The sequence below is a fragment of the Coregonus lavaretus genome (genome assembly GCF_964263955.1).
Source record: "Coregonus lavaretus genome assembly, chromosome: 1".
NCBI lineage: Eukaryota > Metazoa > Chordata > Actinopteri > Salmoniformes > Salmonidae > Coregonus > Coregonus lavaretus.
Window position 1 is genome coordinate 78,526,926 of NC_139988.1, and position 288,358 is coordinate 78,815,283.

At 43.3% G+C, this 288,358-nt stretch overlaps 16 protein-coding genes across 24 annotated transcripts; 10 read left to right on the forward strand and 6 right to left on the reverse strand.

Annotated features, from left to right (window-relative positions):
- Positions 1-9,737: 9,737 nt before the first annotated feature.
- On the reverse strand, positions 9,738-46,466 carry ndel1a (nudE neurodevelopment protein 1-like 1a; the record flags this gene model as incomplete). The annotated part of the gene is made up of 10 exons (XM_084170608.1): positions 46,413-46,466; positions 33,406-33,506; positions 25,488-25,641; positions 18,959-19,107; positions 16,008-16,144; positions 15,625-15,801; positions 15,419-15,507; positions 13,151-13,305; positions 12,746-12,818; positions 9,738-9,854 (listed from the first exon to the last, which is right to left on the reverse strand). The coding sequence occupies exons 2-10, from the start codon at positions 33,498-33,500 to the stop codon at positions 9,738-9,740; spliced, it is 1,146 nt and encodes a 381-aa protein (XP_084026734.1). The 5' UTR covers positions 33,501-33,506; positions 46,413-46,466.
- A 1,337-nt stretch (positions 46,467-47,803) lies between these two features.
- On the forward strand, positions 47,804-53,187 carry tex47 (testis expressed 47). The gene is made up of 7 exons (XM_084170711.1): positions 47,804-47,974; positions 48,488-48,560; positions 49,069-49,172; positions 49,374-49,438; positions 49,625-49,847; positions 50,040-50,196; positions 50,793-53,187. The coding sequence occupies exons 1-7, from the start codon at positions 47,858-47,860 to the stop codon at positions 50,834-50,836; spliced, it is 783 nt and encodes a 260-aa protein (XP_084026837.1). The 5' UTR covers positions 47,804-47,857; the 3' UTR covers positions 50,837-53,187.
- Positions 53,188-53,422: 235 nt separating this feature from the next.
- Positions 53,423-133,853, reverse strand: LOC311136344 (rho GTPase-activating protein 44-like). The gene is made up of 22 exons (XM_084170452.1): positions 133,775-133,853; positions 71,653-71,692; positions 69,185-69,304; positions 69,014-69,090; positions 68,483-68,594; positions 68,157-68,233; positions 67,623-67,734; positions 67,443-67,511; positions 66,966-67,047; positions 66,346-66,473; positions 66,140-66,251; positions 65,192-65,273; positions 64,946-65,026; positions 64,286-64,399; positions 63,879-63,970; positions 63,428-63,608; positions 61,305-61,322; positions 60,261-60,449; positions 58,838-59,362; positions 57,588-57,706; positions 57,049-57,426; positions 53,423-55,567 (listed from the first exon to the last, which is right to left on the reverse strand). Exons 1-22 carry the CDS (start codon positions 133,825-133,827, stop codon positions 55,413-55,415), a joined length of 2,916 nt encoding a protein of 971 aa, XP_084026578.1. The 5' UTR covers positions 133,828-133,853; the 3' UTR covers positions 53,423-55,412.
- A 1,936-nt stretch (positions 133,854-135,789) lies between these two features.
- On the forward strand, positions 135,790-144,358 carry LOC311136480 (syntaxin-4-like). Of its 2 annotated transcripts, none has more exons than XM_084170621.1 (11): positions 135,790-136,011; positions 136,779-136,880; positions 137,267-137,366; positions 137,700-137,774; positions 137,895-137,965; positions 138,095-138,203; positions 138,400-138,473; positions 141,392-141,529; positions 141,706-141,816; positions 141,912-142,000; positions 142,168-144,358. In XM_084170621.1, exons 1-10 carry the CDS (start codon positions 135,982-135,984, stop codon positions 141,987-141,989), a joined length of 888 nt encoding a protein of 295 aa, XP_084026747.1. In that variant the 5' UTR covers positions 135,790-135,981; the 3' UTR covers positions 141,990-142,000; positions 142,168-144,358. The 2 variants fall into 2 exon arrangements, with proteins under 2 accessions (XP_084026747.1, XP_084026748.1); XM_084170622.1 differs by having other exon boundaries at positions 135,819-136,011; positions 141,912-142,025.
- Positions 144,359-144,758: 400 nt separating this feature from the next.
- Positions 144,759-177,299, reverse strand: LOC311136302 (uncharacterized protein). The gene is made up of 33 exons (XM_084170429.1): positions 177,116-177,299; positions 175,529-175,603; positions 172,200-175,405; positions 171,461-171,508; positions 170,888-171,142; positions 170,541-170,726; positions 169,829-170,168; positions 168,876-169,054; positions 168,627-168,705; positions 168,417-168,506; positions 168,056-168,232; positions 167,660-167,871; positions 167,227-167,404; positions 166,969-167,105; positions 163,686-163,855; positions 163,211-163,403; positions 158,403-158,539; positions 157,980-158,166; positions 157,530-157,857; positions 156,383-156,592; positions 156,039-156,203; positions 155,143-155,292; positions 154,580-155,020; positions 154,355-154,497; positions 153,809-154,119; positions 153,374-153,576; positions 152,847-153,016; positions 152,435-152,631; positions 152,037-152,151; positions 151,816-151,941; positions 151,320-151,502; positions 151,120-151,203; positions 144,759-150,997 (listed from the first exon to the last, which is right to left on the reverse strand). Exons 3-33 carry the CDS (start codon positions 175,116-175,118, stop codon positions 146,345-146,347), a joined length of 12,966 nt encoding a protein of 4,321 aa, XP_084026555.1. The 5' UTR covers positions 175,119-175,405; positions 175,529-175,603; positions 177,116-177,299; the 3' UTR covers positions 144,759-146,344.
- A 1,313-nt stretch (positions 177,300-178,612) lies between these two features.
- fbrs (fibrosin) lies at positions 178,613-193,415 on the reverse strand. 4 transcript variants are annotated; one of them, XM_084170435.1, is made up of 18 exons: positions 191,596-193,415; positions 189,417-189,602; positions 188,664-188,699; positions 188,518-188,547; positions 188,347-188,395; positions 186,642-186,990; positions 186,259-186,476; positions 185,745-186,049; positions 185,596-185,637; positions 185,336-185,434; positions 185,137-185,205; positions 184,415-184,453; positions 183,874-183,945; positions 183,314-183,467; positions 182,190-182,270; positions 181,824-181,907; positions 181,504-181,708; positions 178,613-181,301 (listed from the first exon to the last, which is right to left on the reverse strand). In XM_084170435.1, the coding sequence occupies exons 1-18, from the start codon at positions 191,902-191,904 to the stop codon at positions 179,681-179,683; spliced, it is 3,948 nt and encodes a 1,315-aa protein (XP_084026561.1). In that variant the 5' UTR covers positions 191,905-193,415; the 3' UTR covers positions 178,613-179,680. The 4 variants fall into 4 exon arrangements, with proteins under 4 accessions (XP_084026561.1, XP_084026560.1, XP_084026563.1 ...); XM_084170434.1 differs by having other exon boundaries at positions 185,137-185,220; XM_084170437.1 differs by lacking the exon at positions 184,415-184,453.
- Positions 193,416-193,921: 506 nt separating this feature from the next.
- On the forward strand, positions 193,922-197,553 carry LOC311136517 (charged multivesicular body protein 2a-like). Of its 2 annotated transcripts, none has more exons than XM_084170670.1 (6): positions 193,922-194,092; positions 195,147-195,314; positions 195,428-195,607; positions 195,811-195,941; positions 196,262-196,323; positions 196,477-197,553. In XM_084170670.1, the coding sequence occupies exons 2-6, from the start codon at positions 195,147-195,149 to the stop codon at positions 196,596-196,598; spliced, it is 663 nt and encodes a 220-aa protein (XP_084026796.1). In that variant the 5' UTR covers positions 193,922-194,092; the 3' UTR covers positions 196,599-197,553. The 2 variants fall into 2 exon arrangements, with proteins under 2 accessions (XP_084026796.1, XP_084026797.1); XM_084170671.1 differs by having other exon boundaries at positions 193,936-194,092; positions 195,127-195,314.
- A 1,344-nt stretch (positions 197,554-198,897) lies between these two features.
- msl1b (MSL complex subunit 1b) lies at positions 198,898-204,061 on the reverse strand. 3 transcript variants are annotated; one of them, XM_084170561.1, is made up of 10 exons: positions 203,875-204,061; positions 202,722-203,497; positions 202,424-202,620; positions 202,008-202,336; positions 201,801-201,865; positions 201,585-201,652; positions 201,264-201,388; positions 201,033-201,105; positions 200,297-200,352; positions 198,898-199,652 (listed from the first exon to the last, which is right to left on the reverse strand). In XM_084170561.1, coding segments are annotated over exons 2-10 (1,572 nt in total). In that variant the 5' UTR covers positions 203,379-203,497; positions 203,875-204,061; the 3' UTR covers positions 198,898-199,650. The 3 variants fall into 3 exon arrangements, with proteins under 3 accessions (XP_084026687.1, XP_084026686.1, XP_084026685.1); XM_084170560.1 differs by lacking the exon at positions 200,297-200,352; XM_084170559.1 differs by having other exon boundaries at positions 199,566-200,352.
- A 10,906-nt stretch (positions 204,062-214,967) lies between these two features.
- LOC311136495 (vacuolar-sorting protein SNF8) lies at positions 214,968-226,026 on the forward strand. Of its 2 annotated transcripts, none has more exons than XM_084170641.1 (8): positions 214,968-215,348; positions 215,474-215,524; positions 216,135-216,273; positions 216,440-216,544; positions 216,635-216,707; positions 224,909-225,050; positions 225,308-225,382; positions 225,595-226,026. In XM_084170641.1, exons 1-8 carry the CDS (start codon positions 215,295-215,297, stop codon positions 225,730-225,732), a joined length of 777 nt encoding a protein of 258 aa, XP_084026767.1. In that variant the 5' UTR covers positions 214,968-215,294; the 3' UTR covers positions 225,733-226,026. The 2 variants fall into 2 exon arrangements, with proteins under 2 accessions (XP_084026767.1, XP_084026766.1); XM_084170640.1 differs by having other exon boundaries at positions 215,025-215,387.
- Positions 225,951-234,031, reverse strand: LOC311136406 (uncharacterized protein). The gene is made up of 16 exons (XM_084170524.1): positions 233,676-234,031; positions 232,957-233,132; positions 232,629-232,731; positions 232,243-232,403; positions 231,905-232,030; positions 231,672-231,794; positions 231,055-231,180; positions 230,840-230,962; positions 230,157-230,272; positions 229,923-229,992; positions 228,007-228,180; positions 227,730-227,918; positions 227,460-227,555; positions 227,169-227,349; positions 227,004-227,026; positions 225,951-226,814 (listed from the first exon to the last, which is right to left on the reverse strand). The coding sequence occupies exons 2-16, from the start codon at positions 233,122-233,124 to the stop codon at positions 226,650-226,652; spliced, it is 1,944 nt and encodes a 647-aa protein (XP_084026650.1). The 5' UTR covers positions 233,125-233,132; positions 233,676-234,031; the 3' UTR covers positions 225,951-226,649.
- Positions 234,032-242,850: 8,819 nt separating this feature from the next.
- Positions 242,851-255,289, forward strand: ttll6 (tubulin tyrosine ligase-like family, member 6). The gene is made up of 13 exons (XM_084170587.1): positions 242,851-242,883; positions 245,123-245,241; positions 245,354-245,484; positions 246,970-247,126; positions 247,531-247,674; positions 247,978-248,063; positions 248,184-248,409; positions 248,977-249,155; positions 251,014-251,202; positions 251,364-251,520; positions 251,854-252,096; positions 253,247-253,505; positions 253,667-255,289. The coding sequence occupies exons 2-13, from the start codon at positions 245,221-245,223 to the stop codon at positions 253,909-253,911; spliced, it is 2,037 nt and encodes a 678-aa protein (XP_084026713.1). The 5' UTR covers positions 242,851-242,883; positions 245,123-245,220; the 3' UTR covers positions 253,912-255,289.
- Positions 255,290-256,123: 834 nt separating this feature from the next.
- LOC311128956 (homeobox protein Hox-B8-like) lies at positions 256,124-257,172 on the forward strand (the record flags this gene model as incomplete). The annotated part of the gene is made up of 2 exons (XM_084161190.1): positions 256,124-256,541; positions 256,874-257,172. 2 exons carry the CDS (start codon positions 256,124-256,126, stop codon positions 257,170-257,172), a joined length of 717 nt encoding a protein of 238 aa, XP_084017316.1.
- Positions 257,173-263,007: 5,835 nt separating this feature from the next.
- Positions 263,008-264,242, forward strand: LOC311127258 (homeobox protein Hox-B6b-like; the record flags this gene model as incomplete). Its single annotated transcript, XM_084159061.1, has 2 exons — positions 263,008-263,428; positions 263,989-264,242. The coding sequence occupies 2 exons, from the start codon at positions 263,008-263,010 to the stop codon at positions 264,240-264,242; spliced, it is 675 nt and encodes a 224-aa protein (XP_084015187.1).
- A 1,388-nt stretch (positions 264,243-265,630) lies between these two features.
- On the forward strand, positions 265,631-267,016 carry LOC311131030 (homeobox protein Hox-B5b-like; the record flags this gene model as incomplete). The annotated part of the gene is made up of 2 exons (XM_084163855.1): positions 265,631-266,263; positions 266,769-267,016. The coding sequence occupies exons 1-2, from the start codon at positions 265,672-265,674 to the stop codon at positions 267,014-267,016; spliced, it is 840 nt and encodes a 279-aa protein (XP_084019981.1). The 5' UTR covers positions 265,631-265,671.
- Positions 267,017-279,687: 12,671 nt separating this feature from the next.
- Positions 279,688-280,893, forward strand: LOC311135800 (homeobox protein Hox-B3a-like; the record flags this gene model as incomplete). The annotated part of the gene is made up of 2 exons (XM_084169841.1): positions 279,688-280,006; positions 280,268-280,893. The coding sequence occupies exons 1-2, from the start codon at positions 279,691-279,693 to the stop codon at positions 280,891-280,893; spliced, it is 942 nt and encodes a 313-aa protein (XP_084025967.1). The 5' UTR covers positions 279,688-279,690.
- Positions 280,894-282,803: 1,910 nt separating this feature from the next.
- On the forward strand, positions 282,804-284,016 carry LOC311134079 (homeobox protein Hox-B1b-like; the record flags this gene model as incomplete). Its single annotated transcript, XM_084167670.1, has 2 exons — positions 282,804-283,398; positions 283,712-284,016. 2 exons carry the CDS (start codon positions 282,804-282,806, stop codon positions 284,014-284,016), a joined length of 900 nt encoding a protein of 299 aa, XP_084023796.1.
- Positions 284,017-288,358: the final 4,342 nt, after the last annotated feature.

Genomic DNA, 288,358 nt, shown 5'->3' on the forward strand with positions numbered 1-288,358 from the left:
GCATGAACCTGCAGGAGCGGGTCACCGCCTTGATGTTGGCGGAGAACGACAGGGTGTTGTCCAGGGTCACGCCTAGGCTCTTCGCACTCTGGGAGGAGGACACAGCGGAGTTGTCAACCGTGATGGCGAGATCATGGAACGGGCAGTCCTTCCCCGGGAGGAAGAGCAGCTCCGTCTTGCCAGGGTTCAGCTTGAGGTGGTGATCCGTCATCCATACTGATATGTCTGCCAGACATGCAGAGATGCGATTCGCCACCTGGTTATCAGAAGGGGGAAAGGAGAAGATTAGTTGTGTATCGTCAGCGTAGCAATGATAGGAGAGACCATGTGAGGATATGACAGAGCCAAGTGACTTGGTGTATAGGGAGAAAAGGAGAGGGCCTAGAACTGAGCCTTGGGGGACACCAGTGGTGAGAGCACGTGGTGCGGAGACAGCTTCTCGCCACGCCACTTGGTAGGAGCGACCGGTCAGGTAGGACGCAATCCAGGAGTGAGCCGCGCCGGAGATGCCCAGCTCGGAGAGGGTGGAGAGGAGGATCTGATGGTTCACAGTATCAAAGGCAGCAGACAGGTCTAGAAGGACAAGAGCAGAGGAGAGAGAGTTAGCTTTAGCAGTGCGGAGAGTCTCCGTGACACAGAGAAGAGCAGTCTCAGTTGAATGACCAGTCCTGAAACCTGATTGGTTTGGATCTAGAAGGTCATTCTGAGAGAGATAGCAAGAGAGTTGGCTAAAGACGGCACGCTCAATAGTTTTGGAAAGAAAAGAAAGAAGGGATACTGGTCTGTAGTTGTTGACATCAGTGGGGTCGAGTGTTGGTTTTTTGAGAAGGGGAGCAACTCTCGCTCTCTTGAAGACGGAAGGGACATGGCCAGCGGTCAAGGATGAGTTGATCAGCGAGGTGAGGTAGGGGAGAAGGTCACCGGAGATGGTCTGGAGAAGGGAGGAGGGGATGGGGTCAAGCGGGCAGGTTGTTGGGCGGCCTGCAGTCACAAGTCGCAGGATTTTATCTGGAGAGAGAGGGGAGAAAGAAGTCAAAGCATAGGGTAGGGCAGTGTGAGCAGGACCAGCAGTGTCATTAGACTTAACAAACGAGGATCGGATGTCGTCAACCTTCTTTTCAAAGTGGTTGACGAAGTCATCCACAGAGAGAGAGGAGGGGGGGGGGGGGGGGGGGGATTCAGGAGGGAGGAAAATGTGGCAAAGAGCTTCCTAGGGTTAGAGGCAGATGCTTGGAATTTAGAGTGGTAGAAGGTGGCCTTAGCAGCAGAAACAGATGAAGAAAATGTAGAGAGGAGGGAGTGAAAATAAGCTCCCAGTAATTTATTGGGTCAACCACCAACGTTTCGGCATCACACTGCCTTCTGTGATGATGAAATGTTGGTTTACCCAATCAATTACTAGGAGCTTATATAGTGTGGACTCTTTATTTGTGTGTGTAATAACATCGTATACCTTCTACAGACACCGATTCTTTGAGGACCTAGCAGAGATGAGGGCTCAGGAGCGTGCTAAGAACGATGCCAAGCTGATGGAGGTGCTGGAGATGAGAAAGAGGCAGATGGAGGAGCTAGCAGAGAAGAAGAAGCCATGATGACCCTCGACCCACTGGGCACAACAGACACTGAGCTTGACAGACCGAATGACAGCATCCCTTTGGTGGGGTTGCTGGGGGTTGTACAATACAGGCCATTTTCGGTGAGGGAATCTTTTAGCAAACAAATAGACAGGACAGAGGAGCAGAGAATAAGTAATGTCATGACAAGAGCATCATTAATGTGAAGGTTTTCATTGTGGATATTCATTCATCTAACTGAATGTTTTCGTGGACCTCTAAATAGTCCAATTAGGGATCCATGAAGAGACCTCTTCTTGTCAAAGCAAGAACTGAAAGGCAATAACGTGTTTGGGGAGTGGGGACACTTTTTGGTTTACTGCTGCAACTTCACTACAATGTAATATTTGATTAGAGAGCGAGGCATCACATTTTTGTCCCATGATGATAATCGGGTACAGCTATGAATAAGCCTACAGTACTCATATAATTAATTGTACAGAAAATCATGATGTTTAATCAGAATAGACTATCCACTTGTTAGTTGTACCCACGGAGAGGGAATTCAACCTCTGAAATGTATGATTGCTAGACAAAAAAAACATGAGTTTTGGCGGACATTTTGTGTTATGTACTTTTACCAATAAAAACTATGAATTTACGTCCTAATCTAGAAACGAAACGACTAATTTTGAGTAGTTTTTGTATAATTGTGTTCAATTTGCAAGTACAACTGTTATCCACCAGGGGGCAGTGTTGACTAAATGTTCAGCTGCGTTTTCCTTCGTCTTGTTCTTAGCGAAAAACTCACCAGTAGCGGGCGGGTGGAAAGTACCGGACAGGCAGAGCTATGCTAGCAGGATAGTCCACATCTCCAATCATATTTTGCTGATAGCGATATTGTGTTAACATAAGTGGAATAATTGGTCTAATTTGTATTGCGAATTGAGCACGCATGGTAAAGCCTCAACCATTAGCCAGCCACCTCTTCCAATTCAAATGAGCTCGAACAAAAAAAAGTGAATATGATGTTTGTATTATTTTGTGTGACTACAGCGCCAGCGATAAAACGCATAACCAGACACGTTCTAATTGAGCGAGGCGTCAAAAACCTGCCCGCCCGGCTTCGGTTGGGTTATTATAATTCTAAACAATTGATTCTAAAATAAATCATACAAACGCCTCGCTTGCCCTTGGTGAGTTTAGGCCTTGAATGTGATATGTTGAATGAAGGCAGTGGGCAGAGTTTACGCTCAATGGAGTTTTCGTTATTCAAGTTTGAGCTTTTTCTCAATTATTTCCTTGATTCCTTGCACTCCTCACCTCGTCAAACGGCATTGGAGGTCAGAGGGGGGGACGTTCTCCAATATGTTTGAGAAGAAGACTAAGAGAGGATACGAGGAATCGCGGATTAGAACCAGAGAGGAAGAGGCGAAGCGAGAGCAATTTCTCCAATAGGGTCCAGCGGTGACGTCATCTCTCAGCGCAGTCATCCCTCAGGGTCTTTATGCTGCCGCCTGGGCCCAAAAATGTTTTCGCTCACCAAGCAGGAGTTTTTGTATGGAGGGATCAAAGAGAGAGCACAACAGGAAAAGCTCTCTCTTGGTGAGGGCTCCCCATCCTGAGTGAGTCTAATCACACCTCATCCTCAAACTGCCCAGCAGACGAGCAGCCCCAAGAGGAGAGTCCCTCCCCAATCACTGAACAGACCCAGGTTCCACAACTGCACTGCGCCTCCATTGTTGAGAGATTCACAAAGCTGGATAGAGAAATTGTGGAGCGCAGAGAGCTAGTCCACACACTCCAGACCCACAAAATAGACCAGCACAACAACACCTCCCCAACAAGACCCGGAGGGCTGAAGGTGGAGATAGACGGCTGTCTGAGAGAGCTGGCTGCACCCCGGACTGAGGTGAGAGAACATAAGGAGGAGAGAGAGGATCACACAGCCCAGCTAACAGCACTGGAGGAGAAGAGAGGAACACATGGCACAGCTAACAGCACTGAAGCAGGAAGTGAGAAAGCTGAGGTGTGACAGAGAGCAGGACACTCCCTCAGAAAAGCCAGCAGAACAGCCCACCTCAGACCAGGACCACAACCTCAATACCACAATGGGACAGACAACACAGGACCCACCAACCCAACAGACCAAACCCCGCCTAACAGCCCCCTGTCAGCTCCCCGGATAGCCCTCCTGACAACTCCCACGAGGACACACAAAAGCCACAGGTTGTGCTTCTCATCAAATGGGAAATACAAATAAAATCTAATCTAATTTTATTTGCCACATGCGCCGAATACAACAGGTATAGACATTACAGTGAAATGCTTACTTACAAGCCCTTAACCAACAATGCATTTTTAAAAGCAAATAACTAAAGAGCAGCAGTAAAATAAAATAACAGTAGGGAGGCTATATACAGGGGGGTACCGGTGCAGAGTCAATGTGCGGGGGCACTGGCTAGTCGAGGTAATTGAGGTAATATGTACATGTGGGTAGAGTTAAAGTGACTATGCATTAATAATAAACAGAGTAGCAGCAGCGTAAAAAAGGGGGGTGGGGTGGGGTGGGGGGTACAATGCAAATAGCCATGATTAGCTGTTCAGGAGTCTTATGGCTTGGGGGTAGAAGCTGTTGAGAAGCCTTTTGGACCTAGACTTGGTGCTCCGGTACCGCTTGCCGTGCGGTAGTGGAGAGAACAGTCTCTGACTAGGGTGGCTGGAGTCTTTGACAATTTTGAGAATAAACCCCCCCCCCCCCCCCCCCAAACACTAAGCATGCCCTGGAGCTGTTGTCAGAGGACAGACTAGGGTCCCCCAGCCACATCATAATTCACACGACCACAAACGACCTGAGGGCCCAGCAGGAAAGGGTGGCCACAGCACTCAAGGGAGTGATTGAAAAAGCTTCTTCCACTTTCCCCAACCCACAAGTGGTCATCTCCACCCTGCTACCACGAAAATACTTCCACCCTGCCAACATACAGCGGGTGAATGCAAGCATTTCCCGGGACTGCCTCAAAACCTAATGTCTACGTGGCCCGCCACTCCACCCTGGACTTGAACAGCCTTTACGACCAGGTCCACCTCTACAAGGCAGCAGTCCCAACTTTTGCCAGGTCCCTGAAGGACATCACCCTCAACCGCAGCCCCAGCACCTCACACAGGAGCAACAGAGCATTGGACACCCTGCCCAGACCAGCGAGATACCCTCCCAGACCTGCAAGACCCCCTCCCGAAGGACCTGCACCAAGAGAACCCACGCCAAGAGGACCTACACCCAGACCTCAGCATCACCAGCCACATCCCCACCCCCACCCCAACTAGCCAAGACCCCCCCAAACAAACCCTGGCCACACCATATATAGGCCCCCCCAGACCATACCTATGCCCCTTCTGCCCCCCCCCTACCCCATGCCCCTGCAGCAAGGACCTCAACATGACAGCTGCACATATGCCCAGGCCGTGAGCAGAGCAACAGGCCCAACCCCCACTAATACACCCGCCCAATTCCCATCCTGCGACCTAAAAGGTATGTATCAGATGCTTAACATGCTCTGCTCACACCTACTGTAATGGTCCGAGCCTAAACCACACGAAAACAACACTAGACACTATGGAACACAAAGCTTTTACTATCTCATCCTGGAATATACAAGGTCTGAGGTCATCTGCCTTTGGCCTAAAGAGCAGGAACCCAGACTTCATCAAAGAAATTGGAAATACAGACATTGTCATCCTACAAGAAGCATGGTATAAATTAAGTTTGCAGACGACACAAAAGTGGTAGGCCTGATCACCGACAACGATGAGACAGCCTATAGGGAGGAGGTCAGAGACCTGGCCGTGTGGTACCAGGATAACAACCTCTCCCTCAACGTGACCAAGACAAAGGAGATGATTGTGGACTACAGGGAAAAAAAAGAGGACTGAGCACGCCCCCATTCTCATCGACGGGGCTGTAGTGGAACAGGTTAAGAGCTTCAAGTTCCTTGGTGTCCACATCACCAACAAACTATCATGGTCCAAACACACCAAGACAGTCGTGAAGAGGGCACGACAAAGCCTATTCCCCCCCTGGAGACTGAAAAGATTTGGCATGGACCCTCAGATCCTCAAAAAGTTCTACAGCTGCACCATCAAGAGCATCCTGATTGGTTGCATCACCGCCTGGTATGGCAACTGCTCGGCCTCCGACTGCAAGGCACTACAGAGGGTAGTACGTACGTCCCAGTACATCACTGGGGCCAAGCTTCATGCCATCCAGGACCTCTATACCAGGCGGTGTCAGAGGAAGGCCCTAAAAATTGTCAAACACTCCAGCCACCCTAGTCATAGACCGTTCTCTCTGCTACCGCACGGCAAGCGGTACCGGAGCGGCAAGTCTAGGTCCAAAAGGCTTCTTAACAGCTTCTACCCCCAAGCCATAAGACTCCCGAACAGCTAATCATGGCTACCCAGACTATTTGCATTTGGTATTGAGCAGACCTAACTCACTCTATTCATTTAGTCAAAACTGGAACATTTTACATCTGGCTAGAAATTAATAGTGTGGTCCTCTGTAGCTCAGCTGGTAGAGCACGGTGCTTGTAACGCCAAGGTAGTGGGTTCGATCCCCTGGACCACCCATACACAAAAAATGTATGCACGCATGACTGTAAGTCGCTTTGGATAAAAGCGTCTGCTAAATGGCATATTATTATTATTATTTAATAAGGAAATTATCTCAACAGAGAAAAATGTCCTTGTGTGCTACCTATATCCCCCCCAATAGAATCCCCATACTTTAACGATGACAGCTTCTCCATCCTATAGGGGGAGATCAACCATTTCCTGCCCCAGGGACATGTACTAGTCTGTGGTGACCTAAATGCCAGAACTGGACAAGAACCTGACACTTAGCACACAGGGGGACAAATGCCTACCTGGAGGTGACAGCAATCCCTCCCAAATATGCCCCCCTAGACACAACTATGACAAAACAACCAAAAAAAACGTGTCACAACTCCTGCAGCTCTGTCGCATGCTCGGTCTGTACATAGTCAATGGTAGGCTTCAAGGGGATTCTTACGGTACGTACACCTACAGCTCATCCCTAGGCAGTAGTACCTCAGATTACTTTATCACTGACCTCAACCCAGTCTCTCAGAACGTTCAGTCAGCCCACTGACACCCCTATCAGATCACAGCAAAATCGCAGTCTACTTGTACAGAGCAATACTCAATCAATTTTTTGATTTGATAGGGAAGCTGAGAGGTCAAATATACTTTTGAGGTTTTCTACTGCCAGGTTTACACCTTCACTATTACAGTAAAACGTTTTGTCCAGGAAGTTTTCTAAAAGGGATTGAATTTGTTAATGCCTAATGTTTTTTTGGTAGGTTTCTACACTACTTTCCTTCCACCTATAGCATTTCTTAATATCATGCAGTTCCTTTGGCATCACAGCAGCAAGATTTGGGACCTGTTGCCATAAGAAAAGGGCAACCAGTGAAGAACAAACACCATTGTAAATACAATCCATATTTATGTTTATTTATTTTCCCTTTTGTAGTTTAACTATTTGCACATTGTTACAACACTGTAAATAGCTGTATATGACATTTGAAATGTCTCTATTCCTTTGGAACTTTTGTGAGTGTTTACTGTTTATTTTTTATTGTTTATTTCACTTTTGTTTATCTATTTCACTTGCTTTGGCAATGTAAACATGTGTTTCCCATGCCAATAAAGCCCATTGAATTGAATTGTGTCGAATTTGGTCAACAAAAAATTGAATGGCTTATTTGCTTGTTTGATCTAATAGAAGTTTCGTAATGCTTAGGTTGTTACGAGTGTGATATAAGTAGGACACGTGACATCTAACTACCGAAGCAAAACTGTAGGAGCAGTCGAAACTGGGCCTCTAGACTGGAACCATGGCCCCTTGGACCGCTCTAACTATGAAAATAAACGTCTTAAAAAATGGAAAGCAGCTGGGAAGAGGCGAGATCAGGTGGGACCATTCTAGCCTATAAGAGAGCAGATACGTGTGTGAATGACAGGCACAACTCCCGATATAAAGTGTTTTTTCTCAAAGTTTCCGGGATGTCACGTGGTCCTTATAAACATATAAACCAGATGCAACCTGGATATAGACGGTTCATGAATCAGCATATGCTAACGTTAGTAGATTACCTGGTCATGGCTAGAAGGGATCCACCTTTTGTAATTGTTTTGCATTTTAGCTAACCATAACCCTTTTCCTAACCTCAAACTAATTATCCCAATCGGCAACGTTAATTATCCTAACCTGATGTGTAAATCCTGCTAACTTTCTCCTAACTTGCTACGAAACAAATCTGACAAAAGCTTGATCCCTTCTAGCCACGACTCTAATGAACACCCTCTATTTAAATCCAACATTTTAGCCTACTGGGTGCAGGCCTATGGAGAGAGCGTAACATAGGTTGCAATCCCTAAATTCTCTGGTTCGAATCCAGCTGTTGCATTTCACAATTATTGCCTAAATTTAACCGAACCACTATTGAAACCTTAATTAATTAGGATGACTCGCCTAAATTTTACCAATCCCATTCATTGCTGCCCTCAAAACTAGATCAAAGGAAAACGCCAATATACAATCTGTATTAGCTCATGGTATGAAGCTAGGGTTGAATTGCTTAATTTGCATTGTGGACTACCTTAAGTTTTAAAAACAAAATAAGAAGATTGGCTTTATATTTATTTATTTTCTCAACATTTTAAGACAACGGATCCTACATCATGATATTTGACTAATTGATGTATAATCACATCCTATATATTTGAACACATCATGCCATAAAATGAATCTGAAATAAATTAACAAAACGATGTATATTAAAACAAAACATACCAACAGGCAATATTGCACTTGAATAAAACTGCTAAAATAATGTGAAAATACAAGGAAAATATTTGCACAAGATGAAGTGCTATTTACTTACAATATAGGTTGCTAACACAGGGTTGTGTGATATTTTAAATACAATAAGATACCAGTGAAAACTCAACACAGAAAATGAAAGATTTGCAGTTAAAATCCCAAAATGGAATACTGGCAAAAGTGGTCTAACACACCATGACAGCACCACTCAAGTGGACATCTATAATGATCAATATGACCAATACCGTGCACGTTGTCATACCGTTAAACTGAGCTGAGCCTAAGTAGCCCAGAATACTCAACACAACGACACAATGAGGATTTTACTTCACCATCCCTTTTGAACAGGTCTAAACCAATGCATTTTTATTTGAACACATTCATAAATAAAAACCACAAAACTAACATTAATTCTTCAGATGGCTACTGAAGTTAGACTCAAGGTCAGAAAGGCATATGAGGTTGACACAGGAGATTTAAACCACCATTAGTGATGGACAATAAGTCAGCTTGTTAGGAGCAGGTCCACGTGGTGAAGGACCGTTCCAGGCTATTAAACACATCTACACACGTGTGCCAGCTGCCAATCCATTAACCCTAGTTTCCATTTATAAGAAATGTCAAATAAGGTGTGGAGAGTTGGAGGAGAGAGGGCCTCTGCATAGTCTGAAGCAATGATGCTAGATTAATGTGTTACAGTAATCCAGACATTTTACTTCTTCTGTAGACTCTGGCTAATCTATATTCTTTCACTTGCTACACCATCTCTGATAAATCGTAACAGTTCAATACAATTACAGTAACATGTATATCGGAAACCCTCACTGTGTCACACTTTCAATTGCATAATGTGTGTTTTTTCTGTCTAAACTAAAGATTTGGAAAATGACTGCAAAGAGGATAGGTTCCTACATAGATACCTTCTCTTTGGGTAAACCTTCTCTTTGGGTGTCTGTGTAGAGTGAGCTAAATGTATAAGCAGTAAACAATTAGGAAGTACATATAAAATATAGGCTACAAACAGTGAGCCATATGTACAGTAGGACCAGAGCACAAGCACTAAAGGGCCAGAATTACATAGAGACAGCCTGTGAATATGCAGTGACTGCAACGAGGGGCCAGTATTACAGTATGTGAAAAGTGTTTCATAGTGCTAGCTATTTTTATGTGCTTTCTCTTGTTTGGACTTGTTTGACGTCCTCACAATGCTTTCTGTTTAAGGATATAGCCTTGTCCATTGGCGGCGGCGGCGGCGGCGGCGGCGGGGGGGGGGTAAATTAGGGCGTGGTGTCTGTCACTGTCACACGATGAGAGGCAGTAGGCCAGGGGGGGAGGGAGCGGGGGGTGCTGTGATGGCTGTCAGTGTGCCAGAGTCCAGGCCGTTCACCAACCTGCTGTAAACACAAAACACAACATGGGTTAGTCTGGTCTACTGAGGGTTAGGCAGCATCTCACTTGCTGTATTCATATTATAAGGTGGTAAAAGCATAGAAAACAGGCCTCCTGTAGCTCAGTTGGTAGAGCATGGCGCTTGCAACGCCAGGGTTGTGGGTTCGATTCCCATGGGGGGCCAGTATGAAAAATGTATGCACTCACTTACTGTTAGTCGCTCTGGATAAGAGCGTCTGCTAAATGACTAAAATGTAAAAAAAATCAAATCTGCCTAGCCTAATAATTAGCTAGGTATTACAATGCATTTTAAATAATGAGAGTTGTAATGAATGGGCTAGACCTAAGCAAATGAATTATAACGGGGGAGTGGTATATGTAAAACAACTGAAATAAAATGTAGCCCTATTGGTGGAGCAGATAAACTGGAGTATCACTTTACAGTGGTACCCTGGTGCCTACAGCTCTACTAGACAGCCAAACAATGGGGCCATTTGAATGAAGCTACACTCAATGTCACTCCACAGGCAGGCACACTTTCCAGTGGTCAATGGATCCCAGTGCCAGTGCAGAATTGAACCAGTGACCAGTGGTCGATGGATCCCAGTGCCAGTGCAGAATTGAACCAGTGACCAGTGGTCGATGGATCCCAGTGCCAGCGCAGGGTTGAACCAGTGACCTGAGCCACAACAGGTTACCTCTCACTCTGTCCTCATTATTCTACTACCGGTTGGCCCTGGCACGTTCACACACAGGGCTTCGGGCACGTGCAGCCAAAAATGAAACTTGATATTAAGAGATCTGCTGGAAGTCACTACAAATAACACCTCTGGAGGAATTTCAGATATAAAAAAAAAAAGACTACATTTTAAAATATATATTTTTAGATTCTGTTGCTATGGTTTAGACTGTGCCAAATAGTTTATACAGTATGCGATTGGAAGATCACTGACTTCAAGTTTCTAAAAGTCCTTTGATCTAGTTTGCCCCTCCCTGCACAAATGTAAAATACCTAGTGGAGTTTGTTCAAATTACACTGAACAAAAATATAAACGCAACATGTAAAGTGTTGGTCCCATTTTTCATAAGACGAAATAAAAGATCCCAGAAATGTTCCATAAGCACAAACATATTATTTGTCTAAAATGTTGTGTACAAATTTGTTTATATCCCTGTTAGTGAGCATTTCTCCATTACCAAGATAATCCATCCACCTGACAGGTGTGGCATATCAAGAAGCTGATTAAACAGCATGATCATTACACAGGTGCACCTTGTGCTGGGGACAATAAAAGGCCACTATAAAATGTGCAGTTTGTCATACAACAACACAATGCCACAGATGTCTCATGTTTTGAGGGAGTGTGCAATTGGCATGCTGACTGCAGGAATGTCCACCAGAGCTGTTGCCAGATAATTTTATGTTAATTTCTACCAACCGGCCTCACAACCGCAGACCACGTGTAACCACGCCAGCCCAGGACTTCCACATCCGGCTTCTTCACCTGCGGGATTGTCTGAGACCAGCCACCCGGACAGCTGATGAAACTGAGGAGTATTTCTGTCTGTAATAAATCCCTTTTGTGGGGAAAAACTCATTCTGATTAGCTTAGCTTGGCCTGGCTCCCCAGTGGGTTGGCCTGGCCTATGCCCTCCCAGGCCCACCCATGGCTGCGCCCCTGCCCAGTCATGTGAAATCCATAGATTAGGGCCTAATTAATTTATTTCAATTGACAGATTTCCTTATATGAACTTTAACTCAGTAAAATTTTTGAAATTGTTGCATGTTGCGTTTATATTTTTGTTCAGTATAGTTAGGACCATAGCAAACAAAGTAAATTCTAAGCTGTACTGTTATATTTAAGCAATAAGGCCAGAGGGGGTGTGGTATATGGCCAATACGCCACGGCTAAGGGCTGTTCTTACGCACAACGCAACGCGGAGTGCCTGGATACAGCCCTTAGCCATGGTATATTGGCCATATACCACAAACCCCCGAGGTGCCTTATTGCTATTATAAACTGGTTACCAATGTAATTAGAGCAGTAAAAATAAATGTTTTGTCATACCCGTGATATACCACGACTTTCAGCCAATCAGCATTTAGGGCTTGAACCACCCAGTTTATAATTTAGTATATACTCCACTTCAAACTCGTGTCCTATTTAGCAAGCTAGGACTGTGGATAGTAAGGCACAGTGGAGGCAGTGTGTGCCCTCTTGTAAAGAGCTATATTTATAATCCACTCCTCCCTACGGTGAAACCCAAACTGTGCCCTTGTAACCATGTCCTGCTCAGCATGCTCAGCCAGCCTCATATCAATAGTTGTTCACACAGCAGAAACACAATGCCTTGACACTACAACCTCGCCACACAGTCACACCACTTCTATATGGGACATCTAGTAGTATTTATACCTTGAAATACAACTTCAACAAGGAACAACAGAAGGACAGCACCGGCTACATAAGAACAGTGAAAGGTTACTTTTGACATTGCACTTTAGAATCAGCTGCAAAACTGTGGTGCCTTGTTCACATGCAGTAGTTTGTAGTTAATTGACAATAACTGAGCACAAAATCAAAAGAACTGTACCATAACCAACCCTTCCATTGCACTACATGCTTTCCCATGGGTCATTAAACACACCACTGAGAATCAACCCCCGCCCCACAATATGACGATTGATCCAAATTGAATTGAAATTGAAAGCTACCAACTCACACCAGCAAACAGACAGACATGGGGATGTATCAGCAGTGTTAAGAAAGAAGCAGGGGAATGTACCACTACCCAAAGCAGTTATCTAGCCCCACAGTGAGTAAGTCTACCCCAGCACTAGATGGGAAAGGGAGGGAGGCTTGTTAATCAAACAGCATGCAGGTGACTGACTAACTGCCCCACACATCATCATCGGAGGAGGAAGATCATTACCCAGAAGTAATGCAGGGAATATGACCCTCTCTCTCCTGCTGGGGAAAAACACAAGGGTCTGAGAGACCTCATCAACATCCATAATTTCAAATACACATTTCTACAGTCAAATTGATCAACGTTAAGAAATCTAACTGTAAAACCAGACGGTCTTAGGAGTGATTGACTGCTTTACACAGCAAACAATAATCATAAAAATGACAAATGCATTAGGCCTATATCCAAATAAAGACAATTTGACATTATGAAACGTTGTTGTCCTTTGCAAAGTGTCTTTCTCAGAAAACAGTAGCTTTAATTTCCTGTTCATCACTAATGAGTAATGTGTGTGTCACTGATGGTGAAGTGGAAGCGGGCTTCGACTTACGTTTTGTCGTAATACGATGACGTCATGTGGAGTGTATGGGAGAACTTGGCTGTGTTGCCGTTGATCACGTTCCCGTTTTCCGTGATGGCGTAAGACTTTCTGGCTTTCTGGTCCTTGGCAAAGTTCCTGCAGGCTGCCAGTTTAGACTCCAGAGCCTGAGACGGACATAGAGAATGAAGAAAGATAAGAGGCCTTCCACTATTAGCAAGAGATGCCAATATGGTATAAGACAAGGGTTGTTTCTCAAAATGCATACTACCATGCTCCGAGCACGCAAATTGGAGCACGGGATGGTCGGAGTATGAGTCCAAATCAAAGTATGCAAAACAGAGCACGGAGGGCACTTCTCGAATGCGTACTCCGTTTGTACATATTTTGAAGCATGCATTGATGCAAGCTTAAACGGAAAGTATGAAAATAAATATGACGCAACCACGTAAGAAATGACGCACATTTTCTCTAAATCAATGGCGGCCATTATTTGAGCTGAAGCGAGAGAAAATACACTCCGACTTTGCCTGGCTACAATATTTTATCTTGATACGTTTATAAATACATGCTATGTTAATTTTGGCATGGTTACCTGCCTACAATACCTACTATAGTGTGCGTAGGTCACAAGCCCATAGTAAGTCAATAGAGCTAACTGGCTAGCTACTACTGTTAGCTAGCCAGATAGCCACAAAGAATTGTTAGCTAGCTACCCATGAAGAATTTACATATACCTTGGATAATATTTGTTTTAGGTCATTTTTGCCTGTTATACTATCTGATTAGCTACATTATTACAATTCACATATAACTAGCTGATAGTTATGAAGTAAAACGTTTGCTTTGTGTATATATTGTTTAGTCTCTATTGCCATTGTCTTGGCTAGAAGAAGGAAGGTTCAGTGAATGGGTAAGTCCATAGTAAGTCAATAGGGCTAACTGGCTAGGCACGAAGAATTGCTAGCTAGCTACCCACGAAGAATTGACATTACTGTACCTTGCATAACACTAGTTTTAGGTCATTTTTGCCTGTTTAACTAGCTAGCTGGCTACAATGTTTCACATATATCTATCTGATAATTATGAAGTAAAACGTTTGCTTTGTGTATTTCTTGTTTTGTCTCTATTGTTGCCATTGTCCTGGCTGGAAGAAGGTTCAGTGAATGGGGAGATACATCATGTGCGAGTGCTTCTCAAGCTGAACCTCGGCAAGACGGAGCTGCTCTTCCTCCCGGGGAAGGACTGCCCGTTCCATGATCTCGCCATCACGGTTGACAACTCCGTTGTGTCCTCCTCCCAGAGTGCGAAGAGCCTTGGCGTGACCCTGGACGACACCCTGTCGTTCTCCGCTAACATCAAGGCGGTGACCCGATCCTGTAGGTTCATGCTCTACAACATTCGGAGAGTACGACCCTGCCTTACACAGGAAGCGGCACAGGTCCTAATCCAGGCACTTGTCATCTCCCGTCTGGATTACTGCAACTCGCTGTTGGCTGGGCTCCCTGCCTGTGCCATTAAACCCCTACAACTCATCCAGAATGCCACAGCCCGTCTGGTGTTCAACCTTCCCAAGTTCTCTCACGTCACCCCGCTCCTCCGCACACTCCACACACTCCACTGGCTTCCAGTTGAAGCTCGCATCTGCTACAAGACCATGGTGCTTGCCTACGGAGCTGTGAGGGGAACGGCACCTCCGTACCTCCAGGCTCTGATCAGTCCCTATACCCAAACGAGGGCATTGCGTTCATCCACCTCTGGCCTGCTGGCCCCCCTACCTCTGCGGAAGCACAGTTCCCGCTCAGCCCAGTCAAAACTGTTCGCTGCTCTGGCACCCCAATGGTGGAACAAGCTCCCTCACGACGCCAGGACAGCGGAGTCACTCACCACCTTCCGGAGACACTTGAAACCCCACCTCTTTAAGGATAACTGGGATAGAATAAAGTAATCCTTCTACCCCCCCTTACCCCACCCCAAAGAAAGAAAAAACAAAACAAAACATTTTGTAAAGTGGTTATCCCACTGGCTATAAGGTGAATGTACCAATTTGTAAGTCGCTCTGGATAAGAGCGTCTGCTAAATGTAAATGTAATGTTTTATGCGTTATCCACACTCTCGTCCTCACAAGAACATACTCAAGAGACCGTCCTCGGATAATGTACTTGGAGCATGAGAGTGTGGAGCACGGTATTATGCATATTGAGAAACACCCACAGTCTCAGTGTACCAGGGCATACAGTGAATAGTGATGTGGGCAAATTGAAAAAATGTATGTCTCACCCCTACTTTCCGAAGCAGGTCACCTACGATGTTGAGTGCTGATATTCTGGCAGAGGGAGTCAGTGAGTTACCAAGGCCGTTGGACAACTCTGGGGGGGGAAATAAGTACAAGAAAATTAATTCATACAGTCATTGACATACAGTATACTGCACATAAAAATGGTTAGGTGACATATTGAGGTGTTGGGGACAGAGCAAAAGCATACCTGTTGGGTTGGCGAAGGCGTTGTCCATACTATTGGCGAGCGGCGTGGCGGGGAGAGACAGTGAGGCTTGGACAGAGGAATCCATCTTGTCGTTGTTCTCCTGGGTGGGCGAGGCGGGTGCCGACATCCTGATCACGTCCGTATTTCGCTCTCGGACGGCGAGCTCCTGTCGCAGGTCTGACAGACAAGCAGACAGACATAATATTTAACTCTAAACAGACCAGACATTCAAATTGCGGATAATGCTGTTATAGTCTCTCCCAACAACAATTTGCGGCTGTAAGCAATGCTGTGAGAACATGGGTTCTATTCATTTCACAGAGAACAGCTCATTTTCTAATAAAGGCAGGCAGGGGTTTGAGTGAAAACGGATCAATAAGCACCTCTGGCCTCGTCCTTTAATCTCTGCACTGAGACCAGGAGGGACTCTTTCTCATCAAGCTCACTCTCCAGGAAGGCATTCCTCTCGATGGCCTGGTTCAGACGTTGCTCAAAGTCCTCCAGGGAAACAATCGTAGCCCTGCAGAAAGAAATAAGGGAGAATAATTTAATTCGAACGAAAACATGGTGTTCAGTGGACTCTTGGCTCCTGCACACAAAGGAGCATGCTGAAACATTCGCTGATACCTGTGTTTCACCGTGATGCATGAATGTTGTTGTGTGCTATATTCATCTCTCGCGGACAGACTACGTAAACATAATCGAGCATCTGACCAAATTCCTCTGACCAAGTTCTGGGTTAACCGAGATTAGTGATAAATGAATGTTTTTATGAACATGTCTGCTAAATTGACACATTCTTTCCACAAGTTATCAGCTTGCACATATTATGTTCTCCATGCTGATGATGGTTATTATGCATTATGGTTGAACCAAAAGATTACATGAAACAAAGATGAAATGAAATGGAAACAATTAAACAAAGATTAAATGAAATAATAATGATTTACGATGTTAATATCATGTATCCTACAATATTTAACCATATTGAAATATGAGGATGTAAATAATAGCCCCTTGACTTTTTCCACATTTTGTTGCGTTACAGCCCAAATTTAAAATGGATAAAATTGAGATTTTAAGTCACTGGCCTACACACATTACCCCATAATGTCAAAGTACAATTATGTTTTTAGAATTTGCTACTAATTAATTCTAAATGAAAAGCTGAAAAGTCTTGAGTCAATAAGTATTCAACCCCTTTCTTATGGCAAGCCTAAATAAGTTCAGGAGTACCCCACACACACAATTATCTGTAAGGTCCCTCAGTTGAGCAGTGAATTTCAAACACAGATTAAACTACAAAGACGAGGGAGGTTTTCCAATGCCTCGCAAAGAAGGGCACCTCTTGGTAGATGGGTAAAAATAAAAAAAAGCAGACATTGAATATCCTTTTGAGCATGGTGAAGTTATTAATTACACTTTAGATGGTGTATCAATACACCCAGTCACTACAAAGATACAGGCATCCTTCCTAATTTAGTTGCCGGGGAGGAAGGAAACCACTCAGGGATTTCGCCATGAGGCCAATGGTGACTTTAAAACAGTTACAGAGTTTAATGGCTGTGATAGGAGAAAACTGAGGATGGATCAACAACATTGTAGTTACTCCAAAATAATAACCTAAACGTGAGTGAAAAGAAGGAAGCCTGTACAGAATAAAATTATTCCAAAACATGCATCCTGTTTGCAATAAGGCACTTAAGTAAAACTGCAAAAAATATGACAAAGAAATTAACTTTATGTCCTGAATACAAAGCGTTATGTTTGGGGCAAAGCAAACACAATCCATCACTGAGTACCACTCTTCATATTTTCAAGCATGGTGGTGGATGCATCATGTTATGGGTATGCTTGTCATCGACAAGGACTGGGGAGTTTCTTTAGGATAAAAATAAACGGAATATAGCTAGCACAGGCAAAATCATAGAGGAAAATCTGGTTCAGTCTGCTTTCCAACAGACACTAGGAAACAAATTCACATTTCAGCAGGACAATAACCTAAAACACAAGGACAAATCTACACTGGAGTTGCTTACCAAGATGACATTGGATGTTCCTGAGTGGCCTAGTTACAGTTTTAATAAGGCTGAAACATTTGCTCAGTTTTTTTTATTTTTTATTAGCACCTTGCACTTTCACTTTTTGTATTCTTTTGAGCATGGATTCAATTAATTATATTATTTTTGCATCTCGGCCTCCTTGGGTTATTCTTCTTCACGGTTTTGAGTGCGAGTACTTTTTGAACTCCACAGATATTTTCTCTCCCACACACCGGCCGCCTTTCATTCTAGCCTGAGCGCTAACCTTCATACTGGCTTTCTAGTTACAGTTTTGACTTAAAATCGGCTTAAAAATCTATGGCAAGACTTGAAAATGACTGTCTAGCAATGATCAGACAACTTGACAGAGCTTGAAGAATTTAAAAAAGAATAATGTGCAAATATTGTACAATCCAGGTGTGCAAAGCTCTGATACTTACACAGAAAGACTCACAGCTGTAATTGCTGCCAAAGCTGCTTCTACAAAGTATTGACTCAGGAGTGTGAATACTTATGTAAATTAGGTAAAGATATTTCTGTATTTAATTTTCAATACATTTGCAAACATTTCTAAAAACATGTTTTCACTTTGTCATTATGGGGTATTGTGTAGATGGGTGAGAAAAACATATATTTTTATCAATTTTTAATTTAGGCTGTTACACAACAAAATGTGGAATAAGTCAAGGGGTATGAATACTTTCTGAAGGCACTGTAGCGTGAGACTTTCTTTTTATACAGTTTACTCTCCGTTAGTCAGCACCTCTACAAATTTTTTTTAGATGTGCGTCAGCTCATGCTTTTTACTAGAAAATGAATGTTTAGTGACAAACGAATGTCCCGATTCCTCCAAGTAACCTACATCTCAGGCGATGTGTGACAGTGCTGATCTGAATCCAATTCAATCTAATTTACAGCAATCAGACCCAATTGGGCAAGTGTTTTAAATGGAATGGAGATTTGCCATCTGTTTGATTACTCCCAATGAAGAGCAGAGTGGGCAATTAACTAGGAAACACACAACAAGCATCTCAGCCTCCATCATTGATCAGCACCTCTCTGCATGGGGTTAATGTATGGGTTTGTGTTCTGAAAGATGGTCGGAGAATGACTACCTTTGCTTCTACTGTTAGATTAGTACTACTGTTAGATATTGCCCTTTTCCTCCAAAATGAACATAACCCTGAAGTACACAGTAAATATCAAATTATGACTTATACAGCTCGTCTTCTAATGCTGTATCCAGTATGTGTCTGTTAGATACTGTGTAGTGGTCTGGTCTCTTTGTTGACCTTTTCGCTCTTTCCAGGTCGTCGTTGGACTGCTCCAGTTCCCGGACGTATTTGTGGAGCTGCTCCTTGATGCCCCGGGTCTGTCCTAGGTCGTCCTCCAGCATGTTGATCTGCTTGTAGCTTTGGGCATACTGCTGCTCCAGTTTCTCCTGAAGGGGGGATGGAGAGATGAGGAGAGAGAAGAGAAAGGGTGTTACTTATAACATGCAACCATTTTAAAATGGGTAAAGGACGTTAAAGCTTCCAAGAAAGGGAGTTTTACTTACTAAAATATTTTCCTAACACTACACAGTCGCACGCACCCAAGTGGAGGGAACCGCCACGTTAACCTACATTCTGTCATCTATTTTTCAGAGCACTCCGTTGTGCTCCAGCGTTCTCAGGCTATGGGATGATGATGTGACCCATGTCTCCTCCAGCTCTCTGGTGCTCAACTCAATAGATGGGACTGGGTCTGCCTGCCTGTCTGACCTATATCTTCTGGATAAATCACGTCTGAATCAATTAACCACTAACCTCGACCAGACAAGCCCTGCTTTGTCCTGAAATGCCATTTTACATGAACTACATGTGCATACTACACTGACTACATCAAAACACATTCTAGCCTACGCCACATAGATAGTATCTTATAACAAGGCGTTAAACAACGTGTCACAGATTTTTTTGGGGGGGTAGATCAGCTTTAATATTGCAGATAGATTGTAACTTCCATCAATGTAAATTGTCTGCATCACTTCCAATCCCCCATATGTTTTTTTTCTTCTCGCATATTTATTACACACACACATATACAGTGGGGAGAACAAGTATTTGATACACTGCCGAATTTGCAGGTTTTCCTATTTACAAAGCATGTAGAGGTCTGTAATTTTTATCATAGGTACACTTCAACTGTGAGAGACGGAATCTCAAAAATCCAGAAAATCACATGTATGATTTTGAAGTAATTAATTTGCATTTTATTGCATGACATAAGTATTTGATACATCAGAAAAGCAGAACTTAATATTTGGTACAGAAACCTTTGTTTGCAATTACAGAGATCATACATTTCCTGTAGGTCTTGACCAGGTTTGCACACACTGCAGCAGGGATTTTGGGCCACTCCTCCATACAGACCTTCTCCAGATCCTTCAGGTTTCGGGGCTGTCGCTGGGCAATATGGACTTTCAGCTCCCTCCAAATATTTTCTATTGGGTTCAGGTCTGGAGACTGGCTAGGCCACTCCAGGACCTTGAGATGCTTCTTACGGAGCCACTCCTTAGTTACCCTGGCTGTGTGTTTCGGGTTGTTGTCATGCTGGAAGACCCAGCCACAACCCATCTTCAATGCTCTTACTGAGGGAAGGAGGTTGTTGGCCAAGATCTCGCGATACATGGCCCCATCCATCCTCCCCTCAATACGGTGCAGTCGTCCTGTCCCCTTTGCAGAAAAGCATCCCCAAAGAATGATGTTTCCACCTCCATGCTTCACGGTTGGGATGGTGTTCTTGGGGTTGTACTCATCCTTCTTCTTCCTCCAAACACGGCGAGTGGAGTTTAGACCACATGACCTTCTCCCATTCCTCCTCTGGATCATCCAGATGGTCATTGGCAAACTTCAGACGGGCCTGGACATGCGCTGGCTTGAGCAGGGGGACCTTGCGTGCGCTGCAGGATTTTAATCCATGACGGCGTAGTGTGTTACTAATGGTTTTCTTTGAGACTGTGGTCCCAGCTCTCTTCAGGTCATTGACCAGGTCCTGCCGTGTAGTTCTGGGCTGATTCCACACCTTTCTTATGATCATTGATGCCCCACGAGATGAGATCTTGCATGGAGCCCCAGACCGAGGGTGATTGACCGTAATCTTGAACTTCTTCCATTTTCTAATAATTCCGCCAACAGTTGTTGCCTTCTCACCAAGCTGCTTGCCTATTGTCCTGTAGCCCATCCCAGCCTTGTGCAGGTCTACCATTTTATCCCTGATGTCCTTACACAGCTCTCTGGTCTTGGCCATTATGGAGAGGTTGGAGTCTGTTTGATTGAGTGTGTGGACAGGTGTCTTTTATACAGGTAACGAGTTCAAACAGGTGCAGTTAATACAGGTAATGAGTGGAGAACAGGAGGGCTTCTTAAAGAAAAACTAACAGGTCTATGAGGGCCGGAATTCTTACTGGTTGGTAGGTGATCAAATACTTATGTCATGCAATAAAATGCAAATTAATTACTTAAAAATCATACAATGTGATTTTCTGGATTTTTGAGATTCCGTCTCTCACAGTTGAAGTGTACCTATGATAAAAATTACAGACCTCTACATGCTTTGTAAGTAGGAAAACCTGCAAAATCGGCAGTGTATCAAATACTTGTTCTCCCCACTGTATATATATATACACACACACACACACACACATATATATATATATATACACACACACACACACACACACATATATATATATATATATATATATATATATATATATATATATATATATATATACACACACACACACACACATATATATATATATATATATATATATATATATATACATATATACATATATCCATACATATACATATATATTCACTTAATTAAGGAATTATCCGATTATTTTCATGATGTCCATCCGGTTTGCTTCTACATGCCATATCTTTCTAACTGAGCTCTTTCACAAAAGCTCTCAACATATAACCTATATACTTATTATGGACACAGTATGCTTACATTATTAGTTATCTTGTTGTTATTACTTGTTATTAATCCCATCCTTCAACTCCATTCAACACCATCCATATTGGATTTCTATTTGCCATATATTTTTCAACTGTACTGTGATGTTTTACAAAAGTTCTGAACCTTTCTATTCTCATTGTTTCTACAGATTGTAAATTGAAAATAAACATTTTTGATAAAAGTTGTATTATATTATTGATCAATTGACTATGACTTTTCAGATCACCCTGTAATGCTATCTGCAGGGTTAGCTCCAGGTAAATATTGCAATCCTTTAGCCATTCCTGGACCTGTGTCCAAAAACAAGCTACAAATGGACAGTACCAAAACAAATGATCTAATGATTCTGTCTCTTTGCAGCAAAATCTGCAGAGCTGGGAAGATTGTATCCCCCATATAAATAACATTATATTGGTAGCAAGAATTTTATATAGTAATTTAAATTGAAAAAGTTTTGAATCCGATGACATTCTTAACACATTCGTATCTCACCGTCACCGGTGGGGTGACTCACTGACTCGCATGGCTGGAGTCGTAATGTGAACATGGACACAGAGCCACGCTCATCCCAGCGCTAATTATGGAGCGAGAATTAACATGCTGATGCCAATCCCTAACTCTCATACATAACGCAATTTAAATTATTTCACTATTAGAATATCATGAAATTTTTTCGGATATCTGAAATGCATTTTTTCGGATACCAATTTTTGTATATATTGACTCGACCAATCAGAATGACGCAAATGCACAAACGGCAGAGGTAAACACAGAGCATCTGCAGGTTCCATGAATTTGAATTTCATGGAACCACACACCTGATAATAGTCCCCTCCAGAAATGAGCCCATGTTGGCAAAAAGTAGTATTTTTAGGGCTGGCTCTTTCACCAAAGGCTATAGCCTACATGGCTCATATTATCAGGCTGGTGTGCTACTTTAGCAATGAGCATTCTGCTTTTATCCTAACAGATGTAATAGCATAGTATTAGCGGGTAGGCTATAGATGGCTAAAGCATGGCCTTGCCCATCTGCATTTGTTTAGGCCACCCCAAAGGCGCTAATCATTAGCTAGATCACAAAGTCTAAGTGTTCAGAATTTTGGCTCCATTATGACACCACTGTGAAAAAATGCCATTAAGTCAAATATACACCACTCTTACTGTATAAAACACGTGGAGAGCTGGTTGTGCAGGCTTTTGATCCAGCACTGCTCAGGCACATCTAAGTCCACTTCACAAGGTCATGTTGAGCAGTTGATTTGTAGAATCTGGCGAGTTGGACTGGAACAAAAGTCTACACACCCAGTAGCTCCCCTGATGTGCTATAACATTAGCCTACAACCAAAAAGTATTATAAAATAATTCCTTAATTAAGTGAATCAGGTATCAAATGGCTATACTTTGAAGCAAGGTAGCTACAGTGGGGAAAAAAAGTATTTAGTCAGCCACCAATTGTGCAAGTTCTCCCACTTAAAAAGATGAGAGAGGCCTGTCATTTTCATCATAGGTACACGTCAACTATGACAGACAAATTGAGAAAAGAAAATCCAGAAAATCACATTGTAGGATTTTTAATGAATTTATTTGCAAATGATGGTGGAAAATAAGTATTTGGTCACCTACAAACAAGCAAGATTTCTGGCTCTCACAGACCAGTAACTTCTTCTTTAAGAGGCTCCTCTGTCCTCCACTCGTTACCTGTATTAATGGCACCTGTTTGAACTTGTTATCGGTATAAAAGACACCTGTCCACAACCTCAAACAGTCACACTCCAAACTCCACTATGGCCAAGACCAAAGAGCTGTCAAAGGACACCAGAAACAAAATGGTAGACCTGCACCAGGCTGGGAAGACTGAATCTGCAATAGGTAAGCAGCTTGGTTTGAAGAAATCAACTGTGGGAGCAATTATTAGGAAATGGAAGACATACAAGACCACTGATAATCTCCCTCGATCTGGGGCTCCACGCAAGATCTCACCCCGTGGGGTCAAAATGATCACAAGAACGGTGAGCAAAAATCCCAGAACCACACGGGGGGACCTAGTGAATGACCTGCAGAGAGCTGGGACCAAAGTAACAAAGCCTACCATCAGTAACACACTACGCCACCAGGGACTCAAATCCTGCAGTGCTAGACGTGTCCCCCTGCTTAAGCCAGTACATGTCCAGGCCCGTCTGAAGTTTGCTAGAGTGCATCCAGAAGAGGATTGGGAGAAAGTCATATGGTCAGATGTAACCAAAATAGAACTTTTTGGTAAAAACTCAACTTGTCGTGTTTGGAGGACAAAGAATGCTGAGTTGCATCCAAAGAACACCATACCTACTGTGAAGCATGGGAGTGAAAACATCATCCTTTGGGGCTGTTTTTCTGAAAAGGGACCAGGACGACTGATCCGTGTAAAGGAAAAATGAATGGGGCCATGTATCGTGAGATTTTGAGTGAAAACCTCCTTCTATCAGCAAGGGCATTGAAGATGAAACGTGGCTGGGTCTTTCAGCATGACAATGATCCCAAACACACCGCCCGGGCAACGAAGGAGTGGCTTCGTAAGAAGCATTTCAAGGTCCTGGAGTCTCCAGATCTCAACCCCATAGAAAATCTTTGGAGGGAGTTGAAAGTCCGTGTTGCCCAGCGACAGCCCCAAAACATCACTGCTCTAGAGGAGATCTGCATGGAGGAATGGGCCAAAATACCAGCAACAGTGTGTGAAAACCTTGTGAAGACTTACAGAAAACGTTTGACCTGTGTCATTGCCAACAAAGGGTATATAAGAAAGTATTGAGAAACTTTTGATATTGACCAAATACTTATTTTCCACCATAATTTGCAAATAAATTCATTAAAAATCCTACAATGTGATTTTCTGGATTTTTTTTCCTCATTTTGTCTGTCATAGTTGACGTGTACCTATGATGAAAATTACAGGCCTCTCTCATCTTTTTAAGTGGGAGGACTTGCACAATTGGTGGCTGACTAAATACTTTTTTTCCCCACTGTAAGTGGGAGGCCTCTAGACTGACTTTTTCAAGTGCCAAGGCATGAAAGAAGTTAGTTATTTCATCGAACATGTTCATGAAAAAAATTGCTATTTCATCTAACAAGTTCAGGGAATGCATGATGGATATTTTGATGTGCAACATGTCATTATAGGATCCAGAATAATCAGATATACTTTTTTAGATTAATTTGCCCGCATGTTTTTTGTGCATATTGGCCTAGGCAATGTGCTACATAATTTACCACCTGAGGAAGTGGGAACTCAAAACACATTAGCTACAAGGAACTCTAAATATGATATTGTTGATAGGCCGTTTCCCCGTAGTAGTGATCAGAGCAAAAATGAGTAAGAGTTCCTTGTCTGCCTGACTGATATGAAAGAGATTTCTCATTTAGATTACACATTAATTTTTGATTAAGAACCCTCTACTTTACTGTTGACCATGCCTGATATTTCATTAATATCCTGTACGCTGGGATACTCACAGATACATGCTACAACAACTTACCTCCTCTCTGGAGACAGCACTAAAGGACAAGCCATGATGATATAAGCTTCAAATAGTCATCAATAATTTATTATGTCAGGGATATGGCGTGTTTCATAGGTTGTCAAAAGAAGTGCATCATACTTTTTCAGCATGAACGCTAAAGGCGCCTCGTAAATATTTTCTTGCCAAGTCATGGTTGTAATATTCAAATTCACAGGTAACTCAAATTCACAGGGTTTCAGATTTGTAACTGCCACATTCCAAGCACAAAAAAAATTTATTCAGTCCTTCTAGCGCATTGTGTCCATCTTGGTACCTTGAGTGAGTCCACCTCGTTCTTGAGCCTGCTGTTCTCAGAGTGCAGGTCTCTCATACGGTGCTCGGCCTGGCCCAGCTGGGTTTCCAGCTCTGCCTCCAGCTCTCTGCTGCCCTCCTGGAACTCCAGCAGCTCCTCCTGGGCCTCCTGGTAACTGACAGGGCATACACCACCGGAGAGGACATGGTTAGTAAACCATTATACCATTGTTATTTTACAGTCTATTGGTTTTTACTTTGAAATGAAATGGACCCAATAGTGTATCTAAGAGTTATAAATAAAAATCACACAATCGTGTTGCAGCCTAATGTGATCAATGGTATATTATCCTTGATCTTCTTTGTTAATCTAAAAACATACAAATCCCTCATGGCATCGGTACTTAAACATACACAAATGTCTTAAGGCAATTTAAACGTTGGAAATTGAAAGTGCAGATCATGTTTCACTGCTTAACAAAGCCCACACAGGATTTGTACTGTTACACTGCTTAAAAAGGTGGAATATGCAAAAACCATTTCCAAAAATTCAAATAGTTCACCTAATTTCAGTTTGTGACAAAACAAGCAGTCATTCCAACTAAAACGCTGTGAAATACAATACATTACCAAATGTAGGTGGACACCTGCTTGTCAAACATCTTATTCCAAAATCATGGGCATTAATATGAAGTTGGTCCCCTCTTTGCTGCTATAACAGCCTCTACTCTTCTGGGAAGGCTTTCCACTAGATGTTGGAACATTGCTGCGGGGACTTGCTACCATTCAGCCACAAGAGCATTAGTGAGGTCGGGCACTGATGTTGGGCAATAAGGCCTGGCTCGCAGTCGGCGTTCCAATTCATCCCAAAGGTGTTCGATAGGGTTGAGGTCAGGGCTCTGTGCAGGCCAGTTAAGTTCTTCCACACCGATCTCGACAAACAATTTTTGTATGCTTTGTGCACGGGGGCATTGTCATGCTGAAAAAGGAGAGGGCCTTCCCCAAACTGTTGCCACAAAGTTGGAAGCACAGAATCGTCTAGAATGTCATTGTATGCTATAGCGTTAAGATTTCCCTCCACTGGAACTAAGGGGCCTAGCCCGAACCATCAAAAACAACCCCAGACCATTATTCCTCCTCCACCAAACTTTACAGTTGACACTATGCATTGGGGCAGGTAACATTCTCCTGGCATCCGCCAAACCCAGATTCTTCAGTCGAACTGCCAGATGGTGAAGCGTGATTCATCACTCCAGAGAACACGTTTCCACTGCTCCTGAGTCCAATGGCGGTAAGCTTTACACCACTCCAGTCGACGCTTGGCATTGCACATGGTGATCTTAGGCTTGAGTGTGGCTGCTCGACCATGGAAACCCATTTCATGAAGCTCCCAAAGTTTGGAACTCGGTAGTGAGTGTTGCAACCGAGGACAGACGATTTTTACGTGCTTCACCACTCGGCGGTCCCGTTCTGTGAGCTTGTGTGGCCTACCACTTTGCGGCTGAGCCGTTGATGCTCCTAGACGTTTCCACTTCACAATAACAACACTTACAGTTGACCAGGGCAGCTCTAGGAGGGCAGACATTTTACAAACTGACTTGTTGGAAAGGTGGCATCCTAAGACGGTGCCACGTTGAAAGTCACTGAGCTCTTCAGTAAGGCCATTTTACTGCCAATATTTGTCTATGGAGATTGGATGGCTGTGTGCTCGATTTTATACACCTGTCAGCAACGGGTGTGGCTGAAATAGCTGAATTCACTCATTTGAAGGGGTGTCCACATACTTTTGTATATATAGTGTTTTTGTATATATAGTTTATATTTTCCATAACCCAAAATATAATATTTTCAACTGTTTGAAGCTGGTGTACAAAACCGTAGGGTAAAACAAAATCCACACAGGATTTGTACTGTTACACATCTTAACCCTATTAGTCCCGAAACCCCAGCAAAACTTGGCTTTTCATTTATCAGACTTTCATTTATCTGCATGTCCAGCACTTATATATTTAGCCTCACAATAAAGTGTTTTACAATTTTATTTCAGGACAACCAGGGCTACAAGTAGAACACAAAACAAATTCACATAAACAGTTGCATTCATGAGTTTTATTCACAAATAAAGCAAAAACCTGATAAAAATTAATTTATATGAATGATGTAAGTACAGAAATGGTTTGCTCACCGGGAAATAAATATCTAACTAGTCAGTGACAAATGTGTGGAGTTTGGAGCTTGTGACAGAAACTATGTGAGCTTATTATGTTATTATAGAGACACTACACTGAGTGAACAAAACAGTAGGATCACCTGCTTTTTCCATGACATAGATTGACTGACCAGGTGAATCCAGGTGAAAGCTAGGATCCCTTATTGATGTCAGCTGTTAAATCCACCAAATCAGTGTAGAAGGGGAGGAGACAGGTTAAATGATTTTTATGCCTTGAGACAAATGAGACATGGATTGTGTATGTGTGCTATTCAGAGGATGAATGGGCAAGACAAAATATTTAAGTAGCTTTGAACGGAGTATGGTAGTAGGTGCCAGGCGCAACGGTTTGAGTGTGTCAAGAACTGCAATGCTGCTGTGTTTTTCACGCTCAACAGTTTCCCGTGTGTATCAAGAACGGTGCACCACCCAAAGGACATCCAGCCAACGGCTGGTCGAAAACAGGTAATTGATGAAGGGGACAAAGGAGGACTAGGGCATGGAGAAAACCACATGAGTACATGCATCCATCATGCCGCGTGTCAACATTGCAGGCTGGTGGTGATGGTGTGGGGGTGTGTTTTCATGGCACACATTGGGCCCCTTGATAAAAGTGGAGTAAGGTATGAATGTCACAGGATATGGAACATCAATGCCAATCAGGTGCATCCCTTCATTGCAGCAGTGTATCCATCTGCGAATAGTTTTTTTTAACAGGATAATGCCCCATGCCACAAGGCTAGGATTGTCCAGGAATGGTTCCACGAACATGACAGTGAATTCCGCTTACTGCAGCAGCCTGCCTAGTCACCAGATCTCAATCCGATTGAGCATCTGTGGGATGAGATGGGAACGAGCTATTCAGAGTAGAGATCCACTACCAGCCAACTTCACACAACTGTGGGAAGCATTAGAGTCAACATCGGCCAGAACGCTGTTCTGAGGGCAAAAGGTGGTGCAACTCAATATTAGGAAGGTGTTCCTAATGTTTTGTACACTCAATGTATGTCCTGGGATTTCCTATGATCTTCTATGTAGAAGAACCCCTTACCTTCTATCGACTTTTGTGTAGCTTGTGAGCATCATTGAGCATTGAGTCTCAGCTTTTCCTACATGGCTTTTAATAGTGTGTAGCACAAACCATTCGGACTCTACGGACGCTTTTGTAAAAAGACCCGGCCCCGGGCCCCTTCGGGATCCGCGCTTGCCTCACAAACCCCGCTCTAGCTCATGACAACATTACTCTGCTCTCGCTGTGGGCAGAGACACCGTTTATAGCTCAGTGGCAGAGACGAACTACAAATTGAACTTCGTGAGTAAGATTCCTAAATTGATAGTGCAGTTTGATAAGGCGATTTTTCAGCTAGGTAGCTACTTTACATGCTGATATTGACTTTGGTATTATTGTGTGTAGCTATGTTTTCTAGCTAGCTACCTACCTAGCTAGCTAGCCAGCCAGCCCAGAGAGAGAGAGAGCATTGCATTGTGGGTTTTGTAGTAGACTTGAGCTGCAAACAGATTTCCAAAAACGATTTTCACGTTTCTACTAACCTTGTTATAACGACAAAATGAAATATTTGTTTACAAAAAAAATATTTTCATATATTAGTGTTATTTAACACTGTTAATCGTAGAGATAAGTGGTTTGGGGTGGATTATCCCTTTAACAAAGCCCAATGGTACAACCCAGAAGTCTGTAGCTCAAACACACAATGTTTAAAAAGGGTTAGAAGTCCAAAACGGTGTTACGGTGGGACTCATTGGGTTAACAAAGACCACACAGGATTTATGCCTGACTGTTGTTTGTTTCTTCTGTGTTTTCATATTTGTGTTATGTATTCATGTGTGAGCTGGGCCAAGATTTTCCTCTTGTAGGACAATAAACGTGATTCTGATTTTGTTACACTGAACTCACATGATCCAGCTAATCAAAAGAACCCTTTGACTTCACCTCATTGTTTACTAACACATCTCGTCACTGGTCCACCTTGGCCTCTCCATATGGCAACAAACTATCTGTCCGTTACCCAGAGCACCAGTAGATATTATATAAATAACCACGAGGTTGGGTTGTTTACTGTGGGTATGCGACCAGGGCAGAGCATGTTTTGTGTAACTCAAACCATTCAGACTCTACAGACGTTTTTGTAAAAAGACCCGGCCCTGGGCCCCAACGGGATCAGCCCTTGTTACGGTGGGACTCATTGGGTTAACAACGCCCACACAGGATTTGTACTGTTACACTGCTTAACAGCGTTTCAGGGTGGGGGGGTTGAGTGTGGTTATGTAAGTAAGTGTCTGGCGCCTGCTACAGCCATGGATATAAATACAGCTGCTCTAAAAATGTCAATGACCGGGGGCCATCGGCATGGCACGCTACAGGCATGTGACTGGCGGGACAGGTGAAAGGGGTCCCTGGAGCCAGGAAAGCCATCAAAGAGCACTCACTGTCCTGCTATGGGGTGTCCTGTGCTGTGACCCTGGGGGCAGTGGTGTTTTGAAGGGGAAAGCCCACTTCCTCCATCTGTGTTTTTTTCCAAACGCAGCAGCACCCTCGTGGCCTTTGAACCGCTTGAGGCAGATGTCCCTATAGGATATCCCTGAGCTGTCAGGGAACCCGTCCATCCTCCTCACTTTACTACAAAAAATGTTTTTGCAACAGTGTTTGGGGGAATCCTCAAGCAAGAGCATCTATTGTTGATAGTAAGAAAGAATATTGTACAACTGCTTCACTACAAAATTCATCTGAAACACATTTATCGAGCAATACAAAGGGAAGTGGATTTGAATCCCCTCGGGTGTAAATCTCCAGAGAGCCTTAGCGCAATTCCACAGTAACAGAATTGGGCGGAGACTCATTTTTCACTTCAAAATGTTACCAAACAAAAACCCTTGATTTCAAAGTTGAACTAATCATACAACTCTATGCACATGGACAATTTTTAACATCTTCTCTGAATTAAGATTCAAAGATGTCTGCAGATAGAATGGGGTGTCAGCTATGACATGACACCTTGACTTTGAAAAAAATATATTTTGGTTATTGAACTACAGTAAGTGAAGTGGATTTACATCCGGTAACGGAATTACAGTAACGGAATTAGGCCTGCATCATGGGTCCCTGATCTGTACTATACAGAAATGCATAATTATGGACACAAATATAATTCTCTTCATGGTGATGTATCCTGAATAGGTACACAAAGGTAGAAATATGTAATATCCTTATTTTGCATATTTGGTTATTATTCTACACACTGGCTATTATTCTACTGAGCTCTGCCTCTAAACAAGACCACATTTGGTTGGTCTGGACCAGGCCAAATCTGAACCAAATCATAGACGTCTATGTTTCACAAGTTAGGACATCACAGTACAGCACAGTAGAGTACAGTACAGTACAAAACAGAGTAGAGTTCAGTACAGTAGATATATCTTCAGTACAATACAGTACATTATACTGTACTGAACTCTAATCTAGTTTTCTTTCTCGTTCTGTCATCTGGTGGTCAAAGCAAGACTGTGAAAACAGTCTGGACAACCCCTCCCTCTCACTCTCCCTCTGCTTCTCTCTCCTCTCTCCAGTTAATTTCACTTCTTCTGGCTCTTACTGACACCTACCACCTACCCTCTTTCCATTTACTGTAACAAGCATCCTCATCCACTGAGCATCGACCGGCACCGGACGTTGAAAAGTAGTTAAACTTTGGTCAGTCTGCCTGGGCCAGACCAAATCTGAACCAATCATAGACGTTTATGTTTCACAAGTTTGGACAGCACAGTACGTAGAGACAGGGGTCGCGATAATGCAGAATTGTGCATTTTCTACGTTGGAAAAAAAGCTAAAACGCATAAGAATTATTTTGCTGTGTTTTGTAAACGCTGATTTGAAAATGCTTCTTATTATAATACTAGCTCGGCATCTGACTAATTTTGTGCTTCAGTTGCACTTCTCCACTCGGATGAGAATTCACGAACACGCATTTTATCAGCAGACAGTGCTCTGACTGATGTGTAGCTACTTGTCTCTGTACTTTTCTTGGTGTAGCCTACCCTACTTTTCTCTAAAATGCAAGATTTACTTCATGCAAAACATTAGGAAATGTAGCTGGCTACATTCTTTCTATGATAAACATTAGAAATATGATGGCCATGCATTGTTTTTGCAAAAAGTACCTTTCTTTTTCATTGTAAGATAATTTACTTGTGTGACTGCCAGCCAAATAGTGTTGCAGTTTTCTTTTGTCATCTGATGAAAATAAAGCCAGATTTTCTGCCAAATGTGTTGCACTAATGTATTTTCTGTCATTGAAAACAATAGTTGCACGCCCCTACTCATTCTATTGAAGCAAAAAAAACACTGACTTTCAAAATAAAACGCAGGTGAAATGATTTATATATAACGCAGATTTTTTGAAGGTCTGTGTTTTGAAAATGCAGATTTCTGAACTCTAACGCAACCCCTGGTAGATTACAGAACAGTACAGTAAAGAAAAGTAGAGTACTGTACTGTTCTGTAATCTACCAGGGGTTGCATTAGAGGTGACCCAACTGGGGTTTGTTACTACAATTTCCCATTGTAGCCAATAAATGCAGATTTGGTAACAGAATTACGAGTTGTAATCACTTTATAATTCATAAACAAACTTGATATCAGTAAAAACACTATAACTATTTGGTAAGTCTACCTTTACTTGTTACTTCTGTGAACTTAAATATCTTAAAGATGTGGGTTTTTGGAAACAGAATTACAAGGCAATGTTTCTTCAACTTACAGAAGGCAAATCATTTCTTCAAAACTAAATATAAGTGTTGATATTATTTGGGAGGGGTCTTTACTTCAACATTATTGTGCTTTCTAATACCTTTTAAGTCTTTTTCCTGGTAGATGTTGTCTAAGACCCCCTTTTCCATCTGTTTGACCATAAATCAAAGCCTTTGCTTATTTCTAATTTGTAGAATAGAAAATGGTTGAATAAAAAAAAATAAACGTTTAGCTTTCATTTAACACCCAATTTGGCATGCTCCTATAAACTTCATATGTTGGTGCTCATGGGTCCTTTAACATGGAACTTCTCCTTATATAACTTAGTGCCGGGTGTGTCTGTGGTCCACTGCAATCTTATCAGCAGTCTTTTGTTTCAAACAGTAGTAGGCCTATGCTGTGTGATGAGAATGTTCATTGAGTGAAATACACCAGAGCTAATTCCATTACAGGGAGCAGAGTCACGTCTGTCGCCCACTGCCAGTCTCTCACAGATGAGAAAAGATAACACAAATCTAAACACCGCTTTTACGTAATCCCATTCAGTAGACTATATTAGAATAGAGAGACATACTAGGGCTTTTGTTTTTAATGTGAAACCAGATGTGCCTTTGGAAGTATAAAGGAGCATTGAAGGAAATTCCTAACAAGGTCTTACATAAAAGGACTTTCACAGGTGAAACTTGATATATCATTCATTACAGCTCTTTAAAATGACAGAATGATGAAAGCTATTTGAGGTCCATGTAACAAGTCTGGCTGGGGAATTTCCTTTCAGAAGTATTCATGATTTTAAAAGTACAGGTAGTGTTACTTGGATCCCACGCACAGTGAAACCACAGGATTCCAACATCATACTGTAACCCCTCTGAGTTCCTGGTGAGTTCAAGTAAAAGTTAAGCCTGATGATGACCATAGAGATAGCATTAATGTAACATAAAAAGGCATGATTTGTGCATATCTTACTTTTTCTTGTACTTGAGGGAAAGAGCCTTCCAGAAGTTAATCTCCTCGTCTTTCGAGGAGAATTTTGGAATCATATCAGTGTCCATGGTATACATGTAGATCTGAAAAATCAAGAGAAACAAGTTCTATTATACAACTGTACATGGTAAAACAAACAATCATATTCATCAGTAGCACTGTTGGGTCACACAAGTTGAGTGGCAACACATCATCATGTAGATAAACAACCACCAGAGCAAATATGATACATTAGATATTTTGCCAAAAAGGAAATAGAATAGGACCAGAGTAGAGTACACAGAGCATCCATCAGTGACATGGAGGACATTTTTTATTAGACACACTGCTCTGACAGAATGACCTGCAGTACCCTGCTCTGTCCTTTTCAATCAATACCTTTACAGCATTCTCTCAAGCTTTTTCTGTACAGTTGTAGTCGAGTGCCATAGTGTGTTTATGCGTAATGGTTGGGTGCCCTCTCTCGAGCCCTCTCTTCTGTATCTAATTACAAAACACATAACTGACTGGAATGATGTTCAACTCAGCAATTTCAACTCTTGTCCAATAATAATTTATTATGCACTGTGTGCCAAAGCCATAGAACCTCTCTTCTGCAGTCTGCCTGGCTCTTGAACTTCCTCTGCCAAAAGTGTTGGGCTTCCAGGGAAGCAAGCTTTATATAGCCTAGATCTAACTCATCACAAGACAGACATCAACTCTTGGGCTGTATCATCAAGTCCCATCAGGCCGCACAAAGCTGCAGATCAATGATTTAGCCGGGAATAAATAATCAAAAGGGCCTGTCTGAGTCCCTAGACTCAGAGTGTAGAGGATCATTGTACCATCTAAATCGATGTGAAATATATTTTCAATTACCAAAAATATTATATTTTCAATTGGTGTACAAAACTGAAAGTAAAAGACGCAAAAACGAAACTTAAGAACAGGAAGCATAGAAATTGATCACATAGAACAGATCTACCGCTTCTTAGACTTGCTTTCAATAAGAATTACAGATCTATAACTCACATTTCTATGTGAATTTGGTCAATTTCCTCCAGCACAGAAGGAAGGGTAACAACAACGCTTCAGAATACAGATTTGAGTTTCCAAGAAACAAGCCCGGAGCCCTGAGCTGAAGCCATGGGTTGGGGGGGGGGGGTGTTGGAACATGAATGAGGATCTAGATCTTGGACTGTTATATTGCTCCCAATCAAATGTCAGCGTTTTGGGTTGATACAGGCCTAACCACTCACGGAGTAGGTTTATGTGGGCGCTGTACAATAATCTGATAAAAGGCTGCAAGTGAATAATGACAATATAAATTATTTTTATAAATAATAATAGTTTTGGTGGGTGCTTATATTTGTCCTATTTCCCACATGTGTATTATTACGCATGTGTGAATTGGAAATGTGTTTTTTTGCATATCCCAACCTTCCCTGAGACACACTCGGAGAGAGGGGTCAAGGCCAGGGTCTCCCATGGAGCAATTAGGGTTGAGTGCCTTGTTCAAGGGCACATTGACAGATTTTTTCACCTTATCAGCTCGGGGATTCAAACTAGCGACCTTTCGGTTACTGGCCCAACGCTCTAACCACTAGGCTACCTGCCACCTGCCACCTTCGATATTAGTTTTTTTTTCCGGAACCAGTTGGCTAGGATGCAAGAGCCGAAGGCCTCGATCATACAGACAGCGTCATTGCATTTTGGTACACCAGAAGTACATTCATTTCCAATGGAACGCTGCGTTTGCCTCGCAGCATTGCATTGCAGAGGCAGTTGCAGTGCGTTCTGTGTGGTGCATACGTTGGATGTATCAAACTTATGCGTAAAACTGTATACGTAGACAGATTGACAGAAATGGTAGTAGAAGATGAATATTGAACTTTTGTTGCACACATATCCAGATTATGCTGCGTACCATTTTGCGCAATGACGCTATCGGTGTGATCGAGGTGTAACTGTACTGTAGTAGGTCAAATCAACATCTGGAGTCTAGACTGGGATTTTAAATAGATTCTACTCACTCTCAATTCTGCAATGAATGTGGGGTTTTGATGAACGTAAACAATGGTCACCACAGGAAGTAGCCTAGGTACAGTGCCTTCAGAAAGTATTCATACCCCTTGACTTATTCCACAAATTAAATCCAGAAATATCTAATTTACATAGGTATTCACACTCCTGAGTCAAACCTTTGTAGAAACACCTATGCCAGCGATTACAGCGGAGTCTTTCTGGGTAAATCTCTAAGAGCTTTGCACAACTGGATTGTACAACATTTGCCCAATATTCCTTTCAAAATTCTTCAAGCTCTGTCAAATTGATTGTTGATCATTGCTAGACAACCATTTTCAGGTCTTGCCATAGATTTTCCAAGTAGATTTAAGTCAAAACTATAACCTGACTACTCCAGTGTAGATTTGGCCTTGTGTTTTAGGTTATTGTCCTGCTGAAAGGGGAATTCATCTCCCAATGTCTGGTGGAAAGCAGACTGAACCAGGCTTTTCTCTAGGATTTTGCCTGTGCTTAGCTCCATTCCATTTATTTTTCTCTTGAAAAACTCCCTAGTCCTTAACGATTACAAGCATACCCATAACATGATGCAGCCACCACTATGCTTGAAAACATGTAGAGTGGTACTCAGTAATGTGTTGTATTGGATTTGCCCCAAACATAACACTTTCAGGACAAAAAGTTAATTGCTTTGCCAAATGTTTTGAAGTATTACTTTAGTGCCTTGTTGCAAACAGGATGCATGTTTTGGAATATTTTTTATTCTGTACAGGCTTCCTTTTTTTCACTCTGTCAATTAGGTTAGTATTGTGGAGTAACTACAATGTTCTTGATCCATCCTCAGTTTTCTATCACAGCCATTAAACTCTAACTGTTTAAAGTCTCATGGTGAAATCCCTGAGCGGTTTCCTTCCTCTCCGGCAACTGAGTTAGGAAGGACGCCTGTATCTTTGTAGCGACTGGGTGTATTGATACACCATCCAAAGTGTAATTCATAACTTCACCATGCTCAAAAGTGCCCTTCTTTGCGAGGTATTGGAAAACCTCCCTGGTCTTTGTGGTTGAATCTGTGTTCGAAATTCACTGCTCAACTGAGGGACCTTAGAGATAATTGTATGTGTGGGGTACAGAGATGAGGTAGTCATTCAAAAATCATGTTAAACACTATTATTGCACACAGAGTGACTGAGTCCATGCAACTTATTATGTGACTTGTTAAGCACATTTTTACTCCTGAACTTATTTAGGCTTGCCATAAGAAAGGGGTTGAATACTTATTGATTCAAGACATTTCAGCCTTTCATTTTTATTTAATTTGTAAACATTTCGAAAAACATAATTCCACTTTTACATTATGGGGTAATGTGTGTAGGCCAGTGACAAAAAAACCCTCAATTGAATCAATTTTAAATTCAGGCTGTAACACAACAAAATGTAGGAAAAAGTCGAGGGGTGTCAATACTTTCTGAAGGCACTGTATCTCTCAGCAGCATAGAGGAATTTCTAGCACATTGGCCAGTGTGTTGAAAATCATTGACAATTGATGCAAAATATAGTTTCACGATGTGTGTGAAATGGCTACGTGATCTGTGAGAAAGTCACTAATACTGACCTTTTGCCCTGCGATTAATACAAGTGGGCAACCAAGTGTCAGATAGGGGCAATTCCATGGTAACGGAATCTCACATTTTTCACTTTAAAATGTATACCCAAAAATATTTCATTAAAAGGTTTAACAAACCATAGAACTCCATGCAAAAGGGCTACTTAACAATTTCCACAGAACATTTTACAATAACACATTTACAGGAAGAACTGTGCAGACACAACGTTTTTTACTGTGTAAACTGTTCAAAGTAGTCAGTCATTGTGCATAGAGTTGTACGGTTTGTTAAACTTTAAATCAATCGTTTTTGTTTGGCATACATTTTAAAGTGAAAAATATCGGAGTCTCAGCATAATTCTGTTATCGTGGAATTGCCCATAGCCTATCACTCAAGAAAAGAGAGAGAGAGAGGTAGCCTAGCTAAATAGACAGATGGACAATGCTTCTGTTGTGCTGTACAGTTAGTGGCATTGATAGAAACCTTGGGAACAAATGTTGCTGACTGACTGACCTCTGCTCCGGCATCAAGTTACATTGAATGTAGTGACATAAAATACTATTCATGGCCACAAAGGACTGAGCCAGACTGAGTCTTGAGAGAGGCAGTAAAATAGCTTAATATGCTGTACAGAAATCCTAGAAGGATGAACAGAATACTGCAGTGGATTTCCAATTTGCCATGTAGTCTACCTTGTGCTGTGATTTACTTGAACGCTCAAATCAACCTACAACATTGTTTTACATGTCAATGTTAGGTAACCTTGTTGAACATGATGTTAAGAAAATGCTTTTAGAACATATTATACGTTTATCGAGCGCCTAGCACAAGCTTAGAGAGATGTGGCCACAGCCATATTGATACAATGTCATGGAAATGGTTGAGCGTCCGCACGCCTACTTCACTCATGGCTTTTTGATCAAAACTCTGATCAAGAAGTGAATAAACTAAAAGCTAAAACTACCAATTTGAGATGGAACAACAATTAAATGCTATCAATCATGTTAACAAGCCTGTATAGTCTGTTCAAAAATCCACTTGCATACGTTTTTGAGCTCATTCAGCTGTAGGCTACATTAAAGTGATTTTTACATGGGCAGGGGAATCGGATCTACTGTTACCCGACATTAGTAAGCGAGCTAAATTAATGACGTCCACAATAACAAAGTAGTTCGCTAACATCGAATAAGCCTGTATAGTCCAGTCAAAAACCCACTTGCACATGTTTTTGTGTTCATTCAGCGAGCAAAGTCTATCAGTGTTAACCCCCTAGCGTGGATTGACTCCCAAGGTGCGTCAATCTAACTAACATAATACAAAAATCCCCATCAAACTAGAGATATTCGTTTTTTTTGCATTGGATACATCTCAATTCACCACATCTGCCAGTAAAAGGTGGCAGAGCTAGAGCTGTGTTTGTCAGACCATGAGACATCCCGAAAATCGGCCTTCTCACGAAAAACGTATGTAGCATCCAAACGGTTTGACCTACAAACTATTATGACCACTCTATGAAAATGGTAGACTCTCACGAACACGATGGTGTTCTCGGCACTCTTCTGAAGGTATCCAGTCCTGGTTTTTAAAAAACAAATGGAAGTATGAAGGTCGTTTTGTGCCTACCCAAAAAAGGGGTTAAATATATATACAGTGGGGGAAAAAAGTATTTAGTCAGCCACCAATTGTGCAAGTTCTCCCACTTAAAAAGATGAGAGAGGCCTGTAATTTTCATCATAGGTACAAGTCAACTATGACAGACAAAATGAGAAGAAAAAAAATCAAGAAAATCACATTGTAGGATTTTTTATGAATTTATTAGCAAATTATGGTGGAAAATAAGTATTTGGTCAATAACAAAAGTTACTCAATACTTTGTTATATACCCTTTGTTGGCAATGACACAGGTCAAACGTTTTCTGTAAGTCTTCACAAGGTTTTCACACACTGTTGCTGGTATTTTGGCCCATTCCTCCATGCAGATCTCCTCTAGAGCAGTGATGTTTTGGGGCTGTCGCTGGGCAACACGGACTTTCAACTCCCTCCAAAGATTTTCTATGGTGTTGAGATCTGGAGACTGGCTAGGCCACTCCAGGACCTTGAAATGCTTCTTACGAAGCCACTCCTTCGTTGCCCGGGCGGTGTGTTTGGGATCATTGTCATGCTGAAAGACCCAGCCACGTTTCATCTTCAATGCCCTTGCTGATGGAAGGAGGTTTTCACTCAAAATCTCACGATACATGGCCCCATTCATTCTTTCCTTTACACGGATCAGTCGTCCTGGTCCCTTTGCAGAAAAACAGCCCCAAAGCATGATGTTTCCACCCCCATGCTTCACAGTAGGTATTGTGTTCTTTGGATGCAACTCAGCATTCTTTGTCCTCCAAACACGACGAGTTGAGTTTTTACCAAAAAGTTATATTTTGGTTTCATCTGACATTCTCCCAATCCTCTTCTGGATCATCCAAATGCACTCAAGCAATCTTCAGACGGGCCTGGACATGTACTGGCTTAAGCAGGGGGACACGTCTGGCACTGCAGGATTTGAGTCCCTGGCGGCGTAGTGTGTTACTGATGGTAGGCTTTGTTACTTTGGTCCCAGCTCTCTGCAGGTCATTCACTAGGTCCCCCCGTGTGGTTCTGGGATTTTTGCTCACCGTTCTTGTGATCATTTTGACCCCACGGGGTGAGATCTTGCGTGGAGCCCCAGATCGAGGGAGATTATCAGTGGTCTTGTATGTCTTCCATTTCCTAATAATTGCTCCCACAGTTGATTTCTTCAAACCAAGCTGCTTACCTATTGCAGATTCAGTCTTCCCAGCCTGGTGCAGGTCTACAATTTTGTTTCTGGTGTCCTTTGACAGCTCTTTGGTCTTGGCCATAGTGGAGTTTGGAGTGTGACTGTTTGAGGTTGTGGACAGGTGTCTTTTATACTGATAACAAGTTCAAACAGGTGCCATTAATACAGGTAACGAGTGGAGGACAGAGGAGCCTCTTAAAGAAGAAGTTACAGGTCTGTGAGAGCCAGAAATCTTGCTTGTTTGTAGGTGACCAAATACTTATTTTCCACCATAATTTGCAAATAAATTCATTTAAAATCCTACAATGTGATTTTCTGGAGAAAAAAAATCTCAATTTGTCTGTCATAGTTGACGTGTACCTATGATGAAAATTACAGGCCTCTCATCTTTTTAAGTGGGAGAACTTGCACAATTGGTGGCTGACTAAATACTTTTTTTCCCCACTGTACTTATGTAAACGTGATAGTATTTAATTTTGTATACATTTGCAAAAATGTCTACAAAACATGTTTTGCTTTGTCATTATGGGGTATTGTGTGTAGTTTGATGAGGGGAAAAAACTATTTAATCAATTTTAGAATAAGGTTGTAACGTAACAAAATGTGGACAAAGTCAAGGGGTCTGAATACTTTACAAAGGCACTATATATATATATATACAGCTCTGGAAAAAATTAAGAGACCACTGCAAAATGATCAGTTTCTCTGGTTTTACTATTTATAGGTATGTGTTTTGGTAAAATCAACATTTTTTTTTATTCTATAAACTACTGACAACATTTCTCCCAAATTCCAAATAAAAATATTGTCATTTAGAGCATTTATTTGCAGAAAATGACAACTGGTCAAAATAACAAAAAAGATGCAGTGTTGTCAGACCTCGAATAATGCAAAGAAAATAAGTTCATGTTCATTTTTAAACAACACAATACTAATGTTTTAACTTAGGAAGAGTTCAGAAATCAATATTTGGTGGAATAACCCTGATTTTCAATCACAGCTTTCATGCGTCTTGGCATGCACTCCACCAGTCTTTCACATTGATGTTGGGTGACTTTATGCCACTCCAGGAGCAAAAATTCAAGCAGCTCGGCTTTGTTTGATGGCTTGTGACCATCCATCTTCCTCTTGATCACATTCCAGAAGTTTTCAATGGGGTTCAGGTCTGGAGATTGGGCTGGCCATGACAGGGTCTTGATCTGGTGGTCCTCCATCCACACCTTGATTGACCTGGCTGTGTGGCATGGCGCATTGTCCTGCTGGAAAAACCAATCCTCAGAGTTGGGGAACAATGTCAGAGCAAAAGGAAGCAAGTTTTCTTCCAGGACAACCTTGTATGTGGCTTGATTCATGCGTCCTACAAAAAAGACAAATCTGCCCGATTCCAGCCTTGCTGAAGCACCCCCAGATCATCACCGATCCTCCACCAAATTTCACAGTGGGTGCGAGACACTGTGGCTTGTAGGCCTCTCCAGGTCTCCATCTAACCATTAGACGACCAGGTGTTGGACAAAGCTGAAAATTGGACTCATCAGAGAAAATGACCTTACTCCAGTCCTCTACGGTCCAATCCTTATGGTATTTTGCAAACCTCAGCCTGGCTCTTCTTTGCTTCTCATTGATGAAGGGCTTTTTTCTAGCTTTGCATGACTTCAGTCCTGCCCCTAGGAGCCTGTTTCGAAATGTCCTCGCCGTGCACTTCACCCCAGCTGACGTTTGCCATTCTTTTTGTAGGTGACTTGATGTCATCCTACGGTTGTTGAGTGACATTCGAATTAGTTGGCGGTCATCCTGGTCAGTAGAGAGTCGTTTTCGCCCTCTGCCGGTCTGTAGCTTTGTTGTCCCCAATGTCTGCTGCTTGACCTTGTTCTTATGAACCGCCGTCTTTGAAATTTTAAGGACGGAAGCAACCTGACGCTCACTGTATCCCTCTGCCAGTAAAGCCAGAATTGAACCCTTCTTTTCCTCACTCAAAACGTTCCTTTTCAACTCTTTTGGCATGGTCCATAGTTATTTTTTTATTAATATTACTTTTGATGTACTATTAGCACTGTTCTTGCCATCCAGCTGGTCCTATTGCAAGAGGATAGCGATGACCACAGCAGTGGTTTTTATACTTTTCCTCGTTAAATAAGATTTGGTTCAGGTGATCACCTAATCAGTACCTAATTCAGTAGAATGAGGTGTGCCTGTGTTGGAATTCAACAGACACTGGAATGGAATGGCTGTCATACATGTAGAGATGCTGATTTAAGAAATATTTGCAGTGGTTTCAGAGCTGTATATGTATGTATGTATATGTATGTATGTATGTATGTATGTATGTATGTATGTATGTATGTATGTATGTATGTATACATATGTATGTATACATATATATATATATATATATATATATATATATATATATATACATATATACACACACACACACACACACACATACACAACAGGTCAAATGTTTTAGAACACCTACTCATTCAAGGTTTTTTCTTTATTTTTACTATTTTCTACATTGTAGAATAATAGTGAAAACATCAAAACTATGAAATAACACATATGGAATCATGTAGTAACCAAACTACATGATTGTTAAACAAATGAAAATATATTTTATATTTGAGATTCTTCAAATAGCCACCCTTTGCCTTGATGAGAGCTTTGCACACTCGTTACAACAACATATTTGAGTGATATAACGTTATTCACCATATAGCCAATTATTTACTATTATTCTGCATCACATTTTGTGATATCATTTCTGCCAATGAGGAGAATTTCTCCTTTTCCCTTTAAATAATTCAGTGTAATGGAAATCTTGTCAGGGATCCCGAGTGGCGCAGCGGTCTAAGGCACTGCATCTCAGTGTTTGAGGCGTCACTACAGATCCCCTGGTTCGATTCCAGGCTGTATCACAACCGGCCGTGATTGGGAGTTCCATAGGGCGGCGCACAATTGGCCCAGCGTCGTCCGGTGTAGGCCGTCATTGTAAATAAGAATTTGTTCTTAACTGACTTGCCTAGTTAAATAAAGGTACAATAAAAATAAATAAAATGCGTGGAGGGTTGCCAGGTCCAATTAAGATTTCCAGGGTAATTGCAACTAAAAATCCGCCCACAAGACCTTAAAACTAGCAGCAAGAGTGGAAATAGCGCTTGTAGTCTGGCGATATATATGTGATTGTTTCTGTTGAATTGTGTTTTGTATGTTTGAAATGTTCTTGTCTGTATGTCTAAAACTGTACATGTCAACATGTTTACACAGGGCACAGCCGTAAAAGAGATCCAGGTCGCAGTCTGTTTTTCCCTGTTAAAATAAAGATTTACAAAAAAAAAAAGTCATAAAAACTGGAAATGAGTGACCTCTGATTCGTTCAGCCATCCCTATGGGAAAATAATAGGGACGCCGAAAATAAGGTCTGAGGTTAACACAGGCTTAAGATAACTTATACGTTTTGTTCCATGAGATAATATCAGTCAGTTAACATGACCTTTATAAATTATGAAGTCTTTATGTGCTTTTTTAAATTACATAAATTCTTCAAAATTCACAAAATGAGGTGTTAGCTGATGAAGATTATCTCATAGAACAAAACATATAAGATCTCCTAAGCCTGTGTTTTCCACAGACCTTATTTTTCGGCGTTTATCCAAAAACCCTACAAAAACCACATTCACTTTCACTTTGTCCAACGAACCATGGCAGAGTTACATTACTATTTCTCTCTACGACACGAGGGAGAAGTATGTAGCTAGCTAGTGCTGTTCGTTGTTCTTATATCACTTGTCATGGCATGGGCGCGTGCTGGCGCTGCCCTCCTCTCACTCACTCACTCACCTGCATGCAGCGCTTTCTCAACACACACACACCCCTCCGGCCCTCCTCATCACTCACTCACTCAGCAACAGCCTGCCTGGTAGTCTGCAGCAGCAGGTAACAGTGAAATGTATAGATTATATTTGAAAGAGAAATGCCACAGTGGCCGCGGTGCAATTTAGAAGTAGCCCAAAAACCTGCAACCCACGACCAATACATTTTCCCCTGTGACATCGTTTTCAAAGTAGCTAAATGTGCCATTGTACAGTGCCCCTGGAGCAATTAGGGTTAAGTACCTTGCTCAAGGGCACAGCGACAGATTTAAAAAAACAATATTGACCTTGTTGGTTCCGGTATTCAAACCAGCAACCTTTCGGTTACTGACCCAACGCTCTAATCTCGAGGCTACCTGCCGCCCTGCTAAAACAATCTGTTAAACATTAGAACATTTACTCATCTGACTACTTGAATGGTTCGTCTGACAGGCAGCCCAGATTACAATGCATGTTAGTAGCCTCATTGAGAATGTTTTAATTTTGACAGCAATTAAAAAATATGAAAATAAGTGCCTTTTTAGAAGGCTAACCGTTTAGACTAGCCAGGTAACATGGCATGAACGATAAATTGAACAAAAAAAAAATTCTACTGTGCAAGGTGGCTATCATAGCTAGCCAGCTAGTCAAAAAACCACGGCAAGCTCAGCTATCATTGATTAATATTTTGTTAGCTAGTGACGTTAGCAGAACAGCTTGATACAGTGCAGGATTTTTACAATGGATTGTTGATTTCACTATGTACCTTGGCAGCATCGTCTGGTAAGTCTCTGTTAACAACCCTACATGCCTGTAGCTAACTCTTTCAGAACAGAAGCTTAGCTAGCTTGCATTGACTGAATACTCGTTTTTCTAGCCAGCTGTTTCTAGCCCAGCTAGCTAGATAGCCACTCCTAGGTTTGGCACATCTGAAGTCCTTCACTGCAAACCATATTGAATACCATTTTATGCATAGTGTACATGAGCTGCCTGCAAAAGTGACTTTATTATTGTGGTTATTACCATACAGTTAGCTTACTAACCTTGTTTGCTGTTAGCTAGCATGCAGGCTAACTTTGGCTAACACAGTACCATGGCCATGTCAAAACTACTGTAATGTTTTAATTCTTAAAAGTCTAAGCCATTGGGGGGGGGCTCTAAGCTGACATATGGAATTGTTTCAAGATGGTCATACTATGGATCATTTAGCTATTTGATTTAGAATTTTAGGTATAAAAAAAATCTATATTTGAAAATGATTTGATACAAATTTATTTGATAAAATATCAAATTTGGCCTTTACTACTATAGCCCAGAGAAACGCATTGAATAACACATTCATAAATAGCCCAAAAAATAAAGTAAAACAATAAAATCATAAGAAACAAGGTTTTGAAGTGTTTGTCCTATATCTAGGAGATATAAGAAAGCTCAGGAAATATACAGTACCAGTCAAAAGTTTTAGAACACCTACTCATTCAAGGTTTATTTTTTATTTTTACTATTTTCTACATTGTAGAATAATAGTGAAGACATCAAAACTATGAAATAACACATATGGAATCATGTAGTAACCAAAAAAGTGTTAAATAAATCCAAATATATTTTATATTTGAGATTCTTCAAAGTAGCTACCATTTGCCTTGATGACAGCTTTGCACACTCTTTGCATTCTCTCAACCAGCTTCACCTGGAATGCTTTTCCAACAGTCTTGAAGGAGTTCCCACATATGCTGAGCACTTGTTGGCAGCTTTTCCTTCACTCTGCAGTCCGACTCATCCCGAACCATCTCAATTGGGTTGAGGTCGGGGGATTGTGGAGGCCAGGTCAATTTTGTGAATTTATCTAATTTATCTAATTTAAAAATACACATAAAGGCTTCATAATTTATAAAGGTCTTGTTAACTGACTGCTATTATCTCATAGAACAAAACGTATAAGTTTTCTTAAGCCTGTGTTAACCTCAGACCTTATTTTTCTGCGTTTATTCCAAAACCCTATTATTTTCCCATAGGGATGGCTGAACGAATCAGAGGTCACTCATTTCCGGTTTTTAGGACTACAAGCTGGCGAGCGCTATTTCCACTCTTGCTGCTAGTTTTAAGGTCTTGTGGGCGGGTTTTTAGTTGCAATTACCCTGGAAATTTACATTTACACATTACACTGAATTATTTAAAGGGGAAAGGAGAAATTCTCCTCATTGGCAAAAATGATATCACAAAATGTGATGCATAATAATAGTAAATAATTGGTGAATAACGTTGTATCACTCAAATAGGTTGTTGTAACGTAGCTAGCTAACTTAGCTACTACATGATTGAGTATTTCTAGCCGAGTTTCAGTGAATGTCATCCTTGCTTGAGGGTCTTCAGCTTTCAAGCCTGGCCCCTGGGCCCTCAAACTAAAGAGATTATAAACTGGATATCTATCCATCTATCTATACCTAAATATCTATCTATCGCAAATAATGTAGCTCGGGCACCATTGCCATTTAGCTTACTGTCATTAGTTACAAGATAGGCCTAAATAAACTGTCAAAACCAAACTGTCAGCTGTCAAACATGGGTGGCCTCAGCACGGGTACACGGGGCGTTGCTTGGATAGCTAGCTAGCTAACGTTAGCTAACTACCCCCATCAATTCGAAGGAATTGTATTTTCATCCATTTTGCAAAAATAAAGACAATGATACATTGTGTTAACGTTATACACAATTTCATACATACATTTTGCGACGTACCTGAACATTTCCATTCGATGTCTCGCCCCTTTTGATGGTTTTCAGTCCATCGTAGTCGTCCCTCTTGGTGGTTCTGTGCTTGGAAGAAACTGTTGATGCTGTGACTCACGCGCAGCCTACACAAGAGCAAGACACGCACGTGATGAGCAGAGCAAGTGCATCAAAAATACCTTTGTTTTAGCGTCATCTGGTGGTTAAAAGCTGCAATGTAAAAGCTGCAACGTTTTCAATTATACGTTTTTCCAACGAAAATGCTTACAGTATTTGACTGAGAATGTACAAAAACATTTGCCATCCTATCTCGAACCAGGATCATATTGTTGTTGAGTGGTGAATGAATTGGTTGGTTTTTGGGGGTGATCTAGTCATACTCTCCTATTCTTGAATAACATTCTGGGGGGAAGCATTTAGCTAAGTTATTAACTGGACACGTCTGTTTATTATAGACTTTATTTTTACGGCTTTATTAAAGGCTTTACTAGAAGCAAGTCACCTGTCTTGAATCCAGCTCACACACAGGTGCATAACCTGTCTCTTGTCCTGCTCCCCCCTCTTCCCAGTACCGACATTTGTTGCTTAGTAACACGTCCAAACATCCATTGTCTGTCATGGCTTCCAGGTCGCACAAAGTTGATAATGCGCCCTTTACCGTCTGGAACTCGGCCTTTGAAGACAGAATGTCGCTGCTTGCAAAGCTGGAAGAGTCCCACAGGGCCGTTAGAAAGGTTTGTGCTGGCACTTTGTGCTGCAGTGCTAGAAAAATAAACTTCTCAGTGCATGAAATGGGTGATCTAAATTGCCAACTCATAACACCCCAGTTGTGATCCATAGCCCTAGGCCTATAGATTGAGTGGTGTGAACGTTTATTATTAGATATGTGTGTGCATGCAATAACAATGCAAGTCCTTTTTAAACAAGCAAACCTGGAATACTCCCTTTACACTGTGTTGTGAAACTGCCACTGTGGAGTTTATAGTGTGTCCCTCTTTCATATTCAAATGAGGCCCTCTTTCATATTCAAATGTTACCTTCTACTACAAGAGGAGAATGTTTCGTTGTCATAGAGACTTATCCTCATCAACTGCCAATCCAGAGAATAAATAAGGTACCCAAGCATAGGCGGTTAGTGCCGTGGAGTGTACTGTAGGATGTGTGTGTGTAGCAGAGGAGGTCCTGCCTTCTCCCTCATTCTACTACCTACCAACATCCCCTTACAAATAGGGCTGGGTATTTTATCAGTGGATCTGTTGGCAGTCTTGCGTACTGCAGCTGAGCCCAGAAGGCTTGGCTTTATTGCACTAGGGGGAACAGTAGGCCTCCAGGATATACTGTGCAAGTGGTAAACAAAGGGAGGGCTATCTGCTGCTGCTGCTGCTGCTGCTGTAGCCCCAGTCAGTACTTGACTGAGAGAGAGACAGACAGAGAGAGAAAGAGAGAGAGAAGAAATGGAAGCATCCAGCCAGCTACTAAGTCTTGATCAACAGAAGGAGGAAGATGTTGGGACTAGCTTGTTTCACTGCCATATGAAGCAAAGAAGGCTTTTGAATCCTCAAGAGGAGATGGTTTGTGTAGTTCATTGTCTGGGAGGGCTATAGGAACAATATTCAAGAGTCAAGTTCAATGCTTTACTTATCTAAGAGTCCAAATTGTTTGCAATGTACTGCAATGTTAACTATATGATTTGAACAGCTTTTACTGTATAAAGAGTGTCCTGGAAGGATAGGCTGTTTATGGAAAGGACCGGCTCCAGGTATAAGCGGCATAAGCAATCGCTTATGTCTTTGATTGTTTGTGTGATTGGTCAGTGGGTCGCTGGTTTGTTTTCATTATTTTTTTATTTTTTATGTATCGTTTATTTATTCAGTCGAGACAAAATAACATACACAAACAACCGAAGAGCAACATATTTATTTACTTATCACTATCTCAACCAAACCCACCTCATCCAGAGTTAGGTAGGCTTGTAGCCTTAAGTCTTTAAGTAGGGCCAATAGGCCTACTGTTATTTGTCTATTCTTGATACCTGTTCTCTCACTCATCAGATAGCTTAATACCCTTCTTCTCTGTCTCTCCAGAAGTTCCTGTTACACCGGTTGATAGTCGTCGCCAGCCTCCCCCAGCAACACGCAGACAGGAAAGACCTGGGAGGTCAGCCAAACATTACTGTAGAACACATTTAAGAGGCATTGTGCATTCAAGGGCGGATTACAAGGCATCACTATTTCACTGATAGAGGTCCTTCCTGTACATTGACTCAGGTTTCTCCTTCTCCTCCTGAGCAAGGTTTTGTTTATAGCTGATAGGTCAAATCAAAATCAATGTTCAAAATGCTTTATAATGTGTTTATGAGTCTGTGATGTTGGGACATACTTCCTCTACAAATACTCTTCACAGAAAAAGTTACTTTACTTTTGGATGCTCCTTAGTTGGGGTTATTCGAACAAGTTTCTTGTTATGGGCCACATTCTGGCTGTCACACCTAGGTCTGTGAGTGAGAAGGATGGACATTATGGTGTGATCCTTATTCAATATAATGGATGCAATAAAGGTTATTCGTGAAAACCAAGACGTTTCCAGTAGTGAGATACCTCACTCTGTTATCATAAAACCGGGGTTATGCAAGTAACCGTACATTCTTTCTCCTTTGGTTGTACAGTACACTACGAAGAGCTGAACCAGCGCTTGCAGAGGTATTACCAAGGTGACACTATCACAGGTCTGCTTTTGCTGTACCCAACCTGCATGCTTCATGTCATTGAGGTAATCAAGATTAACCAGTAACACCTATTAATAAAACCCATATAATATATACAAATCTGTCAAAATCCAGGTCAATGCAACGATAAGGCACTAGACTCAGTTACTTTAATAAGAGGTAAACCTCCATTGCCCATCTTTCCATTGATTAGCATAATTATATGATATTTTCATTAATGACCATGCTCTTTGTTTCTCTTCTAGTCCTCCAGCGAGGTTCTTGTGTCTCTGCTGCAGGATCTGAGAGACATGCAGGAACAGCCACACTGGTAGAGTATCTTACTTCATGCAGATTTGAATCAATATATCATCGTTTTATCTCTTCTGCTACTAAGTTCCGAGGGTCAAGCGTGTGCATTCCAACCAAAGTCAATATAGCTTGACTAAAACCCAGCCATAAACATTGTTTGACATGCTGTCTTGATGTTGTCATGGTCCCTATCATCGTCATGCAGTGTTCTGATCGAGGCACCCAGGGTCTTGGTGATGTCACATGACCTTCCCAGCAGGCTGTTCCAGCAGTGGAGCTACAAGGTGCTGAATGTGCAGGCCAGGGTGGGTGGGGCGCTGAGTAGAGACGGGCCAGAGGAGGAGGAGGTGGAGGACACAGAGACACTGGTCAGCACCACCCTGTCTATGCTGCTCAAGCTTGGGAATCACCTCCTCAAAGCCACCAAGGTGTGTCAGCATCGTTTAGACTACAGAGACTTATCAAATCCTGGGCTCATTTAAAGGAAGATCCACCGATAACTCGGCCACCTGCTATTTTTGAATGAAATTAGTCCTACTCTAGATACCATAAGTGGAATCTCTCATTTCTGACAGACCATTTTTTTGGTGCCTCTATCATCTCACTATATATTTGTACAGGGGTCAAAGATGCCCCCGGGCTCTGTTCTCGATGAGGTACCAGAGATGATAGTCCCTCAGTACATCCTGGTTCAGCTCCTGTCCAGAGGAGACCTTCTGAGCCCCCAGCAGTACCTGCAGGCCTACCACACCCCTCTCCACATCCTCATGGACTCTGGTGAGCAGGACTTTACTCACTCATCAACAGGGTTGGGGTTAACTCCATTTCAGTTCAGTCAATTTGAGAAGTGAATTGAAGTTCCAGTACATGAATTAATTGAACAAATTGTCAGAGAAAATCAATGGCTCTCAGATTGTTATATAGTTCACGTTAACTGATAACTTTGATACCTAAACATTGCCACATGCTGTATGTTCTGTGATTGTTTAAAGGGCACGTGTTTGGAAGCAGTCAGCTAACTACAGTTTAGTGTTTGGCCAAAAGGTCAAAGGTATGGGTCAGCATGTCACATCAAACCAATGCACGTGGTTTGACCCCAGAGAATAACATTGCATGCATCATCTCAAATTGGATCTGAATGACTTTGAATGGATTGTATCTCTCTGAATGAAGGATATTTTGATTCCGGCACTGTATATTCCTGTGTACGCCAGGGATTCTGAGGTTATGCTGTGCATTTGAATCTTATTCCTTGTCTTTGTCTCGTGTTCTTGTTCTTGACAAAGGCCTCTGCATGTAGGCTTTGATATAGGGATTGATTTTGTGGACACTGTCAGTTAGGATGATTCACATGTTTGATATTATTTCCACAGAGCGTACTTGGCCTCCACCTGAGCATCTTCGATGTGAATTCTGACTTCTGATGTGATACAACTGGATATTTGAATGTGCTTCCTACTCAATATATTTTCAGAGTTCATGCCTGGTTATTTGTATGTGTTATTGAAAACTGCCATTCATCTGGACTATGTGTAATAATTGTCCTTGCTCTAAAAACAGATACTACATAACAAGATACATTGTTTGGTACTATAGCGTTAAAATACACAGGGACTGCAGGATTGGTTGGTTGTATATTGCAAATATTTCATAAATATTTTACTGAATGTGAACTGGCATTAGATGTATTTTCTTTCCCGTGTATATACTGTCACTCCCAAACCATACTCACAATAAGGCATGATTAAATACACATATATAAAAAAACATTTTTTAATAGTTTCAACATTCTGATGAGCATTGTTTCTGATCTTACAGTACATGTCCATAGTAGATGTTCCACTCTGTGACTGGGAGGGAGTTTGTCCCCTCTCTTTATTTCAGTGTCCCCAATGTCACTGCAGTTTGACATAGTACAGTAGGGCCTTTATATCTAAAAACAATGTCTCCAGAGCATCAATTTTTCCATTTTATTTAGGCCCCCTTGTGTTAATTTATTACTTGAACATAAACTATGCAAAAAGGTTCATAAAGAGGTACTTGCCTACCAAACAATAGCTGCATGCACCACGGTGTCATAACTTACAAATGTTCATACAGGCAAACCAGGTGTGTTTTATCCCACATTTGTTCAGGCTTGGCTGATTGGCCAACAAAAAAAGGCGTATCTTTGTTTTGCCTAATTTGAAGCAGGAGTGTTTTTTCATCTGATGGATAATTGGATTGATTTATGCCCATATAAGGCTATCCTCAGAGAATAACTAAAATGTTTACAGACAAAAATAAATACACTGCCAGTCATCCATTCAGTGTCACTGTCATTCTGTCCTGACTCATTAGGCAAAAAAACTAGAAGTTAGATGCTATATTGTCTCCGAGTTGTATTAAGTCATTAAGTTAGGCAATTATTAAGCCATGCTTTTAGATGTATAGTACTTCATATATTTATGTGACTCTGCTTAGTGATAGTTGATTGACTGGATGGAACGTTGGAGCTCAACAAAAATGCAATACAGGAACTGTGGACTGATAAACTGAGCATACGGCAGAACTGAATAATTCTACCTGCATTGCAAGGCCCTTTTTCTTTTCACATATAAAAAGAAATATGACAAGCACAGGTAAATAGGACCAACGATAAGACAAATTTCACAAGCATGATGAAAAAGCATGCTGCTGATTTTCACACATGGGACAATGTCTAGTCATAACCCCCAAGCCTGTTAACATCACTACCAAACATCTGTCCACCCTGTTAAAACTACATCCACAACACACAGAATTCCCCCTTAAAACAACCTGAGGCAAACAGTCCAAATAGTCACCAGTACATTCCACCTATTCATTTAAAAAAAGGCCTTTTCTCTTACAGTAACTCTCAACAGGCATGCTTAGAAAAACTATAATAGTGGAAATAGTCTGAGGAATCTCTCCCACCAACAACTGCCCTTAGTAGACAGGATTTCTGCTATTAATAAAGCTGTGTGTTCAATAAATATATACAAACCATCACTTCATAAAAAGAAGACAACCCCTTTCACAGAACAGCAACAGAACAGCACATTATCACCACAGACAGAAGTCCAGATAGACACAGAACTGAACATTCACTTAAACACATCCAAATTGTAAGAACAGCTTTCAAAATGTTAATGCAATTTTGTCTATATTATAATTTTTTCAATTCCTCTAAATCATATGGCATGGTTAGCATTTGTTGCAAGTAATGATACAAAAGACAAAAGCAATAAAACATCAATATAAACTGTAAAAAACATCAAATCGTTTTAAAGAGCGTTTGGGACCCCCTTCATCTTTGAGGTTTCTCTGTTTCTCTGTTCACAAATACTGTAATTGCACTTTCTTTTATCGTTTTGAAATTCAACATTTTTCTTCTAGAACTGTCTACTCAGCATTGGGTTGAACTATATTGCTTTCAGAGGAGGATATTAGTCTTCTACACTGGGGAATATACTCTGTACTGTAAGGATGGAATAACTAGGTTGACTCAACCGGTTTTTGCCTCGAGAGATGGTGGTCCCCTTTTTACTTACCAATTGACAATCACGAATACATCCCTTATAATAGCTCTACTGGTCAGGCTGTTGACTAGAGGAGACACACAGTGATGCAGCACTTTCCATTCAGACATACTGTATCATTAAGCTCCAGGCTGATGACTCTGCACTAACAATCCTATAAAATAGATTTAACCTTGAATCTATGTCAGTGCTATATGGTACTGTAAAGCTTGCGGCTGATAACCGTGCAAAGCTTACTGCATTTAGTTAAGTGTGAATCTGGCAATATTGTGGTCAGGACCAGAAATACACAGACATGTCAATATATAAATACTTTAAGTCAATATTTATATTTTTCATATCTTAATATATATATATATATATATATATTTCATCCTCTCCCCCTGTTTTATATACAGACATATACAGAGGCTTCAGTATTTACAATAGTGTTGTGATGGATAAAATATATAGCACTTGAACGTAAGAGCATGAAAGAGCAGCATTTGTTGTGGCTTCCAGGCAATAATCAGTGTTATGGATGGAACGTTTCTAAGGAGAAAAGGTAATAGGTTTGTATAGGTCATGGGCGGGTGCCTCACCTTTGAACCCCAGCACTGGATAAACAGATTAGACCATTGGTCTTATGTGTTGTGGATGTCAATCAAACTCCTCTGCACCGTAATCATCGGTATACAGTAAATACTTTCATCACAATAAGAAATACTTCACATTCCTCATCATTAAATTATTATAATTTTTAATTGTGTGGGGGGGACTGAAACAGCAACCTCAGTATAATTTCAATGAGAGCCTATTCTCATTCTCTGCATGATAGAATATAAACATATATTCTAGCACCAGAAGAAATGTACCTATATTCCGAATAACACCCACACACACAGGCACAGAACTGCACCCATATACGCACTCACTCTCACAAAAGAGTTTCCAATATTTGCTTTCAAACAGCTGAGCTGGCTCCCCAGTGAGAGGCTTTTGCCAGAGAAGTCTCAGGGCGCTCATTAACAAACCTGAGGCTGAGTTACAGAGACCACAGAGAGGAGGTATACAGATGAAGGATCTTAATTTGAGCCAGTTTGCTACAGCAGGAAAATAATCCTGCAGCAACTGGAAATGTGAATTATTATGTGGATTATAATTAATGGACATTTCTGTAGGGGTTGATACATTTTTCGTAAGGGAAAATCAAGTCTGAAATTTCAAAGTGGAAATTACAAACTTCAGAAGCCTTTTTATGCCTCAAATACACTTCAAGTTTTTAAAAATCCTGCATTGCAGGAAAGTTCTCCTGCAACAGGGTGATCAAATTAAGATCCTACATCTGAGTCCCACCCTGCAAAGTCCACTCATACTCACTATTCAGCAATCCATTCCTTTTAGAATTATTCTGTTTATTTGGTTTCTATGCCCCATTCCCTCTACAACATAGACAGTTCTCCCACTGAGCTCCAAGCCTCTCCTATGATAATGTACAATCAAGTACATGCTAGACTATAGAATATCTGTATACCGTATTTATAGTTCTATATACAGTAGAATATCTGTATACCTATGGTTGAATTATTATATGACTCATGTAATAACTCCTGTATCTCTGTTAATATCATATACTCTGAAATGTACAGTATAAACCGTCATTTTAAATAGTCAATAATATATTATTCTGATTTAACTTCCCCTCTAACAGCCAAATGCAATCGTAAACCCCCCTTTGAAGAGTGTGATTGTGAATTCAAGCTCAAACTGGTGTTGCAGTTTCATTATATTTTCACTCACAGACTATGGCAGAACTCCCACTCAATGATGCAGCACATTTCCAAACACATCACACAATTCACAAACACACACACACATTCAGCCAGGACGGAACAAGGGGTTGCCAGAATTCCAGTGACCTCAGAGTACAAGAATGGGTTTAGGATGGCGTCAAAAGGAATGCTATAGCCTTGGTGACGGAGAGGAAATCAGAGATATACTGTCCCCTTCCATTCCTACTGCACTCACAAGAGGAGAACCCATTCCACCAAGCAACTTGTTTTCATGTCTTGTAAGTTAAAGGCAATATTGCAAATGACTCAAATAAAGCAAAAATAAAATACAAATAAACCAAATTGGTTAAAATAAATCCTTAAAAATATGAATGCACCACAGATAGAATCAAAGGAATCTAGTCAACATAAAAACCTAGCATTGTGTCCCTTTCTCTGTATCAAAAGTTTCTCCCCCCATTGTCTCAGTCAGAAACCCTCTGGATATGGATATAGGTATTTTCTGTATTAATATCTGTTACATTTTTTGTAGAAGGACTTTGATTTACAGGGCTGAGCCTGGTGCTTGGTCTCTATGGGTGGAGGTGAGGTCTGGAGTAAGTCCCATTGGGTCAAAAGTCAGAGAACGGGTCCTGGAGACAGGTTGGAATAGTAGGGCTGGGGGTGGAAACTCGTGATGTCATAGTATCGTGCTCTCAGACTCTTCCTCTGACTCGGCCTTAGGGGTTGGCTGGACTACTGCCACTGAGTTCCTGTAGGGGACCATTTTGGGCTCGTCGAAGATGCCATCCAGTTCTACGTTGATGATGGGGATATCCAGGTTGCAGAAAGAGTCTGGGCAGTCAAAGATCGACATGAGATGAGAAGAGACAAGAGAGAAGAAAATAAGGGAGAGACAGAGAAAATAACTGTTAGTGGTTGCTTAGAAAAGGCAGTTCCAGACATGATTAAGTCAATGCTGAATGATGCGTTATACACAGCAGGGAGGTCAGCAAAAGCCCAGGCTATTGTTTTACACACACACACATCCTCAAAAATGATCCGTGTTCCTAGAGAATTACTGACAGATAAGAGGTAGGTCAGTATGTAATGTAACTCCAACTTTTCTAGCAGACATTGTGGTTGGGGTAGGTTTGTAATACTGTAAATTGCATGCGAAGAAACAATTCCCCAACAGTGTCCAGTGCAGTCACCACAAACATTTATCCATGTCATTACTTTGTCTTTGATCTCACAGTCATGTGAGATTGATGACATCCATTGTGTAACACTGAAATTGACAACAACCAATGACTTCGAAACAGGAAGTGGAATAATCGAGAACATCAGTGGGCGTGGCATAAGGTTGGGGGGGGGTTACTGTGCAGTGTGTAAGCAAGGGGGCAGTTGGCACCGGACAGGACAGAGGTGGTATGCGGCATGGTTTCGGGGAGAAAACAGTAAAGAAAGCTTCTTGGGATAGCAAAATTACGCCAATCTTCTGTGTTCTGTGTGAAGTGGAGTCAGTGGACGGTTTTTCAGACATATCCACAAGCCATGCATCGCGCCAGTCTCAGCCACCATGCAAAGGCCAACAAAATGGGTTAGTGGTGGACTGAACACAGCAGAGATATATAGCTATATACATATGAGAAGTCATGTATACAGGTATATATACAGCAGAGGAGGCTGGTGGGAGGAGCTATAGGATGACATGCACATTGTAATGGCTGGAATGGAATCAATGGAATGGCATCAAACACATCAAACTCATGGAAACAACATGTTTGACTCCGTTCCATTCATTCCATTCCAGCCATTACAATGAGCCTATCCTCCTATAGCTCCTCCCATCAGCCTCCTCTGATATACAGAGAGCTGGAGCCATGCAGCTCCACAGTGAGCCAGGATGGCGGACGGTTGGTTGGTTGGAGGGGTGGGAGGGTGAGGCTTTAGTACAGTACTGGAACTCCTGCTTACCCTAAAAGGCCCTCTCACATTTAGCCCATATTGAACCACTCGCCTCATACCGCTGTAGGCAGACAATAATAGGAGTCGACAAAAAATAAAAGAAAAATATGGAAGTACAAGATAAGAGATAGTGATTAGAATCTTTTTACCTTCTTACCTTTTTTTGTGTGAGTTCCCCACAGTTTTACACAGATGAAAGGGTTAAAAGTATCAGCAGTTTAACAAACTACATAAAATAATTAAATTTGCAGAAACCATATTAATACTCTGGCAGGCACACTGGAGAGTGAGATATTCCACCTTTACCAGAGAAGAGAGTATATGGGCGGGCTCCTACTGTGTTGAAACTCCATTGAAGCGTTTACCTGTGGACATGCTCTCTCCAGGAGACAATCCATCCAGAAGGCCGCCACCGTGCTCCAGAGGTTGGGGGCTGGAGCCAGGGGTGCTGGGGGGCTGCGGCGGGGGTAGGCTGGGCCTCTGCCGGGGAGGCTTGGGAGTGGGCCTAGCCTTGGTGAGGGTGCCGGCTAGCGAGGGAGGGGAGGAGAGGGACGGGGTGGCGGCCTGGGCCTGTCCCGGGGAGCCGATGGTGGCGTAGCCCTGGGGGTAGCTGAAGCCGTATGGGGAGGGGGTACTAGGAGGGGTGGGGGACAGACTGACTGGAGATGGCTGACCTGTAGACTGGTCCGACATTCCCCCAGACTGAGAGTAGGGTTTAGGTGGGATTGGGGCCAGCTTCTTAGCTGTGGAGAGATCAGACAGAATGCTAAGTGTGAGAGAACAGCAACACATATTTTAATTGAGAGGTGACAAGCCAAGACAAAACAATCTGGCTGCTTTGTGCACAGCACGGTCTCTCTCTCACACGCTCGCACATACACACACACACTACTTCCATCAGTACCTCTACTCAGGGTGTGAGGGCTATGTTCAGAAGAGTGCTGTGACAGCCCACCAGAGGGTGCTGTTCCCTGGAAGCCCTGCTGTCCAATCACTGGAGACAGCTCCTTGTTCTTCAGAGTACTGGGGAAGAGAAAGCGATATGAACAACAATATGTCATCTTCAAAACATCTTCTTCAGGTCGTGTGTTCATGTGTGTGTGTGTGTGTGTGTGTTCACTGCCTGTCAGTTTGAGGGTAGATGGCCTCAATCTTCGCCATGTAGCTAACAATTGTCAATCAGGTGACCTTATTTCTGCACGTCATGACATCCATAGACATGAAAATCCCCGTAGTTCAATGTCAGATAATCTGAGTGACCACTGACAACTTTCACTATTGCAAGTATATGCACTACTGCAAGTATATGCACTACTAGCTATATGGCAGTGGAGCACAAGCCAATAAAAAAAAAATCCAAGCCCAAGCCTGTAGGCTTAATGGATTTTTTTTCTTGCCTTTTATGGCGCTATGCAGACAGAATGCCAATGGGTAGAGAGCTTGAAGGTTAAAACCTAACCAGTTTATAATAGGATGTGAGTGACAGCTCTCCCAGCTCCAAATCCCCCTGCCCACTGACAGCAGATGAGGATGGGTGATCGGGACTGGAGGGATTTGGAGTTAGGGTGGAACACATTTTAAATGAGGCATCCCTTACAGCTGTTGATGCAAAAGACCCCATTCCGATGAAGGCCAATGATTGCAGAGGAATCATGCCAGCCCATCCATATTTTTCACTTAGTCACTCTTAATCCAATTCATATTCAGAAACATAACTATCCAACTACCATCCAAGACCAACTGGGCCCCTTTAAAATTACTCATTAATGCCCACTATATTCTGCTATTGCTGAGAGTTTTGAATATTCTTTGTTGCTTGGTAACATCCTCCCGAAATCCCTGGCAACATGGAAAGTTATGGATTGTATAAAATAAGGAGAGTTTGGTACTAGAATGCTTCAATAGAAAAGTTCCACGATGGGAGGAATATCCCTTTGAAAAATGAAATTGAGGACAAAAGCAAGAAAATTAACAAAATGTATAAAACAGGATGTTGGCACTTTGGAGGGAGCTCCCTCTCTCTCACGCTCCCCTTTGTTTTCTAATATCTCTCTCTCATCATGTCATTATGAGCCACTCAGGCCTGTGTGTGTTACGGAGACATAGTTCGTGTCCATCTCTGAGAGTGGCTAGTCAATGTGACGTAGTATTTACCTAGTCAGCTTGGCTCCTCTCTCTCGGCTACAGCCACAGGCAGCCCACGGAGGAGGTGCGGACAGGGGGAGGTTAGGGGGGTGGGGACCGAGGGACGGGTCGTGTCGGGTTAGCACGAGGGGGGTTTTGAGGTAGAGAGGGTAGACGTTAGTTTCTGACGGTGGGGACGCATGCGGCGCTTCGGCCAGGGAGCTCTGTTTGGGCAGGTGCAGGGTGCAAGGTTTGGGGTTAGAGTTGATATCAAGCTGCTGTGGGGAGGGAGAGGGAGAGGGGCACGAAGACGGGGGCAGTGGGGGAGGGCTGTAGCCAGACCAGCGGGGGGGAGGTGGGGGGGATGGCCCAGGGGGCACGGACTCGGGACCAGGGGCGACAGGACGCGCGCACTGCGGTGCTCGGGGGTAGAAATGGTGAGGAGGCGGGTAGCAAGAGGAGAAAGAGGAGGAGGAGGAAGAGGGGTAAGGGGGAGGGGGCCTCTCCTCTTCCGGGGAGGGGTAGGCATAACAGGAGTCCGACGCGTCATCGGAGCTGCAATGATAAAAATGTGAATGATTTCACAGGGAATTTAATTGTTCTAAGTCAGGGAGAGGCCAATATTGTCACGGTCTTGTAGTGGAATGAAAAGTGTTGTATAAAAAAAATATATGTGAGCAAGTCCAGTGGGCCATTGTGTCATTTGTGAGCACTCACTGCAGTTCATGTAGTGTGAAGGAGAACAAGTGCGTGTTTTTGTATCAGGGAAGGGATTAGTCAACCAAAGTTGAACAGAGTCACGTTAAGATGGGGAGGAGAGAGGTCTAAGGAGAACGCAAATAGAAAATAGAAAAGAAAAGAGCAAATTAAAAACATTATTTCAGGCCATGCTATATCTTCATCCAGCACCCAAGTTATGAAACTAGTAAACTGTTTGACAAATACAATAAAAAATAAATTTGCAATCTTACATGAGCAGTGTTAATGAAACCTGTTCTGATGGATGGAAAGGGAAAAACATGTACATGCTGCATTGGCAAGCTACTTCTGAGATAAGGTACACACTTTCAAAATGTTATCAGTAATGGATAAAAAGTGCAATCTGAAAACAAATAGAAAGCATACTTTTATGTCCCTCTACAAAAAAACGACTCTCTGATACAACCTGGATATGAAACAAAACCAAGCACAAAAATAACTTCAAGGGTTCTAGAAACTCTGAAGATCAGACTAAAGGACAACAACAACAACCAAAACAACATCACACGAGGTCACGAGGTCAAACCAAGTTTGAGAACACATGCAACAGGTGTGAGGGGCTTCGGTTCGCAGAAAGATGAAGATGATGCGTGGGAAAGAGAATTAGAAGACGTCAATAGACTGAAAAAGTACAACAACGCCGTGTCGGGGTCAGTTTCAGGACGCGAGGAGTGTGGGAAATGGACAGCCTTACCTGGCACGGTCACTGCTAGCGGGAGGAGGGGTTGGGGAGGGGGACGCAGAGACCTCCCCCTGCTCAGGTATGAGAGCATCTGAGGGAGGGAGGGGGGGCTGCACACCCAGGGGCGTGGAGGAGCTTTTACGCGCTGACGACGAGCCCCTGCGCGACACCCAAGAAGTGTCCATCACCCTGACCCCCATGCTGCAGTGGGACAGAGACGCACAGCCAATCAAAGACAGTGGTCAGGGGTCCGGGGTCAACCAAGCTCAGGGAGCCTCATCCTGTAGTCCTTACAAACGTCAGCACACTCTTTACTGAACTATATGAAGTAGAAACACTAGGGAAAGGAAACCTTTGTAATAATATGTCACAGTGTGGATGTATGCCATCACTAGCCGGCTTCCACCCGGTTACGCAACCCTGCACCTTTGAGGCTGCTGCCCTATATACATATACTTTACTAATTTCATATGTATATACTGTATTATATTCTACTGTATTTTAGTCAATGCCACTCCGACATTGCTCGATCTAATATTTATATATTTCTTTTACTTTTAGATTTGTTGTGAATTGTTAGATACTACTGCACTGTTGGAGCTAGGAACACAAGCATTTCGCTACACCCGCAATAACATATGCTAAATATGTGTATGTGACCAATACAATTTGATTTTATTTGTATGGTTGGTCTCTGTGTGACAAACAACTGTTTGCACCTGTTATTGTCGTTTGTACTTGTCAAGCAATCAGAGGAGTACATCTGATGCCAGACATCGCAAAAAAATGCATTTATAGGACAAACCACACACAGTGCGAGAACATTGTTCACACAGGAACTTGACAACAGTTATTTGGCAGCACTCCGTCTGTCAGCAGCACTCTGTAGGGAACATTGAACTATAGGATTACAAGTGTGTCATTTGGACGAGAGAATAATCGTGACTGGAATACTGACAGACAAATGATGACAGAGAGAGGCATTCTCTCCACAGGCAGTTTAGACAAGGGTGAACAGAGAGGAGATACAGGCAGGACGAAGAGTAAGTACAGTACCTTTGAATTTTCCTAACGCTGCTTGATAGGACAAAAACATCACAATAAAGGGTAAGGATCATGAGAAACTCCATTAACTGATTCACAGCAACACTAAATCAAAGCAACTGCGGGAGCAGTCGGGTCAGGGGTTGGATCCAAGATGGAGAGGCAGCAGGTTGAGCCTTCAGGCTTGTATTGCAGAGGGTTGTGGGGGATGGAAGTCATGCTGAGAGTAATGAGCAGAGGGATTTGAGGGGTGAAGATGGTCCTTCCCAAAAGAGCTCCAAGCATGTCCTTCTGGTGAGCCAATTATCACTTCGTTTAGAGCTAATTAGGGCAACATTTCCCCACGGACATAAAAATACCCCAAAATAACACCAAAATAGAGGAAGTAACTTGCAGCAGTGGTTAATGTGGTCGTTTACTATTAAAAGAGCAATGTACAACTATGTATAGTTAAAGGCTACATAGTATTCAGATATTTTATCAACCGATGACAATCTCACACACCAAACAAAGACACGGTCAAGGACATGGCATGACACATCACCCATAGTGTTTGGAGAAAGGCCCCGAATGAATGAAGACCATAACAGAGGTATCAACCTGCCTTCATGGACTTGAATTTGGACACAAAAGAAAAGGAATCAAAGCTGGGAATGCTACTTCCTCATTGGCCTTAGCTTGTACTAAGGAGCAGGATGCTCCTTGACCTGATCCTGCTCTATCTGGAGGGGTGTGTGTTTCTAATGAGAGCAGAGCTCTATTGATTGGTCCCTATACAGTCCTGGCCAGGTTTAATTAGCTTGGTTTATTATGTGGTCCCAGGGCTGAGGGGCTCAGACGGTCTGCTCTGCTGAACAGGGACCGATAAGACAGAGAGGTCATTTGAAAAGAGAGAGTGAGAACATGATTGACTTTAAACTAATCCTCTGCACAGCACAATAACTGCTTACAGCACCACTCACCACCACGGACCAACCTCTTTCTCTGAGCTCCCTGCTGTCTGCCTGTCTATCTCCCACAGTGCATGTCTCTCTCTCCATCTCACTAGTTATCTCTCTCACCTGAGATGAAGAAGAATTCCGTGATATTCTCTCCGCCATTCTCATACCCAGACAAAACCTTTTACTTAGCTCACTTATACAGACTTTACAGCCTTGTATGATCTTATGAAGAAAAACTATTCACATAGAAAGATGACATTATGCTATTTCTATGGCACAGATCTGGGTTAAAATACATGCTTATTTAAGTATATGTATTTGAAATACTTATTTTCTGTGTATTTGAGTATTTTCAAATAATTTGGCAGAATCAACTACTTCTATTTGAAGTATTTGAGAGTATTTTCTAAACAATATCCTATAAATACTATTTGAAACTATTTTCAAATACTTGCTTCCAAATACATTTCAAATATCCCTAGGACCAAACAGACCTGGGTTCAATTGCAAGGGAGTATTTAAATATTTGTATTTGAAAAAAACATTTTCTGTGTATTTGAGTATTTTCAAATACATGGCAATAATTTCTACGTGAATTTCCAGTTCCAAATATTCAATTTATATTTTCAAAGAAAAATTATCAAAATACTTACTTTGAAATTTACATTTTAGTCATTTAGCAGACACTCTTATCCAGAGCGACTTACAGTTAGTGAGTGCATACGTTCTTTACTTTTCATACATATAAATGTCTGTGAAAATTATTGAAATACCTTAAATACCTTAAATAGTATTTGAACCCAGGTCTGCTATGGCATACAGCTTCACAAAACACAAAAGATATGTTGCTAGTCAATCAAGCCATTACCCTTCGCTCATGCATATCCTTTATTCTGAACTATACTGTAATAACCAATAATATCGATAATAATATTTTATGTCCAATCCCACTGGGCACAGACGTCAATTCAACGTCTATTCCACGTTGGTTCAACGTAATGTCATTGAAATTAAGTGGAAACAATGTTGATTCCACCAGTGTGTGCCCAGTGGGATGGTTCATGTTCCAGAAAATAGTTTTCAGCGAGGACAGGGAGGGAAGACAAGCAGTTAGGTAATTGACTTCAGAGACAGAGAGGATTTTAGAGAGATGTGGAGGGTAAGATAGGGGCAACAAGAGTTGGATCTTCTTACCCATCCTTCTTATAGAACTCCAGCATCATATTATCGGTGGCCACACTGAGTGGACGTCGGCTCTGATCACTGTGCTTGCGATCTGAATGGTCCATATCCGGAGAGGGCATGGAGCTGTAGTTGGCATTGTGGTTGGTGTGGACTGGGCTGCCGTAGTTTCCTGTGACATTAAACTCAATCTCTGAGAGAGGGGAAAGAGATAGATGAGGCGGTTACTTTTGTGACAATTCACATGTATCCTGTTTTATGAACTGACTCTTAAAATTGTGAATAATGTCTCCTAAGGTCGGTGACTGACTGTCATACTGTGTATGTGACGGCTGAGGCTCATCTCCACTTGCTCCGTTACAGACGGTGATACAAGGATATTAAAGCAACAGTATTAAGCCCTAATGGATGAGCGAGGCGGTTGTGCCTGACAGAGGCTGAACAGACACTGTGTCTTCCTCACCTCCAGGGAAGAACCAGTCAGCGTGCTGGATGATGGGCTCAATGATGCCTACGATCTGCAGGGACACAGTGGTCATCATCTCTGTAATGTTTCTGAAGGGAGAGAGAGGAAGAGATATGAAGGAGTTAGTTTAATTTGATGGAGAGAGAACACTCTGTACTGGAAATGATTAACTTGAACCTTGAGATATGAGTATTATGTAATTTGGACAGTTTTATGCATTTTCATGATATTAGAGAACTGACCATCATTAAAATGCTGATAAAAGTGAAGAGATATAAAGGTTAAAGATAAATGGAAATGATTAAGGAGTCTTTTTCTCTTTAAGTTGCAACCAGTGACCAGGCATTGCTTTTAAAAAGGTATGGTGTGACTAAATTATGTGGTAGAGAGAGATTAAGTCCTACCCTTCCTGCGTTGTCCACAGCAGGTTGGGGCCCAAGACTATTGCTATATTCCCAGGGGTCATTTTATTTTCGTCCTGGTAGTCGTCCAACTTGGCGAGGAATTTTATTAAATACCTGAAAGAAAACAAATAAAAAATTAACTAACTATACATTTATATTTTGAACTAACTATACATAATCATTCATGTACTGTATACTGCATTGGCTGATAAATCTCTGAATCCTAGTTTTCGGGCTCATCCTAAAATTAACCAATTGCTCAGACATAACCCCAGGCAGCTCTTTTCAATTGGGCTATGATAAGGACAGCTTTGACAGGTGTTTCGCAAAAGAAGACAACCTAAAGATAAGCCTATTTGTGAGATTCAAAGATGACACTGACATGCACTGCAGTCTGTCAGCCTTTTGATTTCTATTTCATCTTTCTTACACCCCCCACTCTCACTTCTCTTTGTGATAAAGAAAAATCCAGTTCTGGCTGCTTGAAAGCTATGATTCCTCGGTTAAATGCCTGATGTGAAAAGAGCAGTGAGGGATAGAAATGGTGAAAGGTGATGGAAACTGAAATAATTGAATGGTCAGGCAAGTCCAGGAAAGACCAGAGCGAAGTGGGTGTGGGACAGGGGAGAGAGAAAGAGCGAAACAGAGATGGCGACTCACTTGAAGTTGTTGCCGTTGGCCAAGGGTAGTTTCTCGCAGGCTGTGAGGAGGGCTTGGAGTCTCTTGTCTTGGTCTTGAATGCTGCCAGACGAACCACAAAAGAACAGCTCAGTGTAAAAGAGAAACCCCATATCCAATGATCTCATCCTTTTCAAGTGAATAAAAAAAATCACCAGCGTGGGGTATGAATCAAACACAATGAATAAACATCAGCTAATGGCAGCATCATTATAAGCAGATACTGACTTGGAAGCTTGAATCCATTCGTCGTAAAGTTCAAAGGTCATCAGTGGCTCAGGGAGTTCCCGAAGGTAGGATTTCAAAGCACCTGTCGGGACGAGACAAGAGGAGGGTGAGTGAGAGAAAGAAGGATCAAGCGAGAGGACTGGGAGGGTAAGTGGGAGAGATAAAATAAGAAAGTAAGAAGGGGTATACTACTACTGTTAAGGCCTAAAGACAGCAGTGCCAAAAGATGAAGCGCATCATAAAACACTGCCAGACACAGACAGAAGGAGAAAGAGGGGGAAGGAGAGAGTGTGTATGTCTCTACTGTAACTATATATCCTGTACTGTATGGGAAAGATGAAGCAGGACGTCATGGTATCCCTCGCATTCTGACGGTGCAGAGCAAACCACAACAGCTGTGCCACTATTCTGTGTGTATATGTGTGTAGGCATGCCTTTGTGTGTATCTATTTGCACTACTAGATATTCACATTCAATCACATTCAATCACTCCAGGGAGCATCTTTAATTAGCTGTGTTAGAGAGCCCTCTGCTGTTGACTTGATTCTAATGTGCTTGGCTGGGTGACGTGAATCCACCTTGACACTACTCTACCCTCAGGAGAGAGTTGCAAATTAGCTTTCCTTTTGGTGCTGGCTCTGCCTATCAGCCTGTTTAACATGGAATCATTAGAAATAAACATGGAAGAGGATTCAGAGATCATTATTTTCCAAGGCTCACTCAGGTTCCTATTTACATGTTCCTATATTCAGATTCGCACACAGCCAGGATCATAACAAGGCTATGTATAAGATCTACGTTGTTCTTAGGTTGACAGGGAGCCCTTGATAACCCAAACAGACTAGGGGAAGGTTTCCGGACGATCTCCGTGACAATATCAGTTGGCATGGTAACAGATGCAGATTGACAGGGAGAGGGGTATTTGGGGGGGTTGGGTTGCCAATTCACCTGCGATGGCGTGAGGGTCTACAGAGTACTCCTGTACGTCCATCACCCCACAGTCTAGAGACGCCTTGAGCTTCTTCAGTTTGGACGCAGAGGGCGCTACTCTGAACAGGCCCTGGAATGGGACAGGAACACAGGAGGTTAGGCTAATCATTATGTTGTCACTTGGTAATGGGTAAACATAGTGATAGGGTGGAATACACACCGACCTCTTCCTGCATGCCACACTCCAGCAGCATGGTGACACAGGCTTCGATAGGAAAGGCAATGTCCCGCCCGCTGAGGGCTAGGTGCTCCTCTAAGGGTTTCCCATAGCATGGCTTCTCCACCCAGGTCTCTGTCAACCACAACACACACACACACACACACAGCACCAAGGTTACACAGTCAGCAGGTTAATCAGGTTATTACTAAGGCATGACATTACCTCACATACACTATAGCCTCTGTGCAGCCCCTGTTGGCTTTAACTTACTTGATATACGCCCTTGGTTCCTATAATGATGGGTGTGTAAAAAGGAAACTAATAGCATACAGTAGCTATGAATATCAAGGTTGGGTTCAGTTCCATTTAAACCACAGCAATTCAGGGAGTTAATAGAAATTCCATTCATGAATTGAAATGTCTTCACTTCATAAAAAAAAGGAAGGAATTTCTATTCATCTTCAGAACTGACTGAATTGAAATGGAATTGACCCCAACCCTGATGAATATAGAAAAGATGTGCACCAGTGCTCCTACTGCTGGGTTGACGGTGGAAAGAGATGGCATACTGTATGTGTGTAATAATGAGTGAGGGCTGGGTGGGCACTGGGCAGACAGACTCACCCTGGTGGGCTTTAATCTGAGGCAGAATATTCTGGAGAAGCTCTAACGACTTCCTGTGGTACTGTGCCTGCACCTCTATCAACTAGAAACAGAGAGAGAGAGAGAGAGAGAGAGAGAGAGAGAGAGAGAGAGAGAGAGAGAGAGAGAGAGAGAGAGAGAGAGAGAGAGAGAGAGAGAGAGAGAGAGAGAGAGAGAGAGAGAGAGAGAGAGAGAGAGAGAGAGAGAGAGAGAGAGAGAGAAAGAGAGAGGGAGAGATACAGATACACAGAGAGAGAGAGAGAGAGAGAGAGAGAGACAGATACAGAGAGAGAGAGAGAGAAAAGAGAGAGAGAGAGAGAGAGAGAAAAAGAGACAAAAATAGACAAAAAGAGAGAGAGAAATAGAGACAAAAAGAGAGAGAGGGAGAGAGATTAGTGTATGTCCATGCTGTACCTCAATGAAGACATAGTGAGTGGGTTTAGATATTAGAGTACTTACTGCCTGAAAGTAGCTTGCATAGTCAATTTCTTTGGCCACAAAATTGTACATGTCCGCTGATAATTGATCCTGGAAAAATACAAAAGCATAACTTCAGAAAACAAACAGCGATTTCAGAGAAAACATCTTGAGGCGCGTGAGAAAGAGAACGTGAGCGAGGAAAAGGGGATGTAGACTGACTCGACAGATCTCCATTCGATTGGCTGCCTCTTCCATCTCTTCCCTGAGGTGCTCGCCCTTGGCCCCTGGCTGCACGTTGCTGGACATACCCGATTTGGTGGACTGGTGGAACCTGATGGATAGAGGGAGAAAAGAGGGGGGTTACACATCCTACGCAAACATATTGACATCCGCTGCGTCCAAATTATCTATCCTTATGTCCTAAGTGTGCACTTGTTGATTTCCCAGTCTGTCTGTGTCTGTCCATTCATCCGCCTGTCTGTCTGTCTGCCTTCCTCTCTCTCACTCTCTATCCTCCCCACCTGTCCATAGTAGGGGTGGAGAATATGACCATGTCTAGATCCTCACTGTACAGTATGGGCAATCAAACAATGACATTCACGTGAAACGCTGTAACGAGATCCGTTCACAGGGGATTTAGTTTCTTCCTGTCTGAACATACAGCGAAATCACACACCATTTTCACACACACAGAGACACCTTGAAACACTCACACACACACAGACTCATGCAGTGCCAGTGAGCAGCTCTTACCTTGTGCGTGCCGAATCCATGTCCAGAACCAATTTTGCTAAATGTTTCCTTTGTTTCTGGATGTTGGGGATTTCCACCTGAGTGAAATCACATCACAATAAAACAAAATACTCTTTACTCTGGTTTGTTCTGTAGTGTGAGAGATTGGATGGAGACAGACATGGCAATGTCAGAGGCGCTTTACCTGCCTGTTAAACTGATCATCATTTTATCAATTACAATAATTCTGTTCTCCAGCTTGTGCAAAAGCTTTGCAGGTGTGGTAAATTTGAAGTGGTAATCTCGATGACCGTGGTAAATATCATGGTTGCTATGGTCTACCGTACCTCTGCTAGTTCGTACAGGGGTTCCACCACGTCTCTCTCAATGGTGAACTCAAACAGGATGAGCTCCTGAGCCATCTTCTCCTGTGTCTCGCCACACAGTTTCAGCATCTTCCTGCAACCGGCCAATAAGAGGTCAGAGAAAGCATAGCCAATCAGAACTCAAACCAGAACAATACCTTGTGTCACTACAAAGCATGTGCTATTACTGTATGTGCTATCACAATAATGGATAAAAAGTGTAATATGCTATTGAAATGAGCTGATCGTTGATAGTTTACTCTGCTGTTGATCATGGATCATCGCTCTTTAAAACATCCTGTGACAGATGTGGCAGATGATCAATCGGTAATTAAGGAGTAGTCCCGTGTAGCTCAGTTGGTAGAGCATGGCACTTGCAACGCCAGGGTTGTGGGTTCGATTCCCACGGGGGACCAGTATGAAAATGTATGCACTCACTAACTGTAAGTCGCTCTGGATAAGAGCGTCTGCTAAATGACTAAAATGTAAATTACTGTGTGTGTGCATACTCACCCCAATAGTGAGTCGTCACCCAACACTGCAGCTCCCTCCACCAGACATTGTGCTAGTGTTGTAAGGGGCAGCTTTTTCTACACAGGAAACAGAACAGGAGAACATGTAACACTCCCCTGGAAATGTATAATCTTAATGTCAGCATTAGAAGAAGCAGACAGGCAGACTCACCGAGGGCGATCTGACAGACCTTTTCTCCACATCCACCCCCTGTTGGCCCTGCAGACAGGCGGTCAGCTTCTTGTGGGTGCTGTGGGACACCTGTTTGACCAGCTCCAGACGCTTCTCCACCTGATGGATGGAAAGAAGGACAGGGCTCACTGATTTTGGTATCTCTCTTCATACACACGGAAACCAAACACACACACACACACACACACACAAGTAATCTGAATCTCTTTAAGTGTTCCCTACACTCATCAGAAACCAATCCAGTGGAACCGATGTCGCTTCCATTGACGATTTCATTAATCTGAAGGTATTATACAGATGTAGGATCTTAATTTGAGACAGTTTGCTACAGCAAGAGAATATGTGAATAATAATGTGGATGATAATTAATCTACATTTTTGTAGGAGTTTATATATTTTTCATAAGGGAACATCAAGTCTGACACAAGTGGAAATAACAAACTTTTTAAACCTCAAATACACTACACGTTTAAAATGGTAAATCCTGCAACAGGGTGATCAAATTAAGATCCTACATCTGTAGCCTGTAGTCTGGCTCCCTCAGTAAATCAGAGGGGAGGTTCAGCCTTTGTCTCTAATTAAAGAGGTTCCATTTTGGAGCTGATTAACTTTGCCTTTGGTAATTCTAAACCCATTTCACACAAAACATACTCTGTTTTAGGGTTAGAGTTTCACATTCAGAAAAGAGGTATGTACAGTGTATTCGGAAAGTATTCAGACCCCTTCCCCTTTTCCACATTTTGTTACGTTAAAGTCTTACTCTAAAATGGATTAAATTAATTTGTTACCTCATCAATCTACACACAATACCCCATAATGAAGAAGTGAAAACAGGATTTTATAAATTTTTGTAGGGAAAAACCCCCCACAATGAAATGAAATACCTTATTTACATAAGTATTCAGACCCTTTGCTATGAGACTCGAAATTGAGCTCAGGTGCATCCTGTTTCCATTGATCATCCTTGAGATGGTTCTACAACTTGATTGGGGTCCACCTGTGGTAAATTCAATTGATTGGACATAATTTGGAAAGGCACACAGCTATCTATGTAAGGTCCCACAGTTGAGAGCGCATGTCAGAGCAAAAACCAAGTCATGAAGTCAAAGGAATTGTCCTAGAGCTCCGAGACAGGATTGTGTTGAGGCACAGATCTGGGGAAGGGTACCAAAAAATGTCTGCAGCATTGAAGGTCCCCAAGAACACAGTGGCCTCCATCATTCTTAAATGGAAGAAGTTTGGAACCACCAAGACTCTTCCTAGAGCTGGCCGCCTGGCCAAACTGAGCAATCGGGGGAGAAGGGCTTTGGTCACGGAGGTGACCAAGAACCCGATGGTCACTCTGACAGAGCTCCAGTGTTCCTCTGTGGAGATGGGAGAACCTTTGAGAAAGGACAACCATCTCTGCAGCACTCCACCAATCAGGCATTTATGGTAGAGTGGCCAGACAGAAGCCACTCCTCAGTAAAAGGCACATGACAGCTCGCTTGGTTTGCCAAAAGGCACCTAAAGGACTTTCAGACCATGAGAAACAAGATTCTCTGGTCTGATGAAACCAAGATTGAACTCATTGGCCTGAATGCCAAGCGTCACGTCTGGAAGAAACCTGGCACCATCCCTACGGTGAAGCATGGTGGTGGCAGCATCATGCTGTGGGGATGTTTTTCAGCGGCAGGAACTGGGAGACTAGTCAGGATTGAGGGAAAGATGAAGGGAGTAAAGTACAGAGAGATCCTTGATGAAAACCTGCTCCAGAGAGCTCAGGATCTCAGCCTGGGGCGAAGGTTTACCTTCCAACAGGACAACGACCCTAAGCACACAGCCAAGACAACGCAGGAGTGGCTTAGGGTCAAGTCTCTATATTATATTATTATTAAGTCTCTGAATGTCCTTGAGTGGCCCAGCCAGAGCCCGGACTTGAACCCGATCAAACATATCTGGAGAGACCTGAAAATATCTGTGCAGTGACGCTCCCCATCCAACCTGACAGAGCTTGAGAGGATCTGCAGAGAAGAATGGGAGAAACTCCCCAAATACAGGTGTGCCAAGCTTGTAGCGTCATACCCAAGAAGACTCTAGGCTATAATCGCTGCCAAAGGTGCTTCAACAAAGTACTGAGTTAAGGGTATGAATACTTATGTAAATGTACTTTTTCCGTTTTTTACTTTTAATACACTTGCAAAACTTTCTAAAAACCTGTTTTTGTTTTGTCATTATGTGGTATTGTGTGTGTAAATTGATGAGGAAAAAATCTATTTAATCAATTTTAGAATAAGGCTGTAACGTAACAAAATGTAGGAAAAAGTCAAGGGGTCTGAATACTTTCCGAATGCACTGTATATATACTTTATAAGCACACACACATGCATGCACACACACACACACACACACACACACACACACACAAACACAAAGACACACTAACAAAACTTCCTTTTGACTCTTACCTGTAGCAGGTCTTCGCTTAATACTTCTGTTTTTTCAGCTCTGCAATAAAGAAGAAGGAAAAAATATGATTAGGGTGGAGTGGGGAATTATGGGATACATTATCTAACAAGTTATCGTGGGAATGGGAAATGTATGCACATACCGCTTTGTCAACGTTATTACATCACAGAGTGGATGATTCATTTCCCTGATGATGCCTTGAGCTAACCATATAACAGGAATGTTTACTTTACTGTTCTCAGAGTGCTGAGAGAGAGAAAAAAATACGATGTTCTTCTGAGTAACAGCCACTTGGCTGACTTATAGAATAAACAAGGCCCAGCTCCTTTTGGGACAGGTCTGTAGCGAATAGAAATCTGACAATTTATGTCACCCACTCCCTCATCACTCACCGTCAGAATATTGCTCAATACTGTACAACAAACATTGGTTTTCTGTAAAAAAATGTTAGCTATGTTGTCATTACTTTTGGAAAATGGAGAATGATTTTGCTTTAGATCATCATGATGAGCATGAATTGATTCAATGTCTTCTCGTTCTCACTAAGGTGAATAAATACAAGAACTCACTAAGGGTCATAACCACTTTTTCCAGAACATATAGGCAAAAACGCTGCATCACCTTCATCTGTGAGTCACATAAGTAGGAACACATGGTCTCATCTAGGATTATCGGTGCCATGGCAAAAAGACGCGTGTTCGGATGGGTTTGATTTGGTAGGGGATCCGTGTGTGTTCTGTTGGAGCATGGGGGGTTGGGGGGGGTTTGATCTGGTAGGGCATCCGTGTGTGTTCTGTTGGAGCATGGAGGGTTGGGGTAGGTTTGACTTGGTAGGGGATCCGTGTTTGTTCTGTTGGAGCATGGGGGGTTGGGGGGGGTTTGACTTGGTAGGGGATCCGTGTTTGTTCTGTTGGAGCATGGGGGGTTGAGGTGGGTTTGACTTGGTAGGGGTTCCGTGTGTGTTCTGTTGGAGCATGGGGGGTTGGGGTGGGTTTGATCTGGTAGGGGATACGTGTGTGTTTTGCCCTCTACCTGTTTGGTCTGTATTATCTGTATAATCATAAAAAAATCCAAATAAAAAAACCTTTGAATAAAAAAAAATGACGTGTTTCCGTACACATACACAGACTCACTCACTCACTCACTCAAGGAAACAAACAAAACTGTGCTTAAGGGAAGGTGTGGACGAGGCTCTTCCATTGCCTGAGATTACCCTCTCTGTCTAGACATAAACACCTGCAGCGGGACAGAAAGGTAGTGGGACAGCAGAGGAGGCTGGTGGGAGGAGCTATAGGAGGACAGGCTAATTTTAATGGCTGGAATGGAATCAATGGAACGGTACCAAACACATCAAACATACGGAACCACGTTTTGACTGTCCGTTTGTAATGTACACGCTTTACAAATGAAGTTCATTATTGCGATTACTATCAATACAATAGTGTTGGTCATACAGATATCATTCAAGGAAAGGCTAAACAATACCAAATCACAGTTCATTCTAGTTCACTCCAAACCCCACAAACTATCACTATCAACCCAGACCTCTTCCAATAAGCACTCCACTCTCACTCAAACAAACAGACCTATCCCTTCTATACTATAGTCTTACTGAGCATTGTGTTTCATTCTCTTCCACAAGTGGGGGATGAAACATGTGCACACCGACTGGTTTCGGGCAATGACAGAAACAAGAGATTGGTAAAAAGAGAGCGAGCGTCAGAGAGACAGGAAGGGGGAAGGGACAAGAATGAGACCTGACTGTCAGGTCCTTTCACTATCTCACACCTATTCCCTCACTTCCATCTCCTCTATCTCACTCTCTCTATCCTTTCCCTGACAGGAATACCTTAGAACCGAATAGGAGAGAACAGGCAGAGAGAGCAAGGCCCTGTATTTCTGCAGAGGGAGAAGTTGCAGCTCACAATGAGGGTAATGCAGACAAGCCAAGCATAGATCTAGAGCTGGTGGATGGGACAACTGCTCAGACTCCTAGCCAGTGCCCAGTTCTTTTGCTCACCTCCTAAGTCAGCGCGGTCCTATAACTCAGGCTGTTTCTATTCTCGGCTTGCGAGGCCCAGAGACTTGATAATTTTTCCATCTTCAGCAGCCTCTCTGTGCTGAGAGTAGCAGTGTGTGGTTCCCTATGTCTTCTGCTTTGGCTACTGCAGTACACACTTCAGCACTTAGCAAATTAAGCTGTGGGTTAGTAGGTGAAGGTGTGTAGGGGTGGGGTGAGTTTGTAAATGCGTGTGCATGTGAATGTGTGTGTGTGTGCGTGTTTGTGAAGAGTACATTACAGTATAGTATTAACAGCATTCTCCATTTATAAACAATCATATCAATAATTTGTGTACTTCTTCTTGGATGTAAACCTGAGGGCATAACAGTAACCAAGTGTATACGGCTCTGGCGGGTCCCTCTATTGTTTGAATTCACCCACGAGGTAATGACTCACTCATACAAACACAGGCGCGGTTTAATGAGCGGATTACGAATCAGTCAATTGTTGCGACAGGGCCAACATTGGAACACTCTCTCTTTCTCTCTCTCCCTCTCTCTCGCTCACACAGTCACACACAAACACACACACAGAAAGTCCTTTCCCAGACCGGGTCTGAGGCTGGTCTGACCGTCTGCCTGGCTCGACTGTGTGATCGATCACAGCTACGATGAGAGAACACCTGCTACATCCGCCAGAGACTGAGCCCAGACACACAGACACACCCATTTCTCCTCCTCTCTTTTTAGAGGCTGCATGATGAACGAGGGGCTAGACTAGAGAAATGCCATGAAGCAGCAGATGTCAAATACACTCTCTCACACTCCAAATTTGAAATGACAGCAGAGCGAGTATGGCCTATTTTACATTTTACATGCCTTGTGTGTTTAAAGTAATGTTGGTAGTTTGAACTGTTATGCCCTCAATAACCACCAGGCGGCATGGTTCCATGACATGTCACACCCCTCCCAACAGCAGGCATATGACTTGGAGTTCATGACCCCCTCCTCATCCAATGAACCAGTAGACTACATGAAATAAATAATACCTATCAATGGAATGAAGATAACGTATTCATCATTGCAAATGTTCTTTCATCACATATTACCACACCCTGCATAGTGGACGTACAGTTGCGGCCAAATATATTGGCACCCTTGCACTTTTCTTAAATAGTTCCCTATTTCTTCTAAAATAAGTTGAAATAAAAAAACATTTGGGTCACCACACCTTGTAATTTGATTTTCAACATTAAAGAACACATTTCATTGTTGTGAAATAAACAAGCCTAAATCCAGAGGAAAATGTTCTATGGACCAATGAAACACAATTTGAGCTTTTTGGCATTACAGATCAGCGCTGTGTTTCTGACGACCAAATGAAGCATTTCATGAAAAGAATACCCTCCCTACAATCAAAGATGGGGGAGGTTTGATAATACTGTGGGGTTGCTTTGCTGTCTCTGGTACTGGGGACATTGAACGTGCGCAAGGCATCATGAAATCAGCAGATTATCAGGTGTTTTGGAGTCCAATGTTCAACCCAGTGTCCAAAAACTGGCTCTCCATTGAAGGTTATGGGTCTTCCAGCAGGACAACGACCCCAAACACACATCAAAAAGCCCCCAGGAATTACTCAAGAAGAGATGGTGGGCTGTTCTGGAGTGGCCAGATCTGAATTACATCCAAAACCTATGGCGAGATCTGAAAACAGCAGTTGGTGGAAGGCACCCCTACAACATTGAATAATTAGAGCAGTTAGCTGCTAAGAAGTGGGCCAAATTGCCAGTAGAAAGGTGCAGCAAGCTCATTGATGGCTATAAGAAGGGTTTATCTTGGCCAAAGGCTGTGCAACCAAGTACTAGCTCCGGGGTGGCAATAATTTTTAAATAAAAATGGTAAACTTAAGTTCACAAAAATGGAATTGGTTCTCTAATGTTGAAAATCAAATTACAAGGTGTGGTGACCAGCAATCATTACTTTCAGTCTACAGGCAAACCACTGCATATGAGAAATAGGAGACGAGCGATCCCGACACACATGCCTCTCTCTCAGGCTCTGCAGCCTCTGCTGTGTGATGTGAGGTTAAGCTTTCGTTACAGTGAATGCCCGATGAGGCTCTCTGCCAGTCAGAAGCCATTTCCCATCTTATGTTTCTAACAGATAGATCATGCAACACGCACATGAAGACTTACAGAGAAAATAAAACAGGGCCAACATTTCCTTCCGCAGGCCAAACACTACTTGAAATGTGCTAAGAAAATAGACATAACTCTAGCTAGCCTACTGTACATGCACACACACAGCACACAGGGATAGAGAGGCTGAGAAATGTAACACCGCCTCCTCAGAGCAGCAGATTCCACATGGCAGCTGCTGTGCTATCATCTGAGCTCTAGTTCTCTCTGCAGACATGTTTTTAATTCCCCAGCACTTATTTAGCCAGCCAACACACACAAACACACTCGAACACACACACAGTCATCTCCTTAATGAGTGTTACAGTACCAACACTTCTGCTACAGATACAACCAGCTCTGCTAATTTCAGACGGTGACAGAGGTTGGGTAGATTACATATGGAAGTAGCCATTAACTTAGGCTAATAGAACTATCCCATTTGTAAGAATATCAGGACTGTATACTTTAGAGTTCATCAACAAGAAAAAGAGAGTCAACCTAGTCTTGGCCATATAGGCTTATGTGCTGGTCCTTTTTTTCTGCATACTGTACAGTTGCAGTGCTGCCACAGGGCGTCAGTCAGCTAGATCTGCATACTGTACAGTTACAGTGCTGCCACAGGGCGTCAGTCAGCTAGATCTGCATACTGTACAGTTACAGTGATGCCACAGGGCGTCAGTCAGCTAGATCTGCATACTGTACAGTTACAGTGCTGCCACAGGGCGTCAGTCAGCTAGATCTGCATACTGTACAGTTACAGTGATGCCACAGGGCGTCAGTCAGCTAGATCTGCATACTGTACAGTTACAGTGCTGCCACAGGGCGTCAGTCAGCTAGATCTGCATACTGTACAGTTACAGTGCTGCCACAGGGCGTCAGTCAGCTAGATCTGCATACTGTACAGTAGGTTACATTACAGCAGTCAGGAACTAGCATCAGACACTGAACACTGCAGCAGTTTCTGACGTCACTGCTGGAATTCCCTATGGAAGAGAAAGAGAGAGAGAGCGAGAGAGCGAGAGAGAGAGAGAGAGAGAGAGGGGAGCACCCTAACCAACTCCTGGCATGGGTCCCACACACACACACACACACACACACACACACACACACACACACACACACACACACACACACACACACACACACACACACACACACACACACACACTTCAAATACTTTCTTTGAATCCACCAACCAAATTTACATAAAAAAAGGATCCAAACATTTCAAAGGTCCCTGTATACATGGCACTCAAGGGTACATAAAGCAGCTCCTTCTCCATATAGCTAGGCTGCCCACGACAGCTGAAACAGAGCAGTACCTAGACAATTGCTTTGCCCTAGTTTTTGGCAGGCCCGCAATCTGGAGACCAGGCACTGCAAGCCTGTGTACGTAGCCGAGACTGCCAAATATCAGCGCCACCAGCTTGCACCTACACCCCGAGGCTGTACATGCGTGCCACGAGGGGATGGTATTTAAGAAGCTTGTTGGCAAAGGCTTGCTCCATGTAGCCATCAAATGAGCAGCCCACTTCCAAAATGAGCACCTCCCCCTGGCCTCCCCCAAAACAACAACATCTGGCATATTTGGCACATAGGAAAACCCATCATCATCAACATCAAACCAGCTTCCTCTTACACAAGAATGTTTATGGATGTATGCTGTTGGTGAGACTACCTGTCTCACCTCACTCGCTATCAGTTTGACAAGGCGGTCATGTCTAGCAATGTACACATCCTTATATGAACAGCAACCATTCACAACATGTGCAACAGACTCCATTACATTTGACTCATGTAGAATACAAAATGGGTCATGGTTTGCAGGGTACCAGAGTGCTAGATTATATTTTGTTGGTAGAACTTGCAGCCTCCCATTAACTGTGGCCAGCACAGTCCAGAGCAGTGAGTTTCCCCTGCAGACTCAGTTTTCAGCTGCATCCGTCTGATACCAAGGAGTGTTGTCCTCGATGTAGGATGAGATGTGCCATCATGGTTGACAGAAGCCTCCACAACAACACAGGTGTCTGCCACAACTGCATCAGAGGCAGTCACTGGCTCAGTTTGCATATCAGTCCGTGTCCATTTGAGCTCCACTTCAGTCCGGTTGCACAGGCCATTGAGGTCCGGCCAGTCTGACCAGACTCCAAAGCCCGCAGCACGAGTCCCCATTTTTCCATTGGTCTTCTTCCTGAAGCTCAGGAAGTGGGACCTTCCTCCTCCGTAGGTCCAGACGGAGGGAGGCTCTGGCTAACTCCTTAACTGTCACATCATCACTGTTGAGCATGTTCAACAGGTGAGTCACCCTGGTAGCAGTGTAAATCCACTCAACATTCGGGACACCCTCTCTTTGGCTTAGGAAGATAACGTCACGTGTGGTACATGTGTTTAAGCATAGCCACTTTCTCACCACTTGAACAGTTTTGTTATTCATTTCCCTCAGAATCTTCTGTGGGATATGCACATTTGCAAGCAGATGTTGAATCTTTGCTAGGGCCACCTATGTGTCAATCATTTCAAGCCTGGTTGAATAATCATGGACAAGCTCCTCAACTTTTTCCCCACACTCGCCAGCAACATTAAACGTATGTTCCATTAGCAACACACACACACACACACACACACACACACACACACACACACACACAAACACAAACACAAACGATGTCTACTGCCTTGTACTTCACCTCAATCAACCCCTCCATCCAGACATATACCTCTCACCGTCTGAAACCTGAGTGTCAACATGGACACAATCAAGGACCAAGGACTGTCCTATCATTGGCTACTGTGGCTAAAGGCTAATAATCCTAATGATGCTGTAAGTTAGCCCTTTATGCAGTGCATCCCTATGGGAGGATGCTAAAAGCTAAATAGCATCTCTTTTTGAATTAACTAAAGCTTGTTAGCGTGCTGTCGGGATCCCATCAAAATCACTAGTTAAAGTATCGTTTTCCTGAGCATTATTAGGGACCTGTCAGCTATGAATGGGTGCTAAATCCCTTATTAACGCTGTTAAGCGCCGGCAGCCCTATGGCAGTACGGTATGTGGGGGGGATCAAGCCTGGTTGTCTGCATTGTTATAAACTCTATAAGCAGATAAGCACTACGGTGGGATTTACAGTACCGCATGTGTGTGGGATACGGTAGGTACAATAGGTATGGGATGGGAGGTAGGGCTCAAGTTCCCATAATTCCATTTCCCTATGCGGTCCCTGGTTAGCCCCTGTGGTATGCTGACAGGCGCTCCTCTAACCCAATGTCTAATGGACAGAGCAGGGTAATGAGAGTGACAGAACCCACTGAGAAACAACCCACTGATTTAACCAGACACTCTTTCATATGAATAACCTGGTTGGTCGAAAGGTGAACAGTTGAACAATTTGACAAAACAGCACAATTCCAAGAACAACTCAGGCTGCCACATCACAATATCAAATTTAGGGACAGTTTACAACAATTTAACGGACAAATGTATGGAGTGATCCTCCAATCTAAATTAAAATCAAAATGGTAGGATAGTATTGTCACTCTCCAAAAACAACATTTGTTCTCTAGATTCATGGAGGCACTGCATGGTCTGATGTCACAAGCCACCGCCCTGTTGTTTCATGACATCATGGCATGACTCAACCAATAACAGCCCTGTTTGAGAAGAGTCACGTTGGGACAAATAAAAAGGCCCTTCATCACACCATTCAATTACACACTGGGTTTTCCCCCACCTGCATGACACAGGCACACAGTACACCAATCAATAAAGCAGTAATCATGTCATGTGTGCTCCCTGTGGCTTGAACAAAAAGCAGGAAATGACATAATCGGTGAGTCCGCTAGGCCTAAGGAGTGTTATTAGAGACAGACAGTCTTGCATTTGTTCATGCCTCACACACTGGTAAATGTAACTATAAATGTTACCATGCTGTAGATTTGTAGCCTGGGTACCAGTCTGTTTAGCTAACATTCCATTCGCAGTACAAGGAGTGGAATGTTAGATAAACTGGTACCCAAGCTAGTAGATTTCTGTTTCCCCTTGTAACTCTGTTCCTTACATTAAAGTACAGTCTATTGAGGAGGGCCATTGGTTCAAGGACACAAGACTGCACCAAGAGAGTTATTCCAAGTGAATTTAGATTACACAGCATGCTTCACTCTGCAGCATCGGAGGTGGGATGTGGGCAGGGTTGCCAGGTCTAGATAAAATGTCCAGGTGTCTCCATGTTAGCTAGCTAGTCCTGTCATTGTTCTCACATCATTTGTCATGCCACGGCGGCCGCGGTGCAATTTAGAAGTAGCCCAAGAACCCGCAACCCGCGACCAATACATTTTCACCCGCGACATCGTTTTCAAAGTAGCCCAATTTTGCAGGAAACCCGTGAACATGGCAACCCAGGATGTTGCGAATGGGTTGCCATGGTAACACACGTTCCACAACAGTCAGGGAAAGTGGAGATGTCGTTTGATGATGCATGCAGCTTTAGAGTAAACAGGAGTGATTTCTCTAATGAGGAAACACGGTGGTGAGAGAGCTAGATGGAGGTCAAGCTTTCATTTGTCACCAACTACTGAGCTGAGATCTGTCACACACATACACACACGGATACAGAACAAACACCTCTTCAGTGCTTTCAAGGTCATGTGGTGCAATGTGTGTGTGTGAGAGGGAGGAATACAAAAATCTTAATTGAGTCTTCAAACCCGTCCTGGGTGTTTTTGGATGCTAAAATCTGAATAAATGTGTGTGTGTGTGTGTCCCCGCATGTTTGTGTGTGTAGACCTACATGCAGTGTGTGTTAGTGTAAATCTCAGTGTATGTCCTTGGGTCCTGGGTATTCTTTATATGACTGGATGAATAAACAGATACATAAACTGCAGGCTGTCACTGGCAGATGTATTCTAAAGTAGTCTGAGACACTGAAAATCCTTGGGCAATAACTTCCTTTCTGCCCCCAAACTTGCTGCATAAGCTTTTTAACCAGAACCCCATTCTGATCAGTGGTTCATTCCAACAGTTAAATCACACTAATATACTGTATCCACCCATGCTGGACAACACATGGTCCGGTGACCTCACAGCCAAATGCACAAGCTGCATAGTAAACAGAGAACTCAGTCTGAGGGACTCGAGATGCCAAACGTGTTCCAAAAGCTTGAGAAACACAAGCGGCACTCATAGCCAAGCCAAAAGTAAAGCCTCTTGTGTTAACAGAGAGTACCAAAACAATGAAAGTGGTTTACCTACAGTAAGTCACTACTATGGTCCAAAGATTAGCAACCCCAGACCCATGAGGAGACAGGGGCAACAAAAGGTTCAGGGAGTAGCTTTGCTATGCTGCTCCAAGACGAGCGTCGCTGAAACATTCATGCTTCATGCTCTTGTAGCATCAATATTTCAACACTGATAAAACATAGCAGAGGCCCACAGTGGTGTACTGGTGGGTATGTTTGGTACTGTGTAGGTGGTGGAGGGCAGAGTGTAACGTGTGTGTATGTGTGAGAGAGAGAGAGAGAGAGAGAGAGAGAGAGAGAGAGAGAGAGAGAGAGAGAGAGAGAGAGAGAGAGAGAGAGAGAGAGAGAGAGAGAGAGAGAGATCATCACAGCAGACTCTCTGAAACTCTGTCTTCTCTCCCTCTTTACTGACTCATAGGATGCAGAACTGCCCGGACACACACACACACACACACACACACACAGACAGAGAAACATGCATCCCCTTGCACACACACACACATTGCACCCATGCAACGTAGGCTTGCTGCATTCTGTCCGCCCCTGTACTTACCATTTCTGCACTGCTTCACACAACCCTGCTGGACTCAGCCAGACACGGCTGACTCCTACTTACACAAGAGTTGCCTCAGGCCATCCTCAGACATCTGATACGGTGGGCCTTTATATTGCTGTCTTTACACAGCGTCTAAAACAACACCGATTGTCTTGTACTTGACACCACTGACATTGGATTAGCTAGGAAGGCAGCTACCACTGAGACTGAGAAAGTATTGCTAATATTATCAGTACAACAGGACAGTATTTGGAGGGAAATTAGCTAATTATACTGCTACAAAAGATTTATACTTGAATATTGTTTATATCTTGGCTGATTTGGTATTTTAAAGAAAACTGCATTCAAAAAAAAAATTCCTTTGAAGAAAATACCAAAATACTACTAGAAAATTCCTGTGGCCAGGCAATCCATTGGGCTATTACAGTATGTCAATATGTTTACTGCTCTGGGAATGCTTTCCCAGAGTAATAAACATCTGGTCAGAGGACTGTTTTGCATCCAACAACACCAATGGTTCATCGAACAGTTTGGACGGATTCTTTACTACTCAATTCTCACTCCCCAATCAGGCCTGAGCCAGAGCCAATGGTGGTGTTCTGGAGAGTCACACATTTGGCAAACAGACATATGCTCTTTCCTCTCTGTTTCTCTCTCACTCTCCTCCCCTCTATCCTACAGTATGTCACTCTATCTCTGTTTTTCTCTCCCTTCCTTAGCTTTTTCTTTCTCTCTCTCCATCCCTATTTATGTCTCTCCCTCTTTCTTTCTTTACTCCTCCGTTTCTTAAACTTTACCCCCAGTGTTGTGTTGTGTTGTGTTTACAGAGAGAGCTCTGGCACCCAGTGTGAGGACAGTTATTTGGACTCGTCGTAGCAGGAGCATGGGGAGGCTGAGACACTGCCAAGTTCTCATACTGAACAATTAGAGACTGACTAGAGAGAATGATTAATAGCTGTGCCGGGAGGGAGAGGAGGAAGGTGAGAGGAGATGAATACCCTAAAAACCCTTCCCAAGTTACAAGAGTTTACTGCAGTGCAGACTGAGAATACGGAACAAAAGCATCTTCAAATCTACATGGACATATTTCAGTACATACACTGTACATAGTTCTGAAAGTGGATAGGTCAGAGCAGACAATTATGAAGACAGGCTTGAAATTATGGAAGACTTCTCAACTTGTGCTGTTTCTAAGGGAGGGTTCTTGTTTGATGTGCTCCTGAGAATGATAGAAGGGACCGAGAGAGCTGTTGCAGGTAGCTGTAGGTGTGGGACACCGGTCACGGTACAATGACTACGTCTCAGAGGCCTGCTGTGTGTCATGGGCTGATGTAGATGTGGTGTAGGAGTCAGGCGCAGGACACAGAAGCTTAGTCCAACAGACTTTACTAGTCAAAACTAGGCAAATACAAAATAACGGCCTCGACACAAAACAAGAGGAGAGCGATTCCGCAAACTGTGCGTAAACTACAAAACAATAAATCAGAGAAAAACACGCAGCACCAACGGACAGGCGGACAATAACACACAAACTCACAAACACAAAGCAGGAAACTTATAGGACACATAATCAGACACAAACGGACACAGGTGCAACAGACAGACCAAACCAATCAAACATCGAAACATCTAACGGTGGTAGCTAGTACTCCGGGGACGACGAACGCCGAAGCCTGCCCGAGCAAGGAGGAGGAGCAGCCTTGGCAGAATCCGTGACAGTACCCCCCCCCCTTGACGCGCGGCTCCAGCCGTGCGCCGACCCCGGCCTCGGGGACGACCAGGAGGACGCGGAGCAGGGCGCGTGGGATGACCACGGTGGAACTCAGTCAGGAGGGATGGATCTAGGATATCCCTCCTAGGCACCCAGCACCGTTCCTCCGGGCCGTACCCCTCCCACTCCACGAGATACTGGAGACCCCCCATCCGACGTCTCGAATCCAAGATGGTCCGGACCGTGTACACCGGAGCTCCCTCGATGTCCAGTGGGGGCGGGGGGGTCACTCCTATCTCACCTTCCTGGAGTGGACCAGCTACCACCGGCCTGAGAAGAGACACATGGAATGAGGGGTTAATATTCTTATAATCAATAGGCAGTTGTAACCTGTAACACACCTCGTTCAATCTCCTCAGGACTTTAAAAGGCCCCACAAACCGCCGACCCAGCTTCCGGCAGGGCAGGCGGAGGGGCAGGTTTCGAGTCGAGAGCCAGACTCGATCTCCCGGTGCGTACACCGGGCCCTCACTGCGGTGGAGATCGGCGCTCGCCTTCTGTCGACGGATGGCCCGCTGCAGATGGACGTGTGCAGCGTTCCACGTCTCCTTCGAGCGCCGCACCCACTCATCCACCGCAGGAGCCTCGATCTGGCTCTGGTGCCATGGTGCCAGAACCGGCTGGTACCCTAACACACATTGGAAAGGGGTTAGGTTGGTGGAGGAGTGGCGGAGAGAGTTCTGGGCCATCTCTGCCCAGGGGACATACCTCGCCCACTCTTCCGGCCGGCCCTGGCAGTACGATCTCAGAAACCTACCCACATCCTGGTTCACACGTTCTACCTGCCCATTGCTCTCCGGGTGGTACCCCGAGGTAAGGCTCACCGAGACCCCCAAACGCTCCATGAACGCCCTCCAGACTCTGGAGGTGAACTGGGGACCTCGATCAGACACTATGTCCTCGGGTACCCCGTAGTGCCGAAAGACGTGGGTGAATAGTGCCTCAGCGGTCTGTAGGGCAGTAGGGAGACCCGGCATTGGGAGGAGACGACAGGCCTTAGAGAACCGATCCACAACGACCAGAATAGTGGTATTCCCCTGCGAGGGTGGAAGGTCTGTAACGAAATCCACCGAGAGGTGAGACCAGGGTCGTTGTGGAACGGGCAGGGGTTGTAACTTTCCCCTGGGCAGGTGTCTAGGCTCCTTACACTGGGCGCACACCGAGCAGGAGGAGACATAAACCCTCACATCCCTGGCTAACGTTGGCCACCAGTACTTAGCGCTAAGACAGTGCACTGTCCGGCCAATACCTGGATGTCCAGAGGAGGGTGACGTGTGAGCCCAATAAATCATTCGATCCCGAACCTCGAGCGGAACGTACGTCCGACCCACAGGACACTGTGGAGGACTAGGGTCGGTACGCAACGCCCGCTCGATTTCCGCATCGACCTCCCATACTACCGGTGCCACCAGACAAGACTCCGGCAGTATGGGAGTGGGCTCAACGGACCTCTCCTCTGTGTCATACCGCCGGGACAGAGCGTCTGCCTTACCGTTCTGGGACCCAGGGATGTACGTGATTTTAAATACGAACCGGGCTAGGAACATGTTCCACCGCGCCTGACGAGGGTTCAATCTCCTAGCTGCCCGGATGTACTCCAGGTTACGGTGGTCAGTCAAAATGAGGAAAGGGTGTTGAGCCCCCTCAAGCCAATGCCTCCACACCTTTAGGGCCTGTACCACGGCTAACAGCTCCCTGTCCCCTACGTCATAATTTCGCTCCGCCGGGCTGAGCTTCTTAGAGTAAAAAGCACAGGGGCGGTGTTTAGGTGGCGTGCCGGACCGTTGCGATAGTATGGCCCCAATACCGGCCTCTGACGCGTCCACCTCTACCTGAAACGGTAAAGCGGGATCCGGATGCGCCAGCACCGGAGCCAAAGTAAACAGGTCCTTCAGTCTCCCAAAAGCCCTGTCCGCCTCAGCTGACCACTGCAACCGCACCGGACCCCCCTTCAAAAGAGACGTTATGGGAGCTGCCACCTGTCCAAAACCCCGGATAAACCTCCGGTAGTAATTGGCAAAACCCAAAAACTGCTGCACCTCTTTAACCGTGGTTGGGGTTTGCCAATTACGCACGGCTGACACACGGTCAACCTCCATCTTTACCCCTGACGCGGACAACTGATAACCCAAAAAGGAGACCGACTCTTGGAAAAACAGACATTTCTCTGCCTTGACATACAGGTCGTGCTCCAACAGCCTCCTCAACACTCGGCGCACCAGAGCTACATGCTCGGCTCGGGTAGAAGAGTACACAAGAATGTCATCAATGTACACGACCACACCCTGCCCCTGCATGTCCCGGAAGATCTCATCCACGAAGGATTGGAAGACTGAAGGAGCATTCATCAACCCGTATGGCATGACGAGATACTCGTAATGACCCGAGGTGGTACTAAATGCTGTCTTCCATTCATCGCCCTCCCTAATGCGCACCAAGTTGTACGCGCTCCTGAGGTCCAGTTTTGTGAAGAAACGCGCTCCGTGCAATGATTCCGTCATAGTCGCAATCAGAGGGAGTGGATAACTGTATTTCACAGTGATCTGATTGAGACAACGGTAATCAATGCACGGGCGCAACCCTCCATCCTTTTTCTTCACAAAAAAGAAGCTTGAGGATGCAGGGGAAGTGGAGGGCCGTATGTATCCTTGTCTCAGAGATTCGGCTATGTAAGTCTCCATAGCCCTTTTCTCCTCTTGAGACAGAGGATACACATGGCTCCGCGGAAGCGCTGCTCCTGCCTGGAGGTTTATCGCACAGTCCCCCTGTCTATGAGGGGGCAACTGCGTCACCCTCGATTTACAGAACACGAGTACCAAATCCTCATACTCAGGGGGAATGTGCATTGCGGGCACCTGGTTTCGACTCTCCACCGGGGTCGCCCCTACGGAAACACCTAGACATCTCCCTACACACTGGGCAGACCACTCCATAAGAGCTCTCTGTGGCCACGAAATGGTAGGATCATGGGCGATTAACCAGGGAAGCCCCAGCACCACGGGATACGCAGGAGAGTCGATCAGATATAACTGAATGGTCTCCTCATGACCCCCCTGCGTAGTCATCTTAAGTGGTGCTGTGACTTCTCTAATCAACCCCGACCCCAGCGGCCGGCTGTCTAGGGCATGGACAGGGAAGGGCACTTCCACCGGCCGGAGGGGAATTCCTAACCTAGAACAAAATTTACGATCCACAAAATTCCCAGCTGCGCCTGAATCTACTAGCGCCCTATGCTGGGAATGAGGTGCCACCTGTGGAAATCTCACAGGTATACATAGGTGAACAACAGAGAGCTCTGGGTAAGTGGGGCGCCTACTCACCTGAAATGACTCCCCAGTGCGTGACCTGTGGTCCCCTCTCCCAGGAGACCCTCCCCAGCACCTAGCCGCAGTGTGCCCTCCACGGCCACAGTTGGTGCAGGGTTCTCTCTCCTCCTCTCTCTAGCGCCAGCACCCCCGAGCTCCATAGGAATCGGCTCGGAGGCGCTGGAGGATGGAATGGACGACCCCCATTCGGGACGTCCGCGGGTAGCCAGCAGGGTGTCGAGACGGATGGACATGTCCACCAACTGGTCGAAAGATAGGTTGGTGTCCCTGCAGGCCAGCTCACGACGAACGTCCTCACGTAGGCTGCATCGATAGTGGTCGATGAGGGCCCTCTCATTCCACCCTGCATCCGCCGCTAGAGTCCGGAACTCCAGGGCGAAATCCTGTGCACTCTTCTTCCCCTGTCGGAGGTGGAACAGACGCTCCCCCGCCGCCTTCCCCTCAGGTGGATGGTCGAACACTGCCCTGAAGCGGCGGGAGAACTCAGAGTAGGTGATGGTGGCGGCGTCTATTCCCCTCCATTCGGCGTTGGCCCACTCCAACGCCTTGCCGGAGAGACAGGAGATGAGGGCGGAGACGCTCTCGTATCCCAAGGGCGCCGGGTGTATGGTGGCCAGGTAGAGTTCCACCTGCAGGAGGAACCCCTGACACCCGGCTGCGGTACCATCATATGCCCTCGGGAGCGAGAGCCGAATACCACTGGGTTCCGGTGCTGGGAGAGGAGGACTGGCCGATGGTGATGGTAAGGTGTGCGGCGGTGTGGGCACCTCTCCGGTGACCAAACGGCGCAGAGTGTTAGACACCTCGTTCATGGCGGCCCCAAGTTGCCGGATCGCTGATCCGTTCCTCCAGCGACTTGGGTGCCGCCGCTGCTCCTGCTGACTCCATAGCGGTGTGTTATTCCGTCATGGGCTGATGTAGATGTGGTGTAGGAGTCAGGCGCAGGACACAGAAGCTTAGTCCAACAGACTTTACTAGTCAAAACTAGGCAAATACAAAATAACGGCCTCGACACAAAACAGAGGCGAGCGATTACGCAAACTGTGCGTAAACTACAAAACAATAAATCAGAGAAAAACACGCAGCACCAACGGACAGGCGGACAATAACACACAAACTCACAAACACAAAGCATGAAACTTATAGGACACATAATCAGACACAAACGGACACAGGTGCAACAGACAGACCAAACCAATCAAACATCGAAACATCTAACGGTGGTAGCTAGTACTCCGGGGACGACGAACGCCGAAGCCTGCCCGAGCAAGGAGGAGGAGCAGCCTCGGCAGAATCCGTGACACTGTGGCCTTATTTAGTGCCAGTGGGGAGGGAGTGGCAGTCGTCAATGTTGGACCGGTGTCTGAAGTCATGTTATCATTGCCTCATCAGTTGGTCTCTTTGTATTTTCTCTCAATGTGACATTTTACTGACGTCACTCACAGAGTTCCATTACATTGGTTAGGTATCATCCTAATATTTATACATTTCTTAATTCCATTCTTTTACTTTTATTGTTGTGTATTGTTAGACACTACTGCACTGTTGGAGCTAGGAACATAAGCATTTTGCTACACCTGCAATAACATCTGCTAAATATGTGTATGTGACCAATCAAATTTGATTTTATTTTATTTGTTGTCTGATTTGTATGACATACTACTGACAGATTTGCAGTGATGCATTTGCAAAGTGCTCTGCATATATGGCATATAGAAGCAAACCGGATGGACATCATGAAAATGATTGGAGGTTGAGGAAGTTCAGGAGTAAAAACAAACAAAATAGAACTATTGTAAAATTGACTGTGTCCATAAAATGTATATAGTATGTATAAGCTGGAAGTAGAGGCCTAAGCGTTGTTGTTTACTAGTTTACTCCAATTAGGGGAGGAGTGGTGGGGTTGGAAAGTAATAAAGGAAAATATATTTTTTTAAAGGATGTGTATATATATATATATATATATTAGCGGGGGGAAATATATGGGGGATCGGAAGTGATGCAGACAATTACATTGATGGAAATTACAATCTGCAATATTAAAGCTGATCTACCCCCTAAAGAAAATAAAATAATAAAAAAATACAATAAATGTGCTCTGCCCCAGCAAGCTTCCGTAATCTGTCAGGCTGTTGGCTGTTGGCTGTTGGCTGTTGGCTGTTGGCTGTCACTCACCCACCTGCAGCTCAGGTCAGACAGGTTGGTACTATAACTGCAGGGGTAGAACCACACTACCAGGCTCGGTGGTTAGGGAGGAGTTAGTATATTGGGCTAGGATCCAGAGGCTATAGACCAGCACTGATCTAAGACCATGATAGTCACTGTCTCCCAATAAAACCTAACCTAGCCTAACTCCCCATACATGGGATACCTTACATTGCCTGGGAGAGAAAATGTGTCCAGATTTCGCTATTGAGGCTTAAGTCAAATGTAAGCGATTTGCTTATTTTTGCATTTTATAAAAGTAAATGGTATATTCAAAATGGTATATGATACACTGTGGTTGGAGAAAAGTTATGCTGCTTTAAAAGTTGATAAACTTGTTATCCCACTAAGGACACAAGTAGGAGAGAATCAAATGGAAAAAGAGCGCATCTAAGAACTGTCACTCAGGACAAGTCCCTCCTCTTTACCGCTTCAACAAATCCTCTTAAAGCCCATCCAACCACTTCCAGACATTATGTCCCAATACGACCCCATCAATAAGAGTTATTAGGGATGTGTTATACCAGAATAAAAGTAGCCTAAATTACCGCCGGGTACAACTATAGGTGCTATAGGTAGGCTACATGCTGATTGGGGCTTACATTAGATTTAGTTAGTTATTCAGCAATAGTTTTGGTAGTTTTGCTTGAAACAATCAGTATATACAGTGAGGGAAAAAAGTATTTGATCTCCTGCTGATTTTGTAGGTTTTCCCACTGACAAATAAATGATCAGTCTATAATTTTAATGGTAGGTTTATTTGAACAGTGAGAAACAGAAAAACAACAAATAAATCCAGAAAAACACATGTCAAAAATGTTATAAATTGATTTGCATTTTAATGAGGAAAATAAGTATTTGACCCCTCTGCAAAACTTGGTGGCAAAACTCTTGTTGGCAATCACAGAGGTCAGATGTTTCTTGTAGTTGGCCACCAGGTTTTCACACATCTCAGGAGGGATTTTGTCCCACTCCTTTTTGCAGATCTTCTCCAAGTCATTAAGGTTTCGAGGCTGACGTTTGGCAACTCGAACCTTCAGCTCCCTCCACAGATTTTCTATGGGATTAAGGTCTGGAGACTGGCTAGGCCACTCCAGGACCTTATTGTGCTTCTTCTTGAGCCACTCCTTTGTTGCCTTGGCCGTGTATTTTGGGTCATTGTCATGCTGGAATACCCATCCACGACCCATTTTCAATGCCCTGGCTGAGGGAAGGAGGTTCTCACCCAAGATTTGACGGTACATGGCCCCGGCCATCGTCCCTTTGATGCGGTGAAGTTGTCCTGTCCCCTTAGCAGAAAAAAACCCCCAAAGCGTAACGTTTCCACCTCCATGTTTGACGGTGGGGATGGTGTTCTTGGGGTCATAGGCAGCATTCCTCCTCCTCCAAAAACGGCGAGTTGAGTTGATGCCAAAGAGCACGATTTTGGTCTCATCTGACCACAACACTTTCACCCAGTTCTCCTCTGAATCATTCAGATGTTCATTGGCAAACTTCAGATGGCCCTGTATATGTGCTTTCTTGAGCAGGGGGACCTTGCGGGCGCTGCAGGATTTCAGTCCTTCACGGCGTAGTGTGTTACCAATTGTTTTCTTGGTGACTATGGTCCCAGCTGCCTTGAGATCATTGACAAGATCCTCCCGTGTAGTTCTGGGCTGATTCCTCACCGTTCTCATGATCATTGTAACTCCACGAGGTGAGATCTTGCATGGAGCCCCAGGCCGAGGGAGATTGACAGTTCTTTTGTGTTTCTTCCATTTGCGAATTATCGCACCAACTGTTGTCACCTTCTCACCAAGCTGCTTAGCGATGGTCTTGTAGCCCATTCCAGCCTTGTGTAGGTCTACAATCTTGTCCCTGGCATCCTTGGAGAGCTCTTTGGTATTGGCCATGGTGGAGAGTTTGGAATCTGATTGATTGATTGATTGCTTCTGTGGACAGATGTATTTTATACAGGTAACAAACGGAGATTAGGAGCACTCCCTTTAAGAGTGTGCTCCTAATCTCAGCTCGTTACCTGTATAAAAGACACCTGGGAGCCAGAAATCTTTCTGATTGAGAGGGGGTCAAATACTTATTTCCCTCATTAAAATGCAAATCAATTTATAACATTTTTGACATGCGTTGTTCTGGATTTTTTTGTTGTTATTCTGTCTCTCACTGTTCAAATAAACCTACCATTAAAATTATAGACTGATCATTTCTTTGTCAGTGGGAAAACCTACAAAATCAGCAGGGGATCAAATACTTTTTTCCCTCACTGTACATATTTTACACACACACACACACACACACACACACACACACACACACACACACACACACACAGAAATCAGCTCAGACAGATCCAGCTCAGAGAGGCCCAACTCATGCAATCCATCAGCAGCAGATTTTAATTGAGAATGAAAAATGAATGTGTTTATGCAACAAATGCTAGTGCATCGAATCGCATCGATTCGTTCCTCTAATCAAACCGAGTCGAACCGAATCGTTTCAAACTAAAACGTATTGTTCCTGTATTGTATCGGAGCCCATGTATCTATATACGTATCAAATCGTCTTGAAAGGGAAAGATACACATCCCTAAGAGTTATGATTGTCACCGTGGTAACAGAAAGACACAGTTTCCAGTTCTGAAACACACGTACATGCACAAGTCTCCTCCAGTGGTCTATAAATCACAGCATCACACCACAGGAAGAAGGAGGCTAGAGGCTGGAGGCTGGAGAGTCAGTTCTGATCCCCAGACTGTTACTCAAACAAACAACACTTACAGCTCACATTCCTGGAGAAATACTCTTCCTGCTAGTGAATGACAATCAAACATGTGAACATTATACTGCTTAAAGGATGATTATCTAACCAATAGTATTGTGAAACAGGTAGGGAGAGTGAGCTTGGCCGAGGGTGTAAATTGAACCGACAAGGTTCTGGACGGGATACCTGCACACTATCAACGTATCCAAGAAAGGTAGCTCCATTAGGGGAGTCGATATACGTGGTTATAAACGCAGGGTTGCTAAGTAAAGCCTAGGTAAAGGGAAACCAGGTCCTCCTCTGAATGACTATACAGGGAGGTGGATGAGAAGCAAGCTTTACTGTAGCTCTAACCAACCACTCTAAACAGAGGATTACTCCCTCCATCAGTATCACTCCACAGGAGGGCTTTGTTTTCAGCCACAGATGGAATGATACAACCCCACTGTAATCCATACAGCCTTTTTTAAAAGCTGGCTGATTCTCCCACACACCCACAAACAGGCACGCACAAACAAACTCACAAACACACACACACACACACACACACACATTCATGTATGCACACACAAACACAAAGAATGCACAGAATTGCACACAAACACATACAGTGGGGAGAACAAGTATTTGATACACTGCCGATTTTGCAGGTTTTCCTACTTACAAAGCATGTAGAGGTCTGTAATTTTTATCATAGGTACACTTCAACTGTGAGAGGCGGAATCTAAAACAAAAATCCAGAAAATCACATTGTATGATTTTTAAGTAATTAATTTGCATTTTATTGCATGACATAAGTATTTGATACATCAGAAAAGCAGAACTTAATATTTGGTACAGAAACCTTTGTTTGCAATTACAGAGATCATACGTTTCCTATAGGTCTTGACCAGGTTTGCACACACTGCAGCAGGGATTTTGGCCCACTCCTCCATACAGACCTTCTCCAGATCCTTCAGGTTTCGGGGCTGTCGCTGGGCAATACGGACTTTCAGCTCCCTCCAAAGATTTTCTATTGGGTTCAGGTCTGGAGACTGGCTAGGCCACTCCAGGACCTTGAGATGCTTCTTACGGAGCCACTCCTTAGTTGCCCTGGCTGTGTGTTTCGGGTCATTGTCATGCTGGAAGACCCATCTTCAATGCTCTTACTGAGGGAAGGAGGTTGTTGGCCAAGATCTGGTGATACATGGCCCCTTCCATCCTCCCCTCAATACGGTGCAGTCGTCCTGTCCCCTTTGCAGAAAAGCATCCCCAAATAATGATTTTTCCACCTCCATGCTTCATGGTTGGGATGGTGTTCTTGGGGTTGTACTCATCCTTCTTCTTCCTCCAAACACGGCGAGTGGAGTTTAGACCAAAAAGCTCTATTTTTGTCTCATCAGACCACATGACCTTCTCCCATTCCTCCTCTGGATCATCCAGATGGTCATTGGCAAACTTCAGACGGGCCTGGACATGCGCTGGCTTGAGCAGGGGGACCTTGCGTGCGCTGCAGGATTTTAATCCATGACGGCATAGTGTGTTACTAATGGTTTTCTTTGAGACTGTGGTCCCAGCTCTCTTCCGGTCATTGACCAGGTCCTGCCGTGTAGTTCTGGGCTGATCCCTCACCTTCCTCATGATCATTGATGCCCCACGAGGTGAGATCTTGCATGGAGCCCCAGACCGAGGGTGATTGACCGTCATCTTGAACTTCTTCCATTTTCTAATAATTGCGCCAACAGTTGTTACCTTCTCACCAAGCTGCTTGCCTATTGTCCTGTAGCCCATCCCAGCCTTGTGCAGGTCTACAATTTTAACCCTGATGTCCTTACACAGCGCTCTGGTCTTGGCCATTGTGGAGAGGTTGGAGTCTGTTTGATTGAGTGTGTGGACAGGTGTCTTTTATACAGGTAACATGTTCAAACAGGTGCAATTAATACAGGTAATGAGTGGAGAACAGGAGGGGTTCTTAAAGAAAAACTAACAGGTCTGTGAGAGCCGGAATTCTTACTGGTTGGTAGGTGATCAAATACTTATGTCATGCAATAAAATGCTAAATTAATTACTTAAAAATCATACAATGTGATTTTCTGGTTTTTATTTTAGATTCCGTCTCTCACAGTTGAAGTGTACATATGATAAAAATTACAGACCTCTACATGCTTTGTAAGTAGGAAAACCTGCAAAATCGGCAGTGTATCAAATACTTGTTCTCCCCACTGTACGCAACCACACACACACACACACACACACACACACATACAAGCACTCTTTATAATGTACTGTGAATAGCACGGTGTAAACACCAGTGAGCTCTGGCAAAGGAAACTACAGTAGGCCTACCAGACAAAAATATACTGGACACACACACACACAATGTGATTTAACAGATAGCTAGGAGGGCTGTATACATTATGTTCAGAATGTGGGATCAGATGGATAATGGTGTACAGCTGGCTTTCCTGGGAGTTTCTCTATCCTTACTCAGCAAGTTTGTGTGTGTATGTATGCGTGTGTGTGTGTTGGTTCTTCTATCCTTGTGGAGACCTAAAATCCCCAAAAGTCCCCACAAGGATAGTAAAACAAGGAAAAGTCTCCCTCGTGGGGACATTTCCCACGTCCCAATGAGGACAAAGGCTATTTTAAGCTTAGGGGTTAGGTTTAGGATTACAATTAGGGTTAGGGTTAAAATTAGGATTAGGGTAAGGGTTTAGTGGTTAGTTTTAGGAGTAGGTTTAGGTATAGGGTTTTGGGTTTAAGGTTTTGGGTTAAGGTTAGGGTTAAGGGTTAGGGAAAATAGGATTTTGAATGGAAATACATTTTAGGTCTCCACGAGGATAGAATAACAAATTGTGTGTGTGTGTGTGTGTGTGTGTGTGTGTGTGTGTGTGTGTGTAGTCCAGGCATGGCTCCGGTCTTCCTTTCAGACAGCTTGGATCCTCATTGAGGTGGGGGAATACCTCAAGGAGGGACAACACAGCCGGAGGGGCTGCGAGGTTCAGAGGAATGTGCACTCTGTGATTGTAAAACAGTAATAGAAAAAGCACTGGGACAAAATGTCAGCTGTTTGCTTGTGGTTGACGTAAGACTCAGAGGATGTGTTTACTATGGGTCTACGGGTCTCTGATGACAGATGTTCTATACAACATAACATAGACAAATTAACACCCATAGAGTATAAAGTGATCCTAACAGAGAATTTCAAGTGACAAGAGAACCAACCAGCGTCATGGTCACAAGAAAGTAGCAACAACTCATTGTACTCTTTACTATAGGTGTGTCTGTTTACCAAGGCACTTTTCAACAGGCAAAAAGTGACAAGTGACAGTAATGCCCACTGTTGAAAGGCCTCAAGGGAAACAGCCAGGCAACATTGTTAGGAAGGGAATGCGCTCTAACATCCTATGATAACATAGCCGACACAGAGATAAAATGGCTGCTGTAGAACATGACAGCCAAGACAACGTCCACTAACATAGATAAGACACAAAACCAGATGATTTAAGACTTTAAAATATGTGTGTGTTCTACACTCTAAAGAAGGCTGCTAAGCCAAAACGTCTGTGTAAAAGACTTACAAATTAGAAAAATTAAGTAAGCTCTTTGCTACATCCTTTTGTGTGCAGCCCTATAATATATAGTGCATAGCTTTACTCATTACATTGTATTATATAGCAGACGCTCTTATCCAAAGCGACTTACGGGAGAATTTAGGGTTAAGTGCCTTGCTCAAGGGCAAATTGACAGCTTTTTCACCTAGTCGGCTCGAGGATTCAAATCAGCGACCTTTCGGTCACTGACCCAACGCTCTTAACAGCTAGGCTACCTGCCGGTGGACTGTTTCTGTCATATCACAGTCTGCAGGGACCAGCATCGCTGCTACTCCCCTGATACAGGTGTTTGTATAACACACCACTCACATGGGCCACAAACAGAGAGCTGCTATCCCATAATCCCACATCTATATACAACACATACCTACACGACTCATCCTGAAAAAACACACAGCCTCATCATGAATATACTAGAGCAGCAGACTGAACATACAAATCACAAGTGTTGTGAAATGTGCCATTATGTATAAAGAACACTCACATACACACACCACATACACTTTTTCCCTACCACAAACACAGATAGATTTTTCAGTCAGCCCACAACCCACAAATTCCTCCTTGCTGCTGCACAGCTGCAGACTGTAGATGAAGAGAGAGAAGGTCCTCTGGGTTTATTTGTACCCGTTATATCACGAACCTCGCAGACACACAATGTTTGAATAAAGCACAGCAGAACCATTAAAACAGTAGTATCTGCTGTTCTGCTCTGGCTGCCTGTGAAGCCTCTCCCTCATTCTGACCCACCTAAACATCAACAATAAACATGCTGAGGTAATCGTGTGTGCAGAAGTCTTTTACAATGACCCTCTCTTAGGGTGCGTTTAGACAGAAAGCCCAATTCAGATTTTTTTTCTCACTAATTGGTATTTGTTTCCAGGTCAGCTCTGAAAAGATCTGATGTGATTGGTCAAAAGACCAATTAGTGGAAAAAACTTTTAAACGCAGCCTATGTGACTTAATAGATGTTGTTCCTTGTGAATCCAGAGCACTATATTATACCATTTACAATCTGGAAAGGTCAGCCAGCTCATCAAAGGAACAACAATGGCTTAATGTCGGGATTTATCTTTCCAATTAAACCTTGGGATATCATTCAGTCACGTACACAACGAGCCCGTAGGAGGCTTGGGTAGAGCCGTGAGTGATTTCGTAGATCTCAGCTTCAGACCAAATGTACAGTGCCTTGCAAAAGTATTCATCCCCCTGGCGTTTTTCCTATTTTGTTGCATTACAACCTGTAATTTAAATTGATTTTTATTTGGATTTCATGTAATGAACATACACAAAATAGTCCAAATTGGTGAAGTGAAATGAAAAAAAAACTTATTTCAAAGAAAACTAAAAAAAAAAAATACGGAAAAGTAGTGCGCGCATATCTATTCACCCCCTTTGCTATGAAGCCCCTAAATAAGATCTGGTGCAACCAATTACCTTCAGAAGTCACATAATTAGTTAAATAAAGTCCACCTGTGTGCAATCTAAGTGTCACATGATCTGTCACATGATATCAGTATATATACACCTGTTCTGAAAGGCCCCAGAGTCTGCAACACCACCAAGCAAGGGGCACCACCAAGCAAGCGGCACCATGAAGACCAAGAAGCTCTCCAAACAGTTCAGGGACAAAGTTGTGGAGAAGTACTGATCAGGGTTGGGTTATAAAAAAGTATCTGAAACTTTTAACATCCCACACAGCACCATTAAATCCATTATTAAGAAATGGAAAGAATATGGCACCACAACAAACCTGCCAAGAGAGGGCCGCCCACCAAAACTCACAGACCAGGCAAGGAGGGCATTAATCAGAGAGGCAACAAAGAGACCAAAGATAACCCTGAAGGAGCTGCAAAGCTCCACAGCGGAGATTGGAGTATCTGTCTATAGGACCACTTTAAGCCGTACACTCCACAGAGCAGGGCTTTATGGAAGAGTGGCCAGAAAAAAGCCATTGCAAAGAAAAAAATAAGCAAACACGTTTGGTGTTTGCCAAAAGGCATGTGGGAGAAGCCCCAAACATATGGAAGAAGGTACTCTGGTCAGATGAGACTAAATTTGAGCTTTTTAGCCACCAAGGAAAACGCTATGTCTGGCGCAAACCCAACACCTCTCATCACCCCGAGAACAACATCCCCACAGTGAAGCATGGTGGTGGCAGCATCATGCTGTGGGGATGTTTTTCATCGGCAGGGACTGGGAAACTGGTCAGAATTGAAGGAATGATGGATGGCGCTAAATACCGGGAAATTCTTTAGGGAAACCTGTTTCAGTCTTCCAGAGATTTCAGACTGGGACGGAGGTTCACCTTCCAGCAGGACAATGACCCTAAGCATACTGCTAAAGCAACACTCGAGTGGTTTAAGGGGAAATATGTAAATGTCTTGGAATGGCCTAGTCAAAGCCCAGACCTCAATCCAATTGAGAATCTGTGGTATGACTTAAAGATTGCTGTACACCAGCAGAACCCATCCAACTTGAAGGAGCTGGAGCAGTTTTGCCTTGAAGAATGGGCAGAAATCCCAGTGGCTAGACGTGCCAAGCTTATAGAGACATACCCCAAGAGACTTGCAGCTGTAATTGCTGCAAAAGGTGGCTCTACTTTGGGGGGGGGGGGGGGGGGGGGGTGAATATTTATGCACGCTCAAGTTTTCAGTTTTTTTTTCTTATTTCTTGTTTGTTTCACAAGAAAAAATATTTTGCATCTTCAAAGTGGTAGGCATGTTGTGTAAATCAAATGATATAAACCCCCCAAAAATCCATTTTAATTCCAGGTTGTAAGGCAAAAAAATAGTAAAAATGCCAAGGGGGGTGAATACTTTCGCAAGCCACTGTATTCTACTATCGGTAATATGCCTCATCTCCTCTACTGTTCTGGATGTGTTGTTTGTTTTCAAAATGTCAGCGGTGACTTCATGTGCATACTAAGGCTCTCTGACTGGGCACCAGATGCTTGGGCTGAAAGGCAGCCCTCGGGCCCTTGAGCGAAGCCCAGCGAATCCCTATCCTCTCATTGGTCTTCAAAACACACACATTCTCTACAGCTCTGGAATGACATGAGAGAGACCGGGAGAGAGGTGCTGGGAATACAGGATAGCTCACATGGCTAGGACATGGCTTTGCAATTCAGCAAAAATATAGCACTGATGGTGAGGATTGTTGTCACAGGGTTGTTTACAGTCCGAAGTTGAAGCCTTTGAAGGGTAACATGCCATAGTAAGTCTGGTTGAACACATGCATTAGGAGGAGCACCTGCTAGGTTATTAAGGAACATATGCTGCCTGATTCTCAACTGAAAATCTGTCAGGAAGCTACAGGGAAATGATAACCAAAAATAACATCAGATTTTGTGATGATACACTCTTGGAAAAAAGGGTTCCAAAAGGGTTCTTTGGCTGTCCCCATATGAGAACCCTTCTTGGTTCCAGGTAAATCCGTTTTTGGTTCCTGGTAGAACCATTTTGGGTTCCATGTAGACATTTTGTAAGCTGCAGTTAGACTGTGCATGACACTTCATATGAGCAAGTATACATGGAGCACTGTATACATAGATATTTATTTGTCTAGTGTACTGTAGATATATCTTTCTTTGCCATGCTGCACAGTTTACATTTTTCAGCATCAGAGCGGGCAGCCTGACACATTCCACTGTGTGGGTTTTGCATGGCTCTGGATTGCGAACAAAATCCATTCTAAGTCGTTACTCTAGCCAGGGAGGTCTAGCCATGAGTCATCAGTATCACACCTGACTACAAAACATCCTGCACTTGCTCCTTCACTGAGAAGGATACATACTAAGACGGATTAGTGAGACAGTCAGTGACAGATATACAGTAACATGACAATCTAGCATCTTCTAGCACCTAGCATCTTCTAACAAGTGTTAAGATGTATGAGCTTACATACTGTGTCCATAATAAGTATATAAGTTATAGGTTGAGAGCTGTTGTGAAAGAGCACAGTTAGACAAATATGGCATATACAGAGGGAAAAAAGTATTTGATCCCCTGCTGATTTTGTACGTTTGTCCACTGACAAAGACATGATCAGTCTATAATTTTAATGGTATGTTTATTTGAACAGTGAGAGACAGAATAACAACAAAAAAATCACGAAAAACGCATGCAAAACATGACTTAGTACTTGGTGGCAAAACCCTTGTTGGCAATCACAGAGGTCAGACGTTTCTTGTAGTTGGCCACCAGGTTTGCACACATCTCAGAAGGGATTTTGTCCCACTCCTTTTTGCAGATCTTCTCCAAGTCATTAAGGTTTCGAGGCTGACGTTTGGCAACTCGAACCTTCAGCTCCCTCCACAGATTTTCTATGGGATTAAGGTCTGGAGACTGGCTAGGCCACTCCAGGACCTTAATGTGCTTCTTCTTAAGCCACTCTTTGTTGCCTTAGCAACTGTTTTGGGTCATTGTCATGCTGGAATACCCATCCACGACCCATTTTCAATGCCCTGGCTGAGGGAAGGAGGTTCTCACCCAAGATTTGACGGTACATGGCCCTGGTCATCGTCCCTTTGATGCGGTGTTGTCCTGTCCCCTTAGCAGAAAAACATCCCCAAAGCATAATGTTTCCACCTCCATGTTTGACGGTGGGGATGGTGTTCTTGGGGTCATAGGCAGCATTCCTCCTCCTCCAAACACAGCGAGTTGAGTTGATGCCATAGAGCTCGATTTTGGTCTCATCTGACCACAACACTTTCACCCAGTTCTCCTCTGAATCATTCAGATGTTCATTGGCAAACTTCAGAAGGGCATGTATATGTGCTTTCTTGAGCAGGGGGACCTTGCGGGCGCTGCAGGATTTCAGTCTTTCGCGGTGTATTGTGTTACCAATAGTTTTCTTGGTGACTATGGTCCCAGCTGCCTTGAGATCATTGACAAGGTCCTCCCGTGTAGTTCTGGGCTGATTCCTCACCGTTCTCATGATCATTGCAACTCCACGAGGTGAGATCTTGCATGGAGGCCAAGGCTGAGGGAGATTGACAGTTATTTTGTGTTTCTTCCATTTGCGAATAATCGCACCAATTGTTGTCACCTTCTCACCAAGCTGCTTGGCTACGGTCTTGTAGCCCATTCCAGCCTTGTGTAGGTCTACAATCTTGTCCCTGACATCCTTGGAGAGCTCTTTGGTCTTGGCCATGGTGGAGAGTTTGGAATCTGATTGATTGATTGCTTCTGTGGACAGGTGTATTTTATACAGGTAACAAACTGAGATTAGGAGCACTCCCTTTAAGAGTGTGCTCCTAATGTCAGCTCGTTACCTGTATAAAATATACCTGGGAGCCAGAAATCTTTCTGATTGAGAGGGGGTCAAATACTTATTTCCCTCATTAAAATGCAAATCAATTTATACGATTTTTGACATGCGTTTTTCTGGATTATTTTGGTGTTATTCTGTCTCTCACTGTTCAAATAAACCTACCATTAAAATTATAGACTGATCATTTATTTGTCAGTGGGCAAACGTACAAAATCAGCAGGGGATCAAATACTTTTTTCCCTCACTGTAGAAGCAAACCAGATGGACATCATGAAAATTATCGGAGGAAGTTCAGGAGTAAAAACAAACAAAATATAATTATTGTAGAATTTGACTGTGTCCATAAAATGTATATAGTATGAGTGAGTTGGAAGTAGAGGCCTAAGCGTTGTTGTTCACTAGTTTACTCCAATTGGGGAAGGGGTGGTGGGGTTGGAAAGTAATGAAGGGAAATATAATTTTTAAAAGGATATGTGTGTATATATATATATATGTATGTATGTATGTATGTATGTATGTATGTATGTATGTATGTATGTATATATATATATATATATATATATATATATATATATATATATATATATATATATATATATATATATATATATATATATATATATATACACACACATACTTACACACACACACACACACATATATATATATATATGTGTGTGTGTGTAAGTATGTGTATATATATATATATATATATATATATATATATATATATATATATATATATATATATATATATATATATATACACACACACACAGTGGGGAGAACAAGTATTTGATACACTGCCGATTTTGCAGGTTTTCCTACTTACAAAGCATGTAGAGGTCTGTAATTTTTATCATAGGTACACTTCAACTGCGAGAGACGGAATCTAAAACAAAAATACAGAAAATCACATTGTATGATTTTTAAATAATTAATTTGCATTTTATTGCATGACATAAGTATTTGATCACCTACCAACCAGTAAGAATTCCGGCTCTCACAGACCTGTTAGTTTTTCTTTAAGAAGCCCTCCTGTTCTCCACTCATTACCTGTATTAACTGTTTGAACTTGTTACCTGTATAAAAGACACCTGTCCACACACTCAATCAAACAGACTCCAACCTCTCCACAATGGCCAAGACCAGAGAGCTGTGTAAGGACATCAGGGATAAAATTGTAGACCTGCACAAGGCTGGGATGGGCTACAGGACAATAGGCAAGCAGCTTGGTGAGAAGGCAACAACTGTTGGCGCAATTATTAGAAAATGGAAGAAGTTCAAGATGGCGGTCAATCACCCTCGGTCTGGGGCTCCATGCAAGATCTCACCTCGTGGGGCATCAATGATCATGAGGAAGGTGAGGGATCAGCCCAGAACTACACGGCAGGACCTGGTCAATAACCTGAAGAGAGCTGGGACCACAGTCTCAAAGAAAATCATTAGTAACACACTATGCCGTCATGGATTAAAATCCTGCAGCGCACGCAAGGTCCCCCTGCTCAAGCCAGCGCATGTCCAGGCCCATCTGAAGTTTGCCAATGACCATCTGGATGATCCAGAGGAGGAATGGGAGAAGGTCATGTGGTCTGATGAGACAAAAATAGATATTTTTGGTCTAAACTCCACTCGCCGTGTTTGGAGGAAGAATAAGGATGAGTACAACCCCAAGAACACCATCCCAACCGTGAAGCATGGAGGTGGAAACATCATTCTTTGGGGATGCTTTTCTGCAAAGGGGACAGGACGACTGCACCGTATTGAGGGGAGGATGGATGGGGACATGTATCGCAAGATCTTGGCCAACAACCTCCTTCCCTCAGTAAGAGCATTGAAGATGGGTCGTGGCTGGGTCTTCCAGCAAGACAATGACCCGAAACACAAAGTCAGGGCAACTAAGGAGTGGATCCGTAAGAAGCATCTCAAGGTCCTGGAATGGCCTAGCCAGTCTCCAGACCTGAACCCAATAGAAAATCTTTGGAGGGAGCTGAAAGTCCGTATTGCCCAGCGACAGCCCCGTAACCTGAAGGATCTGGAGAAGGTCTGTATGGAGTGGGCCAAAATCCCTGCTGTAGTGTGTGCAAACCTGGTCAAGAACTACATGAAACGTATGATCTCTATAATTGCAAACAAAGGTTTCTGTACCAAATATTAAGTTCTGCTTTTCTGATGTATCAAATACTTATGTCATGCAATAAAATGCAAATTAATTACTTAAAAATCATACAATGTGATTTTCTGGATTTTTGTTTTAGATTCCGTCTCTCACAGTTGAAGTGTACATATCATAAAAATTACAGACCTCTACATGCTTTGTAAGTAGGAAAACCTGCAAAATCGGCAGTGTATCTACCTCATCCCTATATTGTTATTTATTTTGCTCTTTTGCACCCCAGTATCTCTATTTGCACATAATCTCTTGCACATCTAGCATTCCAGTGTTAATACTATTGTAATTATTCTGCACTATAGCCTATTTATTGCCTTACCTCCATAACTTGCTACATTTGCACACACTGTATATATATTTTCTGTTGTATTTCTGACTTTATGTTTTTTACCCCATATGTAACTCTGTGTTGTTTTTTATTGCACTACTTTGCTTTATCTTGGCCAGGTCGCAGTTGTAAATGAGAACCTGTTCTCAACTGGCTTACCTGGTTAAATAAAGGTGAAAAAAAAAAAAAAAAAAAAAGTATAAAATACTTGTTCTCCCCACTGTGTGTGTGTGTGTGTGTGTGTGTGTGTGTGTGTGTGTGTGTGTGTGTGTGTATGTATGTATGTATGTATGTATGTATGTATGTATATATATATATATATATATATATATATATATATATATATATACTTTTTTTATTAATTTTTTTATTTACAAGAGAAAAAAAAGATATGGGGGATTGGAAGTGATGCAGACAATTACATTGATGGAAGTTACAATCTATCTGAAATATTCAAGCTGATCTACCCCTTACATTTTTTTTTACAAAAAAGATGTATGAGCTTGGTTGATTAGATGGCAGGCATATGTTGAAGACATATATGACATACACATAGACATACAGTATAATCATATGACATGATTGATTTGGTAGGCACAACTGGTAACTGTGGTCCTGTCTGTGGAGTAATATTAAGGCTCCTGAAAGCAAAAGTGAAGACAGGTTGTGGGGAAACAGGGTTGTGGAGATGGAGTGGACGTGAGAAATCAGGTTACCAAAACAGAGAAACCCACTTAGCAAGCCGGAAAACTGGGTCAAAGCTTTGTTAAGTATGCCAGAATAGCTGCAAGTAGCTAACACACACACACACACACACACACAAACTCACTCACACACACACACACACACACACGCTTGACATATAGGGATGCCTGAAGAAGACAGTATACTGAGAGACAGGATAGTGCTCTTCACAAACTGAACAGGTTTCTTCAGTGGGAACAAAATGTCTGCAGCACAAACCAAGGAAAGGCTAATCAAATCAAATCAAATTTTATTGGCCACATGCGCCGAATACAACAGATGCAGACATTACAGTGAAATGCTTACTTACAGCCCTTAACCAACAGTGCATTTATTTTTAATAAAAAAGTAAAATAAAACAACAACAAAAAAGTGTTGAGAAAAAAAGTAGGGAGGCTATATATACAGGGGGGGTACCGGTGCAGAGTCAATGTGCGGGGGCACCGGCTAGTTGAGGTAGTTGAAGTAATATGTACATGTGGGCAGAGTTAAAGTGACTATGCATAAATAATTAACAGAGTAGCAGCAGCGTAAAAAGATGGGGTGGGGGGGGCAGTGCAAATAGTCCGGGTAGCCATGATTAGCTGTTCAGGAGTCTTATGGCTTGGGGGTAGAAGCTGTTGAGAAGTCTTTTGGACCTAGACTTGGCACTCCGGTACCGCTTGCCGTGCGGTAGCTGAGAGAACAGTCTATGACTAGGGTGGCTGGAGTCTTTGACAATTTTGAGGGCCTTCCTCTGACACCGCCTGGTATAGAGGTCCTGGATGGCAGGAAGCTTGGCCCCAGTGATGTACTGGGCCGTACGCACTACCCTCTGTAGTGCCTTGCGGTCGGAGGCCAAGCAGTTGCCATACCAGGCGGTGATGCAACCAGTCAGGATGCTCTCGATGGTGCAGCTGTAGAATTCTTTGAGAATCTGAGGACCCATGCCGAAACTTTTCAGTCTCCTGAGGGGGAATAGGCTTTGTCGTGCCCTCTTCACGACTGTCTTGGTGTGTTTGGACCATGATAGTTCGTTGGTGATGTGGACACCAAGGAACTTGAAGCTCTCAACCTGTTCCACTACAGCCCCGTCGATGAGAATGGGGGCGTGCTCAGTCCTCTTTTTTATCCCTGTAGTCCACAATCATCTCCTTTGTCTTGGTCACTTTGAGGGAGAGGTTGTTATCCTGGCACCACACGGCAAGGTCTCTGACCTCCTCCCTATAGGCTGTCTCATCGTTGTCGGTGATCAGGCCTACCACTGTTGTGTCGTCGGCAAACTTAATGATGGTGTTGGAGTCGTGCCTGGCCATGCAGTCATGGGTGAACAGGGAGTACAGGAGGGGACTGAGCACGCACCCCTGAGGGGCCCCCGTTTTGAGGATCAGTGTGGCAGATGTGTTGTTACCTACCCTTACCACCTGGGGGCGGCCCGTCAGGAAGTCCAGGATCCAGTTGCAGAGGGAGGTGTTTAGTCCCAGGATCCTTAGCATAGTGATGAGCTTTGAGGGCACTATGGTGTTGAATGCTGAGCTGTAGTCAATGAATAGCATTCTCACATAGGTGTTCCTCTTGTCCAGGTGGGAAAGGGCAGTGTGGAGTGCAATAGAGATTGCATCATCTGTGGATCTGTTGGGGCGGTATGCAAATTGGAGTGGGTCTAGGGTTTCTGGGATAATGGTGTTCCTTAACCCTATCAGTCCCGAGACCCTAGCAAAAATCGGCTTTTCATTTATCTGATTTCCATTTATCTGCACATCCAGCCCTTATATTTAGCATGCAAAATGAAGTGTTTTACCATTTTATTTTCAGCACAACCACGGCTACAAGTAGAACACAAAACAAATTGATAGAAACAGTTGCATCCATGAGTTTTATTGACAAATGTCAATTTAAAAAAAAGAAGGTCTGCCAAAGCAAAAACCTGATAAAAATGCATTTGTATGAATGCTGTAAGTACAGAAATTGTTTGCTTGGTGGGAAATTAATATCCAACTAGTCAGTGACAACTGTGTGGAGTTTGGAGTTTGTGACAGCAACTATGTGAGCTTATTACAGTATTATTACATTTCATTTCATTTCAGTCATTTAGCAGACACTCTTATCCAGAGCGACTTACAGTTAGTGAGTGCATACATTTTTCATACTGGCCCCCCGTGGGAATCGAACCCACAACCCTGGCGTTGCAAACGCCATGCTCTACCAACTGAGCTACGCGGGGCATTATAGACACTATGTTCTTGGATTGTATGATCTTCTATGTAGACGAACCCCTTACCTTCTAACGACTCTTGTGTAGCTTTAGAGCAAAGCATGTTACATGAGTGTGGTTCAGTGGCGGTCGTTGCCATTTAAGATGAGGGAGAACGATTATTTTTTTTACCATGAGCATGGCCTTATTTCTATTACAGCATATTGGATGACTCATTTATATTCCATTCACCCAGCTCAATGTAACATCGATAGGTTTAGGCTACTACATGATACTCTAATTTACCCTATACCCATCATGAGGTTGCTACAACCTAGCCTATGAATGAAAGTTTCCAACGTAGGTGCACACAGGTCGAGAGAAACATTTGAGGTGACAGACAGTGACACATGGAGACAGTGACACATTCAATATCGCCTTGCACACTCTTGCCTGCATCTATATGATCTAGGGTGTAATCATTAGTCCAACAGTTGCAAACGAGAGTTTCTATTGGACAAATTCAGGTATGTTTATCCCCGTTTCGTTCCGTTTAAGAAGTTTTTCAACAGAATCGGCGGAATGAATACACACCTGATCACACATAAACACAGTTCACATTCATAGCAGCCACGTTGTATTCCTTCTCAAATCTACACGCTCTCCTCTTCTCACCTTTTCCCTTCGCTTGTGGACTTCAATGCACAACAACACATCAGCTGTATGTGACCAGGCAAAGAAACCTTTCCAAGCCAAACCATATCATAACCACTACACACAGCCTAAATCGTTGTCACCATATTAGCTAAAGTAACGTCATAGTCAACATAGCTAATATAACTAACGCGTTAGTAAACCCACTACAATCATGCAGTACAGTGTACAGTCAGTAAGCAGTTTAGTAGTTACACCGGCGGGCCCCGGTGGCAATACATTTGTCAAACCAAAAGCTTACCTTGACTTGGAAGAGTTCCAGTGTTGTGTTGGATAGTCATAGCATCCCTCTGTTTGAGCTGGGTGTTTGAGTAGGCTAAATGAACTAGCTGCATTTGCTAGCTAAGTAAGTGAAAGTGAACGTGAAAAAAAAGGATGAAATATCTCTCTCTCTTTCTCTCTCTCTCTCTCTGAGTCAACTACTCACATTTTATGCACTGCAGTGCTAGCTAGCTGTAGCTTATGCTTTCAGTACTAGATTCATTCTCTGGTCCTTTGATTGGGTGGACAACATGTCAGTTCATGCTGCAAGAGCTCTGATAGGTTGGAGGACGTCCTCCGGAAGTTGTCATAATTACTGTGTAAGTTTATGGAAGGGGGTGAGAACCACGAGCCTCCTAGGTTTTGTATTGAAGTCAGTGTACCCAGAGGAGGATGGAAGCTAGCTGTCCTCCGGCTACACCATGGTGCTACCCTACAGAGTGCTGTTGAGGCTACTGTAGACCTTCATTGCAAAACAGTGTGTTTTAATAAAATTTGAATATATTTAGTATAGTTTCACTATTTTTATCTTTATTAAATTCACTGAGGAGGATGGTCCTCCCCTTCCTCCTCTGAGAAGAACTGGCAGCCACTGGTGTGGTTCCAACAGACACTGGGAGACAAATTCACCTTTCAGAATATCACATTTTTAAAATGTGTTCGCGTACACATATTTTGCAGATGTTATCGCAGGTGCAGCGAAATGCTTATGTTTATAGCTCCAACAGTGCAGTAATACCTAACAATACAAAACAATATACACAAATCCCCAAAATATAAAGAAAGGAATGAAGAAATATCAGAACGAGCAATGTCAGAATTTAAATATATATGTATATGAGGGTGTGTATAGACATTATGGACAGTATATGAATAGAAAAGGTGTGTACATAAGTAGTTATATAGGATGAGCCTTGACTAGAATACAGTATATACATATGAAGTGGGTAAAACAGTATGTAAACATTATTAAAGTGACCAGTGTTCAATTACTCTATGTACAGTACATAGGGCAGTAGTCTCTAAGGTGCAGGGTAGAGTACCGGGTTGTAGCCAGCTAGTAACAGTGACTAAATTCAGGGCAGGGTACTGGACAATAACCTAAAACACAATGCCAAATATACACTGGAGTTTCTTACCAAGACGACATTGAATGTTCCTGAGCAGTGTATGTGAGCGAAGTTGAGCGGGATTTCGCTTATCGCTCATGGAGCGGTGCTCTGGCGCTCCAAGTCCTTTCCAACCGCTCCACGCTCACAGAAAAAAGAACTGCTGCTCCAAATTCACTCCAATTATTCAAATCTAAATTTAACCAAAATCCATCTATTTGTGTGACTACCTGGACCTACCATTTGGTTTTGAAGTATTGAAACCATACCATATGATTTGAATGAAAATTATTTTAATAAACATGAAAAGGTGAATGTAAGAAGTGCTCATCATTTCAAATAGGCTACATGTCATATTAAACAGCATATAAACACTCTAAATATGTCAGGAGCTAGACAGGGAGCCTATATTATTTCAATTATTTCAAGGCTATAGCCTACAAAGAAATACATTGTGAAGCATTTGCGAGTGCAACACAATAGGATGGTAGGGATACAGTGGGGGAAAAAAGTATTTAGTCAGCCACCAATTGTGCAAGTTCTCCCACTTAAAAAGATGAGAGAGGCATGTAATTTTCATCATAGGTACACGTCAACTATGACAGACAAATTGAGAAAAGAAAATCCAGAAAATCACATTGTAGGATTTTTTATGAATTTATTTGCAAATTATGGTGGAAAATAAGTATTTGGTCACCTACAAACAAGCAAGATTTCTGGCTCTCACAGACCTGTAACTTCTTCTTTAAGAGGCTCCTCTGTCCTCCACTCATTACCTGTATTAATGGCACCTGTTTGAACTTGTTATCAGTATAAAAGACACCTGTCCACAACCTCAAACAGTCACACTCCAAACTCCACTATGGCCAAGACCAAAGAGCTGTCAAAGAACACCAGAAACTAAATTGTAGACCTGCACCAGGCTGGGAAGACTGAATCTGCAATAGGTAAGCAGCTTGGTTTGAAGAAATCAACTGTGGGAGCAATTATTAGGAAATGGAAGACATACAAGACTACTGATAATCTCCCTCGATCTGGGGCTCCACGCAAGATCTCACCCCGTGGGGTCAAAATGATCACAAGAACGGTGAGCAAAAATCCCAGAACCACACGGGGGGACCTAGTGAATGACCTGCAGAGAGCTGGGACCAAAGTAACAAAGCCTACCATCAGTAACACACTACGCCGCCAGGGACTCAAATCCTGCAGTGCAAGACGTGTCCCCCTACTTAAGCCAGTACATGTCCAGGCCCGTCTGAAGTTTGCTAGAGTGCATTTGGATGATCCAGAAGAGGATTGGGAGAATGTAATATGGTCAGATGAAACCAAAATATAACTTTTTGGTAAAAACTCAACTCGTCGTGTTTGGAGGACAAAGAATGCTGAGTTGCATCCAAAGAACACCATACCTACTGTGAAGCATGGGGGTGGAAACATCATGCTTTGGGGCTGTTTTTCTGCAAAGGGACCAGGACGACTGATCCGTGTAAAGGAAAGAATGAATGGGGCCATGTATCGTGAGATTTTGAGTGAAAACCTCCTTCCATCAGCAAGGGCATTGAAGATGAAACGTGGCTGGGTCTTTCAGCATGACAATGATCCCAAACACACCGCCCGGGCAACGAAGGAGTGGCTTCGTAAGAAGCATTTCAAGGTCCTGGAGTGGCCTAGCCAGTCTCCAGATCTCAACCCCATAGAAAATCTTTGGAGGGAGTTGAAAGTCTGTGTTGCCCAGCGACAGCCCCAAATCATCACTGCTCTAGAGGAGATCTGCATGAAGGAATGGGCCAAAATACCAGCAACAGTGTGTGAAAACCTTGTGAAGACTTACAGAAAACGTTTGACCTGTGTCATTTGACCTGTGTCAAACTTTTGTTATTGACCAATTACTTATTTTCCACCATAATTTGCAAATAAATTCATTAAAAATCCTACAAATGTGATTTTCTGGATTTTTTTTCTCATTTTGTCTGTCATAGTTGACGTGTACCTATGATGAAAATTACAGGCCTCTCTCATCTTTTTAAGTGGGAGAACTTGCACAATTGGTGGCTGACTAAATACTTTTTTCCCCCACTGTATAAAGCCCTCAGCATTTAAACAACATTTTGTTGTATTAAATCATTATAGTCTATAAATTGTGCATATAGGCTGTGAATTACTTAGAATTAAATTCAAATTAAATGAAAAATTTGGCTCAGTGCCTTTGAATTCATTTTTAGAAACACGAGTTTGGCCAGTCTGTGGCTTCAGGCTCATGCGATGGTGCCTGGAGAGCAGACCAGCAGTGGAGAATATCCTCTCCACACTTGCAGAGCCACTGGGGATGCTAAACACCCTTTTGGCCACTCTTTCCAGGCTGAGCAGAGATGCAGAGTTGTTTTTTTAGTTTTTATAGGTAGGCCTAAATGTTTTTAGGCAAAATAACCTGATCAAAACGGAAAGCTTCTTGAAAGTGGGAATATGCCAGGCCTATTGGTCCAAAATCAATTATGGCCTATTGTATAGATAGTAGAACAAAAATGAACGAAACTTTTAAGAGATCTGATTTTTAGTTTATAAATAAACTCAGCAAAAAAGAAACGTCCCTTTTTCAGGACCCTGTCTTTCATAGATAATTCGTAAAAATCCAAATAGCGTCACAGATCTTCATTGTAAAGGGTTTAAACACTGTTTCCCATACTTGTTCAATGAACCATAAACAATTAATGAACATGCACCTGTGGAATGGTCGTTAAGACACTAACAGCTTACAGACGGTAGGCAATTAAGGTCACAGTTATGACTGACTCTGAATAACACCAAAAGAAAGATGCCCAGGGTCCCTGCTCATCTGCGTGAACGTGCCTTAGGCATGCTGCAAGGAGGCATGAGGACTGCAGATGTGGCCAGGGCAATAAATTGCAATGTCCGTACTGTGAGACGCCTAAGACAGCGCTACAGGGAGACAGGACAGACAGCTGATCATCCTCGCAGTGGCAGACCACGTGTACCAACACCTGCACAGGATCAGTACATCCGAACATCACACCTGCGGGACAGGTACAGGATGGCAACAACAACTGCCCAAGTTACACCAGGAATGCACAATCCCTCCATCAGTGCTCAGACTGTCCGCAATAGGCTGAGAGAGGCTGGACTGAGGGCTTGTAGGCCTGTTGTAAGGCAGGTCCTCACCAGACATCACCGGCAACAACGTCGCCTATGGGCACAAACTCGCCGTCGCTGGACCAGACAGGACTGGCAAAAAGTGCTCTTCACTGACGTGTCGCGGTTTTGTCTCACCAGGGGTGATGCTCGGATTCGCGTTTATCGTCGAAGGAATGAGCATTACACCGAGGCCTGTACTCTGGAGCGGGATCGATTTGGAGGTGGAGGGTCTGTCATGGTCTGGGGCGGTGTGTCACAGCATCATCGGACTGAGCTTGTTGTCATTGCAGGCAATCTCAACGCTGTGCGTTACAGGGAAGACATCCTCCTCCCTCATGTGGTACCCTTCCTGCAGGCTCATCCTGACATGACCCTCCAGCATGACAATGCCACCAGCCATACTGCTCGTTCTGTGCGTGATTTCCTGCAAGACAGGAATGTCAGTGTTCTGCCATGGCCAGCGAAGACCCCGGATCTCAATCCCATTGAGCATGTCTGGGACCTGTTGGATCGGAGGGTGAGGGCTAGGAGCATTCCCCCCAGAAATGTCCAGGAACTTGCAGGTGCCTTGGTGGAAGAGTGGGGTAACATCTCACAGCAAGAACTGGCAAATCTGGTGCAGTCCATGAGAAGGAGATGCACTGCAGTACTTAATGCAGCTGGTGGCCACACCAGATACTGACTGTTACTTTTGATTTTGACCCCCCCCCCCCCTTTGTTCAGGGACACATTATTCCATTTCTGTTAGTCACATGTCTGTGGAACTTGTTCAGTTTATGTCTCAGTTGTTGAATCTTGTTATGTTCATTCAAATATTTACACATGTTAAGTTTGCTGAAAATAAACGCAGTTAACAGTGAGAGGACGTTTCTTTTTTTGCTGAGTTTACTTTGCTACAATGACACAGTTATCTACCCACCTCCTTCCTTTCTTTTAGCATGTGCACATAGTAAGTACACCATCATGCTTTCGGGATACGTGTCTTTTCAGATTCCACAATGATTATTCAGTTGTGGACACTACATCACTGCACTCCCTCTCTTGCTCTTGGTCCTCATATTTGTAAGCCACCTTGATTTTGCACCTGTGTGTTTTATCAGTTTCTTTATGAAAATATTTAGCGAACTCCATGACAGTAGCTAAAGCGAGGGGCTATAGCAGCGCACAAGTAGACTACAAATGCATGCTGGGACAGCATTCCCTGAGCGCTACTGGAGTGAAATTGGAGTGAACGAGAAGGCCGACGCTCCAGCCTTTGGGAATCTCGCTCTGCGCTCCGGACAAATTGGTCATGCTCCGCTGCGCTCCGGTCAAATTGAGCATGCTCCACTCCTCTCTCCAGCTCCACTCACATCCTCTGTTCCTGAGTGGCCTAGTTACAGTTTCGACTTAAATCGGCTTGGAAATCTATGGCAAGACTTGAAAATGGCTGTCTAGCAATGATCAACAACTAGTGCTGAGTGATTAGTGATTTTAGAGGTAGTTTCGGTTCTATTGTTTCGGTTCTATTGTTTCAGTTCCGATCAGGCCTATTTGGGTTGAATGCTGTAACAACACAGAGTAAAATGATTAATAAAAATCCCATGATGGTAGTAACTGCCCATTATGGCTTATCACTTATTAAAAATTAACATTACTTTACTTTAATAAAATATTTCAGTTGTTGTGTATATTTGTTTTATTTGATGACTTTATTATTTCATTCCAAGTCATCATCTCATCTCTATAGAGCTTCTGCCTATGCTGTCTGCCAAAATCACTACTTTGTAGTTCTTCAAAGTAAATAAGGCATACTTTTATGACTGCTGAATACCAACTATCAATCACTTAGATCATGTATTTTCAGGTAGAGATACCTCGCTAAGCAACAGCTGCTCTTTATATCCCCTCACGATCGCGCATATTTCTGTCTCTTCCGTAGCAGTGGATTATGGTAATTGTAGTTAATGACTATGTTTTATGCGCTAAACTATATAGAATATTGGCCTGTTGGAAATTACAACTCCCTACTACATCACACAGTTCAGGCTGGATCTGATTTATCTCTAGAGAAACTGTGCAATGTGCGTATGGAGCTCACAGAAAAAAAACGAATAATAAATAACTGAACCGACGTCGGTCAATTCATTGTTTAAAAACTAAAAATTACAGAAATGTCAGTTAATCGCTCAGTGATATTCAATGCCATAAAACCAGTGTGGACACAGGGGAAATGGCCTGTATCAATGTCCCACCAGCTTTGCAGAGATCAATGAGCCAGTCATTTAGCAGGCAGAGATCAGCACTGCATTGAGTTATTCACACACACGCACAACACACACACACACACACACAACAGGGAGCATGTGTGAGTGCAGGCAGCGCACTTCCTGGTGTGAGATATTTGTCATTCCTGAATGAGGGTGTGGGTGTGTTTGTGTGAAGGAGCTGCCTGAATAAGTCGGTCATTTTATGGACCTTCTATATGGACACAGTAGGGTCCCTTCACAAACCCTACAGGACAGACTTGCTGTGGGCTAACCTTTCCAGGTTTCGTCATTCATTTGAGCCCCTCGATACTGCCATTTGATGCTTTGTTGTTGGTATGTTTAATGTTTGTTCCTCACCTTAGGGTGCAAAGACATCCTTTCACCCATGGCCCTGTCTATCACATAGAGAGGTAACAGGTAAGCTGTGTTAGTGTAAGAGTTAGATCTCCCTTTCCACCTCTATCTGATCTGAAACCGCTCACAGCAGGAGGCTACAAAGAGCCACGCTCCTCCTAAAAAGCTGTTGAGCGGGATAGAATATGGCTTGAACAAAGCCAGAATCTGGGCTAACATTACCCCTGGTGTGCACTGGCTCATTATCTCTTTATGAGCACTGACATCTTTATGTTTCATCAAAGACTTTCATCTCTGAGTTGCAGTGATGATTGCTGCTATGCGAGGCTTGTAGACGAACTTGGAAACTTTCTTTGGGGAGAGAGAAAGAGGGCAACTGAAGTCCATGAGCTAAAATGAGCTCCGCAACCTTGCTGCCTTGTCAGTGCATGGAACATAAACAATTCACAAACCCAGAGGGAGGCTGGGAGGGCTTAGGAAAGTCACGTCGCTCTCTCTCGGGTTACCTGTCCGCAAGAGCACACCTGTTTACTCGTGAGAATGTGAGAGGGTGTGTGGGGGTGGGTGGTGGGTGGTGTGCCCTGTCTGTCTGTCTGAGTGTCTGTCTGACTGTCTGTCTGTCAGTGTCACCTACTGGATTTTCCCTCCAATAAAGGAGTTGGCGGTTTCTTTCAGAGGAAAGTCGTTACCATAGTGCACACAGAGAGTTACAGACAATATGTACCTAAGGTTCTTAAGAAGTGGTGATACTGTATAAAAAGGGCCAATTCATCATCTTCACTATCCTGTCAGGAGGATTTAGTGAATGGAGTTTGCCACCATGTTTCTTTAAAGACACTAATTGGAACTCTACTTTGTGTGGGGCACTATATAACGCTGACAAGGACAAGAGCAGTTATTTTAGTATTCGACTCTTATTAAAAAGTGGAGGGAAGAGAAATAAAATAAAAGCTTATGTCTTTGCAGACAGCAGAGTCTGAGAGGATGCTGATGGCCTAGTTCTCAGCATCTCAGCGTCCAATGTAATAGCATTAAAATCCAAAAAGGAGAGGAGACCATTTGCATTTTTCTTTAAAGGGGCACATAGCTCTGCTCATGCAGCGCTGTCCAATAATGTTACTTTATTATGAAGAAGTACTGTGCGTTGGAAAACTGAGCTTAGTTAGAGGATTAGCCCCGTTGCTGTTCTTTACAAGGTGTGTGGGGATAAGGAGATTTGAGGCTCCTGCCGAGAAGGGAAGTCTCTGATTGATTCCAGCAGGAGCTAGCTCACAATGTTTTCTATCTCTGCACAGCAAGACAAAGCTGACACAGTCACTCGCAGGCCTGAGAAAGTCCAGTCCTGCACATTGCTCACCTCAATGCAATTCCAGCATTATTGAAATGAAATTCTGCATTGATTTCAATTCTTTCCAAGGTCCATAACAGCATCTTTCACACAGAGACAATAGCCATTGTGTTGTTCAAAGTATATCGAATAATGAAAACATAATCTGTGGGGGTTGCAAACCTGATAACATCTACTATCTGAAAATGATCCAAAAATCCTAAGTATGTTCATAGATTATGATTTTCCCCAGCTGATATTGCCAATTATGTTGTTGAAATATGCTTAATATCTGTGCTCAGAAATGCAAGACATTTACATCACTGCTGTGGCCTCCTGTGTGAATAAATCAACTGTTGCCATGGTATTCCTGTGAGGAAATGAGAGTGTGTGGGCTGGGGCCTATTAAAGTGATATGACAGCAGAAACGAGCAACTCAAGGGTTAATGCTGAGGAGAGACATATGCTCCAGAGCAGGAGGCAGGAAATGAAGGGGAGAGTTTTTCAGCCCTCTGCTCTTTTTCCTTCAGGCATCTCTCTCTCTCTCTCTCTCTCTCTCTCTCTCTCTCTCTCTCTCTCTCTCTCTCTCTCTCTCTCTCTCTCTCTCTCTCTCTCTCTCTCTCTCTCTCGCTCATCACTGGACAAGGCTAGTGTTGTGATACTGTAACTCCTCCAGCACCCCCTATTTCACACTGTTCTTCCCTCTCTTTTTTGCTCTCTCTCTCCCCAAATTCAGTCAGTAACTGCAGCCACAAGGGAACAGTTCAGCAGCCCTTACCGTTGACGTGCTCTACACTGGGTCACTGATTGGCAGCAATTTAACGCCCAAGAGCTGTGATGCTTGTCTGAGATAGCCATAAGTATGTGGCCCAAATGAAGCCATTATCAAAGGACTGCAGATATCACATCTGTCTGTCTGTCAGGCTGCATCTCATGGTTATCATAGATGAAGCGCAGGATTGTGTCAAGTTTGTAAACGCCTACAACATAGAGACAGGGTGCAGCAGGTAGCCTAGCGGTTAAGAGCGTTGGGCCAGTAAACAAATGTTCCCGAGCTGGCAAGATGGAACAATCTGCCATTCTGCCCTTGAGCAAGGCAGTTAACCCACAAACAACAACTGCTCCCCGGGAGCCGATGATGTTGATTAAGGCAGCTCCCCACACCTCTCTGATTCAGTGGGGTTGGGTTAAATGCATTCAGCTGTGCAACTGACTAGGTATCCCCTTTCAGGTTGACATGATGAACATCGCCACATGATGGTTTTGTAATAGCACTCTACTCTCTCTCTGTATAATTGCTATATTTAATTCAAGTCATTTTGCCGCACATCCACTCACAACCCCTCGTGGGTGACCTGGGTCACACTACAGTTCAGCTCCTCAGAGGCTATGCCAGTTCTAGGCCTATGCCAGTCCTGTAGCCGCTCCAGTCCTCATCTTTCCTCTGTAGACCTACCCAGTACCCCACAGCTACCCTCCTCACCCCTGTCCCCCATCTCACTCAGTGGCTGGCATGGCAGCTCCAGTGACACCTGAGCCCCAGAGGTTTGACTTGCCATTAAAGTTTAACAGGCAGGTATAGTAGTGTAGGTTACAAGGTCGCTGTGGCCACTGGCCCTTCTGACAGCAGGGTGAGGAGAGGAGGTTTGGCATCCTGATCCCATATGGATCAGGTGACCACAGAGAGTTCATAAAGCAAACTCCAGTCAAAGGTAGGCGGAATGGTCTTAGTGGTTATTTAGAAATGTATAACACACACACACACACAGTAAGGAATGGAGGCTTTTTGTATTATCAGATTACCAACATTTCGTGCTGCATTTGTAAACTGTGGCATATGACATTTCATTTAATCAATGATGAGGTCTCGTCATCATTGTCATCATCGTCATCATCTCAATTAATGTTGCCATCAATCGTAAAAACATTTAAGCCTAGATTCAAATCAGATTCGCCATAGCCAACAGGGTCGGAAGTGGAACTGCGTTACGGCCCGTATTGACTAGGGACGACGTCGCACAATGAAACATCGGAAGCCATTCATTTTCAATGGAAAGTGATGCGAGCATGGGCGAGGGAGCGTGAACAGGGCGGGACAAAATGTTGGGAAAGCTTAACTTTATGCAAATGCTCGCCGATATCGCAGCGCGATTGACCAATCAAAGCTCACCATTGCCTCCAGACCCTACTGGATTGGCTTTGATACCAAGCACTACCGAGCATGCTGTCGGCTTGTTAGCACCCACATAACAGGCGAAGCGTCGCTGTATGTCAATCACGGCCTTTAAGAGCTTTCAAATCCACAAGCGGCTCCCGGCATTATACCTAAAGCGGACATTGCCATTGGCTGCACGGAGTCTCATTTAGAAATCATATGCGGACCTGTTTACAAATTCGAACACTGGAATGTGTGATGTAATCTACACCAAGATTAAACTGATAGAAATCCTCATTATTTTGTTTACGTACATACCCCAACCAGAAGCCATGGATTACAGGCAACATCCGCACTGAGCTAAAGGGTAGAGCGGCCGCTTTCAAGGAGCGGAACTCTAACCCGGACACTTATAAGAAATCCCGCTATGCCCTCCGACGAACCATCAAACAGTCAAAGCGTCAATACAGGACTAAGATTGAATCGTACTACACCGGCTCCGATGCTCGTCGGATGTGGCAGGGCTTGCAAACTATTACAGACTACAAAGGGAAGCACAGCCGCGAGCTGCCCAGTGACACGAGCCTACCAGACGAGCTAAATCACTTCTATGGTCGCTTCGAGGCAAGCAACACTGAGGAATGCATGAGAGCATCAGCTGTTCTGGACGACTGTGTGATCACGCTCTCCGTAGCCGATGTGAGTAAAACCTTTAATCAGGTTAACATTCACAAGTCCGCAGGGCCAGATAGATTACCAGGACGTGTACTCCGAGCAGGCGCTGACCAACTTGCAAGTGTCTTCACTGACATCACTAAGGTAACCTGCCTAAATGACTACAGACCTGTAGCACTCACGTCTGTAGCCATGAAGTGCTTTGAAAGGCTGGTCATGGCTCACATCAACACCATTATTCCAGAAACCCTAGACCCACTCCAATTTGTATACCACCCCAACAGATCCACAGATGATGCAATCTCTATTGCACTCCACACTGCCCTTTCCCACCTGAACAAAAGGAACACCTACGTGAGAATGCTATTCATTGACTACAGCTCAGCGTTCAACACCATAGTGCCCTCAAAGCTCATCACTAAGCTAAGGACCCTGTGACTAAACACCTCCCTCTGCAACTGGATGCTGGACTTCCTGATGGGCCGCCCCCAGGTGGTAAAGGTAGGTAACAACACATCTGCCACGCTGATCCTCAACACGGGGTGCGTGCTCAGTCCCCTCTTGTACTCCCTGTTCACCCATGACTGCATGGCCAGGCACGACTCCAATAGCATCATTAAGTTTGCAGACGACACAACAGTGGTAGGCCTGATCACCGACAACGATGAGACAGCCTATAGGGAGGAGGTCAGAAACCTTGCCGTGATCAAGACAAAGGAGATGATTGTGGACTACAGGAAAAAGAAGAGGACCGAGCACGCCACCAATCTCATCGACGGGGCTGTAGTGGAGCAGGTTGAGAGCTTCAAGTTCCTTGGTGTCCACATCACCAACAACCATGGTCCAAACACACCAAGACAGTCGTGAAGAGGGCACGACAAAGCCTATTCCCCCTCAGGAGACTGAAAAGATTTGGCATGGGTCCTCAGATCCACAAAAAGTTATACAGCTGCACCATCGAGAGCATCCTGACCGGTTGCATCACTGCCTGGTATGGCAACTGCAAGGCACTACAGAGGGTAGTGCGTACGGCCCAGTACATCACTGGGGCCAAGCTTCCTGCCATCCAGGACCTCAATACCAGGCGGCGTCAGAGGAAGGCCCTAAAAATGGTTAAAGACTCCAGCCACCCTAGTCATAAACTGTTCTCTCTGCTACCACACGGCAAGCGGTACCGGAGCGCCAAGTCTAGGTCCAAAAGGCTTCTTAACAGCTTCTACCCCCAAGCCATAAAACTCCTGAACAGGTAATAAAATGGCTACCAACCCCCCCCCCACCGCATTTGACAAATTACATTTGATTTGATTTGATATACAAATGTAGGATCTTAATTTGACCACTCTTTTTTTGCTGAGACACCGCAGGAAATGCAGTTGAGCTTTGTGATTTACATAAATTCACTGAAAACCCACACTAACACACGGTTATATTAACAGTATTGCACTTTTGGCCAGCTAATAGCCTAACCACCGATCACGAAACGTTCAAATCCTGTTGCTGCAGAATTATTTTGCCGTGACAATATAGGTCAAATTAAGATCCTACAGCTGGAGCCTACACTTTCTTGTTCTGAACTTCTAACACGAGTGGGACGGGAGCAGTTTCGTGACAATGGGCCCCGTGTAGCTCAGTTGGTAGAGCATGGCGCTTGCAACGCCAGGGTTGTGGGTTCGTTTCCCACCGGGGGCCAGTATGAAAATTTATGCACTCACTAACTGTAAGTCACTCTGGATAAGAGCGTCTGCTAAATAACAAAAATGTAAATGTAAATGTAAATGACCACACGAGCAGCAGCTCACCGATTTGACAGCTCGAACGCAGTTACACCTCCAACACAGCCAAAACACCAGCTATGTGGGTGTCTGCTATTGTGGGTTAACGCTTGATCTGATTGAATCTAGGCCTTAATTTATCCTTTATACAAGAGATCTGCGACTCCCCAGAAATATCTGTAACCCCTCATATGCAATAGTCTCAAAACAATCTGTCTCAGTCACAATGGTGCCCCAAACAAAAAAGCCCTGTAAAAGGAAAAAGAAACCAACTTCTATCTACCCAGGCAGCCAACCCTGCTGGACAATTTCTGAGAAGATTAGGCTCAGCAAATGTCACTCCACAGGGGGGGTAGTGTGCCAGGCAAAGGCCACCATTACGGCGAATGAAAAACGGTCTCTGAGGACGGATATGTGGCGGGAAAGGAGCATGAAAGAAGAAAAATCTTGCCCATTAGAATGTGGGGAATGATTCAAGCTCTCCCTGAGAGGAGCATAGAGCTAATGTGAATATAATTACCTCACCATCCTTTATTCCTCACTGTTACACTGCTTGATGGGAGCGTGACGGAGAAGGAGATTTTTAACCATGCAAGCGCCATTGGCTTATGAGAATGTTTATGAACTGCAATGAAATAAGTACGAAGAGGACTGACACTGTGATTACTCATAAAACCTAATTATATGTGTAATTGCTTTGTTATTGCATAGTATTGAGTTGAGCGTTTTTTTGTTATTACACAAATGGAATAAGGACAATTTTTTACTCTCTACTGTAACAATATCTTGTTACTATAGTAATTACAATGCTACTGAATTACATTAAGAACAACTTAATGTAAAGTGTTACCTTCGACTAATCTAATAACAGAGAAGACTGAAAACACTAATGGTACTTTTCCATTGAGGCAGGTGTCAGCCCGGGTGTCAGCCCGATTAGATGGAAACACAAAAGTCTGAGCCTTTTGGGTAAAACTCTAAAGTCCTCAATAGAAATGCGGAATAACAGGAACGAGAGGTTCCATCATTGCTTTTGAAATGTTTACTCACTGAATCCTATAATCATCCCTGATTAATGGCCAATGTACCCATTTGAATGAGGTGACGACAGGAGGACAATGATGTGATGTATTTTCTTTGGGACCTTGTCTGACAGCTCTCGCAGCAGTCGAGACTTCAGTATAGAGAATGTGACAACTCTGAGTTAGACGTCAACGTACTGGAAAGGAGATGTGGTCACTGAGTGAGATTCATACATACTCCCAATCCCAACAGGCAACAATTAGCCTAGCGTATATTATTACAACACCGAAATCACAGCTAGAGCCCTGGGATTGTTACTCAACCCAACTCATTTCCTGTCTAGCTGAGACCACGTCTTTTCGTTCATGTTGACGAAATACTCATGTTTCAGAGTCAGAGGGTTTTATGTGTGTGTAGAGTACATTTTAGTGAGTGTGTCCACAGAGAAAGTCAGTTTGTTTTCATGCAAGGTGGGATCTCAATCAGTTTTTGTAATGTTGAAATCCCATCCCAGAGTTTGGCATGGCGAGAGGCGGGCATGCAGGAAAGGTGTGGTGGGTTGTGATGCCACTCACTGGCACTGCCAGAGTAGGGAACGCCTGGCTCAGTGGGACTCAATGACCCGGGTTGCCCCGGTGATGGAAGGGCGTATCACAGAATATACAATGCTGTAATACCCATTGGCCCCCTCTCTGACTCACTCCACATCATTGGTTCCTTCCCCTCCCTGCACCCGCCCTCTGGATAACTCTTTGAGGATACACTGCACAGCTGGAACATTCTGACAAACACTCACTTTCTTTGCCCCTTGACGGCGAGAGACATGGTATCTGATCAAAGTATGAGCCAAAATGACCACAAAGGCTGCTATTTTGGGGCTAACATTTCTGTCTGTCATCGTGGATAAACGCAGGCCAAACAAGAGGCTTCCTCCAGTCCACCTTTTATCCTCTGATCTAGAAGATGCTGTCATCGGGTAGAGCGGAGAACAGTCGGGTGTGGCGTCTGCATGGTCTGCATGGTCCTAAGGGGCTCCGACTCACACTCCAGTGGCTGCAACGCTATGCTGCAGACAGCATCGTCTCTGACTGAGATCCTCCCCAGGTTACAGAGAGAAGAGGGAGGATGACGTCCCACAGGAACACACTGAAAAGCCCTCACAATCGAACTGTCTCAGATGACTTTTGACTGAGACTCTAAAATCTAAAACCTTGCCCAATGCTATTTCAGTAGTAGGCCTATAGGTACTGGTAGGGCCCTGAGCATTTCCTGACCATGTGACTTGACCAGGAAAAACTCTGGGTCGTACCCTTAACAACAGGGCCACTTGCAATTCATTCAGAAGGTCCTGTTTGATCATGATCAGTGGATCGCACAGAAAACAAGATCGTGTCATCTCTCAGCGAGGACCATTTTCTGTACCATATCTGGAGGGGCAATTACCACCCCCCCTTTCACAGAAGGATAGAGTGCAGGGGAAGAGGAGTGATGTCAGAATGACATGTCAAAATGTAGGGAATGAGGAAGAGGGAACATGGAAAGGTAAATGGATGAGTGGAGCAAGTAGAGAGAGATGTATAGGGAGAAAAGGAGATGGAAAGTGTGTGTGTATGCTACTGAGAGAGAGAGATATACAGTGTTAGGGAGTGTGTTAGTGTGTGTGTGTGTGTGTGTGTTGTTCAGCTCTTCCCAGCCCCCTCTGGCAGCTTCCTAGCGCCTTTCATTTTCTCCTAATGACAGTGGAGCCCAGAGATAGCGCCCGGCTCTAATTGCTTGCAGGAATATATCATTATTACTACACTATCGCCATGATTAACAAAGACACACACACACACTCATCGAGTGTGAAGAAGGTGATGGTGATGATGATGGTTGTTCTCACCCCCTGTGCCTCAGTGCCTCTCAACACCCCGGTGAGGTGCAACACTTCACACTATAAAAGGTAATGTCACCCCTGTTAGCTCCTATTAACTGGTCCACTACTGAACCCCCTGTAGCAATCCACCACTCAATGAATCTTGTTTGAGACCTTAAGACTTGCGTTAGCTCCCCCGAGCGATTTGCCTCGACTTTAGCTCAAAAGGCTAACACAATATTGTAGTGTACAAACGACCTGGGTTCAAACCCAGTCGGTCACACCTACATGATTTAATTTGACTTGCACAGCAACATATTCTCATTGTATTAGGCAGCTGAGACAGTACGGAATACTGATTACGTTCCAAGTAAAGGACAATCAATTCATAAGCCCTGATGTTGTGAAAATTACCATACATTTTTACATTTTAGACATTTAGACATTTAGACACTTATCCAGAGCAACTTACAGTTAGTGCTATAACAGCCTCCAGGCATTCCCTACTCTGGCAGCCTCCACCATTCTGGGAAGGCTTTCCACTAGATTTTGGAACATTGCTGCGGGGACTTGCTTCCATTCAGCCACAAGAGCATTAGTGAGGTCGGGCACTGATGTTGGGCGATTAAGCCTGGCTCACAGTCTGTGTTCCAATTCATCCCAAACGTGTTCAATGGGGTTGAGGTCAGGGCTCTGTGCATTGTATGCTGTAGCGTTAAGATTTCCCTTCACTGGAACTAAGGGGCCTAGCCCGAACCATGAAAAACAGCCCCAGACCAATATTCATCCACCTAACTTTACAGTTGGCACTATGCATTTGGGCAGGTAGCGTTCTCCTGGCATCCGCCAAACCCAGATTAATCCGTCGGACTGCCAGATGATGAAGCGTGATTCATCACTCCAGAGAACGCGTTTCCACTGCTCCAGAGTCCAATGACTGTGAGCTTTACACCATTCCAGCCAACGCTTGGCATTGCGCATGGTGATCTTAGGCCATGGAAACCCATTTCATGAAGCTCCCAACAAACAGTTATTGTGCTGACATTGCTTCCAGAGGCAGTTTGGAACTCAGTAGTGAGTGTTGCAACCGAGGACAGACGATTTTTACGCGGAACGTGCTTCAGCACTCGGCGGTCCCGTTCTGTGAGCTTGTGTGGCCTACCACTTCGCGGCTCAGCAATTGTTGCACCTAGACGTTTCCACTTCACAATAACAGCACTTACAGTAGACCGGGGAAGCTCTAAAATCTGACGAACTGACTTGTTGGAAAGGTGGCATCATATGACGGTGCCACGTTGAAAGTGACTGAGCTCTTCAGTAAGGCCATTCTACTGCCAATGTTTGTCTATGGCGATTGCATGTCTGTGTGCTCGATTTTATACACCTGTCAGCAACGGGTGTGACTGAAATAGCCAAATCCACTAATTTGAAGGGGTGTCCACATACCTTTTTATATAGAGTATAGGGTATCTGCCAGGCACGCAGAGATGCGTGTCGCCACCTGGGTGTCAGAAGGAGGGAAGGAGAAAAGTAGTTGAGTGTCATCTGCATAGCAATGATAGGAGAGACCATGTGAGGATATGACTGAGCCAAGTGACTTGGTGTACAGAGAGAAGAGGAGAGGGCCTATAACCGAGCCCTGGGGGACACCACCAGTAGTAACAGTATGTGGTGCAGACACAAATCCTCTCCACGTCACCTGGTAGGAGCGGCCTGCCAGGTAGGATGCAATCCAAGAGTGTGCAGAGCCTGAGACGCCCAGGGTGGAGAGGAGGATCTGATGGTTCAAGGTGTCGAAGGCAGTGGATAGATCTAGGAGGATGAGAACACTTTGGCAGTGTGGAGAGCATCCGTGACACAGAGTGAACAGTCTTGAAGCCATTTTTAAAGAAGAAAAGGGCAAATTAAGTCATACAATCAGAATCTTGACACACATGTGAGTGAACCGTCTTGAAGCCTGACTCGTTAGGGTCAAGAAGATAGTTCTGAGAGAGATAGCGAGAGAGATGATCAGAGACAACACGCTCAAGTGTTTTGGAAAGAAAAGAAAGAAGGGATACAGGTCTATAGTTTTTGACGTCAGATGAGTCGGGTGTTGGTTTCATGAGGAGGGGAGCGACTCGGGCCATTTTGAAGTCAGAGGGGACACAGCCAGTGGTCAGTGATGTGTTGATGAGGGAAGGGAGGAATGGGAGAAGGTCTCCAGAGATGGTCTGGAGAAGGGAGGATGGGATGTGGTTGAGCGGACAGGTTGTCGGGCAGCCAGACCTCATTAGTCGCAGGATTTCATCTGAAGAGAGAGGGGAGAAAGAAGTCAAGGCGAAGGGTAGTTCTGTGTGAGTGGGACCAGTGGACTCAATAGGCTGAGGGAATGGGGAGCGGATGTCGTCAACCTTCTTTTCAAAGTGGTTGACAAAGTCATCCGCAGAGAGAGAGGAGGGATGGGGTGGAGGATTAAGGAAGGTGGAACATAGTTTCCTAGGGTTAGAGGCAGAAGCTTGAAATACACTGCACTGTAGAATCAAGTCCAGTATGCGTAAAATGTTTGACAAATGTGGTTCATTATCTTTGAACTGAATGGTCCAGCAATCTGGGAGGATGAAAAAAAACAGACTAGCATAATTTATGTTCACCCCTATGGAGTAATTTGTCCTAGTCCGAAACATACTCTCATTAAGACCCAGCAGTTGGGTGGCAGTGGTCTTCATATCAAGACCAAGCTAATGGTTGTGAGGGTTGACAGGGTCAAGAAAACAATGCCTCTCATTTGTATACAAGGACACAGTAGCGCCAGCCATGGGGACATCCATGCAGTGGTATAAGAGGTCAAGGATTGACAGGGAATTCCAGACTGGATTTAGAATCCCTGGGGAATTCTATACCCTGACAGACACAGTCAAGTGCTACACGCCAGCCCTTGTATCAGCATTGAGGAAACGCTGAATCAACATTGAGGAAACGCTCAACTCTGAGATGAACCACAACCGTTGCCCCTGGTAAGACATGAACTGGTTTGAAAGTAAATGTTCAGAGAATTATGTCACAGACACATAGGCTCAGCAGCTCGAGGGAGAAACTCTGGATCTGTCTTCAATGAGACCTCAGGCAACTTGGGGATTCCACATGCAACGTTTGGAAGCCATGTCCCATCATTCTCTTCCCTGTCATGTGTGTCAATGGGCTCTGCCTGCTGCCACAGGGTATGTAATGTCACCTATCTTCACACAAGGCCTTGAACAGGGTTCACCATCCCCAGTATGGCACTCAAACCTCCACGACCAAAGGTCCAGAGAAAAGCCATACACACTGCGCTAAGTTATTTACATTTACATTTTAGTCATTTAGCAGACGCTCTTATCCAGAACGACTTACAGGAGCAATTAGGGTTAAGTGCCTTGCTCAAGGGCACATTAACGTCATTTAGCAGACGCTCTTAGCCAGAGCGACTCGCAAATTGGTGCGTTCACCCTATAGCCAGTGGGATAACCACTTTACAATTTGGGGGGGGGGTTAGAAGGAACACTTTATCCTATCCCAGGTATTCCTTAAAGAGGTGGGGTTTCAAATGTCTCCGGAAGGTGGTGAGTGACTCCGCTGTCCTGGCGTCGTGAGGGAGCTTGTTCCACCATTGGGGTGCCAGAGCAGCGAACAGTTTTGACTGGGCTGAGCGGGAGCTATGCTTCCGCAGAGGAAGGGGAGCCAGCAGGCCAGAGGTGGATGAACGCAATGCCCTCGTTTGGGTGTAGGGACTGATCAGAGCCTGAAGGTACAGAGGTGCCGTTCCCCTCACTGCTCCATAGGCAAGCACCATGGTCTTGTAGCGGATGCGAGCTTCAACTGGAAGCCAGTGGAGTGTGCGGAGGAGGGGGGTGACGTGAGAGAACTTGGGAAGGTTGAACACCAGACGGGCTGCGGCATTCTGGATGAGTTGTAGGGGTTTAATGGCACAGGCAGGGAGGCCAGCCAACAGCGAGTTGCAGTAGTCCAGACGGGAGATGACAAGTGCCTGGATTAGGACCTGTGCCGCTTCCTGTGTAAGGCAGGGTCGTACTCTCCGAATGTTGTAGAGCATGAACCTGCAGGAGCGGGTCACCGCCTTGATGTTGGCGGAGAACGACAGGGTGTTGTCCAGGGTCACGCCTAGGCTCTTCGCACTCTGGGAGGAGGACACAGCGGAGTTGTCAACCGTGATGGCGAGATCATGGAACGGGCAGTCCTTCCCCGGGAGGAAGAGCAGCTCCGTCTTGCCAGGGTTCAGCTTGAGGTGGTGATCCGTCATCCATACTGATATGTCTGCCAGACATGCAGAGATGCGATTCGCCACCTGGTTATCAGAAGGGGGAAAGGAGAAGATTAGTTGTGTATCGTCAGCGTAGCAATGATAGGAAAGGCCATGTGAGGATATGACAGAGCCAAGTGACTTGGTGTATAGGGAGAAAAGGAGAGGGCCTAGAACTGAGCCCTGGGGGACACCAGTGGTGAGAGCACGTGGTGCGGAGACAGCTTCTCGCCACGCCACTTGGTAGGAGCGACCGGTCAGGTAGGACGCAATCCAGGAGTGAGCCGCGCCGGAGATGCCCAGCTCGGAGAGGGTGGAGAGGAGGATCTGATGGTTCACAGTATCAAAGGCAGCAGACAGGTCTAGAAGGACAAGAGCAGAGGAGAGAGAGTTAGCTTTAGCAGTGCGGAGAGTCTCCGTGACACAGAGAAGAGCAGTCTCAGTTGAATGACCAGTCCTGAAACCTGATTGGTTTGGATCAAGAAGGTCATTCTGAGAGAGATAGCAAGAGAGTTGGCTAAAGACGGCACGCTCAATAGTTTTGGAAAGAAAAGAAAGAAGGGATACTGGTCTGTAGTTGTTGACATCAGTGGGGTCGAGTGTTGGTTTTTTGAGAAGGGGAGCAACTCTCGCTCTCTTGAAGACGGAAGGGACATGGTTATAAGTATAGTTTGTTGTTTGTCATTGAACGACCCCGTTCATCAATCAAATAGTCCAGACACGGCTATACATCATACCCTGCCTTAGTTTTGACACGGAAACAGTAAAAGCACAACATGGATACCCCAAAATTGAAGACATTAGTAGCATGCCTGCCTTTTTCCCTGAGAAAAACATCCAATGTCTTTAATCATCAGTCATAGCAGGGCAGAATGACAGTCAGTCAGTAATGGTAAGGCCAGAAATGTATGGAGGAAAATAATGCTCCAGAGTCTGATATACTGTTTCTGAGGATTAGGAACGCATTTTCTAAAATCCCCATTCCCTGGAAAACATTATTTTTTTAATCTGGCCCCACATTGTTTAACTTCCTTTGCTGACCCAGCAGTTTGACCGAAAGTTCCGAAACGCAAATATATATTTTCCCTGTTTTCAAGATGAAATAATCCTTTCTTAAAGAGATAGCCTACCGCCACTTCCCGCTAACATAACAGTTTCCCCCATTCACGACCTCACCTCTCACAGAAAGTCCAATCAACACAAAAACTGTGATTGAGAGGATAGCTAAAAATAAACAGCAAAGTAGTGATCCAGCCAGAGGGATAAAAAAACTATTCTTCATGACTTTGCCTCCTTCACAAAGACACACATTTCTATACAACACCATTACACAGGACTAATAATGGAGGTTGAGGGTTTGCAAATACTCGTTACTGGGTGAAACCTTTCTATCCTGTTCAGCCAAAAAAATAGTACAACATATAATTGAAAAAGCCTTTGCTTTAGGGCATCTTCTTCCTATAGACTTCTGAGTCATCAAGTGTAAGCCAGGTATAGTGCCGGCGGCTGCCAAGGTCACCGAGACATCCCCATTTACGTACATGGATCCCCCAGCAGTCAGGAGCCGTGCTGGAGCCACTGCCCTCTAAATATGACTAATTGCCCCTGCTGTTCCACCTCTTAGGATACAGGTTATAACTCATTACCGGGGTGTTACGCCTCAGTGGTCTAGAGCTCCATGCAGCAGCTCCAGCTCTCAAGATAGACAGGGAAACACACAAACACACACACATGTGCGCACACACACACACACATATACACACTTGTGCATGCATGCACACGCACACACACACACACATTCACAGACACACATAGCTGGCTCGGACAACATGCTGATGCTGTCACTGGAGTGCTGTGATTTAAACACATCACACCTGGCCGCACCCACAGGGCTTCGACTCTCTTAAGAAGATACTAAATAAGATAGCAACACCCTCTGCTTCTCGTGAGGCACACATAAGACTCTACTGTCTAGCAGGAAGACAAATCTAATATAGCTCCAGATTGCATTCCATGGTCAAAAGGGAATCCTCCCAAGGCTTTTAATAGTGACTCATCCTTTCTAAATGCCCTGATGATACTGGTTGGAGGATATGGTCCAAAACTCCTCCTGAGTTCCAGTAATGACTTATTACCAGCCATTAAACTGCTTTCATCACAGTTTCCTATTACCTCTGCCTGCCAAGTCCACTCTGTTGAGAGGTAATGCATTTTGCATTGATGAACACCTGTATCAGTGTCTGACTGACTGACTCACCGAAGCCTTAAAGAGAAAGTCAGCAGGCGAGGCTAGAAAATCCTGTAGGTGTGCCAGCGTCATCCGTTAACATTGTGTCAGACTCAGGCATGAAAAACAAACTGGTTGTAACATACTTATACCACCGCAGGGATGTATCGGAGTCAAATTGAGAATACAGAAGTTATGAACCTGGGAACTGAAACAAGTTAATCTGGTTGTGGCGCATAAATCATTGTCTTTGTGTTTAATCTGATTTGCAGGTCCTGTTTGCCAATTTTGATTACCTGAAGAATAAGGAGTTGACTTTAAACAAACACAACACTGATTCTGCGTTGGGTTATCCAACAGTGACAGAGAAAAGCTTTTCAGTCAAGTGACAAAGACACACTGTTGACATGAGTTTGACTTTTAGTTACCGAATGAGGTAGAGTGGTACAAATAAAAGGAAGATACAAAAAATAGGACACCTGATTACTGAGGGAATGGAGCCAAAATCTCACCTATTTTCTGGTGTCCCGTTCTCTCTTACTGTATCCCTGTCACAGTCCAATTTGAGTATATGCATGGCCTTTGACCCCATTGACATAAAAACCACTAGTGCTCTTGGCTCTACTGTTGCCGTAGTAAATGAGACACAGATCTTGGATTTAATTTAACTGAATAGGGGGAACATTCTTGCCCCCATAAACATTCAAATTAGGAGAGAACACCAGTTCTGATATAGCAGGCCTTCTGTCCATACAGTACACATGCAAATATAGAACAGGGCATGCAACCTGTGTCTACACTCTTAGATAAAAGGGTTGCAAAATGGTTCTTCAGCTGACCCATAGGAGAACCCTTTTTGGTTCCAGGTAGAACCCTTTTTGGTTCCAGGTAGAACCCTTTTTGGTTTCAGGTAGAACCCTTATGGGTTCCATGTAGAACCCTCTGTGGAAAGGGTCTACGTGGAACCCAAAACGGTTATTCAAAGGGTTCTCCTATGGGGACAGATGAAGAACCCGTTTAGGTTCTAGATAGTACCTTTTATTCCAGAAGCGTTTCTAGGATTTTAGGACATCGGGAGCTTAGCCAAAAGCCAGAGGTGGAAAACTAGTAGGGGGGTCCCGGGGTATCCTCCCCCAGAAGAATAACATTTTAATTTCAACAGCTAACTGCGTCAATCTGGTACACATTGAGATGAATATGTAAAGATGAGATCACTAAGATCTTTGTTTTAAAAAATTACTAATAATAATGAATGTAGAGGAACCATCCCTTTAAAATAGGGCTTGAAGAAAGTATGTTTCCCAAGAACAGGGGGTTTGAACATTTAATTATGCTATACCAATTAATTTCTCCAAGTCACACCACCTTCAAGAAAAATCTAAAGGTGATTGCAGACACTTGTCATCTTACAATACATACAGTAGGCATGGTCTTTTGCATTTATGAGCTATTGAGAGTCCCTTTGCCATCTCTGCCCAGCAGCTTGTGCACACTACTAAAATGACAAAATAATTGAGGGAACAGGCATTTCAATATAGCCTATTCTCGTTTTTATGACTTACAATCAACGTGTACATGGCATAGGCTACCTACATGAATGCCGACAAAAATTAATAGCCTCTTGTAATTTATTGTAAGTAGGCATATAATTTTAAAAAATGACACCACACTCCACAAAGCAAGTCCTGCAGGCTCTAGTTTTATCTTATCTTGATTATTGCCCAGTCATATGGTCAGGTGCTGCAAAGAAGGACCTAGAAAACCTGCAGCTGGCCCAGAACAGAGGGGCAAGTCTTGCTCTTCACTGTAATCAGAGGGCTAATATAAATACTATCCATGCCAGTCTCTCTTGGCTAAAAGTAGAGGAGAGACTGGCTGCATCACCTCTTCTTTTTATAAGAAACATTCATGTGTTGAAAATTCCAAATTGTTTGCATAGTCAACTTACACACAGCTCTGACACACACACTTACCCCACCAGACATGCTGCCAGGGGTCTTTACACAGTCCCCAAATCCAGAAGAAATTCAAGAAAACATACAGCATTATATAGAGCCATGATTGCATGGAACTCCCTTCTATGTCAGATTGCTCAAGTGAACAGCAAACCTGGTTTAAAAAAACAGATAACGCAACACCTCACGGCACAACGCCTCTCCCCTATTTGACCTAGTTATTTTGTGTGTATGTACTGATATGTAGGCTATGTGTGACGTTTACGTTTGATGTAGTTCTGTCCTTGAGCTGTTCTTGTCTATTAATGTTCTGTATTACGTCATGTTTCATGTTTTGTGTGGACCCCAGGAAGAGTAGCTGCTGCTTTCGCAGCAGCTAATGGGAATCCTAATAAAATACCAAATAAGTAGTTACACCAGCAAAATTAGGAAGAAGTGGAATAATAAAAGTATGAGGAATAAAAGTAGCCTACTGTTCTTTCTGACAAGCACACTAATTATCCTATAATATTATAGCCCATCATAAGAAATAGAAATGGTTACACTGCCTTAAAATAAAAACAGAAAATATCCTGTTGACAACATGGCATAGCCTAAATCTACCCAGGATACACTACCCAAATGATGTCTATTTATTTTTTCCCACTCCCTGTCGAGAGGAAACGTTACCAAGTTGTTAGCTGTCCAGTTACCAGGTTGTTAGCTAATAAGGTAACATGACGGAACAAACGTATTTGTTATCAAACAAATAAGCTAATTAGCAGTCCGCGATTAGCCTAGTTTTAAAATGGCCATGGTTTATTTATCAAATGGTTCCTGCAAATTCACGCTAGAAAAAACATAGCTCTGGTAAAATGAATCATATCTTTTGAACGGTTTGGGCTAGCGACACGGTTTTCAGGAAATGAATGGTGAATTATGGCATACTGGCTAGTGTGTAAGTGATGCACTGTTATGGGAACTCATATCAGACATAGAGCCTGTAATTTAGGGTTGGAACGGGTTCAGGGAACAGAACCGAAAACCAGAAAATAGCTAAATTATTGGGGGAACAGGACCTGAACCGAAAATGAAAGTGATCTATACTGTTCCGGAACAGAACCGTATAAAAGCATGGGAACCGGTTAATAACGTTATTTTACATTCTGAGCATTTTTTTCCAGTCCCACAAAAATCGCAACAAAGCGCTTATGCAAAGCCCTCACTCTGTCACTCAGAATCTTATTCCAGTGGTGTGTGTGTAGGCTACCTGCCCCACCCCTCTGAAGCATAGGTTACTGTAGCCTACTGATGACATTACAAGCATAAATCAGAAATTAGGGAGAGATGTTTAATTAGACTTTTTCAATGCTAGTTAAGGATACTATAGTTATCACGTTTCACATTGGATTTATTATCTACAAAAAAGGTAAGATGTGTTTTTAATTCTAGTGGTGCTCTGCACACACAAGCTTGTTAGCTAGCTAGCTCTGGTCCAACGTTATATCAACTCGGAAGTTCAAAGACATTCAAAGTTCCTCCATAGAAGCCGCTCCTCCGTAGGTATAATTCTGTGGGACTAATTCAGATAATCCATATTATAACAAGATGCCCAGTGCTTCAAGGCAAGCTTCCTCCATCCTCTCTCCTCAAAATGTCAGTTGTATCTCGTACCCTACACTGTGACTGCAGCACAGTGTGTGTGTTTGTCTTTCATTGTCATTAAACCAAAATACAATTTGCTCTTAATAACTTTCCTATACAGATTAAATCGCTTACCCGCTCCACAGCAAGCTGCTCTACTCGCACTGATTAGTGAAGTCATATATATAAAAAAAAGTATATTTCAGAGGTTTAAAAACGAACAGAAAGGAACGATATAGAACATTTTTGTTGGTGTTCCAACCGGTTCAGAACTTTATTTTGCTGGTCAGACCAGTGGAACAGAATGAAAACAATAATGGTTCTGTTCAGGATGAAACGATTGGAAAATAACTTTGGCTCTGGCCCCTGCATCAAAAGACCATCAAAAGGATCGGGCTGGACCAAAAACATTCGGGGCTGCAGACCTGAAAGCCCAGTCCTAATGACGCCGCTGGAGTATAGTGTGACTGTGAGCTTCATGATTTTCTAATGCAATGCAATTTTGACATGTCTTTTCTCTTAATATGGTGGATCATTCTCTTTAATGTAGTGAATAAATGGGTTTATTACCCAGGAGTAATGGTGCAACATTGTTTCAACATCAAGACTCTCCCTTTGATTGGCAAATAGGCTGGCCTACATGAGATTTTGTCTGGACTGGACCTTTAAATTGCATAGGCTATGCATCAGGCCGATGCTATTCAATCACAGTAAAGCATTGAATCATTAATTTCCTTTTGCGATGTCCAAGAGTCCAACATCAGTTTGGAATGGTGATGGTACCCAGGCAGAGCGCCTCGCATTCGCGTCGTGTCACATTCTTATTCCTCACCCTCCCCAATTGTGCGCGCGAGACCACTGTTAGGCTACATTAATTAATGTCATATTAGGCATAAAGAAAAACTAAAACCAGCAGTGATGCATACGGATAATCTGCAATATCAAGCATTTTACTTCACATAACGTTCATACAATCATTTTCGACCGAGATGTCGGATGGAGCAAAATGGCAGCATATTCTGCCTCATCGAAGTCCTTACAAAATTGCAGATTGAATGGGTTTCTCAATACATTTGTCCTTACCTGCCCACTGTTTGGTTGGCGAGCTGTCGCATTCGATTGAATTGCTTCTTCATCTTGTATTTTCTGCGTTAACACCGATGGATAGAGCGACTCCACATATCTCATTGACAAACAGTCCGGGTCTCCAACGAGAATAACGAGACAGTCCACCCTTTAACAATCCGAATTTCCATAGCTATAAGGAAAGCATCGCAAATAAAGAGGTAAGGATGAGATACTTTTCAACGCATTTTATGGTCCCTGTCACCCAGTCAGTCCATTGCTCAGAGATGCTAGACCAATTTCTCCCCGGGCGGAGTGACAGCTCACGACACGACGCTGCGCACAAGCGCAGTATGGGGAATGTAGTTTCGCCAACCAAACGTTGAGCCTACAACGAGACCATAGGTGCATTCTTCAGTGGTTCCCAACCTTTTTCGTTACTCTACCACCAACTGAATTTTGCTCTGCCCGGAGTACCCCCGAAGTTCCTCCTCATGTGCATTTTACCAGTATAGTCTCATGAGTCTTCTCAAGTACCCCCTGTGGATAGGCCAAGTACCCCCAAGGGTGGTAGTACCCCTGGTTGGGAACCACTGTTCTATATGATAAAATGTTTAAAACAAGGTGAATATATTTATTTCAACTTGATCAAAAAAAATCTAGCTTAAACCCTTGGTTCCTTGTTAAATGTTAAAGCAATTCCATTGCTCTATAGCAGCGGTTCCCAAACTTTTCTGTTAGGGGGACCACCAAATCACTGCCAAAAGCTCTTGAGGACCACCATTCGCCAAAGTTGCAGAACATTAACATAAAATATCTTGGCAGTCAAATGTAGCACATTTTAGCAGTGAATGTAACAAATAATAATTAAAGTCCTATTTGCATTGTGAAAAGTAATGTGTCATTGATTATAATACCATTAATACTCCTAACTGTTATTATTTTTAGAAGAAAAAAACATCTACAACAATCTTGTGAAAAATTATAATAACATTAACAAAAACTACATAACAATTATCGCGGACTAACTGCGGTAGGCTACCTCCATTACTTAGTTGAAAACCACTGCTCTATAAGTTACATTGAAAAACAAGAATTTAGTGGGAATTCAATGTTTGCATGGGCCCAGGTCTACTACTTGCAGACCACAAATGCCAAAATTAACCTTTTGTATTTCATAATGGGCAATGTAACCTACTTACAATGTTAGGTGAAATATGCATCTGAAACACCATATCAGACAATGTTTGAGGAACCTGGTTTGATACCTGTAGGGTCAGTCACACACAGACCCTGGCACATGTCCCTAGAATGTCCTATAGACCAACATTGATTTAGTTTGTTGATAGTATAATAAAGCATTCTGAAAGGATAACTAGTTTAGGCAGGCCTACTCAATGGAAAAATTGGATTCTGTGGTTTAGTAAGGCAAACAGCATCATCTTGTGGCTATAAAAGCAGAGTATCCTACCACACACAGAATATTAACTCATTTCATTGACATAATTAGTGCTTAGCAATTGGCTGCAAAAGTCAGTAATAGCTTTTTACAGCAACACATTCTGTTCCCAATACAAAATACCCAAGGGAATATACTGTCATGTAGGAAGAAAACAGAAACTGCTCTGTTTATCACAACCGCATTTAGCCGTTACCGTAGGTTAATGACATACCCACAGTTCTATGAACCAAGCCCAATTTTATTTTTTCAGAGTTTCTCTCGCGACCCCATTTTCAAATCAGGCAACCCCACATGGGGTCGTGACCCCTAGTTTGGGAAATGCTGCATTATAGTCACCTACAATCCAATTTCTCAGTTTGAAGGATCATTATGATGATATCAAGTCAATAACAATTTCACAATAGGTAATGGACTTTTGTTGTGGGGGTACAACAAATACAATGAAGCACAAATTAATTATAAATATGACCATGTTGACAGGGCAAATTAACCAGTGTATTTGATTGACAGTCCAATAAAAATAAAAATAAAGCTCCAGTACGGTAGGTGGCGTAGTTATGTGTTTTAACGTGGGCTGTCTTTTTCTCTGAAATCCGAATAGGGAAGACTAGCTAGCGGTTTAGTTTACTTGTTCAATGACACAAACACGAACGTTTTTTTTTTATGTTTTATTGCTCATTTGAACCCATTTTTCTTCACGTTGTTATAGGATATCGTAATAATATCTTCGTTAGCTAATACATTGCATTTGGACTGAGAAGAAATGCGGGACCGAACCAAGGAACTGGGCAATGTGAGTTTCAAGCTAACTAATATCAATGAATTTAGCAATTGGTCAATTTGCAAGGGAAGGTTTAATGCAGAATTGGTAGCTATTTCTTAGGGTATTCTTTATCTGGTAGCTAGCTATTAGTGCTAGCTACATTGCTTTTTAATCGGCGAATTTAGCTAAAGTTAACGTACTTGTCAACCTGGCTAGGCTAGCTAGTATAGATAAAATAGTCTACATCCCAAGAATAGGCCAGTGGCTAGAAGTGTATTAAAAGTTAAATGCCGCACTCATGGGTTGCATGTTGGATTTACATGATAATGATGTGCAGTAGAGCTCGCCAGCTCGTAGTCCTAAAAAACGGAAATAAGTTAACTATGGTTCGTTCAGCCATTCCTATGGGGAAAATTAATGGGGAAAGAATGGGACTTTGGAATGAACGCCGAAAACAAGGTCTGAGGTTAACACAGGCTTAGGAGATCTTATCTATGATATAATATGATTAAGCTAACATGACCTTTATGAATTATGAAGCTTTTATGTGCTTGTTTTGATTACATAAATACATCAAAATGCACAATAAGTGACGTTAACTGATGATTATCTCATAGAACAAAACGTATAAGAGCTCCTAAGCCTGTTTACCACATACCTTTTTCCCCGCGTTAATCCAAAAACCCATTCATTTCCCCATAGGCTTTGGCCAATGAGCCATGGCGGAGTTAGTGCCTACAAAAAGATGAGGATTGTGTCCATTCTTTCCTGCTTTCTCTCTCTTCCTCACACACCAGACCGCCGAGGCGTCAGACGAGGATGAAGAGGGCAGGGTACTTATGATCAAACCAGGGACTTCTACAGTGAGGGAAGAGGAGAATGATGCTTTTTTCAAGAAGGTGAAATCATGGAACCTAATTCAACAGTCAAGCCATCTGTTTGCATTTTATAATGACTTGCTGTCAGTTTCAAGTTATGTTCTTCTGCAGTACTTTTCTCTTGGCTTGTGAATGCCAAGCACAGGAACGGTTTGTTGTGTCAACATTAAACTACTGTGCCAATGTGATCTGGCAAGTTATGAGCTGAAATACTGTCCAATTAAAACCAGCAGCGTTTCTGTATGCCCAATTTATATGTTATGCGAAAACATAGTAGTCTCGTCAGTGACTTACACAGGATGATTCAGAATATGTCTTCTGGTCCTTTCTAAACTGCCCCAAACAACCAAATTCACTGATTTTTAGCTTCTCTTACATTAACCAGCCGGTTTATCCCTTCATATCAGGTCCAAGAGATTCGAGAGGGACTGGAGACGCTTAAAAAGGTGGTTTCTGACCTTGAGAACAAACAGAAGACCGTGTTGGGTGTGGCACTGCCAGAGGACGGTCAGTAGTTCAACACTAATACACTGACATTAGTGCTAATATGCTGTATGTAAATATATGGTATGGTGGTACTGTTAGTAGGAGTTATGATATGCATAGAATATGTAATGTGAGCTGTAGCCTAATTGATCACTGCACCTCCATGTCTTGTCAAAAGGATCACATTCCACTAAGATATGTCTCAGTTTTTATCAATTTTGGTGATAAAGCAGTTGTTGTAAGCATACAATTAGGTACCATTATTCCCTACAGGCTGCCTATTCTGAGGGATTAGTTACTCTGCCTGTTGACAGTTACTAAAAGGTGATGTCGTAAGGTTTCTTTCTGGTTCAGGCATGAAAAGGGAACTCCAAACCCTTCGGGAAGAGATCAAAACAATGGCAATGCAGATCCATAAGAAACTGAAGAGTGAGTATTCTTAACTGAAACGACATGATCAGCTATTGACTATTGATCACGGGTCATTCGGTGCCCCCAGTGAATACACCTGAATACAGAAATATCAGACCCTTTGTTTTTTTTTTACAGTCATTGATCCCAAGAAAGGAGAAGATGATGGGAAATACATCCCCATAAACCTAAGGATGCAGAGAGCACAAGTGAGGCTTCTATTTTCAGAAAAATAAATAGATTTTCATTAATAAAGTTTTGATTGTAATCCAATATACCATAGGCTGCCATTAAATTAACACTTTTTCCATCCCTCTACCTCCTCTTTCTCTCTCTAGCATGGCGTCTTGTCTCGGGAGTTTGTGGAGTTGATGGGCCACTGTAACACCATCCAGGCTTCCTACAGAGATCGTAACGTGGAGAGGATACAGAGGCAGCTCAGAATCAGCAAGTCTACATCTATTAATCTATTACTGTCACTGTATGGCTGTTCAGAAAGGGGAATTGTAAGTGATTTCAACACCATGGATTTTTGTCTTCTGAATTCAAGACTGCAATGCAGAAGTTCATCCACAAAGGTGATTTCATATGAAAATGAAATATACCCAAAAGCAGCAACTGAAAGATTATTATATCCCTCTAGCTGGCACCAATGTAACAGATGAAGAGTTGGACGTTATGCTTGAAAGTGGACAGACTGATGTTTTCACACAGAATGTGAGTATGACTGACTGACAGATTTACTGACTGACTGAAACTAACCACAATTACCAGCAGGTGGTTTCAGCATGAATCAATCTCGCAATACACTGTTTTCTTCCTCATTTTGTTGAGTGGTATTCTATAGACTATGACTTCTCTCTTACTCAATTAATCAGGCTCTGTGTTTTGCTGAATGACTAAAAAAAGTGTATTCAGACCCCTTGACTTTGTCCACATTTTGTTACGTTACATCCTTATTCTAAAATGGATATATTTTTTAAATACACCATAATGACAAAGCGAAAACAGGTTTTTAGAAATGTTTGCAAATGTATTAAAATGACAACAGATACCTTATTTACATAAGTATTCAGACCCTTTGCTATGAGACTGGAAATTGAGCTCAGGTGCATCCTGTTTCCATTGATCATCCTGGAGATGTTTTTACAACCTTATTGGAGTCCACCTGTGGTTAATTCAATTGATTGGACATGATTTGGAAAGGCACACACCTGTCTATATATAAGGTCCTATATAAAGAGATGCTTTGATTTTTTTGACACCACACTCCAAAAACCAAGTTCTGCAGGCTCTAGTTTTGTCTAATCTTATTTATTGTCCAGTCGTGTGGTCCAGTGCTGCAAGGAAAGACCTAGTTAAGCTGCAGCTGGCCCAAAACAGAGCGGCACGTCTTGCTCTTCATTGTAATCAGAGGGCTGATATAAATACTATGCATGCCAGTCTCTCTTGGCTAAGAGTTGAGGAGAGACTGACTGCATCACTTCTTCTTTTTATAAGAAACATTGTGTTGAAAATCCCAAATTGTTTGCATAGTCAATTTACACACAGCTCTGACACACACACCAGACATGCCACCAGGGGTCTTTTCACAGTCCCCAAATCCAGAACAAATTCAAGAAAGCGTACCGTATTATATAGAGCCATTATTGCATCTCATATTTCTCAAAAACAACAAACAGCAACCTAGATAGTTTGTGTGTATGTATTGATATGTAGGCTACGTGTGCCTTTTAAAAAACATGTATGTAGTTCTATCCTTGAGCTGTTCTTGTCTATTAATGTTCTGTATTATGTCATGTTTCATGTTTTGTGTGGACGCCAGGAAGAGTAGCTGCTGCTTTTGCAACAGCTAATGGGGATCCTAATAAAATACCAAATACCACAGTTGACAGTGCATGTCAGAGCAAAAACCAAGCCATGAGGTCGAAGGAATTGTCCGTAGAGCTCCGAGACAGAATTGTGTCGTGGCACAGATCTGGGGAAGGGTACCAAAATGATTCTGCAGCATTGAAGGTTCCCGAGAACACAGTGGCCACCATCATTCTTAAATGGAAGAAGTTTGGAACCACCAAGATTCTTCCTAGAGCTGGCCGCCTGGCCAAACTGAGAAGGACCTTGCTCAGGGAGGTGACCAAGAACCCGATGATCACTCTGACAGAGCTCCAGAGTTCCTCTGTGCAGATGGAAGAACCTTCCAGAAGGACAACCATCTCTGCAGCACTCTACCAATCAGGCCTTTATGGTAGAGTGGCCAGACGGAAGCCACTCCTCAGTAAAAGGCAAACGACAGCCTGCTTGGAGTTTGCCAAAAGGCACCCAAAAGGACTCTCAGACCATGAGAAACAAGACTCTCTGGTCTGATGAAACCAAGATTGAACTCTTTGGCCTGAATGCCAAGCGTCACGTCTGGAGGAAACCTGGCGCCTACGCATCCCTACGGTTAGTGGGTTCGATCCCCGGGACCACCCATACACAAAAATGTATGCACGCATGACTGTAAGTCGCTTTGGATAAAAGCGTCTGCTAAATGGCATATTATTATTATTTATTATTATTACGGTGAAGCGTGGTGGCAGCATCATGCTGTGGGGATGTTTTTCAGTGGCAGGGAGACTAGTCAGGATCGAGGGAAAGATGAACGGAGCAAAGTACAGAGAGATCCTTGATGAAAACCTGCTCCAGAGCGCTCAGGACCTCAGACTGGGGCGAAGGTTCACCTTCCAACAGGACAACGACCCTAAGCACACAGCCAAGACAACGCAGGAGTGGCTTCGGGACAAGTCTCTGAATGTCCTTAAGTGGCATAGCCAGAGCCCGGACTTGAACCCGATCGAACATCTCTGAAGAGACCTGAAAATACCTGTGCAGCGACGCTTCTCATTCAACCTGACAGAGCTTGAGGATCTGCAGTGAAGAATGGGAGAAACTCCCCAAATACAGGTGTGCCAAGCTTGTAGCGTCATACCCAAGAAGACTCGAGGCTGTAATCACTGCCAAAGGTGCTTCAACAAAGTACTGAGTAAAGGGTCTGAATAATTATGTAAATGTGATATTTCCATTTCTTTTTTTGAAATACATTTGCAAAAATGTATAAAAACCTGTTTTTGCTTTGTCATTATGGGGTATTGTGTGTAGATTTTAGAATAAGGCTGTAACGTAACAAAATGTGGAAAAAGTCAAGGGGTCTGAATACTTTCCGAATGCACTGTATATGAATGGCAATGACTGTGACAACGACAAACGTTTATACATTCTCTTGGAGTAGAATTATGACAGATTTGTTTTATTTAAGACACTCTTGCTGGCTTGCGTTGGACTACAGGTTTGAATTTGGTAAGCACTCATTGAGATGCCTGTGCTGTATAGGACATCCTTAGGAATCTGTAATCTGTATAGTTGCCATAGCTGTGAAAGAGAACCCAAAAATAAATGGAACCCTTTTGCCCCCCTTGCTTTAGAAGATAGACTACTTTAGCTGTTTCAGTTCAAGCGTAGTTGATGTTCTCTTTACTGGATGTGTTTTATGAGCAGTTAAATAGACATTTGTTATATCATTTCTCAGACATCACCCGTGTGACATTTTGTCAGGCTCTAAACAATCTGATTGTGTTTTTACTCTCTTCCTCCTGTAGATCCTGATCGATGCTAAAGCCACTAAGCAGGCGCTGAATGAAATTGAGTCCCGGCATGATGAGATCCTCAAACTGGAAAGGAGCATCAGGGATCTGCATGACATGTTCCAGTACCTGGCCATGGAGGTGGAGGCTCAGGTAAGACTCACAACCCAGGAGGACAGACTGGAGCCCTATTATCTTTCCCACCCAAGTGTGCACTTGTTCACTCCCCGTCAAAGGTTGAAAAGCAAATTAATGAAATGGGCTTTGAGAAAGTTGGAAACCTTAGTGAAGTGTTTGCTGAATTGACAAACTGTTGTTCTGTTGTGCAGGGGGAGATGGTCAACCGCATTGAAGCCAACGTCCTCAACTCAACTGATTATGTGCAGAAGGCAGTGGTAAACACACAGAAAGCTGCCATCAACCAAAACAAAGCACGCAAGGTAGGAATTCATTTGGAGGTTGTTGTGCTAATTATTGGACAGGTTAGCTAATGAACATTGATACTTGGTACTACCCCTCTCTCTCCTCTCTACAGAAGAAGATATGGATCGCATTATGCTGCGCTGTTCTCCTCCTCATTTTAGCCATCTCATTGGCTGTCAGCTTCTCCTGAGATCCTGACATGTGAGTTCCCTCTTGACATACTCAGGTAGTTTGCAAAAATAACCATGTTTCATATGAATATCATGTCAACATTAATTCACTGCAAAAACAAAACTTGGAACTATTTGTTGATTAGTAATCAATGTATTTTGTACTTGTATACGTTTTTTTTGTCATTCCTTTTGCAGTGTCGTCTTCCCTTAACCCACTCTCCTGCCCTGGGACCTTGAAAATAAGTCCTGTCTTACTGATATCACAGAACTTTTAACTAACACCACTCTCATATAGACAGGCAGACACACATACACAAACAATCATAGTCTCTCATGCTCATGTTAACTGCCCCAGTCTCAGCAAACGGCAATGATGAAGGGTTTTTGGCCCCCTTTGTGGCGCCCTTTTCTTCAATGGCACCCTAAATGGAAATGTGTGGACAACTCATTACTTACTCAACTTGCTGGACCCCTATGTATCCACAAGCACGGAAGAATGCAGTATTGGAACCAACACGGCACTGATCAGATTTACTCAGGAAAACCCATAGCTAAGGTGATTCTTATTGTATTTGTCTTTATTTTATGAAGTACAAAGCGAAAGAGAACCTTTTTAGCGCTTAGGGCTTCATGTTTTTTAAATGCAGATATAGAATAATATAATTGTATATCGCCAATGTATTATTTGGTGAGTAATTAAGACATGCAGTTTTATACAACTTTAAAGATGTCTGAAATGGCTTCCATGTTACCCTTGTATATAGAGAAGCTCTTTTATAAAGAATTATTGGCCTCTGAAATTGATCTCTCCCATTAAGACAATGTTGTCTGAGCACTGCAATGAATTGCCCACTGCCCCCATGTTGTCCTATTTACTTCAGTATTTATTTATAGTTTGAATATTGTTGTGGAAGCTGCTATTTTAATAGTCTTGCCACAGCAACAATCAATAATGGGAATCCTTATAGTTATGGTGCCTTTTTTCCTAATGAACGTTTGTTTATCTTATGTGTTGACGGACAGCTCCAAGGGCTCAATCTGAGAACACGATGTAGTGATGGGATGGAAACTGCTGTAATTATTCAATGCTTCCGTTTCAAGAATTTATATTATAATTTTTTTCATCTGGATTTTTTCAAACAGTTAAGATCTCAGCCATGGTGCTTTATCCTAGCCTTAATGTTCTGTGCTGACCAGCTTCTCCCTATAGACGAGATAGCTGACAACGTCAGGAAAACGATGCGCACGCTTCAATGGAGCAGAAGTCCATGTGTTGTGATTATGGATGGCCAGATAGCCAGCAACAATGACAAGAAGCTGCCATGTGGGGAATCGTAGGTGGCTTGTTTCATCTTGTTCTTCATGTCTTGTTTTGACTGTCACGTCCATGCTGATAGCTAAAATTCGCTCATTAGCTGTGCAAATGGAGGCCTATATATACACTGAACAGATATAAATGCAACAATTTCAAAGATTTTACTGAGTTCATATAAGGAAATCAGTCAATTAAAATAAATAAGGCCCTAATCTATGGATATCACATGACTGGGAATACAGATTTGCATCTGTTGGTCACAGATACCCCAGAAAATAAATGGGCCTCGGAATCTCGTCACGTAGTCTCTATGCATTCTAATTGCCATCGATAAAATGCAATTGGTTCGTTGTCCGTAGTTTATGCCGGCCCATACCATAATCCCACCATGGGGCACTCTGTTCACAATGTTGACATCAGCAAACCACTCGCCCACACAACGCCATACACGTGGTCTGCGGTTGTGAGGCCGGTTGGATGTACTGCCAAATTCTAAAAAAATGACGGAGGCGGCTTATAGTAGAGAAATGATCATTTCTTTGCTCTGGTGGACATTCCTGCAGTCAGCATGTCAATTGCACGCTCCCTCAAAACTTGAGACATCTGTGGCATTGTGTTGTGACAACTGCACATTTTAGTGGCCTTTTATTGTCCTCAGCACAAGGTGAACCTGTGTAGTAATCATGCAGTTTAATCAGCTTCTTGATATGCCACACTTGTGAATGGACTATCTTGGCAAAGAAGAAACATTCACTAACAGGGATGTAAACATTTGTGCACAAAGCTTTTTGTGATCTTTTATTTCAGCTCATGAAATTTATTTTTGTTCAGTGTATGTTTTCAATAAACATTTTAAGCCAACCCCCGTCGGTTCTGTTGCTAAATAACCAACCTGTCTATGAAGTGACTGGAGGGGCGAAAGACAAACGGGATGAATGAGGAGAGCAGTGAAGAACATTCCTACTGTATATTACGTGGCTGTTTAATTTTGTATAAAACTTTCAGCTTATTTTAATGCAGAATTGTTCTTAAAATAAAATTGCCTATTGCGCTTGTATGGGTTTAACTGTTGCCCAGATTCAAGTTTACTAAACATGTTTTTTGCCTCTTTTGTGCTACTGCTGCAATGTTCTCAAAGAAACGGTACGGTCCCCAGAAATATCTGGGTAATTCCAGGAGGGACATCTTGCAGATTTCATTGTAAAATCTTCTAGTACTGTATATGATCTCAACAGCCATATGATCGATGTACTAAAGACATGGCTACATAAGTAAATTCCTGACAGGCAGGGATTTATGGTACATTTGCCACATGCCTACATTCCAACCAGCAAAATTAATCTTAAAACGAATCCTGCATGGCACCTACTGAGAAGATGTGTATAATTTCAAGTGCCAAGCACAAACACTTTTACACTATTCATTATGCAGATGCTCTTATAAAAAAGGTAGGTAAGACAACCAAACACAATACATTTTTGGTCTTTTTATTGAACTGTCATTTTGTCTTTTAATCTTTCAAGTAAAACTGTGGAATTACAAGGGAACAAAGGAATGTAACAAATTAAAGAGACAAATCAAGAGAAGACCATCACCATATTCCACCCATTCACTCAAACATCACCCTGCCCAAAAATTGCTTTGACAAAAGCAAGTCCTCAAAAAGTTCATTGACAATTTACAGAGCCATCTGGAACTGAACCAGTTTTTATATATTTTTTTTATTCACGTTTTGTCCAAGTCCTTACATGAAAGAGGAGCAATGAAATGATAGTAGAAATTCAGATTTAAAAAATAAAGAATTTGGTAGCACTGATGCATAGGGTGCTTTCCTTGTGATTTACAGAAAGTGTATCCTTTTTTTGGGGACAAATGACAACTCGGTAAGTTCCACACCCCAACGTCAAGTACTTTACAAGGCAAACTAGGATCTCCGTCCTCCCACTCGGCCTAATAGGCACTAATCTTTTTTATTCACACCGATTCAGTAGCCTTTTAGTATAAACTTCATGACATTTTGACCATAATGTCCGACTTTGGAAAGGTGAGGAGAGTTAAATCAAGGTTCTGCTCCCGTTTCTTTCTGCATTGCCAGTGAGCAAAATAATTACCATATTCGAGATACATAACAAGCTTGAGAGAGCCAGCCATATTTAGAGCTTCAGAGTTACATTGTGTGAGGTACCAGGAACGTAGTAGTAATTTGATTGAAATTGATGTAAAATACTACACCACAACGCACTCAAATGCAGAGGACAACATGTCAGATGTGCAAAGGAAAAATGCAGGCTGGATTTAAAAAGTTAGATGGACAGAAAATGATAAGATACAGAGGCCCAAGCAAAGACTAACTCCAGCATTGTGCAGCAAAGATCACATTTACAGATCTGCTCTCTTCCTGGAAGAAACCATAAAATATCCATAACTTATCAACAAACAGGTCAGAACAGCTGACAAAATGTCCAGAACCCAAATGTCTAAAACCTTCAACGTACGATACAACTGTCACTCAAAAGCTTCTTTTGAATGTTGCATGAATGATTCCCATCGATAACCCTGGCAGAGGATAAAATCAGCATATTGGGCACAATCTAATCCTCTCTCGAACACATACATCTCTTAGTATTCCAGTCTTTTTAAATGTTTTACAGTACATAGTGTGAACTAACAATTAACTCACTCGCACCCACCTCGTCCCAAAGTCCCCAGTGTGCAGTCAAGCCACTGTCCGTATGAAGTGACACCTTCAGGACTTCAACACCTCACTTCTGGAAGGGCTCTAAGATGGTGTCACCTTTCTCTCCGCAGACAGTCTGACATCTCTAAGCCTTTCCCCAGTTGACGATGGCTGAACTGGAGAGGAGACCAGCTCTAATGTGGGGTGGAGGAGAGGGCCCAAGAGGGAGGGAGGTCACTGACCTGCACAACACATAGTTCTGCTCTGGCCTCCGTCAGTGTAGACAAAGCAGCAACTTTAGAGATCATTTCCCCTCTCCGTTTTCCAGTCACAATCCCTCACTCCCTCTCACAGTTTTTTAAAAATCTCTTGTTCTCCCATCATGTCTTGTTGTGTTGGGCAGAGGAGGAGCGGGAGGAGCGGGTGTTGGCGGCCGGTGTGCGGGCCTGAGCTGCTGCCATAGCCGCCACGCTGCGCAGCACCCTGTCCGGGGTGCCCTCTCCCGAGCCGGCGTTCCCTTCCTGCGAGAGCCTCTCCCGCTTCTGGGCGTGCCTCTCCTTTCTTTCCTTCCGGGTCTCCCTCCCCCGACCTTCTCCTTCCTTCCTGTGGCTGCGCCTCCTGCCCCTCTCGGTGCTGCGTTCACATTCGCTGCCAGAGGAGGGTGCTCTTGAGCGGTTGCGCCTGGGCCCGGTGCTCTGGGAGCTGAGGCTGTGGGTGCGCTGGCTGCTGCTGCTCCGGCTGCTCCCTCCACCATCGCTACTCACGCTGCTGCAGGCGCTGTGGCCCCTGGACGAGCGAGTCTCCCTCTCACCCTCCTCTTCCTTCTCCTCCGAGGGCTTCTTTTCTTTCTCATTCTCCTCCTTTTTGCTCCCCCTCTTGTTGTCCGTCTCCAGGGGCGGGACAAGGGCGCCAGGGCATTGGCGGGTGGAGCGGGCGGCGGTGCGGCTAGACTGGGTGGGGGTCGTCTTGCTGATTCCTGCTTTGTTGTTGCAGTTGGTTTGCGGAGTGGCTGGTGCACTTTTAGATTTGGACTTGTGGTTCTTGTCAGAGGAAGCAGGAGAAATGGCATTCTGCCCAGCAGTCTTAGCCGCAGGGTCTTTCCTGCTGCCAGGGGTGTCGACCCTGCCTCGCATGGCAAGGAGTTTGGCTGCAGCGTTTAGAGCTGAACATCTCTTTCCCAGGACCTCTGGCTGGGGAGGGGTAGAGGGCAAGCTGTTAGACTGGGGTTTACTCTCTGGGGTGGGCTGAGGACCAGAGGATTTCCGGGTGACCCTCACAGAGGATGTCTCGCTGCCAGACTCCCCAGTACCGGTGTTGTTGGACATAGTCCTGCCCTCCCGTTCAGAGCTCCTGGCGGGTCTTCTTCTCCGCCTGTTGCCCTCTCCATCCCCCTCCTTCTCCTGCCAGCTCTGGGCTGAGCAGGTGAGGAGGCGCTCTTTCCTGGTTTCGCAGGGGTCCGAGTCTGAAGAAGTGGACCTGGACTGCCTCCTCCGAGTGGCGTTGGTGGACTCTTTCTCCGTCTTCCCCTTTCCCTTCTCTGGGTCAGACAGAACCTCTCCTCGCCTCCTCTTGGCAGGTGCTCTCTTCTCTGCACTCTTCTTGTGTTGGGCTGACCGGGTGGGAATGGATGTGGAGCACACAGAGGAGGGAGAAGAGGAGCGCACAGACTCCTGACTGCTCTGGCGACTGAGAGGCCGCTTCTTGCTGGCGGCTTTGTCATCTCCGCCGCTCTCCTCTACCTTCTGCTTATCAGTTTCCTCTGGCCGAGGAGCCACTGGAGTCTCTGGGTCAGAGTGTGAGGGAGTGGAAAGGACAGAGTCTTTGGCTTCAGGAGAATTCCCCACTTTCCTCTTTTTCGGTTGAGAGTCACTACTCTCCTCCTCTCCATCCTCCTTCGTCTTTTTGTCCTCTTTAGCCGCCTGGCTCTCTACCTCCATGTCGGTTATCTTCTCTACCTCCATGTCGGTTATCTTCTCTACCTCCATGTCGGTTATCTTCTCCGAATCTCGGTTCTGGGCAGTCTCCACTGGAGCAGGCTCCACAGCCTGGTTCTCTGTGGCAGCTACAGCAGTAGAGTTGTTGGAGAGGGTAGATGTAATAGGAATTTGGGCCAGGGGGAGGACTAATGTTGAACTTGGAGTGGGGGCTGGGGTGGATATCTGGGTGAGGATTTTGGTGGTGCTGGAGTTGGGTACTTGGGAAGGGGTGGGGGTTGGCGTATAGATTGGGGTAGGAGTTGATGCGATGGTTGTGGCAGCGGCTACAGTAACGGTGGTGTCAGTTCTAGTTGGGGCTGCTGTGGGGGTTGGCGTAGCGGTGGTGACAGTTCTGGGTGGGGTTGGTGTAACGGTGGTGACAGTTCTGGGTGGGGGTGGTGTAACAGTGGTGACAGTTCTGGGTGGGGCTGCTGTGTGGATTGTGTTGGGAATTGGAACAGCGGTTGTGGTGATCAAGGTTGGGACTGGTGTGTGGGTTGGTTTGACGGTTGTGACGGTTGTGACAGTTGTGGTAGGGGCTAGTGTAGCACTTAGTGTGGTGGTTGGTATAGGGGCTGGTGTAGGGGTTGTGATGGTGATTTTGGTAGAAGTTGGGATGGAGGCTGTTGCAGGAACTGCTGTGATGGCTGTGGTTCGGGCTGATGCGACGGTGGTGACTATTATACTTGGGGCTGGTGTGGAAATTGTGGTCAGATTTGCAATTGAGGTTGTGGTGAGTTTTCTAAGTGTTGGTACATGGGTTGCAACAATTGTGGTAGGGTCCAGAGTAGGGGTTGGTTTGACATTTGTGAGTGTTGGTGTAGGGGCTGGAGTGGGGGTGACGGTTGGAGTAGAGGCTGATGTGGACATTTTGGAGATTTGAGCTGGAGTAGGGATAGTGATTTGGGCAAGGGGAGGAGTTGAGATCTTGTTGGGGGTAGGGGTGACAATTTGTGTGGTAGTTGTGGAGATTGGTGGAGAAGTGGAGACTGGCGGTGAAGTGGAGACTCTAGGTCTTGAGGTGAGGAATTGGGCAAGGGTTGAGGTGAGGACTGCAGTTGGAATTCGAATGAGGCCAGAGGTTGTCCTTGAGGTAGGGCCAAAGGTCGTCCTCGATGTGGATACTGTGGGTAAGCTTGGGGTGGAAACTGTGGGTGAGCTTGAGGCAGGAACAGAGGTTGAGTTCAAGGTGGGGACTGTGGGTGAGCTTGTAGCAGTGACTAAAACCGAGGTGGAGATGGTGGGTGAGCTTGAGGCAGGGACATCGGTTGAGCTTGAGGTGGAGATTGGAATTGGGGTGGGAACTTGAGTTCGGCTTGGTGCAGGAATAGCAGTTGTGGTAAGGACTTGAGCTGGGCTTGGTGCCAGGATAGCAGTTGGGGTTGTGGTAAGGACCTCAGTCTTAGTGTCTGGTTTTAATGTTGCGGTGGAGTCCTCAGCTTTGGTAGAGTGTGAGTCTTGGCTAGTGCAGACAGCAGAGGAGGCCACAGTTTGAGGCTCAGTGGGGGCAGACGGGAGTAGTGGCTCTGTGTCAGCAGCAGCAGTGTCAGACAGGGAACCAGCTTGGCTGGTGGTGCTGGCAGTGGTGGGGGTTGATTTATGTCCTGCACCCACAGCATTCTTTACAGTTGTCGAGTCCTTGCGGGGACGACCCCGCTTGCGTTTTGGGGAGAGAGCGGAGCTCCCCTCCTCACTTGGTGAGGTGGACTGGGGAGGAGATACATGCTCTGGCCGGGGTTCCGCCAACCTGAGGGGAGTTTTGGGGGGTCGGCCCCTCTTTCGTTTCACCGGTGGGGTCGAGTTAGCAACATTAGCGCCTGAGGACACGTTGCCGTCTTTTCCTGGCTGAGTGTCCATTTTCCTGTGGTAGTTCCCTCCCCTCCCTCGGCCCAACTCGCCTAACTGGGCCGCCACGCGAGACTCGCTCTCCAGCCGCTGCCGCACCGGCAGGTTCCTCAGCACCGGCATGTCAGGGGAGTGGTGGGGCGGGGAGTAAGGGGGGTAGCTTCTGGCAGGATAGGTGTGTGTTGAGGGGGATTCTTGGTCCTCTGCGAGTTTGGTGGTCGGTAAGTATTTTGAGGCAGTCCCTTTCTCTTCGGGTGTCTGGCTGGTTTTGTCAGGGGTTTGGGATGTAGTCTCTCTGCTTGGCTCGTCTGAGCCTCGGCCCGACTCAGCGTTCTCTGTCTCCTCTGATGAGCCTCCTCCCGTCCCGCTGCCTCTCCTCCTCCTCTTCCTGGGCTCCTTGTCCTCCACCACAGTCACCAGGCGACCAGGGAGCTTCCGCAGGACCTTGGCCGATGGGGAATGTTCCGGAAGGCCTAGCAGGACCTCCCCATCAGCCGACTGGCGCTTGCGTGGCGACCGGGAGAGAGGGCACACAGAGGGGGGAGACAGGGACTCCTGGTCCCTACTGTCGTAGTCCCTGGCCTGGGCAGAGTATGACTGATGGTCCACCGGACACGTGGACTCTGAGGAGATACACACTGACCTCTCCCTCCTGGGTGACCTGGTGTCTGAGTCCCCTGGTAGTGTCAGTGGTTTCCCAGCTAGAGGACTGGTGGCAGTGGAAGGCACTGAGCTGGAGTGGGACTGTGTTCCAAGAGGTGACGCTGCTGACCCGGATTTGAGGCTGGAGTCTCTAGAAGGAGAGGCCGGGGTTGTGGCTGCAGGTTTGGCAGATTCCTTTGCTGAGGAGATGTGGGCCCTGGGGTGCTCTGTGTGGGCCGGGATGGTGGTAGCGTCTTTGATCCCCCCTCGTCCTCTCAGAGCTGAGCGGAGTCTTTCAGGCACTTCTCTGGGGGTGGGGGTATCGGGCTCTGGCTCTGGGGAAGTGGGCGGTGGGGAGGCCGTGGCCCCTCGGAGCCTGCCGCTGGTCCTGGTGGAGGGGGCGCCTTTCTCTTTGTGTTTGCGTGGGCGACGGCCCGACCCGGGCGGCGAGGGCTCCTCTGCTGGCTGCGATGAGAAGTCCTCGTCCTCATTGTCCGAGGAGCCTGCGTGCAGCTTCAGGCCCTCCTCCTTGGCCTGGTCCAGCCCCTTCCTGGCAGCCTCCACCTGCTCCTGTAAACACCGAGCAGAGAGATGGGCTTTTTATTAGAACTTAGGTCTCTAATAGGGTGAACCAATCAAACATGGACACATGCCAAGCTCTACTAAATGCACTGAGAAATATCAAATCTTACCTCTGCTTGCTTTAACTCCTCCTTGCACACATCCTCCAGTGATGCCTCCAGGAAGTTCATAGCATAGCGCTCTATAGGAGTGAGCTGAGATATGGGGAAAAAAAGATAGGTCGTCAGGTTTGCAAAAAAGCTAAATCTGCTCAATATTGTCAAATAACACGATGGAATAGCCAAAAACAGGGATATTGAAAAACAATCACCTGCTCCACAAGAGCCGCTATCTCCTGCTCGGCCTTGGAGAGCTCCTCCTCTTCCGGCTCCCTCCCTTCACCAGCCTCGTCCAATGGGATGGCCTCGTTGAATTCTGCCAGTTCAGCTACCTGCTCTGCTTTGGCTTGGGACGCCGCCACTATGTCCTCCTCGTCCTCGGCACGACACAGGGCCTGTGGCAGAGAGAGAATGAGTTTATGGGAACAGTGCCACCTGGAGTATAGATTGATGTGTCTTGCTGACTTGTACAATTCATAATACATTAATTTCACCTCTAATAATCATGTTTATTCATCAAATAAAGCTTGTTTGTATGGAGTCAGTGCTGGGCCAAACACTCAGCTGCTAGTTTTTGGGTGTCTTCTAGACTCCTGCTGTTGTATGGTGTGGTATAAACAGGTGTCTATGGTCTGAGAGACACCTGCTCTGAACACACCAGTAAAACTCCAATACATCCTGTTATTGCCAGTGTGTTGGGTGACTGACCTGCTCCAGGATGGTGGTGCTCTGTTTGTTGCCTGTCTCCTCTTCCTCTGGCTGGGGAACAGATCGCTCCGGGGTCACCTCCTTCTTCTCCCCCTCAGTCACGTCAAATAGCTCCCTGATGGTTTGCTGAGAGAAGAGAGAGGAGTGTAATTAGTTTTGAATTGCCCTCAATTCAGAGTGAATGGACGACGTCAAAGATTGTTATATCAGTGGAGACGTACCTGTTTGAAGAAAGCGGTGGTGAAGTTGCCTCCTTCTATGGCCATGTCTCCCAGCATCCTCTTCTGGTTGGCCTTCTTCAGGATGTTCTCCTCCACCGTGCGCTCACTGATCAGCCTGGGTGGGGAAGAGAATAGTCACACCAGACGCTCAAAAGACTAGCTAACATAGTGGCCGAGTAGAAACCACAGGCTCTGTTCCTACCACATAAATATCTTCAAAGTAGAAGTATGCGGACTGTTCATGCTGCTTCTGGAGACTTTCAGCCCTGCCTGTGTCAAATCTAGAGGAAACTAAAAAACTACCGTAGTCCAGAGATGATGACTTAGAGGGAGGTAGTGTCAGCTTGGTTCAACAGTGTAAGTAAGAGGCAGGGGAGTTGAGGATTTAAACACTGTACCTGTAGATGTGGACGTCGCGGGTCTGTCCGATGCGGTGGCAGCGGTCCTGGGCCTGGGCGTCCATGGTGGGGTTCCAGTCACTGTCGTAGAACACCACCGTGTCGGCGCCCGTCAGGTTCACCCCCACGCCGCCACTACGCGTGGACAGGATGAAGCAGAAGATGCGGCGGTCCGCGTTGAAGCGATCCATCAGGGACTGAGGGAGAGGAGGACAACAGTCAGCATCCTTTATCAGTTTCAGAAGAGTATTGAACTCCGGGTCAATTCCATTCAACTCAGCCAACCAAATCGCTGGAAAAATCCATGTCCAAAATAATTTAAATGGAATCGACACCTAACTGACTGAGTTGCTGAAGTCCAACACAACAACAGAAACCCATAGAGCTCAGGACTAGTCACAGCGCCCCTCACTTGTCTCTGCTCGACGCGGGTGCTGCCGTCCAGGCGGAGGTAGATGTGCCCGTGGTAGTTGAGGAACTGCTCCAGCACGTCCAGCATGCGGGTCATCTGGGTGAAGATGAGAACGCGGTGTTGGCCCTCCTTCAGCCGACGCAGCAGAGTGTGGAGCGTCTGTAGCTTACCTGCACACACACACCACAAAGTGTTATCATTCAAAGGCTCTATTGAGTTAAAAGGACATACCTTTTCTCCTTATTTTAAATGCCTCTGTCTTCAACTGAAGGACACGCGGCTCTGGCGAACTGAACCCAGAGACACAGAACGTGACCCTGAACCAGTGACCCTAGAGACAGACTGTGTCCCGTATCATCACTGAAGTAACAGCACTTCCACTTAACACAGTGTCATGGCCTGTACAAACACACAGCCAAACTGATGGTGTCAGAGTTCAAATTCCTCAGCCAATGCCAAGGTAAAACAAGACAAGTTTCCAAAGTCCTATGGAACACAGGTGTGTTGTCCGAGAAGTGGGGACTTACCGCAGTCGTACTGGATGAGCCTCAGGTCGGGGAAGTGGGTCCTCATGTTGCACTGGATGCGGTGCAGACTGCGTGTGAGCGGGGCCACCTGGGAGGAGAGCAGCGAGGTGAACACGGCCTGCTGGTGGCTCAGAGACGGAGGGGGGTGGCAACTGTGCATGGTGATGGTCGGAGCCTCCACCGGCGGGATCACAAACGTAAACCTGAAGGTGGGGAAATAGGGTACGATTAGAGGCATTTAGAAATGGTCATATTTACCCTTTCTCGATACCTGGGGCATCACAAGAAAGATGAACAGAAAGTGCTTGAAAACTGACACAACTGATTCAACTAATGAAGGGCTTGGTGATTAGTTGAATCAGGTGTGTTAGTGCAGGGCTAGAACAAAAATGTGGACTGTCTCATGGTTCCAGACAGTGGAAAGCACTGTGTTACCGTTCGATCATATCTTTGAGCAGCTGCAGCCTGTCCTCGGTGGTGTGGATGGCCTCCCTCAGGGCACGGCTCTGGTCCCAGTAGTCTGTGGTGCTGTGGGACTGGGCGAAAAGGCAGGCGGCGTGGCCCGAGCGACCCCACTGACCCAGGGCCCTGGGGGCTGGAGCAGGGCAGGAGCCCGGGAGGAAAGTGAGGAAGTCCAGCACCTCATGGCCGTACACGGGCTTGGCGCTGCAGTGCAGGTCGTTGATCCGGATGATCTGGGCCAGGCAGCTGTCTCGCTGCTTCTTGCGGCTGTCTGCCAGCCATGACTGACAAGGGGAAAGGGACAGTTTGTCAGTTGATAGGACAGCAACAGTTAAAGGGACATGACAGGAGTCAATATAAGAATGTTGCTGTGGGCTGACGACCAACAGAACTAAAAAGGTACTATTGTGGGATCTACGCTAGAAAATATGACAACCTCATAATTTCATACATGGTGGTTGAAACAAGTAACAAACAAAAGAAAATAGATTTGTAAATGAAAGCAGATGTAGCTAGTACCATATAGAAGGGGGAGCGAGGAGGTGGGCGAGGTTGTGCCCGAGGTCGAGGGGGGACAAATCCACCAACATGGGACCCTGATTTAGGAAAGGCTGATTTGGTGTCGCTGCTCTCCTCACGCGTCAACGTAGAATTCACACGAGCTAGAGAGGAGAAATGACTTGTTCAATAAAGGGATTGTAAATCCAGAATCAGTTTTTAAATTATTTGCATTAATCTCTTCACCTTTCTGTTCTGTGCTGGTTTCTGCTGGTCCCGTTACTACCTTCAGCACTGGGCGAGGGGGCTGGGACTGACTGGGGGCTGAGGTAGGATTACGAGGGGGGGCAGGGGTTCGAGGAGGGGCTGGGGTAGGGATTCGAGGAGGGGCTGGGGTAGGAATTCGAGGAGGGGCTGGGGTACAGGTTCTAATTGTGACTGAGGTAGGGGTTCTAGGGGGGGCCAGGGTGTATTGAGCAGTGGTGGGTCCGGGGTGGCGATGGGCGGTTTGCTGGGGGGCAGGAGTTCTCACGGCAGTATTGGCATGGTGGTGCATGGAGGTTGACGCCTGGGGGGCTACACGGGGAGAAGGGGGCACTGCCAGGGTGGGTACACCCCCTCCTTCCTTGCTTGACTGGCGTACCACGATCTTCACAATCCCAGAGCTGGTCACCATGGAGGAGGGCACTGAAGAGGAAAGGCGGGTAAGAACATGACCATCACTGAACCTCCTAAACAAGTCCAGGGCAAAAGACTAATAATGAAGATCAGATCAGTGACCATAGTCTTAAAAGGGGATGCTGCTGTACCTTGAGATGCATTGCGAGGCAGCTGGATTCCCGAGGGTACAGGAGGGGGGGGGGCAGCGTGGGTATTGGCTGAACTGAAAACTGCTACCTGGGCTGGCTGACTGATGAGGTGGTGCTGCCCTCCGCTGGTCACCAGATGCATGACGTTACCTGCGAAGTCCACAGTAAGAACCACACCAGTAAGAACCCATTTAGACACTCCTGTCAGTGCAGGATAGGATAGATACTGTACCACTGACTTATACAGAACACCAATATTGCTGTCTATCAGCACATTGTAGAGTTTTATGACATAAGCCACTTTGGTAATATACACACTGAGTGTACAAAACATTAAGAACACCTTCCTAATGTTGAGTTGCACCCCTTTTGCCCTCAGAACACCTTCAATTCGTCAGGACATTTACTCTACAAGGTGTCGAAAGCGTTCCACAGGGATGCTGGCCCATGTTTATTTATTTTTGACTCCAGTGCTTCCCACAGTTGTGTCAAGTTGGCTGGATGTCCTTTGGTTGGTGGACCATTCTTGATACACACAGGTAACTGTTGAGTGTGAAAAACCCAGCAGCGTTGCAGTTCTTGACACAAACCGGTGCGCCTGGCACCTACTACCATACCCCGTTTAAAGGCACTTAAATATTTTGTCTTGCCCATTTACCCTCTGAATGGCACAGATACACAATCCATGTCTCAATTGTCTCAAAGCTTAAAAGTAATTATTTAACCGGTCTCCTCCCCTTAATCTACAGTGATTGAAGTGGATTTAACAAGTGACGTCAATAAGGGATCATAGCTTTCACCTGGTCAGTCTGTCATGGAAAGAGCAGGTGTTCATAATGTTTTGAACACTCAGTGTATCTCCATGTACTCTAGTTAGTGCTGGGATCTGATCTAACCTTGTACTGGGCGTGGAGGTGCCACGGGAACCTGGTGAAGCTGGGTTCCAGACAGGGTGAGCTTGTTGCCCTGCAGCTGGAAGGTGACAGGCTTACTGCCCTGGCACGATGACACAGGACGCCCCGCCAATGAGGCCAGTTGGGCGATACTCACTACCTCCCCAGCTGAGATAGAGAGAACATTTTAAGACATTCAAATGTAGATGAGTTTCATGTCACCAGTAGGGATAAACAAAAAAAGGTAATTCATTTACATTCCAATACATTTTCAGTTTGTTCTTATGCATTGTTCATGCACATTGGTTGCCCGACAGAGAGAGTTTGAGAGAACGGCAGGTACTCACAGGGAAGCCGGGCCTGCATGTCTGGGCTGAGCAGAACCCGTTGGGTCACGACGTTGCTGGGAGGAGGGGTGGGATGGGTGGCGGGGTTGCAGGAGGTGGTGGGCGGGCGCACGGCCAGGACTGGCATTGGGGAGCCGGACCTCATGACAGAGGGGCCGCTGGGGTGCACTGGCGGGCGAGGAGGGGCTGTGGGTGCCACTGAACACACTGCTGAGGGTTCATGGAAACAAGGGAAGAGAAGACAGGATTACATTATGTCTGTGTAGAATAGAATAGTTTGTCTGGCTGAGTAGAAGTTTCCAAAATAAATGTTGAATGGAATTAAAGTTTAAAGGAAAACTCCACTCAAAAACTATATTTTGGTATTTTTTTGTATTAGTCCACTGTTGATACAGTCCCAAAATGTTTCGCATGTCAGCAGTCAATGTTTCAAGATATTGTACATTCAAGAAGCATCATATGATGCAAGACACATCATCATGTGGCAGGTGACACTATGCTTCTTTAAAGTCCAATATCTTGAAACATTGACTGCTGACATGCAAAAAATTGTGACTGTATCAGTGGACTAATGAAAAACTAAGTGGATTTTTCCTTTGAAGCTGCGATATGCAACTTCTTGGGCTTGCCCCAAAAAAATCACATAGAAATGTGAGTTATAGATCTGTCATTCTCATTGAAAGCAAGTCTAAGAAGTGGTCGAGATCTGTTTCTATGTGCGCCATTTCGATGCTTCCCGTTTATACATTTCGTTTTTTCACTTTCGGTTTTCTACACCAGCTTCAAACAGTTGAAAATACAATATTTTTGGTTATGGAAAATATATTTCAGAGCGGTTTAGATGGTACAATGATTCTCTACACTACACTTTTGTCACATAAACAGAAATTAGGCAAACTATTCGAATTTTTGCAACCAGAAAATGGTGGAGCGATTTCTGCATAGTGCATCTTTGTATTAAATAAATTTGCTAAAATGTCTAAAAAACTGTTTTTGCTTTGTCATTATGGGGTATTGTGTGTAGATTGATGAGGGAAAAAATCAATTTAATCCATTTTAGAATAAGGCTGTAACGTAACAAAATGTGGAAAAAGTCTAGGCTTTCCGAATGCACTGTACTTGTAAATCCAAGCTATTTAGTACTAACCTTGTTGGACTGGCGGTGTAGGGGTAGGGGTTGGGGTCACATCCTGGATGAGAGGGGTCCTTGAGGCCTGAGCAGCAGGGGTGACAGGGCAGGTGGGCCGGGGTTTGTTCACCACCAGCACTGTGCGACCATCAGCCTTAGGTAAGGGCTGGAACATCCTGTTGACCTTCATGCGGACGGGTTTGGGACGAGGAGGGGGGTCAGGGGACTCCATGACCTCCTGGATCAGCTGGCGGGTGACCTTCCTGCAAGGCAGAAACACATCGGCCTGGTACCTGGACACGCTGCCCTCCAGACCCACCAGGTCAAACATGGACAGGTCGCAGCACTGGGGACGGAGGAGGAGGAGGGGTAAGGTTATGTAGGTTTAGATACGTATAAATGCATTTAGATTAGACTGCACAGCTCCAATGACACACCCCATCCCCAGGGGGCAATGGGAACAATAACCTTGAATGGGGAGACCTCCAGGGCTCGCTGTACCAGGGAGGCAGTGTGGAAGACGATAGGCTTGGTGATGAAGGGGGAGTGGATGGGCCGAGGGTCAAACAGGTTGGGGTGGTTACACACTTTACGGAGCTGCATCAAGATGTTGATCACAGACATGAAGTGACCACTAGCCAGTGTTTCCCGGGTCCTGAGAGAGATAGAAAGAGAGAGAAATACTGTGAGATGACGAAAAGGGGATTCCTATACAATGTTAACTAGTAGATGATCTAAGCAAACCTACAGTAGAAGCTGACAACGTAAAAACATTCTGGCAATGAGGAATAGGAATATACAGGTAAGTATTACTGGCAGAATTTCAAACCAATGAGCCCTCCTGCAATGCATCATTTGCTTCCAGTAACCCCCTTGTCCATAGAGACTTACGAGGCCTGTGCCATGAAGTCATCGTAGAGAAAGCGCTGCCTCTTGGACAGACGGCAGCGCACCACATGCTCATATTTCTTAGGCATCTGCTTCTCCACATCCACCTTGATTCTCCTCAACAGAAACGGTCTGAGCACCTAGAAGGAAAAACAAAAAGTTAGGTTAGGGAACAGAATGTCTTTCTCAACATGCACAAACATGTAAAACAGTACAAATCAAATCGTATGTCACATACAACAGGTGTAGACCTTACAGTGAAATGCTTACTTACAAGCCCTTAACCAACAGTTAAGAAAAATAAGTGTTAAGTAAAAAAATAGATAAGTAAAAAATAAAAGATTAAAAAACAAATAATTAAAGAGCAGCAGTAAAATAACAGTAGTGAGGCTATATATATGGGGTACCGGTACAGAGTCAATGTGCGGGGGCACAGGTTAGTCAAGGTAATATGTATATGTAGGTAGAGTTAAAGTGACTATGCATAGATAAGAGAGTAGCAGCAGCGTAAAAGAGGGGGTGGGTGGGACAATGCAAATAGTCCGGGTAGCCATTTGATTAGCTGTTCAGGAGTCTTATGGCTTGGGGGTAGAAGCTGTTAAGAAGCATTTTGGACCTAGATATTTGGCGCTCTGGTACCGCTTGCCGTGTGGTAGCAGAGAGAAGTCTATGACTAGGGTGGCTGGAGTCTTTGACCATTTCTAGTGCCTTCCTCTGACACCACCTGGTATAGAGGTCCTGGATGGCAGGAAGCTTGGCCCCAGTGATGCACTGGGCCGTACGCACTACCCTCTGTAGTGCCTTGCGGTTGGAGGCCGAGCAGTTGCCATACCAGGCAGTGATGCAACCAGTCAGGATGCTCTCGATGGTGCAGCTGTAGAACTTTGAGGATCTGAGGACCCCATGCCAAATATTTTCAGTCTCCTGAGGGGGAATAGGCTTTGTCGTGCCCTCTTCACGACTGTCTTGGTGTGTTTGGACCATGATAGTTTGTTGGTGATGTGGACACCAAGGAACTTGAAGCTCTCAACCTGCTCCACTACAGCCCCGTCGATGAGAATGGGGGCGTGCTTGGTCCTCTTTTTTTTCCTGTAGTCCACAATCATCTCCTTTGTCTTGATCACGTTGAGGGAGAGGTTATCCTGGCACCACACGGACAGGTCTCTGACCTCCTCCCTATAGGCGGTTTCATCGTTGTCGGTGTTCAGGCCTACCACTGTTGTGTCGTCGGCAAACTTAATGATGGTGTTGGAGTCGTGCCTGGCCATGCAGTCATGGGTGAACAGAGAGTACAGGAGGGGACTGAGGACGCACCCGAGGGGCCACAGTGTTGAGGATTAGCGTGGCAGATGTGTTGTTACCTACCCTTACCACCTGGGGGCGGCCCGTCAGGAAGTCCAGGATCCAGTTGCAGAGGGAGGTGTTTAGTCCCAGGGTCCTTAGCTTAGTGATGAGCTTTGAGGCCACTATGGTGTTGAACGCTGAGCTGTAGTCCATGAATAGTATTCTCATGTAGGTGTTCCTTTTGTCCAGGTGGGAAAGGGCAGTGTGGAGAGCAATATAGATTGCATCATCTGTGGATCTGTTTGGGCGGTATGCAAATTGAGTGGGTCTAGGGTTTCTAGGATAATGGTGTTGATGTGAGCCATGACCAGACGTACAAAGCACTTCATGGCTACAGATGTGAGTGCTACGGGTCGGTAGTCATTTAGGCAGGTTACATTAGTGTTCTTGGGCACAGGGACTATGGTGGTCTGCTTGAAACATGTTGGTATTAGACTCAGTCAGGGACAGGTTGAAAATGTCATTGAAGACACTTGCCAGTTGGTCAGCGCATGCTCGGAGTACACGTCCTGGTAATCCGTCTGGCCCTGCGGCCTTGTGAATGTTGACCTGTTTAAAGGTCTTACTCATATCTGTTACAGAGAGCATGATCACTCAGTCGTCCGGAACAGCCGATGCTCTCATGCATGTTTCAGTGTTGCTTGCCTCGAAGCGAGCATAGAAGTGATTTAGCTCGTCTGGTAGGCTTGTGTCACTGGGCAGCTCGCGGCTGTGCTTCCCTTTGTAGTCTGTAATAGTTTGCAAGCCCTGCCACATCCGACGAGTGTCGGAGCCGGTGTAGTACGATTCAATCTTAGTCCTGTAGTTCGTCGGAGGGCATAGCGGTACTTCTTATAAGCGTCTGGGTTAGAGTCCCGCTCCTTGACAGCGGCAACTCAATGCAGATATTGCCTGTAATCCATGGCTTCTGGTTGGGGTATGTATGTACGGTCACTGTGCAGACGACGTCATCGATGCACTTATTGATGAAGCCAGTGACTGGTGTGGTGTACTCCTCAATGCCATCGGAAGAATCCAGAAACATATTCCAGTCCGTGCTAGCAAAACAGTCCTGTAGTTTAGCATCTGCGTCATCTGACCACTTCTTTATTGACCGAGTCACTAGTGCTTCCTGCTTAAGTTTTTGCTTGTAAGCAGGAATCAGGAGGATATAATTATGGTCAGATTTGCCAAATGGAGGGCGAGGGAGAGCTTTGCACGCGTCTCTGTGTGTGGAGTAAAGGTGGTCTAGAGTTTTTTTACCTCTGGTTGCACATTTAACATGCTGGTAGAAATGAGGTAAAACGGATTTAAGTTTCCCTGCATTAAAGTCCCCGGCAACTAGGAGTGCCGCCTCTGGATGAGCGTTTTCCTGTTTGCTTATGGCCCTATACAGCTCATTGAGTGGGGTCTTACTGCCAGCATCGGTTTGTGGTGGTAAATAGACAGCTATGAAAAATACAGATGAAAACACTAAATAGGTAAATAGTGTGGTCTACAGCTTATCATGAGATACTCTACCTCAGGCGAGCAAAACCTCAAGACTTCCTTAATATTAGATTTCGTGCACCAGCTGTTGTTTACAAATATACACAGACCGCCACCCCTTGTCTTACTGGAGGCCGCTGTTCTATCTTGCCGATGCAGCGTAAACCCTGCCAGCTGTATGTTATCAATGTCATCATTCAGCCACGACTCGGTGAAACATAAGATATTACAGTTTAATGTCCCTTTGGTAGGATATTCGTGATCGTAGCTCGTCTGGTAATTAACAGTTAATTTTTATTTAACAGATAATCTGGACCCTCCTATATACTCTGACCAATCCACACCCCCTTGCCCAACTGCACGTTTCTCTATCTACAGTGGGGGAAAAAAGTATTTAGTCAGCCACAAATTGTGCAAGTTATCCCACTTAAAAAGATGAGAGAGGCCTGTAATTTTCATCATAGGTACACGTCAACTATGACAGATAAATTGAGGAAAAAAAATCCAGAAAATCACATTGTAGGATTTTTAATGAATTTATTTGCAAATTATGGTGGAAAATAAGTATTTGGTCACCTACAAACAAGCAAGATTTCTGGCTCTCAAAGACCTGTAACTTCTTCTTTAAGAGGCTCCTCTGTCCTCCACTCGTTACCTGTATTAATGGCACCTGTTTGAACTTGTTATCAGTATAAAAGACACCTGTCCACAACCTCAAACAGTCACACTCCAAACTCCACTATGGCCAAGACCAAAGAGCTGTCAAAGGACACCAGAAACAAAATTGTAGACCTGCACCAGGCTGGGAAGACTGAATCTGCAATAGGTAAGCAGCTTGGTTTGAAGAAATCAACTGTGGGAGCAATTATTAGGAAATGGAAGACATACAAGACCACTGATAATCTCCCTCGATCTGGGGCTCCACGCAAGATCTCACCCCGTGGGGTCAAAATGATCACAAGAACGGTGAGCAAAAATCCCAGAACCACACAGGGGGACCTAGTGAATGACCTGCAGAGAGCTGGGACCAAAGTAACAAAGCCTACCATCAGTAACACACTACGCCGCCAGGGACTCAAATCCTGCAGTGCCAGACGTGTCCCCCTGCTTAAGCCAGTACATGTCCAGGCCCGTCTGAAGTTTGCTAGAGTGCATTTGGATGATCCAGAAGAGGATTGGGAGAATGTCATATGGTCAGATGAAACCAAAATAGAACTTTTTGGCAAAAACTCAACTCGTCGTGTTTGGAGGACAAAGAATGCTGAGTTGCATCCAAAGAACACCATACCTACTGTGAAGCATGGGGGTGGAAACATCATGCTTTGGGGCTGTTTTTCTGCAAAGGGACCAGGACGACTGATCCGTGTAAAGGAAAGAATGAATGGGGCCATGTATCGTGAGATTTTGAGTGAAAACCTCCTTTCATCAGCAAGGGCATTGAAGATGAAACGTGGCTGGGTCTTTCAGCATGACAATGATCCCAAACACACCGCCCGGGCAACGAAGGAGTGGCTTCGTAAGAAGCATTTCAAGGTCCTGGAGTGGCCTAGCCAGTCTCCAGATTTCAACCCCATAGAAAATCTTTGGAGGGAGTTGAAAGTCCGTGTTGCCCAGCGACAGCCCCAAAACATCACTGCTCTAGAGGAGATCTGCATGGAGGAATGGGCCAAAATACCAGCAACAGTGTGTGAAAACCTTGTGAAGACTTACAGAAAACGTTTGACCTGTGTCATTGCCAACAAAGGGTATATAACAAAGTATTGAGAAACTTTTGTTATTGACCAAATACTTATTTTCCACCATAATTTGCAAATAAATTCATTAAAAATCCTACAATGTGATTTTCTGGAAAAAAAATTCTCATTTTGTCTGTCATAGTTGACGTGTACCTATGATGAAAATTACAGGCCTCTCTCATCTTTTTAAGTGGGAGAACTTGCACAATTGGTGGCTGACTAAATACTTTTTTCCCCCCATTGTATGTCAGCCTTAGTTCTTACCTTATGTAACCTCTTGACCAGGCCCTCGTTGTACTCTTGGCTACCCTCGATCATACCGGTGAGGGGGTTGGAGAACCACTCCTTGAACTCTCGGTGGGATTGGAAGACGTGGGGCATGAGGAAGTGCATCAGGGACCACAGCTCCATCAGGCTGTTCTGCAGCGGGGTGCCTGTCAGCAGCAGGCGCCTCTGACTGGGTCCAGAGAAAACATTTAAATGACAGTAGGTTATCATTTAAGTTTATTATATTCTAATGGACGAAGAACTTTCAGCTTTAGTTGTCATAATTTGGACTGATATTGGTAAAGGAAGCATGAAGAGAAATGGGAACACTCGTCTGAAGGATTTTAGAAAAGAGCTATAAAAATCCTGTATTATTACTATTCATAAATGAGGATTATGATGTTCACTGGCAACACTTATACTGGCCATCTATAAACATCTCCTCCCTCCTCTGCCCTCCCTTAGTGTGGACCTGTTGAAGTTGAGCAGGCTCTGCCAGCGCTGGGACTTGAAGTTTTTGATGTTCTGGGCCTCGTCCAGGATGAGGTAGCGCCAGGACTTGCGTCGGAAGGCCTGGTGGTCCTGCAGCACCAGCTTGTAGGAGGTGATGCACACGTGGAAAGCGTTGGGCTTGGTCCAACCCTGAATAGAGAAAGGAGAGACAGGACTCTTTTCATTAGCTTATTGAAAGAGTGACACTTCAGAGGGCCAGGGCTTTTATCCACTTCAGTATGCAAGGCTGACTTTTTGTTCAGTTGGAATGAGACAGGAAGCACCAGAAAAGAGATGAGGCAGCACCAGTGAAGATTATTTTGGAACCCGCAAAGGAAAAGGGGGCGCCAAAGAAACACATGGAGGCGGGTGTTTGAGGCAGACACTAAGAAAACCGGCATGGGTGGAACTAGGGCTGGGCGATATATAACATTAAATTGATTCATTTGAATGTATGTTTTTGCGCGATATTACAAAATGCCTGTATTGCAAGAATCTAGGTTTAGTTATTTTTCGTTTTTATGAGCGTTTATGTCCGCTTGTTCTCATGTTGTATTTTTGGTCTCCTCTCCTTCGCTCCTCTGTGCTGTGTGCACCTTCCCCATTTACACCAGAGATCTATATATAATGAAGAGATGTACGTCTCCGCCCTAACAATGGGAGTCGTTGTCCCAAAGGCGGGAAGGCTGGAGACAAGCTTAGGTCCAAAATAAGCCTATAGAAACGCATTGGGGTTATTTTGGACATATTTTAGCTTCACCTCTTCCTCTATGGTTTACACACACACACACACACACACACACACACACACACACACACACACACACACACAAAGCCCCTCCCCCTGCCTCACACGCCAACAAAGTTGAGAGATCACATCTTCCTCTCTGACAAACGGTTTCAACTCGATATTTGCATTTGAGGTTTGGTACAAAATTAAAAATCTGTAATATGGACACCAACACATTGAGACATTATTTTACTGTAATAGAGAAGTTAACTTTTCAAACGATACCCTTTTTATGTCTCAACTACTCAAATTGCGCGCAGAGCAGACACTACTAAAACAAGAGTGTCAATGAACATTGATTCGCGGCATTGGTCGCGGCAGTGTAACAGTCTTTGGCTAAAATGCTGCTATCTGTTTAGTCTTTTATAAACGTGCAATAAGCATAAAACACAATTATATAAAGGAATTGGCAACTCGTTTTCATTCTGAGAAATAAGGTAGGCCACTTGATTTCAACATCTGAACAAAGTAGACAGGCTAACATACTTTTCAAACAGTTGGAGACAGAAGGGAGTGTACATAATTCAACTGTTCAACCTTGTTAGCTAGCAAATAGATCCAAGTTGGCTAAACTTGAAATATAAAGATTAGCTGGCTAATCACTAGCACGAGGGCTTGAGAGGTTGTTGATGAGACCGGTGTTAATTTTCTATAGCCAAATGCCTGCTACAAGAAGTGAGTCATTATTAGTGAATGTGCATTATGCATGGTTCTAGTTAAATTTGAAACAAAAAGGGCATTTTCATAGATAGACTTGAAAGCCAGAAAAGTGATTGCAAAAAAAAAGCAAGTTAAACTATTTTGATAAAATAATTACATTATTAGTGGGTCTTATGGTTGTGGAAGGCTTATATTTAGCTTAGGTATAACTTCACAAGCCCTGAATTCATTAGATTATTGCTGTATGTTTGAAATGCAGTGTATTTGACCTTTTAAATTGTACAACAACGCTTATTTAGAGAAAACATTACAAGAACAATTGAGATATATACTACCAGTCAAAGGTTTGGACACACCTACTCATTCAAGGGTTTTTCTTTATTTGTAAAAAAAATTTACATTGTAGAATAATAGTGAAGACATCAAAACTATGAAATAACACATATGGAATCATGTAGTAACCAAAAAAAGTGTTAAACAAATCCAAATATATATTCTATTTGAGATTCTTCAAATAGCCACCCTTTGCCTTGATGACAGCTTTGCACACTCTTGGCATTCTCTCAACCAGCTTCATGAGGTAGTCAAGTTGAATGCATTTCAATTAACAAGTGTGCCTTCTTTAAAGTTAATTTGTGGAATTTCTTTCCTTCTTAATGCGTTTGAGCCAATCAGTTGTGTTGTGACAAGGTAGTGGGGTACACAGAAGATAGCCCTATTTGGTGAAAGACCAAGTCCATATTATGGCAAGAGCAGCTCAAATAAGCAAAGAGAAACGACAGTCCATCATTATTTTAAGACATGAAGGTCAGTTGATACGGAACATTAAGAATTTGGAAAGTTTCTTCAAGTGCAGTCGCAAAAACCATCAAGCGCTATGATGAAACTGGCTCTCATGAGGACCGCCACAGGAATGGAAGACCCAGAGTTACCTCTGCTGCAGAGGATAAGTTCATTAGAGTTACCAGCCTCAGAAATTGCAGCCCAAATAAATGCTTCACAGAGTTTAAGTAACAGACACATCTCAACATCAACTGTTCAGAGGGGACTGTGTGAATCAGGCCTTCATGGACGGATTGCTGCAAAGAAACCACTACTAAAGGACACCAATAAGAAGAAGAGACCTGCTTGGGCCAACAAACACGAGCAATGGACATTAGACCGGTGGAAATGTGTCCAAATTGGAGATTGTTGGTTCAAACCGCCGTGTCTTTGTGAGATGGTTTGGGATGAGTCGGACGGCAGAGTGAAGGAAAAGCAGCCAACAAGTGCTTAGCATATGTGGGAACTCTTTCAAGACTGTTGGAAAAGCATTCCAGGTGAAGCTGGTTGAGAGAATGCCAAGCATGTGCAAAGCTGTCATCAAGGCAAAGGTTGGCTACTTTGAAGAATCTCAAATAGAAAATATATTTGGATTTGTTTAACACTTTTTTGGTTATTACATGATTCCATGTGTGTTATTTCATAGTTTTGATGATGTCTTCACTATTATTCTACAATGTAAAAAATAGCAAAAATAAAGAAAAACCCTTGAATGAGTAGGTGTGTCCAAACTTTTGACTGGTACTGTATATTGTGAATCGGCCATAAGTAAAAAAAGTAAAACTTATTTTTTTTAAGGCCATATCATCCTGCCCTAGGTGGAACAAGCTGGAGGACTGCCCAGAACAGGTGGAACAAGCTGGAGGACTGCCCAGAACAGAGTGCGATGGAGAGCAGTCATCATGAGGAGCGATGGGCCTGAGTTAGTAGGTAACACTGAAGATTTGTATCCATTTACAAGGGGATTTGGTGATTGTTGGTAATGGTTTACCTGTCTCTTGAGTTTCCTCTCCTTCTGACTGCCATAGTAAGTGAGGATTTTGAATCCGGGACACCAGCGCTTCAGCTCCATCTCCCAATTCAACATCACACTGGTTGGCACGATGATCAGATGGGGCCCCCAGTTACCTGAACAACCAACTTAATTAAGTATCCGATATACAGGCTGTGTGCATTTCTTCTATTGTCCTTGTAAAATGTTGGTGTATGAATGGTTGAAAGGATTGTAATGAAGAACTCAATGTCTTACTCTTTTCACAGGCGAGGTGAGCCAGCAGGGCGATGGTCTGGATAGTCTTCCCCAGGCCCATCTCGTCAGCCAGGATGCCGTTGAGCTTCTTCTCGTACATGGTGACCAGCCAGTCCAGGCCGATGTGCTGGTACTCACGCAGCTGGCCCACCAGCAGGAAGGGAATGGGAGTCTTGACCTATTGACGAAGAACAAACAATTACATGAATAAAGAGATGCAGACTAGTTACATTTTACAGCATCATTGTGAAATCATAGACACCCAAGCCAGCGGAGGCTGGTGTCGCTTTAAAAGCGGAGGACGGGCTTATTGTAATGGCTGGAATGGGATGAATGGAAAAGTATAAACCTTTCCCTTAAGTCATCAACAAGTTTATAGCAAAGGATCCTTGTTTCATCATCTGGCCAGTGTCGTAAGGCATGGGTTACCCACCTTGGTTGTGGCAAGGGTGTAGCCTTTGGGCTGGAGGCTCTCTGCAGTAGCAGCAATGTGGCTGATCTCCTTCTTGGGCCGCGGGCCGGTTGGCAGAGGGGGGCTGTGGTCCCCCTCCTTCAGCAGGATCTCCATCCCCTCATCGCACTCATCTTCATCACTGTCCTGTTCATCAATGTCACTGACCTCTTCCTCTTCACTGTCCTCATCATCTGGTTAGTGGTTCATTGAGAAGAGGCGTAATGAAGAGCATGGTATAATCAGGACAAATGCACAAGCTTGACATAAAGTAAAAGCACTTTAAAACATAGTTTTTTGGTTTGTAGTGTGAAGCTTCCAAGAGCTTTCGCTAGGTTGGAGAGCAAAGATGTTTTAAAAAAATGTTGTGGGCACTACCTGAGGAGGTGGTGTTGCTTTCCACATCACTTTCGTCTTCCTCACTCTCCTCTTCCTCGTCTCCAGAATTTTCCGACTCCTCTGTGCTGGCGGGAGAGGCGGACGCCGACGGCTCCTCGAAATCAGAGGCATACGCTCCTTTGTACTTCTCCAGCAGCTCCTCCACAGTCATGTCACCTGGGAGGGAAATGGGAAGAACATAAAGTTTAGAACAGTCTTGAATAATGGAGGTTATGGCAACCGATAGGGATATAGCAGTTACTTGGAGCTTTTAATGACAATAGCTTAAAAACAACTACGTAGCACATTGGACTAAACATCTGTGCAGCAGATACAGCCGTTTTAGTAGTGTGGGTGGTACCTTCTTTAGCCAAGTCATCAAGCTCTCCTGCGTGATCTGCTTCCCCCTCCACCACCTCCTGGGCTGCGATGGTGTCCTCCTCGTCTTCAGCTGAGCACCACAGACAGAGAAAAATAAATACACCAATACTCACAGCCAAGTCACTAAATTGACCAATTATCCATTTAACAATGCACAACATCAACTGCAATGGTATTAGTAGGGCCTCACCATCCTCTTCGTTGGCTGTGAACTCTTGGTCTTCCTCCACTGTTGTTGACGAATTGTCTGAGCACTCCTCTGCCGAGTCCTGGGGAAGTAAAAAAGTCACGTCTCCACCAAATAAAAACATTTACAGTTTTAAAGTATGAACAATGGAAGTTGTAATGGGCAACAACTTATACAAAGGAAGGGCATGGGAGTGCAGTATGCAAGTGTAGGAGTGAGGGGCTTTGCCCAGTCGGTGCCAGTGGTACCCACCTGTGAACGGGGCCGTTTGAGGGTGCTGAGCAACTCTGCCAGGGACATGGTCCCCTCCTGTCTCAGCAGCTCCATCTCCCTCCTCTGGGTCTCGGCGTCATTTCCATCCTGCGCCTCCTCCACATCAATGGTCTCCTCGTCATCTTCCTCCTCACCACATGGAGGCTCAAAGTCTAGGTCTGCAGGCGGAAGGAGAAAGAGAGAGAGGAAAGTTCAATCTGGTCCACTCCCCATATGGCCAGTCTGTTAAGGCATCTGGGCTGGAAACTGTGCAGGATTCGGTACCAGGCTTTTTTGAACAGTTTACAATCTCTGGCAAAGTTTCGCTTCCATTATGCTAGGTCAGGTCTGATGATTGGAATGTCAATGCACTTTAGAGAGGTATAATTGCATAATTTCTGGCCAGAATTAAATGGCAGGAGATGAGACTGGCCTCTTGTCACAACAGCGCTTTCTCTAGTAGTTGAGCAGCCCTTGTTCTAAAGTCACTGTTGACCTCCCAATGGCTTGCTGCACAAACAGCAATTTGTCAGCAGCCTAACCCGACAGAGCTGACAGCCACAGCCAGTCTGGTCGCTGGACTGGCATCACTGAGTCTGACAGTTGCTAATGGAGACTAAACAAAGGAGCACTAGTGTACACCTTAGCAACAATCTTACAGAATAAGCTTTGGACTAATAATAGCAATTGATTGCATTTAAATAGCACTTTTCACAAGGTCTCAAAGCAACGCATCCACCAACAATGTGTAGAACCAACTGGTGGCACACAGCAGGCATTTTGCACCAGGATGCACAACATACAGTACATCAGCTGAACTAAGAGCGGTGGCTACAACAACCTCCTTATGTTGTAAATTATAGGTAGGTAGGTAGGTAGGTAAGGACTAGACAGCCTGAATTGAGGCAATCTGGATTCTCAATAAACAATTAGCAAAGAAACACAGTTCTCACCATCTTCATCCACAGCAGGTGGAAGAGCGTTTTTGGGTGGTGAGGGTGACGGTTCAATGTTCCCAGCCGGTGCCGTTTCCAGGGCCTGACTGAGGAGGTCGGAGTATTTCTCTGTCTGGCCCACGATGAAGTCCAGCTGGAGGTCCAGAGCCTTCTTCCTCTTCTCCTCTAGCCGGGACTGCTGCTTGTACTGCACCACCTTCTCAACACTGCCCCAGAAGGCCCGGACCTCCTTGGCTATGTTGGAGGCGACTCGTCTGATTTTTGCATGCTCGTCCCGCTTGGCCTTCTCCTCCTTTTGCCTCAGCTCCTCGTGGTGTCGCATCACCATCCGCACCACCTGCAGAAACATACATATCTATTGAGTTCCTTTGAACTTTTTGGACCCAACCTGAAATCATGGTGGCAGTTAAAGGAAAGATTCACTCATTTTGAATGTTATACAGTTTTTGCGCATCTCTGAGCGATGTTCTATCGATTCCCGGGGTCACTTCACGTTTATCTGAACTATTGCCATTGAAGCTGGCAGAAATACAACCGGTATGACAAGTTTTGTTTATTCAAACCACCAGCGGGCCAGATTGGACCCTCTCGCTTTTACACCCCTGCTTTAAGCAATCAATAGGTAATACCAATCTCTCTGCATTATGGATGCCACTTTGGATGGATGCCAAGCGGTGTGAAATGAAAATGATCTAAAGGGGTCTCTTACCTTCCTGGCGACCCCTCTCTTCCACCTTCTCTCCTGGGCAAAATCAGCAGAGAGCCACTGCATCTCCTCACACAGGTAGTCCCAGTGCACCTTGGGCCGGAGAGGCTCCGTCAGACGGGTCAGTCGCTTCATAGACCAGAAGCCTTCCCTCTTCAACGCTACGGTCCTGCCCTCTATCTCCGCTTCCTACAACACCACAACACAGTTCACATCCGGAAGCATAGAAATAAAGCCACTCAAGTTGCTCTCTTTAAAACGACTGAGACAGTCGTTTAAAATGAAAAACAATTCACAGTTGACATTTAGGACCAAAGGTCAGAAGGATGAGCAGGAGAACGCTCACTCACATGTTTGGCCAGTTCGGCCATGTCTGCGTGACGCTCCATGCGGGGTCGATAGGGAGTGACCGGGTCCGATGGGGAGGAACCTCCCGGGCCCATAGAGGGCGGAGAGAGGAACCTGCCCCTTGGACCTCGGAGAGCGAGGGGAGTAGTGCTGGGAGTCCAGTCACTGGAGGAGGATGGGCCAGGAGAGGGGGATGAAGTAGAAGGAGAGACAGGAGATGAACTTGGAGTGACCCTGTCTGATATCCACTGGCGTACCTGAAGATAAGAAGGAAATTAGGACTTTTGAGCAGGACCATAACAAGATTGTGCCTACAGGAACAGAGGCAAACATGCATAGAGATCACAGCAAAATCTGTCTCAACACGATGTTGTACATCAAGCTATCAACAATTCTCTTTGAAATCACATGCAGCATTGAATAGAAAACTGTTTAATATTCTGTATCCTACACCCATTCAAACTGTGCAGTGTGTGCACCACCTGCTATCTCATGTGAAAATGTCAGCTGAATGATGGTTCAGTGATCATTCTGCAAGTGTGATCCTATCTGAGCGTCTGATAGCCACTGCTTACCTTTGAGAAAAGGGCCTTTCTGTCTGGCCTGCTCTGTCTCTGCTCATGCTGGAAAACACACATGGCTTAACATGCGGCCAACTTTAAATCACTAGGGCAAAACACTGCATATGAAAGATAATTTCATGCAACAAATGGAGAAACAATCTTCAGAACAGAATGAAATGCTATAATTTGAAAACATGCTGAAAACATGCTGAAAATTAACATTTTAAATTAAAGTATGGAATTATGCCTGCATGTTCGTTTTTGATCACTTGAAAAGTGCCATGCTCAAAAACTAAACTGAATGATAAACTTTCCATTTGTAGCTTTGCACTTTCAACAGGATTTCATGGAATTGCCTCATTCAAATATATCGCAGCACCGACTGAGCCAGCTACATTTTCCTACATTTAACTAACCATAGCATATTAATTATAGGGCAAACGCGGTCAACCAGGCATGCTTCAAACTGAAAAGGGAGTTTATTATATCACTCTCCCTTTCAGTTTTTGCCGAATTAAATGTTTCACAAAATTGCATATCAACACATTATGCCTTCATTAAACAATGAAAATACGCATAATAAACAAGTATACATAGAGTAGCAAAACTTGATTATTGTATGCCGCTGGCAGAGCAATAATCTTACATGCGAAAATAATTATCTGTTGATACATAGCGATATAATTGCCGATTTGGCAGCACATCTGAAGGAAACAGCTAGGCCTACATGGAAAGCCATTTTGGGGCATACCTTGCTCTCTGCTGGGCTGTGGGTGACCATGCTCCTGCGGCCAGGCTTGGCCTCCACTGCCAGGTCAGCCTCCCCATCACTGCTCTCCTCCTTGGCGCTGCTGATCCCTGGGCCCTTCACACCAGCTAGCCGTGGCCGGATGACGGGGGGTGGTCCAGACTGGCTTCCATCACAGGAGGAACTGGAGAGAGTACTCCTCGTCACATTGCCTGATGATGAGGGCAACTTGGGGGTAGAGGGGGGCTTGGAAGGTGTGTTGGTGGTGGAAGTTTTGATCGAAGTTAAGGTCTCTTTGTCAGATTTGCATGGTGTGGGACCAGAGGAAGGGGGCAGACGGGGCTGGGATGGGGTGTTTGTAGCGGGAAGTGCTGCTGTGGGTTCTCTCGTGACAGAGGGCTCTGTCTGGTATCTATGAATGCCGAGAGGCACAGGCTCCGGCACAGAGACCGCGGCTGACACAGCTTTGGGAAGGCACTCTACTACAGGCGCTGTGTCTGAGCCACAGCTGGGGCTTCGAGCGCTAGCATGTGTCAGGCTGTTGCTTTGCTGCATGCACACCCCTAACAATAAGGAGGGTGGATGTTTGAGGAGAGGCGTGTCCCCACGCTTTAATAGGAGCAGCTTTGGGTCGATGACGCCAGAGAGTGCGGACCGGGAAGCCTCCGGTTTGTCCTCGGTTGTTGTCACATTAACAGTACTATCAACATCCTGCTGGATCTGCGCTGGGGTTTCTGACAGAGTTGGACAGGGCTGTGGATCTTTGGTCCCTTCATGAGAAGAAACACAGGGCTCCGGTTCTGTAGTATTTTGTAAGGTGACTCCTGGTACCTCTTTTAGAGGAGGACAATTCTGCTCTTTACCCTCTGACAAGTGTACGGTAATTGGCAAGGAGAGGACCTCAATACTGTGTTGACTGGTTGACTGTACAACAACCTCTGTTAATTCTTCCATTGGGGAGACAAGAGAAGATGTACTGGTCGTTGTTCCTACTTCGGTTTCCCCTGGCAGCTTTTGGGTGTCACTCAGACTGGTGGTTGGGGAAATGCTCACCCCTCTATGGTCTGAGACAGCTGTGCTGGTCTCCAGACAAGGTGCTGTAGCTTGTGTACAGGTGTCCGTCTGTCCATCTGTTGTATCTGATACTGGGACAGTTTTGACTAAATCAACCTTACTTGAATCTCTCACCACAGCAGTGTCCGTTTCAGTAGTTGTGTTTTTGGCCTCTAAATTCTGCCTTTCATCAGTCATCTCTACATCTCGTGTGGAGAGACTAGGAATAAAGTCATTTGAACAGACCTCCATTTCTGAGAGACTGTGATCTGATGAAAGGGGGCCTTGCTGGATAATGACTTGATCATTGTCATTACCCGTTTGAGGGGGAGATGGCAGGTGTATGTCTTGTCCCTCACTGGCTGTACAATTCTCAGAGTGTTCAATGAGTGGGGTGAATAAGTTTACTTCATAGCTTGGGGAGAGAGACAGTCTCTCTCCAACAACTTCAGTTGCAATCTCCTCCTCCGCAAAGCTATAAATCTCAAATTCTCCTGCAGCCAGTTGGGCCATTTCGATATCCGAATGGGTCCCTTCGATAAATGACTTTAGTTCTCCAGAAGAAAGTTCAGAGTTTAATTCAATAACAGGATGTTCTTCCAGGAGGATACACTGATTAACCTGCACCTCAGACAACTCAAGGCTGGTCTCTCCTCCATGCATCACAGCTCCTTGAGCATCAGTTGAGAGGATGAGCTCAGACACCAGTGGAGTCTCCATCCTGGTTACGTGGTCAGGATTACACATCTGAATTTCAATAGATTTTTCTGTCTGCATTGAGTCTAGTTCTAAACTGGGGAGGTGGTGGATATGAGGGGTTGCTGCTGTTGTTGACGTCTCCTGTAGAAAATAGCTTTGTGACTGGATTGTAAGGTTGGGTGAGGGCTCTGCCGTTTCAGTCTCCTCCTCTGCCCCATTAGTCTCAATCTGTTCCTCTGTCGGTTGAGGGGGACTATTCTCGATATCGCTCTCACTCTCCTGTCGGTCAGTTGTGTAGCTTGGGGTGGAATTTCCACTGCCAGGGGGCGTGTAGGGTACAAGTCCAGAGTATTTAGCTCCTGGCTGTGGGGTCCCGGATATGTCAGTTGGTGGGGCTGGGAGTGGCGTTTGTGTGTGTGAACTCCCAAGTGTGACATGTCCACTCTCAGATTGTTCTGTAGGTCTTTCAGGTTGTTGTGGTCCCTGCCCCACCGCAATAGCTCCCTGCATCTCTCCTTCGTCGTCATTCGAGTTCTGCATGGTGATTTTAGGTTCTGTGGAGACGTCGGTTTGTCTCCTCTCACCATTGTCAGTGACGGGCTGCTCAGAATTTGGGAGAATGCCTGCCTCTTTGACCTCAGACAGAGGTCTGTGGCTGGCCTGATTCGCCTGAGTAGGCGGAGTTGTTTGAGGCTGCTCCATCCCTCTGTCTTCTTTGTGGTCTGGGACTGTATCTTTATTTGGGCTGAGGGGAAGAGGGGAGGCTGTTGAGAAGGATTCAGAGGAAAGGTTTCTAGCTGGGTGTTCCCTGCCAAGTTCCTCCATTCCAGTCTCTTGTTTATATTCCAATTTCTCAGACTCTGTGAGAGGCTGTCCCTGTTCTGTCCCACTGACGTCCACCAGTCCACCTGCACCTCCCTGCTGCAGAGCCTGGTCCTGACCTGGTCCAGCAGCACTCCACTCTGACCCGCTCGTCTGTCTGTCTGTGTGGCTGCGGTTATCAGTTTGTGACCCGTAATGTGAATCTTGCGCTGTTCCTTCCATCTGTGTGTCAGAGAATCTGTCTGAGTGAGACTCTGTAGACACACTAGGGTCCTTGGGGTGCGATGGGCCCAATCCTCCTTGGACAGCCTCAGCACCACTATCCGACATGGCACCACTATCCGACATGGCACCTTCTTCAAGGCTGTCCTTAGTTTTGCCGTTGGGGTGACTCTCTGTTGGTGCGTTCTTTTCACTGACGTGTACGCGTCTTTCCGGCTGTGACGTGGCCGTGTTATCCAGTGGTGGGAGGGGCGCTGCGGGGACCGGATGCAGGGCATGCTGGGATGACCCAGCCACATTATGCGCAGCCTGGGGGTCGCCACCCAGCACATCCACAGCCGGAGGGGTGCGCTGCTGCACCACCTCCTCCCCAGAGCTTTCTCCCTCTGTGCTGCTCTGGCTACACACTGCACCTGGAAGAAGACAGAGGAAGTCGTTCAGTTGGCGGAGATAAGTACAGTACATGCATTCAGAGACAAATAGTTAAATAACTTGTCAAACTAATCAGTGTCTCTGGTTAAAAAACGACCTATCACCTGTCTGTGGTGTGGGACACAGATCTTCCGTGCTTTCCTCTTCCAGGATGCTGATTAAGGTCCGGTCCACATATTCTGAGGAAAAATAAGTGTTTAACCCCAAAGAGTCCAATTATCTATTCCACTGTTCTCTTGACTACAATAAAATGTTCCATACCATGGAATCATAGAACCACAAATGATGGTTCTACTCTAGTTTCATGCGTTTCTCTGAAGAGTCGCATAAGTGCACATTACTGGCCAATGGCAATGAATGAATTTGGCAACATAGTTAGGCCTACACTGTAAACTATTCATGAATCAAACGTATTATATGGGGGGGGGGGGTGTTGTATGAGTCAAAGTTCACAACGTAACGTTATAATCTTCCTACAGAATTGAGCAGATATGTTTCGATTTAGCGACTACTTGCTAGCATAGCTTGTAGCTACAATTGTTATGTGGCATTATCAACATATGCACGCGCTCTGGTTTTAATGTCTATGAGTTTGACGCACGGGCCTCCAGCCATTCAATTCAGTGTAGCTACACTGTTGCAAATGCAATTCATTGCAGGGTCTACTAATCTGGACATGGCATGTGCAGTGGTAACATTTATTTGTGTTCTTATAGCAAAGTGACACTCGACCTACAATGTTTCGTGCTCTTCAGATAGTATCGTTTCAATAACTTGATTTAGCTAGTTAGTCAGTTAACGTTCGGTAGCAACAATAGTCCCTAGCTAGCTAGCTAGCAACAATAGTACCTAGCTAGCTAACTAGCATGCTTGCTAGTTGACTATACAGCTTTATCTATATGAGAGTTGTTGGCCCAAATACCGATGCATTCAACTAGGAACGCACGCGCCCCATCCCACCCGAAGTTATGTAATGGTCTGGGCCTTTATACATTCATGTGTTATTTGCTTGAAGCGAAAATGGTTCTAAGAAGCCGAATTAAACCCCACTTCCCCATGCACTACCGAGGGGAACAATTACTCGTGACGTCATTGCGCGGGGTCAAATAATAACCACAAAAACGAAACATTGACATCATACATTTATTTAGTGAATCAATATAAATGATTTAACTTAATATTAAAATAATGACAAAATACATTGTTGTTGTAATGTTTCTTGCTAAAATTTTGCAACGATTGCGAGGGGGATAAAGGGGGGTTCGAGTGACCCCACGCAGGCACACAGTTCAAGACTTGTGAAGTAACGATGTGGAGAGCTGGTGGAAGCTCTTGCTAAATCCTTTTGCGCCGCAGCAAAATTGACTGGTATAAGGCAAATTCCATGCCAAAGCCACTGTTTGGCCATGATGCTAGCTAGATAGCTACATGTTCTAGCTGCAGGTGAAGTATACAGGGAAGGGAATTAACAACTTTATAATTGCGTCGTCAATGACACGTGTTTGATCTATACTGCAGTGGCGCATGCAGAAAATAACTTTGGTAATCCCCAATTTCATAAATAGATTGTCAAAAGTAGCTGGATGCTGTGTCCCGCCGCGAACAAGCCCCCCCTAGTTCCCCCCACTACTTCCTCCATGCCCCCCCCTCCCCTCCCTTTCTCATGGCCGCCATCTTAAGTTCCCACCTACCTGAAATTTCCGAGCTGTTTTCTTTTACTAAATTCTTGTTGAAGGAGTCGTCATCCGGATAAAATCGTACTCAATCCGTGATGATAGTATTCCAAACTGTCTCTCGGTACCCAACGAGGTACGAGTAGGTCCGTGGGAAGAAGTTAAAATACGGACCGAAAGAGAGCGGGTTCGGCTCGCCGAATCTAGCGTTTGCGGGGAGGAGACTTTAGACGCAGCGAAATGGTGGAGAACCGCTGCTGACAACGTGAAGAAAGTATTATCTCGCGAGAAGTTGCCAGGCGCGCCACTGCAATTTTTGGGACAAGTAGTAGGAAGACAGTGCGTTGATTGCTTTAGTTGAAATTAGAGCAAATCCCATGATCATTTGGGGCAAATGTTTTATGTTGCCATTCTCTGGTTGGATTTTATATTATTTAAATTAATTTACCTGGTTATTGCAAATGTTTATTCTATTTGCATAGAAAAGTACATAATTCCCCTACTCCTGCACCTTTCTGTAGTGTTTGTGGTTTCTACTAACCCAAGTGGACTCAATATGCAAAAAAGGAACCTTATAAACCTTATAAATCCAAATATCATCCATTACTAGATACTGGTAGATAAAAGCTTTAATCGTGAAACAGATAAAATCAGGGCTTTGAATGTGACAATAAGCACATCACCATTGTCATATCAAGTTATCTATTTGACAGGAATATGAATTACCATGACTTGTTTAGTGGTCACAAAACAGTTAGCTATTTACCATTATACAGAGGGGTCAGGATGCTGCAATTGAACTAGGTGCTTGCCTACCATTGTCTCTACTGAAGGCGTTAGTGCTGGGCTGGAACAAAATCCTGCTCTCCAAGGTCGGAGTTGGAGCTCCACGCTGTACGCGCTCTCCAAATAAACTTGATTTCTGGAAAGCACAAAAGGTACATAAAGATGTGGTCAGTCATCCCTTTGAAGTTGCTGAACTCTAACATCTATTAGACACCAAGACAATCAAAGCAAATAAGACCCACACAATCAAGTAAACAACAGTTATTTTAATAATTAATCTTTGTGGACTCTAGGGGAAGGGGTTTGAAAGGTATAAAATGGTCTTATTAAAATAATCGACCCAAATGTCTTTTCCTCCTCTCAGTATACCCTCAGTCCAGTCATGTGTACCGATTCTTTTTTCAAGCCTCCCGTCCCATTCTTCCATGTATATAAATTATCTTTGTTCATGGAGCATCCCTGTGAAAATGACTTGCCGGAAGGCATTCATAGTCCAAAATGTGATGTGACACAAACACCAACACAAACCTCCCTCTGTGTTTTCATCATATATTCAAAGATCTGATCCATGAAGAGGCCAGAGGTTGTTATGGTTGTGTCTTACTCACGTTCACAAGCAATTCCTTTTTCCGTCAAACAACTTTTACTGCCTGATCTGGAACAACTTTAAAATTGTTACTAAGAGGGGAGTGCATTGGTGATACCTGAAACAATGACAAATAACATAAAAACAGTGAATATATTTATTATCATTATAGAAGATAAATGTTAACAATAATAATTACAAAGGCAATTTCACTAGACTACTCTATTAGGGTCCTGCTCATATGTCAAGTCAGAAGATAAATATTGTCCACCGTGTCTGCACAGTTTATATCATCATTCTTTCTTTTAAATACAAGAGGTGGAGCAGAGGTTCTTAGATCACAGAGTGGTGAGGTTGAGGGGAGAGGAGGAGCGAAGAACAGATGTACAGTTCTTTATAGATTTAGAATCTTCAAAAGTTTCATCATTAATCTAGTCTTTTCACAATTACAGAGGACACAAAAAAAGAAAACCATAGAAATATACTGTGCTACCATAATTATTTAGCTCATCCAGAAAACAGCCCAACATTTTATTTATGCAAAGGGATTTATATATCCTATGAGTTAGAACAACAGAAGGATGAACCATTCATGTGTAAAAAATGTGCACATCTCTCTAAGAGTTCATCTTATTCAACCTGAAAAAGCTTGCTTCAAACCTGATCATATTCAAATGGGAAAGCCTTTTCTCTGCCTCTTTGTACAGCTACCATTATTGTATACATCATATGGACAAACAACAAACCTTCTTAAAATAATAAAACACTAGGAAGCACAGAAACCATGTACCTTAAAATTGCACTGACAGAACCATTGTGAATAATATACTGAGTCGCCCCCAGACAAGTCTCCTTGTATCTTTTCCCTACCTTCAACCCCAGCAACACCCTTTGGGGGGGCTCATTGGTCTAGAGTAGGGATGGGCAATTCCAGTCCTCGGGGGCCTGATTGGTGTCACACTTTTGTCCCAGCTAACACACCTTACTTCAATTATCAACTAATCATGATCTTCAGTTGAGAATGACATTTGTTTAAAATCAGCTGTGTTTGGTAGGGATGGGGAAAAAGTGTGACACCACTCCAGCTCCCGAGGACTGGAGTTGCCCATATCTGGTCTAGAGCCAGAGTGAGCTGTGTGTTTCAGGAAGCAGAGTGAGAGCGGCACAGTAATCCTGACGTTTCCCTTTGACTCCTCCGGTGTGTCCCTGTACTATCTGGACTCGCCGTCTTTGTGAGAGTACATAGCCAAGTCCCCGGGCCCACCCAGTCTGCGGGTCGGGGTGGAAGACCTGCTGGTCACAGATGGAATGAGCGGAGGGGGGGCTCCTACGGACAGTGCCCCCACCAGGCCAGCAGGGGTCTTGGCCAGGATGCCATTGGGCACATGGTGCGCGTGTAGAGGCCCCAGGCGGGAGTAGAGGCCAGGGTGGTGGGGCGATGGGGTGGAGGCTCCAGGCTGATGGAGGTGTGAGTGGGAGAGCATCCCAGCGTGCAGCTGCTCCAGGTGGGCAGAGTGAGAACCCGGTGGGAGGTGGGAGCCCGAGAGGTGCGGGTGAGAATGCATCCCGAAGTAGCGTGCCCTCTCAAAGTCTTCCCTCAGGATCTGGGCACGCTGCTGCTCATCCATGAGCCCGCCACCTTGGGGACCCAGCTGGGGAGGGCGGTCGAAGTTGTGGGCCATCAGGCCAAACTCCTGGCGGGCCGAGGAGGCAGACGAGGTAGGAGGGTGGTGGTGAGGGTTGTTGGCAGCCACCGCTGCTGCCATTGCCGCCGCCCTCTCGGCCTCCATGAAGCGCTGGGCGTGCTGGTTCTGGAGCAGCCGGGCCAGGTGGGGGTCGGAGCGCAGCGCCAGGTGGGGGTCCGACCGCAGGGCCATGGCCTCTCGGCGTTGCTGCTGCTGCTGCTGTTGGGCGGCCAGCTCCCTCCATGGGTCCCATGGGAAGCTGTGAGGGTGCTGGCCGTGCCCCTGGGGCTGGCCATGGGGGTGGGTGGAGAACCTCTCTCCCCCTGGACCCACTACTATCCCCCCAGCCCCTTGTGTACTCCCCAGGTAGGCCTCAATGGCAGCCTGCGCTCGGGAGCGCTCCAGGATGGAGAGGTGATGGTGAGGGTTGTGCGGGTTGGGAGGAGGCAGGGGCACCCCAGGCGTGGGAGTCAGAGAGAGAGAAGAGGAGGGGGTGGCAGAGCGGTGGTGGTGAGGGCGGCTGTTGGGCCGATCGTAGTTGTGGCTGGGGGGCAGGGGAGGAGGCAGGGAGATTGGCACGGGCTCCGGTTCCTCCTTCCGCTCCTCCTTGACCTTGACTGGGGGGAAGAGGGGGGGAGGCTTGGGCAATGGGGTGGTGGTTCGGTCAGGCTTCTTGCCCTGGGACAGAGAGGTGACCATGGCTGAGGATAAGGCAGGGGGGCCACCCTCTCTCTGTGAGGTGTGGGAGAGTTCGTTCTGTAGGCCGTGCTGCGCTGGGGGCTGCTGACGGGGGTACAGATCTAAGGGCGAGGGGGCGCCGGGTCCCGAGGGCGGGGGAGTCGTCAGCACAGAGGAAGAAGAGGAGCGAGGCCTGTCTCTGTCTGCTGCAGCCGCTGAGGATGAAGGGCCTAGTGGAGGTGGCCTGGAGGAGACGGAGGGGAGCGGTCTCTTGTCCCCGTCTCTGTCCCTCTCTCGGTCCCTGCTGTGGCTGCGTGTCAGATCCTCAGTGAGACCGCTGGGGCCTCCCAGGGGGCCCCCGTGTCCGTTGATGTGGGAGACAGGGGTGCTGCTACGATGCTGCTGGAGCTTGAGGGACGGGGCGACCGGAGACATCCGCACAGGTTGACGACCATACAGCATATTGTCTCTGAAAAAGAAATTGAGGATAGAAGTTGATCAGTGGTTGTGGGGAGAGATACCAATTAAGCACTCAAATCAAAAACAGTATTAAATGTGTTGAGTAATGTGAACTGAATCAGACAGAAAACTACTATAGAAAGATAAGTTCAAGCATATTTAGGAACTAGGTCGAAAAAAATATGTTAGAGGGCGGGCGTCTGTTGTCTCACCTGTCTTTCTCGTCTTTGATGTGAATAATATCTCTCCTCTCCATGTCCTTCCCCGGGTCCCGATCGTCCCTCTTCTCACCCCCCTTGGCCCAGCTGGGGCCGGCGAAGGGGGGAGGCCCACCGTGCAGACGGTTCCATTGGTCATGAGGGTCGGGTAAGCCCCCGACTGCAGGAGGCTCCTTGTGGCCAAACACTGAGCTGTTAGCTGGAGACGGAAAGACATTGGAATAACGTCATTTTAGTAGACTGCACATATTATTATCCAAGGAGTAAGGACATAAACAATGGTTTCTTTTTGAGGAAGAGAAATGGTGACTCACCCAGCGTAGGGCTCCCCAGTCCCCCGAAGGCACCAGAGCCCAGGGCTCCGAGAGGGGCGAAGGGAGGTGAGCGGCCGTACGGGTCTGCAACACATATGCACATAAACATCAGGACTGATGCGGACACAAACCTTACAGCATTAGACCCCTGGCAATATTCACTACTAGTGTTCAGACTCACTGGAGCACATTAGAGTTGCATGCTGTAAAGGTACTATGCTTTAATTGAATATCTAGCCTAATAAGGTGTTTCAGTGACCTGCGAATATGCAAATCTAAGCAGTTTCTTGAGAGGGTGAATCAAAATGAGAACTGTTTACCGAGGGTGCAAGTGGCACTGATGCGCCCTTTGAAACAGTCTCTTACCTAAGTGTGCTGTTGGAGTGAGGAAAGAGGAGTGGGGCGTTGATGGAGGGATGAAAGGAGATGAGGATGGATTGACTCCACCTGAGGGAAAAAGGACACACCAAAATTACAAATAATATGCACACCTCTACATAATACTTTAAAGGCCCTGAACAGTCATTCTGAAAAGTACTTTCTCTCTCGTAGCTAACTACTAAGAAGTTTGAAAAGACAGGCTGAGTGGGCGGGGAGCTTATATTAATGAGCTCACCTTGACTGACAGCTCTTTGAAACGCCCATGTCAAACAACTTGGATGCAGTGAGCAGTTTTGCAGTAAAATCATCAAGCAAATTTGGTGAACACAAAGCAACTAAACATTGAAATCGCATCAATTATATATTTTTAAACATCTCCCGTTTGGCATGTCTCTTGTCACAGCAGTACTGACGATGTGTTGACAACTGCGTCTGCATTTTAAACAATCCTTCACCCCCCCCCTTTGTTCCATGCTACCTGAAGACCTAGCTAGCCAGTAACTAGCTAACACCAGACACAGATGTAAGGGGAAACATATAGGCATCTTTGCCATAGATGAATAGGGTAAACTTTTAATTATATTTGCTAGCACCCTACAGTGAAATTTTGGCACCAGTAGAGTAGCTTTCTAGCTATATAAACCACGTCCCTCTGTAAACACGCCTTCTCCGATGTTGGTTACAGGGCAGTACTTATTTAAATGAGGTACGAGAATATCATGTTACCATTGGTGTATTAAAATGAGAGTTCAGCTGATGTCCCCTTAATAATGAATCCAAGTGTTTGACATGGGGGATGGAACCCGTAACTTTATGATAAAACTTTATCAAGGTAGAAGCAACAGTCATTTTCCATCATCCCATTTCATGAAAAACATGATTGACTGTTCATGACCTTTAAACATTGCACATATCAGATAGAACATTTGATAAATCTACTATCGATAATAAAAAAATTATAAAACTACTGACTAACTATTTGCAATGTCAAGGAATCTTTCCTCTTTGCCTGAGGTTTTCAAAAAGCCCATAGTTCTCTCTCTATGGTGCAAACAATTGCAGCCCCTTTTCTTCAAACATATCTGGCTAGACAAAGAAAAAGCACCCACCAGCAGCTGTGAAGAGGTTGGCAGGTCGGTTCAGGTCGTGGGCAGAGGGGAGGCCACCTCCGAGGGGCCCCAGAGGGCCCAGACCCCCGGCCCCTGGAAGACGAGCCAGCAGCTCGTTACGGAAGTCCAGCTTGTGAGGATCTGCATGCATCAGCTGAGAAAGAGGAGAGTGGTGCTCAGTCAATGCAATGGCCATAGCATTGTTAAAGTGAGATGAGGGCGCCTAAATAGCAGGTAATCCAAGAAAGAAAACAAGCCGGCAGCCAGTATGATGCAGAAAAATGTAGTGAACTATTTACAGATAACATATACAAAATAATACATATAAATAGGAGCTGATTAGAATATTGTTTCCATATCAGCACGCACAACTGCAAATAACTTTTTCAATAAACATGGACAACTAAACCAATATCGGTACGATTTTTTATTGATTTGATCACATCTGATAAGAATGTTTGAGTTGCTTCAGTGGTCGAATTACCTCGAAATACTTTCTACTACAGATTGGATCAGATTGAAGTCTAATAAAAAGTGTGAAACATTTCACAAGTCATTACCTTCACCTTCTTCTGATGGCTCAGAATCATCCACGCTACCCGTACATGCATAGCACACCACTTCCCTGGTTTCTGTGTATTCAAAAACACATGATTGAATCTGTGATCCTGTTTAGCTTGCATTAAGATTTAAGCCCTTTGCACACAGAGTCAGATGTGATGGTGTTAATGTCTGCCGTATGAAATGTTCTGGCACAGCATAAACATGAGTATGGGGGAAAAGGTACAGTTGAGGTACAGTTTAGTTAGGCAAACATCATTAATAAACAATTATGGGTCAGTTTATTTTTCCTGGACAAAAAAAAACACATGATCAAAATCCTTCTGATTCCAAAATGAGTAATGACGGAAAGTTGCAGAGTTTCACAGTAGGTGTGCCAAAAGTCATAGAAGAAATCAGACTTGGTGTGCAAGGGCGTTTAGTCGAATAGTTTTAAATCTGACCAAGAGTTAGTAGGAAAACCAACAGTACAGTGACAGTATCATAACCCTTTTAAAAATGAAGCATTCAAGGGTTGATAAAGCATCCGACTTTGCTTACATTACTGACTTTCAACGATGTCCAAAATGGATCAGTTAGCTAAAAAAAAGAATAGTAAACCATGTTTGTTAAAGGCCCAATGCAGCCATTATTATAACAATATCAAATCATTTCTGGGTAACAATTAAGTACCTTACTGTGATTGTTTTAAATTAAACTGGTCAAAAATAAACAAAAATAGCTTCTTAGCAAAGAGCAATTTCTCAAGCAAGAATTTTGCTAGGACTGTCTGGGAGTGGTTTGAGTGGGGAGGGGAAAACAGACAATTAGCTGTCATTATAAGAGGTTTGGAACTCTTTCTAATTGGTCTATTAACTAATTTACCGCATGGTGATGTCACCATGAAAGGCCAAAACGCCATCCCACCAAAACAGGCTGAAATTTCAGGCAGTCTTTTCAAAACAGCTCTTACACTAAAAGGGCATTATCATAATTTTCACAATGTCATAGTATTATTCCAACCTCAGTGTGGAAATATATATAAAAACACAGGAAAATCATGTTTTTGACTGCACTGGACCTTTAATATGTTCCACCCTTTATCCAACTATTTGCTAATTGTTTTCCACTCTTTCCTGCACTGACTACTAGGCCCAAGTCTTTGCACATAATGCCTTTATTAGGCACGTGTATCGTCTATCAATACCAGCTCAATCCTATACTACAAGCTTCAGTTGTAACCATTGCCATCATATATTCTATAGTCATACTGAGCATCTTACCCTGGGGTCTTTGGACTGCAGGTGGTGAGGCACAACCCCCAGTCGAGCTGTCATCTCAGGACTCGTTCTCTGGGGGGCAAGAGGCTGTATCAAAACACAGCAAACGCTTCGTCATCTAGACACTACACCACCACAGATCATCATCCATTGACTTGTTTAGGGACAATCTATCAGTGAAATGTAGCTAAACTCCACTCACCTTAGGCTGGAAGGCTCCTTGCAGAGAGCTGAAGGGCCCAGTGGGAGGAAGCACAGGCTGGATGCCTGGCACTGGGGGAGCAGGGTACTGTGGGAAGAACTACATCAGCCACACACACACACACACACACACACACACACACACACACACAGGCTGGTTAAAACGACACTCCCCAGACCCCTACCACATTCATCTCAACAACCACCTCAGAAATGTATAAACAAATACGCCAATTCTGGAGCATGTAAACATAAACTCACAGTATTTCTGTAGAGCCCCTCCAGCTTGCCATATTTTTCAAACTAAAAGACGAATACAAAAAGTGGTAAGTTACATGCCAACACTGGCATTTCAAGGCAGAAGCTGCTCTATGAAACCCAATGTGACAGGGTAGCATGTCATCTCTTACCAGGTGCTGAGGCGGTGTTGCGGAGGCGTTGGGGTGCAAGAAGGGGGTGAAGTGTTGGTGTGTATGTGTGTGCTGGTGCTGGTGCTGGTGGTTGTGCTGGTGGAATTGGAAGGCCAGGGGCTGGATGCTGGCCTGGGAGGAGCGGCCTGAGGAGCCCGAACTGGAGCTGGCCCCCGACGGACCTCCAGGAGTAGAGCGGCCTGGCCCGCCACCGTTAGTCTCAGCCCCAGGGACGCTGCGGCGGCCCTCGCGGTCCTGCGAGGCCAGGAAGTGAGAGTTCAGGCCCTGGCGCAGCAGGTCCTGGTCTGTAGTAGGGGAACAGACAGAGCAGAATGGAGTTATTATTATTAAATGAGCACAAATAACTCATTTTACAACACCGTGACAGTAAGCTGTCCAAGTACCCAAATGAAGCTAATAGCAGACCTGATTGGTAAATAAAAAACAAACATTTGCAATTATGGTTGAAAATAAAGGTGAATAGCACTACATATTGGTGCCAACTGTACAGTACCTGCTCCTGAGTGGGACGTGAGGAGAGGAGGTGGAGGGGGAAGCCCAGGGGAGGTGAACAGGTCACCAGAGCCGGCACGTGAAGGGGGGCATAGAGATCCGGACGACCCTGGTACTCTCATGAGGGACATCGACATACCGGTAGAGGGAGTTGGGGGTCGCATAGACGACAATGAAGAAGCAGCAGAAGAGGATGAGGGCTTGACTGAGGTACCGTTCCTAAGGAGAGTAAAAACAAGTTTAGACTAGAAAAGGTACATTTCCTGAAGAAAATGTGTGTGCTTGCTTCAGCTGTCTAAAAGTTGTAGTAGTGGAAGTAGTCGTTTTTACTGCAGTAGTAATAGTGCTGACTGCTAGGCAGACCTGGTAGTGCCAGTGACTGACCTGTTGTTGATGCCCATACTGTAGATGGATGGGTGTCGCCCGGGGAAGGTGAGGAAGAGCTTGTGTTTGGAGCGCGGCAGGCTGGGGTCGTGGTGGGGGCGGTGAAGGCCGTTGCTGCTGCCGTTGAGCTGGCCAGGTCGTGAGACCGTTGCCGGTGAGAGGGACGGTAGGCAGGAGGAGGTAGACAAGGGCTCGGGGTAAGGCGGCTCCAGGCTCCTCTCCTGGCTGCGCTCCAGGCCAGAGACACGTGGGGTGACCGCCAGCCGGGAGAGGCCACAGCGGCCTGGTACTGGTAGTAGAGGGCAGCCTTTTCCCATAGAGGCAACGCTCACAGGGATAGGCTCCATAACTAAAGGGCGAGAAAGAACTGCATTTGAACCAAAACGGAGAAGAAAGGACACTGCATATCTTCAAATGAGTGCATACTTTGTATCACACCAATGGTCCAAATGTGGAATCCGTACCCTTACCTATGTCATGGACAGTAATGGTTTGAGAACATTCCAAGATTTGAAAGATACATCAACATTACTAGGCAACTCCTTTTTTCTCTATTTACAATTTAGGTCAGCGATGCTGGCCTATGGAGTCTCTTGGGAAACCCACCTACCGAAACATCCAATAATGGGATTTATAAATCAATTATCTGGCATCCCGAAAAGACTGATCTCTATAATATATAAACACCTTTTGGAAAGATCATATTCTGAGTTAGCCTTTAAAAGGTATGGTCCACAGATCTAATTGAATCTGAACCACCCTTTAACTGGAACAGCATATGGAAAAACATTAACTTGGCATCCCGTAATCCGAACCACCAACTATACATTGTGTTTTTTCACAGACTGTATTTAACACCAAGGAAACGTTTTACGATAAAATTAGCCCCAACTCCCAACTGTTCAGTGTGTCCCCTAAATCAGGTAGGCACATTCCTTCATATGATGTGGGAGTGCCGTACAGTTAAAAGCTTCTGAGGCAAAGTTACTAAATTAATTTTAGAAGTGCATGAATTTAAATATTCAATGCTTTCCATCTATTATGTTACTTAACAATGATAGTTCATTGAATCTCTCAATCAGAGAAGAATCCTGCTGGAAGACAGCACTGCTGCAAAAAAAGATGTTGGCTCTTAGATGGCAACCACCTCACTCTCTCCCATTTAACCAGCGGACACAGTTACTATTAGAAGTTATTACAGAATTATCAACAGCGAGAACTAATGGTAATAGTCAAGGAACAATTGAGGCCTGGACAAATATACTTGACTCTAAAGAACAATCTCAGCTAAAGCCCAACACAATTATATTTATTTATTTATATAGACTTGTTACTTTCTTTGCTTTCAGGCCCACGGTTAAGGGGTGGTACGGGGGAATGATAAGCAACCTCTGTTGCTGGGTGGGATGTAAGGGGTGGGGGGGGGGCATGCTTTCTTCGGGTCGGGATGTGGTGGTGGGTGGGGGGGATACGGACAGGTGGATGGGGACTGAGGGGTGGAATGGGTTATCTTCGTATGCACTTATTTGATTGTTTTTGTACCTTTAACCCCCCTCTGAAAAAATATAAACGACAACTGAATAAAAGGTTGGTCACAAAAAAAATTAAACAATGAGTGCATACTGAAAACAAAGTCACCAAATGACAAGAGCATATTTATAAAGCAAAGGCATACAGCTATGGGAATGCGAGAACAGCATTTTACCTTTCCTGGTGCTGACAGTGAACATTGGCTCCATGTCATTGTCAGAGGCCTAAGGGGATGAGATGAGAGGAAAACGCAATAGGTCAATCTAAACCTAATCATAAGCAGGAACAATAGTGCTCCTCCCAAATGAATCTTAATTTTATGTGGTTTGATTCAAGCAGTGCCCACCTTATCTGCTGACTCGCTCTCTGTGTCACACTAAAAGAGAACATACAAAAAAGCTACATTTAGGTGTGCCACAACGTTCATAAAACCGCAGCTGTATTCTATGGACAGCTTACGTACTGTATAAATAGAAGTATAAAGAAACTTACGATGTAGCCTGTCTCCAAGAAGAGGATGCCCCCAACCTAAAAAAATGATAACAGTTAATATGGAAAATTGATGGTATTCACCTTCAACATAAATGTTGGCCCAAGCCTTAGGCAGAGCAGGTGGGACATCACAGGTTAGCCATGATCTGTATCCTGAGTCTTCCAGAATCACGTTGTACTTCTTCCGCAACTCTCAGCCTTGTCGTTTTGAGGAGGGCGCTTGGCTTCAACGTTGTAGATGGGTTTATTGAGTTGCTATTCTTGCTTTCACATTCTTTGGATATGACTATTTCAGTATTAAACACCCTTGAATGTTCTAATTATACTGTGTAGGCTAACTGTTCGCTAGGTTGGGATGCATAACATCTGAAAATCCATTGTCAATGAGCAGTTGTACTCCAGATATAGTTTACCCATCGGCAGGGTATTTAGCAACTTGAAATAATCTTAAAGTCTGTCTGACCTTGAGTTAATAAATCCCCATCGTTTCATCAAAAGCTAGGCCGACACGGTGCTAAAAGGTGTCACTATTAAGTGTTACTCAGCCAGTGCTCTTACTAGGCCTGTAGGCTATTACAAGTTTATAACTTCAGTCTGAATATTTGAGATGGACAGGCCAGCTAGTTTCCAAAAACATGACAAACAGGTCACAATAGCATTTAGACCAGACATGCAAATACAGTGCTTAAATGAGTGACTTTTAAACCCAAATGTGAGATGACAACCATTCCGCCGGTGTCTCATGCAGCTTACCTTCACCTCAGTCTTTCTTCTCTTTTTTCTATTCCTATTCCAACAGCTGCGGGAGAAGCTGGGTAGGGCCCCTTCCTCGGGCTCTGAGAGGGCCCCTCTGCCATTCTGCTTCGGGCCCCTCTTCCTCTTCCTCCCCCTTCCCATGAGCATGGCGGCACGTTGGGTAGGCTTCATGGAGCAGTCCATCTTGAGAGAAGATACATCTCAGTGTTAAACAAGAGGTACAAAACTGTTAGGTTTACTGAAACAATGTCAAACGTGTTGATTGACTTCCTAGTATTTGCCTGAATTTTGCACTGGTTTAAAGCAGCTCGTGTTCTGCCTTGACTGCCAACAAGGACCTTCTTGCCACCAACATTTAATTGGCCAAAAAACAAAAGGAGGAAGCCTCGACTGTGAGAATAATTTTTGGGGGGAAATTAATAGCAGTCAGTGATGACTTGCCCGGACACGATTTCAGACTGGTTAAAATGATATTGCATGTTTTAGCAACTCAGATTTGGAGGTTTTGTCTAAAGTATGGGTCAGTGCATGGATACTGGATTGGTGCCATTCAACTTCCCCCAGAGCATGCTACACGACATGACCAAAAGTATGTGGACACCTGCTCGTCGAACATCTCATCCAAAATCATGGGCATTAATATGGAGTTGGTCCCCCCTTTGCTGCTATAACAGCCTCCACTCTTTTGGGAAGTCTTTCTACTAGATGTTGGTACATTGCGTCAGGACTTGCTTCCATTCAGCCACAAGAGCATTAGTGAGGTCGGGCACTGATGTTGGGCAATTAGGTCTGGCTCACAGTCGGCGTTCCAATTCATCCCAAAGGTGTTCGATGGGGTTGAGGTCAGGAATCGGTGCAGGCCAGTCAAGTTCTTCCACACCGATCTCGACAAACCATTTCTGTATGGACCTCGCTTTGTGCACGGGGGCATTGTCATGCTGAAACAGGAAAGGGCCTTCCCCAAACTGTTGCCACAAAGTTGGAAGCACAGAATCGTCTAGAATGTCATTGTATGCCGTAGCATTAAGATGTCCCTTCACTGGAACTAAGGGGCCTAGCCCGAACCATGAAAAAAAGCCCCAGACCATTATTCCTCCACCAAACTTTACAATTGGCACTATGCTTTGGGGAAGGTAGCGTTCTCTTGGCATCCGCCAAACCCAGATTCTTCCGTTGGACTGCCAGATGGTGAAGCATGATTCATCGCTCCGGAGAACCCGTTTCCACTGCTCCAGAGTCCAATGGCGGCGAGCTTTACACCACTCCAGCCGACGCTTGGCATTGTGCATGGTTATCTTAGGCTTGTGTGCGGCTGCTCGGCCATGGAAACCCATTTCATGAAGCTCCCAACGAAAAGTTATTGTGCTGACGTTGCTTCCAGAGGCAGTTTGGAACTCTGTAGTGAGTGTTGCAACTGAGGACAGACGATTTTTCAGCACTCGCGGTTACGTTCTGTGCGCTTGTGTGGCCTACCACTTTGCAGCTGAGCCGTTGTTGCTCCTAGATGTTTCCACTTCACAATAACAGCACTTACAGTTGACTGGGCAGCTCTAGCAGGGCAGAAATTTCACAAACTGACATGTTGGAAAGGTGGCATCCTATGATGGTGCCACATTGAAAGTCACTGAGCTGTTCAGTAAGGCCATTCTACTGCCAATGTTGGTCTATGGAGATTGCATGGCTGTGTGCTCAATTTTATACAGAGACTAGTCATTGTTGGTATAATGTCAAGCCGATTCCTAAACCTTAACATAGCCTAGGCTATTTGTATCAACATAGGGTGCTTGGTGTACACAAATAATTAAGGTTGTTAAGACACATCAGTGAAGATCATTGTATTTGATGGCCTTCATTGTGGTTGTTGATTGGATTGCTTCTCCTAATTGTTCAAAGTGTAAATGAACTGAATTGTAAGAAGTTCAAACCACAACTGATTCACACCTGGAGGTGTGAAGGGATGTTAACCAAACTAGTTCCAAGGTGAGACTAGTGTCCAAGTAAAGACAAAGAGATAGCGGACAATCCACTTCTGTGGAGACCTATGGGTGCCTCCAAAAATTGTTGATGTGTGTTAGTCCGATTTATTCCAGGACCAAATGTTATTTACATTGAAGTCCATCATTTCTGAGTATTGTGTTATGGGTAAGATTGTGCTCACATAAGGAAATACACTTACCTCCAGGGCCTCAAAGCTGATGAAGCTGGCAATTGAGAAGCCATCGATGATGTCCTCCTCGCAGGACACCGACACTCGCTTCCTCCGCCGAGGAGGCCTGTGTCTGGGGCCGGCGAAACCGGTTCGACATTCTCTACCTCCAGGACCGAGGACAGATCCTGACCCACAAAGTTCCTTTTCCGAGCCCGATGAGGGAGATGTGGCCCGCTGCTCAGCGAGGTCTACTCTTCTCCTGCACCGCTCTCTGTCTCGTTGAGAACGGGAGCGTCGGCTCTGTCTGAACCCACTACTTCGAATCGGGCCTTCCATGTCAATACAAACAGCACCAGTCCCAGTCTGACCAAAGGCACTTGTAAAAATCCGGCACGGTGGCACTTTCCTTAGCCCAAAGCGAAACACCAAGACACAGGCCCACAACGGAGCCCCTGTTTAAAATGGCGTTAATAGTAGTTATTATTTAGCGTCTTTTTCGGACAGGATGGCATCTGTGCCTTTCTCTCGGCGAACTTTGACTGTCATGTCAATGCACAAAGATGCTATCTTTATTTCCAGAATTGGTGGTATTACTGTTCAGCAGGAGTAACCCCAAGAAGCTATTGTCAAGACATGGCTGATTCTGTCTCCAAAGCTAGCTGGCAAGCCAAAAACCAAATATGCGTATGTAAACAAAATCACTAACTCTAGCTAGCCAACTTACGTAGTTAACTGTTATTCACCAAAAACGTGTATTTTATAGCAATGTTACATTTACTGATGTAATACTGAAACGTAAAGCACACCCATCTCGTTCCCATTAAAATTTCGGCACGAGCTGACAAATGAGCTAGCTAAAATCGCTCATTAGCTAATGATAGCTTAACTGCTAACTAGCTAAATGGACGATAGCTCGCTAGATAGCTACCTGCAACGGCAAATCACCAGAGTAAGATATAATGTGTTGCATAGATATAACTGTTTAGCTAACTCATTTAGCGCAGCCACACAATTACTGTTATTCCAAGCAGCTAGACAGTTAACTGTTTTTGTAGCTAATTAGCAAGCTAACTTTAGCAATACATGAGAATTATGTTCACTTACTAGCTGCTACTTAGGCTAATGCTACCTAGCTACCATTTATTCAAGTGCTTTATTATGCTAGCATTAGGTAGCTAATTAGTTAGCCACTTTATTGTAAAACTCAATGTAACTAGTTATCACGGAGTAGGCAACGTTACTAGAGTAAAACGCATTATTTAAAAACCGTCTGAAGTATTGATTTGCACAAAATTCATAACTACCCTTCAACAGCTGGGAGTAAAGCTAGCTAACATTCTTTTTCCAGCCTGACGATGGGCCCGATACGAATGGTTGAATTATCGTAAAAGAAAGATCTACCTGGCTAACTAATCCACTTTTTTTGTTTTGTTTACACCAAGACTGACGTTATATGGCGACTGTTTGGCCACCCACCATCCGTGTGTTATCGATGTGTCTCTTCCTACACGAATTTGTTTTCGCATCACCACCATTAAAGACGAAATTATTCAAGGCCCTACTGAAGCCTCGGTCTTGAGTTCCATTGATGAGGGTGTCGACCAAGCCCCCGGCAGAACAACTCCGTCAGCGGCCCACACCATAATCCACTGTGTAGGGGGAAGTTATTTGCCGACGTTTCCGGTCAAACCAAATCTATCCTGACCACAGTCTTCAAATACACACAAAATAGCACGATTCTCCAACGACCTTATTATATTTTTAAACAAATTGGATATGAAGATTTAGGAGATACAACCCTTGACAGAAGTGCATTGTGTGCTTCAGCGAGTCCTCTTCTTCTATCTGGGTAGTTGGGAAATTGATACCACTGCAAGTGCCTTGCTGCCGCCAAGTGGACATAGTTGGTCTGAACATGTCAGGGTCTGTTTTATCAGATTTGTGAAACAAAATGCATTTCAAACGTTGCACTTTATGGATTTAACGTTAAGTCGTTAACTTACCACCTATTGATTTCACTCTAAATGGTTATATAATAAAGTCACTGGTCTGTGTCTGTGACTATCGCACTATGAACATGAACGCCATTACTTTTTGGTGCGCTCGTTTTGCAAGACACCGTGCCACGAAATTATTAATAAACATATCAATAAAGGGGTAATACTGCCAGTCTGTTTATTGATTGTCTCTACCAAATGTGTTTATGTATTGTTATACTTACTACACAGTAGTGAATATTAGTAATTTAACGATTTAAGTGGAAACTCTGCCTAACTGGGACATAAACGGCAAAAGTCTCCTTCCAAAACGAACGAACCAATGGCATTTATGACGCAAAAATCATTATTACGTCATATCCTGCTAGGGGATGAAAGTGGAGATATCTTTATGCGGAAGTCCATTAAAGAAAACAAGTAGGTAGACTATTCCCGAATTAAAACCTTTGAAGACCTCTCAAACGGTATTTTCCTTTGCAATTGTCATTATATTGACATAAACAGACCTACGAAAGACTTCATACACGGTAAGATAACATGGAATAACTAACTTGTTGCTATGACTCAACTTCTTAGCAGCTAATGTTAGCTAACAAGGAAGCAAGCGTAATAGTTTAAACAAAGACATTACTCTGAGGTTTTAAGGTTCTTCTCGCCAGACTAACGTAATCAGGCCCATGCAGTTATGCATATGCCTGTTTGTTGAATTATTAGACTCCTATCAATAACCTTATAGGGCAATTTCACAACTTTAACCTCGTTTTCATTAGCTACAGCACAATACCAGTGTTTACATACGTGAAAACGCTGCATTTCTGTTTTGTAGAAAAAAATATAAAGTTCTATCAGTTGACATCAAAAGTTAAAACATTATTTTCAAACACTATTGCCCTGTTCAAAACAACTGAGAAGTCAGAAATCTCCGACTTTAGTGCGTTCAAGACAACTGGGAACTCAGGGGGAAAAACGAGCTCCTACTGGAAAAAAATAGTTTTGAACTGTCATCGAAGTCGGAAATTGGGCATCTTATTAGAGCTTCCACTTTCCGACCAGAGAATCACTGACGCCATGATTTGACCTCGTTTTTTTTTGAGTTCCCAGTTGTCGTGAAAGCACCATTTAATCCTACCTTGTGATGTCACAGAGAAGCATTTTTTTTAGGACCTTTCTTATTTTTGGAACCACAGATCATAAAAACGGGCCATTTACACACGTAGACACTGGCATGGTGCTAGAGATAATGATTATGAGGTTGAAAAGTGACAGAATTGTCCTTTAATCTTGAATGTTAAAAAGCAGTTTAATCAGGGTCCAGTTAGCTAGCTACAGTAACTGTATCTGATGAGAAGTTGGCTAGCTACATTAGCTATAAACAAGAATTTGTGTATGCACGAACTCTCACAAACAAACGTATGCATAAAAGTACCTAAAATGTGTGCCTCTTCAGGGGAAAAACTGGCATATTGTAAGTAATAATGACTGACAAGAGAGAGGTAGATTTGGATTGAATATGTAGCCTAATTAATTCCTGTGTTGAAGCCTTACAAATATCTGTTTATAGTTCCTCTTTTTGTTCCTAAGATGGAGTTCCTGTTTGGGAAGAGGAAGACCCCGGAGGAGATGCTGAGGCAAAACCAGAGGGCACTGACTCGGGCCATGAGAGATCTGGACAGAGAGCGACAAAGACTGGAGCAGCAGGAGAAGAAAATCATAGCTGACATTAAGAAAATGGCCAAACAGGGACAGATGGTGAGAGAATAAGAGGGCAAAGATAAGAGGCTTTAAAGGGGAAAAGTCTTGATGCTTTAATATCAATCGTTATGCTTCATTTTAAAATTCTTACTCCTCTGTTACCATTCCAGGATGCTGTGAAAATCATGGCAAAGGACTTGGTTCGCACAAGGCACTATGTGAAGAAATTCATTATGATGAAGGCAAATATCCAGGCTGTCAGTCTGAAGATCCAGACTCTCAAGTCAAACAACAGCATGGCACAGGCAATGAAAGGAGTCACAAAAGCCATGGCTACCATGAACAGACAGGTGATCATTGTTTCATTGTTTCATTGTATCATGTGATTAATTCCTGTTAAAAACACAATCCAATTCTGTTTTAGAGGATAACTTGCCATTAGAACTGTAAAACACTAATAATAACCCAAAACGTTTGTAGTCATTCTTGTTACCAGTGAATTGTGCCAATACATTCTATAGGCTCACGTCATATGTTCACTTCCCCTACACAGATGAAGTTGCCACAGATTCAGAAGATCATGATGGAGTTTGAACGACAGAGTGAGATCATGGACATGAAAGAGGAGATGATGAATGATGCCATAGATGATGCCATGGGTGATGAGGATGATGAAGAAGAGAGGTAGGGGGTTCATGACAGAAATTTCCAGCCAAATCATTAAAATCTCAAAACCAAATCAAATTTTATTTGTCACATGCGCCGAATACAACAGGTGTAGTAGACCTTACAGTGAAATGCTTACTTAAAAGCCCTTAACCAACAATGCAGTTTTAAGAAAAATAACTGTTAAGTAAAAATAAAAAAATAAGCCTGCACTACCTCAATTTGATCACATCGTTATTCGTGAATGTTATATTAAATTGTACTATTCATATTTTTTGGCATACTTTTGTTAGCTGGTAAATCTATGGAAACACTAACTCTCACTGTTTTATTTACAGTGATGCCGTTGTGTCCCAAGTGTTGGACGAGCTGGGTCTCAATCTCTCTGACGAACTCTCAAGTAAGGAATACAGTCAAGTTATTGCGCTTGCAGTTAGTCAAATTTACAACTGCATTCACTACAATGTTGTAGTAGTGATACAGCTGGTTGTCACTTCATCAAGATTCCTATGTATACTGATTGATTGGATTGATTTCCTTGCTGTTCATTTAGATCTGCCATCCACGGGAGGTAGCCTCTCCGTGGCAGGTGGGAAGAAAGCTGAACCCCAGCCAGCCCTGGCAGATGCAGATGCTGACCTGGAGGAGAGACTGAATAATCTCAGGAGAGACTGAGCGTGGAAAAACTGGCACACAACAGCACTTTGGCTGCCTGGCGTTAATACAGATACACATGTTCTCAGCAACTCAGATCTCTGTATCTAGATTTATTTGGGGAAGAGAAGTGGAGGAACACTGGAGGGTTTCAGTGAGAACTCCATGTTATTACGGTATATAGCTTTTTTGTTTGCAAGTATTGATATTTTTCGCTTGCAGTATGTTATCTTTTATCAATGACGGATCAGAATCATTATCCATACCACAATTGTTCTCTTAAAAATATGAAGCATTCTCTTTAGGGGGAATATTTTAATGAAGTGAGTTTAAATACACCCAAAGGCATGCATTACACTCCTTGGGTAAATTGTACACTAATGATTTTAAAGTGAATTTAGACTATCCTGTTAAAGTAAACGTTTTGTATATTTGATGTACAAGTATCACTACATTTGTACAACATTTCAACTTTCAGAGTTGTGTGCCTGAAGGCATACAGTACACATTATCAGATATAACATTATTAACATGATTTAGTAATGGTTTTACTGTTTGTTACTTGCTTGCTTTTGATTTACTTTGAGAGTTTGTATAACATAGGGATTCACAGAGGTTTCAAATTATTAATGGGACTGCGGAGAAGATGCTGGTCATTAAGTATATCCTTTACATTATCGTAACATCCTTTGTGTGAGTTAAATGACAAATAGGTAAATGGATTCGACAAAAATACTAAAGTGGGGTAAAATGTCTACCGTGTGGCAAATTTTCCTACATGTCAAATGTCCGAAAGGGGGCACTCGCTTAATGGTGCCTGGTAAAACTGAAATAACCTTTTATCCTAGGACTGCAGACGTTGTGAGTTTTCATGATAATCAACGTAATATTTATCAAAAGGTTAGAGGGTATGGTGGTTTATATAATAAATTATTTCCTATTTTGCCTTTATTCAATAAACATTTTTTACATTTGACAGTAAGGGGTAATTGTCTTACTTCAATACCTAGAAATGTGATAACATTACCCCCCCCCTGACCACAACATTTGGCTAACAAGATCAATCTCATTTATGCAGTGGTAATAATACACTAATGCTCCCATTATTTAATCTTGCTTAAAGGTCTATTAACCACTCCATTCACATTGCTGCTGCTTTGTTTCATGGTGTGTAATGTTTGTACTTACATGCCCATGTTGTTCAAACTCAGGTTTCCCAATAGTATAATTCAAAGAGTTTTCTAAGAATGTTTGCACTCCATTTCTCTCATGGATATGGCTTACCATTATCAATCAATTTCAGAGCTCATCAATCTACATATCGAGAAGACTAAGCTTAATGTTTTTCGTTTTATTCCAAAACAAACTTTTGTAAATTATAGTCAACATACAATCAATTATCATAGAACAATAATACTGAATGTACTCAACACAAACATTTAAATAATACAAAAATAACAGCCATGTTTTTCATATTTACATTTGTTCCTGAAAGCAATGTACAGAACAATTTCGCATTATTTCAAAACCAGCCTGTATTTTGTGGTCTGTAGCGTTGGAGAGGCAGGAAGCCATTGAGCCAAAAGTAAAACTTTCAAGCGATAACACATGACAAAACACAAGCTTAACATCCCCAGGAGCTCGATACCAATATTGTTAGATATAGCTAGCATTTAAGGGAAGGAAAATACCTAGCATTACGTTTGAGTGCTCTAGCTGATTAGGCTACTCTAATGCCAACCCATGTTTTTTAAACTTCACAGTAGGACTGATATCTACATCTCAGTTATCTACTGCAATTTATTGTGATGTACTGGAAAAACATCCTAAAATGAAAAACTCCAGCAACCAATGAGTCATGCTTTCGAAATTAAATCAGATATTACTCTTCTCGGAATTGTACTAAGCGGAAATGTTTCATTTACAGCTCTACCATGCTGATCGTTGCTATCGTTTGGAACAGATTTGTCACCTCAAAAAAGACCATGCAGACTCGCATAATAAAATCATGAGAAAAAAAACAAAAGTGCATACTGTAGAAGACCAAAGGTTTTGAAATCAATTTAACAGCCAATTTTGTCTGCCAAGAAGTACTCAACCAACTTGATTTCATGATGCAAAGTATGGACAATCATTTTAGCAACAGAAGAGGACATTTGTTATCTTATATTTACTGCATTTGTTATAAAACTTACATGCAGAGTGAGGATCAAACACATATCCACACTTTAGTGCACAATAATAAAACCTTTCACTTGAAGCAGTGTCCACACATGGAAATATTATTACAGTTAATACACAGACAGGAAAAATAGTTCCGTTTCAATCTAAGCAAAACACCGAGCATGTAAACGCCAATGGCGCTTCCAGCACACAGGGTTAGTTGTAGCAATTTGCATATTGTACAATTCAAGCACTGCCAATCAGTCAAATCAGAAAATACCACTTCTCTTCTTACCCTTTAGATCACAGTCCCCAAGTTTCTAAGTCAGGTTGACAACTATGTAATAAGGTAGTAATAATCAAAAGCTACATATTTGAGTGATGATGCAGTAATTAAGTATTACATTACACCGAATTCCAAAATATTTGGAAATGTTTGTGCTCCCAGGTTTGCTTCACAGAACATGCTTATTACTAAATTGTTACTACAGACATACTAAGTAACTATTGTGTTTTACCTTATAATCACTTAGCTGTTAGTAGGGGGGCTGTTTTCCTAGGGGGGGGGGTACAGCTTTTCATTCATTTTGAGTAGTATGGGCACCAAATGTACCATAGCTAGCCAATTTGGTAGCCATTTTCCCCAATCTCCAGCAGCTCCTTCTCCAGGCCAGCTGGCAAGTGACACGGGAAGACAGTGGTTTACTTTTCCACAGACTACTGAGAGTAGTGACAGCCTAAACCCACAAAATAAAACTTTTCAAGTCTGGGAAAGGAAGGGGGCTCTCTCTCTCTTTTGCTTGACACACGCAGATACCACCTCACTTCCGACAGGTCCGGTGTGGCGTGTGTTTCTTGGGCACCTCGATGCGGCAGCGGCTTCGCTCGTCAAGCCAAGGCAGGTCAAAGTTCCTACAGCGGAAGACACAATTCAGAAATTGAAAAGATGACTGGAGGAATCAAGGAAAGGGGAAGGTCACCGGGAAAATTGGACCCTTGTAACCTGAAAAGCATTTCACATTGGGTTATCATCCAATTGGCACATCATGTGTTGAATAAAGAGTCTGTAAATTGTTTTCAGACTCATTCTATAGAACAGTGTTGTCTCAATATGCAGACATGTTGATAATAATGACTGTTAGAATGGACAAATAACATTTCTTATCTATGAAAATGCGTTTTTGTATAGAGAATTTTTTTGTCTTTCTTGTCCATTTTCTTTAAAGGATTTGCAAAACTACTGGTATATAAATATCCAGTCAATATTTACCCCTTCAGATTATATGTTAAGGCTAAAGTCCCTTTTTTTTTTATTCACCATGTTGTCTTGAAACTGGCATTAACAATCATTCTTAAAACCCTTTTTAAAATTTACACCAGTGTGCATTCATATTGCCCTCTTTTTCTAAATCATTAGAGCTATGCCCTCTTCTTTGAGACCAGAGGAACGAATAGGCAAGAAAATGCTTGCCTTTGAGACAAGTGTTTTGGGTGTAACATTTTCGGTTTGCTTAAAACTTAAAAATACATACTTATGGGGAAGAATAAATACTTGCATTTTGATGAAAGGTCTTTCTGTGAAACTCGCCCTGCCCCGCCACCATGGTACCATCTTGAAAAATAAATTATGCATAGTAATGGATGAACTCAAGCTAGTGGGAATAGTGACTTACATACCTAACTTATCCCCTAACTCACTGTACAAAGAAATGTCCAGCGACAAGCCTAACAGAAAAGTGAACCTATAGGAAAATTTCAAAACCTGACTAAAATAAATAACAAATGGACAAACAAATAACATCTCTGCAAACGAATGGTATATCAAATTATAAACTGGGTGGTTCGCGCCCTGAATGCTGATTGGCTGACAGCCGTGGTATATCAGACTGTATACCACGGGTATGACAAAACACTTATTTTTACTGCTCTAATTACGTTGGTAAACAGTTTATAATAGCAATAAGCCACCTCGGGGGTTTGTGATATATGGCCAATATACCACGGCTAAGGGCTGTGTCCAGGCACTCAACTTTGCGCCGTGCATAAGAACAGCCCTTAGCCGTGGTATATTGGCCATATGCCACACCCCCTCGGGCCTTATTGCTTAACTATATCCTTTGAATGAAAGATACACAAAAATGCATAGATGTGTTTGTTTGGACCAAGTGCTTGGAAAAGGGTGCCATGATGTGTGATGGGGATGTTTTCCTCTATGTTGAACTGAACCTACAACAAGTGTTGCAGTGGACAGAGAGAGGGGCAGAACTACCGGTGGTGGAAATCATTACTTACTGTTGAGTGAGCTTCGGCAATGGCCGGCCAAAGGCCACCACAGGCAGGAAAGGGGTGATGATTATGGACTCGACTAGAGAAGGGAAAGAAAATGAATCAAGTCTGTCTGCACGCAATGAAAACATTGCTCGTAAAACTTCTGTAACTACATGTCAGTATTAAAGGTGGTGCAACTTTACGGTTCTGAGAAGAAAACATATTTAGGACAGCAGATGACGTGGCCAGTCATACCATCCTCAGTGTCCGGGTAAAATGACGAGACCTCTGGCTCACTTTCCTGGATCCCCTTCTTCTTGTTCATGCGCTGCTGCAGACGCTGAAACATGCGCTGTTCGCGTATACGCTGAATGTCCCATCTACAAAAAACAGGACACAGTTACGGAGGGAATGAGGGGAAGATGAGAGCGCAAGGAAAGGATGAAAACGCTGGTGGCTCAATGTAGTAAATCAAGATTGAATTACACAAAACATTAAAGGAGCCTTAGTGAGTGAAGATAAAGATGGTTCATGAGGCATTGAGAGTAACTTCGAAGTCATAAAACCCATTTGTACCTTTTTCTCCTCTTCTCATCTAACTCCAGCTTTGCGTGGCGCTTCAAAAATACACTGTCGTCCAACATCTTGGTATAACAACACAAAAAAACATGGTTGATGTGGTTAAGGACCATTTGCATGGATAAATGGTGAGGTGGATATTGTGTGTGGCATTACAGGCTTTATTTCTAAAATATTCTGTAATTGTATAGCCAGTGTGCTCTCCTCTCTAACCTCTGGGATGTCACTGGCAGCCTCCTCATCCAAGGGCTCCATACTGTTTTCCCTCCAGGAGGGGACTGGAAGACAGAACAGTGTATAAGAGACATATGCCTAATTACGACACTACTTGGATTTCTACATTATTATTCATTGTGAGGCAATACTACACAGCTTTACACTTGGAACTGAACCACTGGCTTGTGTGGTGGGTCTACTCACTGGCTACAACCTCCTCTTTCTTCGGAGAAGGGGACGGCTCGCGCTGGGGGGAGGGGGGAGGCTGATGCCAACGACACAGGTACATCTCAGTAGTCGACATGAAAGGGAGCTCCTCCATCCGAGCGGTGAGCTCCGGGTCCTCATTGCTTGGTTGCAGAGTATCCCTCTCTACCGCTGACCGACCAAACCCCATCTTCTCTGGGGTCTCTTTACTGCGCAGCTCCCTCTGATGTGGAGACCCAGCTCCACACTCTGACTTAGAGGCGACGAACTTGGAGCCTTTGCCTCCTCGCGACTTCTGGATTTTGGAGTCCAGGAAGCAAAATTTCCTGCATGGGCAGAGCAGAGATATTAGTGAATGAAAGATAGTTTGACTGAGAATAAGTGAATGCAGAGTAGTATTTGGGGTCTGTTACCTTTTGAGGCCTTTGCCGCCTCGACTGAAGTGGAGTGACCTAGGGGTGGGAGTCTGTGGGCTGTCACCCACTTCTAGATCCCACAGGTCCTCTTTATCTGGGGTCCAGGGCTCTAGTGGCTGAAATAGGCGCTTATCACGTGGGTCCTTCCTCGTCAGCTGCAAACGGCGCTCCATGCGCTCAATACGCGCCAGCAACTGTGTATGCAGACATGTTTTTATAAATGATTTGGTTCTAAAGAAATGACAGACTTACTGTCATCTAAAAACAATTAGACACTTCCAGATACCGTGCATACCGTCTCCTTGTCCGCTTTCAGCTCATCTATCTCCTTGTCCTTGGACTGCAGCTGTTGTTGCTGTTGTTCAATCAAGTCCAGCTGAAGCAGGAGAATCTGCTGGAGGCAGGTGGCCTGTGTGTGGGGGTTAGCAGGGGTTTTCCTGATGTTCCTCCACTTGCCCTCTGTGCTGAGCTCAATGGATGCAGTGTTGACAACTCCTCCAGGGGAGACCCCTCTGGTGCTCTCAATAGTACCAGCATCCTTGGAGTTATTGTTCGAAACCAACTCTGTATTATCCATACTGTCACTCAGAATGAGTTTACCTTTAATTGGGATTCCCTCACCCCCCATTTGTCTGACGGAGGATGACAGCACCCCTGTGCTTTCCCAATTGTCGCCTTGAGCCAGTGCCCCTCCCGCTTTATTTTGAGCAGCCACTGGGGCCCGAATGATGTAATTCTGGTCTAGGATCTTTGTTTTGCTGAGGAGCTCCCCTCCAGTCTTGTGGATGGCCCCATGTACGTCATGGACATCTATGACAAAGTCACAGGATTCTCTCTTGATGGTTATTGAATTCACGACGTTTGCAGTTCCCACTTGTGATTTGTCAAAGTCAAGTTTCTCTGTGTCCAGCTTAAATCCTGCATTAGCAAACAAAGTGGATCTCATAGTCATGGCGAATAAAACGCAGGTGTTATTGAACTAACATTACATAATAACTGCTTTTTCTGCAAAGCAGTCAAGTGTCATTGAAGCCTATTTTCTGTTTCATTGAGCCTGGATCAGACTTCGTCCTGTAACAGAAAGAAGTGTTATCAGTATTGCAACCAACATAATTAACAGCTAACGTTAGCGGGTCTAAATAACAGACGAAAAGTGCTAGCTAGCTACGCTGGGCACCATGTTGCTCCATCACTGGCAACCTCGACACTAGCTACTACAACTGACTGACACATAAAATACTGCACTGCGCCTGACTGCTGGGCTTCCTTTTCACCAGCTAGATATCTAAAAACATACACAATTTCAGCTAGCTAACTTACTAACTGTACTGGACAAACAAGGTAACAAAAACTCTCCCAGCATCTAGTTAGCATTTAGTTAGCTAGCAAACTAGCTTGCTACGTAGGGTCTATTATTTTATAATCGGATAAAAATATAGTTTGCACACCCTCATGGTCCTGCAGAAGGGTTTGGTAGCTAGCTAATTCTACTGAAAGCCACAAAGACGCGCGGGGATATCGTTTGGCTAGAGTGGCTCGTGCTTTAACAAGTGCTAGCACTTCGACATTTCCTCCATTTTGGTCCTGCACGCGTTGATGAAAAACATAACAGTATAGACTCCTTTCTGTGTTTGCAAACATTGCCGCACGAGGGCGATGCGCGCAAATTGGTGGCCGAACAAGGGGGAGTTCTTATAGAACGCCAGCAAAAAAAAGAGCCTCTATTTACATGTTGCGTATGAGTGAATTTCACACTACTTTTGGATTATAATTGGATTTTAAGGATCGTATGAATGTCCTGCTTAATATAATGTTTGTGTCATTATCGCAAATCAACAGCATTACACTTAAAAAACACTTCAACCAGTAAAATGGCTCTTTGGTTAGCTTTTGCCACAACCTATATCAATGACCGTTAGCATTCTAGCTAACAACTGCTGCATCCAAAATAGTTATTTTGCAAAGATCATAACCAAATATAATCTTAGCGACTGTTCAAGCAAGAATCCAAACATCATTGTAAGCGTATGAGAACCCCAAATGGTTATTTTGTTTAGAAGTAATAAAAACGTAAATCTAGGCGTTTGTTGAATGGGTGCAGATTGGCATGGCTTTCTTACTGCCGCTAAGAGTCGTGCGTGTCGTGTACTGGAAAAGTGTCACAGCTATGGAACGCCGTTTGGGTCTTTGCGTGTCAAAAAAATATACAAATTTGACGCCTCAAATAAGCTTTTCATTTGACACGTCAAATAATACAATTATATTATAGAATGTTGTGTGTGCTGAATTTGCATGTGCAAGCCAAGCGCCACCACTACGATCAGTAGCACTGTCAAAGCTGTACAAAAAAAGTCTGCACACCAGCCACCAACGATGTGTTTACAGTAGCGCGTTGGCAATAATGCATTATTTGTTCGACGGAATGGGAAACATCTGTGTGAGCATTTTAAATAAGATCAGGATCAAACGAGCAGGATCAAAAATGTTTGCAAATATATTTGATACATATGTTATTAGCAACTTCTGGGGAAGCTAGCTAGCTTTAGCTTGGTAACGTTACCTAGCTAGCACCAATGCAACTAACGTTAGCCTGTAAACAATGACCAATAGAAACTGCAGTCATTTGCAATATCCTTAGCAATGATTTAGGAATCCATGTGAGTAAGTATTAGCTAGGTAGCCACTTGAAATGGAACTTCAGTTCATGAAAATAACTAGCTAGCCAGCAACTTAACCCTGTTGCCCAAAGCTAACCTTATAAGCAGCCAGTAAACTTCATCTGGCTGGTGAGGCTTGACCAGACCGGGTTATGTGTTGTGAAAATTGCCACAATAGTGGAATTTGCTGTTTGCCTTCAAAATAAAAGTCCCTATTTGAAAGTGACGCAGAAGGTTACAATTGGTGAAATCATGCAATATTTAGACTAGATAATGTTAAACAACGTTGGAATGTGGAGCAATGAAATGGGGTATCCCCCTGACCCATCTGTCTATCTCCTCATTTGAATTGCATGCTGTCACAGTCACTAGCCCATTCAAGCTTAACATCCTTGTCATTTATCGCCCTCCAGGTTCTCTTGGAGAGTTCATCAATGAGCTTGACGCCTTGATAAGTTCCTTTCCTGAGGATGGCTCACCCCTCACAGTTCTGGGTGACTTTGACCTGCCGACATCTGCCTTCGACTCATTTCTCCCTGCCTCCTTCTTTCCACTCCTTTCCTCTTTTGACCTCACCCTCTCACCGTCCCCCCTACACACAAGGCAAGCAATACGCTTGACCTCATCTTTACTAGATGCTGTTCTTCTACTAATCTCACTGCAACTCCCCTCCAAGTCTCCGACCACTACTTTGTATCCTTTTCTCTCTCGCACTCCTCCAACACTACTCACTCTGCCCCTACTCAGATGGTAATGCACCGTCGCAACCTTCGCTCTCTCTCTCCCGCTACTCTCTCCTCTTCCATCCTATCATCTCTTCCCTCTGCTAAATCCTTCTCCCTCCGGTCTCCTGATTCTGCCTCCTCGACCCTCCTCTCCTCCCTTTCTGCATCTTTTGAATTTCTATGTCCCCTATCCTCCCGGCCGGCTCGGTCCTCCCCTCCTGCTCCGTGGCTTGACGACTCATTGCGAGCTCACAGAACAGGGCTCCGGGCACCTGAGCGGAAATGGAGGAAAACTAGACTCCCTGCGGACCTGTCATCTTTTCACTCCCTCCTCTTTACTTTTTCTTCCTCTGTTTCTGCTGCTAAAGCCACTTTCTACCACTCTAAATTTCAAGCCTCTGCCTCTAACCCTAGGAAGCTCTTTGCCACCTTCTCCTCCCTGCTGAATCCTCCTCCCCCTCCCTCTCTGTGGATGACTTCGTCAACCATTTTGAAAAGAAGGTTGACGACATCCGATCCTCATTTATTAAGTCAAATGACACCGCTAGTCCTGCTCACACTGCCCTACCCTATGCTTTGACTTCTTTCTCCCCTCTCTCTCCAGATTAAATCTTGCGACTTGTGACGGCTATGTCAACAACTACAGACCAGTATCCCTTCTTTCTTTTCTCTCCAAAACTCTTGAGCGTGCCGTCTCTAGCCAACTCTCCCGCTATCTCTCTCAGAATGACCTTCTTGATCCTAACCAGTCAGGTTTCAAGACTGGTCATTCAACTGAGACTGCTCTTCTCTGTGTCACGGAGGCTCTCCGCACTGCCAAAGCTAACTCTCTCTCCTCTGCTCTTATCCTTCTAAACCTATCTGCTGCCTTTGATACTGTGAACCATCAGATCCTCCTCTCCCCCTCTCCGAATTGGGCATCTCCGGCGCTGCTCACTCTTGGATTGCATCCTACCTGACAGGTCGCTCCTACCAGGTGGCGTGGCGAGAATCTGTCTCCGCACCACGTGCTCTCACCACTGGTGTCCCCCAGGGCTCAGTTCTAGGCCCTCTCCTATTCTCTCTATACACCAAGTCACTTGGCTCTGTCATATCCTCACATGGTCTCTCCTATCATTGCTACGCAGACGACACACAATTAATTTTCTCCTTTCCCCCTTCTGATAACCAGGTGGCAAATCGCATCTCTGCATGTCTGGCAGACATATCAGTGTGGATGTCGGATCACCACCTCAAGCTGAACCTCGGCAAGACGGAGCTGCTCTTCCTCCCGGGGAAGGACTGCCCGTTCCATGATCTCGCCATCACGGTTGACAACTCCATTGTGTCCTCCTCCCAGAGTGCGAAGAGCCTTGGCGTGACCCTGGACAACACCCTGTCGTTCTCCGCTAACATCAAGGCGGTGACCCGATCCTGCAGGTTCATGCTCTACAACATTCGGAGAGTACGACCCTGCCTTACACAGGAAGCGGCACAGGTCCTAATCCAGGCACTTGTCATCTCCCGTCTGGATTACTGCAACTCGCTGTTGGCTGGGCTCCCTGCCTGTGCCATTAAACCCCTGCAACTTATCCAGAACGCTGCAGCCCGTTTGGTGTTCAACCTTCCCAAGTTCTCTCACGTCACCCCGCTCCTCCGCACACTCCACTGGCTTCCAGTTGAAGCTTGCATCTACTACAAAACCATGGTGCTTGCCTACGGAGCTGTGAGGGGAACAGCACCTCCTTACCTTCAGGCTCTGATCAGACCCTACACCCAAACAAGGGCACTATGTTCATCCACCTCTGGCCTGCTAGCCCCCCTACCTCTACGGAAGCACAGTTCCCGCTCAGCCCAGTCAAAGCTATTCGCTGCTCTGGCACCCCAATGGTGGAACAAGCTTCCCCATGACACCAGGACAGCGGAGTCACTGACCACCTTCCGGAGACACTTGAAACCCTACCTCTTTAAGGAAAACCTGGAATAGTATAATAGTAATCATTCTATCCCCCCTTTACTACCACTGTCTTTTGTCTAAACTAACACCTGACTTATTTCACCTGCTAGCACTGACTTGTTTAAAGAAATGTGGCGCAGTGGTCTAAGGCACTAGCTGTGCCACTAGAGATCCTGGTTCGAATCCAGGCTCTGTCATAGCCGGCCGCGACCGGGAGACCCATGGGGCGGCGCACAATTGGCCCAGCGTCGTCGGGGAGGGGAGGGGAGGGAATGGCTGGCAGGGATGTAGCTCAGTTGGTAGAGCACGGGGGGCCAGTAAAAAAAAATATATATATATATATGCACTCACTAACTGTAAGTTGCTCTGGATAAGAGCGTCTGCTAAATGACTAAAATGTAAATGTAAATGTGATCGAGATGTAGTTGTGCCAGATTGCACTGACTTTGCTCACAGCTGCTTGTTTGAAGAAGTGTACTTACTGTGATCAAGATGTGATTGTCCCACTGGCTATCCTAAGTTGAATGCACCAATATGTAAGTCGCTCTGGATAAGAGTGTCTGCTAAATGACTTAAATGTAAATGTATCAGACTACTCTGTGACACCCACAGAACCCAACTGTGAAGCGTTTACGCAAATACTAGCGTTGTAGCTCTTATCACGGGACTGTGACTGTGTGAAATCACCTCCCCAGTCAGCCTATTGTGCGTATTGACATTCACATTGCACTGTACAGCTTTACCTAAGGATTGGGGATCAATTAAATTAGGTGTCAGTCTACTCAGTACCGAGAGCTTTTTTCCCAACGTCCTCCTCAGAGTTATCGGACTCTAAAACATCCAGGTTGTATTGTTTTTCCTCTGGAATAGTGTTCAATACACATAGTAGGGTGATTGGTACAATAAATATTGCTCAATTCAAAGTGGTTTCAGAGTCCCGCATTGAGAGCTACGACGCTAATAGTCTCTGGGTGTCACTGAGTAGACTGATACCCCATGTCATTGATCCATAATCCATAGGTAAGGCTGTACAGGGAAATAAATATGCCCCCAATGAAATTCTAAAGTCTAATACATCCAATGTGATTTCAACAGATTTGTCAAATTAACAAATTATTTTATATTGTTGAATTTATAAAACAACAACCCAACCTCGTTTAGCATGATCCATGGCATTCTTCCACTATTTGTATCATTTGCATCAGTCAATGACACTCTTATTTTGAAGGCTAACCACAAAGTATCCTTATTGTGGCTAGCTTCACATAGGTGGGTCCGACCACCATTCATCAAATAATAACAGTTTTATAAATTAGGGGTATTTTAGATGATGACACCTAGCTAGATAATTAGCTAGCTAACTATAGCTACTGAAACAGATTATGTCGTTTTGCTATGTTTTTGGGGAAGAACATTGTTTGCATCCATCAGCTAACGTTAGCTAGCTTTTTTTATGATCAGCACTGTCCAGAGTTTGGGGAAGCGCAGGTACTCGAGACAAAACTTTACCAGCATCATAGCTTACGTATCGATGAGTCGTTGTGACAAATTAAATACGAGTGGTAGTGTAATCAATGTGTAATAAATACGTTAAAAATGTATGAACGGGTTAAATAGTTATGTGATGTGCAGTCATATTCAGGTCCTGATTGGTCAACAAGTTTATTTGACACATCATATAGTGTTAAATGTAGCTCAGTTGGTAGAGCAGTGTTGTGGGTTCGTTTCCCACGGGGGGCCAGTATGAAAATGTATGCACTCACTAACTGTAAGTCGCTCTGGATAAGAGCGTCTGCTAAATGACTAAAATGTAAAATGTTATTTGATGTTTATCTTTTTTGACATGCAAAGACCCAAACGGCGTTCCATACACAGCACTGACTCGCTGCATATGATAGGGATTTAAAGGACCTATATAAAACACCCTACTGAAAATACGTTATAATAAGTTATCATATAGTTTCAAAGAGCATGGTATTTTTGTGTTATCCTTAATTTTCTTATCATTTCCAAGCTCACCTAACGTTAGTGCGTTCATGTTCATTTTCCACTCTTGCAGACTTCTTTATAGTCCCCATAATGGCGCATGCGTAATTACGCCAAATGGTCATGTTTTGGGAAGAATGAAGTTGCAGAAAAGCATCAGTAGGGGGCATTGAGCTGGACATAGGGTTGGTCGACAGTGTTGAACCATATTGACCTCTGTCAAAGTGATATAGGTAACGTGTCAAACTAATTATATGAAGGGCCGAGTGTCTGCGTGTCTTCACTCCTTCCTTGTGCTTTATTGATGAATTCCTGTCACCTGGGTTGTCTTGTCTTGATTGAAAGGAAAAACCAAAAACCTGTGGACACTAGGCCCTCCATGGAATGGGTTTGACACCCCTGATATATACTGAACAAAAATATAAAGCAATATGCAATCATTTCAAAGATTTTACTGAGTTACAGTTTATATGAGGAAATCAGTCAATTGAAATTCGTTAGGCCCTAATCTATGGATTTCACATGACTTGGAATACATATATGCATCTGTTGGTCACAGATACCTTAAAATATATGGGCCTCACAATGGGCCTCAGGATCTCGTCATGGTATTTCTGTGCATTCAAATTGCCATTCATAAAATGCAGTTGTGTTCGTTGTCCGTAGCTTTTGCCTGCCCATACCAAGGCGGGAGTTTAGAATGTAAGTATGGCTCTACGAATACCTGGAAGACCGTCAGTATGGTTGAAAGTACAGTGCCTTCGGAAAGTATTCAGACCCCTTGACTTTTTCTACATTTTGTTACTTTACAACCTTATTCTAAAATTGATTAAATTGTCCCCCCCCCCCCCCCCCCCCTAATCAATCTACACACAATACCCCATAATGACAAAGCAAAACAGGTTTTTAGAAATTATTGCTCATATATAATGTTTTTTTATACACTGAAATATCACATTTACATAAGTATTCAGACCCTTTACTCAGTACTTTGTTGAAGCACCTTTGGCAGCGTTTACAGCCTCGAGTCTTCTTGGGTATGACGCTACAAGCTTGGCACACCTGTATTTGGGGAGTTTCTCCCATTCTTCTCTGCAGATCCTCTCAAGCTCTGTCAGGTTGGATGGGGAGCGTTGCTGCACAGCAATTTTCAGGTCTCTCCAGAGATGTTCGATCGGGTTCAAGCCTGGGCTCTGGCTGGGCCACTCAAGGACATTCAGAGACTTGTCCCAAACCCACTCCTGCATTGTCTTGGCTGTGTGCTTAGGGTCGTTGTCCTGTTAGAAGGTGAACCTTCGCCCCAGTCTGAGGTCCTGAACGCTCTGGAGCAGGTTTTTATCAAGGATCTCTCTGTACTTTGTTCCGTTCATCTTTTCCTCGATTCTGACTAGTCTCCCAGTCCCAGCCGCTGAAAAACATCCCCACAGCATGATGCTGCCACCACCATGCTTCACCGTAGGGATGGTGCCAGGTTTCCTCCAGACGTGACGCTTGGCATTCAGGCCAAAGAGTTCAATCTTGGTTTCATCAAACCAGAGAATCTTGTTTCTCATTACATTTGACATTTTAGTCATTTAGCAGACACTCTTATCCAGAGCGACTTACAGTTAGTGAGTGCATACATTTTTTCATACTGGTCCCCCGTGGGAATCGAACCCACAACCCTGGCGTTGCAAGTGCCATGCTCTACTACCTGACCAATGCCTTTCTACCCCGATTGCTCAGTTTGGCCGGGCGGCCAGCTTTTAATAATAATAATAATAATTGGTCATTTAGCAGACGCTCTTATCCAGAGCGACTTACAGGAGCAATTAGGGTTAAGTGCCTTGCTCAAGGGCACATCGACAGATTTTTCACCTAGTCGGCTCGGGGATTAGAACCAGCGACCTTTCGGTTACTGGCACAACGCTCTTAACCACTAAGCTACCTGGCGCTTTTGAAGGAGTCTTGGTGGTTCCAAACTTTTCCATTTAAGAATGATGGAGGCCACTGTCTTCATAGGGACCTTCAATGCTGCAGACATTTTTTGGTACCCTTTCCCAGATATGTGCCTCAACACAATCCTGTCTCGGAGCTCTACGGACAATTCCTTCATTCTCATGGCTTGGTTTTTGCTCTGACATGCACTGTCAACTGTGGGACCTTATATAGACAGGTGTGTGCCTTTCCAAATCATGTCCAATCAATTGAATTTACCACAGGTGGACTCCAATCAAGTTGTAGAAACATCTCAAGGATGATCAATGGAAACAGGATGCACCTGAGCTCAATTTCAAGTCTCATATCAAAGGGTCTGAATACTTATGTAAATAAGGTATTTTTTGTTTTGTTTTGTAATACATTTGAAAATAATTCTAAAAACCTGTTTTCGCTTTGTCATTATGGGGTATTGTGTGTAAATTGATGAGGATTTGTATTTATTTAATCAATTTTAGAATAAGGCTGTAAAGTAACAAAATGTGGAAAAAGTCAAGGGGTCTGAATACTTTCCGAAGGCACTGTAAATATAGCTACACACAACCCAAAACAGGTTACAGCATTGAAAACAATCACCTTTTACTTCATTTCCTTATCTTCTAGTTTGACCATTAAGTTGTTCACGTCTCAATTGTTTCCCATCTAGCACCATTCAGATTAGCCTAATAGCCCAGAAAGGTTTCCACTGATCATGTTAAGGGTAGTTACCTCCAATCTAGAGAGCAATTTTAACCATCCAATTATTTTACTCAGTGGGGAAAAACAGGCTTAAAAATTCTGAATTCATTAGAAAGCTTGCGTATCGGAAGTATGTGTATATTATTGCCCTAATGTAGTGGAACTAACGTGTTATTCCTGATTATATGCCGGTGTTGACACAAATCACCTCTGAGAAACTGTATAAAAGGACCAATGTCTTGTTGCAATTCACAAAAAGCCTGCATCTCTCACTGAAGAATATCCATTCACAAGGTAAGATAGTTTTCAAAATATACCCTTCCAGTATTCTGCTGTTCAAACTAGAAATTTCTACTTAATACATTCATTCTTGTGTATAGCTTACTGTAGGGGTAATACATTTTTACCTACAGAAATTAGAACAGCTATTTAGAAATATAAAGTCACCTCTGTATTGTAAGTGTAAGACATTCTCCTCAATTGCAGATTTTTTCCTCTTCCTGGCTTTCTCTGCCTCTCTCTTCTCTCCTCCTTGTTTAGTTTTGTCACCATGAAGGTAGCTTTGTTTTCACTGGTGCTCCTCGGCCTGGCTGGGATGCTGCATGCTGAGGCCCTGTCCCAGTCTGGAGAGAACAGGTAAGATTCCCATCCTGCGTTTGAGATTTCTGATCATATTTCATTTTGATGATGAGTCCCCTGCATTATCTAATATATCCATTCCTCTCGCATGTTTGTGTTATTGTCTGCTTGTTAGTCTCACAGAAAATGGACAGGGTTTGGGGAGAAGATATGCAGAGTCAACCATCGCCAGTGACATGAGCAAAATCATGGACTCCATGGTGCAGAAGAATTTTGTCAACTTCCTGCTCAACCAGAGAGAGAAAAAGAGCATGTAAGTCAAATTGGCTTTGAAATTACTATAATTGCTACAGTTCAGAACTTGAGATATTCAGAAGCTGAAGCGGAGAGATATGCAGAAGTGGAGAGCAAATTCAGCCACTGGCAATGGTAATAATAAAATAAAACTGTCATAGGTCTAATGTCACTCCAGAGGAAGATCCAGAGGCTCGCCTGTACAACAATCTCCTGAAAAAGCTTGCACTGTGCATTCGCAGCAAGGGACAGATCCATGTGAGTTAATTCTGTGAACTACTTTAATATAGTAAATTGTAGTAAATATAGTAAGTTGACTACTTCAATATAGTCAATTGTTGCCAAATTATTGGTTGTGTCATATTGTTTTTATTATAATATTTTCCCATTTGTTTCCTCACTACAACCGAACACAGTGATGTTTTGAAGAATATCAACAAATGATCAACGTAGGTGGGAGAGTAATTCAAAGAGAAGCCTGAAGTCAACCAAAACATAATGACAATTTGGAGGAAAATGTATGCTTTCTATTTTTGTGTACACAATATATATTGTAAAGTTAGAAATATGAATCCAGAATGCCTGAACTTTTTCATAAATAATTGCTAAGGGAAATAAAATAGTATAAAACAAACATTGGCCTCACTGAGTTGTTAATTGCATCTAGCATTTTGTATAAGATAAACATTTCACCAAGTAAAATCTTGCACAGTAATATTTTCACAAATGTTCAAATTTTTCACAAATGCCACACCTTAAAAAAGAGGCCTACTGGTCATATTGAAGGAATAACAAGGTCCTTTGCATATCTTGAGAGGAGGCTTCATATACCACAAAATAGGCAACTACTAGAACAGAGTTTGCTACTTGGCTTCATGTTATTCCAATATATTATAAATCATATTTTTTGTCCAACCACTGAAATAAGATAATTTCATGAGATAAGGGCCTCCACTCGTTAGTCTCTTGCCGGAACATGAACGAAATCTGAATACAAGTTTTGGGTGGATAGGCAATGGCATGACGAGAGAGATGGAGTTGTTTGGGAGGGAGTTTAGCCCCTCTGTGGTTCTCCCTGCTATCCCACCTTGGTTTCTCCCTCAGCCAGTGATAGATCTAGGTTGCTTGAGAGCGTGAGAGATGTTGAAGAATGAGTAGATTCAGATGTAAGTGAACATTTAGGAACACAATAAAAACAGTGACAAAAAGAGCAACGGATCATTTATCTGTTTACACAATGGGGTTGTTGGCCATACTATTGGCTGCAGAGTGGGTGGAGGAGATGAGGCCAGACAGTAGTAATCTGCTCCGACTCCTGTGCAGCACTGATCAGCTTAAGTTCATGTGTCTGCTAAGAGTGTCTGCTAAATCGTTAAAATGTAGGTGTCAAGAGGAGGTGAAACGTTCTTTTTCAGTGCCAGAAATATTGGAGGGAAATGGAGTGATATATATTTTATTTTATTTTGTTTGAATTTTTTTGTTTTTTTATATATTTTATAAAAAAAATATATATATATATATTTTTTATTTTTATTTTTATTTTAAAAAAAAAAATCGGGGGGAATGGAGTGGTTGTTATTAGATTTGAGGAGTAGGGAGACGAGAATATTGGGTAGGATTTAGACCTTCACGGTCTCTAGTCCACACTGCACTCCAGTTGGTGGCAGTAATGCACCTTAAAGTTGGTTGCCAACCGCCATGTAAAATCCACAGAAGAAGAAGTCTCTCGTGGAGGCAGTACCATATCTCATTAAACTCAGAAGTTACTTCCGGATTCTTAAACTAAGCATAGAGCTTACTAGCTCTCAAGTTTCACGAAGAGTGCGAAATTAGTCGATTTCAGAGTTGTGTGCATGGAAATTATTATTGAATAAGAACGGAATGCTGAGAGCTATCACATGGCTGCACTAGGCAAAAAGCAGCTCGCGACCTAACAAATTACGTTAACCGTGCAACTGTAAACTAGCTAACGTTAGCATAACAATAGTAGTGTCAACCTTTTGCTAGCTAGCTAGTCATTTTTTGACATCAACAATATGCATAGGAGAGGAGTAGGTGCGGGAGCTATCGCCAAAAAGAAGCTTGCAGAGGTAACATGTTGTCTAGATGAATGGGCCCATCTACAAAATGTAAATAATGAAGCTAAGGCATTGCAGCCATTTTCATTGGAAGCAAGAAATACAACCATCTTATCCAAAACACTTATTTGTTGTAGGCCAAGTATAAAGAGAGGGGGACAGTGTTAGCTGAGGATCAAATTGTTCAGGTAAGCTCAATTATAATAATATATGCCATTTAGCAGACACTTTAATCCAAAGCGATTTAGTCATGTGTGCATACATTTCACGTACGGGTGGTCCCTGGAATCCAACCCACTATCCTGGCGTTGCAATCAATCAATCAAATGTATTTTATAACGCCCATTTCACAAAAGTAAGTGTCACAAAGTGTTATACAGATACCTATCCTAAAACCCCAAAGAGCAAGCAATGCAGATGTAGAAGCACACTGGCTAGGAAAAACTCCCTAGTAAGGAATGAACCAAGGAAGAAACCTAGAGGGGAACCAGTCCTCTTCTGGCTGTGCAGGGTGGAGATTATAAGAGTACGGCTATTTAGGCCAGATTGATCTGCAAGATGTTTAAACGTTCATAGATGACCGGCAGGGTCAGGTAATAACCACAGTGGTTATAGAGGGTGCAATAACACCTCAGGAGTAAATGTCAGTTGGCTTTTCATAGCCGAGCAGCGCCATACTCTACCAACTGAGCTGATGTGTGGGTGTGCAAGTGTGTCTTCTTTGGAATGTTATTCAATCCATGTAGTTAGTCAAGCTGCTGCCATTTTGGAAATATCTAAACATCATAAGTCTTTCAGATGTCAAAACAGCTGGAGACCTTCAAATCTAACCTTGAGGAATTTGCCAGCAAGCACAAACAAGAGATTCGTAAGAGTTCCCAGTTCCGGGTCCAGTTTCAGGACATGTGTGCCACCATTGGAGTTGACCCACTTGCCTGTGAGAATCACAACTGTGTTTGTTAAAATTGAAGTTGTTTTTGCTCTGCATTAATAGCTCATTAAGATGTCCCTTACTCCTTTTTAAAGCATGTGGTTACTCATACGTTGTATTTATTCAAGGAATTGAAATGCAAACAATTAAGTGTGTTCTGTGTCATTGACAGCTGGCAAAGGCTTTTGGTCAGAGATGCTTGGTGTGGGTGACTTCTATTATGAGCTAGGTGTGCAGATCATTGAAGTATGCCTGGCCCTGAAACACAGAAATGGAGGTGAGGCTTCTTTGGAACATCATCAAAATCATAGCAAAACACTGAATTTTGAAATGTGTCTTTCATTGGTGTTCGATCTCTGTGTTTTAGGACTTATTACCCTGGACGAACTCCATCACAGAGTGTTGAAGGGAAGGGGGAAATTTGCTCAGGATGTGAGCCAGTGAGTACCATCGGACAGATATCTGAAATTATATATTAAATTCTCTCCTAAGTAATGCAGAAAGTCAACATTTATTATCATATTTAATATTAGAGAGGATCTCATGTCAACAGCTGTTGAAGTAATATGGCTACTGGTTCACTTGCCTCACCTAAACCCTATTCTTGTGGGAAGTTGCTATAGACCACCAAGTGCTAACAGTCAGTTTTTGGATAATACAGTGGGGAAAAAAAGTATTTAGTCAGCCACCAATTGTGCAAGTTCTCCCACTTAAAAAGATGAGAGAGGCCTGTAATTTTCATCATGGGTACACGTCAACTATGACAGACAAAATGAGGAAAAAAATTCCAGAAAATCACATTGTAGGATTTTTAGTGAATTTATTTGCAAATGATGGTGGAAAATAAGTATTTGGTCAATAACAAAAGTTTCTCAATACTTTGTTATATACCCTTTGTTGGCAATGACACAGGTCAAACGTTTTCTGTAAGTCTTCACAAGGTTTTCACACACTGTTGCTGGTATTTTGGCCCATTCCTCCATGCAGATCTCCTCTAGAGCAGTGATGTTTTGGGGCTGTCGCTGGGCAACAGACTTTCAACTCCCTCCAAAGATTTTCTATGGGGTTGAGATCTGGAGACTGGCTAGGCCACTCCAGGACCTTGAAATGCTTCTTACGAAGCCACTCCTTCGTTGCCCGGGCGGTGTGTTTGGGATCATTGTCATGCTGAAAGACCCAGCCACGTTTCATCTTTAATGACCTTGCTGATGGAAGGAGGTTTTCACTCAAAATCTCACGATACATGGCCCCATTCATTCTTTCCTTTACACGGATCAGTCGTCCTGGTCCCTTTGCAGAAAAACAGCCCCAAAGCATGATGTTTCCACCCCCATGCTTCACAGTAGGTATGGTGTTCTTTGGATGCAACTCAGCATTCTTTGTCCTCCAAACACGACGAGTTGAGTTTTTACCAAAACTTTCTATTTTGGTTTCATCTGACCATATGACATTCTCCCAATCCTCTTCTGGATCATCCAAATGCACTCTAGCAAACTTCAGACGGGCCTGGACATGTACTGGCTTAAGCAGGGGGACACGTCTGGCACTGCAGGATTTGAGTTCCTGGCGGCGTAGTGTGTAGGCTTTGTTACTTTGGTCCCGGCTCTCTGCAGGTCATTCACTAGGTCCCCCTGTGTGGTTCTGGGATTTTTGCTCATTTTTGTTCACCGTTCTTGTGATCATTTTGACCCCACGGGGTGAGATCTTGCGTGGAGCCCCAGATCGAGGGAGATTATCAGTGGTCTTGTATGTCTTCCATTTCCTAATAATTGCTCCCACAGTTGATTTCTTCAAACCAAGCTGCTTACCTATTGCAGATTCAATCTTCCCAGCCTGGTGCAGGTCTACAATTTTGTTTCTGGTGTCCTTTGACAGCTCTTTGGTCTTGGCCATAGTGGAGTTTGGAGTGTGACTGTTTGAGGTTGTGGACAGGTGTCTTTTATACTGATAACAAGTTCAAACAGGTGCCATTAATACAGGTAACGAGTGGAGGACAGAGGAGCCTCTTAAAGAAGAAGTTACAGGTCTGTGAGAGCCAGAAATCTTCCTTGTTTTGTAGGTGACCAAATACTTATTTTCCACCATAATTTGCAAATAAATTCATTAAAAATCCTACAATGTGATTTTCTGGATTTATTTTTCTCAATTTGTCTGTCATAGTTGACGTGTACCTATGATGAAAATTACAGGCCTCTCTCATCTTTTTAAGTGGGAGAACTTGCACAATTAGTGGCTGACTAAATACTTTTTTTCCCCACTGTATGTGTGAAATGCTTGATAATGTATGTGATAGAGGTTTCTTTTCTGGGTGACCTAAATATTGACTGGCTTTAATCAAGCTGTCCACTCAAGAAAAAGCTTTAAATTGTAACCAGTGCCTGCAACCTGATTCAGGTTATCTGTCAACCTACCAGGGTATTTACAAACAGAACAGGAACTAAATCATCCACTTGTATTGACCACATCTTTACTAATGCTTCAGAAATCTGCTCTAAAGCAGTGTCCACACCTATCGGATGTAGTGATCATAATATAATAGTCATAGCTAGGAAAACCAAAGTTCCAAAGACTGGACCCAAAATAGTCAATAAGCGATCTAATAAGAGGTTTTACAATGATTCCTATTTTGAAGATGTGAAAAATATTTGTTGGTCTAATGTGTGTAATGAGGAACATCCTGACGCTGCACTTGAATCATTTATGAAATTGCTTCTTCCGGTTACTGACAGGCATGAGCTCATAAATAAACTTACTGTTAAAACAGCCAAATCTCCATGGATAGATGATGAATGGAAAAACTGTATGGATGAGGCTAAGGGAATGGCAAATAAGTCTGGCAACACAGCAGATTGGCAAACATACAGTAAATTGAAAAATCACGTAACTAAACAAAAAGAAGAAGAAACTATACTATTAAACAAAGATACATTATATAAAGAATGATAGTAAAAAGCTCTGGAGTACCTTAAATGAAATTCTAGGCAGAAAAGCTAACTCGGCTCCATCCTTCATTGAGGTTGATGGCTCATTCATAACAAAACCCTTTGATATTGCCAATCACTTTAATAACTTTTTTGTTGGCAAGATAAGCAAACTTAGGCATGACATGCAAACAACTAATTATGAGCCTTCATATTCATGCATAACGGACCAAATAATGAAAGACAAGCACTGTAGCTTTAAATTCTGCAAAGTTAGTGTGGAAGAGGTGAACAATTATTGCTATCTTTAAATAAGGACAAACCATCTGGAACCGACAACCTGGATGGCAAATGACTGAGGTTGGTAGCGGAATAGGTGTTACGGGCTCCCGAGTGGCGCAGCGGTCTAAGGCACTGCATCTCAGTGCTTGAGGCGTCACTACAGACCCCCTGGTTCGATTCCAGGCTGTATCACAACCGTCCGTGATTGGGAGTCCCATAGGACGCCGCACGATTGGCCCAGCGTCGTCCGGGTTTGGCCGGTGTAGGCCGTCATTGTAAATAAGAATTTGTTCTTAACTGACTTGCCTAGTTAAATAAAGGTAAAGTAAAAAATTAAAATACATTGCGACTCCTATTTGCCACAGCTTCAATCTAAGCCTAGAAGACGGAGTGTGCCCTCAGGCCTGGAGGGAGGCAAAGGTCATTCCGCTGCTCCAAAATAGCAAAGCACCCTTTAATGGTTCAAACAATCAGCCTGTTACTGGTGCTTAGCAAAAATGTAATGTTCGACCAAATACAATGTTATTTTACAGAAAACAAATGAACAACAGACTTTCAGCATGCTTATAGGGAAGGGCATTCAACATGCTCGGCACTGACACAAATGACTGATGATTGGCTGAAAGAAATTGATAAGAAGATTGTGGGAGCTGTGTTGTTAGACATCAGTGCAGCCTTTGATATCATTGATCATAACATATTGCTGAAAAAAACGTAGGTGTTACGGATTAACATCCTCTGCCTTATCATGGATGGACAGTTACCTATCCAATAGAACACATGGAAGTCTCTGTAATGCAAATACGGTTGAGTGTGGCATACCGCAGGGCAGCCGGCTTGGGCTATTATTGTTTTCTGTGTTTAGTAATGACCTTCCATTGACCTTGAATAAAGCCTGTTTGTCCATGTACGCAGATGACTCAACAGTATACACCTTCGGCTGCATCAGTAAAATAAATAACTGACACCCTTAACATAGAGCTCCAGTCAGTTTTAGAATGGGTAACTAGCAATAGGCTGGCATTACATACCTCAAAAACTAAAAGCATCATTTTTGGGACAAATCATTCGCTCAACCCTAAACCTCATCTATCTATCATTGAATAGTGTGGCTATTGAGCAAGTTGAAGAGACTAAACGAGCTATCATGGTCAAAACATATACAGTGCATTCTGAAAGCCTTATTCTAAATGGATTTTAAAAATATATATAATCCTCATCAATCTACTGATAATACCCTATAATGTCAAAGGAAAAACAGGTTTAGACATTTTAGCTATTTTTATAAAAAATAAAATAAAAAATGTAGTACATTTACATAAGTATTCAGACCCTTTAGTCAGTACTTTGTTGAAGCACCTTTGGCAGCGATTACAGCCTCGAGTCTTCTTGGGTATGACGCTACAAGCTGGAAGGTTCTCCCATCTCCACAGAGGAACTCCCTGACCAAGGCCCGTCTCCCCCGACTGCTCAGTTTGGCCGGGCGGCCAGCTCTAGGAAGAGTCTTGGTGGTTCCAAACTTCTTCCATTTAGGAATGATGGAGGCCACTGTGTTCTTGGGGACCTTCAATGCTGCAGAAATGTTTTGGTACCCTTCCCAAGATCTGTGCCTTGACACAATCCATGCGCTGTCAACTGTGGGACCTTACATAGACAGGTGTGTGCCATTCCAAATCATGTCCAATCAATTGAATTTACCACAGGTGGACTCCAATCAAGTTGCAGAAACATCTCAAGGATGATCAATTGAAACAGGATGCACCTGAGCTCAATTTCGAGTCTCATAGCAAAGAGTCTGAATACTTATGTAAATAAGGTATCTGTTTTTTAATTTTTAATAAATTAGTAAACATTTCTAAAAACCTGTTTTTGCTTTGTCATTATGGAGTATTGATGAGGGGAAAAAACTATTTAGTCCATTTTAGAATAAGGCTGTAACAAAACAAAATGTGGAAAAGGTCAAGGGGTCTGAATACTTTCTGAATGCACTGTAGACTCAATGGTTACTAAAATGGGAAGAGGTCTGTCCATGATAAGGCCTTGCTCTGCTTTCTTGATATCCCAGTCAACCAGACAGGTCCTACAGGCCCTAGTTTTGACGCACTTGAACTACTGTGCAGTTGTGTGGTCGGGTGAGGCGAAGAAGGACATAGGCAAATTGCAGTTGGTCCAAAACAGAGAAACACGTATTGATTGCACTTAGATGTACACGATGGGCGAATGTCAATGACATGCATGTCAATCTCCTGGCTCAAAGTTGAGGAGAAATTGACTGCATCACTATTGGTCTTTGTGCACCGTGTTGATGTGTTGAAGGTACCGAACTGTCTATTCAAGCATTTGGCACACCGTTCGGACACTCATCGGTATCACACAAGACATGCAACCAGAGGTCTCTTCACAGTCCCCAGGTCCAGAACAGAGGCTGGGAAACACACAGTATTAAATAGAGCCATGACTAAATGGAACTCAAGGTAACTCAAGCTTGCAAATAAACAAGATTTATATAAAAAAACAGATAAAAGAACACCTGTGAAGAGAGACAGACATGTTTATGCATTTTGTATTGTATTTTGCATTATATTATGTATGTGATACGTGGTTGGGATATGACTTCGATATGTGATTGTCTCGCCTGGCAATCTTAAAATGAATGCACTAGCTGTGGGTCGCTCTGGATGGGAGCATCTGCTGAATGGCTAAATTGTAATGTAAATGTACAGTGGCTTGCGAAAGTATTCACCCCCCTTGGCATTTTTCCTATTTTGTTGCCTTACAACCTGGAATTAAAATTGATTTTTTGGGGGTTTGTATCATTTTATTTACACAACATGCCTACCACTTTGAAGATGCAAAATATTTTGAAGATTTATTGAAGATACAAGAAATAAGACAAAAAAACTGAACTTGAATTACAGCTGCAAGTCTCTTGGGGTAGCTCTTAACCTGTTCCACTACAGCCTGTTGATGAGAATGGGGGTGTGCTCAGTCCTCTTTTCTTTCCTGTAGTCCACAATCATCTCCTTTGTCTTGATCACGTTGAGGGAGAGGTTGTTATCCTGGCACCACACGACCAGGTCTCTGACCTCCTCCCTATAGGCTGTCTCATCGTTGTCGGTGATCAGGCCTACCACTATTGTGTCGTCGGCAAACTTAATGATGGTGTTGGAGTCGTGCCTGGTCATGCAGTCATGGGTGAACAGGGAGTACAGGAGGGGACTGAACACGCACCCCTGAGGGGCCCCTGTGTTGAGGATCAGCATGGCAGATGTGTTGTTACCTACCCTTACCACCTAGGGCCAGCCATTCAGGAAGTCCAGGATCCAGTTGCAGAGGGAGGTGTTTAGTCCCAGGGTCCTTAGCTTAGTGATGAGCTTTGAGGGCACTATGGTGTTGAACGCTGAGCTGTAGTCAATGAATAACATTCTCACGTAGGTGTTCCTCTTGTCCAGGTGGGAAAGGGCAGTGTGGAGTGCAATAGAGATTGCATCATCTGTGGATCTGTTGGGGTGGTATGCAAATTGGAGTGGGTCTAGGGTTTCTGGGATAATGGTGTTGTGAGCCATGACAAGCCTTTCAAAGCACTTCATGGCTACAGACGTGAGTGCTATGGGTCGGTAGTCATTTAGGCAGGTTATCTTAGTGTCCTTGGCCACAGGGACTATGGTGGTCTGCTTTAAACATGTTGTTATTACATACTCAGTCAGGGACATGTTGAAAATGTCAGTGAAGACACTTGCCAGTTGGTCAGTGCATGCTCGGAGTACACGTCCTGGTAATCCGTCTGGCCCTGCGGCCTTGTGAATGTTGACCTGCTTAAAAGTCTTACTCACATCGGCTATGGAGAGCGTGATCACATAGTCTCCCGTGTAGCTCAGTTGGTGTGTAGCTCAGTTGGTAGAGCATGGCGTTTGCAACGCCAGGGTTGTGGGTTCGATTCCCACGGGGGGCCAGTATGAAAATGTATGCACTCACTAACTGTAAGTCGCTCTGGATAAGAGCGTCTGCTAAATGACTAAAATGTAAATGTAATAGTCATCCGGAACAGCTGATGCTCTCATGCATGCTTCAGTGTTGCTTGCCTCGATGCGAGCATAGAAGTGATTTGGCTCGTCTGGTAGGCTTGTGTCACTGGGCAGCTCGCAGCTGTGCTTCCCTTTGTAGTCTGTAATAGTTTTCAAGCCCTGCCACATCCAACGAGCTTCAGAGCCGGTGTAGTACGATTCAATCTTAGTCCTGTATTGACTCTTTGCCTGTTTGATGGTTCGTCAGAGGGCATAGCGGGATTTCTTATAAGCGTCCAGGTTAGAGTCCCGCTCCTTGAAAGCGGCAGCTCTACCCTTTAGCTCAGTGCGGATGTTGCCTGTAATCCATGGCTTCTGGTTGGGTAAGTACGTACGGTTACTGTGGGGACGACGTCATCGATGCACTTATTGATGAAGCCAGTGACTGATGTGGTGTACTCCTCAATGCTATCGGAAGAATCCCGGAACATATTCCAGCCGTTCTATCCTGCCGATGTAGCGTATATCCCGCCAGCTGTAGGTTATCCATGTCGTCGTTCATCCACGACTCTTCAGCCAATCTCCGCTGTGGAGCTTTGCAGCTCCTTCAGGGTTATCTTTGGTGTCTTTGTTGCCTCTCTGATTAATGCCCTCCTTGCCTGGTCCGTGAGTTTTGGTGGGTGGCCCTCTCTTGGCAGGTTTGTTGTGGTGCCATATTCTTTCCATTTTTTAAATAATGGATTTAATGGTGCTCCGTGGGATTTTTAAAGTTTCTGATATTTTTTTATAACCCAACCCTGATCTGTACTTCTCCACAACTTTGTCCCTGACCTGTTTGCAGAGCTCCTTGGTCTTCATGGTGCCCCTTGCTTAGTGGTGTTGCAGACTCTGGGGCCTTTCAGAACAGGTGTATATATATACTGAAATCATGTGACAGATCATGTGATACTTAGATTGCACACAGGTGGACTTTATTTAACTAATTATTTGACTTCTGAAGGTAATTGGTTGCACCAGATCTTATTTAGGGGCTTCATAGCAAAGGGGGTGAATACATTATTTATTTTGTAGAATTTTTTGAAACAAGTTATTTTTTTCATTTCACTTCACCAATTTGGACTATTTTGTGTATGTATGTCCATTAAATGAAATCCAAATAAAAATCAATTTAAATTACAGGTTGTAATGCAACAAAATAGGAAAAACTCCCAAGGGGGATGAAAACTTTTGCAAGGCACTGTAGTGCTATGTATATTATGTATTTTATTTGTTGTTGTGTTTCCTGTTTGGACTCCAGGAAGAGTAGCAGCTGCCTCGGTAGCAGCTAATTGGGGATCCTAATAAATACTAAAGGCAAACATATTGATATTCATTCATCAACTTTCGTGCAATTTCATTTTGAAGTTGAAATTGTATCTCTACTCTCCACTCCAGAGATGACTTGGTGCGGGCCATAAAGAAGCTGAAAGTCATGGGGAACGGCTTTGGGATGATTCCTGTTGGAGGCTCTTACCTCGTGCAGTCAGTGCCAGCAGAGCTCAACATGGACCACACTGTGGTACTTCAGCTGGCTGAGGTAATCCTTCATTTCACCTCTTGAATCTGTATTGTGTGTCTGCCTCATCAGTAATTAGGCTAAATGACTTAACAAAAATGTCTCAGAATACTGATTGTAAGATTAAAGAGGGGCACTGTTAGATATTTCTTGTGAGCAGTTGTCAACATCATGCTTGGATTCAGAACATGCTGCACTGTTACTTTTGCTGAGTCATTTAGAGGGCTGCAAATATGGTGCCAGGTGTCATGAATATTTGTTTTTCTGCCAATTTGCAGAAGAAGGGCTACGTTTCAGTAAGTGAGATCAGAGAGAGTCTCAAGTGGGAGCGAGAGCGGGCCTGTCATGTGCTGGTAAGTCTCCTACAGAGGAAATGCAAAGCGGCATTATGAAACCAACCCTATTTTGGCTGTTGAAATTATTCTGCCAAGAGTCTTTAGGAGGATATTTTACAGAAGAAAATGGTTAGAAGACAATTAGGACTGACAAAGGACTATAGAATCATGGTTCTTGATTTGATGTTAGCTCACCACAATCCTAACATACACACTCCTTGTTGTCCTAGGATCACCTGTTGAAAGAGGGCTTGGCGTGGTTGGATTCCCAAGCTTCTGGAGAGCCACAGTATTGGCTGCCAGCCCTCTTTTCTGAGCTGACTTCCCGTGATGTCACACCTGAGGAGGCCAATCAGATAACGCCTTAAGATAGGATTTTTGGGACGTGGGAAGTTAGGGTAACTTGTTGATGAACAATGTGTGCCTGTTGGAAATATCCTGAATTGAAATGGGGTGTATTTAACTTAAAGGGTAGGTACCAATTATGTATATAAATCATTGGTAGGTACACATGATATTGCTTCCCTTCAGCGATTGTGGAGATGAAAACTAGGTTACAAATGATGTTTTCTGTGACAGTTGTCAATCATGGATTTATTTTTTATTTAATTTGTCATTATATTCAATTACCTTCTATTAAAACATCAGAGGATTTCTTTGCATATTGCAGTTTGTGATACAAAACCATGTTTGTTTTCATGCCAACACAACTGTGAAGACATCTTTCTTTGTTGTTTGAACTTCCCACATGAATCTAATTTCAACCATTACATTATCAGAGGGCATTATTTGACCATTAATCATTTGACTCTATTATGCAACACATCGTTTATATATTAGCAGCAGGTTTAAGGGGAAATTAGCCAAAGTAAACATACAGTAGTTCAGAAGATAATAGCAATAGAGTAAACCTAGGAAACCATTAAATAGCAACTCAATACATTCCTATCGATCAGCAATGGAGGCAAATTTGTACTCCATGTTCGAAATTAACAATTGACAATCAACCCTAACCCTAGCCATCAAAGTGTCTAAAACAATATGATAAATTCAATTAGTTATGGATTTCCCAGACATTAAATTATTAACCCTTATTTCACCAGGTAAGAGGACATTTACAGTAATTAACAGGAGACTTTAAATGTTTGTCTTATAATGTCGTGGATAGGTTGTTAGCCTGTATTTATTTGTCCCCCCCCCCCCTAATATAATTAGTAAGGTATCAGCTTTCTTTAATGAGTAGTCAACTCTCAGCAACTCTCTGGGTTGTGAGGATGTGGCATCCCTACACCTCATGGCTGTAGACGTGTTCTTCATACTTGGTCTGCTCGAGTCCGTCACAGATGAGGGTGCAAAAGGGGCACACTCTGTGGCTGTCCTCGTGCAGCTCCAGCTCATTCGGGGTGATGCCAGGGAAGCACTCATGGCAATGACGACATTTCAAGGACAACTATGGGACAGACACAGGTCATAAGTGGTAATAATATTGGATCTAGATTGGATAGAGTTAACTGTACTGTAGCACAGAAATGATAGAGCATTATGAAACCAACCCTTTGATCCCAAACCACTAGTGTATGTTGTTGTAAACATCTAATCTGCTTTATACCATGTATACCATAGGAATTACTTAACATACCTCCTCCGGGTTTGTCGCAGGGCCTGCAAACAGAATCATGTCAGTCATAATTGAACATGTTTTGTTATTTTTCAAGAAGGTGTGTCCATGAGGCACAAGTGGCGTTCATGTCTCATTTAAGAATATTTATGTGAGGCTTTCCAACAGCTGGAGTATTGGGATTACCTGGGGTCTCATAAGGGTTCCCAAAGTGGAGAGAGGCAGCCAGTGCATCTTGCTGCTGCTGCTCCTCAGTGGGGATGGGGTCAGTTGAAGAGCCATAAGGGTTGGGATGCTGCATGGACACTGGAGCAGCCTGGAGGTCAGCAAACTCCTTGCGAAGTCTCACAACAGTTATTTTGAGTTCCTGACAGATGGAAAACAGTGAAAACCCCAAGGTAAGCAAATGTCCCTAATTTTATTATAAAGTAAATAATTAAATGACTAGTAAATAGTATCAGAATTCATAGCAATCACCTGATTTTCTCTGGACAACTCCTCTTTCTCTACTTTAGCAATCTCTGTCATGCTTTCTTTCTCCTCAATGATTCTGTGTAACTCTAAAAGTTGCATCTGAGAGGAGAGAACAGGCAACTTGTGATCAGCCAAGAGAATAAGATTAGTGTGTTTTATATTCATTTGCTCTCACAACTGCTTTCCCAGAACAAACAACATATTGGTAAGCAAAAATCATATCCCTGACCCTGTCTGTGGATTGGAATAGCGTCCAAGATATTCTCTAAGCACCTCTAGTTTGCTGGTTTTCTGCTCCGCCTGTGTAGACCTTATTGTTATGAGCTTCATGCACTCATTGACCTTCTCCAGTTCCCCCTCTGCTTGCTCTGCACGTCTACGTGTGTTGTTGGAAGCATGCAGCTCCTGGTGCAACTGTGTCTGAGCCTCCTGCAGCTGGCCAAGAAGAGCTTGGTATTGTACCTAGAGGCACACACAAGAAGACTACAGTATTACATTTCACAATGGTGTGTATTGGAAGGACATAGTTATTTTAGCAACTTGTTCCCACCTTCAAATCACTGTCCACCATCTCCTGCTGTGGCTGGTGCTCCTGCTCTGACAGGCTTCTGTGTAAGGCCTTGTTCTCAGTCTTCAAGTCCTCCAGGTCATGTGTGAGACCACGCAGTTTGTGCAACTCCGCAGAAAGCTTCTCCTTCTCTTTCTCACTGCTCTGGAGATCCACCTGAAAAAGGTCAACATGAGATTCCGTGATTAAATGTTTTTTTCACATCAATGGAAGCACTAAATTAATTGGCCAACAGGTCTTTTAAAGAGTATACAGTGGGGGAAAAAAGTATTTAGTCAGCCACCAATTGTGCAAGTTCTCCCACTTAAAAAGATGAGAGAGGCCTGTAATTTTCATCATAGGTACACGTCAACTATGACAGACAAATTTAGAAGAATAAAATCCAGAAAATCACATTGTAGGATTTTTTATGAATTGATTTGCAAATTATGGTGGAAAATAAGTATTTGGTCACCTACAAACAAGATTTCTGGCTCTCACAGACCTGTAACTTCTTCTTTAAGAGGCTCCTCTGTCCTCCACTCGTTACCTGTATTAATGGCACCTGTTTGAACTTGTTATCAGTATAAAAGACACCTGTCCACAACCTCAAACAGTCACACTCCAAACTCCACTATGGCCAAGACCAAAGAGCTGTCAAAGGACACCAGAAACAAAATTGTAGACCTGCACCAGGCTGGGAAGACTGAATCTGCAATAGGTAAGCAGCTTGGTTTGAAGAAATCAACTGTGGGAGCAATTATTAGGAAATGGAAGACTTACAAGACCACTGATAATCTCCCTCGATCTGGGGCTCCACGCAAGATCTCACCCCGTGGGGTCAAAATGATCACAAGAACGGTGAGCAAAAATCCCAGAACCACACGGGGGGACCTAGTGAATGACCTGCAGAGAGCTGGGACCAAAGTAACAAAGCCTACCATCAGTAACACACTAAGCCGCCAGGGACTCAAATCCTGCAGTGCCAGACGTGTCCCCCTGCTTAAGCCAGTACATGTCCAGGCCCGTCTGAAGTTTGCTAGAGTGCATTTGGATGATCCAGAAGAGGATTGGGAGAATGTCATATGGTCAGATGAAACCAAAATAGAACTTTTTGGTAAAAACTCAACTCGTCGTGTTTGGAGGACAAAGAATGCTGAGTTGCATCCAAAGAACACCATACCTACTGTGAAGCATGGGGGTGGAAACATCATGCTTTGGGGCTGTTTTTCTGCAAAGGGACCAGGACGACTGATCCGTGTAAAGGAAAGAATTAATGGGGCCATGAGATTTTGAGTGAAAACCTCCTTCCATCAGCAAGGGCATTGAAGATGAAACGTGGCTGGGTCTTTCAGCATGACAATGATCCCAAACACACCGCCCGGGCAACGAAGGAGTGGCTTCATAAGAAGCATTTCAAGGTCCTGGAGTGGCCTAGCCAGTCTCCAGATCTCAACCCCATAAAAAATCTTTGGAGGGAGTTGAAAGTCCGTGTTGCCCAGCGACAGCCCCAAAACATCACTGCTCTAGAGGAGATCTGCATGGAGGAATGGGCCAAAATACCAGCAACAGTGTGTGAAAACCTTGTGAAGACTTACAGAAAACATTTGACCTGTGTCATTGCCAACAAAGGGTATATAACAAAGTATTGAGAAACTTTTGTTATTGACCAAATACTTATTTTCCACCATAATTTGCAAATAAATTTATTAAAAATCCTACAATGTGATTTTCTGGAATTTTTTTTCTCATTTTGTCTGTCATAGTTGACGTGTACCTATGATGAAAATTACAGGCCTCTCTCATCTTTTTAAGTGGGAGAACTTGCACAATTGGTGGCTGACTAAATACTTTTTTTCCCCACTGTATGTGTGTTACAGGCATTCATTTACATCAATTACTCTGCTGAGTGTGCTGACCTGTAGAAGTTGAATGTGATCCTTCAGTCTGTAAGACTCCTGCTCAGATTTGCTGAGCCTTGGGCTCAGCCTGTTTACACAGACGCAGGGGCATGAGGAACAACATTGTTACACAAGTGTAAAAATATATATATATATTATAATAATATACAGGATGATATCATGATATGACTGGAAAGGTGTTGGACTAGAAAGCTATGTCCATTGAATGGATTGCTCGAGACAAGTACTCACTGTGCAATCTCCAGACTTTGGACCTCAACCTTTCCTTTCAACTCCACTTGCTCCTTCTTCAGCTGTTTGATCTTGCTCAATGCTCGTTCATATTTCTCACAAGTAGGAGTCAGAGACTGCAGGCATTTGTGAAGAGAAATAGCAAGTTAGTGTTTTCACACTTGGTCCCTTTCAGACAATTTTTGTGAATACATTACGGTTTGCTTAATGTTCTGTGAACACTCCAAAGGAATTCAGACCCCTCAAAAGAGCCCCCGAAGTGAACCGAACTGAGACCATTCCGAGAGGTGGTCTGAGTTCGGTTCGCTTGAATTCTGCAGGCCGGTTCTCTTTTTTAGGCCAATGTGAACACTAAGCTCCCCAGGTTCGCTTGTCATTATTCCCGCACCACACACTAGACTACTTTATTAAAGAGGACTATGTGAAAACACCCTTCGATACATGACAAGGAGACAGAGAAAGTGGGGGGGGGGGGGGAATAGTAGAAGATTCATTGAAAAATATTGATGGTATACAAACAGCTGTCACATGTTTTGACACTATATTCACCAAATATTTTTCATGAATTGGGGTCAGAGACTCCAGACATTCATGGAAAGAAACAGTTAGAAACAAGACAAAATGCACTCAGTAGTAGTAGTTCTTTAGTAGTCCCAAATGGGAAATTGGTTTGCGTCACTTACCTCCTGTCCTATGTGTGATTCATCCATTGATTTGGCATTCTGTGTCAGTTCTTCATGCTCTCTAGCATTATGTTGCTGTTGCTCCAGTTTGCTCACTACCTGTGCAAGTTCCTCTTTTGATTCCTACAGGAACAATATACAATTCATCATCCTCTCAACCTGATTAGGGGCTAGAAGTAAGACTGCTGGTGGAAAGAAAATACTTTCAAACAAACCTTGAGGCGGTCAACCTCTTGCTGTTGCTCCTTTAGGGCACTTGTCAGAGTCTCATTTTGCTCTTTCAGTTGCCCCAACTCCATGGCCAGCTCTTCTTTCTCCATCTCACTTTGCGCCACCTGTTCCTAGATTCAGAAATGCTCAAATCATGTTGATAACCTCTACTGGTTATGGACATGGAACACTAGTCACTTTAATAATGTTTACATACTGCTTTACTCATCTCATATGTATATACTGTATTCTATTCTATTCTACTGTATTTTAATCAATGCCACTCCGACATTGCTCGTCCTAATATTTATATATTTCTTAATTCCATTATTTTACTTTTAGATTTGTGTATAGTTGTGAATTGTTAAGCTACTACTGCACTGTTGGAGCTAGGAACACAAGCATTTCGCTACACCCGAAATAACATCTGCTAAATATGTGTATGTGACCAATAAAATGTGATTTGATTTGATTACTGTGTTTGGCTAGTTCCATCTATCCATCAAGTATAGTTCCACCAGTTATGTTGAAAAGCATTTATGTTTCAGTAAGGAAACAGTTTCTTAGTTGTCAGATGATTTGTGATCACTGTGTTGTAGACACAAAATTGACCAAATATTACCTCCTGTCCTTTGTGGGAGTCATCCATTGATTTAGCTTTATGTGTCAGTTCTTCATGCTCTCTTGCATTCTGCTGCTGCTTCTCCAGGTTCCCGTCGGCCTGGTATAGTTCCTCGTTAGACAGCTGCAGAAATAATGTTACAATTCTGTTACCTCACATTCTCATTTCCATTCTCACACATGACTAGGGGCTATAAATTAGCAGCAGTTGGAACAAACAACTAGAAAACAAACCTTGAGGCAATCAATCTCTTGCTGTTGCTCCTTCAGGACTCCTCTCAAAATCTCATTTTGCTCTTTCAGTTGCCCCAACTCCATGACCAGCTTTTCTTTCTCCCTCTCACGTTGCTCGACCTTTTCCTAGATTCAGAAATGCACATCATGTACATACATAACCTCTCCTATGGATAATTCTAGCTAAAATGTTATTGTGAGGGACATAATCTCCTTGACCCAGCCACTAAGCAAGCCAAACAACAAGTTCTGCATTTTTAAGTCAAATATTTCAAGCATGGTCTTTAAAACACAATCAAATCTATGTTTAATGTTAGGTATGGTGGATTGCATTGTACCTGTGTTGTGATGACCAAGAGGTCGTTTTCCAGGCTGCCATCTGTGCTTTGTTCCCCTGAGGTTTTAAAACAAAAGGGGGTGCTGGCTCCTCTCACTTGGCCATTGCTATCAACATAGCAGAACTGATAGAACTCTGCATCATCCTTTGGCAAGTAGTATGCTATCAGAATAACAATATCATTGTCAGCGTAATCCCCAGCATAATATTGATCACTTTAATATCAAATGAAAATGCAATTTACATTATTTGTATATAGAATTAAGAAATTAACATGGGCCTATAGCTATCATCAAAAAATAATTAACCTAAATTGATCACGATCATTCATATCAAAGTTCATGTCAGTTGAAACGTTTTGAGGATAAAATGCACACATTGTCTTACCACTAAAAACCACTTGTTTTCTGTTTGGATCCTGTTTCATCGGATCCAATGATGGTTCTACCCACACAAATGTGTAATAATCCTTTGTGGTGCTCCAGCCCACCTGCACAACATCAGTTATAACACAATCAGCACAACATCAGTTATAACACAATCATGACTGACTGACAATTGGGAGGGATTATAGACTGTGGATATCTATTGTTTAATATATTAGGTTATTATTTCCTTTCTGGAAATAATCAAATCAATTTCTACTGGTCAACTAATACAATCCATATCATAATCTCTGATGAAACAGATCATGACAAAATATCTATAATCTCACTTTGAATATCCCCACCCAGTCTCTGGGGTTCTGTTGAATGGCTGCTGTCAGAGTGTAGCAGCAAATCACGGCAAGATTTGGCGCATAGGAGTGGGGGATTTCCTGAAATACAACCTGGGAAAAGGTTGTTGACAATTCCATGTTGGCTGCACTTTCGACGCTCTCCATTGTGAGCTCTGAAATTGAGAATATAGCAAAATGAAAACAAGTAGGCCAACATGCGCATAAAAAAATGCAACAGTTAAAAACTAACAGCATGTAGAACTCGCATAAACCATCATTTATGTTGTCAACTGAACCCCGTATATGTATCTTCTCTGGCAGCACACATTGTGGATGATTCGTTTGTTTATTAGAAGGCCAACAATTTTATATCACATAAAAATTACATACACTGTTCCGTACGCAAAAACGAAGTTTCACTTTCATTTAACATTTGTTGTGCGACGTATCGCCTATGGTTCACACCTGACACTCACATTTAACATACGCATAATTGTTTTCTAAATACTTTTGGACGTTTATTTGATTTTCAAACATATACTTCTAACCCAATAGCTTATTCAAGATAGATGTATTATGTTTGATCAAGCCACAATAAACCATACAAAGCCACAAATAAAACACTGGACAGAAAACGAATATGAAAGTGAACATTATTACGATCAAATGTGTTATACTGTTTAGCTTAAATAATGACATTAAATGGTTGAACTTACATGAAGTTTGGACTGCCAACTGCAACTGCAACTGCCAGTTCAATTCAGCGGTGTCGCAACTCCGACAGCAACTCGGAAAACGTACTGTCCTTAGGTATTCATTTCAAGCAGAGAGGAGGAGGTTATGGGAGAGCGATAACTGGGCCAAAATCTTTATTCTCCAACATGTGGCGTTGTTTCGTTTTTTTCGCTCACCAAGCTAGGAGTTTTTGTATAGAGGTCAATGAGAGTGTCGAATTTGGCTAACACGAAAATGTAATGGCTTATTTGCTATGTGTGGCTTATTTGATCGAATAGAAGTCTCGTAATGATGAGGTTGTTTCGAGTGTACGGATATAAGTAGGACACGTGACATCACGGCAACATTGAGAAAACACACTTTATATCGGAGTTGTGGCTGGTCGTTACTACTTACCACAGCCACAAAGTCATTAATCCCATTTACATTTACGCTCTTATCCAGAGCGATTTACAGTTAGTGAGTGCATACATTTTTTTTTTTTCATACTGGTCCCCCGTGGGAAACGAACCCACAACCCTGGCGTTGCAAACGCCATGCTCTACCAACTGAGCTACACGGGACATTTCTACAATTTATCTTCTTAAAATGTGAATTTAAACCTAACCTTAACCATACTGCTAACCTTATGCCTAACCATAACCTTAAATGAAGACCAAAAAGCACGTTTTTGTTATCATACATTAAATTATGACAGCCTATAGCCAATTTAGACTTTGTGGCTGGGGTAACTAGTGGAAACCCTTGTGCCTGCTGTTCAAACACGTATAGGTTTATACTTTCCCTTTAATCTAGACCAGTGTTTGCCAACTCCGGTCCTCGAGTACCCCCAACAGTACATATGTTTCGTGTGGCCCATGACAAGCACACCTGATTCTACTCGCCAACTAATCATAAATCCTTTGACAAGTTAAATCCGTTTTTTTTTTGTCCTGGGATTCAACAGAAATGTGTGCTGCTGCTGTTGGGGGTACTCGAGGACCGGAGTTGGGAAACACTGATCTAGACAGTTGGGGAGATTTCACAATATGAAATAGGATATAGCCTGTCCCCATTATTAAAGGGTTGGTCTTATGTTGTGACTGTGGATATTGCTGATGTCAATGAGTGGCACTGCATTAGTCAATATAGCACTATCCAATAGGAAAGGGGTTCAGGTAGCCTTGGTGCCGGACTGTTTCTGTATTCAACATTGACATGTCAGCTAAAGCAAAAACAGACTGTCACCGAGGATAGATAACAGGATGGGGGATAATCGTGATCAACTTTCAATTCCCTGCATCTGCTGTAGTGCACTCAGATATGTGTATGTAGCATGTAGCCTACAGGCTTCTCCTCAGTTAATCAGTTGTTTTCTAGGGGAAACCAAAAACAGCATTTCATATTGTTGGTTGAATTACGCAACAATCTCCTGTGTTTGCCTGAATACTTGGTAAATCTGGTGTGATTGAAGGTGCAAGGATTCCTCCTTACATTGACAAACAATAGCAGATGAAACAAGGGCCATAGAGGATGACAACCAATGGAAATCTAAGGCATACAATGGGTAGAACTTTGCTATAGCAGAAACAGACACCATGCCATAACATAATCACTGGTGACACACTGGTGCTGCTATTCCTGTAACACTAGCCCACTGCTCTCCTTCAGCTTCCCTGGCTTCCCTGGTTCAGTGTACAAAAGGAGATTACCTGCTGGGCGCTGTATCAGAGAGGTGTCAGTGTGACTCGGGTGTAGCCTAGTTGAACAGGCAGCAGCTCTCCAATGTATTGCCCAGCTTAAAACACACTCTGCGTAACCCTAACCTTTCTGACGTTAGCCAGGAAAGTGTAGTATTAGGCACAGGATGGAGCATTGAACTGCTCTTTGCACCTGTTGCAGGCTGGGTATGGCTTTTGGTTCCTTTTCCTTCACTGCTCTGATCCATATTGTATTTTTTGAGGTTGATGTATCCGGGTGAAGTTTCTTTCTGCCCCATTTTATTTTATCAAGACCTTTTTGGCCTGTGCTGCTTCATTCAAAGATACCGCAGATCTGTATATAATGACGAGATGACAAGTTTAGGTCCAAAATCAACCCATAGAAACGCACTGGGCTTATTTTTGACAGATTTGGGCGAGAGTGAAACCTCTTGCTTTGCCTTTTCATCTCGGGAAGATACTCTGTGCACCCTGGTGTGTAGGCTAAATACAACCTGTTTTCTATTTTGAAAATGTTTCACTCTATACTGAAGAATTGTGCGCCGATTACACAATATTTTACTTGCATTAATGCTGTTTTCTCAACATCCTGAACCTCAGTATAATCCTGCAGTAGTGTTTGAGTCTCAGTGAATTGAACGTCAGTGTCAACCTCACCTCTAGATGGCGCAAACTGACCTACATCCCCTTTCAAACCTCTCCTCGGGGACCCCTAGATATTTCACAATTGTGTTGTAGCCCTGAACTACCAAACCTGATTCAAGTAGTCAAGGGTTTTATAATTACTTGTTGAATAGTTAAAATGCATGTTGAATAGTTCAAATACATTAAATGGCTGGGGGTCCCCGAGGAGAGGTTTGAAAAAGGCTGCTCTAACCTGCTGTACAAAAGCTTCTGCATCACCATTCACCATTTGTCTACTGTTATAAATATAGTCGCTATTGCAAAGATGTATCTAAAACACTGTCCTGATAAGAGGCTTGAAGACCTTGTCAAAGCTGGCAGGGATTCTGTCCTTCTCTGAATCTCTGATCATGGAGCAGCTTTCTGTTTCATTCTGTTGCTTCAGGAGATGAAGGATGAAGCACCTGATTTTGATCTGTTTTGACATGTACATAATACCGATTCACTGACTTCATTATGACTGACAATACCTTGAATGTAGAATACTAAGCGATCTAAAACGGCTCAAAAGCAGGGTAAAATCCGTCCATGACTCAAAGAGGTCCTCAAAGGCTGATGTGTTTCTCTGGTGCTCTGTGTTCAGAGTTCATCAGTTAGTACAGTGGTATTTCAACTTTTTCAGCAGGGACCCCATTTTTTTCGCCAGAGTTTCTCGTGACCCCACCCCAAAATCTAATGACAATTTCAACTTTAATATCAACAAATAACCTTACATTAATTACATGTTCATCTTTCTTATCAAAATTAAGAGAACCAATATATACATTTACTCAATAACATTTTATTTTTCAAATAATAAAACAAAATAAAACAGATTGTTTATTGTCCCATGCAATTATTTTCTATTTTTATTTTTATGTACAGCCCCCCACTAGGCGTTGCTGAGAGCCCATTGGCTGTCGAACGAACAATTGGCTGTGTGATTGGACGAAACTACAGCCTGTTTGTGTAGGAGGAACGTCATCGCAGAAGAACAGGACGTCGGGAATGTTTTTAAACAATATTGACACCGTGTGCCTGCCACACTGACACATATTGTGCGGAAGGAAAAGTAAAAGGTAAGCTTTACTATTTTATTTTGACAGTGTATGGTTGACCATTTTCGGGTGAGTGAGAACATGTTTGAGACTCAGGTGTTGATACCTACTTTCTGCTGCTTGCTTTGAAGTCAGCGAGCGTTCTGTTACCATAGCAATGCCATGCGCTATCCAGCTAGGAAGCTAACTAGCATAGCAGCAGGGAAGTCAAGTTAATACAGTGGGTTTATATTTTGAAGTCACTGTTTGCAATACCAATTATTCAGTTACTTTTCTAAAAAGGATACTGTTGGTTCAGTAGGGAATGGATAAAGTGGAATGTGTGAAATAACATTTGCAGCTTGTGAGGGCGGCAGGTAGCTTAGTGGTTAAGAGCGTAGTGCCAGTAACCGAAAGGGCGCTGGTTATAATCCCCGAGCCGACTAGGTGAAAAATCTGTCGATGTGCCCTTGAGCAAGGCACTTAACCCTAATTGCTTCTGTAAGTCGCTCTGGATAAGAGCGTCTGCTAAATGACTAAAATGTAATGTAAATGTGAGGGAGGGTAGGAAGAAAGCAAGTGTTTACATAGCAGAGACTCAGTCAGTGCGTGAGACAGTGTATGTGTGTGCTAGTTGGGAGATGACTGATGCCTATTAGTTACCATGACAACAAGGAAACATACAGTAAGGTGACCCCCACACAGATCAAATTACCTCCTAGGCTTTAATCTCTGTATGGTGAGGGGCTAGTTGCAACCCATCTTGTGGTTGGAATAAAATAAATATTGCTATGAAAGATAAACTGAGCATGCTGTTGATAAGAGCAGAAGTTTGTTCTAGATCCACAGGTTATGGTAACAAATAGACCAGAGCTTCCCTTTGAACAACTGTGGTTCAGTTCTGATTATCTGTAGTGCAGTTTTCCTCAATGGATTCCTCCATGGTCAATGCAAAGCATTCATTTCGCTAATGTGCACTGTAGCTAGTGGTTTCAGCACATATTTGAATTGCTCACAGTGTCAAATCACTTGTCTAATTACCTTGAACAAATATGAGGGATTAACCCTCTCTACTTCCACAATGTGATATCAATATAATATAATATGCCATTTAGCAGACGCTTTTATCCAAAGCGACTTACAGTCATGCGTGCATACATATTTTTGTGTATGGGTGGTCCCGGGGATCGAACCCACTATCTTGGCGTTACAAGCGCCGTGCTCTACCAGCTGAGCTACAGAGGACCACAATGTGATATCCTGCTCATAATTTTCTCTCCATGTCAGGACATATAAGGTGTTTTTCCCTAGTTTCTTATTGGCCACCTGACCCACTGGCCATGCTATTAGGATGTAAGTGAATCTAAGTAGTGCCACCCCTGGGGTCATGGTACAAATGTGCCCTTTTTGTTCAGGATTAGGACCAGACCAGAGGTGGATATGAGGCTTTGTGAGCTGCCTTCTGTTGGGAACGACCACATCTTGCCGGGCCCCTGAAACTGAGGGGCCCTTACCAACAAACAGAGTGGGTGAGTTGGAAGGGTGGAGGGCATCGTCTAGCATTTCCACCCACCTTAAATGCACAGCACAGGTTTGTGTACCTTTAAAAAAAAAGTATATATACTGTACGTATGTGAGAATGCTGTTCATTGACTACAGCTCAGCGTTCAACTCAGTGGTCCCCTCCAAGCTCATCACCAAGCTCAGGACCCTGTGACTGAAGACCTCCCTCTGCAACTGGATCCTGTTCCTCGGTGTCCACATCACTAAGGACTTAACATGGTCCACACACATGGTCCGCACAGTCGTGAAGAGGGAACAACAGTGCATCTTCTCCCACAGGAGGCTGAAGAGATTTGGCATGGGCCCTCAGATCCTCAAGAGGTTCTACAGCTGCACCATCGAGAGCATCTTGACTGGTTGCATCACCGCTTGGAAAGCAACTGCACTGCACCGCCCTCGACCGCAAAGCTCTACAGAGGGTGGTGAGGATGGCCCAGTACATCACTGGGGCTGAGCTCCCTCCCATCCAGTACCTCGATATCAGGTGGCGTTAGAGGAAGGCCCGAAAAATTGCGAAAGACTTCAGCCACCCAAGCCATAGACTGTTCTCTCTGCTACCGTCCGGCAAACGGTACCAGTGCATCGGTTCTCGGACCAACAGGCTCCGAGACAGCTTTTATCCCCAAGCACTGTTGAATAGATAATCAAATGATTACCCGGACTATATTCACTGACTCTATTTTGCACTGACTCTATGCACACTCACAGGACTCTATCCACACACTCACACACACATACACACACTTACATACGCAAGCACACACACACAACACACGCATACTGACGCCACACACACACAGACACTTTCACACATGTACACATACACTCATCATACAGTGAATTCGGAAAGTATTCAGACCCCTTCCCTTTTCCCACATTTTGTTACGTTACAGCCTTATTCTAAAATCTACACACAGTACCCCATAATGACAAAGCAAAAACAGGTTTTCAGACATTTTTGCTAATTTATATAAAAAATAAAATAAATAAAAAGATGCCTTATTTACATAAGTATTCAGACCCTTTGCTATGAGACTCGACATTGAGCTCAGGTGCATCCTGATTCCATTGATCATCCTTGAGATGTTTCTACAACTTGATTGTAGTCCACCTGTGGTAAATTCAATTGATTGGACATGATTTGGAAAGGCACACACCTGTCTTTATAAGGTCCCACAGTTGGCAGTGCATGTCAGAGCAAAGACCAAGCCATGAGTTCCAAGGAATTGTCCATAGAGCTCCGAGACAGGATTATGTCGAGGCACAGATCTTGGGAAGGGTACCAAAAAAAGTCTGCAGCATTGAAGGTCCCCAAGAACACAGTGGCCTCCATCATTCTTAAATGCAAGAAGTTTGGACCCACCAAGACTCTTCCTAGAGCTGGCCGCCCGGCCAAACTGAGCAATCGTGGGAGAAGGGCCTTGGTCGGGGAGGTGACCAAGAACCCAATGGTCACTCTGACAAAGCTCCAGAATTCCCCTGTGGAGATGGGAGAACCTTCCAGAAGGACAACAATCTATGCATCATTACACCAATCAGGCCTTTATGGTAGAGTGGCCAGATGGAAGCCGCTCCTCAGTAAAGGGCACATGACAGCCCACTTGGAGTTTGCCAAAAGGCACCTAAATGACTCTCAGACCATGAGAAACAAGATTATCTGGTCTGATGAAACCAAGATTGAACTCTTTGGCCTGAGTGCCAAGCGTCACGTCTGGAAGAAACCTGGCACCATCCCTACGGACTAGTCAGGATCGAGGGAAAGATGAACGGAGCAAAGTACAGAGAGATCCTTGATGAAAACCTGCTCCATAGTGCTCAGGACCTCAGACTGGGGCGAAGGTTCACCTTCCAACAGGACAACGACCCTAAGCACACAGCCAAGACAATGCAGGAGTGGCTTCAGGACAAGTCTCTGAATGTCCTTGAGTGGCCCAGCCAGAGCCCGGACTTGAACCCGATCGAACATCTCTGGAGAGACCTGAAAATAGCTGTGCAGCGATGCTCCCCATCCAACCTGACAGAGCTTGAGAGGATCTGCAGAGAAGAATGGGAGAAACTCCCCAAATACAGGTGTGCCAAGCTTGTATCGTCATACCCGAGAAGACTCGAGGCTGTAATCGCTGCCAAAGGTGCTTCAACAAAGTACTGAGTAAAGGGTCTGAATACTTATGTAAATGTGTTATTTCAGTTGTTAATTTTTTAAAATAAATTAGCAAAAATGTCTAAACCTGTTTTTGCTTTGTCATTATGGGGTATTGTGAGGCGGGGGAAACGATATAATCCATTTTAGAATAAGGCTGTAACGTAACAAAATGTGGAAAAAGTCAAGGTGTCTGAATACATTCCGAATGCACTGTATTCGCTGCTGCTACTTTGTTTTTTAAATCTTATTATTATCAATCCTTATGCCTAGTCACTTTACCCCTGCCTACATGTACATACATAGCTACCTCGTACCCCTGCACATTGATATGGTATTGGTACTCCCTGTACATAGCTTCATTCTTGTGTGTTTTATTACTCTGTTTTTATTTTCTTATTTTACCTCTTTGTCGTCGGGAAAGAGCTTGTAAGTAAGGTCTACACCTGTTGTATTCGGCGCATGTGACAAATAAAATGTGAATTGATAGTGAGGGAAAATACAGTGAGCATTGATCAGAGAAAAACATGTAAAGTCAGGTCAGTGGTTGACTGAATTGTTGATTTGAGTTGTTTTCAGAAGTTTTCCACCATGACTTCAGAACTTTTGCATGAAATAATTACTTTGTTTTTCCATCTTTAGGATAGAGATTAGTGAATTGAAAATGAGTTATTATATAGTAATAGACCGATATCATTCTTTGACTAGAATTTACATCTGATATACTAGAACACATTTGCTTGAGAACACCAAACTGCTAGGCCTATTTAAAGACTATATTTATGCATTGTTGTTTTTTGGATAGGTCCTAAAGAGAGCTCCTATGAGAGTGCTGTTGTAACAGGATACCTGTAGAGGTCACTGGGCCGTCTCCGCCAAGCTCAATTACAAGAGTTCAGGGCCAGGATTATCCAGATCACTGGCTCAGAATACTGTTACCCAGCACCAGAGGAGGCTGGTGGGAGGAGCTATAAGTGGACGGGCTGATTGTTATGGCTGGAATGAAATAAATGGAACGGAGTCAAGCACGTTGTTTTCATGTGTTTGATGTGTTTGGTACCATTCCATTGATACCATTCCACCCATTACAATTAGCCCATCCTCCTATAGCACCTCCCACTAGCAGCCTCTGCCCAGCAGCCAGGCCTCCCGCAGCCTAACAGGGATGTCCCTCCTCACCCTCCCCTGGGCCCTGTCCAGCACTTACCCTTATCATTACCAGCAATTAGTCTCACCTAGGCTTCACCTTAGGGACGTGAGATCAGAGAGAGAACCCCTCAGTGATGGTCAGGGCACACAAGGACACTTCAAGGGGATTTAGGCTAAGTTACTGTCTGAGGAGTCTTGTGTTTTTTCCAAACGGAGTGATCCGTCTGAACTCTATTGCAAACTTGACTCGCTGCCCAATAACTCTTGAATGACCCTCTGCTATGGATGGAATGTTGACAGGCCGAGTACCTACCTGAGAAGAGAAATGGAAACAGAAACATGATTCTCTGTGTGCATTACAACCTGGATTCTGATCTGGTTGATTGTATTTCAGGGTGGGGGTACTAGTATTGACATCAAAACGCAATTATGTAAATGTATGCAAATTTCTTAGATATTGGTTGGAAAACATAATGTCTTTAATTTGTGTTAATTGATGCTTGATAACACGTTAATTACCTAGTGTTACTGTTATGTAAGCCTTTTTTTTTGTCCCTCTTTATGTATCTTCTTCAGGATGGACCTGCGAGCAGAGAGCCCTGACAGAGACTCTGAAGATGATGCCTTCAAGTGTGGACCTGAGGGGGGAGAGGAGGGCGAGGGCTGGGGGAGCGATAGTCAACCCGAGGCCTGCACCCCTACTCCTCCATCCATTGGCAAGAGGAAGAAGAAAAGGAAAAAGAGGTACTTCAAGTTAAAAGATGTAACTCTACTGGTGCTTTGGTGCTTCCTCTTCCCCAAAACGCTGGGAGAGGCGGAAGTAATTGAGGAAGGATGATTAGGACCTTGCAGCAAGGCACATGTCTGTCCCCCTCTTTCTGTTTCTTCTTTCCCAGATGACTGTGGATCAATATCGTCAACTGCAAATATGAAAGTGGTGAGTTATCCTGCATATACCAACGTATGAATTGGTGTGATTTTATCTTTTCAAAGATCACCCATGTCACTTGCTTTGTTACCCCCATGTTGGGAGAATCCTAGACAATCGCTTTAATTCCTCACAGTCACAGTTTTGCTATGTAGTCTAGTCAAATACATTTGAAACACAGACATACACTGAGTATAGCATACATTAGGAACACCTTCCTAATATTGAGTTGCACCCCCTTTTGCCCTCAGAACAGCCTCAATTTGTCGGGGCATGGACTCTACAAGGTGTCGAAAGTATTCCACAGGGATGCTGGCCCATGTTGACTCCAATGCTTCCCACAGTTGTGTCAAGTTGGCTGGATGTCCTTTGGGTGGTGGACCTTTCTTGATACACACAGGAAACTGTTGAGCTTGAAAATCCCAGCAGCGTTGCAGTTCTTGACACAAACCGGTGCTCCTGGCTAGGGCTGTTGCGGTGACCGTATTACCGCCACACCGGCAGTCACGAGTCATGAAGGCAGTCAAATTCCACATGACCGTTTAGTCACGGTAATTAGGCTTCTCCAAGCTCTGATGCTGCTGCTGGTCATTAGTAGCCTACCAAACTTGCTAACTGCCTGGTACTCAGCACTCTATTGTCCCTCTAATCACTCTGACATCAATGCAAATGTATTCGAAAATCTAATCAAACACTTCATGAGAGCCCATGAGCTCATGTTGCGCAACATTTCTATAGGCTATGCAATTGCGGGAGAAAATAGATTGATGGCCGCTAAGAAAAAGAGGAGGATCCCATCAGCTTTCTATAGGCTTACTATATTTATTTCTCAACTTTCCTAATATTAAGCACATTGCTGGCTGGCATGAAAATAAACCACGGTGAAAAGCGTCCTCAATTCGCTATTTAAGTGCATAGATTACATTTATTTTTTCCTGCTGCCCCTGTTTCGATACAGGTGCATGATAATGGTCCATTCTAAATTAAAACAAATTTCACACATACACTACCGTTCAAAAGTTTGGGGTCACTTAGAAATGTCCTTGTTATGGAAAGAAAAGCAATTTTTTGGCCATTAAAATAACATCAAATTGATCAGAAATACAGTGTAGACATTGTTAATGTTGTAAATGGCTATTGTAGCTGGAAACTGCTGATAAAAAAAAAAAAAGGAATATCTACATAGGCGTACAGAGGCCCATTATCAGCAACCATCAGTCCTGTGTTCCAATGGCACGTTGTGTTTGCTAATCCAAGTTTATCATTTTAAAAGGCTAATTGATCATTAGAAAACCCTTTTGCAATTATGTTAGCACAGCTGAAAACTGTTGTGCTGATTAAAGAATAAATAAAACTGGCCTTCTTGAGACTAGTTGAGTATCTGGAGCATCATCAATTGTGGGTTCGATTACAAGCTCAAAATGGCCAGAACAAGTAACTTTCTTCTGACACTCGTCAGTCTATTCTTGTTCTGAGAAATGAAGGCTATTCTATGCGAGAAATGGCCAAGAAACTGAAGATCTTGTACAACGCTGTGTACTACTCCCTTCACAGAACAGCGCAAACGGTCTCTAACCAGAATAGAAAGAGGAGTGGGAGGCCCCAGTGCACAACTGAGCAAGAGGACAAATACATTAGAGTGTCTAGTTTGAGAAACAGGCGCCTCACAGGTCCTCAACTGACAGCTTCATTAAATAGTACCCGCAAAACACCAGTCTCAACCTTCTAGGCAGAGTTGCAAAGAAAAAGCCATATCTCAGACTGCCCAAGATTAAGATGGCCAGTCTGAGATATGGCTTTTTCTTTGCAACTCTGCCTAGAAGGTCAGCATCCCAGAGTTTGCACTGTTCTGTGAAGGGAGTAGTACAGAGCATTGTACGAGATCTTTGCTTGACAATCACCGGCTGACAAAATTTCGTGACCGCCACAGCCTGGCACCTACTACCATACCCCGTTCAAAATGTCTTACATCTTTTGTCTTGCCCTTTCACTCTTTGAATGGCACACGTACACAATCCATGTCTCAATTGTCTCAAGGCTTGAAAATCCTTCTTTAACCTGTCTCCTCCCCTTCATCTACACTGATTTTAAGTGGATTTAACAAGTGACATCAATAACGGATCATAGCTTTCACCTGAATTCACCTGGTCAGTCTGTCATGGAAAGAGCAGGTGTCCTTAATGTTTTGTATACTCAGTGTAGATTAATATGTCCTCTAATGGGTAGTCTTTCTTCCTCACCCTGTCAGTGCGACGTGCTGCTCGCAGATATGGCCTTTGGGAAGCAGTGGAGGGCGAGGACTGGACTCTCTTCTGGACAGACTGCTCTGTCTCACTGGACAGAGTTATGGACATGAAGCGCTACCAGGTACTTAACATCTCCCCCAAGTCCACCTCTCTCCTCATAGAGCTCTGAAAATGTGCGTCAGCCCCTGTTGATTCGCCACATTCAATGCTATGTGTCTGCTGTACCCTTACAGAAGATCAACCATTTTCCCGGGATGAGTGAGATTTGTAGAAAGGATCTTCTGGCTCGAAACATGAACCGCATGCTGAAGCTCTTCCCCAAAGACTACAATATCTTTCCCCGAACATGGTGCCTACCGGCAGAGTGAGTTCTCATTGTCAATGTGCTTAGAGTCTTGTCATTCAAAACACATACACTACCAGTCAAAAGTTTGGACACACCTACTCAAGGGTTTTTCTGATGACAGCTTTGCACACTCTTGGCATTCTCTCAACCAGCTTCATGAGGTAGTCACCTGGAATGCATTTCAATTAACAGGTGTTCCTTCTTAAAAGTTAATTTATGGAATTTCTTTCCTTCTTAATGCGTTTGAGCCAATCAGTTGTGTTGTGACAAGGTGGGGGGGGGGGGGGGGGGGGTATATTTGGTAAAAGACCAAGTCCATATTATGTCAAGAACAGCTTAAATAATCAAAGAGAAACGACAGTCCATTATTACTTTAAGACATGAAGGTCAGTCAATACTGAAAATGTCAAGAACTTTGTCTCAAAAAGTGCAGTCGCTAAAACCATCAAGTGCTATAATGAAACGGGCTCTCATGAGGACCGCCACAGGAATGGAAGACCCAGATTTACCTCTGCTGCAGAGGATAAATGCTTCACAGAGTTCAAGTCACAGACACATCTCAACATCAACTATTCAGAGGGGACTGTGTGAATCAGGCTTTCATGGTTGAATTGCTGCAAAGAAACCACTGAATAGGTGAAGGACACCAATAAGAAGAAGAGACCAGCTTGGGCCAAGAAACAACGAGCAATGGACATTAGACCGGTGGAAATGTGTCCTTTGGTCTGGAGTCCAAATTTGAGATTTTTGGTTCCAACCGCCGTGTCTTTGTGAGACGCGGTGTGGGTGAATGGATGATCTCCGCATGTGTAGTTCCCACCGTAAAGCATGTTATGCTGTGGGTTTGCTTTGCTGGTGACACTGTCTGTGATTTATTTAGAATTCAAGGCACACTTAACCCAGCATGGCTACCACATCATTCTGCAGCGATACGCCATCCCATCTGGTTTGGGCTTAGTGGGACTATCATTTGTTTTTCAACAGGACAATGACCCAACACACCTCCAGGCTGTGTAAGGGCTATTTTACCAAGAAGGAGAGTGATGGAGGGCTGCATCAGATGACCTGGCCTCCACAATCCCCCGACCTCAACCCAATTGAGATGGTTTGGGATGAGTCGGACCGCAGAGTGAAGGAAAAGCAGTGCTCAGCATATGTGGGAACTCCTTCAAGACTGTTGGAAAAGCATTCCAGGTGAAGCTGGTTGAGAGAATGCCAAGAGTGTGCAAAGCTGTCATCAAGGCAAAGGGTGGCTATTTTGAAGAATCTCAAATATAAAATATATTTTGATTTGTTTAACATTTTTTTTGGTTACTACATGATTCCATATGTCTTATTTCATAGTTCTAATGTCTTCATTATTATTCTACAATGTAGAAAATAGTAAAAAAATAAAAAAATAAACCTTGAATGAGTAGGTGTGTCCAAACTTTTGACTGGTACTGTATATGAATCAGGAGCGTAATCAATTGAGAATGTAAGTGTTTTTTTGTATCTCTGCAGTTATAGTGACTTCCAAGCTTACACCAGGTCCAAGAAACACAAGACTTACATCTGTAAGCCAGACTCCGGTTGCCAAGGGCGAGGCATCTTACTCACTAAGTCCAGCAAAGACATCCGGCCCGGAGAACACATGATCTGCCAGGTGTACGTCTCCCGGGTGAGACTCACTGACTCACTCCCTTCTGTACATATTGTGTAATATTCTGCACAAGTAGCTCAACTGAGGTTGCAGGACGAAAGGTGCAATAAATGTGATACCTTATTATGTGACAGTATTTATGGGACCAATCAGAGAGCAGGGTTATGACAATGTCATTATGAAAGGACCAATCAGAGAGCAGGGCTATGAATGTCATTATGAAAGGGCCAATCAAAGAGCAGGGTTATGACGATGTCATTATGAAAGGACCAATCAAAGAGCAGGGTTAGACTATGTTATTATGAAGGGACTAATCAGAGAGCAGGGTTATGACTATGTCATAATTAAGGGACCAATCAGAGAGCAGGGTTATGTTGATGTCATTAGATATATCATAATGCCAACCGTCCTCTCCCCCCCAGCCATTCATTATTGACGGCTTCAAGTTTGACCTGCGTATCTATGTGCTGGTGACCTCCTGTGACCCCTTCCGCATCTTCCTGTACAATGAGGGGCTGGCTCGCTTCTGCACTACCCAATACAACGAGCCCAGCAATGGCAACGTGGTGAGGTGGACAATACAGATACTCCATCAACACTTCTAATGCCAACTGTTACACAGCATTACACACTTCTCATTGTCCTATCTCGCTCTGTTCATTGACTGTTAATTGGTAGTTATAGTGTTGGTTGTGTCTTTGATGCTCTGAAGCTCTCTAGATAATCATTTAACATGGGGTATCACATCTCTGCAGTATTCATATGTTTATTCCAGTATGATAGTATATATTCTACGGTGTCCTTCCTGATCTCTCATTGTACCTTTACCCATCCCCGGCTCTCCCTCACCATATTTCTAATTCTACAAGGATGATGTTTGCATGCATCTGACCAACTATGCCATCAACAAGCACAGTGAGAACTTTGTCCGTGATGACGACACTGGCAGCAAACGGTAAGCAGATGTTAGTTTACTTCAAATACCTCTCGAGTTGACCTTTAGCTTTGTTTCTTTGTATAATTAATCTCATGATGCAACTCTTGCATCTCAGTTCCCTCCTCCCTGTCGTTCCAGGAAGCTGTCCACCTTGAACAAGCACCTGGAGGCCATGTGTTACGACACAGAGAAGATGTGGTTGGACATTGAGGACGTGATTATTAAGACGCTCATCTCTGCCCACCCCATCCTCAAACACAACTACCACACCTGTTTCCCCAACCACGCTGCTGGCAGCGCCTGCTTTGAGATCCTTGGCTTTGATGTGCTGCTAGACCATCGACTCAGGCCCTGGCTGCTGGAGGTGAGGCCTTCTTAATTAATCAGGATGATGTATTGATATGGGTCCTGTATCAGTGTCTGTTGAGCTAAGAAATGTGTTATTCTAATAATCACTACACTCTCATCATGCAGTGTCCAATAGGCATTTCGCTAGCAACTTATAATAACTTCAATATTAAAGCTAGATAGCAAACAAGGTATATTCATGATGTTCATGTGTGTGTATTAAAGGGATACTTCGGGATTTTGACAATGAGATCCTTTATCTACTTCCCCAGAGTCAAATGAGCTTGTGGATACCATTTTTATGTCTCTGTGTCCAGTATGAAGGAAGTTAGAGGTACTTTCTTGAGCCAATGCTAACTAGCGTTAGAACAATTAATGGGAGTCTAGCGTGCTAGCAGATACACATAAACTTCCAGTCATTACGCTAACGCTAGTTAGCAATTGCACTAGTGTTAGTTAGCAACTTCCTTCAAACCGCACACAGAGACATAAAAATGGTATCCATGAGTTCATCTGACTCTGGGGAAGTAGATAACGTGCCTCATTGCCAAAATCCTGAAGTATCCCTTTAACGTTTGTGCAGGTGAACCACTCCCCCAGTTTCACTACTGATTCGCGGTTGGACCGGGAGGTGAAGGATAGCCTGCTGTATGACACCCTGGTTCTTATAAACCTGGGTGCCTGTGACCGCCGTAAGATCACTGAGGAGGAGAAGCGCAGGGTGAAGGAGAGGCTGCAGCAGAACCGCTCTAGAGAGGCCAGGTACAGTCAGGACCATGTGATTGATAGGAACACGGCCGGCCCGCTCGTTAGGTAGGATTAGGTGGCAGATTGACGAGGGCGGCATTTTCTGAGCTAAACTAACCAAGACGCACCTCCAACAACAACACATAAAACCTCACATAATTCTGCCCAAAAACAATGACAATTTCTCTCAACCAGTGGCATATGGGCTTTTTAGGTGAGTGCTGATGCCGCCCTTTGATAAGCAGTGCCCCAAAGGCAGGGGCGCAAAATATGTTGCTTGTCCATTCCCAGCGCGTCTCTACAGACTGGAGATAAAATATATGACAATGTAATGAGATGGACACTTTTTACATCATGCAGGTTTCTCCGATCAAATAGCCTAACCTAAATGGTGCCCAATCAAATAAAAAATGCGCTGTCATGTTAACAAACAACATATCCTAAAAACAGGACAGGTCAAAGTAAAATGGACAATATGGAATGGACAATCACAACTGTTGTCCAGGAGTTTCACCCCATTGTCATGATTGGTGGTTTCAAGTTTGTATCCGTCAATTTTTGACAAGCTGATCATAGCGAAAAATATAATATATCTGCATTTCCCGCTGTGTAAACGCATTGCAAATAGGCTCGCGATAACTCCTGATAAAGTTGGATAGCTGAAATTCAGAGCTTAAATAGCCATATTGATTAGTCACAGGAATCAGGACTAATAAAGCCAATGTAATGGCCTAAATTCCATTGTGGGCCAATATGGTAGCCTACACCCCAGTAAGCAAGCCAACATCTTTTTTTGGTGCAGACATCTATGTTTGGTTCAGATTTTGTCCGGTCTGGACCAGCCTTGATTTGGTCCAAACATAGACATCTATAAATTACTTATTTTCAACTTTCATTCAGAACCTAAAATTAGCCTGATTCCAACAATGTGGAACTTTGATTTCAATATGCTTGTATGATCAGTTTGACCATGTAACAATAAGCTATGATGGGTCATTTTATTATAAATTAGCATTGTTATAGACATGTAACAAACAAAGTGATTTGGACAAAACTCAAGCCAACAAAACATTAAGAATACCTGCTCTTTCCATGACATAGACTGACCAGGTGAATCCAGGTGAATGCTGTGATCCTTTATTGACGGCACTTGTGAAATCCACTTCAATCAGTTGTCATGTTGTGTTGCTGCCATGCTATGTTGTTGTCTTAGGTCTCTCTTTATGTAGTGTGTTGTGGTGTCTCTCTTGTCGTGATGTGTGTTTTGTCCTATATTTTTTATTTTTTATCTCAGCCCCCATTCCCGCAGGAGGCCTTTTGCCTTTTGGTAGGCCGTCATTGACAATAACAATTTGTTCTTAACTGACTTGCCTAGTTAAATAAAGGTTAAATAAATGTTAACAAATAAAACAATCTGTGTAGATGAAGGGGAGGAGATAGGTTAAAGAAGGCTTTTTAAGCCTTGAGACAACTGAGACATGGATTGTGTATGTGTGCCATTCAGAGGGTGAATGGGCAAGACAAAATATTTAAGTGCCTTTGAACGGGGTATGGTAGTAGGTGCCAGGTGCACCGGTTTGAGTGTGTCAAGAACTGCAACGCTGCTGGGTTTTTCACACTCAACAGTTTCCCGTATGTATCAAGAATGGTCCACCACCCAAAGGACATCCAGCCAACTTGACACAACTGTAGGAAGCATTGGAGTCAACATGGGCCAGCATCCCTGTGGAACGCTTTCGACACCTTGTAGAGTCCATGGCCCGACGAATTGAGGCTGTTCTGAGAGCAAAATAGTTTTTGTACACTCAGTGTATATTTTTTGATGCATTCAATTCATGCATTCATTCAGTTGTGGTCATTTTTGTGTTGTCAGGAGTGAGGAACTGCGTCAGTCCCAGGCAGCCAGTGTAGAGCAGATGCGGAGGTATGAGGCCAAACACCTGGGTGGCTTCCGCGGGATCTACCCTCGCGAGGGCGGAGAGAAGTACGAGAAGTACTTCAAACACAGCAGCTCCTTGTTTCAGGAGACTGCCGCCTCCAAGGCCAGGGAGGAGTGTGCCAGGTAGACACAATCACCCAAACACTCATATTACGCACACACACACAGGCTTATAGAAAATACCATGAAAACACTCAACAGAAAATACAAAATCGTTGTGCCTTAAATTCACTTTTTTCATTGTTTCATGTACAACTTGTTTGTTTGTGTGACTCTCCGCTCAGGCAGCAGCTGCAGGAGCTGCGTCTGAAGCAGGAGCAGAAGGAGAGGGAGCAGAAGGGGAGCCGTAGACGAGACTTGCAGGGGGAGTCTGCAGGAGAGAGGGCCAAACCACACAGAGTACAAGTTCGTCAGACCAGCTCCAACTCCCAACAGGTTACTGTGAGTCACATAACCCTGCCCATCAGTTTTATGTAACATATTACCTCAGGTTTTGAATGTATTATTGCCTACAGAAACAACCATAAAGAGAACTCCCAAGTCTCATCGGATCATTGGGGGTGGCAATCTTAGTGGACTTGTAGTTGCAAGGCCTTTCAGTGACCACAAGAGGGAGCCAGATATCTTCTCCACTCAACACCTTACATACATGTCCAACTACCAAACCATATAATGGCCATTTATCATATTTACATAAACAATTAATACTGAAGAATGATTATACACTGTGATGAACTGTTTCCTTACTGTTTGATGTGAAATGTGGCTGTCCAGCTCCTGACCATGCCCCCCCTGCCTACTGCCACCAACGGTTCCCCTACGGTGCAGGACCTCTCTGAGGAGGAGGTGGAGAGGGTGAGTGGACTGCTCCAACGGGAGAATCTACTGAGGGACCTGGGGGTGGTGGACCAGATCTATCAGCTGCTGCAGGGGCGAGGCCACTCCATGCCTGACGGCATTACACCCCCCCGCGAGCAAAATGAGCTGCCCCTACACAGACATGAACGAGCCAATAAGGTAAGGCTACACTGCCATCCATAGTCACTCACTGGTCAGTTTAGTAAGTTCAGTTTATTGTTTCCCTAGCAGGGAAATGTGTCCTCCATATAGAGCTCGCCAGCTTGTAGTCCTAAAAAATTTAAATGAGTTACCTCTGGTTCGTTTAAGCATTCTTATGGGGGAAATTAATGGGGAAAAAATGGGGTTTTGGGATAAATGCTGAAATAAGGTCAGAGGTTAAAATAGGCTTAGGAGATCTTATACATTTTGTTCTGTGAGATAATATCAGTCAGTTAACATGTCCTTTATGAATTATGAAGCCTTTATGTCAGGGATAATCAACTAGATTCAGCCGCTGGCCAATTTTTTTCTTGAGCGTGTAGCTCAGTTGGTAGAGCATGGCGCTTGCAACGCCAGGGTTGTGGGTTCGATTCCCACGGGGGCCAGTATGAATAAATTTATGCACTCACTAACTGTAAGTCGCTCTGGATAAGAGCATCTGCTAAATGACTAAAATGTAAAAATGTAATGGTTAGGGGGTCGAACATAATTACAATTTATTTGTAGACTGCAAATTGACCACAAGAAGCCCAAACCGATATAAAACATAATAATTTAAAACCTTGCTTACATTTATATACGATCACGTGTCTCTCTATTATACATGGGAATACTTGAGAACAGATTTCCAAAATTAAAATCACTTGGAGCTGATTTCCTGGTGGTTTTATGTCCAGCCATAAAAAATGAAAATAAAACTCTTTTTTTGACTCAGAAAACTTGGGGGGTCAAATAACCAAATAACCACAGGCAGTTGGGGAACTCTGCTTTATGTGTTTGTTTTGATTACGTAAGTGCCTATTTTTTTGTTTGTTTTTAAGTGATGTTAGCTGATGAAGATGATCTCATAGAAAAAAATGTATAAGATTTCGTAAGCCTGTGTTTACTACAGACCTTATTTTTGGCGTTTATCCAAAAACCCTACAAAAAAAAAAAAACATTTCTCCATAGGCTTTGTTTGACCAACGAGCCATGGCGGAGTTAGTGCCTACAAAAAGACGCCATTACTATCGGTCTCTATGGTCACTGCATTGTCTCAAAGTTATCAGTAAACATTACTCCATTAGTAGTGAGATGCTTTAGTCTGTCCTATGTCATATTTTGCCAGTTGGACTCCCTGAGACCGAAGCGCCACTGTACTGTGATCCAACACCAGGTGCCTCCAGGGGCCAAGCCCTTCCGGCAGTACGTCCATTCCCAGCTGCTGCAGCAGCGCTGGCCCTGGCCAAGTCTGGACAGGGGGCCCACTCACACTGAGTCTGCCTGCCTACAGTACTACACCCCAGAGGACCAAGTCCTAGAGACAGTCTGCCGGGCGCCAGGAGACCTGAGGAGGACCAACAGTGCCCAGCGTATCCCATGGACAAGTGAGCACAACCACTGAGCACCCTCGCTGCACCTCACTTTATTGTGTCATTACCATACCACCACTGATCTGAAGTTGGACATTGTACTTATGGATAATTGGAGGGCATAGGATTGATTTTCTCAACCTCTCTCTTTTTTTCTCTCTCTCTTTGTCTCTCAGTCAATGGTGCTCGTCAGGGCAGTATGAGCTCGTCCTATGCAGAGTCCAGGGCCCGGGCCACAGTGTCAAACTTATCCCAGCTCATGCCTGGACGGCTCCACTGCACCCCCATGTCCTCCGACCCCAAGGCCTTCCAGAGCCTGTTTGTCATCTCCACCCCAGCCCCCCTGATCCAGCGGCCCGAGTTCCCCCACCCCATCCGCAAACCCTTGCGCAAAGTCCCCCAGCACGGACAAGGGCGCTAGGGAGCAGGGACTTCACCAGTCCTGCCATAGTGCCATAAACCACAAGCGGGGGAGAGTGAACAAGCTTTCCTGGCAAAGTTGTCCCTAAAATCCTCTCCCTATACTGTGTAAATTTCTTCACTTTTACATCATCAAAATGAAATTCATTTCTACATTGGCACTGAGCTACTGAGAATTGATTGAAGAGAAATGGAGCATAGATCAATGGAGTAGGTCTTATTGTGAAAATATTGAAGCAATGGTGCCTGTCGTGTGGTACTTGGTAGGAAAACATGTCATCTCATATGTCTACGCAAACACTATGTGGCTTTTACAGAAAGGAATGTAAGTGAATACTATATGTGTCTTATCAAATATCTCGGGTGGTTAAATATCACTATAACCACTGAGCCAATAGTGAAAACACAAAAAAGAATCTGGATGTTTTACTCAGGTATGTGAAATCTGAAGGGAAGATATGAGTGACCAAGTAGTCATATAGACATTTGTACGACTTTGATGTTGATGACTTTGCTACTATGCTTTGTTATCATATTGATTTTTGTTTAGCTATGCAGAAAATTCTAATTTTGCAAGGGGAACCATAATCAATCATTTGTGCCAAATCTTAGAAGAAAAGCTGTGGACACTGAAATAACCACCAAGATGGACTAACAAAAACTCCTCACATTTCACTGATTTTAATTGCAGATTTACCCACAGTATTTTCATATGGTTATTGTAGATTTGGGATGGGGTGTACATTTACTTATTGAGCATTCTTTTATTTGAGTTGGTGAGATAGACAAATACCTTCAGAAATGTTATGCATTGATCATTGCTCATGTTGATATGAGGATATTTGTTAAATTCAGGATGATATTGATAATAGTACTAGGCTTATTATAAATATACTCCATATGAATAATCCAATATTTTCCCCATTTATGTAAATTATTTGGTAACCATTTTAGGTCTACGAATTATAAGTGAAGTCTTTGGAAATGCAAACTGATATTTGAATGAAAATGTAAGCTTTATTTTCTTTAACAATGATCTTGCACTGTTTGATTTAAAAAAAAATCTAGCTCATAAACATTGTATACTGTATTTAAATCTAGCTCATACTGTATTTAAATGGAAATTCGATATGTCGATTTGTTTACATTTTACCTCAGGAATTATTTGGAAAAGTAGGCTTTAATTACAATCGAAATGATTTAACGATATATTGTTTGATTGGAACAGGCCTGTGCAGAGTTTCTATGCGCGTGATCTCAAGTCTATCTCTCAAGACCTATGACTTGTGGCTGTAGTTGTCATAACAATAGTTTCAATTACACAGTTTAGTTATACTTTATATAACTGTCAACACCCAGCAAAATAAAGAAGCCTTTCCTTTGCGCACTGAAAAAAGCTACTGATGATTGATTTTCGATTCCAGGCTGTATCACAACCGTCCGTGATTGGGAGTCCCATAGGGCAGCGCACAATTGACCCAGCGTCGTCCGGTTTTGGCCGGTGTAGGCCGTCATTGTAAATAAGAATTTGTTCTTAACTAGTTAAATAAAGGGAAGAAAAAAAAAAAGATAAACATAATCTTATTATTGATGTCTTTGAATGCCAATTAAAATCAATAATATAGGTTATCCGTTTGTTGTTAGAAATGAATCAAAATGTAGGCTGTCTTCTTGTCTATTCGATCCAAATAACTAGCCTATGCATCAATATTCTCTAGTATTTCAGCTAATAGCCAGTTCTTCACAGTTGAATATTTGTATCAGGTTCACTCTTCCCACTGGGCACAGACGTCAATTCAACGTCTATTCCACATTGGTTCAACGTAATTTCATTGAAATGACGTGAAAACAACGTTGATTCAACCAGTGTGTGCCCAGTGGGTTTCCTCATCTCCCTATCAACCCCTCCCTCCTCACTCTTTCTCCCTCGCTTGGTTTCTCTCACTTTGCATACAAGCGCGCAATGCTTTGTCTGTTGTCTGTCTGGAGACATCATCGTATCCAAAACAAGGCGGGATATACCCCGTGAAGCTATAATCCATAGTCTGCCTCATCATTCATGGATTTTAGAGAGGTATGCTATTGAATTGACATGGAAATGTTGGTCTTCACCGAGGAAAGTCATGCGTAAACTTTAAAAACCTGGCGTTTATTCCATGAAGTGAAATCTATGCTAGTAACCTGATTTAAGATTTTAAACATCAAAGCAGAAAATGAGCTCTTATTTCGTTAATGCTCTATTCTCAAAAAACAGCAACGGCGAGTCCTGGCACTCCGATTTTGGGCTGGCACATGATTTGGGAAGCACATCCTCTGTAGCATACGAATACGGTGCCGGTGGCACCATCCAGCAGCAGCATCCCACGCAGTTACCGGAATTCTACAATGGCACATCGTTGTCCAAAATCGCTCACCAACACCAACTAAATCCGTGCGTATTATCGCTGCCAATGGGCAGCTTGTATCATGCCCACGATGTGATACAGAGACCAGCCTTTTACGCATCCAATAATACGGATTGTATCCAGTACAGTGATTGTCATTTGAAATCCACCGGGGTTGCAGATGATTCCGAGTGCGCAGAACAGTGCTCCTCTCTGCCGGACCTCTTTCCCTGGATGAAACCACAAGGTGAGTCACTGACCCTTAAAACACCTCATTTGAGAATTTGGTTGGCCTCGGAAGTATAATGTGTGACCCCCCCAATAAACTTCGTTTCAAATGACCCCCAATAAACTTAGTTGTTTTTTCAGCATTTCTGGAGAGGACAATGGCTCGTTATGGTGACAAAAACAAACTGTAAATCTATTTTATGATGTGAGAAAAGTTTCTGCTTCGCCTGATTTATAGTTTTTTATTTTTATGTGTGTGTGTCTTCAGTACCGGCTATGGTATGTGGTAGCCTTTGTCAGGGCTATTGAGTCAATGTTTATCTAAATCTGTCTAAATGGTTTGTCTCTCAGCAGCTACCGGACGGAGAAGAGGCAGACAAGCGTACAGTCGCTTCCAGACTCTGGAACTTGAGAAGGAGTTCTTATTCAACTCTTACTTGACCCGCAAGCGCAAGGTTGAAGTGTCGCACGCTCTGGCACTCACCGAGCGGCAGATTAAAATCTGGTTTCAAAACAGACGCATGAAATGGAAGAAGGAGAACAAGAAGGACACATTTCCAATAAACAGGCCGGATCAGAGTGAACTCGAGAAACAGAGCAAAGAAACTTACAAGAAGATTCAGACGTCAGATGAGGAGGGTAAAGGATAAGACTATCCTAGACTTGGTGATGGGAGGCCACACAGTGATAACAAATGTGTTTATTATAAATTGCATTTCGAAGAAAAAAATCTACAACAGTGAAATATATTGTGTTTGTTGATAGTTCATTGTCAAATTAAATTCTATAAAACTTGAAAAGAAGTGCGCAAAATAGCTTTTACGCATCATTCCAATTAGAGGTTTGCGCAAAAGTTTCAAGGTGTGAATCACTTCTGCAGAATAGTCTGAACAGGCATTTATGTTGTTAGAATGTATAATTTTGTAATTTAGTGCAGTATGGTTGCACAGCTCCCACACTTTCTGTCACTAATAATAATGGATATGTTTAATGCAAAGATACAGTAGTGTGCACATCTCGAGTCCCTGCCATTTTAATTGGCAGTTTTGTATCTGTGTTGTCTATGTTGTGTCAAGAGCTGTTGTCAGGCCTTGGCTGTGAAGGCTGCTACTGGATGTACACCGTAAATAAAATGTAACCTTTTAAAATCGAAGCCTCTCCTTTACTGTGAAACATATAGGCCTACCTAATAGTGTAATTGTTTGGATCTTTGTATGCTGAAAGCCATACTTTTTAATAAAACGTTAATCAAATACAACCACCAACTGTTTCCTTGAAGAGATTCAATTGGCACATGCACATTTGCGCAGAGTTGCCATTCAGCAACAGCAACGGTGGTTGTATTTGATTAACGTTTAATTAAAAAGTATGGGTTTCAGCAAACAAAGAAAGACATGCAACAACCAATATCACATATTGCAGGTCTGTATCAAGTTTCCTCAGTGTTATATCAACATTTTGAGTAGCCTATACTGTTTGGCACTAGCATAACAAATTCAAAAGATCTAAAGACATTATAGAAAAAAATATTTGTTTTACTATGTCGGGTAACGGATATTTTGTGCACCATCATTCAGTCTAATACAAGCCTGGCTGAATTCATGCCAATTGTATATTCATTGGGTGTTGATTTAAAAAAGGGTCTGAAGGTTAACAAACAGTCTGAAATTGTGGAGTAATTAGGAAGTTAAAGCCAGGAAAGAGGGACACAAACACACAATTTCAACTAATTTTGATCCACCTTTATGAGGCAAATACATTGCAGTTAATGAAAACTATAATGTATCGAAATGCTTCATGTTAGTTGAATTATTGTTGATAGGTTGTTAGCATTTTTTAGACTGCAATAAAATGTGCCAACGTAGGCCTATAGGCCTACTTACAGGCCACATTCATCCAAAGTAGAATACTTTCAAAATGCATTAGACAACATCTAAGTCTACATAATATTTACGAATTTTATAGAAAATAGTTATAGAAAACGAATTTTCGTTTATTATCGTGGAGGTTTAGGCCTATTGGTCCTACTATTGAAAAACATGCCCGAACTCATTTCAATAAAAAACCATTGCAAGTTTCCTCGAATATGTTCGGTTTAGGCTAACCTTGTTTTGGGGAGATTAGGCCGAATTCTCCCTGTGCGACCTTTTGCAGAGGGAATAGGTTGCATTGGGGGGTTTTATGGTTTTATTGCATCTATAAATGTCGGAAATCCTTTTTGTCAATTTAATTTAATTTAACAGGGCACCATGCAAACAGTTGCTTGGGCTATGTAACCAAAATTTTTTCCATACATTTTATATAAATGTTTCACCTTATGATGATGATTATTATTATATATTATACATGCCTGATGCCCACTGGGCACAGACGTCAATTCAACCTCTATTACACGTTGGTTCAACGTAATTTCATTGAAATGACGTGGAAAAAACGTTGATTCAACCAGTGTGTGCGCAGTGGGTGTTTTCATATAGGGATATCTTTGGTCTATATATCTTAACACACAAATGTTTTATATGTGAGCAAAATCGAAAGATGGGCAGCTCAGTAGGCTATTGCAACAGTATAGGCTAATTCATGGATCCCTAACATATTTTGCTCGCATTTGTTTGAAAATGTGTGCTAATGCTATGAAGGTAGGCCTATAGGCTACCTAAGGGATTCATAAAGGGTGCAAGGTTGATTATGTTGATATATAACTAGTTTAACTAAACTAAATGACTAAATGTAATGCAAATGTAGACTAGGCCTTATATCATTAGCCGTTTACATAGTCTACCTATAGGATTTTATCAATCCTTTAAGTAAACGTATAATACCTATCCTATAAGACAATGTAAATTGTAACCAAACATGTTTTATATAAGCCTATATGCTATAGTGTGGAACTACAATTGGTAAAACGTTTCCGCATTTTTGTAGCCTAATATTGAATTGATAAGGCATGATAATCAAATGCTCTAAATATGATACCAACCTGAAACATTATAGGCCTAGCCATTTCGTTTTAAAGACTATGTAGCTTTTTTTTTTAAGCTGAGGATTCTATCCCGTATTTGAAAGAAAAAGATGGCGATTAAGAAAAAAATGCCTTCTATTGAAGCATTCGTGAAAAATGAAATAAATTAGAGTCTGTAAATGAAAATTTACAACTTTGTGATGGAACTTTACGACTGGCTGGGTTCTGGGATTGGCTGAGGTTGGTCATGTGGACTCTGGACAGGGAACTTTTTTTCCCATGAGCTTATATTGCAGCTGTCTGTTTTCGACTGCTCATTCAGTAACACCTTCGTTTTCTTGGTTATTTGTATTAGCTACAGTTGAATTCTGTAGTAGAAATGTGTTCAGTAACTACGGAGCTCCACCAACTGAGAGATGGAGTCAATAAGGAATGTCTCATCCAATGTTAGCCTATGCTAATGTTGCTATCTCTGAATTGCACCGTCAAAGACTCAATATTCGCAAGGACAATGGAATACTTTTTTTTTTTTTTCCACAGAGGGACTCGTTTAGTTATTGTTACTTACCGTATGCAATATACCAAGGGAACAATAATGGAAGACCTAAAAAGAACCGTGATAATCACATCCGGAATACCCATATGCGAAGTGATGAATTATCAACAAAGGTAGGTCGTCAAGTCTCCATGTCCTATATCACCACAATCATACTAGTAGCCTGTCTTGTAAGGTTTTAAAAATAATAAAATGTTGAGTAGGTCATGAGGTGCAAATTAGGTTCGATAAAAACAGTTACAAATATAACATTGGTAGCCTACAAAATGGCTACAGTGTCTTAAAGTGTACTAGCATTGTATCGATTTGCAAAACCTGGTTACTACTATAGTGTGTTAGTGGCAAGATGGCAGCAGCATCGTTGGCAGGTGACTGTAGCCTAAATGCATTTAGTATTCTGACGAAGGTTTCAAATAAATAAATAGGTAGGCCTATATGATACCTCGTGGAAGCTGCCACAATCATGTGCACACACTGAAAATCAGACAACCCAAAATATTTAGATTTAGATTTCCATGATGGACAGTGTTTTTTGTTGTTGTTGTATGTAACCTACATTTGTATTACCTTTGAGCTAGTTGTAATGCTAAGTAGATAGGCTACAATTGACTCATACTCAAAACGTTTTATGGGTAATTTAAAGAGTAAAACTGAGACATTATGTAAGCGATGTTCTCAATGGTGCAATAATGTAATTTTTCAGAATCCACTTTCCAATCATCGGCACTATTCCCATGCACTACACATTATCTATGTCGTCGACGTCATTATCATCATCATCAACATTATCGTCGAGCCTCAATCAATTAATTGATAGGCTATTCACTCCATTTATTCAGCAGTATGCTGGCACATTTTCTTTACAACCTAATCTAATGTATTGCTATTTGGCGCCATCTAGTGGCGACAATAGGCATTCATTTGGACACCAAATTCTTGAGACCGAAGCTTTCAGTGTGTGTGTTTTTGGAGATGCCACTTCCACCACGCGCAAAAGCACACACACACACACACACACACACACAATCAATTAATTGACACATAATGTAATTTTGGCACAAATTATAATTTTTTTCTTTCGTTTTTTTATTATCAAATTCAACTAAAGCAAACTGACATGTATTTTGCACATAAGCTACTGAAGTTGAATAACTGTCATTCTGTATACAGCCAAGTCGTAGGATACTTAGCTTAAATGTTTGATTAGTTGTGGAAACAATTCTCTTGAAGGAAGTCTATACAGACTATTAAGTATCAAGTTTAGATAATACACATTTATTTTGAATTAGACATTTTTGTTGAAATATCATCTTAAACAAGGTTTTTACAGTGAAAGGAAAATAACATTGATTGGAAAAAGGAAAGACATCCGGTTGTAAAGAAAGTGGCTTTGTTTATTAATTCAAATGTGTTGAACGTTTTAGTCCTACAACAAAATAACGATAATAGCATCATAATAATACATATTCAATTATATTCAACTCAATAATATAGGTCTACTGATATCATCATAAGAATCATAGTCAAAATAATATCAGACTAGATTCGATAATGACAATGTTTACAATGTTTATATCAATGTAAATATATTTATTTGATAATATTCAAACCTATAGATTATTTATTTTAGTGGTTAATAAAACATACTGCATGTAATGTGGTCTACTTAGGCCTACAAGTTCCCGAAACATTATATAATAATAATAATATGCCATGTATGCCATGCGTGCATACATGTTTGTCCCGGGTATCGAACCCACTACCTTGGCGTTACAAGCGCCGTGCTCTACCAGCTGAGCTACAGAGGACCACATATAGTGATGAATGTTGAAACCAATGTGTAATATCCTCTGTATTGGCCTTGATCAGTAGGAATATCCTTTTGCCTTTTGTGAGTTGATTTGTCAGTGTAGACGACTTGGTCGTGGTTTACTTTTTATCCGGTCAGTGTGGGAATACCTAGAAAACACAACGAACACGTTAATTTATACGTGAAGGAATGATGAAACATAAACGATGTCAAACAGCTTAAAATAACAGCTGCATGAAAGTAGAAATTCAGCTGGAACAATTGAATAGGCCCACTTTAGATTGTGCAACTAGCCTACTTCTAGTAATCAATACTTTACATTTGTGGGTAATTGAAAGACACAAAGAACAGCAACATTATTATTCTCAAGTCAATTTGATAAAAGGGGAAATTGTACAGTGAATATTTCTTGCAAACCAAATATCGAATAAAGATCATATAAGGGTCAAATAGGTCCCCTGTAGCTCAGTTGGTAGAGCATGGCGTTCTGTGAGATAATATCAGTCAGTTAACATGTCCTTTATGAATTATGAAGCCTTTATGTCAGGGATAATCAACTAGATTCAGCCGCTGGCCAATTTTTTTCTTGAGCGTGTAGCTCAGTTGGTAGAGCATGGCGCTTGCAACGCCAGGGTTGTGGGTTCGTTTCCCACGGGGGGCCAGTATGAAAATGTATGCACTCACTAACTGTAAGTCGCTCTGGATAAGAGCGTCTGCTAAATGACTAAAATGTAAATACTGTGTGTGTGTGTGAGAGGTGGTGCTGCGAGCATTATATTATTTATTTATATCATTTGTTTGCAACGAAATTAAGAACGAAACGAAATGCTTCCATTTTGAATGAATCATAGGGCGCAAGCTCATTTGATATGTGGAATGACTGCGCGAGAAGCCTGGGCGCTTCGTTTCGAGTCACTGGGGACCCCTGTGCGCAACAAGAGCCCCCCCCCCCCCCCCCCCATGAGAGCAATATTGCAACCGCAGACGCTCGCGATTGGCCAGACGTTGATCAGATGGTACAGTTCCCTTCTGCCCTATTGAGTGGCACCTCGCAAGCCCCCTTCAGCTAAAACCAAATCTCCGATAAAGTAATGGCAAAACCACTTGGACTATAAAACATTACAAATCATATACCTCGGAGCATATTTGTCCATCCAATGAGTTCCTATTTTGTCAACTCAACTTTTCCTGTTTCTCTGCCCGGAGGACAGGAGTCTCTCCTTGCTCAGATACCTTTATATTCCTCCGGATATACTGACCCTTTAAGACACTTTTCCAACGCTACATATGGAGCTGCCAATATGCAAGAGAAGGTTTACCCAACCTCATATTACCAGCAAACCACTGGGGTCTACGGTCGCCCCAGCACCAGCGCTCCCTGCGACTATACAGCTGCCACTTTTTACAGTGACCGCTCGTGCGCTTTCACAAGTCGCGAGGAGCAGCCGCTCTTTGTAACTCAGGACCAGCGCAAGTCAGAGTGCCTCGAGCAGAATGTAAACATAACCACTGCTGTGGACGACAAGTCTTCTTCTCTGCTTTATCCGTGGATGCAAAGGATGAATTCTTGCACCGCTGGTCAGTGAAACTTTTACTTTTGATCTTTGTTAAAAACGTCTAACCTGTGTTTTCATTGTTAGTTAATTGAAAGGGGGTTTACAATCAGCATGTAACAGTGTTGCCTGGCAAAGTCCACAATATGCATTGATATTGTAGCTTATAAGTAACTATTGCTTTGAAATTGAGACGGGAAAAATCTACTTTGAAAAGAGGAACAATTTTACAAGAAGTTGTGTGAATACATGCATGATGATTTGATGACTTGGATATGTATTGGATTCAATAGCCGATAACGTGCTTGACATGAAAAATATATGAACAGATAAACTGGTTTTGTATAGGAAACGTGTTAAACTGTCAAAATACAGTGGGCTATCATGTGGATCATTTGGATCATTTCTATCTACTAGGCTATGCTATTTTGACGCTTTAACTAATGGAGGCTTAATTTATTACATCCATAATAATGATTGTAACAATAGCCTGTACAAGTGATGATAGTGTAAAGGTATCCATCCTGTCCAAGCCTTTGTTTCATACATAATGGCTGTCTTTAGTTTGCTATTCTTTTTTTGCAGGGACCTTTGGCAGCAGTGGACGCAGGGGCCGTCAGACCTATACTCGATACCAGACTCTTGAGCTCGAGAAAGAATTCCATTTCAATAGGTATCTCACCAGGCGTCGTCGAATCGAGATTTCGCATGCTCTATGTCTCACTGAACGTCAGATAAAGATTTGGTTCCAGAATCGCAGAATGAAGTGGAAAAAGGAGAACAAAGTTATGAATCCTTCGAAGCCCAGCGATGAAGAGGAGGAAAAGCAGACAGATTAAAAGACAATGAATAAAGCTACACAAGCCATCTTATAACTGTTGTGCCATGAATTGAGAGATGTTGAATTATTGTTGGTTGTTATTTTTTCATAAAATACCTGCACAAGCCTACACATTTTTGTGAAAATATGTAAATAGGCCTACTAGATTCATATATTTGCACGATGAAATAACGTCTGTAGGTTAGAAACAGGTTAGAAACAACTGAAGCTGACTAGCCTATTCTTATTTTATTGTGTTTTTATACTACTTACCACATCCACAAAGTCAAAATGGTCTATATCGTAAAAATTCATGAAAACAGAAATGTGGTCTTAATTTAAGGTTAGGTTGTGTGGTTAAGGTTAGACGTGTGGTAAATGTTTAAAATCACATTTTAGGAAGATAAATTGTATAAGTAGGCGGGGTTTATGACTTTGTGGTTGTGGTAACTAGTGACTACCGTGAAAGAGGCCTACACTCGCACATATTGGTTTCCTGGAGGGGCGTTGTAGATGTGCAAAAACAAGCCTAGTCAAAATTACTCGATTATTAAATAGTTTTGCTTCAAAAATACTTTTTATGTCCCCATTATCGATACAAGAGAGATGCTTTGGCCTAATAGCCTACCATAGTGTGTGTTGTATGTTGTTCGTTTTAGGCTTTTGCATCGCATTGACAAGTTAATTATTGTGTACTTGCCATCTGGATGTCGTGTGCAATATTATGTAAGACATGTTTTTGTTATATTTTGTAAATGCAAATAAAGCGTTGGTCATTTCTGTAAATATTTCATAGAAAGTTTGCTTGTTTTATTGATGTGAAGGCAATAGTCTTATAATAATAATAATAATAATAATAATAATAATAATAATAATAATTATTATTATTATTATTATTATTATTATTATCATCATTATGTCCTGTAAAGATTGACCTAGTTGAGCAAGCCCAACATTTAAATAGGCTAGTCTCTCTTTAATGATAAAAATGCCTAGTGTATTAGGCCTACTATAACAGATTATACTGGGATACCTGTCTGAGATACCTGTAAAATAGTTTAGCCTAGTTTTGTGTCCTAGAACAGTCAATGTTCTAAAAAATGAACAATGAAAACAAAGCCTTCAGTTACCCCCACTGCCAGTAGATGACGCTGTCCGCCTATATGGATCTCAGGGCGCAATGGGGAGGCACCATTGACTCGAGCATAACGAGCATCATTTCGTCATCGTTTGTAACCATAGAGCATGAATTACCTCTTGAAGTCATCAGTGAGAATTTACGACTGGTCAACAAAGGCACGTGATTCCCGAGCGCTGTCCCATATTTGGCCGCACACCTGGCAAAGTACAGTAGGCTTCATTGCTATAATTCATGATTACATCATAAATCGTGAAGCAGAGGATTATAGCGACAAAGATCTACAAATCGAGCCTTTAAAAACAAGCAAATGAGCTCTTACTTTGTTAACTCGTTTTCAGGGCGCTATCCGAATGGCTCCGACTATCAGTTACTAAATTATGGGACTAACGGCACTGTGAACGGTACGTTCAGGGACCCTGGCACCATGCACTCTGGGTCTTTTGGCTGCAACTACAATGGTATGGACCTAACCGTAAATCGCACCGACACTGGTAGCCACTTCGGGTCTGTTGGAGAGGATACCCGTGGTTTTCCGTCCACTGGCCCGGACGCCCGGTACAGATTGCCGACCTGCTCGCTTTCGTCTCCAGATCCCCTTCCTTGCGCCAACCGCGGGTCTTTGGAACTAAAAAGCTCCTCTCCTCCATCTGATCGGAGCACGACCACGAGCGGCAACAATATTCTCAACAAAGGCAACAACATTCATTTCACAGAGATAGAGGATACCAGCGTTGTCTCTGAGTCCGAGGAAGGCGCGCACACAAGCAGCACCAGCAGCATGGCTGCCCGGGCACAACAACCACAACAGGAGTCCAATAACGCAACCTCCACGACAATCTCAAACGATTGCCAAACGCCACAAATATTCCCATGGATGCGGAAACTGCACATTAACCATGGTACATACATAGCCTACTTCTACTGTGTTTTGTGGTGGTCTTGCTTTGGAGTGAATTGCATGCTCGCTGATGTGATTTTCTATAGTCGAAATTTGTAGCGTCACAAATCTGTCAAGTGTTGCATGAACTCAGTAAGGTCAGTAAGGATGGCTTTTATGATGGGGTCCAGTGCAATATATTTCTTAGTGCAAGATAAAACATACTAATTGTTAGCTTATTAAAGGACATTTTAATTGTAATAAAGATGAATTCAGAGAAACATTGCTTAAATGTTGGAAAATTGGTGGGTATTTATGTTTAGGCTATAGCTGAATGCAAGTTCTATTTCTAGTAATGTAGCCTAGTTGAGCGACAATCCGTGCATGGCCCGCGTGCAGCCTATTCCACACCCAGAATGGCATAATATTTCATCTGTGCTGTTAAACATGTTTCCTTTTGGAATGTTTAAAATTATATTTTCCCTATCTGTTATCCACTTCTAATTTGGATTTTTCATGCAATTTAGAAATGGCTGGACCTGATGGGAAAAGGGCCCGAACAGCGTACACCCGCTACCAGACGCTAGAGCTGGAGAAAGAATTTCACTTCAATAGATACCTAACCCGGAGGAGGAGGATAGAGATAGCCCACACGTTGTGCCTCACGGAACGACAAATAAAAATCTGGTTTCAGAATCGAAGGATGAAATGGAAGAAGGACAATAAACTGAAAAGTATGAGTCTGGTTACAGGAGGTAGCGCGTTCCATAACTGAGCTCGAACTGCAAGTGATGAGAAGGGGGAAATCCGGAGTACTGTAAACTACAGCGCAGCACCTTTCAGCATGTTGTTGTGTTTTTAGACGAAAAAATATTCAGTGGTCTTTAACAGACGTTTAGTTTTCCGTTGTGTTACGGTAGCCTGTAGTTATCTTTGGAAATAGAAAAACAATTAAATAGACTCATTGTCTAAGGGTAGTAGTATAAAGTAATGTGCTCTGTTTTATCTCTTGAAGGTTGTCATGTTTCATGTGAGCTGTTAGCCTATATTGTGTCATTTCTAAACATTCTAACAGGTGTAAAGTGTACAGTAGCCTATGTTTCCAAACCATATGCTGCTCTTCATTGAATGTAAACCTGTAGATGATGGGATCATTCAAAGCGCTTCAGTGTAAGTTTTTAATGCTGTATTTATGCTTGATTATCGTGGTTAGAGCAGTACGTTTTCCAGGTTTTAAAGTACAGATAAATATGTTATGTAGCCTATAACACGTTGTGCACAAATATATCCAATTGTAATTGTTTAGAACTAAGTACTTATTAAGTTGCATAAAAATATTTTCAATGTGATCAATTTGTATAGTGGACAGGAAGGGAGTGGTATTCTGTGGATTATACGGCTACAGTGATGGTAAACATTTTGCCAATTAAGCTTTTTGTATTTCTATGTGAATCTATAGAGCTGGAAATAAAGTTTCTCTCCATCGCTTGATATATTTGAAGCATATTAATTGCAATAAATGCACCTCTTCTTCATTAAACATATTGTAAATTAAGTAATTAGGCCTACAAATGTTTTAATGCACTATTCTATAGACACAAATAGGCTATAACACTGGTGGACGTATACCATTCATGGCATTTTGGCCACACCTTCAAACAAATTAACTTAATAAACAACATTTTCCTATAGCTTTTGTGCTGTTTTACAGGCATATGACGTGCAGTACATTTGAGTCAGGTTTGTTGCTTATTTTAAATATTTGCATTGTTTTAGTCCAAACTATATTGTTTTAACCATGCACCTATAAAGTGCCCACCATCATTTCAAGGTTATTAGATTCATTATTGTTTCCATGCTGCCATTCTTTACCAGAAAAACAAACGCTAAACCTTTTAAACTTACCCTCTTAAATACTTCTTTGAGTTGAGTCGCACTTCTGTTTGCTGGTGTTTTAGTTATTCTTTTTCCCATCAACTGTCCCAACATGTAGGCTATCTTACAGGTACATGGCTCGAAGTTAGTAAATGCCTCTGTACCGTAGAACATATAATCCCTTTACTGACTCTGAAAGGTCACGTGGGGTCCATAAAGTTAGTTTTATGGTTTTGGGGAGTAGACAATGTACTATATAATTCACATTCTTGAATGAAAGTGACGGTTTAACTGCTGCGAGGAGTTTAGAACGGGTTGTGGACTGTACAGCACTTGTGTGGGCAGTGGCGATATCAGGATAGAAAGTTTATCTCAGAAATGCAGTGATACATTTAAATAAGTGTTCCACTGTCTATGATTATAAACCAAATATATGTTATTCATGTTGGAATTAGCCTCAAAATAGAATATTTTGAGAATCCATGGATTGTAATCGAATTACCTATAAACACCAGCAAATAAGAATTCATTCATTCATTTTGCTCTGCCTAAAACTAAAAACTGGGGGAAATTCTGACACTTCACGAACAGGACACAAACGAATTCAATTTCTGCAATAACTGCATTGAACCTCGTGGATTCAGTGTCAGAGGTTCTGATATGAGAAGGGAAATTAAAGACAACAGATGATGGATAGGCAATGTAGGCTATAATGCATATGTCTCTGGCCTATAGACTCAAGTCAGAAAACGGACAAAAACTTTAAGTGAAATTCAAGTCTGTATACAAAAATTAGACCGTCTTGATAAAAGCGTGGCCCAAGGTGAAGCCCGAACTTGAGCTGTTTTTTTTTTGTGTCCCATCGATCTCCAAGATAAGCCGTTGAACGTGCGTCTCTCTCCAAGACAGGATAGGTGAATCCACTGATAATGTTGGGGATCAGACCTCAGTAGATTTGAACAAGTTATGTTGGATATATGGAGATCTAATAATATAAATATTAGGCTTTACGATTCTACACTGAACAAAAATATAAACGCAACATGTAAAGTGTTGGTCCCATGTCTCATGAGCTGAAATAAAAGATCCCAGAAATGTTCCATATGTACAAAAAGCTTATTTCTTTCAAATTGTGTGTACAAGTGTGTTTACATCCCTGTTAGTGAGCATTTCCCTTGATAATCCATCCACCTGACAGGTGTGGCATATCAATAAGCTGATTAAACAGCATGGTCATGACACAGGTGCACCTTGTGCTGGGGACAATAAAAGGCAACTCTAAAATGTGCAGTTTTGTCACACAACAAAATGCCACAGATGTCTCAAGTTTTGAGGGAGCATACCATTGGCATGCTGACAGCAGGAATGTCCACCAGAGCTGTTGACAGAGAATGTAATGTTAATTTCTCTACCATAAGCCAACATCATTTTAGAGAATTTGGCAGTATGTACAACCGGCCTCAACCTCAGACCACGTGTATGGCGTTGGTGTGGGCGAGCGGTTTGCTGATGTCAACGTTGTGAACAGAGTTCCCCATGGTGGCGGTGGGGTTATGGTATGGGCACTCATAAGCTATGGACAACAAACAAAATTGCATTTTATCGATGGCAATTTCAATGCACAGAAATAGTGTGATGAGATCCTGAGGCCCATTGTGAGGTCCATTTTAATAAGGTATCTGTGACCATCAGATGCATATCTGTATTCCCAGTCATGTGAAATCCATAGATTAGGGCCTAATTAATTTATTTCAATTTACTGATTTCCTCACTGGAACTGTAACTCAGTAACATCTTAGAAATTGTTGCATGTTGCGTTTATATGTTTGTTCAGTATACAAACACTGATCCTGATTGTATAGGCCTGTATGTCAAACTTGGAATTACGCCCAACTTGTCTATAGACCCTGTTTGTATTTTATATTGTAATAACGCGTTGCTATTGTGTGTTTATAGCCTATGTTAATGCATCATGTCTTTGCGTAGTTGCCACCATGGCTAAATTGTATGTATCCCATTGTGTAGCCTACCTGACCAAATTGTATATGAATCAGATATGAATCAGCATGCAATCGCAGTTCTGCGTGGTGATATCCAATCAAATTAGGCCAATATGAAAACACTGTTTTGACATCTTTCGTAAATAGCTGTAATTTATCTAAAATGTACCTAAATGCAATAAATATTATTTATTTGGTTAAATAATTTTGTATATATAAAAAAATGACGCTAAAGCACACACACCAATGTTTTCCATTGGGCTGAAACAGTTCCACTATTCATAACTGTTAAATAGCCATTTAACCAGGATAATAAGTATTGCATATTGATAGGGGTAATCTGTGCACGGATCTCATCAATAATTCATAGACCGGGATCATCGCGAGGTCACTAGACGAGAGCCACAGATGCCGAGGCTCTAACCTACAATACCAATAGGCCTGTTTCTCAGACATCGTCACCATCTTTGAAATCCATAGGCCTACACGAACGAAAAAGACAGTCTGAACATTTTTTTACATTTGTGCTTTTGGAAACGCAAATGGTAGCCTATGGAATTGTGTCTTGTGTAGGTTATTCTGTATGGATGGATTCATGCGTAAACTACGTTAGGGTTTTGTGTAAGAATTGGCAATGTTTCGTTTTTACATTTCTAGGCCTACGTATTATTTATATTAGATACAATTGCATGGAGATTATTGACACCTTTATTAGTACGTAGGCCTTTACATTTTTTTATTGAGCAGTTAGCAGTTAGGAATCAAGTTTTACATTGAAAAAGCATTGATAGATGAACGTAGGCTATTTGTTATTTCTCTGAAAACATGTCTTACAGCAGTCGACACAAATATTTTAATATGCATGGATAGATGGCATAATAATATTGCTTCACAAAGTGACCTCAAAGTGAATCTTAAAATATGCGATTGGAGCATAGGCCTATGCTTTTTCAGTGACGTGATGTAACGCCACCTGCACACCAGCAGAGCCCGCTTCAGACCGGCTTCACTGTTGCCCCGCGCAATCTATCATCTCACTAAAGGCCTATGACCATGTGATAGCCTACACACAAAACAATAGGCTACTGTGTGTCCTATGGATAACATTTATGACGTCTAGACTACTAAAATATTTGAGAAAAGTTGTAAATTAAGCACAGTGTAAAAAAAATCTCAAACTTTAGAAAGCCTGTGATTATATGACAATGCCTGGCCTATATTTCAAATGAGAGTAGATAAAACAAAATGTCTCCCATTATCTCACTTTCTCGAGTAGCCTAACATGTAAAAACTTTCTGGATCAAAATAATTTATTTTATTCGGAATTATGTTTTAATTCGGGGTGTAAGCCTACCCACTGTTTGCTATTTAACGGTAAATCACTAAACATGTCATTGCTCTCTCTGCGCTAAGAATGATCAGCTCCAATAACTCACAGGAGCCTGGTTCCTATATCTATTGGGCCCCTGCTCCCTTTTTGGTAAAAGGAGTAGGCCTACATTACTCAATATCATCGAACAAGTCAGAAATTGTTAATGTGTGAGGCCTTGAGGAAGGGGTGAAATGTAGGTCACAGCTTCTAACAAATATTAAAATGCCATGTGATTCGTGAGGCTCAGTGTTCATCAAAGGCTGCACGTCCAAAGACGAGATTAATCAGAAAGCTCGTGTCCACCTCTTAGGTGTTTTGGGACCGGGATTTTCACGATGACCAAGCACCAGCAGGCCATGCTTTTTTAATCCGGAGAGAGACAAGTGGTGTTTGCACTGGAGGAAAGGACCAAACAAAAGTCAGGACTCGGATAACGTCTTCAATGTCACCCTTTTTAACCAACGCTTTTTAAATTTTTCTGAAAAACAGTCTACAGGTAACTGCCAAAATAAAGGAAACGCTTGAGTAAATGAGGGATACAGATTATATTGAACGTTAATTAAGTAGTTAACATCCCGTAATGCTTAGGGTCATGTATAATATGCCCAGTTGCCCATTATTGTCTAGAAGAAGAGACCTCCGTGACTGGAGAGGGGTTTCAAAGGAGGAGATGGGGTTTAAAGGGTGTGTGTGTTTCAGTCACTAGATCTCAACCCAATGTAACACTTATTGGAGATTCTGGATGTGTCCTGAGAGAGCGTTTTCTACCACCATCAACAAAACACCAAATTATGGAATTTCTTGTGGAAGAATGGTGTTGCATCCCTCCAATAGACTTCCAGACACGTGTAGAATCTATGCCAATTCGCATTGAAGCTCTTCTGGCCACTCATGGGCAGGGCCATAACCAGGGTTTGAGTTTTAGTGAGGTTTGTTATACAATTAAAAAACGTTTAAATGCTATTTGGTGAACAGAAAAATGACCCCAGCCATTATCACCTTGGCTGCTGTAGTTATTTCACCTCAGTTGATCAACAACCACATAGCCTATTATCTAGCCTATACAATTGTAATGTTATACGCCTGAAAGGGGGTAATATGAGAAATGATTCACACTGACACATAGCATCAGCGACTGTTCAGTAAGTTGTAATCAAGCTCCACACAGACATCAATGGAGCACACAGATGATCATATTATCGCATTCACATGAATTAATAGAATATTACTTACAATTCTGTATTAATATCAGTGATGTAGTGGTAAAAAAGGTGGGTGATGGGTAAACTATAAACTCCAGTGGGCGATCAAGATAAGACGAACAACCACTGATATAAATGAAAACATATGACATTTTAAGAACAGTATTGTTTGCATTTTGATTACACAATGTAGGCCTATAGGGAAGATAGGCCATGTGGAGATGTTCATATTGAAACATATATTTTATTTTTTCAAAGTTCCTAACTTGTTCCATACGTTTTAACAGATGTTCTCAGGGAAGCACACATGGGGCTCCGACCCCAAGTTTGGGAACCACTTTACTAACCTCTCTCTCTGCTTGCTTGCTTGCTTCCACTCTCTTGCAGTCTCTCTGCTTCTTCCTACATGCATTGCAGCTTACCTCGCCACTGAGCGCCACATCACTGGCTGTCTCAGTATAGCCTATTCTCTGTAAAGCAAAGTTATTATTATCCTGCGGAGGTATGCTCCGTTTAACGTTCGCTTTTTACTTCATCCTTTTAGTTGGCTAAGTAGCCTAATACAGAGCCCTTCAACATTACTGCAATATAAGTCTCTGCGACAGCTAGCCACCTGACTGACTGACATACTGTCTCTATAAGAGACTATTTACCAGTTGTGCACTCATTCTCTGAGAGTCGGTTTTTGTTTGTTTTGGGGGATGTCTGTAGACACGGCAGGAGTCTCGGGACGGTTTTAAAATGGCCTTTTGTCCGGCATCTCGCAAACACACTCCGCAGCGTCTCTAGTTACCCACTTGCGCCGACTCCGAGCTGGGGTGGTTCGTTTCACTTCTCAGGCCCTCGGGTGCACGAGAGGGCGGAGTTAGCCGTTTGAGAGAGTGGTGAATGTGCTGCTAAAAAGGCTAATCCGGGAGGCAAATCCAGGGGACGCAGGCGAACATAACGAACAAGCCACTGTTCATGATTCCACTCGTTCGCAAAGATGCAGGCGTCCCCTGGATTTGAACTCCATCAGATCAAGAATATAAGCCTTCTGAGTTTTGTTTGCTTAGAGCAATATTTAGATGTTGACCCGTATTTTATTTTTTACCCGTATTTAAAAAAAAAAAATATTGTACAAAATATATATACTTTTTCCCCCAAAATTATACTGAAAACAAATATAAACGCAACATGAAACAATTTCAAAGATCTCTCAGATGATCCTGCAGGTAAATAAGCCGGATGTGGAGGGCCTGGGGGCTGGCGTGGTTACATGTGGTCAGCGGTTGTGAGGCCTGTTGGACATACTGCCAAATTCTTTAAAACTACATTGGAGGCGCAGGCTGAGATGCCAATCATGGACTTTGGTGCCACTGTGCAACAGGGATACATAGATTGGAATTATCATGCAATTCTTTATTTACCCTCTACAGGGCCTGCTGACCTTTTGGCAGAGAGAGCCTACGGTTGGACTAGATGTGTGCCAAACCTAGTTTATAAACTTTCTGTCATTATGCCTTTTTGAATTATTATTTAATTGTGTTGCTGTTATACATAAACGGTCAAGATCAAAATAGTTATTTTCCTTATCCGAGGATCACAACTTTGAATATAATCCATACTATTTGGCTAGTAATGACCGCGAGCCCGTCTAAAGATAAACAGCAATGACATGGGGCGAGCCAAGGTTTACATTGTTCAGGGAGGTAGCCCTACCCACTCAGCATCAAGTGCCCAGTCTATAGACAGCCCCATGTTACTACTAACGATAGCTTCCGTCTGCATCCATTTCGCCCACATATCCATCATATCTCCTTTGAAAACTATAATGCGCAAAACTAGCTGCTGGCGAATACCGAGTGCTAACCTTTACGCACGACGAGCTTTGTTTTTTGGATAATAAGATACGTTTTTGGAGAGCCTTGGTAAGTGCCGCTGTTGCTCATTACCTCCTGTTTCAAACATAGGTATATTGTTATGACGAAATGCACGTCTTATGTATTTTCAATGCAACTGATTTGTAAACCATGAGGTTTATGTCTATTCTAAAAAGCTTTATTATTTGGAAGCTTTTCAATAACTTACGACAGGGCTCTCCAACCCAGTTCCGGGAGAGCTACCGTCCTGTAGGTTTTCGCTCCAATCAAAATAGCGCACCGGATTCTAATAATTAGCTGGTTGATCAGCTGAATCAGGTTGGTTACAACTGGGTTGGATTGAAAACCTACAGGAGGGTAGCTCTCCAGGAACAGGGTTGGAGAGCTCTGGCCTACGATATTGATTGACTGGGGTAGGAAGTTGGATAATATGTTATTTTTCATGATATTAAATATTATCAAAGAGGATGGGTATACCAAACCCATGGTGAGACATGCTTTTTGGACCCATTATGATTTCTGAACGTAGTTATTCTTTATACTTCTGCTACTTCTACTTTTTACACACACACACACCACACCCACATCCGTTAGGGACGGATCAATACTATGACAAGGCAGTCTGTTTTTGTTACATTTTACATTTTAGTCATTTAGCAGACGCTCTTATCCAGAGCGACTTACAGTTAGTGAGTGCATACATTTTCATACTTGTTCAGGGCTGAATGCTAGAATGTTTACTGTATGTTGTCCTAAATTTCTTCATGCTGACCATGAGGCCTGCGATTAATATTTGGGTCTAAAACTACCTATATCCTCATGCATTTCAAAAATGATTTTCGCTGTTGTAGGCTAAACTCAGAGGGTGTGTTAACTTATCAATAAATGATTGTTAGGAAAACATTATTTGCCTTACCTAAATTGATTTAGGGTAGTTCATTGCTGGCGTAAATATGTCTGCCTCTTATAGACTATAATAAGTTGTTTGAACATTTGTAAATCCATTTGATTTGTAAATCCTGTTGATTGTATTTATGCCCCCTGTTATTAATTGGCCTGGCATGAGAAGGTCAGCAGGACGCCTTGCCGTTTTTAATAATAATTTGGCATATAACAATCTAAACTAATCAATGAGTTTAGATTGTAACCGACCTTCCATTTCTGACAGAGAAATAAACGGCCCCATTCGACGTTTCAATAGAGGCCTAAGATGTGGGCATCGTTCAGGATAACATGTATTACTTCATTCTTTAATACACTTTTGTTTTGCTATACAGCTCATCTATAGAAGACCAGACCGTCTGCCAAAGAAATCACAGAGTTGTGATTTTCGTTCTCGAAGACAGCACTACAGTGCAAAGCAAAAACGATATGGGTAAGTTTTATTTTATTTTTGCAGCACCCTGCAAATAATACAACACAAAGTTGCATTGCTCTGAAGCCAGTTCCCACATCATAGGTCAGAGTAGCCTGGTGAGCAACCATCCCTGTCACGTGATTCATTAAATAATTGAGGAAGATGTTGCAGAGTAGATGCATGCATTCATCAGGCCAACCACTGTAGTCATCTGCCGACTGGTGTACAATGTATCTTCTTAAAGTCTACATAGCCGGAATGAAGAAGATCCTGCAAAGGTATTGTAAGTATATGGACAATAACATTTTTTGGAGGATTTGATTTGTATTAATTAGGCTATATGAATGTACTCTGTGACATTGCAGGAAATGTATAGTCCAATTCAAAAAATGTTACAGCAAGCATTAAACATTATGTTGTTTGATTTTCTATATTGAAGTTTCAATAGGGGAAGATCCATGGGCTAGATTATCTATCTCTATTTAATTGATTTGGATGGTTTAGACGATGTATACATTTCATCCTATGCTGTCTTTCGCTCTTTCCTGTCTGCCAGTCGTTCTTTTTTGATTTATAGCCTAATGATATGTGAGCCAATGTCAGAGACAGCTGCCATTGTGTTTCTGCAATACTCTTTTTTGTTTATAGCTGTATGTGCGATTAATCTACAGATCCACAAGTGATAAGATTAATCGGTGCTCTTAATTGTCTTTCTCCAGCCATCATCTGGGCTGAGCAGACTGATATAAAGACTTTATGCCTGGAGGTCTCGGGTTACATCAACTTGGCAATTACAGAGCCTTAACATTTAATTTTAAGCCATAGAATCTTGAAATAAATCATTGTCTAATCTCGACGCCTCATATTCATGCATCTTTTCGAATTTATCATCGTTCCCCAGGATAGGAGCTTTTTATGGAATATGATTTGAAACGATTATTATAGTATTTTCATGACAGTGTATATGGCAGGAATTTGTCTTGAGATTCGAAGAATAGGCACACATATATTTGGTCACTGAAAGATTATATAGCTAGGCTATAGGCAGACATCCTATAAATGTATTATGACAATGTAAAGGGAAAAAGTGGGATATGTACGGTATCCATTTGATAACTAAATTCAACAAATCCATGTGCATGGTCTGAACCGGTCACAGAGAAATACATCGGCTTAATTTCGTTAGATTGGCAGTCCTGACGTGTTTGAGCAAAAGACTGGTCAATGTTTAGATTATTTTGTGTTATAGCCTAATTACTTTCGTGTAGTTAAACATTAGCTATCGTGCCTGGGGTATTAACTATTGTCCCTAATGAATGAATCAAAGGGATTGAGTATTTTCAATTAAAAGATGAACATAAGAGATCAAAGCACCGCCACAGTCCCAATGGGTATCGATCCACTAACAACAATCCTATAGCGGCATGTTTGATCCTCACCTCCAGTAGGCTCAATGTCTAAACTGTACAGCCAAGAGCCAGATGGTTCCCCAAAGAAACGGACGCAATTTGGTGGAATATTAACTTTATCTCTTCAAAACTGAATGAGTGTTGGGTGCAAAAGAGTTACATTTTCGACATGGTTGTCTGCCAGGTTAGACAACCACACAATCCTGAAATCTCAAATTCATATATCATGGAAATACATTCTGTTGAGATAGCCAGGCACACTCAACACGAACTGTTTGGCAAATTTCACATTGACATCATACATTATTCATGCAGGGGTCATGCAATAGTATGCAAAGTCATAAATTGACCAAATCAAAATCATAACCCCATTTTTACAATTTAGTTTGGCATAGTTAAATTGGTGCATTTTGATTTCCTTGCTTTATTTTAAGACATCAATGCCATTCCAAATGTAGGCTACTACTCTCAAATTGTCATTTGTTTTCTGCTGTCATCTCCAAACACTGGTCTCTTGATTTTTATATTTATTTTGTTGGTCAAATCTGGCATATAACATCCAATGAGATGACTCATAGTAGCCTACATATAGACTAGACTATGTTAGGCTGCAGCACGGGGTAGACTGTGGGCCAAGATAAAATGCCATAGAGAAAAGATGGGGCCTCAGGTCAGTTCATTAATGCAGGTTGCTCTCGTGTGAAACAAATCGATCAAAAGGCACCACCTCCACTTGCCCTGTCCCACCACATCTTCAATTACCATAATTTTCGTTGTGAAAAGGCTATCCTAAACACACATTCTAAAATAGGCTGCTATATCTGCAGACAGACCCTTACAAAGCATAATGGAGAAATGTATCGGCATGTATTTGTCTCATAATTTACGGACTGAGGTCATGGTTTTCGGCGAATAGTGTTTTCAAATAGGCGATGTGGCCAGAATTCTTCTTCACTGTCTAGTCAGCTGCGTAAAGGCTGCCCATGTTCTCATTCGACCTCTCCCATACCGTGGGCGACTCCCAATGAGCTTATAGCTAGCCCATCATTGGAACTGGATTATAACATTCCTTGATGTTTTTGAAAGGAGAGAGCTCTCGTTATTGATTCTAGAGCCAATGGATGTGAAATGAATCATATCTAGTCAGTATTCCTGGGATCTACGTTATACGCTAAGGTAAGCCGGGCTGAAAAATGCTGGTGAATGGTCAGCTATTTTCTTTGTGATTTATGACCATATGACTCGTGCGCGGTTCAAGCAGAGTTCATAAAGCTGTACGCTATGCCTCCATACCATCCAACATTCGTCTTCTCTTGAAAACGATTTAATGGTCTTCTGTTTTACCTATTTTGCTAGCGTATAAAGGCATACTCAGCATAATCGTTATAATGAATTTAGAGACCTTGAATATTTTGTTCATGTTGAAAATTAATGGAAATGTAATTAGACATATACAATTATAGGCTACATTTTTACATTTTAGTCATTTAGCAGACGCTCTTATCCAGAGCGACTTACAGTTAGTGAGTGCATACATGTTCATACTGGCCCCCCGTGGGAAACGAACCCACAACCCTGGCGTTGCAAGCGCCATGCTCTACCAACTGAGCTACAGGCTACCATTAATGGTTAAGCTTATCTGATATTGAATAAAGAAATTGGTTGTTTTTTCCCCCCTACATTGGGCTTATGTAGGAGACTATTGACACAGTTGCCTTGTTTTTTTTGTCGAGTTTTGTTGGCTAAATCTCTATCGACAGTTTGTTATATTAATGTTATCATTAGCATATGTAAGACCTATAGCCTATGTGTCTTTAATTAGTTGTATTTATTTAGGCTATTAATTTAACATGTAGGGCTATTTATTTTTCTCTAAAATAGCATCGTTTCAGACAAGTGCTACAGGCCTCAAGCATCCTAGCATTACATTCTTGAAAATATCAAAATAATGTGTTGCCTTTATGGCATTCAAATTGCATTGTTGTTTGCATTCTTATTTTTTTATCCCATTGACTGGGTCTGCAAAAGTAGGCCTATGCTGAATAACACTACTGGACTAAAAACTGGTGACTCGTTTCTCAAAAAACAATGACTTTTTTTAGGGTTGAGAAGGGAAAAGTAGATATTAGAGAGTATAGTATAGTCTGACATTGCTTCTGTAAGCAGGTTGAAAGGGTCCTATTCACGTCATGATGCTATTGAGTTGATAAGATGGATTCATACCGTCACCTCCCTTATTCTGTGTTTTTTCATAACCTTTCAGGACAGCAAACAAGAGGTCATTGGAAGGAAACTGTCACGTGACTTCTGGGTGCCAATGTTCCTTCAGAAGGTCAAAAGGGCCCCAGTAGCTGGTGAGACCTTTCTTGACAATGCAGAGAAATACCTATCAAGACGCCAAAGCAATAATTGGAGATTCCCCATACCAAGGTGTCAATGGATTTGGATGCAATCATGACGCACTAGCCCACCAACCCTTGGCCTACCTGGAGAGTCAGAGCAACTTGAAGGAGTTGGATTGCTCTTCGCAGTCAAATGGCAACAGCAAATCACAGCACCCACAGCACCCAAAAGAGCGTGAACCTAACTCAAATTCTACCTTCACCAAAAGCATCTTCCCGTGGATGAAGAAGTTGACAATGCAGAACTGTATAAAGAACAACGGAGACAAACCCGTAGAAGTAAATGGTGTGTATTCAAATGCGTAGCCAATGGACAGTATAATTCCGATTTAGGCCTACAAATAATACTTTTTTAAGCTTGATAAATGCTAATATTATTATGTGATTACGACCAATGGGCGTTGGCTAATTGTATTTCCAGTTTCGACAGAAGCTTAAATGTTGATATAATGTAATGTAATATAGCCTAATGTTGATAAGATTTTGTTTAGGTACTGTAGGCCTATTCAATTGATGAATTATATTACATTTCATTTTCTCTCGGCAGAACTCTTTGGTGACGAGGAAAGCCCAACAACTGCAGCCTCCAAAAGGGCGCGCACTGCATACACAAGCGCCCAGTTGGTAGAGCTTGAGAAGGAGTTCCACTTCAATCGTTACCTTTGCCGCCCCAGGCGCGTGGAGATGGCTAACCAACTCAGTCTAAAGGAGAGGCAGATCAAAATTTGGTTTCAAAATCGGAGAATGAAGTGCAAGAAACATGAAAAGTTTAAAGGACTGTGCTCCTCTTTAGGTAGCCCTGGAACTCTTACCAATCTTGGTTATATTAATGCAATGGGGGATGATTATGACACTGTTTCTCCGCCATCTTTAAAGCTTCAACAAAACGATTATGTCAGTGCATCAGTCTATCCAAACTCAATGAAAGCCCAACAGAAATATGCCAATACAACCCCAGAATATGCTCCTTGCAGTAGGCAGGACAATTATAGTATGTTTTCCATTCATTATGCTCAAGCTGACCCTGTTCATGTTGACGTGAACTTGCCATTCACTGCATACGGGGTAAATAACCAGTGTAATCATACTGCACAGATGACGTCAAGCCAACAACATCCTAAACCTACACTATGTGATCCAAACACATCATACCATCATTCTTCTCAAGAATGAATCAAGCAAGCTCCTAAACTGACTCATTAATAGCATATGGAGTCAATATGTCACTTGACCATAATCAGATCATTAGTGGACCGAATCCAAAGTTTAGATCTGCTAGCATAAAATATTTGTTTGGCGCAAAAGGACAATTATTCGCTGTATCCAAATGTATGCAACTAGTGGAGAGTCATTACAGCAGAGTTACTAATATTTTACTCGAAAAGAGCAGCTTTAACTATTTTGGGAATTAAACGACTGATTGTGACCACTAGAGTCGGAGGTAAAACACAAGAGTTAATTCGAATAGAGTGTTTATAAGTATTGCTAGAGTCAATGTGATTCCATCCACAGATCAGCACCTGCATAGGCTATTCTATCCTGTTGGACAGCTCTGTTTTTCTATTTTGATTTCTTATCCATATAGGATAAACCTGAAATTATTGCATTATATGAAACCACAGGGTAATGTAAAACATCAAATATAAATCAATATCAAGCAAAAACTTTTCTCACTTATTTTTTTGAAACAATACTTGACATTATGCACTTTTCTAAGTGGAGCAGGCCATGACCCCACTGCGTGCATTGGAATATTACAAACATATTTATTACAATGTTATTTAGTTATTTATATGCTATTTATTAATTTAATTTATGGGAATTTCATATATTTTTTAATTCTGTAATACTTTGTCATTTTTTATCATTTTTTATCATTTTTTATTTTACCTTTATTTAGTTAAGAACAAATTCTTATTTACAATGACGGCCTACACCGGCCAAACCCGGATGACGCTGGGCCAATCATAGTGCCTATTGTTTACAGACAGACTCTTATGCTTCAGGGACAGATGAATCAATGTTCCTCAAAATGTAAATTAATTGTGATATCCTTTTGGATACCCTTTGAAATGCATGTAGGCTATGCTGACGAATAATTTCTGTGTATTGTTGAATAAATGCATTTGTTGTTCAGACTTTCTGCAGAACTGTTTTTTTTTTTACACATCTTGTTATCAAAAAGAGCTTGCTCTACCTATAAATAGGCTTAATTTGTCTAGTTAGAGTAAAATATATAAAAAAACATGTTCAAATATGTCAAATGAAATAGGTATAGTCTGGTAAAGATTATATGCAATAATAAATTGTTAAAAGTCTAAAAGGCACAATGATTTAGCCGGTTCTTTGTTCTCTCTCGAGCAAATTGGAGAGCCAGCTGTCAAGCGTTTAGAGGAGCAGAAGATTGATCGTCACATTAATTTCAAGTCTCCTCTGTAAAATTAGCTCTCAGACAGAAAAACACGCCGAGGTAATAAAATAATTCACATGAGCTCCTATACTTATACACATTGGTCAACATAATTCTCATAGAGGACGCATGGTATTATACACCAATCTTATATCATCTTGTTAACTGCATGAATTACAATGAAAACATTTCAGGTCACTAAACTTACTTACTCTTATATTACTCTTAAAAAAGCACAGCCAAGAGACTATTTCGATCACATAGACCATCCAAGTCAACTGATTGCTTCAAACTCTAAAATATCGAGAAACAAAATTGAAATAATTTCAAAATATTTCACTTTTTCAGACTATCATTCTCCCTCAGTCTGACCAGAAGGTCCTTGCAAAAGTGGTGTGACGTGTTTGTGTTCTTATCAGATTGATGGGCGAGTTTGACTGAAGCATTTGTCATGTAAATGTGAGACGTTTGATGGACGATCCTGACCTGACAAACTGCTATAGGTCCCAATTGCCATTGGCGTAAAATGAGTCACATGGTCTGTCACTAAGGTGATATGAACGTGGTAGGCAGTTTTACAGCTTTGACATACTACCTAGAGGTTGTAGGGCACAGAGAAGAGCAATTAAGGTGGACTGACCCGTCTTCATTAATTTTGCCATAACAATACAGGATGAACTCTTACTTAGATTATACCATTTGTAACCGGGGGACGAACATATTCAATGCCAATGCCGGATACCACAATTTAAACCATGGATATATGTCCTCCTTATCGTCCAATTCATGCGCAACAAGTGATAGTTTCGGGTCCGATGGGCGGTTAGTTGGTGGTTCATCGGTGCACCAGACTTCGATCCACCCTCTCCACCAGCCCCAGCTACATCATATAGATCTCCAATTTGGCTCAACGGGAAACTCGGTGTATGGCTCACCAACAGGGCCAATCTTGGACTATGGACCTCATCAATACGCTCTAATTCATGAACAAGAACGAGGTTTCATTCAGTCGCCTGGGATTCCTGTGTCAGCCATTGGAACGAACATGCCCCCCCTGGCCGAGGGGAACAGTGAACCAGGGTCTGCACCAAACAGCCAGTATCTGCACTTCAGCAGTGGAGAACAGGGGCAACAAGAATACTTGGAGAGTATTTACTCGAGATTAGTTCCTTCCCAATATAGTGATAAGGATTCGGATGATTGCAATGCAGATCAAACTTCAAAAACGTTCGACTGGATGAAAGTTAAGAGGAATCCCCCTAAAACAGGTTTGTAGCTCCTGTGACATGGTCATAAATAACACTGTCATGACAAAGGCTAATTTATAGACAACATTAAAAAATATATACATATATTTAGAGGAAATTATACAGAGACACTGCCTAATCAATGTTTGTGCTTTAGACGTTAGTGGGTAAAATGTGCCGTGGTGCGTAAAATAAATGATCAAATATTGAATGTGTTTGCTTGGCTGCTCACAATCATCACATAATCATAATACAGTTTATTTCTGTTTTCATTCCTTCATTCAAAATTCCATTTATTCCATCAGTTCCTTCATTCATTCATTAACTTTTACAGTTTCAGAATATGGAGTCCCTGGTCAACAGAATGTAATCCATACCAACTTCAACACAAAGCAGCTAACAGAGCTCGAGAAGGAGTTCCATTTCAACAAGTACCTGACCAGGGCCCGGCGAGTGGAAGTTGCCGCTATTCTCGAGCTCAACGAAACTCAAGTGAAAATTTGGTTTCAAAATCGCAGGATGAAGCAGAAAAAGCGTGAGAAAGCAGGCACGGTCTTTATAAACACAGCAGTACCGGCAAATGATTTGGGAGAGATCACCGCATCTCCTGATGTGTCACCAAACTCGAATACCACATAAAGCAATCGTTTTACAAATAACATTTGAATTACCGCACTCATGATGCTGCACTTTACTTGTCACATTTTCAAGGATACTGCAGGTTTACAGGGTTTAGGTGTACTAATTTCGGCAAACAATTTAGTTTAATGTTTGTGTATTTTCTACAAATAAATTCGTTTTATGATTTAGCTAATTATGTGAGAAGTTTGAAAAAAAATGCAATGTTTGTTTTGAAAAGTCTGTATTTGTGCTGATTTGCACATTTGTGAGTGAATGAAATGCTCCCATACAGTAGGCTATAAAGTATTTATTAAATGTGACAATAAGGATATGGTGTACGAAAATATAACTCTATGGAACTAATTGAATTCTTCTTCGATGTTCTTTCTATGCAAATAGTATTTTGGAAGTCAAAATTGTTTAACTGTTGTGAAACTGTTTTAAATCGGGCTACTCATGAAATCTGGAATCAGATGGAAAAATATTTAATTTTCATTGAAATGCAATTCATATTGACAATCACATATTACTGATTTCTATATAATAGTTTTGACAAAATTAAACCTTCATTAATATATAATGTTCTGTCTTTCTTTGCTGTTGAGTTTTACCCATTCTTACTCCCTTTGCATAATGTGACATGAGGAGTCTTTCACCACACATGGGGTTGCTACCAATGACCTCTTCACCTCGGAATACCCCCAGGGGTTCTAAACATGACAACAAACTCCAGGGTGCCAGGTTTCACACTAGATTTGTTACCCAAATTCAATTTGGCTATGCACAAATTCCATGCCCTGAGATCCACAAACAATTGATACAGGTTCTCACTTGCACTTGCCACTTTCTCTTTTGATTGCTATAATAGTCAATTAGAAAATAATTGGATAATTTTCTACCACCACTAGAACTAAATTTATAGTTTAACCTTGTATGCTTTTTTGAGGCCTCAGCTCTTCCTTAAAGGTGGCAGGGGCTTGACAACCTTGTTTCATCTCCTGATGGTATAGGCAGGCTCAATATTTGCACTGGGTGTTAGGTTTGCACAGTTCTTGCCCCAGCGGCACTGGCCTGTCAGTGCCCTCTCCCCCAAAGCTGAGGTTCATTCAAAGTTCACCCACAAATGGATTCACAAAGGCCTCTAGTCAATCTGTCAGGACACAAGAATGGCTTCGACGAGTCAGCTGAAGGTCTCCCTCTCTTCCTTTTCTTTGCCGTTAATATTCAAGGCTAAAAAACAGCAGGGGATATTTTTTCATCTACATATTGTATGGCTTATTAGACAATTGTAGTGTCATCATAGTTCCTTACATTTTTTTTAACCATGAATTATTAACAAAGAGGGAACTGGTGCTAGATGATGATCATTCCATTAAAAGGCCTATCTGCCTCATTGCCTCCTGCCACAACCCATGCGGTCCTCTCCTCCCTCGTTGTCTCTTTTTGAAGCTGACTCTCTTCCTCTCATTTCCCCCTTAAGACTGTTTGAGACAGCCAGTCATCAGGCAAGCCATGATGATTTGAAATACATCTGCATGAGGTTCTACGTTCTCTTCTAGCAAATGGCATCAATAATTGATCGATTTTCAACCAATCATTGTTTCAGTTTAAACTTTACACTGAGCATCACCAAAGAGAATATGTCAGAATAGTTGCCATGTATCTTTTCTCTACCCTGACAGTCACAATGGGGCCTTGGGAGGGGATGGCGGTTAATATAGGGAAGGCTGACAGATCCAACAAAAACAGGGAAGGGACTAGGTGCAGGACTTGAACCCAGAGGTGTGATTCCTGTCCTCTCGCTAGGTAATACCTCAGACCTCCCACCGGGCTCTCCATCTGTGTCACAGCCAGCAATGGAGGAGCCAGCACCATGGAGACAGATGTTCAACCAGGGAGATGGAGGATGTTTTTTCACCAGCCTGTCAGTGTGGCACTACAGCTCTAACTGGAGAATGTAAAACAAGCAGGGCCAGGGACAGGGACACAGGCAGAGAATACTACTATGCACAATGGTATTAACGTAAGCTATAGCATGAATGCCAGCAGAAATATAAAGACCGATAATACATAGCAACAAACCCACATTTAGTGATCTTTTTAAACATCGTTATCTCTTCACCATAACATTTTCTGAGGCGAAGGAGATGAATAGTGAGCCCCATGCTGGTTGCAGTTGTTGCAAGCTCTTTTACAAGTTGAATGCCTGGCTCACTTCCTTGGTCTCTGGTTCCACTGTGGCACGTCACTCTGCAGGGACACCAAGCTTCAAGGCAGGGACAGCAGGCTTCAAGGCAGGGACAGCAGGCTTCAAAGGATCTGAACTGGATACAGTATTCATGGGTTAGGGGGTTGGGGATTGGGGAGTTCAGGGGCAGCACAGAGAGGTCACTTTAGTTGATTTTCGAGGCAGAAATCAGGATGGTATTCTACATTTTTTAGAACCAGGATAAAAGCTCCTTACAGGTGTTCAGTAGGCCTCAAAGAGAATGGCACTTGCATCCTGCTTCTGCGTGATTCCTTTGTTGCGACAGTGGTTCATTTGAGCCAAGGTAAGTGTCTCCAAAAACCATCCCCCTCCCTGGGAGCCTCTTTTCTATCTGCATCCCCAAGCCAACTTGCAGGCCAACCCCTCCTGAGTCCTCCAGCAACTGCATCCATTCTCTACCCTATACACAGTCTAACCAAGAGGGACAAGTGGCTGGGCCAGGGTTAACGTCTTGATACTTTCTAGAATTGCCTCCAGGATACAAATGGCCACCCTAATAGTTTGCCACTGTGTGCCTGTCAGTTCACCATGGCTGTTTGGCGTAAGAAAAACAGGAACGGGAGAAAAGCAGAGTAACGAAGCAGCACTATGGATATAATGAGGGGTGGTGAGACAAAACGATTGTAACCATGGCAGGTCGAGTAGAATAAGGCTAAAATACTGTCACAGAACATCCACCCTCATTCGCCTGCAGTGCCTCTTTGCATACATTTAAAAATCAGTTGTATTGTTCCAAATGGAGACAGCAGAGCTCAATCAGTGTTGCATCACATGGTTCAAAGCGGCCAATTCGATGCTGCCAGGAGTTTGAGAAATGAGAGGTGACAGTTCATTTTCCCAGTGACAGTGTGTCGGTCTCGCTTGCTGGTTCCCCAGTCAATTTCCAGCGTGCAGTGAAGGCGGAGTGTTGGCTGAGACAGACAGCAACCCCCTTCTCCACCACTCTCTCCCATCGACCTCACTGTGCTTTGTGTTCCAATTAACTGGACAGCAGTAGTGGTGGGTGGGTAAAATCACTGGGGAAGACAGAAAAAAAAGTCATATTACAACCTATGTGTTGTGATAATTGCGTTGTTTGCTCTATAACCTGTTAGTTCATATGCCTTGCCACCGTGATATAGACCTAAGGCCGAGACAATAAGAAGACACAGTGGCAGAATAAATTCAACCACACCTGTGTTTCATCACAAAACTGAAGAGCAACCTCTGTCAGGTGAAGTCCACAAAGCATATTGCATGTAACAAACAACTACATGACCTACCAAGTTAATGTTTCCGACATTTCCGGAACACTAAACAACTATTGATTTAGAACCATGGCGAGTTACCGCAAGTCGCAAAGAAAACAGGAGCTGCCTCCACTATTCCAGCACCATTTCAACTTCAACATTTCAACATCATCAAATCACCTATGCTTAGTCTCACACAGTGGCAACTAAAAGATACCAAAAACACTTTTGTCCAATCAACGTAAGCTAAATATGATGTGGCTGTCCATGGTTCTGATTTCTGTGTGTATGTGTGTGTTTGTGCGCGCATGTGCGTTCATGCAAGTAGAAAAAACATGTTCACTCACGTCAATGCCATCCTCCTCTCTTTCATGTTGAAGAAATGATCTATCACTCTGTCATAAAGTATACACTTTCATTTTTTGTTGTCCTAGGCTAACTGGCTAAAAAGCTTGCTTGCTAGCCTAACTTCCTTTCACAGGCAACTTTAGTTAGTTAACAAGAACTTTCTACATATAGCTACACATTGAACATACACCCTCTCAGTCCAGGGGCACAATGTATGCATTTATGGTTGGTTCAGAATCGCCATTATAATCATTGGTCAGTACGGAGAATTAAGTAAAACCGCAAGTCCAAATCCCTATCTCCATACATGGCTAATTTAGGAAAGGGCCAGTTTTAGCTAGCTAGCTAGCCACCGGAGGACAACAACACAACGAGATGCACAACGAGTTTCTGTCAGTGATGTATGCTCTCGATGTGATTGGAGTGAAGCCAAATCCAAACTGGTTCCCGTGACACTTTTTTTGGTGCGTCAGGACCATTCACAGTTGAGCTCAGTCTGTTTAGCTCAACGCTG

Bases quoted from the DNA above. Each gene is read 5' to 3' on its own strand.
- tex47 (XM_084170711.1), top strand. From the start codon at position 47,858: ATGGAAGCATCCAGCCAGCTACTAAGTCTTGATCAACAGAAGGAGGAA. The intron at 47,975-48,487 runs GTTTGTGTAGTT...CTGTCTCTCCAG, and splicing joins TGAATCCTCAAGAGGAGATG to AAGTTCCTGTTACACCGGTT. The intron at 50,197-50,792 runs GTGAGCAGGACT...TTATTTCCACAG, and splicing joins CCACATCCTCATGGACTCTG to AGCGTACTTGGCCTCCACCT.
- LOC311136344 (XM_084170452.1), bottom strand. From the start codon at position 133,827: ATGAAGAAGCAATTCAATCGAATGCGACAGCTCGCCAACCAAACAGTG. The intron at 69,091-69,184 runs GTGAGTCTGCCT...TTTCCTGTGTAG, and splicing joins GGTCTGTCAGATCGCCCTCG to AAAAAGCTGCCCCTTACAAC. The intron at 68,234-68,482 runs GTACGGTAGACC...GATTTCACTCAG, and splicing joins CCCTGTACGAACTAGCAGAG to GTGGAAATCCCCAACATCCA.
- LOC311136480 (XM_084170621.1), top strand. From the start codon at position 135,982: ATGCGGGACCGAACCAAGGAACTGGGCAAT. The intron at 137,966-138,094 runs GTGAGGCTTCTA...TTCTCTCTCTAG, and splicing joins TAAGGATGCAGAGAGCACAA to CATGGCGTCTTGTCTCGGGA. The intron at 141,817-141,911 runs GTAGGAATTCAT...TCCTCTCTACAG, and splicing joins ACCAAAACAAAGCACGCAAG to AAGAAGATATGGATCGCATT.
- LOC311136302 (XM_084170429.1), bottom strand. From the start codon at position 175,118: ATGTCGGATAGTGGTGCCATGTCGGATAGTGGTGCTGAGGCTGTCCAA. The intron at 153,577-153,808 runs GTAACACAGTGC...CCCCACCTTCAG, and splicing joins CTCAAAGATATGATCGAACG to GTTTACGTTTGTGATCCCGC. The intron at 153,017-153,373 runs GTAAGTCCCCAC...GTGTGTGTGCAG, and splicing joins GCTCATCCAGTACGACTGCG to GTAAGCTACAGACGCTCCAC.
- fbrs (XM_084170434.1), bottom strand. From the start codon at position 191,904: ATGGAAGGCCCGATTCGAAGTAGTGGGTTCAGACAGAGCCGACGCTCC. The intron at 188,396-188,517 runs GTGGGCACTGCT...TCATCCCCTTAG, and splicing joins AGAGCGAGTCAGCAGATAAG to GCCTCTGACAATGACATGGA. The intron at 186,991-188,346 runs GTAAAATGCTGT...CTCGCCCTTTAG, and splicing joins CACTGTCAGCACCAGGAAAG to TTATGGAGCCTATCCCTGTG.
- LOC311136517 (XM_084170670.1), top strand. From the start codon at position 195,147: ATGGAGTTCCTGTTTGGGAAGAGGAAGACCCCGGAGGAGATGCTGAGG. The intron at 195,315-195,427 runs GTGAGAGAATAA...TTACCATTCCAG, and splicing joins TGGCCAAACAGGGACAGATG to GATGCTGTGAAAATCATGGC. The intron at 195,942-196,261 runs GTAGGGGGTTCA...TTTTATTTACAG, and splicing joins GAGGATGATGAAGAAGAGAG to TGATGCCGTTGTGTCCCAAG.
- msl1b (XM_084170559.1), bottom strand. From the start codon at position 203,378: ATGACTATGAGATCCACTTTGTTTGCTAATGCAGGATTTAAGCTGGAC. The intron at 202,621-202,721 runs GTATGCACGGTA...CTGCATACACAG, and splicing joins TGAAAGCGGACAAGGAGACG to TTGCTGGCGCGTATTGAGCG. The intron at 201,653-201,800 runs GTTAGAGAGGAG...TGTTATACCAAG, and splicing joins CTGCCAGTGACATCCCAGAG to ATGTTGGACGACAGTGTATT.
- LOC311136495 (XM_084170640.1), top strand. From the start codon at position 215,295: ATGCATAGGAGAGGAGTAGGTGCGGGAGCTATCGCCAAAAAGAAGCTT. The intron at 216,545-216,634 runs GTGAGGCTTCTT...TCTGTGTTTTAG, and splicing joins CCTGAAACACAGAAATGGAG to GACTTATTACCCTGGACGAA. The intron at 216,708-224,908 runs GTGAGTACCATC...TCTCCACTCCAG, and splicing joins TTTGCTCAGGATGTGAGCCA to AGATGACTTGGTGCGGGCCA.
- LOC311136406 (XM_084170524.1), bottom strand. From the start codon at position 233,124: ATGGAGAGCGTCGAAAGTGCAGCCAACATGGAATTGTCAACAACCTTT. The intron at 230,273-230,839 runs GTAAGTGACGCA...AAATGCCTGCAG, and splicing joins AATCACACATAGGACAGGAG to TCTCTGACTCCTACTTGTGA. The intron at 226,815-227,003 runs GTATGTTAAGTA...TCTGTCCCATAG, and splicing joins CTGCGACAAACCCGGAGGAG to TTGTCCTTGAAATGTCGTCA.
- ttll6 (XM_084170587.1), top strand. From the start codon at position 245,221: ATGGACATGAAGCGCTACCAG. The intron at 247,127-247,530 runs GTGAGACTCACT...TCTCCCCCCCAG, and splicing joins GCCAGGTGTACGTCTCCCGG to CCATTCATTATTGACGGCTT. The intron at 247,675-247,977 runs GTGAGGTGGACA...TAATTCTACAAG, and splicing joins AGCCCAGCAATGGCAACGTG to GATGATGTTTGCATGCATCT.